Source organism: Spodoptera frugiperda, chromosome 29 (genome assembly GCF_023101765.2).
Source record: "Spodoptera frugiperda isolate SF20-4 chromosome 29, AGI-APGP_CSIRO_Sfru_2.0, whole genome shotgun sequence".
Taxonomy (NCBI): Eukaryota; Metazoa; Arthropoda; class Insecta; order Lepidoptera; family Noctuidae; genus Spodoptera; species Spodoptera frugiperda.
In genome coordinates, this window is record NC_064240.1 from 3,477,032 (window position 1) to 3,713,315 (window position 236,284).

The window sequence follows — 236,284 nt, forward strand, 5'->3', positions numbered from 1 at the left end:
CGAAAGCTTAAATTTTCATGCGCTTTTAAGTATTTACTTGTACCATAATAATATTATTGATTAGTTTTAAAGGGGTATGTATAACAGACGACAAGGGCTTTTTGTATTAATATTGATTTTTACTTTGCAAACTTGATTAGCCATCCCGAAAACTTGATAAAAAATTAAAGCTTTTATATTTTATACACTACTGCCATCTATCAGTTTATGTATAATTTACCTTTCTAGAATACCTCGTTTGAAGTTTTGAAATTTAGGTATAGATGGCGACGTAAGTAACTTAAGTCAGTGACTAGTAATGATAATTTTTTTTAACACGTATTTCGGGTTTTCGGTCTATTTGTAACGAATTAAGTAATAAATTCTAAGTATCTGAATTGCATATACTACCAATATATCAAAACGAAACCTTTCGTTCAAAACTATGACATTAACATAACTTGGAACCATCGAGCTGGTACTATGCAGTTGGAAGGTGCGGCATATCCTCATATTCTTTTTTTGTTTTTTTTTTTTAACAATTTGATAAGCGTGTTTTGATCATATGTTGTATGGTTTTCCTTTTTTGACCGACTTCCCAAAAAGGAGGATCTTAATTCGGCCTGTTTTTAACATTTCACGTTTTGCGATTACAAAATAAGATTACAATTTTGCTCTCTGTCAAATTATTATCAATGTAATAGGTGAAAATTAGGTCCAAGTAACTACAAGCGCAAAATACTGCTACCAGTCACATTCCTGAGGGTCGTTCCACTATCATTAGCGACTGAAAAAGTAGGTTGTATCTACTTACTATTATTTACTTATAGGTTTTATGGGCACTGTGTTAGGGTGTAAAATATATATTATTTTTATTTATTATTTAGATTTCTTATACAAAGATTGTCATCTCTTTAAGTGATGATGTCATTATTTGTGAACGGCTGGTGCTGCTGGCTGGAGTGGTCATATAATTCCTACTTATATGAAGTCGGTAAAAAGGTGTTGTGTTGCAAATACTGCAACGTAATAAAACTCAGAAACACTTAATTGGAAATAATTTATTCATCTTACTATGTTGATGTCAATATTTACGAGTATATTAGAAAATACCGTCTACTTTAAGGCACTTTATAGAAATAGATAAAAACTTACAAATTATAATTCTGCAAAGTTTATAAAATATTTTCCCACATGAGATCAGTCAAGCCTTAATACAATAAACTATTTTATAATCTGCTTTATTAATTAACATTATTAATACATAGGTACATACAATTACTAACGTCCCACATGGGTTGGATCTAAATACAAAGGTTGTAATAGTTACACTATTGAGTATAGTTTGCAATTAACCCAAGTTATTGCTATGAGCGGGGTTTGAACCTAGACATATAAAAATCACAATCGGGGCAATACATCGCCGGTGGGTTAATAGCCTTCTTACGACACAAGTTGCACACTGTCTTCTGCTGTGGCTGCGCGTCGCCGGCCGAGTAGGGCGGGCTGCCGGCCATCTGGGGCGGTACGGGCGAGTCCGTGCCGCCCTTCGTGCCCGGCTCGAACGACACAGATTTCTTCTGTATCTGTTTGGGAGGTGGCATGTGCTGATACGGGTTGTACCCGTTCTGAGCGTACTGGTACTGGGCCACTTGCTCGCCGTTTACATTACTATCTACATTCACGTTTTGGCTGTACATGGAGCGCTGGTGCTGAGTGTTGGCGTAATGCCTCGTCTCCTGGACTCGCTGCTGGCCAGACTGGTTATCTACGTAATAGTTGTTAGACATTTTTTGTGGGAATGCGTTATAATTTTCCACAGGGACATCGCCGTGCGGCGGCGGCACCCTTTGGTACGGTGACTGGGTGTAATGGTTTGTACTGTTCGCCTGTGGGTATCGACTAGAATATTCGGAGCTTGCGTAACTTGTCGGTGGGTTGTGGTAGCTCTGGTAAGCCGGTGAATTGGTGGGCACGCTTTGATAAGGCGAATGGTTGGTGTTTGGCATGTTGTGGCCGTACTGCCGGTTCGTGGTGTAGTTGTTGCTGGGAATGGTCGAGGGACAGGATGTTTGAGGGACTCTGTGGTAGTACGCGTTGTTGATGGCTTGGTTCATGGGGTGCAGCTGAGAGGCGGGGTGGCCCGCGGGGGTTGCAGTTGTGGTTCTCTGCAGGTTGACGGGGTGCTTAGACATGTAAGCGGGGTTGTGCGTCGGCGTCAGTCTGTTGGCAGGAGTTTGGCTAAAGTTCGGTGGGCTAGCATTGCTGTGATTGGGGTAAACTGACGGCGGCTGGTTGTACGGTATTGGGCTGGTGGTATTCTGTTGCGTGTTATTTGGCAGTGTTTGGTAAATCTGATTACTATTTACTGCGTTCTGATTTTGAGCAGTTTGTACTGGCGAGTTCGTACCGTAAACACTATTATTCTTTTGTGCATTGTACTGCTGTTGTAAACGATTCGGCGGCATTTGATACGCTGGATAATTGTTTTGTAATCTGACGTACTCCGCGTGTGAGTTCTCGTTGGGAACGAACGAGTTTTGAGATAACGACGATATCGTCGAGCGAGATGATTGACTGTCAAAGGAGTCTTGTCGTTGTAGGGACGGTTTTTCCGACTGAAGAGGCATAGTGGTCAACTCAGGCTTGTTCATGGCAGATTTTAAAACTCGCTCTAATATAGGGTTCGGTATATAACTGTCATCTTCTTGGTCTTCAGCTGTAGACACTAAGATAACTTGGTCACAGAAAGATACAGATTTCTTCTTGGGTTTAGATCGGTCGCCGTACGTATTGTTAGCAGATTTCGAGTCACATTGTTCCTCTTCTATTTGTTTAGGATCAATAGATGACGCTGAAGCTCTCCGATTGAGCCCGGCGTTAGACTGATCTGAGCAATTTATTACATCTCTATTTCCGCTCATGCCGAAACCTATATGCGCTCTATCTGCGTCTTGTGAAGAATTTTGAGTGTTGTTTTCAAACCTTGAAGCAATATTTCTTACGTTGTTACTGGTTTCATAGAGATTATGGGATTCTACAGAATTCGACAGTTGTCCTTCTAAAGAACCAGACCTCTTCAACTTGAAAGACGCTTGCTTCGCTTGCAGTTCCTTCAACAGGGATGGGTGGACGTTTAGCTTTTCAACCTGACCAATTTGTGGAGCACACTGCTCATTTCGCAAGATTTGATTTCTTTTCTCTTGCAAGCTTGCCAATAAAGAACCCTTCGCCACTTCCAGATCATTTGACATTTCATTAATAGTCTGAATCTTTTCAAGTTCATCATGGAGTGGCGTTAAATCAATGGGCGGCGGAGGAGGGGGAAACTCCTCACTAGGTTGACGTGAATGGTTGACGGAGTTCATGGGACTCGGATATGGAGGAAGTTCGAACATAGTCGGAGATCTCCGCGACGGCATTGGCATTGCGCAGTCCACCACGTCCACGCCATTATCAAAGGTGTGCGTCAGATTTTGAATCGTATTGTGCGATGGCATCATGGGCTGCATTGTTTCTCTTTTCACCGGACTTTGTTCTTGGTGGATCATAGCCTTCGTCACAACTGTGTGGAAATTTTGCGCTGGTGACGTATCTAACCTATCGTAATGACTGTTGGACTTGTCGTCATATGGATGTAGGAACGGGAGCGAATGTGGTTCATCTCCATATTGTTCCGAGAATCCACCATCTTCCTCAATTTCTGTTGGATATGCACCTTTTCCATGTTCTGAATAAGTGTACTTAGACCCTGTGAGTTGGGAAGTCGTCCGAAGTGGCGGTGGAGGTGGAACTTTTGCTGCCGTCAGCATCTTACCTGCACTGCCGTGGAAGCTCTTTCTCATAAGTTTACTCCTTTCGAGATTAGGGTTAGTGCCGCTCGCTACTGAATATTCTAAGTGCCCTTCAGATAAATAGCCACTTAGGTTGGTTTTATCCTCTGTCGTCCTACCAACTTCTGTATCGTCGACGGATGAGACACGCTTCTCTTTGTTAGCTGCCTCGTTGTTACCGTCAGCACCTTCGGTCAAATCAGGCATCGATCGATTTTTCCTTCGTATCAAGCCGCCCATCAAAAGCTTTCTTCGAATTTTATGTTGTTTCTTGTTGGCCTTTTTGTCTTCAGGGGTTTCCTCTTTTTTCTCTGTGGCCTTAACCACAGGAACTTCTTTACGAGCACGACTTCGGTCTTCACTTCTAGATCGCTTCTCTCTTACTTTGTCATCGTCTCTAGATTTGTGCCTCGGAGGACGCTCCCGTGTCACTGTATCGATATCATCATCAATACATTTAGGTGATTTTTTAGAAGAACCCTTCTTTTTGGGTAATGTGGCATATATTTCAATAGTCATTGGCGACGCCTCAAGGCCGCCCTTAGTATTTCTGATAGGGGCAGCCTGAGGAATTTCTGTAACTCTAGTCATTCCCGCCATTCGTCTTTGGAGACTACGTGCCCGCATTACGCATGTATTATGTTTCATACGTGCAAAGGTCACCATGTGACGATTGTTGTAAGGTGCATCCATTGCCGCGCGAGCTTTAGATGCAGCAGCGTCACAAAGTACTAGCGCTGTTTCATAATCAGCAGAGTCTTCTGCATTGCGAGACTTTTCTAGCAGCCTGTCGGCTTCCAAGCAAAGCGCTTCACATTCACCTCGTGTTGTTATTTCTGGTATTTGAGCAAGTTGCAAGTTGTGGCGTAGGCCTTGTTGCAGAGGTAGGCTGTCAGTTGAAGACAGAGAATATGAGTCGTATCCAGCATCACAAGAGCCTCCACTTGATAGTTCGCCTTTACGCGTAGGACTGCCTGGAACGCTGCCCGCTCCTCGACCTCTAGGATACATGTATGGGCTCTCTGCAGTCGACGAGGAAGCGGATGATGCACTATTGCGATCGCCACTCCAGTTACCAGAGTCTCGTCGTGCTCGTGGCCTCTCCTGGCTATCTGATCCAGAGCCAGTGCTCAAACTTCGATTGAGTTGTGCACGGCGATTGGCTTGAACTTCTAACATGTTCTCAACGGCTTTTCTACTGACATAATCACTTTCATTGTCTGGGCCTGGAGTGACAGCTCGTCGAGCGAATCCCGTCGCTGGCCGCTCTGGAGCCGGCGTGACTGCTCGGCGAGGTTCTGGCGCCGGGAATGGAACTACATCTTTTGGAGCATGACGAGTGTCACACGGCGTTCCATCAACCGCAGCGTACAACAGGAGGAGCGGCTGGAATCGTCCTCTTTGACATTTTTCTACGACGTGTGACCACTCCGGACCTATTTCTTTGACATCCGCATCATCGAAGTATATCCATAGGCGGAGTTTACTATGGAAGAAGAAGGTGGAGTAGTGTTTGCCGTAGTAGGTGACGAGGCCGACGAGGCGGTGCGTGGCGCGCGCGGCCCAGGCCCGATCCACGCATGCATGGAAGGCGTCCGTAGGCCGCAGCTCGGTGCCCAGCGCGCTGTACACCGCCGCCACGTGCTCCGCCGACGGTCTTTCGGAATCCCAGACCATGCCGATTGACACCACTTCTGGACGATTCATTAGCGTTCTGCAGATCTGAATTTTCGCTCCGCAGGCATTCTAGAAAAAGAAGAAATTCAGTGTTATTTTTGTATAACATCATTCTAAATTAAGTACTGTACCTACATTTAATGTTCCACTATTCCATAAATAAATTTTAGATTAAGAGTTCAAAGTTACTAATAAATGTATTAAGTGAATACTCACCGGACAGTCTCTAATGTCGCCCATTCCTCCTGCTTTCCTTAGCAGCAGTCCAAAGCTGTCTCCGTGTTCACCCAGCGCAGCTTGAGCTGTTAGAGCCGTAGCTGACACATAGTGGACCATCTGAAAGGATGTCAAATCATTCATTATTCATGATCAAATCATTATTAATTTTGGAATTGAATAGACGAAAACGTATCAACATAAACAGCCCATAAATGCCTGCTGCTGCGTAAAGTTTCCTCTTACTCGAAGACGGTTTTAGTGTTAGTCACCAGGTGGGCTGACGATTTCAAACCTAATAAGAAATTGTAAGCCCAAGTTTCCTGACGATATTTTCCTTCATTACAGTATTTGGAATTTTAGCGTTTGTAGTTACTTAAAGGTTTCAGGGTAAAAAACTCACCTGTGTAAATGGCAAGGGTTCGGACGTAGCTTGGCAGGCGCTGCATACAGACTGTTCGACTAGCATCATGGCGAACTTTCGGTGGGGTACACAGTGCGGGGCTCGGCAGGCATCGTCGTCTCTCCGGTCTCCGGAGCCGGCAGCCACGTGGGCGTGGACTCGGAGGAGTAGGTGTTCGAAGCACTCGCTGGCGTCGGCCATGCAGCCAAGTTGGAAGCGAGCACCACCGCCACCCAACGCACGGCGGAGGCCGTCCGCGGCTGGGGCGCGCTCCGCTGACCATTGCAGCTGAGTGAACAATTCCTGTTGACAAACAAAAATAAGACTTAGTTTGGCTATATTAACTTTAAATTAATGTCCTTTGCATACAATGTAGGCAACAAAAATATTGAAAAGGTCAAGATCAAGTACATAAATAAGCGAGTATAAGTACCTATGTGAGTAACATTTATAGATCTGGCAATGAACCTTGAAATAAAATGTCAAACTAAACCGAAAATACTTGACATAATTTCCTTTCGCAATAAGTTTAAATTTGTATATTGATTCGGCAAAAGTTTCTCGAAAAACACGGGGCCACTACAGGCTACGCGTAAAAGAAAGTTGTGGGCAACGGGCCGCTAAATAAATTTTGTGTTTTAAGATCCATACGATAAGATTGAATATTGAAGTAGTAGAATTAATTCGAGACTGGAACAGAACCAGTATGGCACGAATACGAGTTAAGGTATAGGTCACAAACATGGCGTGACCCGGCCGAGGTGATTTGACGTAGGTACCTACAGACGTAGATATATATCTTGTTTTTATGATTTCGTAACCGTTAGAATATCAAAGCTATTAATATTAAAGTTAAGTTAGTTTGATTATCAATGTCATATGGAAAACATCTCGAATACAGCTCAGTCGTGATTCGGGAGTTAAGTTAACTACGTATAACAATCTAATTGATGTATCTTAGTAAGTATGTAGTCCCATAATGACTTATCAACATGATTGTGTGTAGAACTGAAGATCCATTAGGTACATATTAAACTACCTTTGTTTTGAAATGAACTTCATAATAAATATCAGTAATTTATTAAAAGTTCAAGATGAGTTGCTCAAATCGCGTATTTCCCGGCGCACAGCGGACGCAGCTTGCGCATGCGCATGGGCCTTCCGTTACACGGCTCTATAAACATGGCGATGTTGCCGACGTTTAATTTAAACAACCTAAATACTGTGATCGTGTTTATCTTTGTAATCCACAATAGAGCTTGTTGCTATGAATAGCAAAGATGAGATGCTATCACTTTAATTATACGCTTTTTTTGTACGTAAAGTGTCAAAAACGTTGTATTTACAGGTACGTAAGAGTAACGCCCGAATACTGAAACGCTACTCAAATATAAGTTGTACTTAAATCTCTTGCTATCTCTATCATTTACAAAGAATTTGTAGGGACATTTGAGAGCGTCTTAAAATTGAGTGCCGTTTGAGTATTTGACCATAAGAGCCTTTCGCCTAAGGAGCAGGACCGCAACATCAAAATCCTAGACCCTGTTTAGACAGACAAACCTGTTTGCCGGTCAACGGCTTTGCAACGAAAAAACCTTATGCAAAAACTTATTCCTTGCACAGGAAACTTGCGTACGATAAGAGAAACAGAAACGGGCCTGCTAATTGATTGCTGATTACGATAACTGATAAAACACACAACTTTTGTTAGAACTTATTCGCTACAATTTGTATTATTAACAATGAACCGAAGTTACAATCTTTCCAGTTTAGTTGCGAGATGTTTTATGTAACTTTTTACGTTGGTAGTTGGTACTCAACGCTGTTAACTAGCGGTTAATTGATGGTTCAATGTTGGTTACTAAATGAGACGTGAAACATTTAAAATAGAACTAGACTTTTTGCTGCACGTTTTAAGACATATTATTCAGCTTGCAAAAATCCTGATTGACAGTATTCTAATCTTATCAAGTACCAATTTAATATTTTAAAAGACACAAATATAATTTCGGCGTTTACATGTTCAGAAACGTTCACAACATATAAATAAGGACCGGTCTTGGCCGACTGCGTCCATAATATTACAGTAAGATAAATAAACGTCTGAAGTGCAAGAGATCGCAATAACGATCATCTGTACACGGCTTTAAAGGACATTCTAGCTGCATACAAACGCACTGATTACTTATAAACTTATATATCCTTTAATTTAAAAGCTTGTGTTTAAACAAAGTGTAATTTTTAATGATCAAACCCGGAACTAATGCATCATAAATGTGACATTAGTGGCACAACAGCGGCGGGTGAGAACGCGGCTAGAGTACGAGCTGCAGCCTTTGTTACGTGAGAATGATGCGGTGAACCCTGCACACTAGTGCACACTGACCCTGCTTCTTGTGGCTCACGCTGCAGCTCCCCACTATAATGTATCAATACGAAGCGAGAAAACTAGGAAATTTGTGCCATATATGTGTGTAAAAGAGCGTGTGATTCCTCTTTTTTTATTTCGGCGCATCTTGACACGGAAAATGAATGCAGAAAGAGGTAAAATGTGTACATTTGTGTTCACTTTTGTATCTTTTAGTGTGATTTAATATACATAAATAGTATTCTACGAAATGAGTCACTTTTTAAAAAACCCTATTAAAAATCGTCATACTTGTGACTCAAATTGGTGAGCCAGTTTAAACGCTGTTATCTAACTTGTTAAAAGCATTTGAACAAATGTCTTTTTCACGAAACTTGACATAACCGATTCTTTACTTGACTATAAAGTTAAAGTTAAAGCATATAATATATTTTATATATAATTCCAAGTTGAATTGGATACTGTGGATACCAAATAAGTTAATTTCCTGAACACAAAGCTGCTATAAAACCGAGTTTGATCTATCGCTTGAATATTAATCTGAAGTGAGCGTAAAGTATGCGCGTGTTTGAAATATGAATTATAAAGTATTAAGGAATAAGTTTCAATATAATGTTGGCATATGTCACGAAGAGACAATACTCAATTCAAGACGCGCGTTACGCCGGAGGACGGCGACGGTGGCCCATACATACTTAAGTGGGCATTTTATGTATTCCCGAGACAAATTGCCTTTGGAGGCATCGACACAATAGCTTTAGGAGGGTCAGCGACGAGTAACGCATCGACAACTTATTCTTCTTCAGTATATTAAGTACCTGTATTGTACTTGGAGGTAGGCAATATGCATATTTTACTAGTTTCCTAGACACCAACAAAGGTTTAAATAAATCTTCATTACGATTGAAAGGGCTCATGAAAATGACTGAAGGTTCTCACACTCTGCAATGTATGTCAGACGTCTCATCTATCAATTTACATGATCTTTAGACTTTACGTTAATATTAATTGGTCGAAATACAGAAAAACTATTAAGATAAATCGAACTTGTAAAGCGTTCCCATTCGATCTGCAATTCAATTTGTTCGAATAATTTGATTGCATATTTAAATAGGACTTTATATTAATATTCATGAGACATGTAGCTCCCAGTAACACCACGGGTCGTGCTTTAATAAATAATTACATGTGCAATTAGCAATCAATGAGGTAACGACACGATTACATTTGTAAAACTAAATCGTTGATGTCTTTTGTACGCTGCAAAACGTCATGGTAACCTTTCGATTTGTGATTGAAATAAGCTACCGATTGTAAATGAGATTGTTGTTGTAGGTAGGTAGTATTTACAATTCTACAGTCATTGGATATGCATCGAATACAAATATGCAGGAAATTTACAAAAATATGTTACCTACATTAGTGAAGATTGTTGTGGAATTTATGTTTAACGAATTTTACTGAATATTGTATAAAATTCTGTAAAGGTCACAAATATGGTTTTTGCAAGTGCAACTTACTCTAAACAGCGATATAGTGGTTTGGCTGAGCGGTGTTTCGGGGGGCTCACGCCTCGCTGCCGACGAGGGTCGCGAGCGCGGGAGTGTGTTGTTCCTCACCCCGGCTAGCGAGCCTGTCAGCAGCATGTCCTTCGGCGGCAGCAGCTCCCGGTCTCTGAGACCCTCGATCTTCTGCTTCTGTATAGCCGTACCACTCTTGCCGCCATCGCTCGACTCCTTACGTTTATACCGAAACTTGATCATCGTTCCACTGTAGTCCGCATCGCTCACTCGAACCACACAATTAACTCAACGAATTCAGTTCCTCATTTGGATTCAATCTCCATACCTATCGCAAACACAATGGTCGCAAACTAAATATACATTTGTCTTCGTGTCCACAAACAACTCTGTACGGCAATAAGTACGCGACACACGTACGATTGGGAAACTTTTCATTTGAATTCAGCGCCGCACGTGAAATAGGCACGCTGAGATATGCCTATATATCCACTGTAGCAACAACACTACTTCACTATTGTAATAAAACTAGTGAGCAATTGCTCCGGTAGGAAACCTTAAGTTTTCGGCGCGAAACCGTCACATGTCTTAGAGCAACAGGTGTCCACACTACAACACGCAACTGTCGCGACGAACATACAATACACTGAGTTAATATTCACACAAAGTCACAGAAACAAGTTGTTACTGATTACGTTGAACGGCAAGCTATTTAGTAGATGAGTTACAATATCGTAAACGAGTGAGGTACACACAAACGCTCGACTCTACGAAGGCTTTCGTGCAGACTGAGTTGAGACAAGCGGCGGAGGTGTGCGGGGGCGAGACCCGCGCCTTTACCTTCCCGGTACCTATGTTTTTTCTAATCTATTGTTAACGTAACTCACGTGGGCCCCGCTTTGTCTCTTTCTCTCTCATACAATTCTCTATAAGTCCGTCTCAACGTTTTACGACGACGCGCGAAGCTTTGTTTATATTTCTATGGCGATAAGCTCTAAGTACACGATGTTATAAAGTTTTAAGAAATATAGCATTTAGAGTAAACATGTGCGGCGCAGATGAATTTAGATATTGTTTTCCTAGAATATTAAAATTCTAGGGTGCTGTTCTGATACCAAACGTGGTATAAAATAAATATGTATAGTCATAGCCAGCACAAACTAACCCATTTTTATAAAAAAATACTTATATAAACAGATACTTCATAGTATTTCTTAACATACGCATTCATATGCGTTTGTAGCCACTCAAAACTTTACATTGTTCCATCCAAAAATCGTAATGATTCATACCTCAAAAATGCTAAGGGCGTTAGATCCTATTGATAAAAGACCCTTGACTCAAATTAATGGGAAGAAATAAACATAATTTTTGTATTAGATGTTCTAGTTCATTATAGCGAAGATGAGAAGGGTGTATGCGTAATATGAATGAACTTTCACGAGCATGAGTCAGTTTGGAACTATGTCGGAGTTGTAAAATGTGGTCAGTTTCCTTGAGAGACGGGTGGTCGATACTTAAGCAGGGCACTAACATAACCCATTAAAATACTTGGTCAATTATTGCACTAGTAAGATAAGAAGATATTTTTAACTCCTTAATGTCTTAAATGGAAGTTTTAATATTTATTGATAGGCAAAGAAAAATCTTTATACATAAAAATCAGTTGCTGTTCGTTAGTCTCGGTATAGCTAAAGAACGGCTGGACCGATTCGGCAAATTTTGATCTTGAAGTATTTGTGGAGGGTGCGTAAATATGTTTGAGACGGTACGAAATTTGCTGGGCCAGCTAGTCTATAATGTAACTAAGAATAAGAACAATATGCAAGATAAAAAATGACTGAATGTAAATGTCCTCCTTTGTACAGATTTCTTCATCAAAGCGTCTATCTAAACTAAAATATGTTAATTTATTTGCTTCTTAATAACTTGCACATCCGAAACCGCTGATTCATTCACGTTACGTATTGTTAAAACAACGAATACTATAAAAGTTCAAAGCTTCGACTTCTCAGAAGTGAGTTAAGGTCGCCTCATAAGGAAAACCGAAAAACGGCGCCCACGCAAGCGAATTTGGCCGTATTCTAGATTTACCATTAGTGGCGTGTGAATTAGTTGAACTTTAGTATAGAAATAGTGACATTTATAAACGTTGCTAATATTATAACTACATTCGTATGCTTTATTCGTGTAGATTGAGGAATACTAATCATGGTTAGCTCATTTTTTAACGTTGAACTGTATTATTGTGCATTACATCATGTCAAAATATAACCAGTCTTAGAATACATTATGAATGGAAAATTTTAGGTTCTAATGTAGATTTCTTATAGCAGTTTTACCAAATTACGTTGTAAGAACTAATTCTAGAGCATTATGAGAAGTTTATGAGATCTAATAATGCAATAATTTACATGAAAGCTTTCTTACAGAAATCTCGGCAAAACAAAAAGACGGTGAATAGGAAAAGTGTATATTTAATAACAAATGTGGCTTCAATAAGTCGGTGTTCGTGAACCGTGAGAGGTTCTCACATGTGAGCTAGCGATCCAGTTACAACTACCCGCGCTCGTGTAGCACACTGTGAGAAAATATCGCCTTTTTATCAAATCAATTATCTACTTCCCGCTTAATTAAGATCCGAGATTTGCGAAACCATCTTCTTTTATAAAACATCTAAATGATAAATGATATTTATTTCTGCTAGTTGGTTACAAGATAACACTTTTACACGTCAATCTTTGAAATAACTAGATGAGGCCGGCATTTCCTATCCGACTACTCTGAGTCTCTTTTAAAGTCCAGACATTCAAATAAAGGTCTCTTTTAGTCATTGTTGTGATGTGAAGATTTTGGTCAAAACACTTCAATCTTATTGCAGTTTCCTAAACAGTTTCTTTGTTCTAGTAATCTCAGCGTGACTGCAAAGCACGAGGTCTTGTGTTTAATTCATAGATCGGGTTTGTAATTACCTACTAAATGATGACTAAAAGCACGTATTCTAGATTTTTGAACTATTCCAGTTAGCTCACTCAAATTAGTTTATATTATCTTTATCCACGAAAGGGGAGAAATATGGAGAAGACAAGCATTTTCCTACCACTTCAACAAATAACTTAAAATCTATAGTATCAGAAAAGTGTCTAAACAACAGTAGTAGTACGCTCTTTCCATTCACATTCACATTTACACTACATTTACTTTTGAAATTGATTTACAAATATCAATGTTATCTAAATTTTTATGACATTTGCACACCAACGCATTAAACGTGATGTCAAGGAGCCATTACCTCAGTATTGTTACAGAGGTTGGAGTATATTCGTCAGTTCGTCATAACCGTCTTGTCAGCATCGTTGTTTCGCCACGGTTTCTCCGAATAAGGCTATTCAAGAGGCGGATCTGTTCTCTGTACAAGACACTGTTACACTGTTATTCACACTCTTACGACAGGGACCTTGTACGAATTATTTTTCTTTGAAGTAGGTACTAAGGATTTAGCATTAAATGGGTACTTAGATATTTTTATAGGATAGATAATTTGAAAACGGTTTAAACATGAACTTCTCCCATTTTTTTTATGAAAAGGGTTTCACTGTCGTCTCATATTAGGTAGTTGTGTATTTGACGGTTGTGATGACGAAAATAATGTAATGTTGTGGACGCAAAAATAGCTATTATGATAATTTAAAACACTCAACTCAGTTAATCACTCAACTCCGTTTAGTTGATAGCCCCAAATGTCAGTTACGTTAAAACTATTGTTGGATTGTGACATAATTGTGTATTGCTATCATCCATATGGTGCATGGTGTGCATACGGACTAATTCATTTGTAATTGCAGTTGCCAAGGTGTGAGGCTACAAACAATCGATTGCAACACTAAGCGGAACCTCTAATTCTGTAGAATTCAACGCTGTATCAATTACCTATTGTAATGCAAGCTAATACATTCTTCGAAATTGTTTCAAGGAGATACATCTATCATCAGACTATTAAATTATCTCGAACATATGCGCGTATCACCGCTTATTTTCGAGATAGGATTGTTAGGATTGAGTAACTCAATTACGAATTTAAATCATGCGTTCTCTTAGCATTGCGTTACTTCACTGTATTTGCAAATCAAGGACTTGTAAGAGTAAAGAGCAGTTTAATTTTGTAATAAACTTACTTGTATGAAATAAACAATTACATAAGTAGATAACAAATGTCACTGATATATGATCCGAGTCAAAGAAATGAGATCAATTCTTATCATAACGCAAGTGTGATGAACTCTAGCGTTCTATTCAATTAATCGGAGTTATCGACGCCACAATCGATTCGTTCAACTCGTAACGTCTAATTCAATTACTGTTGCAACAAACCATTGTGTGAGTGAGCTCGGCGATAAACTCCGATGTGTGATTTATCGATACACTATCGGAGTCCTTACAGCATCATGTTAGCAATTATGACTAATGAACGGGAGAAAGGGTTAAAGAAATAATTTATTTATTTATTTATTATATGCTTTATTGTACACATTTAAGTAGCTTAGGTTACATACATTTTAAGTAATATGCGTACAATGGGCGGTCTTATCACACAATGGTGATTTCTTCCAGACAACCTTTGGATGGAACAATTAAAAGAAAGTAGATAAGGGGTAGATGTGTGCACAAAAAAATAAAAAAAAAGAAGGTTATATAATACACTAGCAAAATACTAAATATATACATATATACATACATACAATATAAATATTGGGTTGTGTGTGTATGTGTGTGTGTGTGTGTGTGTGTGTGTGTGTGTGTGTGTGTGTGTGTGTGTGTGTGTGTGACAATGAAAGGAGAAACAGAGACTTACAAAGAGAGAAAGTACTCCTTTACAAGGTTTTTAAATTGGCATAAGGTTTTGGCACGCCTAACCTCAATAGGCAAGCTATTCCATAACCGAGCCGCTTGTATTGTAAAGGACTTATCGAAGAAGGAAGAGGAATGTATAGGAATGCATAGTGTAAGATTTTCCGACGACCTCAGGGACCTCGAATGTGAGTCACCGAGAAACTTAAAACGCTCTTTTAAGTAAAAAGGGGTTGAAGGGTTGAAAAGAATGTTGTACAGCAAATAAAGAATATGAGAGTTCCGGCGAAGTCGAATAGGAAGCCATTTGAGCTTGTTACGGAATTCAGTTACATGATCATATTTGCGAAGACCAAATATGAATCTGATGGAAAGATTTTGAAGTCGCTCAAGCTTATCCAGTTGTTCTTGGGACAGATCGAGATAGCTGACATCCGCATAGTCGAGAATAGGCAGAAGAAGGGATTGAGCAAGTGTAATTTTGGTAGCAGTGGGCAAGAAATTACGGAACCGTCTAAGAGAGCCAGCAGAAGCAAATAACTTGCGACTGACCATCTCCAACTGCTTAGTCCAAGAGAGAGAACTGTCCAAGAAAATCCCCAGGTTCTTGACTTCTCGAGAGAAAGGAATAGTTGTATTTAAGAAAGAAACCTGAGGAAGACTTGTCCAATCAATTTTGGAAACAGTACGCGCATTACCAATGACGGTCATTTGCGTTTTGGATGGATTGATTTGCAGTCCAAAGTTAATGCTCCAGTCGCTCAAACAAGACAAATCCCGATTTACCAAAGCAATGGCTTCCGGCAATTGTTCGAGAGTGGCCTGAGTGTAAATTTGGAGATCATCCGCATAAAGATGGTAGGAAGAAGAAAGACCTAGAGAGATAGAATTAATGAATAGCGCGAAAAGTAAAGGAGATAAAACGCCACCCTGAGGTACGCCAACAGCAGTGTGACACCATGGAGAGTAGGTGTCCTCAAAGTGCACACGCTGCCGGCGGCCAAACAGGTAACTACGAAGCCAGTCAATCGCCGATGGAGATATGTTAAGAGAGCTGAGCACGCCAAGCAGAATGTCGAAGTCAACAGTATTAAAGGCATTGCTAAAATCCAGCAGTACAAGTACCGTTAACTTCCCCATCTCCATGCCCGACCTGATGTCGTCCGTAATATTTACGAGGGCCGTGGTAGTGCTATGACCTCGCCGAAAGCCAGACTGATAGGGACTGAGGAGGTTGTGTTTAAATAGGAACATACTAAGTTGGTGGTGTACAAGTTTTAATTAAGAAATAATATGGTTATTTGCTTAGCAAAACGATCAGAACCTGTGTGGAATATATTTAAGATCATTGCAAATATGTTGCGCATTGACCACTCACTTTGACATTAATCGATTTCTCCCCATTTAAAGGTTGCCAAATTTGAAACGTTTTTGTGCTCAATGCCAATCATATTTTGTTAAGAACCACTTGATAGATGATAGACGTAGGTGAACATTTGGATGAGGACAAAAAATATATACAAGAGTATTAAGACATGCGTTATTTTTCCTCTAAAGTGTTTAGCAGAGACTGTTCGTCTGTAATAATCGTATCTATGTTAAACTACAGAGAATTAAGAAATCGAAAATGATACGTTGGAACGGAACTTGAAATTAGGATTTCATGTAGGCCGATGTTTTATGAAGAAATCAGAAAATTCTCATGGGACCAGCAAATAAAATAGCCACATCCGTAACACGAACATTTCTATGCAAATATTCATGATTTCACCTTTACGAAGTCGGACTAATTTCGCATGCATAAAGTATTAAGGATAATTTAGACTTTAGAACAAAGGCAGGCAGGATTTGTGGGAGTAACTTGTACTTTATAACAAGGACAGTGAGAACACGTATGACAGACAATGTTCTGCGCAGGCGTCTTGTTTGGCAAATTCTGTATCGCAAGGTGGAGTACGAATTTGTCGAAGTGTGGGTGAGTAATGGGCGACAAAATGTATGTATGTATGTACTCAATTGTTATAATTAGTGACGCATTATAATAGAAGTATTAAAACAACTGTTTTTGCAGTTTGTGTGACAAACCATATTGAGAAAAGGTATTTGTGTTATGTTCACAAAACTTGTTTTATAGTTGGTTGCAAAAGTTCGTTTGCAATGTGTTTGATTAAGAAAGATGTGAGGCAGTTATTTGGACTATTTCTTGTACCTATACATTCACATTTAATATTTGTTAATTTCCAAATCATCTCAATTTTTTTACGGCTCATGTATCTATCAAATTCATCCTTTATCTTTTTAGTAAACATGATGATGATTACTCAATCTTCTTTTGTATATAAAGTAGTTATTATTTAGTATAATTACATTTCTTCAATTAACTTTAAAGTGTAGGCTATAAGGTTTTTACAAGAACCAGTCTATTTTATGTAAACATTCTCAGAATCATAGACAGTTGCTGAGCTAATAGATTAGACACGAACACATACAGGAATATTACGTCTATGTTGAGTGGCGCAAGTTTTATGTTCTATGCACCGTGTGAGGCAATCCATCGAAATTTTACAAGTCTGACTGATGGATTCAATTTCTAGTTTCGATAAGCGAATAGAACGCGACCCTGAATTTCGCATAAACTTATCGCCGCACAGGGTTGTATCGTCAACATTTAAATAAATTAACACTTGTATATTTAGTTGCAGACGAAGAGCTGTCGTTTACAAGGCTAACAAGTAACCAATTCACTATAAAACCACATCCAATATAGATACAATACCGTTCACTTGATTAGGACACGATTTTATATGATAATGACCTTTAACACTAACACATTTCTCCCGAACACTGCACTTTCACTTTACTATGGTGGTGTCACTTTATGACAATTGCACACAATATATCCAGGTCTGTGGAAATACCTTTCGTCGATTATAAAGCGTTTTACTTCGATTTTAATACAAAATAAACACGCGACGTGCGCTCCGGTAGAGAGGCGTCATGTACGACTGTACGTGGAGTTACCGCGCAGTGACAGGCTGCGCAGGCGCACGCGAGCGACAAAGATAACAGATGATGAAGGCTTTGGCGCCAAGTATGTAGACGCCAGAGTGCGAGCGAGAGCCACGAGAGGCTTGCGCGGGAGTCCGGTTATGTATCTTACTTGTTGTAGCAAGGAGATTAAAAGTATGTGGAAACTACAATTTATATTGCAATTATAATTAAAATTCCGAGGTACAGTAATATGTCACATAAGTAAAGTAGTATGAAGTCATAACTAGCTGCAAGTATTTGTATGTTAAATGTAACTTTATAATACACAGTCAACTGTGTCATTGTGTACCCATATATGAAACAAATAAGAGCAACAAACTTTTCAGTATACCTACATAATTATGTAAATGGTCTTTGAAAGACCTGAAATTCATCTTTATTCGTAATCCAGTAAAACTAAAACTAATCATATAAAAATGCGCGAAAGATTCTACCGTTCAACGTATAATTGAAAGCTCAGAAATTCAGTAGATATACAGATTGTCCCTTACCACTAAATAATTAAATAGTATAAAGCGATGAAAGTTGCGCTCCAAACGAGTTCAAATATTAAGTAATTGATCTTTATTGGTTGCTAAACCGTAAACTTCGCCAGACAATCCTCGTGTTCCACTTTTGAAGCAAACTAATACAAGGAAATGTAGACCATAGAGTTAATGTGCATTATTGTCTTTACAGCATTTAAAGCATTGGCACAAAGAAATGACGTCACTCGGCGTCGCAACACCGCCGCGGTTCTCCGTAATTAAACCACAGCTCATACTGAAACACTTCTCGAGTAATCAGTAACTATTATCTTACTTAGATCTTTGACCGAATCACCCTTCACTGTTTCTAAAGAATTGGACTGTTACATTGCACTTTTGACAGTTCTAATTTGTAATCAGATTGAATTAGGTATGATTTTTGCTTGCACAGTGACCTATGACAGTATTTTTATTATAACTATCGTATTTTTTATTTATTTATAACGTCACGCCTTTAATCCCCAAAGGGGTAGACAGAGGTGCACATCATGGCACATAATGCCAATGCACACCCACATTTCACAATAATTTATGTTGTACTCTCGTATAGTCATAGTAAATTAACTAAAAATCAACACTGCTCATAATAAAGAGTCGCTCTGTGACTTGAAACTAGTAAAGCTTTTCTTCATAAGTTATATGAGTAAAGGTGATTTTTAGTTAATTTACCAATGACAGTTTATGATTTCGCGAGCTTATTATTGTGTTATATTTATACGCCATGGTTATGCAAAACAAATCTGGCGAATGCGGGGTCAAGTCGCGGTTGCTGGTACCGGTTTCAGTAACACGATACGAAGTAACGACACTCGGTGTCTAATGTCTAATGATAACAGCTATAAGACAAGCCAACGTAATCTGATGCGTGCTTATCAAGCCTCCTGATGAGACTAGGCGCAATGAACTTTGGGACACCTTTACAGTTAACATCTTATCTTACGTAATAGAGAATGAAAATTAAGTTGGTTTGCTTGTTTATTTTTAGAAATATTTATTATTTATATATGCTTTATTGTATTGTACACATTGAAGAAGCCTAAGTTACATACGTTTTAAGTAATATTCGTACAATGGGTGGTCTTATCACACAATGGTGATTTCTTCCAGACAACCTTTGGATGGAATATTTAAAAAATAAAAACAGATAAGGGTAGATATGTGCACAAAAATAAATAAAAAGAAGGAAATACCATTTTATGTATACTTGGTCAAGTGTCCGAAACTGCAGAAAGGCGATAGACGTATGTACCTACTAGTGTATGTACTGCATTGCCCAATGAAGCTTTCCCCTCCTCAATATTGACCTCCAAAATCGTTTTATTGTCAGCACATATATAAGTATGTGTATATCTATACATCTCTAGAAGTTTTTGCAACACCTAATAATTGAATTCGAATGATTTGAACATATCAATTGGTCTTCATCAAACACACAAGAGGTTCGTTATATCGATACTGTGGCGCCATTGTAAATGTCAAAAGTTTACTTGCATGCAACATTTAAGTCTATTGAATTGAAATCTCGCAACGAGTTTGCGTGACCGTGAATGTGAACGCATTCGTTAGCTCGACTGTAATTCATTAGCATAAACATTAATTTATCATACATGTTACGTGTAATAGGAAGTCTGAGAATTATTTTAACTAACTTCAAGAAAAGATGAGATATTTTATTTCTGGTAAAATAGATGATAATGAATTTAAAAGGGATAGTAATGGAAAAAACCTTAATACAAAAACTGATAACTACAATGGTTTTCTTAATATTTTCCATTTCATTTAAATACCAAAAAACTATCAGTGCAGTTACACCGTAAAACTGATGACTCATCGAATTCAGAAAACAATAAGAATGCTTCTTTAGTCACAGATCGTGACGTCTACAGTTATTGTAATAGTGAATCGCGATTGCGTCCAAACATATAGAGATAGAAGGTACAGAGAATTCACCGATTATTGGCGATACTTGAATAAAATTTAACATGGGCATTAACTACCGTACATCCAGAATCACGTCATACTCTTTGGAATTCGTAATATCCATTTTTAACACCGAGCGTGTGAATGAACAATAACAATTTTTGCCTATAAAAGTAAACTCGTTCATATAGAGTTGCTTCGAATAACAAGTTAATAACGTAGTACCAAGACTTAGAGAATGCAAACAGAGAATTCAAACTCAAACATAGTCAAAATTAGGGTTAAAATGTAATGACAAGGTAGAAAAATGATATTTCGTAACTGCACAGCATGCGTTTAAAACAAAATGGGATCGGCACCTACAGACGAATCACTACAAATCAAACTACGTGCGTACAAAATGGACGTCTGTGCTTAGCTCAGTGAGCTGAATCTTTTGTTCGTCTCAAAAGAGCATTAACCTGCACAATGGAACCACCTGCATCCGAAGAAGTTCACACGGCAATAAATATGAGGGGACACGGTGGTCAATTGTCACAGGTTCACTATACAAATGATATTTGCCGGAGACTCTATCACAACAAAAGCTTGTACAGATTGCGAAAACTGTCCCACATACGCTTTTAATTGGAATAACAGACTAATCTTTTAAAAGGTATAATTCAAACAAACTTTCTAAAAAAGGATTTTAAATCTTATGGAAAACTTAACGACTACAAATTGTATCATTTCCGAAGATTGCATCAACGATCGCTTGTTAATTGGCGGAACTTGATAAGTGAGGTTTTTGATAGGCTCACTATAATATTATGTTATTTCGTCAGAAAAGTTTTCTACGCACGAGTGATGCCCACTCTCACTGTATACTCATAATGTGTGTCAATGTCCTAGTTTGTCTGAACACTTGTTCATTTCACTTGCAACCTGTTTGACGCCCAAACATGTCCCAAGCTTCACTCCAATGGCTTAACAGTTTAATTACTTCTCTTGTCTCAAAAATCGATAAATAATTAGATCATTTCCGCAGCGATTTCTATTTGTTAATACATTACATTAAACAAACATTTGCACGCTAATTAGGGTTTTTAAATTGATATTAGCGTCCGGTTTGATGAAATATCTATTTGTCATGAGCTGTAATTTAGTGTCGGTAATAGGTGGTAAGTAATGGCAAGTCATATAGTTTGCCGCCAAGCAATTGCATGAGTTGATTGAAGTTACAGGGTGATTCAATAATGATGGACATAATCGTGCATTCACATAAAAAGGAGCCTTAAAAAGGAGTGCGGAACTCTCTTGACTTATCGCACAAATCGTTCAATACAATGAAGTACAATTACAATCAGAAGTAAGTCAGTATCTAAATTCTATATAGATTTCGCAACGATTGAGTCCATTAGTAATTACAGTAGATAACACCTAGCTATGATAATAGACAGCGATTTCGCATTCCTCAGCTAGTTGTGCCTAGCCTCTCGAAGCCAGGTGAAGGTTGAAGGTAAAGCCTGCGGCAGTAAATTGTATGTATTTTTGTATAGCATTGAGAAGTATAAGATTACTTTACCATCTATTGGATTATAGAGTTAACACCAAATTCAAGTAAGTTTAGAAACATCACCGATAAATATCGATAACGCAAACCTTGGCCGTTTGTGATGATCTTAGGAATCAGAGAAGACAATTAATATGAAAAGCGTATTAGAGAAGATTTTTCTTTACTTTATGACAGACATTTTATTAAAAACACAAGTCCATAATTACGCTACAAACAATATTGACAACGGTCGGTTATCGCAACCACACACGCATGACAGTTGGCTATGGACATGTGCGTACGATGATTGACATGCGCTTGGGCATCGCGTTTACATCCCTACATGTACAGCACAAACTCCACAATGTAGTTATGGCTTTTAGTTAAAAAGGAATAGGGTACATTATTGAATGCCAATGAGGGTAGACAATAGATGCTATTGGCAATTTGCGGTTTATGAATTCTTTTGACAGTACTCACAGTACCTTGAGCTTTTTTTTTAAAGGAATATTCTGTTTTATAACTGAGCGTCTTTTAGTTAACGATGTAATTAGAATGTTATTCTATTATGGTCATCTTAACTGTATTAGACAAATACAATTAAAAACTTTTCCTACAGGTACATTAAAATGATAAATTATCTCCCACGAAAATCCGGCGACCGTGGCCTCTGACAGAACATACATACAAACTTAATTATCACCATACATATGAATCTGACAGAATAAATTTTACGACGTAATCCGAAGTGATTTGTAGAGCGAAGTGATTAGGGAGAAGGGCGCGAATGCGCGGGCGCCGGCAAGTCGAGTATCTCTTTCGTTTGTTGGTCGTTGGTGCACGTGGAGATTGGACCAAGCCCTTAAAGGCCTGTTTTCACCTCTCACCAGTTATTCATAGACAGTAGAAGGGAAATTTCTCCTACATTTTTACTGATGATGATATGTTTTTATCTATGTGTCACCATTATCAAGGCTTTTTACATACCCTTATAGGTGCAAATAGCTATTACCAAACAGTTATTAGGAGCGAACCTACGCGACGACGGCCAGACAACTTTATTTTTTGGCGGGGTAAAATCATCCAACTTCTCCCGCCTTGGGCGAAGCGGGAGGGAGTGTCCAGACTCTTACTGACAAAAAACCACCCCGTTCCTTCTCTTGCTTTGAGCCGGAGCCCCGGTAACCACTTTGCTTAGCAATCACACTTGCGAACACTCGTCAATAACAAGATAATAATAATAATAATAAGTCCGCAAGGCAGCTTGTGGCGAGCTGTTGGGCAGTGGCGACCCCACGGACCTGACTCCCGGGAGAGGCCCTACTTTTTAACTCCGGTTAGTACTCGTGACTATCCGGAGTGGCCTCTCCTACCTCACTCTTGCCTTAATCGGCTGGTTTGAGTGGAGATTCGCAAGAGTGGAGTTGCCTTCAGCTCCACTTGGGGGAAGGACGTATCCCAGTAAGATGCTGGTAGGGGTCTTGACCGTACTTCCGGGATTGCTCTGATAGCCGTGGGATGCCCTCCCTTCCTCAAGCAGCTCAACGGATGTTGCTTCCCTTGTCGCTACATGCTAGCGGCCGTTTCCGGGGGCCCACTATTGAGTTTGCGAGTCACCCCCTGCCTGTTTATCCGTATTTTTCAATATTGGTCAGGGGCAGGGGCCATAGTCCCCATAGTTAACCGGTTAACTATTCCACAGCCACCCACACCCATATCCCTATCATTTCCTTTTACCATATCTCACAATAGTCCTGCATCAACCGGGGATTGTCCTTTGGTGTACTTCCATAGTGCATACAGGGATAATCGCCGGCTGATGTCCCATTACATTTAGATTAAAATTGTTCAACGGGCCTCTGCGAGTTGGCTTCGGCCCCTCGTACGCCTTCCAAAGGTCCGGGACCCTGTGGTCCCGTGATTATGTAAAGAACAAACATAATAATAATAATAATAACCTTTATTGTACACCTTTAGATAAATTCAGCATAAAATAACAACGTATAGGATTAAAGTGCACAAAGGCGGCCTTATCGCTTATAGCGATCTCTTCCAGGCAACCTTTGGGTGGAAGGAGATAAAAGATAAACTTTACTTATGTCTAAAGTTAAAACAGCTAATTAATGCAAGTAACAACTTGGTTAGAGAAAAAAACGTACGCTCTGAAAATGGTTGAACCCATACAAGGGTGCTTAGTCAGTTAGCTCTTTCAGATAAGATAGCGATCGAGTTGTCATCGACTTGTGGGCGAAAACCTTGCTCGCTGACTTCTACGTAGGAGTGACGGTGAAGCGATTGTCGCTTAACTTCATATCATTTTACTTTACTTATAATCCTGACTTGTCAAGGCTGCATATACGACTCTACACTAAGTTTAACTTCCAAGAACTACACTTCTAGCTAAATGTAAGTTATTATGATTGCTTTGTACATGTGTATTTACCAGTTAATTGGGCACAATGACAATTTCTCAGTAATAGCACGGAGTCTGGAATTATGCCCAGTATATGGCAATAGGCTCACCCCCTATTACATGGGACTTATAACACAAATGGTGAAATGTAGGTGTACATTGTACAGCGGCATTACGTGCCGTAATGTGCACCTCTGCCTACCTCTTCCGGGATAAATGGCGTGACATTGCATTCGGGTACAATATTAGGTACTAAAATTTTTGGTTATCAAGAATTTGCAGACAGAACAGATAAACAGAAGAATTTACAGGTTATTAGTAATAGCACGGTACCTGCAATAAAGTTCATTGTGCAACAATAAGTTAAACTAGACTGTTACAAAGTGAGTGTAACAATAACATATAGAAAAAAAAACGTTTCTACTCAAAATACGGTAAGGTGAAGAGGTTATACTATTTCATTTCGTGGAAGCTAACGACTGGTGTAGTGCGAGCGGGCGAGTCCATTGTTGTAACTGATACGGTGTACAATACACAGGATGCTGACTTCGCGGAGCAGGTAAACGTAGTTTTTTCGCAATATTACACAATAGAACTTTTTATTTGAAAATTACGTTATTATATACCTTACTTTACGGGACATTTTACGCATGTAGTGAGTATGGGGATGTAATTACAAAAGAAGTTTAAAGCTCCTTTTATTATTATTATATTATGGGATATCAAAAGCCTTCCCTTATATAAAAAGTCTGGTGGTTCCCTAATTCAGTATAGCTCAATTTTCAATGTCAAATGAATCTGATTACTAAGTCTATTCATTAAAGATGCAATTTGGCACACTTCTTGGTCAAATAATGAAATCATAGCCAAATTAGAAAATCTAATACGTTAACAAGGACGAAATTGTGAAATTAATAAAGATTTAGAACGATTGGGGTTAGGTATTACAAGATTTTGCAAAGTGCTTGGCTTTTTGCACGACATTCTAGTAAAAACAACGTCGTTAAGAATTATTATTGTCTTTAACTTTTTGTTGTTCAACACATAAGTAAGTAGGTAGTAGGTGTCTACTTAATTCGTCACGACATCGTTAAGTATGTAAGAATTGTTGTAAAAAGTCCGCCTAAGTAACTTTAACCGTGTGTAATGAAATGACTCAAATGACACGCCGGATTACTTCAATTAGGTAGTTGGTATAATAATATTTTTAACAACGATCATATTGTAATAATATAAACTACGCATCCTTCAATCAAATCAATCCAACGAGATAACCGCAGCATCCGGATCTGCTAGTAAGCTCGTCTTTACGTTCATCCAACACTTAACTGTATAACTATAAAGTTTATAGTAAAGTATGACATGGCAGAACTTTGTGTAAACGAGAAGCCAAAACCGGTCCTGCAGCTGCGCGCGCGCCACGTCGCTCCTATAGATACATGGTGTAATGTAGATCCATTATATCACGCGTACTATGGACCATGGAGTCAGCACTGGTCGTGCCACGCTCGCGTGATCTACCCCCATGAAACACATTATCAATCTTATAGTTTTCACGACCTTTTATTCAAGGAACGAATTTAAATGCACGATTTTGACACGTGGTCCGCAGGATATTAATTTTAATGGTGTTGCCTTGTTGTTTCTGGCAAATACCTACAATATAGTTTAAATAGTTTCTAGGAGTATTGTTATGACTGAATTTATAACAGTGTCGAATTTTTAGATGTGGTTTGTGCAAAATATAGATTAAATAAAAAAAAATTATGCCTATACATATGTATATTTCCGCCAGAAATAAAAACGTAAATTTACATTTAGGTATTTCGTGTCGTAGATTTTTTATCAAAAACAAATATTTAAAACATTTTTCATAAAGTAAGAAAACAAGGAACAAGAAATGAACTCCACAAACGCTACAGTGCCACATAACACTTATAAATACGAATCTTAAAAAAATAGCCACATTGAATCATACAGATCTGTTGACAGACGAAATGATGTTCTTGTTATTTTCTCAATACAAGTAACATATTAACCGTATTGTTCAAAGATCGAGTGGGAAGAATATCATATCATACCCTAAGAAAAATAAATCGTGAAGATTTTCTATTTCTAACAAGATGTGGGCGAAAAACATCGGCGATGATAATGCTTACTTGTGCAACGGACTTATTAAATCCCACTAATGTTGACATATTGACCCGCCTACAGTAACTTTATCTTATACGATATTTTATTGGCCGAGAGATCAATGGATATCTGTCGCCGGTTTTACGCAAGCTACGAATTATCATATAAGGCTTTTTAATTTCAATATTATATGTATGTTAAGGGTCATGCTCTTTGCACCGTCTTAACGAGACACTAACTATCTTCAAATATTAACAGACTAACTTGAGTTTCCCGTCTTAAGTTCAATAATAGTGTTAGTGACCATGTCAGTTTAAAAACTTATATTAAAGACTTTTTTATGTCTGCTCTCTGCAATAGTTAGCACATTAAACGCCACGGGGGTCATCGGTGACCGACGCGACGGTACACGATTCAACAGTTTTCTATTGCCAGTCAAAGACATTAAGTTTATTTTTGAATAACTAGGTAGATATTTTAACAAAGCGGTGTAATATTATCTGAGTAATTGGCTGGCCCAGTTTGTGTCCAGCCGGGGACACGTACTGTCGCGGCACAGTTGTATAGAACGTGCCTAGATCTAGTCTACAGTGACTACAGTCTAAAGTGGTTGCTACATACCACAGTAATATTTCGCCTAATATTTCACTCATTACCATGTTGTATCAGGTGAAATTGATACTGTACTTACTTTGTCAGTTTTAAAACAAAACTCTTTTGGTTTTGTTAACGAGATCTTTCTATAAGGTTTGCGCTCTGTTTGGTAGTCTGCTATGAATACGTCTATTAGATGACCAAAATAATGAAGTACTCATAGTTATCTGAATAAAGGTTTTCGGAAGGTTTATTCGTTCTCTTTTTTTTAAGGGTGAAAATCATCCAATTACTTCTCTCGCCTGGGCCGAGGCGAGAGGAAGTGTCAGACTCTTACTGACTAAAAACTACCCCGTCCCTACTCCTGCTTTTCGAGCCGGAGTCCCAGTACCCCATTAGGCAGTCCGCAGATAACAAGGGTTTTCCTTAAAAACTTCACGAAAAATTACTTCATTATAATTGTGCAACCATAAATAGCAAATAAAATTGCCATAATAGGCACATACAAGCATCTATTAAGTTTCAAGAGAAACCATCACTAATTGTGTAATTGCTACTGATTAGACACACTAATATTTGAGACCGCTATTAAAGTTTTTGCCTTACTTTTGTATTCTGTATCAGTGTAACTAATCTGACTTCCGAAAATGGCTTCTCGTAATATATATGCGCAGATCATGCTCAGTACCCTTAGTATAAGTTTGCTTTACGTACTTTAAAGTAATCAAAACGAGAGTGTGTCCAGCGCTCTGATTGGCCGGCTCGTATAAACCAACTAATCAGAGCGCTCTCGTTTCGAATACTTTACACGTAAAGCAAGCTCGTACTAAGGGTACCCAGAATAAGTTACATTGTAAAGAAACAAATTGCATGATTACATTGACCCTCATTTTTCAGAAGCAGATATAATGGAGATTTATTTATTATCATGTATATATTTATATTGCCGTGTACTCAGAGACATTGAATGATTACTTAAACTATTCCTTAGCAACAAAGATTTAGTTTCAAAAACAATTGCTAAAGACTGGGTAAGTAATCATTTAATAGCTCTGAGTACGGCAGGATATAGCATAGGAAGCTAAGTGATCTCGTATAGGCATTTATTTAATAAGTATCTACTAATAAATGTTACTATACGGCTGTATGACACTCTCTAACGGTTAATTAAAGATGCTCAAGGAAGCTAAAACGGACTTCTTAATGCCATAAACATACGATTAGTGGATGATGAATACATTTTTGTCTTATTTGCGTAAATAAGTCTATCGTGAGGTAGTCTGCAAACACGAGAACTTATTTTATGAGATAGGGCAGCACACAAGCAGGCGGATGGCCAGTAAGCAATTAACATCTGAGGAGGTACAATTTATATGATACTATGGCTTTTTGGGGGTTAGGCGTATCATCCAGATTAATCCAGAAGGCTAGGCATAGCATAGAAGTCATAGGATGATTTTACCCACTCAAAAATTTAAATATGTGAATATGTATCTAGTATTCGACGCTATGTAGAATTGTTTGCATTCGCCATCTTAAAACCAGATTATGCTTTTTTTTTGAGGAGTAAAATCATCCAATAACTTCTCCCCGCCTTGAGCGAGACGGGAGGGAATGTCAGACTCTTACTGACTAAAAACCACCCCGTTCATACTTCTGCCTTTTGAGTCGAATCCCCGGTAAACCAGCTAGGTAGTCCGCAGCACCGGAAAACTAGATTAGACTAGTTCTACAAATAACAATCAAAATCAATAAACAGTTCAGCAACAAATTGATTTTCTTGGCTAGGTAAGTATTTACAATCTGCTAGTCAATTTGTCTTCCAATCTTCCGGAACTATGACCGAACTTTCACGCCACCTACCGCTATAATATTTTCTAGGAACTGCCTTTATAATTGAAGGGTCTATGTACACTGGTTGTCGATGTTAAGGTTCGATTCGCGTTCGTGGCTTCGTAAAACAAATTCAATTATAAACGGGTGAGGCACCCGATGGATACTGTTAGTTTACTAATAAAGATGGCTAGAGGCTAATTGTTTAATGTAACAGTCTGACCTGATCAGAGCTATTGTCTCTACTGGAGCTGCGGCAACCTAACGGGTTACCGGGGCTCCGGCTTAAAGCAGGAGTAGGAATGGGATGGTTTTAAGTTAGTTAGAGTCTGGCGGACGTCTTGTGGCCGATATGATGATGATGATGATGAAGAGTCTGACACTTTCTCTAGCCTCACCCAAGGTGGAGTGACTATTTCATTAAATGATCGCCCCCGCTCCCCCAAAGAAAAAAATAGGACCTGGTAGTCGCACTTGCGACCACTCGACCAACGAGGCAGTCAATTTAAGACAACTTTGAACATAAATAATTCTTTAAATTACAAACTAGAAATAAAGCAGAATACAAATACTCCTTTAATTCTTACAAGCCTGATAACAAACCTCATTGAGCAGGTTTTTAATTAATTGGTCGAAAATATCAATTTTCACCCACAACACCCGTTTAGAACCGCCGTGGGCAGCAAAGGTAGCTCGCACAAATCATAGCTTAATTACCAGAATATTGAAACATAAAAATATATAGCTGTTAGTTCTTGATTAAATAATTGTACGTACTTTGATGGTCTGTCCATAAACATTATTCAATTAATAGTTTATGAAGAAAGTTGGATTTTATTGTGTTTTGCGTAACGTTTCTTTTAGAATTGAGATAAATTGATTTTCATTTACTACTACTGGTAATAAGTTATAAGCTATAATTATGTTTTAACAGTAAAGAGATTAAAACAACTTGTAACACTATTTTCCTGTTAACAAAAAGAACAAAAATAGAAATTTATTTTTTTCGATTCTAGGAAAGGACGATGATCGCATCATAGAGATTGAATTCTCATTAGCATTTGTCGTATTGATAAAAAGAAAGGAGTAAATGTACTTGGCGCCACAACACTGGCGGACCAATCACTGCAGAGGCTAAGAGTTCTACGAACTTACGCGCGCCGCTCATTGGTCGAAAAGGGCGCCAACTTCAAACGGGTTTGAAAATGGAAAAGTAACGGCGCGTGCTCACGCGTCGCCTTTGCCGGTACCAAATACATACGTACTTATACGAAATAGAAAGTTTTATTATGACTACAAACATTTTGTTTTACTCAACTCTACACGATGGGACTCTTATAGGGGTTTTCTTATGCAGTTAGTTATATACGAACAAGATAAAACAAAATGGTCTTGTAGCTGAATTTCATAGTAATCAACTGTGTGTAATGTGATCTAGCACTTTATTAATTGATGAATTATTAAATATCTTCGTAATATAACAACCGCCAACGATACGATGCGATCATCGTCCTTTCTTAGAACCGAAAAAATAAAAATAATACTTTATACTTTTTGTTAACAGGAAAAAATTTTACAAGTGGTTTTTAATCTCTTTACTGTAAAACATATAGCTTATATAGGTACTGATAAATGAAAATCAATTTCTCTCAATTATAAAAACGTAAAAAATTTAAAGAGAAATAGGGCATAATTAATCTGAACGCACACAATTCTCATAATCACATTATGTGTTCGACATAATTTGACACTAACTGATAAATAGGTATCCTGATGAGCAAACACAAGACTATTAAACTAGAAGGCTCTGATGCTGTAAACAAATATAGAGCGGGAAGCTAAATCACAGCGCGCTACAGGCTACCCGGCGCCCGGCCTATTCAGCAAAACCAGTCAGGCTAGTCTGCCTCTAGTAGATTAACCCTCAGTGCCCTTGAATCTCGTCTCACCTCGTGTTTCCAACCATAACATCTATTTTAGGACTAGACCGCACAAAGTAATTACACGTTACATACAAAATTGTGTTCAAACAAGTAATTTGTACCATACAATAGCAAGCAAGTAAGTAAAAGTAACTTAGAAAGGCAGCTCGGAAGTATTAAAATTTTTATATTTCGGTTTTAATAATATGGACGCATTGAAAGCTCGGAGATTCCGTTTTGAATAAGGCTATGAACAGAATCTATTGTTCACAAAAGGTCACGTTTGTCTGCCGGGCCACAGCCGAGGTCACACTGTTCTTTCGCTTTGTTGAGAGTACTTTGTGTCGCTTCGAGTGGTCAAAGTATTATGTTGCTAGTTGTTTTAGTTGGTCCAGCAACAGTTGTGCAACTAAAACAAGTCTAAATACGAGAAAGGCTTTTGCACTTTCAGCTACGCGCTTACATTGCGTGTGGAACAAATTGCACAACATACTTATGTACAGAGAATTTTTGAGTACATAGTAGTAGCCGAACTAAAACTAAAGGTCGAGTACGCAATAAAATGCGTTTTCCTTAACTGCTGACTATAACACTAACTCATAACAATTAGTACAACATTCGACTATTATCTTAATTGTATGAAATAATCTTAATTCCTGTAGTACTTGGCAGATGTGTACGTTTAAATAGAGGAACAAATTGTCTTACCTTTAGGGCGCAAAAAATGCAGGACGGGCCGAGGCAAGCGTGGCCGGTGAGCTCGCGGAAGCTGCGCCTGAATATATCCAGATGCCACAGCACCTGTGAGAGAAAACAAAGACTAACATTAATACATAATATTACTATACTAGCGCCCCAGCTTCGCATGGGTACAATAGTGATATTTTAGTCATGTATTATACATATAAACCTTGCTCTTGAATCACTCTACCTATCACAAAAAACTGCATCAAAATCTGTTGCGCAATTTTAAAGATTTAAGCATACAGACAAACAGACAAAAATAGCGACTTTGTTTTATACTATGTAGTGAAGTACACCATATACTTGAGAATTAGAGAATAACTCAATAAACGTCCGCAGAAATAAACATTTATTGTTATTGATCTAGTTTATATAGATCTAATTCATTTATTCCATTATTGTCCATAATTACAAGCTAAAGAATTAATTTATCAATTGCTTTATCCTGCTATATTACATGCATTAAAATTCCTAACATTAATTCCTAGTCGATACATGTGCTAAGGTGTGGTGAGTGCAGGTGCTCTAAATAACCTTAACTGAAGTCTAATTATCTTCTTTTAATTAGAGAGAGACGTATCTTTGAATTAGATCAAAGGCGATACAGAGGTAACTAGCAAAAATATTTCCTAAAATGTCCTATAGTGATCCAGACATTACATTAGTAAAACTAATAAATAACGGCTGTATACACAATTAATATGTCATTCTCATCTATATTCCAATTGAATACGATTCAAAATTATATGCAGGAACATAGTCAAAAAAGAAATAATTAAAAGTTCGATGTTTATCAGAGGGTAGAAGGAAGCACATGTTAATAAAGGAACGTTTTACGTTAGGTGCACGTGGCTACGTCAGGTGTTACCGACATGTGTCGCGAAACGGTGGGATTACAGCCTTTGGATAGCCAACAGCTTATACAATACTCACTATAATCCAGCCATAAAATGTACTAAAGTGTGAAGAAAAATAAATAGGAGTTATTTAATTTTATACACCTGGTATTTAATTATTTATAGCTTAATATGCTTCCATTTGTTATTATGGAAAGCTACATGCATGTTATTTTTATTTATGTACGATAAATTACTAGTGAAACCGTAATTTTTAGGAAGTAGTTATATAAAAAAAACAATTGTTTATCTAGTACAAATATTTTTGAAACGAGTCTATTAAACCGTAGTATGCCGGGAATGCAGATCTACGTGAGACACAATGTGCTTACTATTGTGTCTTATATACTGGCATACAAGAGGTTAGTAGAGCAGTCTATGAAGGGATTTCGATGGTTACTAAAAAGTCTTCAAGACTGACCCTCGAATATTCCAAATTTAGCACCGTGTGCTCCCCAACCATATCATATAATTAACTATCAAATATAGCATCGATCTTTAAGATAAAACTCGTGCACGTCTCAATTTCATAATGGTAGCAACGCCAACACACTTCCTGCGCCGCCCACGCCATACTTATAAAATGAATACACAAGAACATTATGTCAACGATACATGACTACTGATTTTTTATTAAGATTCCAAATATCAAGTTGAACAGGAACATATTAGCATTCTACTCCAATTTCAAATGACGTATAAATGTCAGAAATAAACTAAAAATAAAGATGGCCAACTTATGTTAATGGAATTCACAAATATACAAGAAAATAATTAGCATTTTGCACTGAACATCTTCCGCCCACCGATATTGCATCAAAATGTGACGACATCTTGCAACCTTACTACGAGTCTACGAGTGTCTACGACCACCTTGCGTACAAAATATTCAACAGCACAAAAAGTGTCATTATTCCAATTACATGCACGTCGATAAGAAAATTGTTTACTACAAAATTTATAGTAATACGGTGTATATCAGCAATTATCGTGTTTGTGCAGTTTGCAGACTCCTAGGCTCGGCATAACACCCTCTCTCACCTGTTATTGTAATGAGAGCGATACCTCCAGCAGGCTGGCAGTTTTTCGCGATTGTTTTCGGGCCGAGGCAGGTGCACACTAACTCGTCCTGAGCAGATGTCGAATGCTCTCAGTATAATAAACTCTTTTATTATTTTGTATCTTAACATCGTCTCAGTCTGTGTTCCGATTTCATTCTTTAGATATTTATATTCATGTCGATGCACTTAGCTCGTAAAAAGTATGCTTTGTAACAATAATAAAAATCTTATCTCTCTCTTATCAAGCACGCGTGCTTTGATTTCACAACTTCTTACTTTCATTTTAAGGTTTTAATTCCAGGCTTAGCACCTGAGGTGTTATTGTGCGTCAATCTACAGGAAGATAAAAAAATATGGAGGAAGGATGACAGATGTGGTGTGGACAAGTGGCGCATGCGCTTCTGTTAGCGAAGTTCCGCGAAATAAAGTCAGTGCGTGAGCGCAAGTACAGGTAGCGGCGGATTAATGCTGATTTTTCTCAGTCACGTAACTAATGTACTGTTACGGCGACATATTCCGCGTTTATACCCCACATAAGTAGATCTGATACATTAGAACTAGTTTCTAGACGTAGCCAGTGGCAGAATATATGAATGTGATAAACATTTCCACACCTTGTATACAAATGAGCTAAGATATTTGCTACGAATACATAAAATGTGCTCTGGTTTTTATGGATCTTTAACTTGGGCAAGTTATGTCGAGTGTCACTATATTTATGTCACGAATGTGCCTGTTTATTCTACATATTATGAAGACGGTGGATATTCCGTTGTATTTCTAGGTATAAAAGCATCTCAAACAGACAATAAAGGCTCTGTCCTCGAACAAATAAGGCGCTAAGGTCGTTTTCACACTGGTGTACAATAACGATAGATTCTGGGGTGCATGTTAAGTGATCGACAGAGGGCCGTGCCCGCCGGTATGTATACACCCTGCATTTAGTAGAGAGCTCGTGACAAACAGATAAAATGTCTTGGTAATGGAAGTGAGGACGTATTGTCGTCAGATAACGATTTCGAAACAAGAACGTTTCGGGAACAACGGGTCTTGTCAATGTTTACTATGATAAGACTTGGGTTAGTTTTGATAAAAAAAAAGTTAGATAAATATACATTATGTTCTTTGCAATGTGGGCCAGGAGACTGAACTTTTTTCTGTGTTAATGGAATTCACTGAACGTGTTTACTACACATAAGTTCACTTCTATGTTTTTGTACCTTTTTTGCTACAATTTATTCCGATTGAACTGTATTGTATACCATCATCTAAAGCTTACATAGGCTACCAACTTTGAACTCTACTCCATCGTAATAAAGTCTCGTATATTCGGATTTTACTACCAGTTAAAGACAGAGTATCGTATTATTTACTGTAAGAGGCCTTAACGAGTTACATACGATGGAAGAAATAACGGGACACGACGACGCGTGTACTTACATTGCGCATTGCGGGTTCAAAGGACTAACATACAGACGAATAATTTTAGACACAGTACTATTACTGATAATGATAAACAATAAGTTTCGAAAAAAATGTCAAAATCTCAATGTAATTCTTTGCCTGAACCGAAAATTGAACCTCAGACTCTTGTTCGGCAAACGGTCTTGAGATTACTCTCCAATGACTTCTCCCGCCTAGAGCGAAGCTAGAGGGAATGTCAGACTCTTACTGACTAAAAACCACCCCGTTGCTACTCCTGTTTTTCGAGCCTGAACCCCGGTAACCCGCTAGGCAGTCCGCAGCTCCGATTGAGAATACTCTAGCATTACTGTTTTTAAACATTTAGTTTTTGTACTATTTAGTTCAATTCAATCAATGCCCATTCATGTGTATTATCAAAGTACAATGAACCTTAAAATAGCATTTAATACAATCTCCCAGTTTAACTAACAATACACTCTATTATTACATAACGAGATACCATTTTTGTTTGTTTCTAAAAACGAATGTTTGTAAACATATTCCGCTGAACAGACAAATCATGAAACTGTGGCGATGACCTGATGATGTTACGATCACAATAAAATCTGTTTATGTACACATATTTTATGTATCGCATGTTATTCGTGTTTGTTTACAATACAACACGTGTTTATTGCGACTGTGAATTGACCTGAATATGTTTAATATCACACTGTATAATATGTATTATACTATGTATACATAGTTGGTCATTACTCTTTTTTTATTAGGCTTAGCAACAATTGTTATTTGAAAGAAATATTAAATACATTCATCATAAAACAATACTTGTGTAATGTGTAACAATCTCTTAAAGGTAAGCAATTAAATCGGATACGCAATGCTGCTCATGATTATGAGTCCCAAACGTAGCTTGAAACCAATCGAAATAACACGCCAGACAAGTGAGTAAGACATAAAACCGCATTGATTTAGAAAAAAACTTAGTTTCACAATAAAAATCAAAAGCTAGTTATAAATAACTACATATAATTAATGTGTTCCTTAATTGATACATCCAATTATAACTACAACTATTCTAGTTTTTCTTCAGATTACAGAGTGTTAATAGTAGTTTAAGAATTGTGAAAGGGAGAGGGTCAATTTGTACACGTTTTTACATCGAGTCCATACGAGGGGGCGCAGTGATGCGTTGGACATGGTATTGAATAATATACGAGTAAAAACTACGATTTGACGCTTCGTGCGCATCGTGGGAAGCCGACAGCTCGCACTAATGTATCGTTTATACTCTTAATCGGTATATAATTTGTTATATAACTGTATGTATTGACTAGATTTATTTCTTACTAACAGGACTAACTGTCGTACTCAGAGATATTTAATGATTACTTAAACTATTCCTTAGTAACGATTTTGTTCTAAAAACAATGACTAAGGACTGGTTTAAGTAATCATTAACCCGTGGTGGGAATACAGATCTACGCGAGACGCAATGTTTGTTTTATTATGTTTCATATACTGGCAGACAAGAGGTTAAGTGACTCTGAATACGGCAGTATGTATTTTCAAATTAAACTAATTAATAATAAGCATTTTAAATACTGATTGTAATGAGTAAATCATTCGAATCACCGCTCTATACTATAATACACTCAACTCAAAAATTACGTAATTAAAAGCACAATTATATTTTTATCTTCAACATGCACATTTCACATCAAGTGGAGCGTTATCAGCGAATCGGTGAACGGAAGTAATATTTGAATCAAAATATAGCCGGTGCACTTCCCCTACGGAAGCGCTTGCGCCTCACCTACACTACACTTGAATGTATTAATACATACTATCACAAAATGTCGATGGCTCATTTTATTGCACTATAAAGAACATCTGTCGGCAAAATCAATATGTTATTGTTCATAACAGAAACTACAATAACTTTGTTATAAACACGTGTGTGCAATGTTACTATGTGTTATCCTACTAATATTAATAAATTAAATGCGAAAATTTCATGAATGTGCGTGTATTAGGTACCTACTCTTTCATGCAAAATCTACTTGACGTATTTGGATGAAATTTGGTACAGACATAGATTACAGACTGAATTATTACATGTAGTAGTTTTTATCCACGGTACAGGGTTTTACCCAAACCGCGAACAGAAGTTAGAACATCAAAATTAACACTAGACTAGGCTGACAATATTTCTTGCTACATTTCACTGAACACAATAAATACGATTCAAAGTTTATTCAGTTTAAAAGGTTGCTTGAATCCGAAAAACATCCAGATCAATCAAATTACACAAAGTTTAGCATTATAACCGCTATTAGTGTGTTTAGAAGAGTATTTAATATCTTAAAATTTTTGTACGTCACGTTCTTAACTTCCCTCAGGGAATATCGTGATCAATACATTAGTTAAGTACCTATTAGATATAGAAAAATAATAAACAATTACGTCATACGACGCTTGATTGTTAGGTTTATTATATTTCTATTATACCAAAGTATTTTAAATACTAAGTACCTATCAAGGCCTAGAATCTGAATTGGTGTTATTAGGCGCTAGATTATGCATTCTCAATAGCTGTGGGCAGGTAATTAGGTTCCTAAGGCTTTGGTACTAAGCTTTAAGCTATTTTGTGAAGGCTAAAAGTACTAAAAATGTTTTCAAACTAGTTTGTTACTTCGATAGTAACTTATAAAACCTGCAAAACGAGATATGATTAATGTAGTCGTAATTAATGGTAGTAGACTTGATTAATGAATGAATTTATTAAAAATGGAATGTCCTATGTGTTCTGTAACTAGGCTAGACACATAGTCATAAGCATTTAAATAGTACTGTAGTTGATTATAATGTACATAGTACCTACATCCTACTAATATTATAAATGCGAAAGTGTGTATGTTTGTCTGTTACGGTGGAATAACATCTAAATTACTTTTAATTGCACGGGATTGCGGGCGAAGCCCCTGGCAGAAGCTATAGTATATTATAAACTACACATAGAGATATACAAATCCAGTTTATCATGATCTGACTTTGTATGATCTTTCCACACATCCGATGGTCAGTTAACACTGGTTTGTATATCTTGATACATGCCCGTATGTACTGAAGTAAGTGACCACCAAATTACTATGTTACGGTCTAATTAGAAGTCAATTAGGTGAGGGAACTGTGAACGGTATTTGACACGTCTGGGCAATGTTCTGACGCTGACTGACTATCGTAGCGTGACATTGAGTCACGGATTGTCACTGTGTAACGTGATTTTGTGATAACGCACTACAATACTACCGTACATATTCCTAGTGTAAACATCTCTTGAAGAAATGCATTTTATTCTTTGATTGATAATTATGATAATTGTAGATGCGAAGAGTATGTTTATTTGGACGCTTATCTCCGAAACTGCTGGTTCAAATTGAATAGTCATTTTTGTGTTGTAAAGTTAACTAAAAATCACGGTTGACTTACGTACATTAATGGAGTGAAGCTCTTCTAGTTTCGAGTCCCAGAGAGATTCTTTATCATAAGCAGCGTGTTTTTCAGTATTTTATTTTATATAAACATATGTGTTGTCCTTTTATTGAGAAAGGTAACTTAAAACACTAATAGAGGTAGCGGCGAGAGTAGCTGGTGAATCATAAACATTATGTTTCCGACTAGCTTGTTTCACATAAATGTTGTAACTATCTCCGCAAAATACTGAAAATGTATATAAAACATAGACTATATAAACTATTACAGGTGACAAGTGAGTCACAGATTCCCTACAACAGGTATTATGACTACATATCATAACACTATTCATCCGGCATGTTGTAACATAACAATTAACACAAGAACGTGATCTTAAAGGAATTGCTGAACGAGACTTCTAGTACAAGCGTCACATAATCGGTATGAATCGGTATAAATCGATACTCGTTACGATTGTTATGATTTCGTAATCGATGTTTTATTTAATATAGAGTTATGTGTGAGTCACTCTTCTTATGCTTTGTCAGGTGTTAAGTTCTTCATACATTTATGTCTTTTGAAATATGTTAGGAATTATTTTCGTCAATGTGTTCTTAATTATGTTTTTGTTGAATTGTACTTTAAGAATGTTTCGTATAATATTTGAACTAGTTTTAAATGTAATTGCAAGCATCTTGCAATACCTTGTTTTAAAGGCATTACTCCAGATTATTCTCGTTCCCTTATTTGGGCGAGAGTATTCTCACAACCGATGTCGGACCGCGATCGAGTTTACTTCGAATGATTCGAATTGACATAAACAGAATAGACTAGCTGTTCATTCAATATTATAGAGTCTACACTTGGTATCCTAGATTTAAATCCAGTTTCATTAAAAACTTGATTTACACGCCTATTATAAGTTAACTAATAAAGCAAGCATGTATTTAACTTAAGACATCCATCTTGTTATTACCTGAGCTTAGATTTGCGGTACTTTTATAATTTACAGCCGATGATTATTGTGGTACAAGTACAGCTATTAATGTACAGTCGCCAGCAGAATAACCTACTCCTATCTGTAAATTTTATTCATTGGATTTTGCACTTTATATTAAATAAAGTTGAAAAGAAATCTGATAGGAAAGGATAGGTTGACCTGCTGCAGCCTGCATAGTTATTTGGTATGCACGTACAACAATTAAGATTGATTCAACACAGAGACAGTAGTCATAATTAAATTATAATGGTTTTGAATTAAACCAGATTTTTGTAACCTTTGCCTTGGTCAGAGAGGAGTGGAAGGAGGGTAGGGAAACCTGCAGTGGGACGATCATGGCTGAAATCGAAATCTAAATCTGATTGTATTGATTTGTTCGGCTCGTCGGCTTAGTAGCCAAACAATGAATACTGATAATGAAATACAACTCGGGTTATTTCAGCGTCAGTGTGAATAGGCACACAGACTTTCTAACTCGCGCACTCAGAGTCATTTAATAGTTACTTAACCCAGTCCTTAGCAATTGTTTTCCATACAAAATCGTTACTAAAGAATAGTTTAAGTAAGCATTAAATGACTCTGAGTGTGGCAGTAAGTCTATGCGTTCCATCTTCAACCACAGCTTCGTTTCGCCGTCCTGGCAGTAAGCGGGTTGGTGGCCAAACGCAGACTTATCAACGTTAAAAAAATCTGACTCTCTACTGAGATAATCTCTATTATACTACAGGCACCAAATAGCTTTGCCGACTGCACTATGAAGATTAAGTTAGTAAAAAATCAAAGTGATATGGTATAAAAAGCCTGCCAGAACCGGTCGGCGAATTGAGATGAACGTGCACTCCATTTCCAAGAATACAACCACATGAGCAATTTACTTTTTTCAATAGCCAGAAAACGTGGGCTAAGTATTCATTAAATGTGAATTAGAACTTGATTTGTAAGGCTCATACGAGTTATCTCGTTATATTTCGGTTTATATGATTTGATAGAAAAAGGATAGTAACGAGTTGATGTACCGTTCACAATAATAAGAATTATATTTTTTTTTTGTTTCATCCATATCATCGATTCGACATTCACATTGTATGTAAATGAAAACCTCGGTCAAAATCTAACGAAGAATAAGTAAAAGAATGGTTAAAATTCACGCATCATTAGCACTCACTATCCGAAACGAACGAAACTCCGAAACTTTAAATGCCAGCACATTACATACGGTCAAAATCTGCCCCATTATAGAGCATCCCTCTTCCTTTTCGAAAAGGGGAGATCGGCCATCCGTGCAACGGCCACTACCTGTATCTATAAATGTACCTGTATACAAAATCCCAGTCCTTAATTATACACAAATAAATAAGTATAAACATGGCCACAGGCGACATCTGTCTCGCTCACTCTCACACAATAACCCCTTTGAGAACTTTTGTCTCTTTTGTTCGTGTGCGTTGATGTCTTTTACTCCAAGAGTAGGCCCCGTAGCCCCATAGAACCACAGTATAGGAAAAAATATGAGATACTTTTTTGCTGATGGATACAATTTTGTTTTGTATATTTCTATGATTTTAAAATATGATAACGAAAATGTCATCTTGTCACGTTAACAATAGATTTTTTATTAAAGTTTTTTATACGTAAAACATTACTGGATATCTGTAGATATATGGTTTTATAATGCAAAAACGATTAAATTATAATCTCGTTTATATGTTTAGGCATGAGCGTGTACACGAAAGTATTACACTTTCTATTGACAATACATGCGCCAACTCTCACATCACATAATAAAACAATATGTTTAGAAAAAATATGTTTCTGGTTTTTCAGTATACTGTGCGCTGCAATCGTTTATTTTAAATTGGAGGCACGGAGGCTTCGAAGGGAAGGCGGGAGAGGAGGGATCGAGATTCACGACCAATGCAACGTCCAGAGAACCGGACCCGAATGAATTACCCTCCAACTTTTATATGTAACATTTGAAAAAACTAACGTATCTTATTATTTACTTTATAAAAACATACATACGAGGAAGTTTGCATTTGCAAGTCAATACATTAGCATAAATACACAAGGCGTGGATTGTTTATAAATACTCCTAATACGAAACATTTTTCCACCAAACCCTTCATGTACACATCAAATAGAAAGCTAAAGAACAGCACTTTAATTGATCGAAACCCAAAATAACAACAAATTGTAGAAGGGCTCACCTTCGCGCTGTGGTAGAGAGCGCTGCTCCGGGTTATCTTGGCCTTAGTCATTGCAGATCCTCGTAATCCGTCCAATAATCACTTAGCACACAGTTTACAACACTTCCATACACACGTCCATGTTTACAAACGTTTTTAGTCCACAGGGAAGGAAAACTTGCACGCGGCGGCCGCGGCTGTGTTTACAATAAGAGATCGTACGTGGGAGTGTAGTCTCTAAAGTTGCGGGTACGCTGCCCGTGACGCCAGCGCCCTCGCCGCTCGCAGCGGCCTACTACCGAACTAAGCGCACAGCGCCGCACGCGGTTATGGCGGGAACCACGCACACGCTCACGGTCAGGATTTTGAGGCTTCGTTGCGGCCGCCATTTTGTTTTATACAACCATGCCCGCGGGATCATGAGTAATGACGACTCGGGCAAGCTAATGATTGTTATTATAAACACGTCAGGAACATGTGACATTCCTAGTAAATTATATCGTAATGTTGATTAGAAACTGAAAACTTACTGTACTTAAATAGTAGCAAGGTGTCTAAACATTAATGCAATGTTTTGCTTAGAAAACAAACTCTACTAGTATACATAGTTACTCTACCTAACCAATGTAAAGTCTTACCAAAAATCAAAACACCAGCGCATATCGTAAATAATAAAACGTGCTCAGAGTGTTGAAGTAAAAATAATAAAAGTATTACCTGCCTGTTCTTTTACTTTTTTCTTTAATCGCTTTTCGGAGCAGGAGCAGGTGGTCGAAAGAAAAAAGGTTTAGGACGTGCGAGGGAGCAGTTTTGGGCTCCGCGGGATAGGGGATTAAAATGGTTTAAAAACTTAATCGCCAATAAGGAATACCTTGTCTATATTATACGTAATGTCTCGCAACAGTTTATCAATTCCCGAGAACATTTCTAACAAGTTTTTCTATTTATTGTCTATGATTGCGTGCGTGACTGTCGCTAGCGTAATAGATTCTACGCATAAAATTTCTATTATAAATTACATATTGTCAATTGTACTTGATATTATAATGACGCAAGCTTTAATTACTTGTTTGATTTATTAAATCTAGTTCTTGAGTTTGTTTTTAGTTCACTAAATAGAACCAAATTTAAAAAGCTGGTTATCAATCAAGCGTACAAACAGTGCTATCAATATCTTGTGTTCCGAGTTAATCAAAAATAAATAAATCTCTATCGGACAGAAATTTAAGTGGTGTGTAAATATGTGTATACGCACACATACGAGCGCTCTTGTCCGTAAATTTTGGCAGTAGGCACTGTAGTAGACAATCGACTTCTACCAATAAGACCAATAAGTCTCGTAAGACATAGTAAATTGACTAAACGTCACGGTATATTTACGTATTATTAGCGGATAAAAGCTCTACTGGTTTTGAGTCAAAGAGGGACTCTTCATAACAGTAGGCTGCGCGAAACTAGTAGACCCTAGACTACATTAATAATTTGTGAGAAAGCCGTGGTTTTTAGTTAAGACCAATAAGTATGATTTTTAAGTACATAGGTGTGTTATGTATTATGTTTCACACAGCTCACTGCGACGTGCGCCAAGGTACCAAAGCACAATGTTTAGTAATACCTTCTCGGTTTCTCGGTTACTTCAGCGCTGTCTCTCGGTACGTTGCTACAACAGACACAAAGGTTTCAAGTTCCTTTTGTCTTTGCGCACGTGCAGACACAGTTACTTTTGCACGAGTACCTACAGATACAGTGTAATTTTATTTATTCATCACTAGCGCCGCCCCAGCTTCGCATGGGTGCATTGGTGATATATTATGCCTGTATTATACATATAAACCTTCCTCTTGATTCACTCTACCTATTACAAAAAACCGCATCAAAATCCGTTGAGTAATTTTAAAGATTTAAGCATGCAGACAAACATACAAAAATAGCGACTTTGTTTTATACTATGTAGTGATACCGCTCACAAACCGATCTTAAAACAAAATAAAAGAAAGTTACTATCGTAGTATTTTGATTCCCAAATAAGCAAAACGAGGCATCGTTTATATCGATCTTATTATCTTTAGTAAAGAAGAAAATCAATAGAAATAAAATAAAAAGTGTGTTGAAGCATTTATAAAGATTGCTCTACTACCCAAACGGTGAGCCGGCGGACTGGTCCACGGCACGGGTATTACTTATTCCATTCCATAGTAATTGCGTAGTGGGCAGTTTGGCCCAATTATACACTCCCGGCTAGTTAGGTGAGAAAAGAATATTGTCGGCATGTCGACGGATCAAAACTATTATTGTTGTACGCACAAAATTGTCGATGTAATGGTAGGTTCAGTTACGAAACTATGACTTGAGAAGTGTTTATTGGTCGCCTGTTAGGAGTTTCCATTACTCCATTATCCGTGATGATACGTATTCGAGTGGATTATGGAAAAAGTGCCTATCTATCACTTTCAGTTTTAATCTTTATGAACTTTAAATTTATACTTACGATACTTAATAAAGATACTAAATCTATACCTATGAGATACTAACTGCCGCACTCAGAGATATTTAATGATTACTTATACTATTCCTTAGTAACGATTTTGTATAGAAAACAATTGCTAAGGACTGGGTTAAGTAACCATTAAATGGCTTTGAGTACGGCGGAAAGTACGCAATATTGAAGGCACAAAATCTTATTGGAAGATTCAATAAAATGATGAGACGTGACATTTTGCGAAGACAATATCTGCCGAAGAAGCCATACGTTTATTAAACCATAACAATGTTGTCGCATACCTGGGGCCGAGGAATGCAGAAGGGATTGCGTTCATAAGAAATTCAGGGCCGACCAGATGATGATGACACGGAGGCATTTAACTAGCCTTCTCTGAACCAGTAATTAGTGAGCTAACGACTTTAACATATGATGGCAATTTGTCAGTTCTGTGTGAGAAATCTGTACTATTTTAATTTAATGTATAAGTCAGTGTTATCGAAGTTGTGATGAGTAATACTGTGTCATTTTTCAGTTGATCATAACGATATATATTTTAAATACATGGTGTTAATGTCTTTTTAAATTGATTGTTTTTAGTCAGTGCCTATAGCCTTCATTATAAAGAATAATACGTATACAACATACATACTAATAACCACAAGAAAAAAGATTAAAAATATGAGGTGTATGCGGTATTTCTTTTGTTTTGCAATACTCTACATGAGCATAGGCTCATGTATAGAGAATAGTCTCTGTGTCTTATTTTTCGCAGATTCATCTACTTAAACCCTAACGTTGACTGATAGAGAATGCCATACGACATAAAGTCCGTCACAATAGTTTAAATTTTAAATAAATAAATTCAATAAAAAACGTCATTTCATAAAAACAAAACGTTAAAATTAACAAAAAATGATGTTTTACTATTGTAAACCATGATTCACTATTGTAAAGCATCTTTTTTTCATTAATCATTAGCCATAATAGGAATTTTACACTTCCTCGACCGACCCTTTCAACAAAAACCAATCTAAATGTTATTTAGGAACAACACGATCGACTTAATAGAAAATGGAAGCTCGGGAGGTTATTCTTAAATTGGAGATTACAATCTATATAATCCTTTGGGAGCTTCTTTGTAATTAGCTATAGGCTATCGATGGTTTTTTAATAATGGCGGAATGTATTATTAAATATTTTATACATTGCATACTTGTTTCTCGTTTGAAAATTAGTAAAACGGACTCAGCTAAGCTATGTGGAAAGATGTGTGCTGAAGATGAATGTGTACCATGGATGGCTACCCTATTATCGATACATTGTATTCTAGAGCTGCGCATCTTCTTCGCACAGATACATAACTTAGTATCAGTGGAAACGGTCACATAGTTTCACAGCCTAGCTATTCCATCTTCGTAGCATAACTACATAGCATATCTGTAGTGGAAAGGTTCCTTAACACTGTCTTGATTTAAAAGTTGATTTGAAACCAGCTTTTCGATTAACGCAAGAATACCACATGTACGTAGGTACGTGTGTTTATTAATACCCATAATATAATATTGTAAAATGACAACACCCCTAACCGGTTTTCAAATTGTAGTAGTACTACATAAACTTATACCTGTCTCTTTCACCCACATAGAGCCTATTTTGAAACTCAGAAAAATGAATCCTATTTCCAGTGCTGAAGTTTCAAAATCCCTTGCCTAACTTTATAGTCCACGTACTGTTGATTTTGTAGTAGGTCGTAGTAAGACGAAACGAGTTTTGTGCTAAGAGGAAATGACCACTTCGCTCAAAAAGATGTGTACCGTTAACAAAACGTCCAAATATAGCAGGACATACGTTTAGATAGTTATTGTGTCGTATATTCTGGAATATACTAATATTACAAACGCATACATTATATAAAAAACGCTTTCTTTAAGATTTATTTTAGCTTAGAGAACATTAATTAAGAAACAAAACTTAACCAAATGCAATTGTTATTAAAATTTTAAGTATAATCAATAATTAAATTTGAAATAAATAAAATACAATTACTCAGCGACAAATCAGGCCTATAGTTATAAAATTACCATTGACGAGGTGCAGGCGGTTAGTTAAGCGCCTAGTAAAACGAAAGAGCAATGATTTGTACAACAGAGCGTTGAGTTACGACTTCGAGAAGGCGCGTGGACGATACTAATTGCCTTTCATATTTCTACAGTGAATGACTAACACAAAAATATGTACATGTCTGTTATAGATGGTAACACGATGCTATTAACAATGGATTATAAATTTATAATGAATACACTGACGATGCGTTTGTAATAAACTGTCTTCGCCTTCCCCATTGTTCTGCCAGTGAGTGAATATTCCCAGATTAGTAAACTTTCCAGAAGCCTCAAGTAATAGTGTTAGGTTGTGTGTGATACATGCGGGTGCTACTACGGTTGAAATTGCACGCGATTCCCACGATACCACCATTCACAAAACCCCGCAACACTTGAGGTAGTTAAGTAGGTACTCTGATGGGTGTAACGAACTGCTAACTTGAGACTGTAGCGAATTTTGTTAAGCTAAAACAGTCTTTGAAGATAAGGATCTAGATTACGTGTTAACATCATTTATGAGACAGGATTTCTAAAATAACTTAATATTAGAATGTTTTGTTGATGGATATCAAGGCGTGATTGTATGTAGGTAAACTTTCTAAACCTTAACTCAAATTCTTTACTTTCATTCATAAATATTTATTCGACATAAAAAGAATTGATAATAGACCTATTGTTTGATTATTGAGGACAAATTTTTAACAATTTTCATTAGTAAATCGGCCATCAATTTCTTTTAATAAATTCACAAATTTTCTTGTTTTCACCAAGACAATAACACAATAAAAAAATCCCTAGAATTTTTACAACTTCAATCAATAGAAAAGTTTTAATTGTTATCAATCAAATTGATGATATGAGGACAATGTAAAATACTTGCGTAGGCGGTCTATTATTTAAAAAAAATATATGGCAACAAAACATAATAAACGAATCATAACAAGTCCACAAAAAGAAGAAACATGTTTAGTTTTAGATAGCTGTAACTGTCCGACTTGTGAGTCCACATTGTGGCAGACACATAAATTGCCTCGTATCATATCACCGCGCTATCAATTTCCATGAAAGATGAGCACGAAACTGGACCAGCCACAATATCGCACAAAGTTGACGAGGTGTGTGGTGTTACTCTACCAGTTTCCACAGTGACTTATGGATATTTCACATAATTTAAAAAGTGTAACCGACATAGAAACCAGTGCTAGAGTGGGTCGTGTTTAAATATCGACTATGTCTATTTTATACGCCAAGGTTTCCAAACGGCTCTCCGAACTTCAACCACATTTATAGTTTCCAATCTTAAGTTTTATAGCCAAGCGAGAACAGGTTAACGTCCAAATGATAGCCAGTGAAATAGCTCATTTGCATTTTATTATCAAGCCATGCTTAAATGATTATTTTATTTAAAGTTACGGTACTATTGTAGCCACCAATTGTACTCAATTGGAATTGGAGATTTTAATATAAATTTTATAGGATTTAATTATTATAAAGGATTTTGAAGTATTTATTATGAACTGGGTGAGGTTTATTATAGTTGTAATCATCCGTCTTGGAACATTTACTGGGGCTACTGGGAAATGATCAATCAATAAGCATTAGCATAAATCTTCCGTTTCCTTACGTTGAATATTGGTCAACACTATAAATTAATTATTACAAACACAGTTTTTAGGAGAAGGGTCATAAAGCAGTAATAAGCTCGCTTTGTGGGAGGATTGATAGTCGTTAATGATGAAATCAAAATGTAGGAGTATATTGACGGCCAACGTGAACTTTTGTTAATTAGACTAATAAAACCAACTTCCAAATAAATATTCGGTTGGCCATCAGACCACCATAGATGGGGCCTAGCAGGGCTGATGCCTGATCCGGAGCTGCGGACTACCTAGCGGGTTTACCGAAAACCAGGAGTATGTACGGGGTGGTTTTTAGTCAGTAAAAGTCTGACACTCGCTCTCGCCTCGCCCAAAGCGAGAGAAGTCATTTGATGATTTCGCCCACTTAAAATAAAAGTAAATATTCGGATACCCGTAATCAGAAACGAACACCAATATAAATGAAATTAAAATACAAATAGAACAATTTACAAAGATGGAACACGAGCACATGTGTTAGCATTTAATTAATGATGACATCTTATAGTTTATGGCCGTCATAGCGTGTACCATAATGCCTCTTTTTTATATACAAAGCAAGAATAAGAAATCTTCGAACCGCGACTGCTGTATAATTTCTCACGGCGATCACGCATCGTATTGAGCGCGTGGCTCGGTGCGCAGGCGCCTACCCGTGGGAGTCCGTATCTACGTAAGGTTACGTATTAGGAAACTGTTACCGATATGGTGGTGACCAAGTTCAATCAATAGAAACATCTGGAAATACTAAGTCTGTGGGGTACGGGCTTTGTCTATTTGTGCGTATAAGGCGACTCTCAACACTTGTGAATTGTGGATTACCTACAGTTTGATTCCGATTAAGCACATAATGGTATGAATTGCCATTAGCTAAGTATGTATTTGTGTCGCTAGAAAACTGATTTTGATAGCCGTGCAGTTGCAGCAACTAATATGTGATAATGCTTACTACATATTGCTTGAGAATATCAAAAACAAATTCGCTAGTATTCATTGAGATTCAAGCTGTGAAGAAATATTTACTTAGATAAAGAAAATGTTTGTAAACAAACTAACCACAGACGAAGAATAATTTTCAGAACAAGCGGGAATCTTGAATTAACCGCGGTCCCACAGTTATCCCACTACCATAAATTGATACAATTGTTTCACGAGACTTTCAATTTCAAACTGAGTATATTGGAAATAAATTGCCACTGCACCATTTAACTTCGTAACTACAGAACAAAGGATTGAACAAATTGCTTTTTGTTAAACCAAGTTTATATAGAAATCTGTAGCTGCACATTTTATTACAAGGGAGAGCCGTACTTCGGCATGAATCCGTCTCAACAGGTGTGATACCACGGCGTCGAAGATAATTCCTAATAGATCAGCAACGCATTTGGTAATCCTCAGGTGTTAGCGGTGTACTCCCGAGTTATAACTGTCACTTTTGGATGGTCAACCGTGAGCAGCACTGATAGTCTTTGCCGTAAAAAAATCACAGATATAAGTATGAGATGATGATGATGATGTATAGAATTTGACTTTAATCAATTCTATTTAACAAAACTATATTATGATATAAAGTGTCATGTTTCTGAAACCCCCACCCCGTGTCAATAAAACTATCTATCACTTGTGTAATACCATTGCAATTTCACATATCAAACTTCTTGCATGAGTATACAGTACTCATTGCAATAGCATGCTGGGAGTCCAGCTCGTCCATAAAACAATAAAATTACATATTCCACCGATGTCCTTTTCAAATCACATCCTCGAACACTTCCTACTAATAAATGCACCTTTAGGCATTTCCTTATTGCAGTGCAGCCTTTTATTCCAAGGTCCTGTGTGTGTGCAACCTTTGACCGTCCATCTGTCAAGTGTTGTAATTAGATCGTTGCCCGGAGCATGGCCCGCCGGTCAAGCTTGGCTGGGTTTCCCACACGTCATGGCTAAGACCCTCGCTATTTCGATGATGAGATTAACCGCGCTTCTAGATATACTGATACGCCACTTCTAACTGCATACGTTAATAGCATAATTTTCTTCGGTGGATAACTAATGTTTTATGAAAGTAAGCGGTTGTTTTTATATGTTAACAAGCTAATTCTTGAACTTTGTTACTTAATAAGGTACGAAATACTTAAATCATTATGTCATAGTGAGAATTTTAATCCTTTTAACAAATGCACAGCACACCTGCATTTTATTACCTACACGCACTAAAGATTAGGTAAGTAACATTTACTTTAAAGTGTTAAAAACTTCACTTTGCCCACTAAAGCTGCCATAAGTCGTTCGCTTCCAAAATTTTAGGAGCGTCGTAAACGTCACTTTTGAAGCGGAACGCTTAATAAGGTTTAAAAAAGCGTTGCGTTACAATGGTCTACATTCGGACAATGGGGGTTTTTTCCGAAGAATTAGTCACAGGAGTCACATCCTTGAAGACGGTCAGGAAGGGTGAGTCATCAGAAGTCGCGGGTCGCGGCGGGTCGCGGTTCAGTGCCCATAACCGAACTGTGCCAATGTTATGTACTGCGGCAACGGCGGCGCGGGCGGCGCGGCGCGGGCGCACTGTTAGTTACGTCACTTCCAACTGTCTGTTACTCTGTTGATTTGTCACGAATTTGAGAACAATAACAAAGGATTGCTTTATAGGATTGTCATTGTAACTTATTATATAAATTAAACCTTTGTACTAGATAGGTAGATACAACTACGTAGTGGACTATAATAAAGAAATCACAACAGTACTTACATGCACTTTTTTAAAATAAGTTCGCTGTACGATATAATGAACCTCTCTAACAGTCGTGCACGAGCTTCAACTCTTCGTAAATGGAACGCTCCCAAACGCTGCAAACAGGTGAAGGCAAAAATGCGTTTTATATAAAAAAAAAATTAAAAACATTAACTGCGTAATGATGTTGCTTAAATAACGCGAAAACACAAACTATAAAAAATATATAAACAAAAAAAATATGTAGCATTTTTCGAGCATTTTTTTGCGTTCCATTTACACTCTAGGTTTCATTTGCCTAGTATTTTTATACATAGTATGCATATAAAAAGGAAAATGACTGTAACTAAACAACAATAGTAGATAAGGAGCGTAATCAGTGAAGCATAGTGTCGTACGACAAACTCTATTGACGTGCAAGTGTGTCCAAACGATCAACGGACCGACTAATGCGCTTTAACTAGGGTTCAACCACGGGATCAATCGGTTACTATGCATTTACAATCGAATAAAGAAACGATACCTACCAGTTGTATTGAGTCTTTTTTCATTAACGGACATCCTTTTCAGAATCCTATTCTATACTAATTACAAAAAATGTGTAAGTTTAATTGTGTGAGTGTATGTACATATGTTTAGTACTCTAATACTGTATCACAAAAAGAAAACTCTCCTTCTTGTGTCTTCTCCTCCCCATCATACCTGAAATAGTTAATGTCGAAAACAAACTACTGGACGGATTTGGTTCAAATTTAGTACAGACATAGATTATAATCTGGAATAAGACTTGTAATTTTTATCCCAGGAACGCGAGCAAAGTCGTTGGCAGAAGCTCGTAATTAGATAATTAGACTATAATAGTGTATGAATAAATCTATGTCAAATTAATATTACTCACTTTACAAGCAAATTACTTAATAGTACCTAAACTAAACTTATACATAATTCCAATCAAAACACCTGCAAGGAAAATCATATCTTAACTACAATCTAACTGATACCGATAACAATTCATTTTCCTTTGCACACCAAATATTTCTCACAATTCATTACTATATGTAATGACAACAATGAAACAACTGACGGTCGGATCATTTTCTAATTATTTTCATATTAGATGTTCCCGTTTTTATTTCGTAGATGGACTATGGATCAAATTATCGGAAGTCAAACATTACATTCGGAGTTCTGTATTCCGATCCCATTTCCGGACCCCCACGATGATACTTCTTTACCAAAAACTATGATGAAATTGGATCTCGTGACGGAGTTATCTCATAGTGGTATTTAATTTGTACATAGGAGTATGTGATCTATATGTTAGTAGTAATTTGTGTATCGGAAGTATGGGAACTCATATGGTTTCTCCTGATGATTGATTATGTATAAAACTATGTATATATTTCTTTTCTGGAGTTTAAAGACTTATATACTTAGCTAAGAACATTTCTTTCGTAATATTCGCTTAAATTCTTCCATGAATGAATTCAAAATTAAATCAATGAATGAATTAGTTAGGTTGAGAATTTTATTAAAATAGTTATGTATAGTTTGGTTGGCGGTGTGTAGTCTTGTGTAGTTGTGTACATATGAAGACAATACAAAAACAATTAAATCGTGAACCGTGACCGCTGCATTCGTAGCAGGTCATTAGAAATGCAATAAAAATGACCCGCAATATGGGAGCAATTCAATAACCATACCGTGGGATACTGGGATCTGTGAGAAACCGTACATTGATTTTAATTATGTAGGTCATCAATTACTTTAGTTAATTTTACTTATTGCAATATTTTTTGAAGAAAATTGACCAAAAGTTATTGTATCCTGCTACCTTTATAGGTCGTTTTCTTTAAATAATAACTTCGTAAATTAATTACATAAGTATTTTCGTATTTCGTTGTCCTTTAATTAAATCTATATATAAAACTAGCGGACCCGACAGACGTTGTCCTGTCTACACGTCTTTAATTTGAAAATTTTAATCTTTTTTTAATAAGCTAAAACCTTCTTGACCATTTTGATGAAAATTATTATTCAATTGTTATGACAATATCTAACGTCATTTATATTTGACACTGCGATGGTAGCGCCGTCTGCCGGATCCAATGTAAAACATTCCAAAATCACCAACTACTAATAAATTAAAAATTAATAAAAAAAAACATTGTCCAGCGGACAAAATTGTGAATCTAAACCATTCTCAGATCCCCTTGAACACACACAAAAAAATTCATCAAAATCGGTCCACTCGTTTAAGAGAAGTTCAGTGACATACACACGTACAGAAGAATTATATATATAAAGATAATACATGTTAAGAAAGAAAAGAAAGTCGTGTTATTTACACTATTTATAACTCTAGAACGGATAAATTGATTTGTCTGAAAATTGCTTAGAACTGGAAAGTTCTAAGCTACTTCCCCACCAATTTTATAGACAATTGATACTCTTAGACCAAAGAAAAAACGGGATTTTGCGAAGGAAGTCGCGGTTTATAGTTAAGTTTTCACAAATAAACTATGGCACGGCTCCGTGGCGCACGTTGCAGTGTTGTATAATGAAGTGATAACGCCTACCTAATCATTGATATTACCAAGATAATGAGTATTATCGCTATGATTTCATGACATGTGTCTGAAGTACTGAAGCGTGCAAGTCTCGTGAGTGAGAAATAAAAATAAATATGTATCGTGTTTACGATGGAAAACTAGTGTCAATGTGAAAATAATACCTAATATTAAAATGGTTTCACCGTATGCGACGTTTCTTCTTGTCTGTTTCTTGGTAAGTATAAGTATTTATTATTCGATTTTTTTTGGCTATAAACTCAACTAGAAAGGAAACAAAATATTTCACCTGTCAACATTACAACTTTCGTGAAACATACTATATTAATTATTATGTTTTTCGGCTTACTCACGCACAGTAACGCGACAGTCGCCGCGTCGTGTGTCGTGAAATGCTGCTCATGAGTATGAGCCTCTAGCATGGCTTGAACCTAGTCGAGTTCCTCGTCAAATAGTTACATGAGTAAGCCGAAAAACATAATATTTTATTTATTACACATGCTAAAAACAAGTGATTTGCAACAATGACAAATTAATTTCTTTTTGCAGCCCTAAGACAGGAAAAGCAATAACGATATTTTTTAATTTCAGGATCTCATTTCAGTTTCCTTCATAGTGCCGTATCTGGATATTCATGCAAAGGAATTAAGCTTCAGTTACTTTCAGATAGGACTAGTGTGGGTGGTCTATCCACTATGTCAAATTATATCATCACCAGTTATAGTAAGTAGAGATTAGAAAGAAATTGACTTATAATAGAGTATTTTATATTACATATGCAGCTGCTGCAGCATACTTTATGTTTAAAGTAATCGAAACGAAAGCTTCGGCTTTCTGATTGGCCGGCTCAAACAAACGAACCAAACAGAGCGCCGAAGGCGCTCTCATTTTGTTTACAAAACTACTACTACAGTACTAAGGGTACTGAAGAGAGTATAGAAAACTCTCTTATGTAGAGAAGGCTCATACTCCAGCAGTGGACTGTCTGGTTACATATGGATTCAGAATTAATAAATAATCAAGTTATGACATTTTCAGGGAAGCCTCGGTGACGTCACGAGTCGAAAACAAGTATTATTAATATGTTTACTTATTTGCACCTGCGCATATTTTTGGTTGGGAATAGCGTCATCTCTATATGTTTTCTTAAGTCTACGTATTGTATTAGGTAAGGATTTTTTTAATCAGTCAGAAAATACCGAAATTTACATACTACATACATAGTTGAACAAGCAAATGGATCTGATGATGGTAAACAATCGGTAGCATTCATGAACACCATGGTCGCCCAGAAGAATAACAAGTGCTTTGACAATCTCTTGACTTCTTGGGAAAGGATTGACCCTCCGGTAACCTAATGTCAGTCGCACTTGCAACTACTCGACTTACAAAGCATTCTCTGTTTCAGGAATATTCAAGCAAACTCAGATACTAATTAGAGCCTTAGCTCCCGAGTACATACATGAACCGAACAAAGTATCCATTCTGTATGGAAAATTACTATCATTGGGATCATTTGGACAAACCCTGGGCTCTTTTGTTAGCAAATATCCCATTGAAACGTACCCCAGAATTGGTTTCACGTTGATGTGTGGAGTTTTATCCATATTTTTTGGAATTAATGCAGGTAAAGTTAAAATTTATAAATGGTCATTTTACATATCGATAAATAATAGAATTATGTCGTATTGACTGAATCAAATACTAATGAATAATAGGATAACGAAACTACATCACTACATACATTTGCAAATAAATTATCAGCAACAAAATATGAATATATAACCTTAGATGCTTGAGGCAAACAAAAAAATACAATTTACAGAAAGAAGATTAGATTAAGATTTTGGAAACATCTAACAATCGAATTCTTATTGTTGCAGCGCTAATTAATTCACTACCAGAAACTAAAACAAGAGAGGAAAAGAAGGAAGAAATATCAAATACAAGTTTAAGAAAAACTTCGTCGCTGGCATCCACATTTACCACAATCAAACACACTTACAACACTCTGTATAGCGTAAACTGGCTTAATTTATGGGACATACTGTTATTCAAACTTCTCATGTCTATTTCTACGGGACTTTATTATAATAATTTCCGTATATATTTAAAGAATACATACGATTTATCGAATGTTTCAATCGTCTGTATCTTACTATTTGAAGCCATAATCTCATCAATTGTGAATAACTCAGTAGCTTTTATTAATAAATTGTATATTAATGATAGGGATTACAGTCAACGTATTTTCCATACGTTTCTTGGTATTGTGTTGACTTTAGTAGCTTTAGGAATGGTTTCTAGTTTACCTTTGTACGTTCTATTGTTAGTTCCTAAGGCCGTGTCGTTCGCTTTGGCAAGAATAGTAACTTTGGCAGCTATAATGAGCAGGAGTGCGCCTAGTAATCGAGGGACTTTAATAGGGGCTTTATACAGTGCTAGTTCTTTAGCCTATATCATCACTCCAATCATTGGAGGATTCATTATTCAGTACTTAAGTATTTCCTATGTGTATTTCATTGCTTCTTTATTTGCTGCAACTGGACTTGTTATAAGCCAAATGAGAATAAGATTTGTAAAAGAAAAGATTAAATGAATAATATTTACGTAATTTCGTAATGGTCATGTTTTATTACGAGTATGTTCTATTCCATGGCATCACAATGAATATTGATCTGAGATATGTACATAATTTCAGACAACACAGCGATACATGTCCCACGTTCAGTTATTAATAAAATAAAATGTGATGATTCTTAAAAATCTTTCGCACGATTATGGCGTCAAACGTAATAACATCTAATTGTTTAACACGTCAGAATGAGAGCAGTAATAGGTGTGCTCTAATTATGAAAACATTATGCAGGTGAATAATAAGGGAGTGTAGTGTAGGTAGACCGTAGTGTTGTGGCCGGTTCCCACGCCACGGTTCCTTCCGGCGCGGGCGGCGCGCGGCGACCCGTGACGCTACCGTCTTGGCGCCCACATCGCGCCTCTCATTGTTTCACCGCTACTTACAGACCTCTTAAACACGACAAGGGCCAATTTTATAATGCACTAATTATGTTTATAAAACTCGATCACGATCACTAGAACAATTTGGAGCAACGTTCGTTTATTCTGATTTCTGGATTCTAAAGGACATTTATAAAAAGCTTAAAGACGTCTAACAGGTTGGTGTCCGTCATCAATATTAATTATTGTTTGTGGAAGGATGAAAAACTGGGCGGTGTGACGGAAATGTCTGAAGCGCCGGGAGTCTTGGCACACGACGGAATGTCGATGCCGTCGCAGGCGCAGCAGGTGCGTCAATAAAAAAAATCTTTAAGGTGACCCTTCAACATGGCCGATGTCCCATTGTGTTTGTGGAGCTACTGATTACAGCTTTTTATATCTCAATATATCACGGTTTTTAAATGACAATCACACTTTTTAAAGATATTATATCAACTAAACTTTAATTACATACATAACCTCACGTCTGTCTTACAATTGAAAATTAACGGGACAATAATAACATTAATGTATTGACTGCACGGTTGGTGCGGTGCCTGGACTGCCTGGTCTACCGGCTGCTGCACAACGTGTAGCGGGTTCGATTCCCGCACGAGCAACACTTTGTGTCATCCACAAATGGTGGTTTCGGGGTCTGGGTGTGGTGTGTATGTTAACTTGTACGTTTGTAAACGCACCCACGATCTCGTGGTTGCTCCAAACGTTGCTCCACACTAGGATTTTCTTCTAGATAGAAGAAAATTTTATTTTTTAAATTAACGGGATAGTAACAAAATTACCGTATTATCGACGTTTCTTATCAACACAAAGACGATTATTGAGAAAATATTGCCAATAAACTATGTTTATAATACCCATAACCCTCCATCTTTACATACATGCAAGAGAGCACCTTTGGTCTATGCACCGCATTATAAATGTTAATTACAGCGCTGACATTTAATTACAATATAATTCCTGTGCGCACGCGCCTCCACAACAACTTTTGTGAATTATTGTATGAAGATGGACAGGTGGAAGATGTATACAGTACAGGTGTCTTGTTTATAATAGTGCATAGCTTATTTTTTATCTAGCTGTCACTAATTTGAGAGCTGACTACGTGATCATGGATTGTAGTGTCTGATCGGGTAAAGTATTATTGCTTAGTAAAGATGGAGTTTCTTGCTCGTTCTTCTCCATTCAAAACTACACTTTGGAACGAGCACCTAGCTTCATCATAATCAGCCGAGAGACGTCCACTGCTGATCAAGCCCTTAGTCCTCCACCTAGCTTTACTGAGGCACAATTAAATTGTAAAAAAACGTTTCAAAAGTGTGTAATTAAGGGTGCTTTTCCGCCAGAGATGTGCTATGTAGCTATGCTACGAAAATGTAAGATCAAAGCATCATATCAATTTTATTAAGACTTGTAATAACGCATTTTCGCGTCTATGTTTTCTTTAGAAGGCATAGATTCTGCTAGCGGCTTCGCCCGCGGACTTAACTTGCGGGGTTTTTTTCAGATTTTGTTGAAATTTCTAAGTTCAAGATAAAATTAATTAAAAATAAATTTTGTGCGTATTATATTATAATTAAAAATAAAGTTAATTATTATACTATCGGCTTACTCACGTAACTGTTTGACGAGAGTAGCAGTATCGCGGAATGCTGCTGATGAACATGAGCCCTAGCATGGCTTGAAACTAGCTGAGTTCCTCGTCAAACAGTTACGTGAGTAAGCCGATAACATAATAATTAATTTATAATGTTTCACGAAAGTTATAATAAAATGATATTAAACTTCATTATCAAGTTGTAAGAACACTTACCACATACATGAACATTAAATTACTATTCATATAATTTCCTCGATTCCCACCAATGAAATGGGTATAAATATATCACGGGCATGTTTGTTATGTACCACGTGTTCACACATGCTCATTTCATATTCATTGTTGGTCACAATGGCTGCTTCTCGCCACCGAGTTGTTGCTACGACATGTTTGACGTGCTTTAAATTAGAATTGGACTGAAATAGGTGTAACATTCTATAAGTACTTTCCTACCTAGAGAACTATAGATATGATAAAGAAGTTAAATGTGTTATTTTTTTTACTTTGCCTCACACTAGCATTTTTCTCCTGTGTTGTGGTTGCGTTTACAAACATATAAGTTCACATGCTTATGACACCCAGACCCGAAACACATATTTGTGGATCACACAAAGAGTTGCACCGTGCAGGAATCGAACCTGCTACACGTTGCACTGGTTGAATGCTCTAGGAGTACATAATGTAGATAACGAGCTTTTTGCCAATAAACCATATTGCTTCATCACCTGTTTTCTTGACTTAAATACGTTTTAAATTTGTGTGCTAGCTATTTTCCATTAATTGGTGGTTTTCCTTTAATTCAGATAACAAGCATAAAATAAGTTATTTACATGCAGTCAATAACACTAAAATACTTCGCCAAATTATAAAAAAATAACAAAAGCCTTGTGAGAGGTCATTCTAAACATTAATTTCGTGCGGAATGGCCGAACATGCTTAACCAATCAGAATAACGAGTTTTGCATACATATTATTATCACCTTTACATTTATATTATTTTAATAATTCCTTTTTGTAATGTACAATAACTAACTTTTATAAAATACTAGCTTTTGCCCGCGACTTCGTCCGCGTGGTTGGTGGTCAAAATCAAAACGCCTTCTACCCTTTTTATTCGCTATAAAAAGTAGCCTATGTTCTTTTGTTCCCCATTAAGTATCTAAATACAAAGTTTTACTGTTACAGCTTTAAAAATGGCGAATTTCCATATGACCTTTCATCCCCTATTTGTACCCACTCTCCCCTATATTTTGTAATAAAAAGTAGCCTATGTTCTTTCGTTTCCCATTAAGTGTCTAAATACAAAGTTTCACCTTACTCATAGATCTAAACACCCCTCTCCCGCACGCGCACCCCTGGCTTTGGTGACGTCCACTTCGCAACGGGCCGTGCAGCAGATATCGTAATATTTTAATTTCACCACAACTTCAAAACCAAACGTCCAATTTTAATCATTCAAAGACCAAATATTATCAACATAAACTGTACTTATTGATGAAATAATTTATTTTGATAAGGATTAATAGCATAAGTAAAATAAACGCGTTTAAATGTAGTCCAAAAAAAATCAAGATTTTTAAATAAAAATGTGGTTGTTGTGCCTCACTCGACATAGATAGGTATAGTGTGTCGCGGACTTTTTTGTCGATATTTATAAGATCTACAACTAATTATAACATTTTATGGTTCTATCTTTTGTAGTTTAGGCAGCGTACGCAAAATAAGTAACTTCTTTAGTTGATTTTTTTCAGTTTGTGTCCGAAAAATCCAAATATCTTACGGAACCCTATTTTTTCCAAAATAAAATATAGCCCATGTTACTCGTGGATAATGTAGCTTTCGAATGGTGAAAGAATTTTTAAAATCGGTCCAGTAGTTTTTGAGCCTATTCGTTACAACCAAACAAACAAACAAACAAACAAACAAACAAAGTTTTCCTCTTTATAATATTAGTGTAGATCAATGCCATTCTTCAAGAAAAAGGGTCAATGTAATGTTATCTGTTACAAAATAAAATGTTACAATGAGCTTACTAATTACTCAATAATCAGTTCCTAAATTTAAAAACAATTATCTTAGAACGTACTGGGCAGTAACACTTACGTAAAAAAAAAACAACAATCTATATATATGATCGAAATGAGGACCCTTATTTTTGTGAAGTCAGTTAAAAATCACTGAAGATATGTTGATAAACTAATTGAGCACTCTATTAGGCTCTAAATGGGAAGCAATTAGGGATTGTTATGTGAGTTTATGACAAAAAGTATATAGTTATGTGGCACATAGGAGGCACCGTGTAAACAACCAGTGGAATACGTGTGTAGAATACTCGATAGTTAGTAAAATAACTTGTGTAAACACACGTGCACCTGCTCAAAGAGAATTGTTTAGAAAACTGGCAGCACGAACGATCCCGCTTTTATTCCGTAACAGGAGTACATCTGTCCTGCTCACACGTACACAAACAAATGAGAGAAAAGTATAAGTAGGTATAGATAGTTTGATTAACATTTTTCTAATATGGGCTCGTGCTTTCAAACGGGTGATGGCATATAAATCTCGGTGCGATCGTTACAAATGTATTAAACTGCGTTAAAATAGGGAATGTTCGTTTGATGATTTTAGTTAACTATTTCAGTAATGTTTACATTAACCAATATATACCCTACATACGGTATAGTAGAGTTAAGTACAACTAGGCTATACTTTATTTGTCAATTCGAAACTTTTGAAGTGAGGTCGATCGCATTCTCGTCGGTCATTGGTCGAGATTATTATCACAAAAAATTACATAGACATACTCTAAGTTGTCTTTTTTTGAGGGGGGAAAATCATCCAGTTACTTCTCCCGCCTTAAGCCAGGCGAGAGGGAGTGTCAGCCTATTGACTAAAAACCACCCCGTTCCTACTCCTGCTTTGAGCCGAAGCCCCGGTCCCCTTTTACGTTGTCCGCAGCTCTGATACAACAAATGACATAGACATACTACTCTTAAGTGGTCTGGATTCGTAATTATACAAAAACATCCAAAGATTCCAAGTAATATATAATAATGGACATGTCAAACAAACCAATTAGCAACAAGAATAAATTGCATGGTCATCATAACATTTCGAAAATTCGAAGTAGGACGTACGACGCCCGTCACTCAAACTTTGTCTCTACGACATGAACAAGAAAAAATAAAATTAAGACCTCTCAGCTTCTAATTTGAAACTGTCATTCTTCTGTCCCAACATATTTTAAAACTAATTCCATTAATCGAGAGATTGTGTTGAGCAATGTGTTCCGAGACTATCCTAAGAATTATTTTGGGTTTTAGATTTATGAAAACTTCAGTAGGTACCGGACTATGTGCTCGCCAAATTTTAGGACAGTGCAACATCACGCCTTTTATCCAGTGGTGCACCCGCACATTACGGCACTCAATTCCATTGTAGAACGTACACCCATTTTTCACCATTTGTTTTATAAGTCCCATGTAATAAATAGGGGGTAACCTATTGCGATAAACTGGGCTCAATTCCAGACTCCGTGCAGAGACATTTTCGAAAAACCGAAAAAAGCCCAGTAATACTCTGCCCAAAGGCATTTGGCAAAGTGAGTAGGGGTAGTAAAGAGGACAGACCGAAATGCGACCATTCGACCAATGAGGAAAATTTGCAGAAGTTTGTGAAAATAATGGTATAAGGGAAATAATATAATAGTGACTTTACTGCGTAACTAATCAATGCGATTCCAGTCTAGTACTTTTCCGCCAATAGTGTAAAACCATTGTTATTGTAAAACCGTAGGAAATGGCACGTTGATAACAACTTCTTACATAAAATGTTACTTATTTATACAGTTTCCTTCAGAAATATTATATTTACTTCGCTACGTTGTAATAAATTTGTTAGCAGTAGTTTCTGATTATACGTCGTAAAATTTATAATAAAACGTAATAATTATAGAATAAAGGAACTATTATAATGAATGTTTAACTGTATAAAATTATAAATACACAAAATAGACCATACACTTTTATTTTACGAGAATCTACTGTACTTCTATTAGCCACTACTGCTATTGTTAAAATCTACAAATACAACTAAACATGTAAGTAGTTAAGTACCTAACCACACTTTCTACTAATCTTTATCATTTATCTTCCTGGCATAGGTACCTATATTTTGAAACTCACTTTGACTTCAAGTTAAGACCACTAGTACATACAGTGACACATCAAGTTATACAAAACCAGTATAAACTGACCGTCGAATGTTCGGAAAGAGCCTATGAAGCAAGACCATGATAAACTGGTTTTTGTAGCCGTCTAGCCATGTGTAGTGTGTAATATTGACTGCACGATTGGTGCGGTAGCTGGGCAACCGGCTGCCACGCAAGGTGTAGCGGGTTCGATTCCCGCACGGAGCAATTCTTTGTGTGATCCACAAATTGTTGTTTCGGGTCTGGGTGTCATGTGTATGTGAACATGTATGTTTGTAAACGCACCCACGACACAGGAGAAAATCCTAATGTGGGGAAACGTTTTATTTAAAAAAAAAATAAAATAAATATAGCAATGTCAAGCTATACAGAACTATTATAAACTGACCGTTCGAATGTATGGAAAGAACCAACAAAGCGAGACCATGATAAAATGGTGGTGGTATCAATGTAGCAGTATGTATGTACTACACCGCACCGTACGTTTTAGGTCAATCCATTACGGAAGAGATAAGGCGAGTAAAGAATGGAGTAAAACTAACACATCTTATCTTCTCAACGCTTCCAGGAACAGGTGTAGAGGTATAATGAATCTTTTTTTTTTTGTTTTTGTGTTAAAGTCCATTGCTTATCATTGGATTAGTGTAGCTTGGGAACTCAGCCAGGTCCAAAAAAAGTGAATTAACTACCAAATTTTAATGTCCCATTTCTACTGCTACTGCTATACTTAGCAATATCACTCATAAGATACAAAGTTTGATGGTTGGGAAAACGGATGCTGCACAACATGTAACAGGTTCAATTCCCACGAGGAACAGAACTTTGCGTGATTGTTTAAAAAAGTATACATTGAATAAACGACAGAGACAAGCGTACTCAAGAGCTTCCGCACTTTAATTTACGAGTACATATCTAAAGATTATAAATTAATATTACTTTAGACATTAATATTTTGCTTCTGGGCATAATTTTAATTAAGATTTACCAAACATGTTGACAGGTTGGAACTTCCTCGAGATAGCAGAATGTATCAGTTTCCGCTCTATACACAGGTGTTACGTTAATCTCATCTCTTAATTACTACAGTGCGGAAGTCCATTGGTCGAATTCATAATATTATTATTTTTAATTTAGAAAGATGACTGGTTGGCGTATTGAAGCTCATTTACTTAAAGACTGGTCCAACATTACATCACCAAATACAAGTCCCTTATTCTAAGGAATAGAGCAGATTGGTCACCTGATGGTAATGATAGTGTTTAGCGCCACCCATGGACACCCACAACACCAGAGCAGTCACAGGTGCGTTGCCGGACTTTTAAAAAGGAATACGCTCTTTTCTTGAAGGTTTGAAGGATGTATCGGTTTGGAAATACCGCCGACGACAGCTCATTAAAATGAAAATTACCTCCATCACTAGATTATACTATAAAAAAACATCGAAGTAATCTTTTGGACCTTCTTGTACTAGTTTCGAAATTCATTTACTTAAAAGATTGAATTGAAATTGAAATATAAGCACATTACGGCACGTAATGCCGTAATTTGCTTATATTTACACATACTTTTCACCTATTCCCATATACTGGGCACAAAATCAGACACCGTGCTAGCACCGAGAAATTAAAAAACCGAAAAAAAAAACAGTTTTACTCTGCCTGACACTGGAATCGAACCCGAGACCCCTTGCCCGGCAGTTACAAATGCGACCACTCGGCCGATGAGACACGAGAATTGAAATAATTTTGATTGTATTCCCCAGAGAGATTGATAGGGCTATCGCGTGCTCCAATTAATTCTTGCTTTATGGGAACGTGACGGTTATTAGAAGCCCCGTAAAGAGTATCCCCTCTTGAGGCGAGTTCACACGATCTTTGTTTCATTTTATTAATACTCTCCACATTAATATCAGTCTACTCAGCGCCACAAGCTAGCGGTATTTTAATTCGTTTGCCAACATACGAACACTGATTGTGTTTTGTTAACGGGAAAATTTGAAATAGACATCTACTACAATCGCCTACAATTAATAATCAAAAATGACTTTTAAAAAACGGCATTCAATTTTCTTTACCACCTCCTTTTTTAAGCCAGGTAATATTCCTAAATGCTTCTCCTAAGTCTGAAAAATACCATGCTGAAATCCGCATCAAAATCGGTACAGCCAAATGCGAGATAATAGCACACAATCATACATACAGTTCAAACTGAGAATCTCCTTTTTTAATTCGGTTAAAAAGAACTTCTAACTTAATTTTTACTTATAAAGGACATACATAAGCGCAAGTCATGTACCTTAATAATAAATGTTGTTCACTTGAAAACAAATTGCTCGTGTTCATCTCAAGTCATAATTTATTTTTCATGTAACAAGTTGGTCATCCATCATAAACCAGGCAACGCAATCTTTGGCGCGTCTCACTTTGACGTGCAAATCCCGTGTCGCCTTCAACACTTCACTTTTTCTCACATTCCTGGCTCGTGCCAACTATTCATGGTACATTTCTTTAGTTAGGTACGCTTTTAAACTCACTGGAATGCCATATAGTAAAATATTTCTACGATTGTTTCATTGGAACTAAATACTAGGCTCGCAAATCTGCGTAGAGTCATAGTCATCACTGTTCTATAAAATTGCCAATAGCTACTCACAATTCGCAAATAAGGTCTTATAAGTGCCAACATTCCATTTAAACAAAGTTTTTCTTTCCGCATTGTTAGAAAATGGCTGTCTCGAGGGCCGGTAAAGTTAGCATAAGGCAATAACAACTGGATAGAAAAAAAGGATAGACAAGTAAGGCTCGTAGAAGTCTAGTTAACCTTCGTGGCTTCATAAATGTCACTGTGACACAAATAACTCGAGAATTCCTTGGTCTAATCACTGCATATTACAATCACAGTCCTAAATAATCACACACGGATTGCTAGGAGCTATGACATCATTTATCTCTTTTCCTGGAATCCTCACGCGAGGCATTTTAATGGGAGTTTGATGCGGCACCCATGGCACACGTCATTACACACAGAGCTGATGGTAGTCAGTTTTTTGTAAGCTCTCGCATCTTTTCCGTGTTGTAATTACGTCTATGTAAATTAGATCAGATTTATCAAGTGCGTACGAGCCGTGGAACGCTAGGCATGCGTGTGTTAAAACCGGAATAGTTTGGATACAACTAACGATTAGTTTTTAGTGTAAGTGTAATAGAAAACTTGAAGTAAACCAGATAACAAATAATGTTGAAACAAACGGTACAACTACTTTCAAAATAACGAAGAAACAGTTTTATCGTTTTCTTGATTTTAACTAACGATTTCGAGTTATCTTAGAAGAAAGTTTTCTGTCAATCTCGGGTTTCTTAATACTTTCATTTTGCAGTTTAACGTTGAATTTCGCAGCGTGGTGAAGACCACCGCTTAGCATTTGTGTGATGTTGCTAATCGGTGGCAGACAACAGTGGGTGTATGTTTTTTATTAATTAAAGAGACATGTTATTCCCACGATAGCGCTAAACCTATTACAGGTGCGACGTAAGATTTTCGTACAATGTCGAGGCAGACTGTCTGTGAGACGATGCCGATGTGGGAAATGTAACACTACATAAGTGGTTATTGTATGAAGAGTTGAAGAGTTATAGCTTCATCGACGTCTTTCACTTCTCATGGATATGACACGTGGAAAGATGAAAATGATAATTATTTACCATACTGCAATAGTGTTAGAACAATACCTTAAAAAGCTGCTTTCTTAGGATATGTAAAGCATCTCTTCTCACGACTTTTGTATTTATTTTCGAAACATGTACCTAATGGTGAAATGACTTAGAACGGACAGAAAGTTACTTAGGTCGAAAAATTCCCTAAAAAGCCAAAGTAAAGTTTGAAATAACCCAAATTATCTCCAGGTAACGAAATTAACCCCTGTTCAAATTAAGTCAAGGTGTAATTCAATCTTTTTAGAGCCTGCCACCTCCATCGAAACATTTACGCTACTACACAAGAGGCTTTGAACAGGTTCCTAAATTATTAGTAAAGCAGTCACGTCAACAAACGTCCCCTAATAGAAATAGCCAACAGTACCATCATCATCAGAAAATAACAAGCGAAATTCAACTTTAAATCTAATCGGTTAAGATATATTTCTGACGTGTACCTGATGAAGAGAACCGGTGTAAATGAGCACAAGGCGCCGTTACTTATAACGTGTGTCACCAAACCATATTGTCTGCCTATAATTTGAGTATGTTTACCTTTGACCATAAAATGTTCGAGAAGCAGTATATTATGTGGAACGAAACGGCAATATGATTATTTGAAACTTTTCGTATCGTGAATCTACATAAATCTTGTTAGTCGTACATAATAAACGATAAGAATTTTCATTCCTTTTGATTTATAGGATAACGCTTGGACAAGCTATGGTGTTTGCTTCCAAATCGGCACTTTTTAAGGCATTCGCCTTCCATGTTTATCTTCGAAGTAAATCCGTACCGTCTTGTGGAAATAAACTACTAAAAACAACGAACCTACCTACAGAACACAAAAACAATGTATTTCTAGTCATTTCATTTCATAAACAAAACATAGTTACGTGGGTAAGTACTTTAGTTCACACTTTCTCCAAAAAGCAAGCGAAATAAGTAAAAGTCTAAACAATACAAATGCAGATTTTCCAGAACTCAATTCCAACAAAAATCTAAAGAAAATATAAAAAAAAAATCTTTAAAGCACTATTACGTCATTAGAACACCCACCGATATAAATAATCTTAAGATTTCCAAGCTCCGCTCCTAATATCTGAACGTGATAAGGAATAATGCGTTGTTAAATATTTCAGATTGAGGATTATAGGCCCCCAGCTTACTCGATGAAATTTGAATAATACCCGTAGGCGTGACAATGACAGGCCCACTAATGTCTCTCGTTTATCTCCCAATTTATAAACCAATATTATTTACGTCATCTTACGGTTGAAATCTTTTAAGTCCACAAACGAAAGGTGATTAAGGTACCGTACACATTTAGTTTAAATGGGAGTGTTAATGGTTTCTCCCGTTGTTTCTAATACTGATCACGAATAGGTATTGATTAAATTTGAACTTTCTCTACATAGTTTTAGGGATGAAAGTTCTGATACTGAAATGTTAAACTTTATTAGTATTAAATGCAATGTCAACGTTACGCCTTTTATCCCCGAAAGGATAGGCAGATATGTACATTACGGAATGTAATGCCGCTATACAATGTACACCCACATTTCACCATTTGTGTTATAAGTCCCATGCAATAGGGAGAGAGCCTATACACTGGGCATAATTTCAGACTCCGCGCTACAACTGAGAAATTTTCGAAAAACCGAGAATAGCCTAGTAATACATTGCCCGACCCGGGAATCACAACCGAGACCCCTTGTCCGGCAATCGCACTTGCGACCACTCGACCAACGAGGCAGTCTTATTATAGATATGATTTGGACTGACTGGTGTCAATACACCTAGTTGTCACTAGTCAGCAAGGCTCGGAACCGGTTTAAAAAATACCGGTTAATACCGGTTTATATCGGTTTTCCTCCGAACTTTTCTTAAGAACGTGAACATTAAAGAACTTTATTTTAACCTAAATTAACCGGTTTATTCGACGAGGGGCATGTCGGTACACGCGTTGAAATATTATTATTGAAATAAGCTGAACAGCGCGCGGCGTTTCTTTGATGTGCGTCGTATTAACCGGTTTTTATTGCTCTAAACCGGTTAATCCGAAAAACCTTTATGAAAATACTGTTCCAAATACCGGTTTAAAAAAACCGGTTTCGCGAACGAAACCCAATGTAAAGGTTTTGCGTACAAGTACATAATAACGGTTTGAAAATTTAACCGGTATCCGAGCCTTGCTAGTCAGTAGTCAGCTATTTGGTACCAGACATAAGAATGACGTCATCGTTTTGCAAAATCGTTTAATAAAAATACAACCTCTGAGTTCACATGAAATAGCTATTTGACTTTAAGTACATCAACACCACCCACGACAGTCAAACAATCAAACAGAGATGTTGAACTTCGCATACTGCCATTTAAGTACCAGTTCACCTTCAACCTTCGAGGAATTTTGCCCAGGCATATTAAACAAGTGAAGGTCATGTAGGTTTAAATACATGGAACTAATATAACTAGTGGTCGCCTAGTGGTCGAAATTCGACCATATACGATTTAATTTACAATACCAATTAACATACGTTCAAGGATAATTTTTATTTAACTCAAACTCAAACAAACTCTTTTATAGAACTCTATTCATATAAGACGTGAGAATGTCATCGCAATATCAGTCGATTTTGACGTTTTGTCAAATACGATCAGATACTATGCATGTGTGTGTAATGTTTTATTTATTGATTTAATGTACTTTATAAGCATTATTTTTTAAAAATATTATCGTCCTGCACTTCTCCTACACATAAACTATAAGTGTACCAAATTTTATGCTCCTACGTCCGCGCAATTTTCGTAAAAAGTGGTCCAAAGTTTTTGCATCACGTATTAATATATAGATATTTAGTAAAGGCATCATCCATTAACTACTGCTCATATTATTGTTCTATTAAGTAGCTATAATGAGATAGATACGTCGTGTGTTGCGAAATAATGTATCAGAGATATTGTAAAAATCATTTTTTTTTATAAAGAGTAACGATGATTCTTGCTCGTTTTTCTGATGGAAAATTCAATTTGACGTTTCAAAGTGCCTAAATTAGGATTTATTGAAATAAATGCTTTCACTTTGACTTTGAATGCTACTCATGAATATGAGCCTATATCACAAACAGTTACGTGAGTAAGCCGATAACATAATAATTAATTTAGTATGTCTCACGAAAGTTATAATAAAATTAATAATGAGATACTTAATCAAAAGCGTTGATGTCACACAGACAAACAATTAAAATGAAAGTCACGTAAGAAATCATTAGAAATTCATTCTCTTCAGGGCTTTATTTGCTGTTTTTATATGTACGTGTACGTATTGGATCACGAATATGTTAATCATTTTATAAGAAAGCTAATTGCTTAATAAACTGCAATGTACATTACAAAGGCGGAATATTTGAATAGAGCGCTAACATAGCGCAGCTTAGCACATCTCTGGTGGAAAAGCACCCTTAACCTATAGATTCATGGACTGATTAGATGCGGGACGTTTCTAACGGCCTATCTGGCAGTTGCTGATATGATAATGATTATTGACCGCTAAAGTTGTCTATACTTAGATGTCAAATTAAAATATTGTACTCGCTTACACACACACTCACAGACGGTATATAGCACATCAAAAATATTATATGATTGTGAGTCTCTGGTGTCAAAAGTTTACATAATTAGTAGACTCACCTGCACAGCACTGTTCAAGAAGCAGTTGTTCTGTCCCGGAGCATTCCACAATCCTTTAGTGGTGTGAAAAATCCCGGAATCTCGAGATCCATCTCTCGAATGCTGAGGTCGGAGTTCGGCGTCGCGCGCATAACGTTCGTGCGCAGGAGTCACCATCGTTGGCGCCATTACTTATCACAAATCCGCCATTTTGAAGAGTACACTACAGTCATTTATCCACTGTCCACATTTCGGTATCTGAAAAGATAAAATGGATTTGGTTAACAAGGCTGATTTATGGAAAACTGTCAGATTTACTTTGGATTTAAATAAATGTTTTGGTTCGATGTAAGTATCTACCATATGAAAGTTTAAGTAAGCTGGAATTTGGATTCAGGGATCAAAATATCAGATTGATGTTGGTAGGTATTGCAAATTTTACTCTGTATCGGTATCAATCCTTTAGAAACTAGGTACCTATCTTACCTAAGTAACAGGCTTTGTATTAGATTCTTTGTGTAAAATTCTACAATTTTCGATGTGTAGTTTTAATTATAATGAAGTGTAGGTAGGTAACAAGACTGATGTCGAGAGCACAGAGGAATAAAGAACCAAAAACAGACAGTATGCACAATAATTTGACGAAACGTTCACACAGCCTAGACAAGACAATTGATGGGCGGAGTCAACTATCGTGTTCTGATTTCTCATTCATATAATTGTTACATTGGGGTTAATAAGACGAGTTTTCATATTTAATTACACAATGATTCATTAGCTGATTCCTTTCACTACAAGTCACGAGCATTGTTAATGGTAGCGACAACAATGAGCTTGTTTCATTCCCTGACAACCTTTGTTGGGTGTAGGCAAACGGTTGCAACTTGCAACGCTTGCTAATTGCCGATTGATTGTTCGTGAAATCGTGACAGACCGTTAAAAATTTGTTCTAGTCAAAACAGAAATCACTTTAGCAACGCACCAACGTTTTTTAACTTCGTAGTGACGTCACCATTGTTACACCACTTATAACTAGTCGGGAATTTAAGTTATGCGTGTGTAGTGGTTTGGTAACTACATACAAATATCTGCTCTGAATATTAAGACAAAGAATTTTTTACAAGAGCAAGGTCACAGTTAAATTTTATAAATACTTATGCATATTGGATGTACGGAAGACGGCGCGAACACAAGATTCTTCACAGAAAAGCAGCATTTAGCTTTAACAGAGTGTACTGGAACCATAATATTATATTCATTACAGAAGTTATCCGCATTCCTAATGCAATACTGTGTTCATTAAAATTCATAAAACACTTCCCACATTGCAAATAAAAAACAGTAAGTAGATAATGATTTAAAAAAAACAAATCTTATTAAACAGTGGCATTGCGTGTATTATTTTGTTTATTTGGATTTATAAAAGAATGGAATGTATGTATATCAAGATTTTGCTGTTGATTTGTCCAAATTAGTGTTGCAAGTCGTGTACCGGCGCCCCGCGGCGCGTCGCATACGCATGAGGCACATGTGCGGGCTTCCGCGAACCGCTGTGCAATAAAACGGTTTATTTCAAACTGCATGATTTACGAACTTTATGTAGGCAGGTAGGTCCATACTATTTTCACCTACTATCTAATAAACTATATATATTTTGACATATAAAACTGTTTTTTTATGGTATAAAGACGGTAAACGTGCAGTCGGATCACGGCGGTAACCAATCACCTCCGCCCATGGACACTCGAAACACCAGAAGCGTTACAATTACAAGTGTGTTACTAGCCTTTTTGCGGTTAGGAATTTAAGGGTTGTTGGTGATTGGGAAGATTGGGAAAGCGGGTATTGAACATCCGGTATCCTCGCTCACACAACGAAACACAACGCAAGCGTTGTTTCGCGTCGGTTTTCTGTGAGGCCGTAGTATCACTCCAGTCGAGCTGGCCCATTCGTGTCGAAGCATGGCTCTCCCACACTTTGTGAAGTTTTAGTTAATGTTACCTACAACCATAGGTAAGGTCTTAATAGCTACCTACCCACACTACATGTAGGTACAATGTACATATATCATGCACCCAGCCAACTAACTAAATTCAACAAACTGCGACAACAGCGAGAGACACAATCAACTTGACAGTGACAGCACGTTGCAACTGTCAACACAAATCTTCATTACCATAGATGCATTCTATCCCTGTCTGTATTCCAATATACGTAATGGTGTTGGTTCCGTTAAAGGCGCCAATATATTTTGAGATGCAAATACACGTACAGCAGTACGTGTGCAGTTAACATGTTGTTTCTAAATACTAAGCAAGCATACAGTACACTTAGTACAAGTTTGTTTCACGTTTAAAATAATCGAAACGAGAGCGCGCTCTGATTGGTTCGTTTATTCACGCCAGCCAATGAGAGCGCCGAACGCACTCTTGTTTCGATTACTTTAAACGTAAAGGAAATTCGTACTAAGGGTATTGAGCTATTTTCGTCAGCAACTTGCAGCCGCACTTCCGATATATCGATAATTTAACAAAAATCCGGGTTAATTCCTGGATATCATTTGCTGCTTGCGCAAGACCCGTTCCCGCCTCGGGTTTTATTTACAGATTCTGTTACTTGTAATCGAGATCGTGAATCCGTGATTAAAGATATAGTGCAACGTAAATATTTGTATGATGTAAAACAATTCCAATTCAGAACAGAGAAAATAAACGTTTTGTACAATTTTTGTATAAGGTACAGGTACGTCTCGGGAGACATATTACCTAAATGACAGAAGTGCATACGACATTGAATATAAGTCCCTAGTGCAGCTTGAAACTAGTCGAGTTACCTCGTCAAGCAGACAAGAAACCGATAATCAACATAGAATTCGTTTAGTATATTTTCTCTAGCCATAATTAATAATTGACTAATTAGGTATTTAGTTGAGTTACTTATGTAGACGCCAATTCCAAAGCTTTAAACAAAAAATACAAGTATCGGACCAATTAATAACAGCCACTAGAAAAACTGATTAAAACCTCAAAATGGATGCAGTTTAATCTTCCAAGTGCCAGTGCCCAATTAAACGTAACCAGCAATTAAATTAAAAAGTAAAAGGGTTAAAAACCTCATAACAGCGTGCACATCGTCCCACCGGCCCACCGTGCATAATCCGTGCACCCAAAATAATTAATCTCAAGTGTTATGCTCCAAGCTCCAACCAACTTCGTTTCATTGCCATACACGGCCTCAAAACGTCCTAAGTCTTAAACTGCTTAATTAACCTTTTTTTAAGGGGGACAATCATCCAATATCTTCTCCCGCCTTGAGCAACGCGAGAGGGAGTATCAGACTCTTACTGACTAAAAACCACCACGTTACTACTCATGTTTTTCCAGCTGGAGCCCCGGTAAACCAGCTAGGTAGTTTGCAGCTCGCTTAATTAACCTTAAGAATGAGTTTTGAGTAATCAAACCTTTTATTCCACCAGTTAAATCTTTGCTCTTTGCCCTATGTAATCGTATCTCTCACTTTTACCTAATACCCACATCATTATACTCTTTGATGCTACTGTGGCCACCAGCTACTTACATTTTCATGGCCGACATAAAACATTTCCCTTAAGAACAAGAGCCAGTAGAGATTAAGTACTATGAAGAAATAAATCACTTTTTACACCGAAGACGTTAGAAAAAGTCCAGTGTAATAAGTAATAACGATTGTAATCACCGAAATGATCCGACTGACGACCGCAGCCCGCATTCCTGCGTTAGACACGCACAAGATTCACTTTTAATCTTTCTGTAGGGCATTTCACTAGCATCCACATTTCTCCCGGAGCTGCGGACTGTCTAGCGGGTTACCGGGGCTCCGGAAACCCGCTAGAAAAATGAAACGGAGTGGTTTTTAGTCAGTAAGAGTCTACAGTCCCTCTCGCCTCTCTCAAGGCGGGAGAAGTCATTGGATTATAATGTGAATCATGTTCATCCAAAACATAATGTGGTCCAGAAAAACTAATGTCAGAATGTCTGGCCACTACTTTTTAATGTTTTTTACTGTTCCAAGAGGTAGTAAATAATTTAATTTAGATCTAAAAAGTGTCAAAATAGTATTGTTATTTGATAGTTTTCAAACATGAAATATCGTACTTGGTCCAGAAGTTCTGTATGTCTAATAAGTATGTCTGTGATTAAGTTTTCAATTGTAATAGTAGCAATAAAAATAAGACATCAAATGTCTTCACATATGATGCCTTTTGTCACTAAACGTTCTTTAAAAGCTTAATAACATGTTCGTTTGGGCAGCAATCAAGAAATTGTTGCTTATTGCCCAGTCACGCTCCTTTTACCAGACGACTGGGTCCATCATAAGAAATTGATAAATAATTGACGGTTACTCTAAGTGTTTGTTTACTGTAATTTTGGATTTTACCAATTTCACAATGATCCCATACCTCAATTTAGAGATTAGGAAAAAAAATGGTCTGGATAAAGAATGTCTTATTTTTATACCTTAAAAGGAAATCGCATTTCAAATCACACTTCACTCAAGAGGTTGTACCTATTAAACTTCGAGGTGACATGAAATACTTAATTCTGAGAAAATATTCTCAATTCTAATCTCGATAACAAATCTCGAGCGGTTAACTTAGCGTGTGATTCGACATCAAAGACGGTCACGTTGCTGAAAAAAATGAGAAAACGCTCAAGTGTTTGCACATTATGATATTACCATGGGAACAAAAACGAACAACTTGATACAAAAACTAAAGAAAGCGAGGGATTCTCTCAAGTGTTCCATTAGTAATAAATAATTTTGAATGATAACCTTAAAAGCATTCCCTTTGACTCGAGCACCTATAAATGTTGTAAGTAGACTCTAGGCGCACGTAACTTTGTGTCCTCGTAAAAATGTTATGGCTCATGTTTGATCAATGCTTTACTGAATACTAATACATTACGTAGGTACGTATTCTTCACTAGCAATAAAACTGAACGATGTTTGAAACCGTTACTTAGATAGTTACCCATATTTTTATCATGTCTCATGATAAAGGTAAGAAAATAAGCACACTACATTCAATTTCTCGCTTACAAGAATTAATAAAATAATTAGGGACAGGCAATATTTCTTATTTTTATTTTAATGTCCATTGTAGATTATTTTAAAATATTAGACACATATGTATTTTTTATTTTCTTAGAAGTAGAAATGACGTAGGTATTTGCTCCCATTCCTAAACTTTGATTCATTTTATCCAAGTATTGTTATCTTATATGACAAAATAAAAAAATATGTGTCTAATATTTTTTCATTACCTAACTGACGGACTAAATATTTTTTTTAATTCTCATACCCCGTCATCCTCCCCATTATTTTATTTCCATAGGTACTTATCCCGGGTAGGTTCAGACATCTATCTATCTATCTATCTATCTATTGGTGTTAAATATTACAAGAGAATATTTCAATCAAAACGAGAGTTGGCTACATTCCTCTAAGATAATTATCTTGCCATTGCGGTCGGCATGAAGCCTCGAGCCAAAAGAAAATAATATAAAAAGAATATGTGGCACATTTTTTGTCTTTTGCTAGTCACTTCCACTCTACACGTGTGTACTGTAAGTGTTTCTGAAGTCGTGACACAGCTAGATACTAGTTTTATATGTGGAGCGCCTACCTCTAACCTAAACCTCGAGGGCACAAGAGGTTAAATGCCATTCAGAATCAAGTTCTTCGCAGTAGGCAGATTTTATTGACTTATTGTACTGTTTTTATGTCAGTAAGCTTAGGACATAAAATTTTAGTAGCTACCCACTTCTATTTAAATAAAATGGTAGTCTACGAATTCTAAAATTCGTATTTACACAAAATACCTAATTATAGATAAGCAAATACGCAGTGACTACATTAAAAACATCAAAAACTCTAAGAACCTGTGATGATGAAAGCGTCTATTTTTAGAGTGTCTAGTAATACCATAAAATCAGATAGGTAGTTAATTATTCGATGCGCAACGTAAGAAACACAAAAGGAATTCGTTCAAAGTTTACTCGTTGAAGTTGATGCACAGTCAAAGAATTCTTACAGGCAAGCACACGTGCGCTGCACGGCACACCATTAAAACGAACGCACACATGCCCACGTCACGAACTTGATTACACGTTACACAAAAAGAGGAAGAGCGGAGGCTGCGCGTGCGACGAGTCGCCGACCCGCGAGATGGCACGAGTCAAACGCCGCGTCTCGCATAATATTATAACTCACTATTATTATTTTTACGAGACTGTTCCCCGTATAGGTTTATACGATCAACACATCGGCTCCCTAGCTAATAAAAATGGCAGGTCGATAAACAACGCCGCCAATAATTGATTATCACCAAACTAAAAACATCATGGTTTTTAGACACAAGTATTAACGTCGGTGTCGCTTCGACAGACATATGCCTACCTCATGTTAAATGTTATGATAGTTTATGTTATTGGCGTGCCATAACATGACAGGAGTTATGTTTGACCATCCAGTAGTCTGCCTCTAGTAGTTTATAAACATACAAATTCACAAGCACATGACACCCAGACCCGGAACAACAATTTGCAGATCACACAAAGAGTTGCTCCGTGCGGATATCTAACCCGCTACACGTTGCACGGCAGCCAGTTGTCCAGCTACCGCGCCAACTGTGCAGTCTAGTAGACAACTTTCAATCAGATATGTCACAAGAACCATGGACTTAGGACATTAATAAAAACTGCCACGAGACCACCAACGATCACAGAATAATGTCGTTTTAAATAGAATTGAATAATAAAATATCAGAGCAGCGTATCAAAGTGGCGTGACGATGAAAGTACTCTGTACTTTATGAGTAAAATACCTATGGCACGTCCAAATCGTGGGCCATTAGATATTAATGATTGTCATTCGTCAATGTGTAGCCCTGTAAAGAGATTTGAATTGAAATCCTGACTTCTGACTAATGGAACATACAACAACGTCAACAGAATACCTACCGACAACATTCAGAAACTATAAAGTGTAGGTAACGTAAGCTTCATTGGAACAAGAACACATCGACCGTTGAAAGGCTCTAAGAGATATTTTTCTCGATATTGATTTATCATACATCCTTTGATGGAGAAAAAATCGGTGATTCCGAATATGTACCGTATATAAATTAATATTGTAAAAAAGTCGCTTAGTTCAATTTTATCCTTTCAACCATAGACATGTATTCTGGGTTCTGGGACATAATACTAATATTGCCTCAAATAGTAGCTCACAAAATGTCTAACTGCCGCACTCAGAGGCATTTAATGGTAACTTAAACTATTCCTTAGTAACGATTTTGTTCCGAAAATAATTGCTAAGTAGGTACTGGGTTAAGTAACCATTTAATGTAGTAAGTACGGTGATAACTAGCTACGGGATCGACAAACAAAATTACGCACTTAAAAGTAGTCAATATCTACAAAACAAATAAAAATAAACATCAATGTAATTCCATATCATTTAGTTTCCTATAGTTGACAAAATATGAACAACATGCCTCAACACATGTTATGTTAATGATATTGTAACTAAAGCTCCAGTATAATGATGTCACGAGCTATTATTGGCGATTATAATATATCTCCTATCAGCCAAACATGATTTACGAAATCATATTGTGCCCTCCTTTATACGAACAATGTTTTATTTTACCAATTTATTATGGATCAGAACAATATTCTTCTTTATCATAAAGTCATTATTAGAACAGTGTAGAGGAACAAATCGTCAATCGAAAGTTATAGCTCAAACCCAGTAAACAAGGGCTCGTTACCCTACACTAACACACAAACGTTAGACATTCATATTCGCATATGTTTGTCACAGTTTCACAAACCATAGTTCCCGCGGCCTATTGTTTACAAGAATCTACGTTCAATGGGAGATTGGTTGAGATTAACCAGTCGTGATGTGGCCCATATCTCGATGAAAGCAATCACGATCACCGCCGGAGACATACTTGTCACACGAACAGCTCTTGAGATGATCACGACGTGCCCTCGGGCCCGTATTTACACAAAAGAAATCAAATAAAAATATTAAGGACATGAATATGTTATATGACAAAGACTGTCCTTCAAATTATAAGTGCTTGACTTGCAAAAGTTCCATAATGAATGAAGTTTTGCAACATCATGATGCAAAATTATGAATAACCTTTGAAAGAAGGCTTGAAGTAAGACATTTGTGTTTAAAAATCGTTCAGGAGCCAATCAATTATAGGACGTACCAGATACCTAGAGGTAGGAAAGAATTTTTAGCGCAGTGCGCAGTGACAATAAATTATCGAAGTAAGTAGTCTCTTACTCGTTATAAGTGGGTAAATCGAGCATGCAATATTTCATGCTTAGTTGGATTAAATAATCATACACGAAGGAAATATAACGGTTCATAAATAGGGAGGACCTGTGCAATGACAGAATCGCCTATGAACATATTTAGTTAACGGGCACCAGTAGTTGTCGAGTTGTGTACATACCGGCAGACGACAGCAATTCAATTCTTCCATATCCCAGAAACGGTAGCTCAATTTAAATATTAATCGAATAAACCTGTTTCCTGACTTGGAATAAGCTTTTGATACGGAATGATATTTCAAGTAGGTATAAAAGCGATCGGTTCTTAATTTCGATAAAGAGTTCTGCTACGAGGCAGCATGAGGCTTATTTATCTGCATAGACGTAATTATACAGACATTAAAAAAAATTGCCTCTCCACCTGGCTTGAGGCACGTGCCTCGTTCACCTGTTCTTTAGTCGCACTTTTAAATAAGTAGGCTCTCGAAACCGGCAGTCATTGCTGTTGAAGCATGCTATTATTTTTTGTATACGCTACAAAATTGCTGCATCGTACATGTAATTATAAGTCAGCAATCGTATGTGATAGCAACCTTCTATTATCTCTAAATGATGATGAAGGCGTAGATGTGGTTTTAAATCATTCGAACACCAGAATTAAGCAACTGTAAGAACAAATACATAACTAAATGGAATGAATTAGTTAAACTTGTATTTGGTGGAATAAGGCCAGGTATTGCATAAATTCGAAGTTGATAGTTGTGTTTACATCTGCTAGCTTAGCGTATAAACTACAAAAATATGGTCTAGACTTTAGATAATCAATTAGTTTAGGGTTTAACCTCTTGTCTGTCGGTATATGAGACACAATAAAAACACATAGTGTCTCGCGTAGATCTTCGTTCCGACATACAACGGGTTAATCACGTATGTATATTTTTAAAGCGCGAAATCCTCCAATGACTTCATCTGCCTTAGACGAGGTGAGAGGGAGTGTCAGACTCTTACTGACTAAAAATCACCCCGTTCCTTTTCCTGCTTTTTGAGCCGGAGCCGGTAACCCCCTAGGCTGTCCGCAGACGTCTGTATTTTGGATACAATATTAAAAGTAAGCACACAGTGTATATGACGAATAACGATAACGATTACCTAGCTTGCAAAAAGAAAGAAAAATGTGCAGTGCGCATAGACAAAAGCCATTTGTTATATAGTATCAAGATTATCTAAAGTCAACTCAGTTGATCAAATCCATTGCGATAGTCAAATAAAATCGATGCCAATTTTATCTAGCACGCCTAGAAATTGCCCTCCATTTCGTCTAAATATTGATTTCTAAAGCCTAACTCTTTTCTAGCGTGTTGCACGTCAATTGCTCTTATACATGCACAAGCGTTGTGTCAAGGTAAGTAAAAACTAGTGCAATATATAGGTAAGTACAGTATCCTTAGTTCGAGTTTGCATTGCGTTGAACAAAAACGAAACGAGAGCGCATTCGGTGCTCTAATTGGTTGGTTTATTCGAGCCGGCCAATCAGAGCGCCGACTGCGCTCTCGTTTCGAACGTAAAGCAAAATCGTACTATGGGTACTGGTCACAATAACTATTAGGTACATATCTAGTTATACTTTTATGTCGCCTCCTAATCCTTTCGCCGTTGAGAAAGGCAGCGTCTGAAACTTAGTTCGTGGTCACTGTCGGTCTGACCAACTTTGGAGTTATGTTTAGTAATAGCTCTACCCACTATATTCATTGCAATATGATTCGATAGATCGATTTTAGATTGGCACGTCTAGATCAATGGCCTTAATTAATTTACGATTTTTTATACCTATTGCTTTTTTGAAGAGGGAAATTACTGATTCATTCCTCTCGTCCTGGGTGATGTGAAAGGGAGTGTCAGACCCTTACTGATTAAAGACCACCCCGTTCCTACTCCTGCTTCGAGCCGAAGCCTCTGTAAGGTAACTCCCTTGTGGTTCTCTGTAGGCCTGATGGGACATCAGTAGGTACCTAAGTATCATCTGTGGAGGTCTAATGGCCCTTAAATTAAATCTGTAACTCTCAGACTTAGATCTATCACTATTTACCCCATAGACTAAGTACAGCTTTATTTGTCGACATCGTACTAAAAGACCCCAAAACATCACGCTATAATATTTCCTACGAACAAAACGAAAAAGCCTCGACAAAGTTTGCAAAATCACGGTCAATAGCCAAAGCGCAGCGCATTGACCATAGGTAAGGCAGTTAGCTTTTAAATCAAACGGCGCTGAGGTAGCTAAGGCCAGCGTAACAATCGAAACCTAGAAAGGCACACCTACTGAGATTGACATTAATATTCATGTCGTTGGCTGAATATAATAATGTAGACAGTTTAATCAACAATGGATTTGCTAAATGACAATGCTAACTACTTTTATTGCTGTAGAAAGTAGTAGTTATGTTTATAACTTGATATCCTATAGGGACTTACTTAAGCTCTAATGAAGGCTAATTTGTCTAGCTAGACTAATTCTAATAAAATAAATAGGTCGTAATTCGAACAAGTTCTGAATATGAATTTTATTATTGATTCTGTTACTTTTAGTTTTTTTTATTATTATTAAATATGGCTACTCCAATAGTAATTGAAAATATTTTTAAAAGATTACTTAGGTTGCAATTTTAAAACAAAATTCGTTGAAAGGCATTAAAGACTAAAAGAACTTTGTTTTTTTTTCAATGTACCTAGAATTAGTATCATAAAGAATTCAAATTCACACTCACCATCAAATCCGCAGAATAACACAACGGCAGTCCTTTTATTGAGTCAAAATTAACACTTCAATATAATATTTTCAATCACCTTTAGTCCCACATAATCCATCACTTGGGGCTCATATCACGAATTGTACCGAATTCACAAAGTTTTAATTACAAAATGAAAAAAAAGACAGATAAAAAAACGTATGAAAGAAAAATCACATTCGAATTTTGAATCAGAACTTTCCCGCCAAATGTTTATTTATTTCGTCTGTACCGGCGAGCAGAGAACGCAAGGCACAGCGACGCGCGTCCAACCACGAGCGGAGCCGGTTCGCTGTTGATTATTTTATTTTGAACTCGACGGCCGCGACCGCGCTGTCGCGGTTCAAGCGCGCAACGGCCGCGCGTCCCTCGATATACGATACCAAAAAAAGGATCTCTCAAAAACAATCCCTTTCTACTGTAATGGGATAAGAACTTTTTTAAATTAGGTGAGGAGAAAAAAATTACTAGCCACATTATAACCAGTTTATTGATTGCGTAGCCCGCTACGGTGTTTTGGAAAACAAAATAAATTATAATAAGTAGGTATCAACAGATTCAACGGATAAACATGCATAACAAATAATTATACAGAACATAGTTTAGCATGTAAAAATTCAAAATAGAATATTAGGTATATACATTCAACAACACATTTTCTTTAAAAATTAAATATTATTATTACGTTTAGCTTATACTTATACATGATGTTTTAAACTAATTATTTATTCACACAATAAATTAATTCTTTATGTTTTCACTCACTTTTGAGTACCCACAATTATTTATGAAAACAATATGAGGATACGTGTTACTAGCGCCATCTAGTAGCTATAAGTTGCATCAGCTTTCTGTTGTATTTTCTTCACAGTTCTGTTGTTTCTCTTCTTCAATATTCTTCTCTACTTCACTCTCTAGCTTCTCAATGTCTTCTATACTTAAATCTCCCTCGAAATCATTTTTATCTTTATTCCTATTAACATTACCTCTTTTTAAAAACGGCTCATGCAATGCCTTGTAGAGTTTCTTAGCTTTAGTCGCGCCAAACCCGGGACACTCGGCAAGTCTAGTTTCCGAAGCCTTTATTATATTTTCTAATGTTCCGAATATTGATATTAAAGTCATGGCATCCGTTTTGTTTACTGGCTTTATTGTCGTTAAGGCGTTTACCACCTAAAACCAAAAAATCTTTTGTACAATTTCAAAAAAATATGTTACATTAAATCTTACTATTATAAATGCAAATGTTTGTGAGTATATGTGTTTATGTATTTGTGTGTATGTTTGTTACTCAATCACGTCAACATGGCTGTAGGGATTGGGATCAAAATTTGGAACAGGGGTAAGTTATGGTCTGGAATAAAACATAGGACACGTTTTATCCTGCGGGACCACGGGCGAAGCCGCAGGCAGAAGCAAGTACAATAATTTATATGATTTGACTGTGTAGAAAAAAATATTAAATTTAAAATAATCTGTTAAAAATTTTAAAAGTTGGCCGATTTATTTTATCTGACCCAGGAGCCTTCTTGTACAGCAATCACATTTGTGTACTGTGACATTTGGCTAGTGTGACTGGGTACCATATAATATCATGTATTATATGGCAGTATACCTAATTACCCACAAAGTAGATACACATTATCTGTAGTGTTTTACAAACCTTCTGATGAGGATCATTTTCAATCTTTTCCATGATCCTGTCAGGTGGCTTATTCTCATAGATCTTGTAGTTTTCTATAATCTTGGCTGCTTCCTCTGGATTCCATGCTAACATTAGTGTTAAATCTGTCAGCAAGCATATTCTTGTTAAATTTTTTAATACTACATGTGGATCTTTGAGGTCAACCTGAAATATAAAGTTCATAACTGTTAATCTATACTTACTAATATATAAAGCTGAAGAGTTGTTTTTTTTTAATATGCTAATCTCTGGAACCTCTGGTCCGATTTGAATAATTATTTTTGTGTTGGATAGTGCATTAATTGTGGAAAGTTATAGGATATAAAACATCACGCTACGACAATAGGAGACAAGCAGAGCGGGTGAAACCGTGTGGAAGCAAATAATACAATTAAAAGAAATAATTAAAATTAAATAGGTAATTCGTTGAAAAATAACTATTAGAAGAAAAATCTATTACTCTTTATACAGTTAAATCTAAAGAGAAGCCAGAAGCAAGAACATGTAAAAAATTGTTCAAGAAGTTACCTGTACCAAGAGAACCCTAAGTTCATACTTCTTGCCAAGTTCCTTGATCCTGTTATGTATGTAATCTGGATTCATGTTGTGGTACCTCAGTGAGAGGAACAGCAGGCATATTGTCTTACCCACCTCATAATCGGGGATTATATCGTCATACTCCCAAGGAACACTTGTTATAAACTTTAGTACTGGATTGCCTCTCTGTAAAATATAAACCTTCAATATTAAAAAAAAAAAAACAAACATGTTCAAACTAGTCCACAAATAGTTTAATATATAATTATATTCATGTGTATCATTCACAATTGAATCTATCAATGTAGAAACAGAAACAACTATGGGTCTGTGCTTTCAATTTATCTTTATATTTATCTGCATTTGAGATACTATTATAAAAAAAAAATTTTTGAAACTGTGAAGCAAATAAGTATTGAATAACTCAAAATTCTCATTACAAAATAGGATGAGAACCTCATTACAGAAATATTTAAATAATCACTTGTACGTACTGTAGTATCAGGAAATGACATACCTGTTTCTGATTTACTAATACACAGTGTGTCTTAGAAGAAGCTGGCTTAGAAACCGGCTCCTTGGATGTTCCTGAAATTTAAGTCACCACCATTAAAACCAGTTGTATTCTTATAGGGCACTAAGATATTGATTTTTGGAAGATACAGTACATTAACATCACGCTTTGATATTTAAAACTAATACCAAAAATCCTCTCACCCGGCTGAACTTGCTGTAAAGTTTCCGATTCAAGTTTTAATTGCTTTGGAGATGTTGGCTCACTGATTTGGGCAAGTAAATCATCAAAACCGTCTTCTAATTCCATGATACTATATTTAAAGATAATCAGTTATAAGTTTAAAATAATAATTTGATAAAATATAATTCAAATATTTTGCAGCTCGTGTTTACCATTTACTTTTTTTGACAATTTGACTTCATTTGACAGATAGGTTTCATTTCATTCAGCATATTATGTGAATATGCGAGTTTCTTACTTAACAGCATATAAAAGTTAACAGTTTTACAGTAAATTCACGCGGTTTAGATACATATTTATGTATAATTTATAAATTCAAAGTGTTAAAATAACACAATGATGATATGATCTGTAATCTGTTGCTGGCGCTGTCAATGTCAGTCAAGCCGATTCTGACAGAACTCAGTACACGATCTGTCAAACTCGTAATAACTCGTTGTTGAAGTTTCGTTTGGCCGCGTAAAGATTTGCAAATGAATGTTATCTTTGTTTATTAAACTACGTATAGTATGTATTATAATATAAAGCATCAACTGCAATGCTCTTCGATGACTCAAGTTGTCTAAACAAAGTTTAGCGTTATTTTGACTTAATACATTAGTCGTCCTATGTGGAAAAGTGTTTCTCTAATTCAGATGTAATAACAATGTTAAATATTTACTATGAACAACCTGCCTTCTACTAGTAAATCGAAACAAAATGATGGATTTGAAGACGATGAAATATTCGAGGACTCTTCGTTGCTGGCCAATTTTGATAATTCCTTCGTGCAAAGATCCAAGTTCTCTGAGAGTAACTTGAATGATTCCAGAAACAAAAGCGGACTTAATGTTAGGTATGTATAATAAATAACTTTAAAACATATTTAAGAAAGTGTTCTTATTAATGTGAACTCTTAAATCACTTGATTTATATTTATAATATTATCCAAATATAGATAAAAGTTTGTAAAAGGGAAAATCTTTAGTTTAACTTTTATAAATACATATAATTGTATATAAATATAAACGCAATGCATTTTATGCCTTAACATTAGTACAGTTTATATTGCTTCCAACAACTTCTGTCACCTAAAGTGTACTTATCTAATATTATTTCCAGTGCTCTATGTTGTGACGAAGAGATCAGCGGGTATGACAAGCTGACAGGCAAGACATGGATCTACCCAACCAACTACCCAGTCCGAGACTACCAGTTCAATGTCATCAGAGCTGCTATACTTCAGAATACATTGGTAAAACTATTTTAATTAATTTACATATTAATTGCAAACAATTTTAACCAATAAAGTTAATATCAAATGATACATTTTTGAATAAGTAAAAGAATATTATTTCATTTTATTTAATACTTCTCTCACAAAATTTAATTATTAACTTTGATTATTACTTCATAAAAAAATACATTTACATTGATTTTAACCATAAGCTTGTAGAAAACAAATATTTTTTGTTGATAAAACATTAACTGTATACCAAAATTGTAATTCCAATTGTCCACTTTAGGTCAGTCTGCCGACTGGATTGGGTAAAACTTTTATAGCTGCAGTGATAATGTACAACTTCTACCGCTGGTATCCACTGGGCAAGATAGTATTCACAGCACCGACTCGCCCACTGGTCGCACAACAAATTGATGCATGTTACAACATTATTGCTATACCACCCAATGATACTATAGAAATGACAGGTAATTTGTACATACATTATATACATATTAATTTATGACTGATTAAATTAATTGATGACACATTTTCAAAATTTTTACAAATTAACAATTTTAGCACAAAGCAAATTATTAAGAGTCCCTTTTAAGCACTGTAGTCTGTAGGTTCAACTGCACATTTAATTAATGATAAATCCCCTAGTGAAGATATGGACAAATATTGAAAATAATATTAACTACAGTGTAAGTATTCATATAGTTAATCATCAATGTATGTCTGCTACATACATTTTACAATACATAATACACAATACAATTCAGATAACAAATTTGAATTTTCCCAATTTAAATTATCAATGACACACACCAAAGTTATTGATAAGTCATTCTCATTAGCATTTTAATGGTGCCATGGTGCACATATGATAATGAACCAATTTATTTGCAGGTCACATGCAAGTGAACACAAGGAAGCAACATTGGAAGAATAAAAGAGTGTTCTTTGCCACTCCCCAAGTGATTTACAATGATATGAAGTCTGGCATATGTCCGTGTGATAAAATCCGATGTCTGGTGATAGACGAAGCTCATAGAGCGAGAGGGAACTATGCGTATTGCCAGATTGTATCCACTTTAGATGATGTTGGTCATAAAACGTACAGGATACTGGCGTTGTCTGCCACTCCTGGAAGCAAGGTTGAAGATGTTATAAATGTAAGTAAAATTTTTCTTGTAGGAGTATTACAGTTCAGCAAAAATAGGTCAGCCCAAACAGTAATACCACTGCTTACTTTAACAACAAGTTTCAGTAATTAGAGATAGCATTGTGACATAATAGAAGCTACCGTTATTTTCAGTCGCCAGTCGCAAATGTAGCTAGATATTTTTTTATTCAATCACTGCAGTTGACGAAAAACTAGAGGTTCACACTAGCGAAAGAGAAAAAATACGGTAGCGCCCGTTATGTAGCATATTATGCTCCATAGAAAATATGTCAAAAATCAATCTTGAGTATATGTTCAGATAGATTATTATTATTGTAACCGGCCGTAGCTTTGTACTTTTGTGATGAGTTTATTGACTATTTATTTTATCGCAGGTTGTGAAAAATTTGCATATAGCTCACTTGGAGCTAAGGACTGAGAATTGTATCGACGTAGCGCCGTATAGTCACACCCGTAAGATCAAGACCGTAGTACTGGAACTGGGATACGAGCTGACTCAACTTAGGCAGCAGTATATAGAGGTAACAATACACTTCATTACTAGCTTTGATACGTAATATATTGTATTTACCATTATTGAATTAATTCAGCATAATAAATAGTGATTTCAAACTTGATAATCTTATAAAGTAACAAATATTTGTTAAAAAGAATCTATTTTTTTCAGATACTGGACGGATACGCCAGAAGATTGAAACAGATGAATATTCTACCTCCTAACTTAGGAAATTTATCGAAAGGCCGGATTGTGATGTTGTATAAAGAGTATCAGACGAAAGATCGAAGTTTAAGGTAAGGAATTTATTCAAACACTTACTGGAAATGCGATCACCAATCCGCCTTCCAAACATGGAGATTGGCAATAATAATTTAAAAAATACATCAAAGTAAAGCATTTATTTCAATTAATCCTTAATTAGGCACTTTTGGAACATCAAACTTTATAATATTTACGTGACAAATGCAAAGTTCTATCTTAATATTTATCTAATGTTATTAATTTTCTTGTTTATCAAAGGCATCCACAACACAACTACATAATGAAAGACTTCACGATCCTGATCGCTCTGTACCATGGACTAGAGCTGCTGGTTCAGCACGGTTCTAGAATATTCCTCAACTTCTTCGATGAACACCCGGAGAAGTCTTGGATGCAAGCTGATGACAGACTCACAGCCTTGCTGGAGAGACTACGGGACGATTTGGGAGTAAACCCTTTGTCATTGGACAGGAGTATACTGCCTGATGGGACAATACCTGAGGTAAAACACTACATAGTATTAACACATTGAACGCCGTGGTGGTCACCGGTCACCGACGTTAGTGGAGGATTTGCCTTCAACAGTTTTCTATTGGCAGTCAAAGACTTAAACAAAGTCGATTTCTGCTGTCTGCCCCTCCCTATATATGCTTAGACCTTTTAAACTACGCAACATTTTTTGATGCAATATTTTTTAATATACACAAAGGCACTCATTAGGCATTAATAGACAGATTTAAGAGAAAGATTTGTATACCATTTTACGCCGAATTTAAGTCGTGGAAAAAAACCTCAGTCAAGTATAAGTAGGTATTAATGAGACCTACCTTGACTCCAGGAAGACTCATTCGAGACGAAAATACTAACACTGATAAATAACACTAATGGTCCGAGATCCCAGAGCTGTCAGACATATCTTATTTATACAAGCATATAACCTTCGGCTTACAGTAGTCTTGTATATACTTTTTAATGCCTGAATGTTTGTAAAGCTTGCCGAGTGACACCTGCGCAGGTACCAGGTGAGAAAGGTAACTAAAAATTAGACTCACTTAACGTAAATTTTTATGTCTGATTTTTATATATGTTTTGTAGAATATTACTTTGAAATCATATTAAAAAAATCAGACACTTTCCATGGACCAAAACTTTTATCAGACGGCTTAAAGCTCTAAAAAATAGTGCGCCTTACAAAATTGTAATAGCAATATATGGTGCCCCTGTAATGCAGAACAGTAGTACAAATCATCATAGTTTTACCAGATAATTTGCACGAACGTGATTACCATCGTGAATGTTACAAATGTGCTACTGCTTTGCCGAAAAGATATTTCTCTCCAACCTCACATATATTGCTATTACAATTTTGTAAGGCGCACTATTTTTTGGAGCTTTAAAGCGTCTGATAAAAGTTTTGGTCCATGGAAAATGTCTGATTTTTTAAATATGATTTCAGAGTAATATTCTACAAAACATATGTAAAAATCAGACATAAAAATTTAAGTTAAGTGAGTCTAATTTTTAGTTACCTTTCTCACCTGGTACCTGCGCAGGTGTCACTCGGCAAGCTTTACAAACATTCAGGCATTAAAAAGTATATACAAGACTACTGTAAACCGAAGGTTATATGCTTGTAAAAATAAGATATGTCTGACAGCTCTGGGATCTCGCTCTATAAGATAATAGTGACATTAAAAAAAATATCACAGTCATAAAAATCCGGTCAAAACTAAATACGTAGTCTTGAAAAAAAATAACTTCCAACTACATATAAAATTATATTAATAAAGTCATTATCATTTATTCTGCATAATGTATTTTTTATCTATTATTTTTACAGATGCCAAAAGACTTGACATTCGGTCATCCTAAGTTTGATAAACTGAAAGAAATAATGACGTTTCATTTTGCTAAAGCACAGCAACTAAAACAGGATACACGAGCTATAGGTAAGAAGAAAGATAAAAATTGACGCAACGTCATGCCTTTTATCCCCGAAGGGGTAGGCAGAGGTGCACATTACGGCACGTAATGCCGCTATACAAAATACACCCACTTTTCACCATTTGTGTTATAAGTCCTATAATATTATAAGTAATAGGTGGTAAGCATATTGCTGGGCTCCATTCTAGACTCTGTGCTATTATTGAGAATTCTTCGAAAAACCGAAAAAAGCCCAGTAATATTTTACCGGAGCCGGGAATCGAACCCGAGACTCCTTGTTCAGCAGTCGCAATTGCGATCACTCGACCAACAAGATAAAAATTGAATCTTTTTAAGTCTAAATACATAACTCGTGTGGTTGACCTATTTTCGAAGAAGGCGCCCTCTACAAAATATTGTAGTAAAACGGTATTATTTGTTGTCAGTATTCTGCGAGTACCGCGAGAGTGTGAACCTGGTGCACTGCCTACTGCTGCAGTGTCGCCCTCTCATCAAACCGATGATGTTTGTGGGACAAGGTGCCTCCGGTAAGTATAAATATGTATATGCCATTTTGATATACTAGCTACTTTCACACGGTTTCACCATAACGCTTTGCATAAAGTTCCAGAGATTATTGGATCTAAACAAACTCTTCAGCTGTATGATGTTACTAGCTATTCCCGCGCGGTTTCACCCGCCGTGCTCGGCTCCTATTCATCGTAGCGTGATGTTTTATAGGCTATAGATCCACACTCAGAGTGGCTCATTAAATTAGCCCTAATGAATACTTAACGAATTATCATTTAATCCGTTTATGAACAATTCATCTCACTGCCTAACCTTCCTCGATAAATGAAGTATCCAACAAAAAAAAATCAATTCGGACCAGTAGTCCCGGAGATTAGCGCGTTCAAACAAACTTTTCTTTGTTATTAGTGTAGTAGCTGTGTAGCTTTATTTATTGGTGTAGTTGATATTGACTATAAAATGCTTACAGGCAAAGACGGCAAAACGGTGGTATCTCAAAAGCAGCAGTTGCGTGTGATGCGCAGTTTCCGTGAGGGCGAGTGCAACGTGCTGGTGGCCACGTGCGTGGCCGAGGAGGGGCTCGACGTCGGCTCCGTCGACCTCATCATCTGCTTCGACATATCTACCAAGTCTCCCGTACGATTGGTGCAGAGGTCAGTCTTATTCCTAATGTATATAAGTAATATTTTCCTGTGCCACCAGGTAATATGTATTGGTATTAGGTGCTACCTTTAAAACGTAAGCAAAACAGCCGCCTTGTAACTCCTTGGTGTTGCGGATGTCTATGGGCGGCGCCAATTGCTTACCATCAGGTGAACCGTCTACTCATTTGTCGGCCTATCTCGATATCTAAGTTACTGGAGCTATGGAACAGAGCAACTAACTTCACTATTTAACTGACTGAAGACGTTTCGGAAGTCATAATTATGTATATTGTATAAATGAAAAATATTTGACTTTGAAGGTGCGGCCGAACGGGTCGAGAGCGTGGAGGCGAAGTCTTTATTCTGGTCACCGAGGGCCGAGAACATCAGGTAAGTCTTCGATAAAATACGCCGTTTTCCTTGACCACGCTATAACTAAGAAAGTACTGAATCCTCCTCCTTGCGTCGTTTATCCTCAATGCTGAGGGTCGTGACCCCGACCAATAACTCTCTAGTTAACTATTTTTCGCCATGTTGCTCTATCTTCGGCGATGTGGATGGCGTCGCAGACTGTGGTCTCCAGTGTGGCACGGATTTGGTGCGACCAAAGTATCGGACTCCTGCCCCTTAGTCTTGGTCTGAATAATTACATTTTATTGTACCGACTACTCGGGTTCTAAGCATTATAGCATTATTTCGGATTTTCGAAAATTCTCGATAGTTACAAAGGGTCTGGAATTATGTCCGAACATATGATACCTATCGCTATATGGACTTCTTACTCTATAGTCACCGCAATGAGGGTACAGACTTATAGCTGTTACATCAATTTGCGTATACGACACCCATTAACTCAATTCAATACCGACCATGTCCGTGTTTATTTTATTTGAACATATTTTTCTAAACATACTTATTCTAAAACTCATGTTTTATTTTGATTAAAATAATACAATGCATGAGGTATCTGTAGCGTATAACGTTGATGGACTGTCACTAATAATAATATACGTTTATATGCATTATCCTTTCAGAAACAAAAATTGTGATACAATGTTATCAACCAGATTAAAATTATCAATTTACATAATTATGAATGTTGAGATAAGTACCAGCCATTTATAACCCATTATTCACAATGTTGTAGACGTTAATAGAATGTATGCGCCAACGAGATGGGTTGAACAAGAAGGTGCTTCAATCCAAAGAGGTTGAGAACAATCTATACAAGCTGAACCCTCGTATGATCCCCCACGACTTCATGCCGCAGTGCCAGAAGATGTACATCACTGTCCAGAAGAAACACGATCCTAAAGAGAAGGCTAAAGAAGGGATTGATAAGGCTAAGAAGGTAAGAAGTTTGGAATACTAGTAATGAGTACCTACACTTTATATTTAATTTAAGTTAGACAGTGTTGAAATCTATAAATCTTCAATGTTAAGGTGCCCACTGCACCACGATTTTAAACCGCTAAACGGCCACATTTTACATACTAAATTCTACTTGTGATAGTGTAAGTTAAGGAATAACACTCCTAAGGGCTGATTTTTCAATCAATGGGTAATTCTTATCTATAGAAAATACATTTGACAGTTTTTAGTGTGAAAAAATTAACAAATATTAAAAATCCTAAAAATTTTATCAGCGTTGCTAAAATCAACTCTAAAACAAATACAAAAAGATCATAATACTTTATTTATCCAGGGACAAAAAGACCTGCGGGCAATGTTGGCTCGACCGTCAACAAGTACCAGTTCTTTGGGCAGGGAAACTAACAGCAAAGGTTTGATCACGGAGGATGAGTTCAAGGAGTTATTTCCTGAAGGATACAGCAGCACTTCGTTGTTTGCTACACCTCAAGAGTACTGGGCGATGAGTAGAGGTAACTTGTAATATTCATTTAATCCAGTTGGTAGGGAATTGGCTATGTCAAACTAACTTAACATGCACGCACACACGCACGCGCGGACACGCACACGCACACCGCGTACACACACTCACACATACATACAGGTTTTTTTTTATAATTTTACCACAATAAAAAATAGCAAAAATACCTATAGTTGTAAATAAATGCGCTAATCTCCAGAAATTTATCACACTACGAACAATATGAGCCAAATAGCGGTTGAAACCGACACATGAGTAGCTAGTTTATGAGTTAAAATATGAAATTCCAGGACGATTAAAGAACATCAATACGCCAGAAGGAACAGAGCTGAAACTAAGTAAATGGTTGGAATGGCAGCGGACTCTACAGACCACGGTGAACGTACAACACTCGAGGGACACGGAGATACTGGCAGAACTGCTGCAGTACAGTGATGCCAAGAGATTCGACATGCCTGTCTCTACACAAAATCCTAGTAAGCATTCTTTACTGATATTTAAATAAATAACAAATCACTTTTGAAGTCGTTATTTCGTAAATATAACGTGTATCTTATCCAAATGAATAGTATGTAGTAGTAAAGTAGGTGTTCGATACACGAGAATTTGGTCTAATATTACTTGGGACTTTTTATAATATCAAAAGTTACATCTAGACTGTTTGTTTTCAATCATTACCAGCTGACCAAAAAGTTTGGATTTAATAATTTGATTCTATCCTTTTTCCTATGCAGGTTTCGGCAGCCAAGAACTTCGTACCCAGCCCCTCGTTTTAAGGTCTCCAGCTAAAAATATGTCGCCAGCAAAAGTAAATAGATCTCCAGCAAAAATTAATAAACCAACGAATAAAAAGAAACAAAAAGTACCTTTTACAAAGCCAATGGATAGAAAGGATGGTGACATTCGAGCTCTTTTCAGTACAGCAACAAAATCAACAAAGAATTATACTAAACTTATCAGTGACTTGGGTCTACAGACTGACAGCGGTGTCCCCACACGACTTATAAGCCTACTCGTAGACTTAACACTCGAAAATACAATAACTAATAAAAATTGCTATGTCTGCAAAAATATTTGCGACTGCAATCTTTTAAGGGGTAAAAAAGAAGACAAAAAACTGCCAATGATACTCTTAGAATCTATAAAACAACCTAAACTACCTGATATATATTTGATCGATGATTTTGATACGGACACAATAATGAAGTGTATGAAAAAGTCTGATGAAGACGATTATGATGTAAATGTGGATAATTTTGATCTAGGAGATGATTTCCTTTGTGAAAGTCCTGTGTATGAGTCTCCTATTGACGAAGAATGTAAGAAAGGAATAGTGACTGCAGCTACAGATAATTTTGATATAGGTGACATTGATGATATTTTTGCTAATAGCAGTCCAGAAGAAGCTATAGAAAAAGACATAGAGGAGGACGACAAGCCTGCAGAGAAAGGCTCAGAGAGTATGAAAAATGACGATAAGCTTCTACAAAACGTTATAGAAAAAGGCCAAGAGATTCAAGAGGAAAGCGAAATAGTTATAGAAAAGAGTCAAGTGATTCAAGACGAAAGCAATGTAGCTATAGGAAAGGCCGAAGAACCTAAGGAAGCTAAAGACACTCTAGGCTTCTTCGGTTTAGACAGCATTGATGACATATTTGCTGACGACGAAATTGACAATACACCTCCAGAACCAACTGAAAACAAAACCAAAGATATACCAACACAAAACGCTAAAATTAATAGATCACCTTCCATACAATACCCACTCAGTCCCTCCATTTTATCTGGTAGGGTGAAACAAGATGTGATGACTTCACCTATATTGTGTAGTCAACCACGGAAATTCCAACTAAGCACTAAAAAGAAACGATCACCGAATGCTACACCAAATACGCCTAGTTGTAGAAAGCAATTGATTCAAGATTCGACAAATAACTTTGGTATGGCTGAGCAATCTGAGAGTTCTAAGAGAGCTAGTCTTATAGATACTAGCAATAAAAGCCTAATGACGATCACACAGCTAGTAGAAATGATAAATAAAACTGGTAATGAATCGACATCCAAAACGAACGTTTCCAATAAAGAGCAGGAAAAGGAGAGAAGTCTCTCTCCCATACTCTTAACGCAAGCTGAAAAGAGATCCATGATCCATACAAATTCTATAGACAGATCCTGTTTCAGTACGAACGCTTTAGACAAATCTATCGCTTCTACATCCAAAACTAAAGACAGTCTCATCATACTAGACAGTGATAGTGATTCGGACAGCACACAAGTTTATGATGTCACAGATTATTTTAAAACTAATAATAATAGCAAAATACATGATACTAATATCAGTCCCGTGGCAAACAAGAGAAAGCGAGAGTTAGACGATAGTAATGTAATAACGGCCTCTCCGTATTTCAATAAAAAACCAAAATTAGACAATGAGCCCACCAAAGAAATATCGTTACAAGAAAGAGTGTTAGCAGTTATGAAAAGGAATAAAGACAAAATTGTGAACAATGACAAAACTGTTCTCAATTGTGTTGTGTCCCAAGGATTCGTGTCTCAAAAGGAAAATAAAAATCCTCAGTTCTTGAACGGTGATGCTGACGACGAGAAAAATGAAGAACCACCAAAGCAAATGAATTTAAGCATGCTACAAATGTTCAGACGAGAGAACAAACTTGAAACAGTTAGGAATAAGTTTAGCACAATATTTAAAACTCCCAAATCTCCTTTACTCGATAAACGGAAAATAGATTTTGAAGATAGCGATGACGACTTCGAAGATGACAAACGCCGTGGCCCTAGCAACTGTACAGTAAACAAAATGGATGACAGTTACAGATCTACCACTAATCACAAAGTTCGAAAAGTAAGTCTTATGTTGTATGTTCTACTAGCGACCCGCCTCAGCTTCGCATGGGTGCAATGGTGATATATTATACATGTATAATTGTACATACATATAAACCTTCCTGTTAAATCACTCTATCTATTAAAAAAAAACCGCATCAAAATACGTTGCGTAGTTTTAAAGATATAAGCATACAAAGGGACAAAGAAAGCGACTTTGTTTTATACTATGTAGTGAAGAGTAAGAGGAAATATACATCATAGTTCCTACATGTTTTGATATTATCTTCGTTGCTTATCTTTTATTTATTTTTTTAAATTAATCTCTTACTTATTGTTCCTATTTAGAAAAAGAAAAAAGGCAACGATTTCTTGGATTTGGAGGCTGTACTGACGGATGAAGAGGATCAGAGTGGCGACGAGCTATCGGACGAGAGCATCGGCAGCATAGTGGACTTTATATGCGATGATGATAACATCACCCACCACGAGGATATACAAGCTGTTTACCTTAAGTCTGTCAAGTAAGGGCGTTTTTTGATTTGGAAATTAAGGAAATGCTGTTAGCGCGCGTTTATAGCCTTTTTGTTTTGACGTTATGAAATATATGATATAAGATAAAAAATATATATAAAAAAATATATATTTGATATAAAGGACAACTTTATTGCTTAGTCGGAGCAATGCCGTTAAAGTGTGATATGTCCTTATTACGTGAGATTACTCACATAATCAACGTAAATATCTGATGTTATTTACAAACAAAAAACGGCATGTTTGTTTAGAAGTGTATCACTATAACCTGTTAGAATCAACGCTTTGTATTTATCTTTCAGGAGCCCGGTAAGAGGCGGCGGTTTTAAGATACCAGAGTTACCAAAGAGGTTTAATAAGGAAGATATTCTATCTCAGTATGTTGAAGAAGATTCATATGAAATGGTATGTTTGCAAAAAGTATTTTCATTCAAATTACAAATAGTAGACTGTATCTTGTTGGTTTATTAAGGTCGCTTTTCTCATATCTTCAATGTTTTTACAGGATAGTTTCTGCGTTGACTCCAACATCGGTTTAACACAAGGGCACGAAATATCAGAGCTAGAATTAGCAGAAATGCGATTAGAAGCGAAAAGAAAGGCAAAGAAAAAAGCCAGGCGAATAAGTTCGCAGGAGGAGAGTCCGGATATGGCAGTGGTAAAGAAAAGTAAACCTAAAAGGCGACTTATTGAGAGTGATTCTGAAGATAGTTCTTAGACGTTTAGTTAGTAAATGTATCTGGTGCTATAACTTGATGATATTATCAGCTGAGAATAGAGCTGCTAACTTTTTGTTATATTTTTATATTTACATGAAGTTACATACTTTTGATGAGATGAAACTAAAATAGGCAAATGTAGTGTAGTGTAGTGTAAAATAGGCAAGTGAGTGGAGTGTCGATATCTGCAAGGTGGTTGGTAGTGGTTCAATGCATAGAGCTGAAGATCGAGCTCAGTGGCGTGCCTTTGGAGAGGCCTATGTCCAATAGTGGACAGGAACGTGTTTATGATGATGGTGGAAGTTACGTACTTTGAGATTTAAATAAAATAATAAAGGCATTCGCTAATAATAAACGGATGTACGAATCTCTCATCGTCCGTCAGATTTTGTTTGACAGCTAACTAACTTTCGAAGTGCCATATAATTATAAGTTGAACATTGTAATGTTGTGGTTTAGTACATTAATCTTCAGTGAAGCTCTTTAAAGAAATTTGTTACGATAAACATTCAGCCGGTCTGAATATGTCACTGTGATATAAATTATAGTTATGATTTAATAATACTTTGTATTCATTTTTAAGTGAATTATAATTGCAATTTGTAACTTATTATGTAATTAATGCTAGGTACTTGATAATTTTCTATAAATAGGTGTAAATCATGTTGTAAATAAAACATATTGTATTGCTCTTATCAATTACGTTTTATTTCCGATTTTCGTCAGTCTATTACTTAGGAAATAAACAATATATAGAAGTTCAATTCGAGTGAGTTTGCTTTACCAAAGAAATACTAGCGTTTACAGAACTTTAACCATAAATACATCATTGAAAAAAATAGCTGCTATATTTAAGCCAAGATTGGTTTAAAATGTTTGTGAACAAACCACAAAGGTAAGAATACAATATCTGATCTCATCAAACAGCACTACTCTGTGCTTCTATCCTTTTGATATGGGCACTCACTGCTGGTAAGGTATGGCATGGCATGGCAAAGCATTCTATTACTAATCAAGTTATTTTGAATTTTATTTCAATGTGTTTAGAGTTCATGTAACTTTATTACGCGGATACCGCAGTATGCTACGGTGCGGTGTGCTTCGTCTACCATACCATGCCAGCAGTGAGCGCCAACCCTAATAGTCTGTTTACAAACATTTTACTAAGATCTTGGTTTAAAGTATAGTCGAATAACCTTGCATAAGGTTCCATTTACGGAGACATGCCGCAGTGCTTACGTCGTATACTGACGCAGTGGGCCGTGTCATCGCTCGCGCAAAAACAATTATGGGCAATGTACGACAGATACCCGTTGTGGCGCGTCTCCTTAAACAACTCCTTAGTATTTTGTTAATTTCTTCCAGTATAAATCAAACAAATGCAAGCTCCATCAGCAAGATCGAACATCTAATATATAAAACATCGTAATCATCTCTTCTTGTCATACAATAATATAATTGTTTATATTCTACTCGTCCGAAGCTTTAGACTCCACTTCCTTCGGCTGCCTTCCTTTGTGAAGATCCTCTAACTCTGTTTGAAGTTCCGAATATCTTTTCTGCAGTTGTTTTTCTCTGTCCGTTTGACGGTTCACGTCTTCCGTTAGTGACTGTAATAGAATAAAACAATTCGTTTATACTTTAGTTTTAACTTTTTAAATAACTTCGATTTGTCTATTAATTATAAGGGTTTGGTTACTTGCTCAAGAATCAGAAATAAATATACATGATACAATGAAATATTGGTAGAGGGAAAAGTTAGATTTTTTTTTTAAATTAAGTAAATAGAAGGAAGCTACGATTACTAGGAATTTATGACACCATTTGTCTTTATTGTAACTTTCGTGAGACATAATTAATACTAAATTAATTATTATGTTATGAATATGAGCCTCTAGCATGGCTTGAAACTAGTCGAGTTCCTCGTCAAAACATTACGTGAGTAAGCCGATAACATAATAATTAACACCATTTGTCGTTATAATATAAAATATATATTTAGTTACTAACCTCTATTCTACGTGGAATGGCTGCTTTTTCTTGTTCAGCAAGGAACTTGAATGTGGATAGTTCCAGGTTGGCTTGTTCTATCTGGTCTTGTAACTCTTGGAACTGCTTGATGAGGGATGCTGCCCTGCTCTGGTATCCACCTGGTAAAACAAAGAATTAATGAATTAATATTTCACATATGCAGTCATGATGGGGGATTTTCGTCCAAGATTTTAATGATAAAATATTTGTAATAATACATAATTAGCCCAAAATTAAAAAGTGTATTAACTTATTATTTATTGCTACGGTTACGTAAAATAAACAATAACTTAAACCATCAGCTATATAAGAACGTCAACATACCTGTCAATACTCTTAGTTTCTTCTCCATTTTGGAGCATTTCTTGGCTTCCTTAGCCATGTGACTCCTGTTTTGTTCCAACCGCTTCTCAGCAGATTCCAATCTGTCCTTTTTACTAGCTAAATTGGCACGAGTGTATCTGTTTTGACCAGGCAAGAAGAGAACCTGAAAATAACATATTACTTTTAAAGGATAGTTTAGGGTGACATTATACAATAGTTTTATGGCATAAAGGTTCACTGTTGTTCCAAACTACAACTAGTTTCTTGAAAAAATTTATATATTTGTTACACAAAATTAGCCCTTATAGTTGCGCAAAATAGACTTGTGTTGCGCAAATTCCTACTCACTTGCGCAAGACACTCTTCCCAGACTTGAGTGTAGGCGTCCATGCTGAGTTCTCCGTGACCCATGCCCGCCTTCACGACTTCCATCTCCTTCTTCATCTCAGCCTTAGCAGCTTCCAATTCTTCAGCAGAGAATTCCTCGTACGGATTCTGTTCTAAGTAGGCCAAGTGCGAGGCTTGTAACTGCACTGCTCGTTTTTTGTCAATTCCTGTTGGGTGAAAAGGTTGATGGAATAATTTAGTATTTGTTTTTATTTATATCACAATAGGAAAAAAGCTTATGAGCATTTCATTTTAAATGTGGCCTTGGTATTTATAGACCAAGGCTACATTGCTTTGCAGATATACTTATACATATCGTATATCGTTATACTTCAAAAAAATAATTTCTACATTTTCACGTATTATTTGCTGTCAAAACTCATAGTAGAGATACAGGATAAATCTATCGTAGCGAACGGTGATTGTTAGAGTCGCTTTCGAAAGACAGAAGGGTGGAAGATGTAGGAGGCGTACGTACCAGGCGGCGGGTCCCGCAGGGCGTCGTAGTGCAGCATGGTGAGCATCTCGTGTTTCAGCAGCTCCTCAGCCTGCTGCAGCGCGGAGAGCGCCCCGCCCTGGCCGGCCTGCCCCGCCTGCCCCGCCGGCCCGCGCACCACGCTGCCGTTCACCTCGCCCGGCCGCACCGCGCCGCGCTGGATCGCCTGCGACCGCAGCTTCAGCGCCGCCAACCCTGCACAAGTATACATACCGTATATTACAACTGATAACCTGATTTCCAATCAATTTAGCAGGCACCAAAGAGTTTAATTTGTACTATTTTCAACCAATGTTATTCTAACTTCCCTTTGAACCTGAAATGGGTATAATAGTGAAAGTAGACTGATCTTTAACTGATGATGACTAACCATCTTCTCTTAATAAAGGAGAAACAATAAAGCAACATATTAGATAAATATCAGTAAACTATCTATTATAATTTCATATCATCATCGAGTAGACGATGACCATTGCTGACTAACAAAACGCACGATGAAACAAGAATATGACCTCTAAATACTCCTCACATATGTTGGTACTACTCACGTATTTCCTCCTGTTCCTGCTGCAGCCTGGCGTCTGCATCAGCCTGGTCCTCCACCTGCATGTCGGAGCTGGAGCTCTCCAAGGGCTCGTCGTCCTGGTCGGGCACCACGATCTCATAGTCGTTGCGCGGAGTAGGTAGCGAGGATAGAGCACTACGGACGGACGCTTTTTGCTGGAATTTACAAAGAAAATTAAAGACATTTATTAAGTATATGTATATTACATTTGGTTTTATAATTATTTAAACTAGAATTCTGCTTTAATCTTTTTTCAAGAATATATATGCTATAATTTTATTGTAACTTTCGTGAGACATACTAAATTAATTATTATGTTATCGGCTTACTCACGTAAATGTTTGACGAGGAACTCGACTAGTTTCAAGCCATGCTAGAGGCTCATATTAAATAAATATTAAACATAATAATTAATATGTATGCTGATGAAAATCCATAGGTATCCTATTTAACCACTGTTCTTGATCAGAAGATACAGAAATAGCCAGGAACTTAGATTTGTGTATCTTAGTAGGTAGAATACTCAACTTATAAATGGCTATAAGAAAATTACATGGACTTTTTAACACTCGTAATTATAATAATATCATGATTATAATACATACCTGCTTTTGCAACTGATTAGCAACTTGAGGTGTGTCACCAGTGCTCAGTCTATCTTCTGGATTGATACTTAATTTGTCACGAAGTCCTGGAGTCTGAAAAAATATAACAACAATACAAATAAAGAAAAAATGATACAAATAATGATATATATAGGCAACAAATAAAGAAAACCTATTTAGTATATGGCTAATTAAGCCAGTTGGATGTAAATATCACTTTTGTAGAAGGAACGTTATACATACAGTTAGTCCCGGTTGTGCTGCGGCTTGACTGGGCGTGTTGAAACTACCCGGAGTTGACACTTCACTGCGGGATGACCTGTGCCAGAAAATTACTATTTAGTAACTTTATTTAAGAATAACCAATTAATGTATTGATAAAATAAGTTCTTAAATTGAGAATCAACAGATAAGAGAAATCTTGTTTTTACTAACCGGAATGGTGTGATGAGTACAGTATTCGGTGTAGCGACGGCTTGTGACTGTGGTAGAGCACCGGAGAAGTCTGTCTGATGCAGCGGCGTGTTCAGACCTCCTTTGAGGGGCGTGTCCACGTGTGTTAGAGCCATCACGTTTTGGGCTTCCATCAGGATTCTAGAAAGCAAAATTAATAAATACAAGTGTTACTTAGGTCAACATTATCGTACCAACAGACAATCGGCGAAGCGCACTTAAAGGCGGATATTTCTCCCACTCAAACGAAGCGCTTTCCTTCTTCTTGTTTGGTTCGGTGCGCACAAGGATTCCAGTCCTTACTAGTAAAATTGTTTACTAGAGTATGTGTTTCTCGAAGTGTATAGCGTGTGTGTACCTGTCCTGATGCTGCAGCGGCGTCCGCAGCGCGGCGGGCGTGGCGGGCGTGATGGCGTACTCGGCCAGCAGCCCGTCCGTGGCCGCGCCCGCGCCGCCCGCACTCTCCCGCGCCGCCTCCGACGCGCGACCCAACTTCACCACTTGTTGGAGCTCCTAGACCACACAACATACAACATTACTATATGATTACTCCACACTAATGATAATTGTAATACTGAGGATGTACAGAATACAGGATCCACAGAATAGCTAATGAGCTGGAAAGCAGAATTCTGCCTAGTCTCAGTGCTCTAAATCTCTGCAGACTGATAGCATTGTGCTAAGATAATACGATCACATTTAAATTCTCCCAAAATCCACCGGTTGTAATTATAAAATGATTTTTCTGTGATAAACACAAATGTTATATACACATTATTTCTTAACTTCACTCTATTGGACTTTAAATAAACTGCAAAATTTAAGTAACAATATAAAATCACTTGTAGTTGTAACGCTAAGCACAATGCATTGCGCAACCATTGCGCATAAATCTCATTAGTCAAAAATTTAAAAAAATATTGCTATTTGACATCAATAGTTTACCTGGTCAGTAACTTGCGGTTCAGGTAGCACCAGTTTACTGCGCTTACGTGCGGGCTGATCGCCTTGCAGCATGGCTTGGGGTACGTCATTCTCCTTGCGTTGCTTCAACTTTTGCTTATCCTTACGTCTGTCTCTCTGTAATAAAACAATTCAATATATAAATTACTCATCCTATGCATGCAAAGGCGACGTTGCGCCTTTTAACCCCGAAGGGGTAGGCAGAAGTGCACATTACGGCATGCCGCTATACAATGTACACCCACTTTTAACCATTTGTGTTATACATCCCATGTAATAGGTGAGCCAATTGTGCGAAGTGAGGTAATTTGAACGAAATTTGGTAGAGACAAATTACAGTCTGGAATAACACATGTAGCAGTTTTTATTTCGGGAACGCGGGCGAAGCTGCTAGCAGAAACTAGTTGTCTTCTAAAGGAAACCTAAAGGTTACAGACAAATTTTCTTCCTCACCTCTTCCTTCTCTGAATGCAGCTCCCCATCAAGATGTTGTTGCCTGAGCCTCGAGAAATCAGGCGCCATAGGATCTACCACTTCAGTGGATGTGTCATAGAAACCAGAAGCCGGTTTCTTTTCAAATGGTATTTCCGAGTTATAATCTACTCCACGCTTCTTCTTACGCCTGTAAGTGAATAGTAAAAAATTTACTTATAGAACCAAATTAAAAAAAAAACAACAAAAGACAAAAGTAACTATCATGTTTGTGATTAATGCCATTAATAAATCAAATTCATTTTTGGAATAGGGGGCAAACAAGCAGACTGATCACCTGATGGTAAGCGATTAGCGCCACTCATGGACACCTGCGACACCAGAGGAGTCACAGGTGCGTTGCCGGCCTTATAATACCATATTGATTAAAATCATGACAATACCTGATTGGCACAGCAATGCCGGCAGCACTCAATTCCCTTCGCTTCTGCAAGGCAGCAAGCCGTCTCGCCTCTTCCAGTTGCTTTTCTCGCGCCTTCCTCTTGGCCTTCTTACCCTGTGTGTTGGCTAGACGAGCACGCGCTTCTGACAGCATCTCCAGTTCTATATGATACAACAATTAAGCATGACAAACGAATTCAAAATAACTAATGTGTATAATGTTTCTTTTATTTGTGAAATTAATATTAAGCTCTAGACTTCTAAAGGATGTTGTTTTGCTTTGAACATTTTGCTGTGCATTTTGTTTTTTTATTTTATTGTGTAAGACAAGTCTGCTGACAATAACTGACAAAAGGAAATTACGAAATTGGTTTAACTGTTCTTGAGATTTGCACTTAGCAACACATTTTTATATTACAGATTGCACAAAATTTCATAATATTTCTATTTTTATCATTTGGCAATACAAGTACTAAGAGTTGTCTCAGTAAATAGTCTATTCCATAACATATTCTAATAAATTAAAAAGAAAAATCCTGCCATGGCCGCTGTCTTGTAAAGAATAAACAACACTGCTCACCATCTTCATCCATATCCTTGGGGTCAGGCCTGGCAGGTTTGGTCTCCGGATTGGGGTCAATCTCACCAGGCTTCAGCTTGCGAGGGTCATCACCCATATCCTCCCCCTCCTCCTTCTTTTGGGCTTGATCTCTGAATCATGATAAGAAATAAATTAATTTCCATTTATTTTAGTAAGAATATTACCTTAGTAAGAATATTACGTAGTATTCAAGGTACACTTTAAGCTTTTTATTGCAACAATAATAATTATGTTGTGTAAGTTGTTCTAAATGCAGCATTTTAAGCTGCAAGAAGACTTGGTACTGCTACTTATGCTTAGAATCTCTTGTTTATTGAATCTTTTAATAATTTTTTTAAGAATAAATCTAAGTACAATTTCATACAGTGAACAGGGCATTATCTAAATTGCAATTTTCAATGTTATGTAGCTGCGTAAGATTTAGTTTTATTATATTAGTGCAGGTGAGTAACTCATAAGAAAGTATAGTTATATATCTTACAGCAAGTATTCGTATCTTTCCAAGCATTGCGCGGCAGTCCGCCCAATAATGGGAGCGATAGTGCGCCATTGAGTGGGCATCAACTTGGCCAGGTGCAACAGCTTCTCGTCCTCTTCCCGAGACCATTCGGTCTTCTTGATGCTCGGGTCGAGCCACTCGTACCAACGCGCCTTGCATTGTTTTGCAGACTTTCTATGCAGCAGCGACGCAATACGAGACCATTGATTTTTCCCATATTTCATCACCGCCGCTTTGAGGATTTCATCCTAAAACCAACATATTTACATATTAAATTGAATCTACTTGGAGATTACCAACGAAAGTTGTTACTTCAATAAAAATTTACAAACCTCGGTGTTACGCCAAACACCACCCTTTATCATAATTCGTGGCATGGTGTATGTTTTATTTATTCGCCGATCACTAAATAACTTGTATTGTTTTCAAGATAACTTAATAAAATCACATCAAGTTTAACTACAAACTAATAATTACATATTTATTAGCAAAAAGATAACCCAACATGAATTCCAATACAGCGAAGAGAACGAGCAAAAGCAAAGCGAAATTGGCATTTGCAATGTAATGTCAATCAAAAAGCTGTCATTCTCTTACAGTTATTTTTTCGTGGGGAATCTACTTTTTTGGTAGAAAATAATAGAAAATGATTACGTTAATAACTAAATCAGATAGATTTTTAAAAATTTTCTTTTAACTTATTTGTCTTGCGTTTATTTATTTGTTTAAGACAAAAACTTAAAATGATTCAATCAAATTAAATCATCACACTAAAGATCAAAAGACATGGTGGTGAACTTTTTTTTAAAATAGCAGTTTCGATTCCATGAATGCCAACCTTTCAAAAAACCAGCAAATGTCAAACTGTTATAAATCTAAATGGATGATAGCGTTTCTGGCACTCCCTTTTCCTTGATTATTGATGAAAAAGTTTAAAAGTGCAGTGTAAATTGCTTAATATGCTTACCCAGTAGCCAGTTTAGTTCTTTGTATAACATGAAAGATTAATTTGCTGCGTAAAATTAGTACGTGAGCGTAGCAATAATAAGGTAACTATGATTCAAGCATATTTATCATTGCGGTGGTACTCTCGTGCTGATTTACATTCATCTATTGTTTTATTACTATGTTCTACTATCACGAATAGATAAATAGATCAATATATTAAAGAAACACCAAGAGAAAATTTGTTTAGTTTCGGTATGAAGGATACAGTGTGCAATCAGGAAGGATATGATAACACAAATTGGATATGCGGCATTAGACCAATTGATTCATCAGTCGTGCTTAGTAATAGCCTGGGTCGTAGTTTCAACATCATAATTCTACCTTTGCTATCCCCTAATGTTGTTCATGCACTTTGACATTTATATGGCTTAGGATATGGGCTTATTGAACAATTCAATTTTCATGCTTATTGAAACTGTTCTAATGTTCAATATCAATCGAAATTTAAAGTTTAAAATATAGCAATGCCTGGTAATATTGTCATCTTATTTTATTCTAGTTATAAGTAACAAATGCTCTAAAGGGAACTAGCTAGCTTCTGTTACCTAGCTAGTTTTGTGGATCTCTTTCCTGTTATTGTTTAAATAGACCACACCAAGTACTCATGAAATCAATTATTTATTTATGGATGTAAATAATATATTCTCTTGTTGTAGAAACATCAACCATGTCAAGATCAGTCCATATCAGCCAGCAAAAGCTGGCTGAAAAGCTCATCATACTGAATGACAGGGGAATTGGAATGCTGACTCGCATCTACAACATCAAGAAAGCCTGTGGGGATGCTAAATCTAAACCAGGTTTCCTGTCCGACAAGGCCTTAGAATCTTCTATTAAAAACATTGTTAGAAGATTCCCCAGCATTGATGTCAAAGGCCTCCAAGCTATTACCAACATCAGAAATGAAATCATCAAGTCTCTCTCGTTGTACTACTACACATTTGTTGATCTTTTAGATTTCAAAGACAATGTATGTGACCTCCTCAACATTTTAGACTCATGTCAGGTCACATTGGACCTGACTTTAAATTTTGAATTGACAAAGAATTACCTTGATCTGATCACCACTTACATTTCATTGATGATTTTACTCTCAAGAGTAGAAGATCGTAAAGCAGTGCTAGGCTTGTTCAATGCTGCTCATGAAATGGTTCACAATCAAATTGATCAGAGTTTCCCACGCTTGGGTCAAATGATCCTAGATTATGATGCTCCATTGAAGAAACTATCTGAAGAATTTCTGCCACATCAGAAGGTACTTTCTAGTGCCCTTAACTCACTGTGGCAAGTGTACCCTGCAAGAAATCTAACAGCTGAACATTGGAGATCTGAGCAAAAGTTGAGTTTAGTGAGCAACCCTGCACAACTGCTGAAGCCTTCAGAGACAAACACCATGTCCTGTGAATATGTGTCACTGGAATGCCTGGAGAGATGGGTGATATTTGGTTTTGCAATCTGTCACCAAATGCTGCAACAAGATCACGCTAACAAAATGTGGGTCAGTGCCTTAGAATCAGGTTGGGTTGTAGCTCTGTTCCGTGATGAAGTTATCTATATCCACAGCTACATCCAGAGTTTCTTTGATGGCATAAAAGGTTATGGTAAAAGAATTTCCGAAGTGAAAGATTGCTATCACCATGCTGTACAGAAAGCCAGCTACAAGCACAGGGAGAGAAGGAAGTTCCTGAGGACTGCTCTGAAGGAACTTGGTCTCATATTGACTGATCAGCCAGGGTTATTGGGACCCAAGGCATTGTTAATTTTTATTGGTCTCTGCTATGCTAGAGATGAAGTATTTTGGTTACTAAGACACAATGACAATCCACCACAAAAAGTAAAAGGTAAAGCAGCTGAAGATTTAGTTGACCGTCAGTTGCCAGAACTTCTATTCCATATGGAAGAGCTGAGGGCTCTTGTAAGGAAGTACAGTCAGGTCATGCAGAGGTACTATGTTCAGTATCTGTCAGGTTTTGATGCTGTTGCTCTAAACTTGATGATACAGAACTTGCAAGTCAATCCTGATGATGAGAATACAATTCTCTCTTCACTGTGTAGCACTGCCGGCAATTTAAGCGTGAAGCAAGTTGAAGATAATGAGCTGTTTGACTTCCGCGCATTTCGTCTTGACTGGTTCCGGCTTCAAACATACACGTCGGTTGCTAAGTGTGCTTTTAACCTTGTAGATCAGAGAGAACTTGCACAGTTCATTGATAAAATGGTCTTCCATACAAAAATGGTTGATAATCTGGATGAAATTATGGTGGAGACGTCTGACTTATCACTCTTCTGTTTCTACAGTAAAATCTTTGAAAGTCAATTCCACATGTGCCTTGAGTTTCCGGCGCAAAATCGTTACATCATTGCATTCCCCCTGATTTGCAGCCACTTCCAGAACTGCACTCACGAGCTATGCCCGGAAGAAAGACACCACATTCGAGAGCGAAGTCTGTCTGTTGTAAACATATTCCTTGACGAAATGGCGAAAGAAGCAAAGAATATCATCACTACGATTTGTGACGAGCAGTGTACCATGAGCGATAAACTACTTCCTAAACATTGTGCGCAAACTATTGCTCACTTGGCGAATAGGAAGAAGAAGGACAAGAACAAGAAGAACACAATAGCGATTGTACAGCCGGGCGCAGAGAGCTACAGGAAGACCAGGGAGGAGCTGACTACCATGGACAAACTACACATGGCATTAACAGAGCTCTGCTATGCCATCAACTATTGTGCTACTGTCAATGTGTGGGAGTACACGTTCGCACCGCGAGAATATTTACACCAACATCTGGAAACCCGCTTTTCCAAAGCATTGGTTGGTATGGTTATGTTCAACCAAGACACAAGTGAAATTGCTAAGCCATCTGAGCTGTTAGTCAGTGTTCGCGCTTACATGAATGTCTTGCAAACAGTCGAAAATTACGTACACATTGACATTACTAGAGTGTTCAACAATTGCCTTCTACAGCAAACACAAAATACAGACAGCCATGGTGAAAAGACAATTGCGTCCCTGTACACTCAGTGGTACTCAGAAATCTTACTAAGGAGAGTTAGTGCTGGCAGTATCTGCTTTTCCATGAATCAGAAAGCCTTTGTTAGTTTAACTGCAGAAGGCGCAATCCCATTCAACGCCGAAGAGTACTCTGACATCAATGAGCTTCGTGCTCTAGCTGAACTCATTGGCCCATACGGCATGAAATTATTGAGCGAAACATTAATGTGGCACATTGCTAGTCAAGTCCAGGAACTAAAGAAGTTAGTAGTACAAAACAAAGAGGTTCTTCAAATGCTCAGAACAAACTTCGATAAACCCGAAATAATGAGGGAACAGTTCAAACGGCTGCAACACGTTGACAACGTTCTGCAGAGAATGACAATAATCGGCGTCATTTTGAGCTTCAGACAGATTGCGCAAGAATCTCTTTTGGATGTACTGGAACGCCGCATTCCGTTCTTAATTAGTTCAATAAAAGATTTCCAACAACAATTGCCAAGTGGGGACCCAATGCGTGTCATATCAGAAATGTGTTCGGCGGCTGGATTGCCTTGCAAGGTGGATCCTACGCTGGCATCAGCTCTCCGGCAAAACAAGACGGACGTTGAAGAAGAAGAACATCTAATTGTATGTCTATTGATGGTATTCGTTGCCGTGTCTTTGCCGAGACTTGCTCGTAGTGAAGGGTCTTTCTACAGGCCATCGCTAGAAGGGCATGCTAACAATATTCATTGCATGGCGCCAGCAATCAATCATATCTTTGGTGCTCTGTTTACAATCTGTGGTCAGGGAGATATAGAAGACCGTATGAAGGAGTTCTTGGCACTGGCGTCCTCGTCACTGCTGCGACTCGGTCAAGAGACTGACAAGGAAGCTATTAAGAACCGAGAGTCTGTTTACCTTCTCCTCGACCTGATTGTTCAAGAGTCTCCATTCCTTACCATGGACCTATTAGAATCTTGTTTCCCATATGTTCTAATACGTAATGCTTATCATGAAGTATACAAACAAGAACAAATGGCGTTGCATTTATAAATTATTAAGTAATTATGACGAAAGACCACGCTTTGGTGTATTAGTTATTTGTTTTCATAAAGCACTTTAGATAAACATTTCAATAACACGAGTATTATAAAAGATGAAACATTCACTATAATATATTAAATTCGAAAGTTTAATAATTATGTTATCCGAAATATTTGGCTTTAATGAGACTGGCTTACAATTCCTTTCTTTATCAAATAGAGTTAATCTATTTACTTTAAGCCTTATTTAATTTAACGATTTGTTATAATTAGACAGTATATAAGTAAGGTCAGTGTTCTAGTTAACATTAACATAACAAAATATTACAATCAATTTAATATTACGTATTGTGTAAGCATAACCCACAGAGGCAACAATAAATAATATAACTTGAATATGAATTCCGTAGCTGTACAACTCACAAAAAATAATTTAGATGATATGTTTAGGTAATTAGTTATATAATTGCCTCGATGCTTTTAAATGGTTTATTAGTTGATAAGATATTCCAAATTTTTATTATTATTAATATAAAATTAATGTACTTTTTAGTATCAATTAGACACCGCCTATACAGTCTGTACTTGTAATGGTAATAAGCGATTTCACACTCTTATGTATGTAATTCCAATATAAAATACTGTCTATCAGACTCGTTCATTATGCTTTTAATACAATTTTTACGCAAAATAATTTGGCTAGAAGTCTGTTAAAAAGACAATTTATATTTATAAGCTGTTACAATAGTCGAAATAACGATTAGCTACCTCTAGAAAACAATAATACTGAATACTGAATCTTACATTCTATATTTAAATTGCTATGAGTCAATGGGAAATCCGTTAGATAATATCTCTGTATGAATGAATCTGTTGCTAAAGTATCACCACGATTAAAATTTATTAATATTCTCGTGTGAATTTGTGCTTATTGTATACATAATTCAAAGTATGATTAATTTTGCAATTATTATAAAATGTATGGACATAATTCTCTTGGAACACATTTGTATACTTCTGTTTATGATCTAGCTTGTAATTATGATACTTTTGTACCTTGTATATACAGATATATCCTTTATTAAACTATTAAATAATATATTAAATTGATTTTTATTTTTCCCCCTTTCCAAAGACAGATATAGTTAAAAATATTATCCCCTCCCCTATGTTCTCCTATACTTATTATAGGTACTCTTTGCCCTATGTCGAAAAATTCAGGCGTAACGTAAAGGTCACAGCAGTTCAAAACACGTACTATTTTTTATTAGTCTATGGCAAAAGTATCGAAAGAGTATAATAAGTAACCTTCATACCACAAACTCAAAGCATGTCGTCAGTTGTGATGTGTGAATATTTTGCAATGCGCAAATCTCGAGAATAGCTCTACCGATTTCACTAATTGTTTCTATAAAACAATGTTCTGTTGCCTCATTATATTCGAAAAATCGAAACTAGCCTCCCGTCCCGACTTTGCTTAGGTACTATTCAGAGCCTTTCTCGTTGAATTTGTATTTTTTATTTTACACATACCAGACCCCGGTAATAATTAACCCAACAAAAAGAAATAACTCCATTTTGGTGTACTTATTCCAGTTACATGTTGTGATCCATTTATGTACAGGTACACCTACATTCATTCACAATTCAAACAACGTTAATAAATAGTCAGGTTGACACAATAAAAGCACAGAGTTCATGTAAAATTTATTGTATTTTTTTTATTATTTTGAAATCACATGTTGTAACATTCATCTTGTTAATTAAAAATATTCACATTGTCATTTAAATAATCTATACGGTAATCTAGCTTACACTTAGGAGAAATAATGCCATTGAGTACTACTTAGTGGCGGATGTAACGGATCATCCGCCTGTTACACGATTGGTCAAGTCATTCTACAACAGAACATTACCCTCAGTTTACATACATACAAATATACAGTATTATAGTACAATTACAAGAACTTGTGTATTGTTTCGACATTCACTAATAAAATGGCATTAATATGGTATACTTTAAGACCGATTCTTAACATTACAATGTATAGAAATAATAAAAAATACATCATGCTCTTTGGCTTGCACGACGGAAAGTAATACTACGTAATAATGATTGTAAACATAATCTCATAATCTATGAAAGAGATCAATTCAACTGTACGACAAACCATTCTGGAAGGGAGCGGAGTGTGATATGCAAGTTTGTTACACCAGACTGGTTCCGCTAGCGAGCACTAGGGAGCCGAGACCAACACCCAGTCACCCACGCACTACTCTTACACTCACAAATAATACAAGGAATGAGTTACAAAACGTTTAAACGTCATCGTAGCAACATGAAGTTTCAGTCTAATAACATTTTGATCATTTGGCAATATTGTTAAATTTCATATTACATTCTACTTAAAATAGGATAAATAAAATAAAAGAATACAAAAGTAGGGACATTAATCGCCATAGGAAGACTAAATGCATTTTTTGAAAATATGTAGGTATTTGAGCCCATTAAGAATAAATTACGAAATATACTTATGATAAATGTATTATCACGATGTAGTGAGAAATGAAGAACTAACGATAAAGGAACAGGAATACAAATCGGTATAATGGCACCTCGACATTCCACTTACGATACATTAAATACGTTAAAAATAACTTTATATAAAAATTACAATTACGGAGATTCGAGTAAAACAATGCGGATACTTTACAATTACCTCTAGTCGGTATGAACGTTCCGGTCTATAGTCGTATGATATTATTACATCGTAGCCTTTGTATACCTCTCCATTTATATACAAAAATATACATAAATGTCCGGTTCCGGGAGCAACACTCTACTGAACAGTTACAAGTATCACTGGTTCACACGAACTTCGCGCCGGCCCTAAGAGTCCCTGGTACTTCTGTATAAAAATAATAATTTGATAGATCACCGCGTCGCTCGCGTGCATTTTCTACTTTGAGCTCAGAGAGAGCGGATCGGTCGCAGAGATCCGTGTTGAGCAAACATGGGGCTACACGGCGGGCCGCGGGCGCTACTCGGCGCAGCGCGTGACGGTGAGCGCGTCGGGCGACTGCAGCGAGATGGCGGTCTGCGAGGCCACGGTGTGCGCGGCGGGGCGGCGGCGCCACGCGTAGCCCAGCAGCAGCGGCACGCCCGGCGCCAGCGCCACCAGCTCCAGCGCGCCGCCGCCGCCCGCCTCCGCGCAGTACGAGTACTGTCAGACCTTCTGCGGGGGCCGCATCTCGTACGACTGCGGATACGCGTTCGCGTACGGCTCCGCACGACGCCCGCTGGGACCCGCCGGCGCTGATGCTGCCGCTATAAAGGGAACACGTAATTAGTAAATTGTTTAATGACAAAAAATATCTGGTAAATAAGCTACAAAATAGCTTTTGAACACTTAAAAAGATATTTTAATATAATATTTGATAATTAAATAAGAAAATAACATGGTATACGTACGTCGGTCCCTGTGTGCGTATGTGAGCGGGGGCGCGTACCCCTTGTGTCCCCTGGGGCGGCGGTGTCCGGCGCGGGGCGGCGCACGCGCAGGCGAGCGGGCCGCCGCGCCGCCCGGGTGGCGCATGCGCCGTAGCGTGTTCATTGGACGACGGAGCGTCTCGGATAACCGCCTGCAATAACAAATACAATATCACTAAAATTCTTCACTAAATGGTTACTGATGGCCTATCTGAATATAAACGAATGAGAGATAAAATTCGAGTCCATAAAATGAAAGTTACCTGGCTGGCGGCCGCTTAGGGTTGGAGGAGGGCGTGTGTACAGCGCAACACTTGACGAAGGCGCCCATGCAGACGATGAGCCCGACGCCGGCCAGCAGCACGGCCCACCACTGCTCCGTCACCCACGCCTGCACCGACTGCAGCGTGGCGCGGTTCAGCAGGAGGTTCTTCAGCCGAGCCAGGGGACCTTCCGCGTCCACCGCACGGCATTTCAAGAATACGTCACAGTAACCCTGCAGACAAAATTAATGTTTGATCAATATTTGAAGCAAAGTTTCAAGTTCTTCTGCTCATTAAATATTAAGTTTTATATATTTTGTTAACTTTATTATATGTATAATTTTACCTGGAAGTTATCACAAGGAGAGCCGGGCCGTAGACTGATCCCACCTTTGGGCAAGCCTACACGGTCCGCGAAGTCGGCGGTGCTCTGGCACTGGTCGGGGCGGGGCCCGACCTGGCAGGCGAGCTGGCAGAGGGCGCGCCGGTCCACGACGGCGGCCGACACGCCGTCGCCCACTGCGCGCGGCGTGGACGACAGGAAGCACTCCGTCATGTTCCACGCCAGGCAGATCGAGCCGCGGCACTCGCCGCTCAGGCACAGTTGGGTTCCTGCGGACATGGCAATTGTTTTACTTACTGCTTACTTGAATTTTGGAAGTTGTGTTATAAGATTTGAAAATCATTTAATTTATTCCCATTGTTGACCAGTTTATATTTTTTGAAGAGCAACACAACATATCGACGGTTGAAAGGCTAATTGATCCAAGCGACATTTTTTTTGCGATATTTAGTTAATATACATCATTAGCTGGAGAAAAATAACTGATTTCGAATATGTATTTAACTAAATATCGCAAAAAATTGTCGTTTGGCTCAATTGGCCTTTCAACCATCGATATGTAGCTAGTGAAATGGGTAGGAAACAAGAGGTGGGGTATTGAGTACTAACCATTATTGCACATGGTATGGTTGGGCATGGCGCGTGGCTCGGGGCAGTCGGCGGAGAGGCCGGAGCAGAACGAGGCGTGACTGCATTCGGAAGCCTCGCGACACGTCACGTTGCGGGACGCTGGGACGAACTCACACGTCGCCGCGTTACAGCACGGACCTTGCGATGGACTGGGGACGCAAAATATTATGTTAACACACATCATCATCATTGACAACAGCCTATAACTGCCCATTAGTCAGCAATTGCACTTCTTACATGGAGATTTGAGCACTAAGCACCATGCTTGCTCAAAGTGGATTGGCGACTTCAAACTTTATATGTTTTCCTTCACCGTAATGTCAGTATGTAGTGCCAAAATAATCTTACGTCAATCATCTACTTCAATCTACTAGTACTCCTTTTCTATTCAGGAGCCATTAGGTTGTGCAATTCTTGCTCTTGCTTCAAGGTTTATCCGGTACTAACCGGCGATCACTGACAACCATAATTGATTGGATCTCTTGACAACGGTGACGATAATTTATAGATGTCCAAATTCGAAAAGTACATTAACAACAACCGATAGAACAATTTGTTTGTTTAAAATATGTAGTAGAATAAATATTATATTATGTACATGTAAAAAAAAACATTACGAGACATTGAATATCATACCTGCACTGCGTGTGAGCTCTCCTAGCGCAGCCTTTAGCAGAAGAGTTCTTGGCATCCATTGCACTCAGCTGGCGCGGGTAACAACACCGGTCCTTGCATTCATTCTCGTCATAACCTGAGTAAGTAACGCCAGTTGTTTATTTTGCTCGTTTGAAAACGTTGGTAGAGTTATCAATACAAATTATTCAATACAAATTTTACTCTAGAAGAAACGCTAGTAAGGTTTGAAAAAGTTAGTAAAAGATTCTTTGCCCTCCAAACCAGTGGAGGCAGTTCATCATAATGCTGAGTTCAGCTTCTCTCTTTCTCTATCTTGTAATCTTTAAGATCTTCTAGTCAATTTGTTTGAAGAAATTGGTATAAGTAGGTACCGCAGTCGCACTCCTCGTTGTCCTCGACGATCTTGTTCCCGCAGAAGGCGCCGGCGCTGGCGGTGAGACAGTTCCGCTTGCGTCCGTCGCGCACGGCGTCCAGCACGGCGCTGATGTTGCCCACGCTGCACGTCGAGAACCGGCTGTTGTTGGGCCGGTCGCCGCTCGTCGCCGACGCGAACATTATGTAGTTGCCTTGCTGCCCGCCCGGCCGGCAGTCCGTCGGGTAGTCGTGCTACGATACAACATGGTTCGTTAAAACTGGCATTTCACAACCAGGGACCTTAGTCTGCTATTACAATTGTGTCAGAATGGTCGATCATTGAGCAGTGAAGAGGGATGGAGCTATACAACCTACATAGCTCAGTCCCTCTTGCACTGCTCAGTGATCGACCATTCTGACACTAGTAGGTCTGAGTGAAAACAATCCAGTAAATTGGATTGAAAACTATGCAGAAATATTTTATATCTCTCTTTTGAAAGCAGCATCAAAATACTTGCGCAAAACTTGTATTAGTTTGCGCAATGCCTGCGCTATTTTAGCGCACTGAGTACAATTAAGATAGAAACAGATTGTTACTTCATTTTAATTATTTTTTCAAATAGAACGACGTTATTTTGATGGAATATGAAAGAACAGCTATTTCTACATACCGGTGACCCAAAGTTATGTCCGATCTCATGGGCTAGGGTAAGCTGGCTGACTTTGGGCGGAACTCGACTGTTGTAGTTGACGAAGGTGATGATGCCGGTGTTGAGCGACCGCTTGGTGCTCTGGTACATGCCGCCGATGGTCTCCGTGTATGTCTTGTACTTCTCGCATATACCTCCTGATGCACCACTTGCACTCGCTACCCATGCTAGACCTGGAGGAGAAAGAAGAATTGTTGTATTATAGATCTCGCATTTATTACTCAAGTTAGCATATTTAGCTAATCTAAAAGTTTTTAGGACAAAACTGAGTCCTAAGGAAGAAAGATACGAACTAAATAGGACAATTCTAGCGCTATACGCGTGTATATAAGCGAAATCACTCCAAGGTAATTAGTTTTTTTAACGTAACTTCTTCTCGTAATTTAAGAGATAACTCATGAGCATTTTCCCACACTAAGATTTTCTCCTGTGTCACGGATGTGTTTACAAACATACAAGTTCACATGCACATGACGCCCGGACCTAAAACAACAATTTGTGGGTCACACAAAGTGTTGCTTCGTGCCCACTACACATTGCACGGTAGCCAGTTGCCCAGCCACAATGTCACCTGCGCAGTCAATAATATAATTAAGACTAACAACGTTATATGTACAAGTGTTTGTTACCTAGTGTGCCTCCAGTGAAGTCTCTGTAGGTGAACACGTAGGCAAGACAGAAGTCCTCATGGTTGCCTAGCGAGTGCAAGTTCAGGAAGTTGGACACGTCGATGTTCTCCAGGCAGAACTGGTTCGTTTCGCTGCCGAACTCGTGACCCCTGCACATTGAGTCGTCGTCGATCTGTGGAATAAATTGTATCATTACTATAAGGTTTCTTTTGAAAAAAAGAGTTTAGGGAACAGAGAGTAAAGTTCCCTAAGAAAAGGAGAATCCTCCGACAAGGCGAGGTGATCATGCTTAGCGGGCTTTCCGCCCAACTGTTGTTCGTTGGGATTTTCTTAAACCATTGATTTGACCATAGACTTCTGTCATCTGTCGCCACAAGAGTAACGATGGAGTTTCTTGCTGGTTCTTCTCCATTCGAAGCTACACTTTGGAATGAGTACCTATCTTCACTGACAGTCGGACTGACGGACAAATCAATTTGATTCTTCAAAAGTGCCTAATTTAGGATCAATTTAATTAAATTCTTTGATTTTGAATTTGACTCTTACGAAATTTCATCCAAATCCGTTCAGTACTTTTTTCTTGAAAGAGTAACAAACATACATTCATCCTGACGAAGTTTTGCAATTATAATATTAGTAGTTAATAGCTAGGGTGCTAGTTGCTACCATGATCTAACGCTAACCATTATATTTCAACGTACCACGTGTCTAAATCTATGGTAAATGTATTGAGTATGTTTTGTGAGACGAATTCAACAATGCAAATCATAAAATCGGATTAACCATTCACGAGTTTTATATCGTGTAACTAATTAAATTCGGTTCCATATGTGTACTGTACTAATCACTGTCACGTGGCTCACCACGACACATGTTATTACCCCCCTTGAGATTGAGAATCCCCGATTCCCCAACGTCCCTAAACCCCAGAAGGCCGGCAACGCATTTGTAACGCCCCTAGTATTTCGAGTGCCAATGGGCGGCGGCGATTGCTTAGCATCAGATGATCCGTCTGCACGATTACCGGTTTATACCATAAAAAAAATTAGAGAACCCTGTTTCGGTATGAATCGGACGGTTCAACCAGAGTAATACCACGACCTCGCAATAACCGGCTTGAATCAATGGTTGTGTGTCGTTTTGCCGCATGAGTGAGGTTATGGTGAAGAGTGTATCTACTCATGGTTTGATGGAATAAATAGCATATTTTTATGTTATCTAAAAGGATAATAAACATTTTGTTTTCATGCAAGGGTTAATGACTTCCTTGTTATTGTGCAGTAATTGGGATTTTTATCAAACATCGTTTCTAATAATTATAATTATTACTGCAGTCGACCGTTACATGTATTTTTATTATATTTTATCCATAAATTGATAAGCTTAATTAGAAGTACCTAGAGGCATCGACTAGAGGAAAATGGTGTTTTGATATTAACATTGTATCGAGTTCAAAAAGGGGAGTTGGAGGACAGCGATTACACCAACTATGAACCGAATTTACAAAGTTCAGATGTAGTCTGAAGTATCATTGTCACTTAGACTGAAGACAAAATCCCAGGGCATTTGAGATGAAGAGGCGACTAGTGTATTTTTTAATTGTTTTATAAAGTATTTTAAAAAATACTACAATTTAATGAGAGTATGGAGTTGATCTGAAGGGAAGGAATTCCTCGAGGTTTTGCAGTAGTTACCCTCTGTTCTGTGGGCTTGAATAATTTATATTGAAGAGAACACAAAGCCACATAACGGCATCCATATACAATACATATCAAAAACATAATACGATAACATTAGTTACGGTTTTCTGTTTCAAATCAAATTTTTCGCTTGATTAAACATATGAGTCATATGGTCACACTTTGGGCCACGTTTACCTAAAAGCCGGTACTAAATAGCTTATATAAAGCTGCTTATATACAGTAAAATATATGATCCACACTTCATTGAACATTGGGCCTGTTATGTACTTACATAAATGTCTCCTTTTGAGATAAAACTTAACGCCTGACTAAAATTGACCTTTCCCCTTGGCTGGGAAGCATTGAGACCTAAAATAATTTCAGATCAGACCTTATGTAGTGATGTTTAACTGCCGGACTTCTAACACTATTGTGTAGACAAAATACGGATTGAATGCGCAGTTAACATTCAGATGGAGTTTGGTTATGATACACAATGTGCATGCATATTTTATTCGTTAGGTTATCCTTAAGTTAAAACTAAATCAGACAATGTAAATCATGCCTAGGTATTTAAATGTTATATACAATCAATAGTTAATTAAACTACGTATCTAACTAACTGCCGCACTCAGAATCATGTAATAAATCGCAAGCAAAGGAATAAATATGACTTTTTGACAAATTCTCCATACAAAAACTTTCACACGTCAATTTTATTCCACGAAAAAAAATATCTATATTGATTGAAAAAATGGCCCTTGAGATCTAAGAATATCTTCATGGTACATATATGAAGGATAAAAACACCAAAATGAATTAATTTTGCGACTTAGGTGTTGATATTTGATATCACTGGCGACTGTCGACACATGATCGAGTGCGGTCTAGATGCAGGAAACAAGGCAGAGCGTGGCGTGACCTAACCACATCCGAATTCGGAACAATGTGGTTATCACACTGCACTGTGTACGTCTGTATATTTTAAACCATTACCTGTTTTAAGTATGCATTATTTTTAAATGGCTTACTGCTGCACTCAGTGACATTTAGCAATTACTTTAACTATACCTTAGTAACAGTTTGTATCGAAAACAATCAATAACAAACAATACGGCAAAGATGTAAGAACCGAAGTGAAGATGTTGTTTGATTATATGCACATTTCGGAGAGTATTTATGTGTTTACACATTGTACAAATCTGTGAAACACCTACTTCTCATTATTCCTCACCTCTCCGGTCGGCCGGCCTCATCTAGTTATTTAAGAGATTGACGTGTAAAAGAGTTACATTGTAACCTATTTGCAAAACTAAATATCATTTATCATTATCAATTATCCGACCTGGATAACAATCACAATTATACCAGGAGAAACAAATAGTAACTTTACAATACATAAATGGTAATGGAAAACCTTAAAGAAAAGAGCATAATCCTTTTTAAAGGGCCGGCAACGCAGACGCACCTGTGATTCCTCTGGTGTTGCGGGTATCTATGGGCGATGGTAATCGCTTACCATCAGGTGACACGTATGCTCATTTGCCAGCTATTCCATAAAAAATGGTCACAAACCTTTATTCTCTGTACTTCAAACTTGATGTTTCTATGTTCGAATCGTCCGTCGAACTTGGTGTGGCTGTAGATGTAGTTGACGGCGGTCACGTGGTGCGATATGAGGGACAGGATCTCCTCACGAGTCTTCATGTCCACCTCGCTCTTTTTGCTCGGGTCTCGGTGCTGGAAAAGTAAACATTAGGCTATTATTTAATTTCGTAATCGTCAGCTGAAACACATCCGGAGCTGCGGACTACCTAGTGGGTTTACCGGGGCTCCAGCTCGAAAAGCAGGAGTAGGAACGGGATGGTTTTTAGTCAGTAAGAGTCTGACACTCCCTCCCGTCTCGCCCAAGGCGGGAGAAGTCATTGGATGATTTTCCCACCTCACAAAAAAAAAGCTGAAACACATCAGATCAGCAGCCTATAAGTGCTCGTTGCTGAGCAAAGGCCTCTTCTCACACGGAGAAGGTTTGGGCATTAATCACCACGCTTGCTCAATACGGGTTGTCATGCAAGTGCTAAAGGGAAGTTCGGTCAAACCTACAAACTAAGAAAGCGTAATTTGTGACGTAGTATTATGAAAAAATATTTCATCTTATAAATATGTACATACTTAATACGTATTATGTATGTAAGTATTTCATGAATTTTAATCTTATTATGTAAGAAAAACAAATGAGGCACAGGTATCAAAGGTTGCATTTTGTAAGTCAAGAGCGCAATTATTAGCAAGGCATGCAAATAATTTTTTATTAATGTACAAGATATTGGGGTCAATAAGGCCACGGTCTCACGTTTAGTGTTACATCTACCTATAGGTGTATTTTTTATTATAGACTAGACTTGTTGCGATCTTTTTGAAGTTACTTTTGAATCAAGTGTAACAAATTGGTTCTCAATATAATCTACAAGTTCCTTACGAAAAATATATTTTTTTAATAACCTTTAATTATAGCGAGTGTATTATCTACTTTTAGTTTATGTGTGTGCGTATAGTAATATTTAAAAGAAGAAAAAATGCACTGAACTCTTCATCTTTGTAATATTGTCTAAGTAATTACGTCTAAACACAAAAAATAACAATGACATCCAGAATTCCAGAATATAAATAACATAATATACTCTCAAATAAACATAGTACATAAATGAAAATGTACAGCAGAGAAAACCGGACGGAAAACTAATGATGACTTGCGTCCGGGAATCAGTCCCTAACGCGCCGTCATATTATTATGGCACGGCTATAGCAAGGCAGTGATCGAGCGAACTTGTTTCACGATCAACAGGAACTACTACAAATGTATTTTAAAACTATTGTAGCTTCTAACCGTTGCTTTGAAGATGCGCAATACAACTTATAAGTGTGGGAGAGCCATGTTGCGACACGAATGGAGCGGAGTGATACAACGGCCTCACAGAAAAACGGCGTGAAACAGCGCTTGCTTTGTGTTTCTCCGTGCGACTGGACTAGGAATTGGACCACTGGCGGTCCAATTCCTTCCATCCCAAATTTTAAGCCTGTTGCCATTTACCATTGGGTAAGAGTGCGGTGCCGTTTGCTTACTATAAGGAGTCTGCTCATTTGCGGCCCTACGCCATAGAAATACCAAGTACCTATTGTTAATGTAGTTTCCAACACCAACACTTATACTTACATCTGGAAACCCTTCCCTGACGTGTCTCCATATGAGCGGGTCTGTCTGTATGTAGAGGGAACACGTGTTTCCCTTCTCGTCGGGGGCTGCCCGCCGCGACCGTGTGTGCTCGCCCGTGTTCGCAGCTCGCGAGTACTTGTTGTAATGGTGCATATCCCAGTACCTGAAACAATCACACTATCGTTTAACACATTGAACGCTGTGGTGGTCACCGATGTTAGCGGAGGATTTGCCTTCAACAGTTTTCTAATGGCAGTCAAAGACAAACCTGTAATTATTTTTACGCAGTAGTCGCCTTTGACTACCAATACCATACAGATCTTATAGCACCCAAGGGAAGAACAGAAAGGTGAAGGCTAAGATCTAAAAACATTGTATATTTTGCCGTCCATCACCAATCAAAGGGTTTAAAAAAAAGAAGTAAACTTAGGTAGAAAAGCAATCTCAGTCGTGATAGTAAGGTATAACACTTATGGTCAAATACTCAAACGTCATTCAATTTTAAGTCGCTCTCAAAAATAGTTCTGTCACTACAAATCTATACTATAATATTATAAAGCTGAAGAGTTTGTTTGTTTGTTTGTTTGAACGCGCTAATCTCCAGAACTACTGGTCCGATTTTAATAATTCTTTTTGTGTTGAATAGTGCATTTATCGAGGAAGGCTATAAGCTATGAAACATCACGCTATGACCAATAGGAGCCAAGCAGGGCGGGTGAAACCGCGCGGAAGCAGCTAGTTCCTTATAAAAGACAGAGATAAAAAGATATTTAAGTATAACTTAAAATTGAGTACCGTTTCAGTACCCGGGCGTTACAAAGCTAAATCTATTTAAAGCTACAATTTCCACAATAACCTATCAACCTATTGACTGTTCTAAAACTGGAAATAAGATAAATAGCTCCTATTTGAAAATAAACCACTTCACTTAAGAACACGGCAAAGTTCGGTCGTGTACTACTTAATTGGGCGTGGCTAAACTACTTTTTTTTTTGTTTTCGTTCCAAAGCCCACGTGTGGCATGTCTACCCATGTGGATAATAAAAAAGGCTGCAAATGTGTCAACGGAACGCCTGTCCACATTTATTTTGTTTTTCGTTTTATAAACAAGCGTTTAAGGTACGGCACGTTTTTATTATACATAATTTCGTTCTTCCCTAGAATTCGGTCACAAACAAAATCATTTTAAATGTAATATTCAGAGCGGGGAGTAAAAAGAAGTTTCGCAAAGATCGATTCGCTTTTTAGATGTTACTACCTACTTACTGCTGCAGTAAAAAGTGATAGCAACATTTTAGAATTAATTATAACGAGAAAGGAGTTCTCATTTATTTAGTTTATGATTAATCGACTTATAAGTTAACGTGTACTGTCATGCTGAAGAGAATATTTATGTATGATTTATCGTCGTAGAAGTAGACTATTATTTTAATTCAATAGCGTAGACTTAGTATAGAGGTTATTGAAAGAGCAATTATAAAAAAACTTTTTGTTCAAAAACAAACACTTTAAAACTTTTATGAAATAACTTTGATAAAGAGCTGCAACTTGAACGATTTAAAATGAGTTTGTCTTGAAGATGTACAAAAGCTGCATTTTAGTGAATGTAAAAAGTCAGACCAAGGCGCAGGCAAACTTTTGGAGCCTGATTTAGGTCGCCATATATGTTGGTACCAAGGCCCCGGCTTGGAGCAGGAGTTGGAACTGGTATTAGTATTCAGTCATTACGAATATGACACTACCTCACGCCTTACCCAGTGTGGGAAGGGTCATGTCATGATCTTCCACTCATAAAATTAGTGAATTAAGTTACCTGGGCTCATTATCCCTCAAGCTGTTTGGGTGTGGTGGTTGTGAAGGAGGAGCATGGTGTCCATGTGTTGCTGTAGTTGGTGTGGACCCAGGCGCTGGTGATGTCTGCTCATCATCGACACCTGAGTTCTGGATGCGTTCCATCCATTGTACGACTTCGTCTGTGATGCCGCAACCACCCACGTGACCTGATGACAAACATATTGTATTAATACTTTCATATTGGATCAAGATTTCAAACAAGAAAAGCCAAGCTCAGCTGTTGCAGTTGTGGCCAACGACTATGTCATGGACGAGGCTGTTTCGACTTAGAATTTATAAAAGTTGACAAGTTTTAAAATGAAACATGAAACTAAAACACAATCATTTTGCTTCTTGGTGTATGTATAATATTTGAAGGACGAAAGGTGTCTTGCTTTTGAAAATACAACTCTATAGACTCCTAACCAAGGTTTATGCGGCAAACATTCAAATGTTATGGCATAACGGGGTCCGTCCCACGCTCCGTTTTTCGTTTCGTGGTCCCGATACTAGATCTACGATTTATGCATTCAGCATTCAGCCCACATTTATCCACTGTTCCAGTTTACGATATCTTCCTGAGTCGGGCTCGTGTGTTTGCTAACATTTGCAATATTTACGAGCTACAACGTCACCATCTTGCTATTGTGCAGAGGTTATCTGACAGCTGTCGTCACTTCATCGACATTGCAAAACGTAAATTACCGAAACTTATGCAATAAACTGTGTGAATCAGCTACGCCTTATGCAAACTGTTCAGAGTTATCGGTTAAAATTGTTCTACCGTCATTACAAAGTTTTGGTTCCAGCACAGAGAACAGACTCACTGTAAAGATGGTAATGTTCCAAGAAACGAAGGGTCAGAATTCCCGTCTCTAACTTAATATTACGACGCTACGCCGAGCTTTACGTCAAGCACATAGTCACAATGCGCCGTACGTGTTTCGAATACGATGGCTCGATTTATCGAGATTTATAATCCAGATCAGTAGTAGCGATTGAGTGAAAATATTAATTCCGTGTGTGTAGCTCTACGACTTAAAAGAATATAATCAAAAAATGGACAGCGGTGCTACCCAGCACGGTACAATGCTCGTCTTAGAATATTCCACGAGATGTACATGATATTTAAATTATTCATGATAAATCCCAAGTTAGCCGTTGGAGTTGGGAAGAAAAATACGTAGCGGACACCGCCTCGACCCGCTCGTGGCGAAATAAATACCGAACGCTGACACCAAACTCTTTTCTATAGCGCTATTCTGAGATTTATATATCAACCGAGTTCCTGTTAGATTTATAACCCTAATATATATTAATCTCTTTGTTTTTTCCTCTTCGCTGCGAGATGTAGCTGAATGGCCACGTTTGGTCAGACTAATGGATCGGTAATGTTTTGCCAGCTTCAGTGAGATAAACCTGTTGGTTATTGTTACTAATTGTAAATATGCATAACTTGCTTCCTATTCTTTAGGAATAATCTTTCAAGCACTTAACAATATAATAACGTCTTATAATGGAGTTGAAACAACCTGAAATACTAAGAGAGCAGTAAAATGAACAGGAAAATTATAAATAGCCCGCAGGTAAATCATGTTCTGTATGCCGACTAGCGACTGTTGCGTAGACCTTCTAAGCATTGAATAGGGAAACCATAATGACGCATGAAAAGTACAATGCGAGCGAAAAAGCGCAGTTTTAAAATTAAAAAGTGCTGAATAGTCGAGTTTTTTTTTCAGCTCGTGTGTCGTGTTAGAGCACATTGGCGTTTCGCATCCGGGCGGGCTGCATTTTAACGAACCTCCTGTGCGCGGGTGCGGCGCGCCAGCCAGATAACGGAAATTACCGCCTGCTGGCATACAACGCGACGTTAATGCCTACCAGCCAATTCAAATATCATATTTACTCGCAGATTTCAGACGACCATTTCCAAGCGGTCATTATGGTGTAATGGGGCTCGAGATTTTCTGGAAGACTTAACTCTAATTGGTCTTCTTAAAAAGTACCTACGCGAAATATTCACAATTTCTACGAATTTGCAGGATTGCTCTTGCTTGAGAAGCTCGTTTATGATTTTATAAATTTGTAGTAAGTTGATATTATTAAAGGTTATCTGATATCGCTTTAATGATGAAGTTGCTGCACCAACTAGTATAATGAACTAACCGCAATATCGAAGGGTAAATTAGTTCATAATCACTATTTTTTCCTGTATAATGGTCCAGGGAACTAACAAACCATTTTCCTGAATGCAATTCTCGGAATATTGAAATATCAATACCAAAGCAACTTTACCTGTTAGCGTGCCGTTTCCTATTACACAAATAAATTAAAGTCTTGATTTTAAGTATCTTGTTCCAATACCAGAAACCCACTTTATTGTTAGATTAATAACTTGTAATGGTAATAACTTCAATTCGAAATATTACGTGCTGTACATTTCTCATGCAAATACAGTCGACGGCGCAGTTGGGAGTCGTTGTGCCAACTCGTGCCCAGACAGAGTCAAGAGAACTCCATATAGAAATTGTTTGTTCTGCACGAAACATTATGTTGGTACTGTTAGTTATTAAAGGAGCATTCACTTGGATCTGGTAGAGTGGAGGGCTGAACAAACATTCTCATTTGTATCGTCTTGTATTTCTGAACAGTATTAAATTCCCGACATTCAAAAATATTTGCCGAGGGCTCTTTGTCAGTATAAAAGCTACAGTAAAATAAATGTCATTAGGAGTACCGAAACGATGTGAGGATACCGATATTAAATGAAGCGCTTAAATAAGATTGTGTAGAACAGTTTGTGTAACGAAACGGGAGCTCCGTTCGTGACTAGTCGCGAGTTTGGACAATATTAAATTAGAGATGCTCCACAGTCTTCGGGGGACGGTTTACGACAAGCATTTTCTACTCGGTTAATGCGTTTTATATGATGATAGGGTTGGGAAGGTAAACACTGACTTTCAGTGTTGTGTGTTTAACATTTTCCAAACCATTTTATGTTTCCATACTGTGTGTATGTTTAAAAAAAGGTGTATTAGACCATATTGTGATATTCCATTGTCTGCAATCTTATTTTATCGTATTTATATCAAGTATCTTCCTCTGTATTAGTAACGATATTGTATGTCTAAAAACAAAGTGCCGCAGAGCAAAATTAGGCGAGCACATTTTTTTGTTTTGTAAAAAGATTTCTTATTTGGTTCGTTGTGTGAAAGTCTTTCATATTCAAATAAAAGCTCCATAGAGAACGCGCCGAGAAGGGTCCCCCTGCCGCTGTTCAATAACTCGTAATGAAAACAAATGTAGCTACAAAACGCGACCCTTCCTGCTCACTCAATACCTACAAAATTTATTTTTCGATCAAACGTAATTTTCAGAAGCAAAACAAATGAAGAACCTTGTTAACAATACAAAGGAAGAGATCATCCAAAACATGACTAGATTCTGCCCCGATACACATGCGAAATGTATACAATGTAAGAACGATGAAAATAGGATCGCCGGTGGCAACAAGATAAAAATGATGCGGCTCCATAGTCGTCCCAGTTTATTATGGGTATATTGTCGGTATTCAAAAGCACTGCTGAAAGGGGACTTGTGTTTATGCAATTCAGTAGAGTCGCATATTCAGGTGGGTTGCTACTCGCTACACATACAACTGCACAATGAAATTGCATCTACAACACAGTGGAAACGGGAAAAATGCAAACTCGGCAGGCGGGGCGGTGTTGTTGACGCGAAATTACCATTCCAGCGCAGCCTACGGACGAATGAATATGTAACGTGGAATTTAGTCTGGTTTGATGACATTGTAAACCGTGCCAAAATTCACATACACAGCGATAAAACATGATTTAAAGCATGTTAAGCTCGTCACGGCGAATTAAAGTCGACTGACTCTGAATGAATTTATGACAACGGGCGCCGGCCAATAAATGAGTCGAACGTTCTGTTATAAATTATGCGAATTTTCCGATGCAAGCGGTGTTGCAATCAGCCGGTGACAGCGCGCCGAGCAAATGGGATTAAACTTTGTTAAACGACCTTGCGTTGCAATCCATTTGCCGTGCGACATACTGTGGCGAAACTTCCACGCGACCCGCCTCTCCCTACACTCCCGAACTCCCGACTCCACTAACTGCACGTGTAGTTACAAATTTCTACACAGTTAATTTTGTTATTGCACCTATGCAAAGGAAACTTAATTGTACCTAGCGTAATGGGATTAAAACCGTAAAACGCGATTACTTCATTTGATACGACTCATAAAATAGCGTATGGTACTGGATATACGATAATCGGATTTTCCTCGCAACAATAACACAGATTCAGCATTGTGTCGGTTTATAACTTCCTCAGCCTATTATCCGATCACGGTAATTTATCTAACAACGTTATCTTATTCACCGAACTACCTCTTGGTAACACGTAAAAGTATCTCATTGACTCGGGATTCCAAATTATTAAACGATAAATTAGTAATAATTAGAATTGAATATCTTCATTAGGTAAAGAATTGTGGCTGGAACCTCATTCATCAGCGGTTGACAAAATTGGATCGTGTTTATGAATGACATGGCATAGCAAATCACACAAATACATCTGCATAGATGGGGCATTGGAGTCCTTATTGTTGTTATAACTTTAAGTTTTTTATTGAATGTACATGGATCCACTTACCATGTCTCCGATGGGCGTATGGGTCGCTGACATCACCTTCGCGATAGATCACCGAATGGACTCGCGTCCGCGTGCTGTTCGGGGGGAAGTATCGCCTCGCATGTTCCACGTAGAACGAGCCATCGCTCGCTATGATCTTCCCCTCGAAGACACCATCCGTCACCGAACCAAACACCGATGACTTTGGATCATCTGCACAAAAACAAACATGTGTTCAATTAAAAAAATAAAAATACAGAAAACATTGACGTTACTGGTGAAGTGGGGACTGAGGAACTAACACCCCGTACAGAAGAAATCATTGAACATAGATATCGATCAGTCCATATGTAGGTTGAGTAGATTCCTTGGAAAAGAGCCCTAATAGAAGGACCCTACATTTTTATGTGAATTAGTCGTCGAGTGTCTGGAATTAAAAGTTGTGAAAAACGCTAGATTATTATTATTATTATTGAATAACTTCACGGAATATTTGCATAGAGGTTTATTTGAAGGTGCAAGAGCATTAGTCACAGCATTCGGCTAGGTCCCACCCTTGTAAAGTAACGTGCGGCGGTTGGAAATTAATCGTGAGCCGGGATTACCAGTTCCAAGCCCTCATGAGTCTTGTTATTTATGTCAAGTTTAAATAACATGACGTTGTTTTATGCGATCATATTATTATGAGCCTAGTTAAAGATTAAACTTCCGTTTGTATTGTAAAGGGCCTAACTTATTCAATTTCTGTCGGCACACTGTTAAGCATATTCGTATAAAACGACCCACCTTCATTAGGATTCTGTCTCTACTGTAAACACAATGTGTTTACAAACAAAATATCCGAAAAACGAAACAAATTCTCCAACCAGAATTAACAAATTTTCAGCATAGCAGAATGTAGACTAAAATAACACCACAAAATTATAAGTCAAAATTTAACAAGCTAATAAAATATAAAAAGGAGCAAATTTGGAGCACTACTTACCGCTCAAAATTTCATTACTTTCTACGTATATTACAAGGCTTTCTAAAGTCTTGACGCTGTTTGCCTTCATATGAGTTTGTTATAACGAAATTGCCTCTATTAAAACGTAAGTATATGTTGTCTAACATTAGGGTTATATTTAGAATGTTATTAGGACTAGACTGGGAGAGAGTTTATTGCACACGTTTTCTCATTTAATATCTCTTACAGCCTACATTTTCACGGATATTTGTTCGTGATTCTGCTTGGTATGGTAATAACGCATAGTTAACATGATAATTGATACCAAATGTTGGTAGAGATAAGATATGGAATGGCAGGTCTTGGGAAACCGGTACTAAGTAATAGTACTAAGGACTATTGTTCATAATCCACCAGTAACCAGTAGCACCCTTGTTCGTACACCTGGCAGTTCTCTATGCGATCTGCATATATCCACATGTTATTTATTTTAGGGTACACTGTATCAATTGACCAAATACATTTAAATTTCCCATTATTTAATTCGTTAATAACAGAATTTGATACCTTTTTTGTAATCATATAGTGACTGATTCATCATATGATTTAGCTCTTCAAAATTATTAGTTAGCATTAAGCCTCGGATTTTTCGGCTTCAAATTAGAGATCACGAACACAGTTTGCGTTTTTAAATGAAATGACAATGCCAGAATATCTATAGAGCTCAAAAAATATATTGTACAGGCATACCAAATGTAGCATTCTATTGCTGCTCTATTAGTGATAACTAAATACAGGATTAAAAGCCTTTAGAGCTTGCGGTTTCTATATAAATCTAAGAACAAAATATTACATTTAGGTTAGGTACCAGTTTAGATTAATTGCAGTTATAATGGTAGAAATAATTAAATTAAGTGCTTTATATTATTACAATGCTATCATAGGGTGTTTAGCTATAAAAGGAAGGAATGTCATCACCAATATCACCTTTAGTAATCCTACTTTTCATTCATAGCCATAACGAAACAACAATGTAAACAGAACAGACAGAGCGAATGTCAAATAATAAATAATGACTTTTTGGACATAACTGACACAAGCACGCCAATGACGTTTCGTTACATCTGATCACTTACGTTCAAATACGAAATAATAATTAGAATAAGCATTCATTATAATATATATTATAAAAATAAATAAATTAACTAACAGTATGTATTTATACCAAATTCATATTAAAATCCGCATTACATTAATAAATCTTTTTTTTATCGAATGACTCGTTTTGTTCTTGTGCAAGCGTACTCAGATAGTCGCGATAAATACAGGAATAGGCCTTGATTTTTTAAATTCTTTTTATTTCCTAATTTTTATCCGCAACACAATTTGCATAATATTGATTAATTTACATTTTTGTAATTGATGAAATTAGGATCTGGCATTGTCATTTAAACGACAACTAGAGAACATAACTTCATAACAAAGCGAACAGTCAACCAGTCACCATACTGGCGTTGGTTAAGCGCGTAATCAATTCGATCGCACGACTCATACCAGTAACACCTGCATGTATCAGTGAGAAGGGGACACAAAACAAATGGTTCGCCTTAGCAAACGTAATTGCAACGTTTAATTTACGTACAATACACCTCCGGCCCCCATTAGCCGGGTATGACTCATAACACCATATCATTGTGAATATACCTTTGAAAACTAACGTACTTGTGACACGACACCTAGCAATTGTTGAGTGGAGACTCCGTCGTTATCGTAAGAACAAATTGTGAGCTTCGGGTGTCCGAGACCGATAATAAGCGGTATCGTTAAGACAAGTATTCGAAATATGGACATTATTGGATACTGGTCGAACGTGACTCGCTTGTGGACTACTAAATACACCAATGTACGCTTAGTTTGAAAGTGACTTTGAAAATTCAAGGAAAGTTTTGTTTAAAAGCTTCGATAAACAACAGTATAAATTGTTTATGAATAAAATTAACATGTTTTGAGCGATAATGAACATTTATAGCGTAGTGGTTTTTTCATCTTATTCCAACAATTTTGTCTCTTGTTATTAGATTTTTTTGTAGTTGGATGTTATCTGACATTCAATCATCCAAGGGCATAAAGCCTTACATGTATAAATAACTACACAATTATCATTATTGTACATAATGTAATACGTAATTACAATACAGAGCTCAGAGATAACATTGTATTATACGCTACAATAACGTAATGATAATTCTTTGTTATTGAATGAAACTAATACAGATTACTTAATAGAGCCTCCCTGAGTTTTATTACCATCAATGTCAATGATACGCAGTCGTATAATGTATCGAGCGTTGACATATTATCATCAATCGTGTACTTACATATATCGGGTATATTATTACATAGAATCTATTCTACACACTTTAATAACTTCTAACAGGGTGGTCTATTTCTAAAGACCTCATTTATCATGTTTTGTTACCATGATATAAGTATTAAATTAAGTTTTTGTTACACGTTCTAGTTGGTATGGTTCGCGCTACCGACTGTGGGAACCAATTCGGGCGAGACAATAAAGTATTGAATTGACAACAATTTACTGTTGTTCAAGGAAAAGCAAAGTTATTGAATTTTAATACCAGCGCAAATAAATGAGGAAAAGTCATTGATTTTTCCAGGAATACAGACAGACAGACAGTAACTAAATATTTATAATTGTAGGACTTAGTCCCATAAGGATAACAGGTTCCTATTTCTTACTTGAGTACTAAGAACTATAAAACACATACTGATGTGCACATAGCATTAAATATATAATCCGGTAAGTGCGAAGGAAACGTGAAATGTTATCCGCACCAACCGCAGGGCTCCGAAAATGTTTTCCAGTGATATTCAAGTGCGGCAGCAGAAAAACTAGCTCGTATTTTTTCTGAAGTCAAGAGCACTGGTGCCGGTTATGTTTTATCATTCAGTAAATTTTATATTAACCAAGCCAAGTGACTATTCACATTTCACAACACAACACAGATACGGATCTATTGTTGTGCTTAACGAAAGTGAACATTTCCTAGAAACATGTCTCGTATAAAATTCTTTGTTTATACACAACACAACATTCCTCTTGAGGAAACCTAAATAGACGGATAATTTATAGTTACTTCTACTAAAAGATTTTACATTATTCAGGAAAGATTGTTTTGTCAAGTTGTTTCGTAAAGATTTGAGACTTCTAAGTGGAATCTACAGCTATATCTACCGGTTCGACAACGACAATAAAAACTCGAATCGTGTTTACAGTAGCTGATAAATATGTGGGGGACGGCGGATTGTGCAAGTGCATGCAAAACGTAGGTTGCAACCCGACGACTAAGTGCATCGGAGACCGCTGTAAGTAGGGCGACGAACTGCGATCGATGCCGGGCCGCCCTCCGCACAACTTTATCCATTTACACTGTTCCAAACTTTCACCATCATAACACCCGTACCAGAACTCCAAGTCGCACCCGCATCGCATCCACGTCGATACGCGTAATGATCACACTTTTTCATTCAACGATTTGTTACTGCCCAATCACCTACCGATAGCTATCTATGAGCTATATAAACTAGAATTTCATCGGTTTATTCTGTCTTAATTAACTATTTACTAGGTACATCTGTTTCCTCTCCTGTTTCAGTACTGTTTATAACTTGAGCAAATTCTTTAACAACAGAAAATGTTATGAATTTCTTTTGAAATTTTCTTTAGCATATTTGGCGAAACAGGAATGCGAGGCCAAATTTTCAACAGTCTAATTATTTACATAGCGTTGTTAAGCCTGTGGAGCGTCCAACCATCGGCGCGGCCTCCGCCCGCTAACATTAAAAGTCGAGTGGCCGCCGAAAGCTCCCAATTAGCCAGGACTTTGACGCCGTCCCGCCAGTAATTGCAAAAAGAAATATGTTTTAGTGCTCTCCAAGAATTATTAATGTCGGGAACGAGAGAAGCATCCAGCTCGCGATGTGGGAGCCGGTGCGAGCGTGGGCAGATGCGAACTGAGACTTAGCGTTCGGCTTTTGTTTGATTAAAGAGAAACACAATCGCGGTCGACATACTCCGAGCGGGGACTTATTAAATTTTCCCTCGGGGTGAGGGCAAACAATAGCGTCTATCTTGGGTGTAGATAACGTCGCTGTTCTCGGCTCCCGGTGTACAATGGGAGTGGGTCCCGAGTTGCGGCTGTCAGTCCGTCGCACGCCACCTACAAACTTTGTGTCTGTCTTTTCAGTACGTGAGTGCTCGCTCCGCGCTAAACTGCTAAACCTCTCCACTTCACCTGACTTCCTATTTAAGCGGCGATTAGCCCGTTCAATGTCGGTTTAACAAAACATTGTTTGTTTTCGTTTTTATAATGGATTCTCATTTAAATATTTTGTGAACTCTTGGATCTCATGTTGTAATCAACAACATTTATAGCACCTAGGTAATTGGTAGTCACTGTCTAAAGTGAATTTAATAGATTAATGTATCTAATAAAAACCATGAAACACTTACCGGCCAACTCCCCGTGATAAATGTGTGATGTGTCGACGTCATGTAACTGCCCTTGTGAGCCTTCAACCTGACGAAAACAAATACATAGAGAGTAACTTGAATACACTGAGAGAAATAGGTATACACATTTAAAAAAACGGTGTAGTTACTCACTTTAAAATCTTCACTAAAAGCGGCCAAGTCTCGCCGCAATCGCAGGTGGAACTTCCTTCCATGTGCGTCAAATTTTAGACTTAAGTCTGCTGGTGGGTCTATCGAGCGACGGGCCCGTAAGTGTTGCTGGTGCAACTTGTCTGGGTCGTAGTCTAGACCCTCGTAGTGCTCAATGTACTCACTAAGACGTCGACGAGAAGCTGTAACAAAAAAAAAGGTAATAAGACAGACTGCCCAAGGAAGTATAAAAGCTTTTATCCGTAAGCAAGAATAAAGAGCAAACAAAGATAAAGTAGATATACGGAGTACTGAGAAATAGGACAAAAGGGATGGCCGCAGACTACGTACTTTTATTAAAAGTTTAATCCGCACTGTTGGGAAAAATGCATATTTATTTACTAGGACTATAACTAGGCTTGAAAATGCACAGCATCTTGACATTTTATTTGATTCTTTTCGAGCTTTTAAATTACTCCCACACCGCTTGTAATTGTAACATTTTTTTCTTAATTTAAACTGAATTTTAAAAGTTAAAATACCTACTTATAATAAAAACTGATAGTACAGATCTCCTGTATTATAAGAAATTAGCCGTTAATTTAAGCTTTTAAAAGGTTTTCTTTTAATCTGTCGTGCACTGCAGCAGAATGTGGATATCTTCAAAGTATTAAGTCAGACGAAATAGCTACTTTGCTACTTTTATGTAAGCTCATTTAGTTTGCAGTCCAATCTGACGTGATAGACACATAGAAGTAAGTTTGTTGGCGTCCAGTTCCCGCCAGTCGGAAGCTCCTAAGACAGAGCACACCATTTCACGCGATTGCTCAACTATTACACTTTGATTAAACGCCGTTTGCAAAGCTGCGGATTTTCTCCTAAACAATTTTTCCCTGACATTAATTATAAACTTTGGGGCGCTTTCTTGGTGAGATTCAAGTTTAAGACAAGATGGACTTTATATATATATATAGTTAAGTTACTTTTAAGAGCGTGAATTTACTGAAATTCACGAACTCGGAAACTTTTCAACATTTCCAAAAGCTTCATCAACTATCGATATCTATCTACCATTATATTTAGAATGACAGTTTTTCTGAGATTAAAGACGTTTTATTATGCCGACATCCTATCAAGATACGGGGTATGTATCCTAGAACAATACGTCGGTCACCAACAACGGTCACTTATTTATATTCTGCCTTTGTGTGGTGTATTGTATGTATACAACATTCATTATGTACAAGGTGTCCAGCACTGGATATGGAAGTTGTTACGTGGCCTGCGCATCGGGCACGTAGGAAGCTCGGCGCAAATAAATAGCCTATACGTTCTCGTTAGGCCTCTATTTCGAGAAGATGCAGTGTGAAGCGACAAGAACAACTTGATATGGGGATTAAATCCGTGTAAGAAAAGTGGAAACTAGTTTCCAACATAGAGAAATAGAACGGAACTGGTATTTTGTTTGCGTAGCAACGTGCAGCGGGACATAAGTTACGAGGGAGCTGCAGCTGAATGCAATCTGAATGCGAGACAGCGTGCGAAGCGGGGATTTATTTAACGCCCCATCTGAAATTGATTCTCTTGTATGCATGCACGCAAATAAAATGTGCAACATGTCAGTCCTGTCGATACATTACTAACACGTTGGAACGACAGACATTGCCAATAACGCAATATGGCAATTTTGCTGTAGCAAAAGAAAACCGTTATTGCGGGTAACATATACTATTGTAACTATAATGCTTCCAAACGTTTTATTTTTCAATGTATTGCTCATTTCAGAGAGTGATCAAAAGCGGAAAGGATTAAAAATGGGACATCCGTTTTTTATATTGTTAAAAATTCGGCACATCGAGTTAAAAAAACATTAATAAATAATCATTTATCAGTGTTTGCGCAGCGTGACGTTTGTGGCGGGTCGTTCATGTGTAACATTTACATACGTGTGTATTTGTTCAGGCGTACGAAGTGAAGCTTTTTGCTTTGGGCAATAAGCGCTGTGTCACTGGGTCACTGGGGCAGGACTGCCGTGTTCTGGACGGGGGTGTAAAAATCAACCTTGCACGCTGCTCAGCTTTATTCCCTCATCGCCAATTTTCCGCACTTGCAAAATTTTACTTCCTAATTCTTATTTTTACTCCGAAAACTTTTAGTTTTTATTCTCTCTGCAGTTCTGTTAAAATTCTAAGTAGAGTATAACCCATACTCTGTCGAAACCTTATTTGGAACCAAATAAAGATGCAGAGTTAGTTGGACTACTAATTTAAATTCATGGAAACTAGTAGAGACTATAAAGGACCTTTCATCCTACACAGATGTTAGTATCAACAAAGACTAATAAGATTCAAGGGTGGACTAGTTAAGGACTTATTGAAATCATTCAAGCCTGTCTGATTTATTACAAGATTCTAGTAAATGCGACAATTTTGTTATCTGTCCTTGTCGCAAGAGTATTTGCATTTTAATATCTTATTTATTTACGAGATAAAAACGTTGTTATAACTATCACAAAAAATCTCTATCAAATAAGGAATTTAAAGAGAAACATGTTGAAGACAAAGTTGTCTTCAGTGTGATATAAAAATAAAACGACACCCAATATTGGATCCAATATCAGCATTCGAATATGGACTTAGACAGATGCGGAACATAATCTAATTTTAGAAATTGAATAAGCACACGGCTAGGAAACGTTTATCTATGGAAGACGAAACAGTCATCGACAATAGTTACTGAATAGATACAAAGAAGAATGCACTTGCAGTTCATTCATTGTTTCAACACATTTTTACATATTCTAATCTTAATGATAACGACCAAACGAGTGTACTGGCAGACAGAGCCAGTACTCACTCAAATAAATAAATCAACAAACTAATTCCAACAAAATTTTAGGGTTATTTTAGTTGAATGAACCAATTAAAAAGTGAATTTTAACTTGAAGCCTCATGATTGATTGGTTCTATTTCGACGTTAGATCGTAAAGGCTTTAATTGGGTCGTGTATTTCTACTTTCACATGTAAACAAGATGAATACAAGTTCGAGATACGGAGAGAAGATAAGTGGCGATGGTCCTGCAATCTAACTAATCTAAGTGCCGGTTAGTTAGTCGACGCCATCATTAGTTAGAACAGGCGGGTTTCAATTTGCGAATACACGTACGCAAATTAGTTAATGTCTGGTTGTACCAGTGTTATTGTATTACTAACCTAATATTGCACTCACGGTATTGATAGAAAGTAGTGATTAGTGATTAGAATCGATTTGATGGTTTTCATCATCTCACATTTCCTTCAAAGATGTTTCATAGGATTGATTAGTACAAAATCCAAGAAATTATGCCCCGTTGTAGGGTATTAAATATGTGTTTTAAGAAAGCTGATAGAAACTGACCCCTGAACTTATAAGTTCAAAAACATTTAACATTCCCACAATGACAATTTTTAGTTCAAAATATTAATATTATGACGACTTAACAAGAACTGCGTCTTGGCTAACTTTGGATGACTAAGTTAGTTCGTGAGTTCATACGATAATGTAACGAGTAACGTTGACTATGCTCAGTTTGCTAAGAAACCTGTGAAGTGCCACAAATTCGGAGTTAGGTAATAGTTGTGACTAGCTTTTGCCCGCGACTTCGTTCGCGTGGAATAGTGACTTCCGGCAAATTTTTGGTTTTAACCACATAGTTCCCGATCTCGCGGGATCTCTTCAAAAATGAGATGTGGAAGATATTCCAGGGAACTCTTCAAAAATCAACATAATGAGCTCTGCGTTTGAATTTAATAGATGTATACTCACTTAGGGCATTGAAAAAATAGTTTAAAAACGGACTTAAACTAACTTAAAACTAAAGAAAGCTACGAATTACGAATTTATAACAATTAAAAAAGAAACTATATTACAACCTATCCTCTATGCTATAATAACCAAGCTTAAACTAAATAATTTAAAAGAAACGACTTAAATCTAATCTAATTAATTTATAAATTAGACTTACAATTTTATTAAAAAAACTAACTACAGTAACTACTAATAATCGATATCAAACTAAACCTACGTTAAATAGTTTAACCAAAAAACCAGGAAAACCCAACAAATAAACTTATTAATTGACAAATACAACGAAACCAATTTAGAATATACGAAACAGCAGGACCACTACAGACAAATAATCATACGACTGATAATACACTTTTTCTACGATAGTACCGAAGCGCTCGGCCGATACCCAACCAAATGAATGTAACGAAACCATAGCGCGATCTATTTCGATCCCAACGCCGTCTATCGAGGATAAAGACAACTTGGATTATTTATTTATACTCCGTTCGGGCATTTTCTTTGTACTAAAAGTTTAATTATATTGATATTATTTTTTTCATACCTTTTTACTATTTATTTACTTTTTTCGATGAATTAAAACAATAACATGAACCGAAGTCGTGTAACGATCGACATAGAATTATCTATACTCCGTTAGAGCATTTTCTTTGTACTAAATGTTTTATTATATTGATATTATTTTTTTCATACCTTTTTACTATTTATTTACTTTTTTCGATGAATTAAAACAATAACATGAACCGAAGTCGTGTAACGATCGACATAGAATTATTTATAAATAATTTATTTCTTATTTTTATTTTTTGATTTTTGAAATAAAAATATATCTATGTCCTTTCTAAGGTTCTAAACTATATCTGTACCAAATTTCAACCAAATCCGTCAAATAGTTGCGGAGATTAATGGTATAAGCATAGAATGTTCGACGTGATTCTTTAATTTGACATAACTTTTTTATTTATGAACCGATTGACATGAAACAAACACTAAATGTAAATTTAAGCATCCCACAATATATTCGTGAAAACCGCATCCAACTCGGATCAGCCGTTTCTGAGATTAGCGCGCACAGACGAACAGACAAACAGACAAACAGACAAACAGACAAACAGATAAACAGACAAACAGACAAACAGACAAACAGACAAAAAAAAGTTAATTACATTTTTGGGTTCGACATCGACATAACAATAACCCCTGCTAATTTTTATTTTCAATGTACAGACAGCACTTTTCTACGATTTTATTATATGTATAGATAATAGTCTAGCCAGGTACCTAACTATGTATTATTGAAGGTATTATTATACAATACTACTACAACTATATTTTCTACCGGGTTACCAGGGCTCCGGCACAAAGCAGTAGTAGGAACGGGATGGTATTTAGTCAGTAAGAGTCTGACACTCCCCCCCGCCTCAAGTAAGGCGGGAGAAGAGATTGGATGATTTCCCCCCCTAAAAAAAGCTATATTTTCCAGTCAAAAATAGAAATAAAGTTAACAACCAAGTATAATGCTAGTTACATTAGTATTCTCTGTTTACGTAAAATTTACTGTACTGTATTATATTGCCAATTAAATTGTACACTCCGCTTCATTGTTACAAAAACTGTATTGTTACTGCAGCAAACAAACCTTATTTACAAACAATTCGAGATTTCCTTTTTATTGTAGTCTTTTAAAGTACATTTTAATGAATTATGTCGATAAGGAAGGAAAAAATATGATTCAACGAGAATCAATAATGAATAACTAATGAGTAACCAAATAGTTACATATGTACATAACGAATTATGTAGAAAAGTCATTGTTATGATTTCTACTTAATAAATCCAATAATTTCATTCATAGTTTTCCTCAGTTGAATTTGTTCGTAGGCACTCGAGTCAACAACATCCCTATTGCTTAGGTGTGTATGTGTGACTCAGTAAAATACTAATTAAAGGCAAGTGATCCTACCTTCTAATTATAAATATGTTTTAACTAGCAGTTAGTATTCGTATTACCTATTATTAATGTTTACCTAACTAGTTATAGCTTCATCAAACGTTACAGAAATACTTCTATGGCATTAGTTTGAATACCGCCTCTTTCCCGTCAACGCCTCCAAAAATAAGATCATTATTATCATCAAAATTGATATCAGACGAGCAATTCATCGTTCAACGTACTTTAACGTAGCCATTCAAAGTTTTCGAATATCTTAAATGTCGTCGAACACTTTATCGGCACCTAACCCCCGATTTACTATCCAATGAAAATAAATATAGCCGCAGTCTCGTCGTATCGTGGGATATTAACATTTAAGTTACCTATTTGAAGCGTTATTATGAGTAACGAGAATTTTCCCATAAAACTGTCTTGGTGCTTTACGGCTTATTGATAAAGCAAAGTCTATTCACCATTGGTACTTTGGTACCTAGATCGTGGTAGAATACGGTCGTTTCTTTTGTACCTAATCCCATCAATATAGTTGAAACTTTATGAGAAATAAAGTCATGAATGCAAATAGCACAATTGCAAACCATTACATGTTTTATTATACCTAATAAGGTTTTAAGCAATGCCACAGCGTTTCATTCTAAACAACAAAACAAATAAATTATGACTCAAATAGATCGACTTTAATATTTATATCTAAGATAGCTAACTATACAAATTAATCTAGGCAGTTTATTAAAAAGTAACAAAACAAGTCTATCATCATAATTTGGTTGGTAAATCAGAACTTATAAGGAAAAGTGTGGAAGGTTTGATGCAAGTACCTGGACGTCGACGACGCGACGCGAACGTGACGACCCAATATTATCAGAAGTGAAAGTACTCACGGAGGACGGAGGTTCTCCAAGGGATTTATGGATTACTCGACTGTCCCTCGGGATTCGTAACTTTGTTCTGCGTGAGGCCTTAACTTTGTTGTTGTTGGAATTGCCTGTATACATTTATATCACGCGTTTTGTCGAATTAACGTTGAGTAATTATGTTCGATGGAGTCCCACGCACAATGATCGATTATAAATATAATTAGTTATTGCTTTGTGAGATGTTTCTAAGCTCCGATCAGTAATTTAGGGCAGATTGTTTAGGAGGCCTTATTAGGTAGTATGTATTGCTAATTGTAAGGTAAAGTTAAATCATTAAGAAATAAAGGAAGCACATGCATCAACGAGTTTTAATCTAATCACTATTTTTATTATTTCCATTACATTTCTTTATCGTCAATGAACAATTTATTGTGGTGAGTTAACTAAAGGAAATGGTTCTTTAATAATATCTAAACTATGTAATGTTCATCTTAGTTACAAGTTCAAAACAATAAGAAATATGTATCTAAAAGATTCATAAAAAATGTAACACTTGTTTGTTACACAATATTGTCTAAAGCCAAAACTCTAGTAGACGTGGAATTGATTAAATTTCAAGAGGGAATATGACAAGGCACAGGTAAACAATAATTAACTAAACGTAGCTGGTTATATAAATAGAATATTAAATGTAATTAAACATCAAACCAAATACAATGTTGTTAACCAGACGGTATTAAATGAAATGTAAAATAATTACTCAAGGACCTTTACTCCAAGCTTTTGTGTTTAAAGAATGGATTGCATCAGGAAATAGATAGAAAGAAATCGATTAAGATGAGACAGTACTGGATAGAGAAATCTAATTAGTTGGCGAACAGAAAGTGCTTTCGTTAACAGTACAAAATAGACTAGAGCAAAGGAATACCCAAGAGAAGGGACCAATTACTTAGCGACCAGTTATGTCGATACAAGCTTTCCCTACACGAGCCAACTACAACGGACTAGAGCAGTTTAATACTCTATAGGTGAAGACCAGACCAATTGAACATACATACATGTTGTTTCTAATGCAATGAACAAATCTTTAATCTTTAATCTAGCTAACTAGTTATTTCAATATTTTCTTTCCGAAAATGTGAACCACATTGCTACGCATATAGCATAATAATACTCAGTCCGATACATACTATAGGCAATTATGAATCTTTAGAAATTTCAAAATAAGGAGTGGTGATTCGATTTGTGACACAATGGCCACATGCACTGCATACGAGAATTGCTCAATCAATGAACAATATAAATACAGATGGGAGCAAACTACCGTGCGATACGACCTAATTGATAAACTGGGTGCCTTGTGGAGCGAATTTGTGCAGCTCCCTCATCCAATTAAACTGACACAAACCAACCCCCACCGCGTCCCATTTCTTTGTTCAAAGTTTGGTTAAACAACTAAAAGTAATGGATAGTTACAGGCGACGTTCGTGGACAATTCCATTTAAGATTCAATTCGATTTTATTATAGGTTTCAATGAAACGGATCGTCTGTGTATCTACATTTACTTCTGGAAGTAATTGGTGCACGTCGCGTCGTTAAGGACGGCATTGTAGGGAGAATAGCGCGTGTTGAAAAATATATGAGTAGTTTAGTGTTAGTGCGAGTGGTGCAATAGCCGGAGTGCTCTTTCATAAGAAGACGGTGTCGACGGCATGTGTCGCTAATTGCCTTCGTTGGGCAGCTAGTGCGAGCTCGCGGCTACTCGCACCCAACACATTATATCTGTACCAAATTGCTTTTGCGCACTAAACGATCCCCAAAGTATTGTATGGCCAATATTGTGGAAACATTTGGTGCATATCCGAGTGTTAATAACAGAGGGCTTCAATATTTTACGTTGAACAGTACTTTGTTTAACATTTTCCTTTATTACGAAAGTTATGTTTGCTGAAAAACATTAAGCACAAATGTTACTGATGAAATGCATAGCAGAACAACACTCCTATTTTTCTTAAAGGGTAGGCACTGGGCAGATCAACGATTCTATTTATTAATTAATCTTAATCAAAAATGCACAACAGTAAATTTTCACAACATAATAAAACGATAACAACAAAATTGCGTGTGAAAATCCAAGTATTATCATCACAATAATAGCGCTATGATAATTGATATAACAATTAATAGTCAATTAAATTGTTAATGAGTCACAATGTTGCTATATTATGAAGAAAGATGATAATACGATGACATAAAAAAGAGGTGATAAAAGTTCAGTAGAGTAGGATTTATCGAAGAAGTGTGATATCTAGTGTGGATTGTCAGCCTCAACTCCGTGTTCCCGTGACCCAATTATTTACAGCTTCACATTTTATCTCGACCGAATACATACCTAGCTGCTTTGTTATTATTTTGTATTATAAATCTTAGCCGTTGTGTCCATATTTAAAAGGCATCTCATTAAACTGAAGTTGTAATACTTATTTTTACCAATTATCGTTGTTAAATAATTGTAGGAAATCCTAAACACCATCATAATTGCTTGGTTCATTGCGTAATTCTTTTGTAAACGTTGCCAATTAAAGTGAAGTGTCCACACGGACGACAGGTAATTACCAATTAATTTATGTAATACGCAAGATTGACGGTATGACGGACGTATTTATTTCCGCAACAATGCTATTTAGTGTTATGGACACGCTACGCAATAAACATCGTAATGCCCAATGAAATCCAGTCTTTAAATACCCGTAAAGAGGACAGCTGTATAATTTGAATTGAAGTAACAAGTCGTTTGAAATGTTTGCGTGGCCTATAAAGAATGAATAAAAATGATTGTCCATTCATCGGTGGCTATCAGGCATGTTGAGACATTTGTTTATGTTTGCAGGGCGCTTAACTATAGACGCGCGGCGCGGCGGCGACTCGCCCGCCCGCCCTGAAGCATGGATGTTCGCAGTTCGCTACAGCGAGGTCAATGACCGCGCTCCCGCTGCTCACAGATTTTACAACATAATAAACCTAAACCTTGTGTTTGTCCCATACTATGTATATATGTGTATTACTTTGGTACGTGTTTCAACAAAATTATACTCAAACGCAGAACAAGTCATTCAGATAGACGGAAGTTAAATTTATCTATAGTTACTAATATTACAAAGCTGAAAAGTTTATTTGTTTGAATGTGCTAACATCTGGAACTAACGGTTCGAATTATTTTTGAGCTGGAAAGTTCATTTAACTATTGAGGATGGCTATCAAAAAACACGCTGCGATCAATAGGAGCCGAACACCAGAAAAATATAGATTTTTGCAACATTACTATTAATGACATATTGTCAGCTGCGGAAATTCATAAGATTCCAAATTTCCAATCACTAAAACGAGTATTACGAGTTTCTATCGGCGAAATCATTGAGTGATTATGCCATGAATAAGCTAAGAACTTAAGTCTCACGAAGAAAAGAATCGAGACCAATAACAAATCGAGGTATCACAATAACTGAAGCACTGGCCGCCATTCATTACAATGTTCCTCTCACAAGTACGAATACCTGAAAGGAACGTTACCCGTAGACTACTACGAGCCATTATAACCCCAGCTAACAACTAGCTACGGACTCCAGCTTCGTAATTAGTTGCCATTTCTACTCGACTAATAGACGCAAATTGTAGCTTATTTTTAATTTAAAACGTACTTAAACTGATGTTAATGTCCAACGAATCATTTATTAAATGAAGATGTTACATGCTATTGATCACCATTCACCATGTTACCTGACTATTACATTTCGCGGACGCAAATTCTAGGTAAATGGAGCGTAGATAATGAAATTCTCACGCTATACAAGTTATTACATAGTGTACATGTATGTTAATTGTGATACACAACAAATTATAACTAAACTATAACAACAATCAATTTAGCTCATTAATTAAAATAGTACATTCAGTTTTCCTTTTATTAAAACAATTACCTATCATATTATAACCTAGTCACCATGGTTACTTGTTAATGATATAGAATTATTGTAGGCAACAACGGTAGTTATTTTTCATAAGGCAAAAATAAACGAGTCGGAGGTACTTAAAGTATTATTGATAAAAACATTAAACAACCAACAAACAAACTAATGAAGGTTTTGCAAGGAAAATCCTGTTACTCTAATGAATCCATTGTTATATGTAATGTAGCAAACAAGTAAATAATAGGTACCTACGATAAGATAGAATATAATAATGATTACCTTTACAGAAATATTTCTATAGAATAGGTAAATAATTTTATAACAAGAAGAAACTTCGTTCCAAAATAAACGCTAAATATACCAACATTAAAGTACCTATAAGAGTAATAACAAGTCTGGTAAATTCTGATATCATTCACAACATGAATAAGTTTCTCAGAAAGGACGCGACGTACTTATCAATTTATTTCTTACTAGCTTTTGCCCGCGACTTCGTTCGCGTGGAATAGTGACTTCCGGCAAATTTTTGGTTTTAACCACATAGTTCCCATAGCTATAGGCTGATGATGATGATGATGATGATGAGTTCCCGATCTCGCGGGATCTTTTCAAAAATGAGATGTGGAAGATATTCCAGGGAACTCTTCAAAAATCAACATAATGAGCTCTGCGTTTGAATTTAATAGATGTATACTCACTTAGGGCATTGAAAAAATAGTTTAAAAACGGACTTTAACTAAAGAAATATTATAATCTTTCCGAACTTAAGATGAAAACTAACTTAAAACTAAAGAAAGCTACGAATTACGAATTTATAACAATTAAAAAAGAAATTATATTAGAACCTATCCTTTATGCTATAATAACCAAGCTTAAACTAAATAATTTAAAAGAAACGACTTAAATCTAATCTAATTAATTTATAAATTAGACTTACAATTTTATTAAATAAAAACTAACTACAGTAACTACTAATAATCGATATCAAACTAAACCTACGTTAAAAGTTTAACCAGAAAACCAGGAAAACCCTAAATAAACTTATTAATTGACAAATACAACGAAACCAATTTAGAATATACGAAACAGCAGGACCACTACAGACAAATAATCATACGACTGATAATACACATTTTCTACAATAGTACCGAAGCGCTCGGCCGATACCCAACCAAATAATTGTAACAAAACCAAAGCGCAATCTATTTCGATCCCAACGCCATCTATCGAGGATAAAGACAACTTGGATTATTTATTTATACTCCGTTCGGGCATTTTCTTTGTACTAAAAGTTTAATTATATTGATATAATTTTTTTCATACCTTTTTACTATTTGTTAACTTTTTTCGATGAATTAAAACAATAACATGAACCGAAGTCGTGTAACGATCGACATAGAATTATCTATACTCCGTTAGAGCGTTTTCTTTGTACTAAAAGTTGTATTATGTTATATTTTTTACAAATTTCCAATGAATTAAAACAATAACATGAACTGAACAATTGTAATTACACCATTGCGCGATCAACGCCATCTATCTACGGAGTATAGGAACAGCCCGACATTGTTCAATTCCGTACTATAAGTACGAAATTGAACAATAGATGGCGCTGTATGTCCGGAATAAATTTTTTTTTTTTATTTTTATTTTATTTTTATTTTATTTTTATTTTATTTTTATTTTATTTTTATTTTATTTTTATTTTATTTTTATTTTATTTTTATTTTATTTTTATTTTATTTTTATTTTATTTTTATTTTATTTTTATTTTATTTTTATTTTATTTTTATTTTATTTTTATTTTATTTTTATTTTATTTTTATTTTATTTTTATTTTATTTTTATTTTATTTTTATTTTATTTTTATTTTATTTTTATTTTATTTTTATTTTATTTTTATTTTATTTTTATTTTATTTTTATTTTATTTTTATTTTATTTTTATTTTATTTTTATTTTTATTTTATTTTTATTTTATTTTTATTTTATTTTTATTTTATTTTTATTTTATTTTTATTTTATTTTTATTTTATTTTTATTTTATTTTTATTTTATTTTTATTTTATTTTTATTTTATTTTTATTTTATTTTTATTTTATTTTTATTTTATTTTTATTTTATTTTTATTTTATTTTTATTTTATTTTTATTTTATTTTTATTTTATTTTTATTTTATTTTTATTTTATTTTTATTTTATTTTTATTTTATTTTTATTTTATTTTTATTTTATTTTTATTTTATTTTTATTTTTATTTTTATTTTTATTTTATTTTATTTTTATTTTATTTTTATTTTATTTTTGTTTTATTTTTTGATTTTTGAAATAAAAATATATCTATGTCCTTTCTAAGGTTCTAAACTATATCTGTACCAAATTTCAACCAAATCCGTCAAATAGTTGCGGAGATTAATGGTATAAGCATAGAATGTTCGACGTGATTCTTTAATTTGACATAACTTTTTTATTTATGAACCGATTGACATGAAACAAACACTAAATGTAAATTTAAGCATCTCACAATATATTCGTGAAAACCGCATCCAACTCGGATCAGCCGTTTCTGAGATTAGCGCGCACAGACGAACAGACAAACAGACAAACAGACAAACAGACAAACAGACAAACAGACAAACAGACAAACAGACAAACAGACAAAAAAAAAGTTAATTACATTTTTGGGTTCGACATCGACATAACAATAACCCCTGCTATTTTTTTTATTTTTATTTTCAATGTACAGACAGCACTTTTCTACGATTTTATTATATGTATAGATTGGCTGAGTCAACATTTAGTTTTGAGCAAACTCCATTGCACGTAAGTAATATCAATATTTGGAACACTGAGAAGAGGACCAGTCCAATATGTTCGGATTATCTCAAGCTAACATGTTAGACTAGTACTGATTTTTACTAGTAACAATGTTTTTTTTTTATGGTATTAGCCGGTAAACGAGTACACGGATCACCTGATAGTAAGCAATCGCCGCCGCCCATGGATACTTGGAACACCAGTGGCGGCACAAGTACGTTGCCGGCCTTTTGGGGTGTAGGATTTTAAGGGTTGTTGTGGAAACGGGGATTGGGAAGATTGGTAATTGGGCCTCCAGTAACCTCACTCACACAACGCAAGCGTTGTTTCACGTCGGTTTTCTGTTAGGTCGTAGTAGTTATAAGTATTACTCCGATCGAGCCGGCCCAGTAGTGCCAGTAGTGCCGAAGTCTGACTCTCACACACTTTTAATACATTGTATTTCTTTTATCGGAATCATCTAATAGTCTCTTTCACAACAAGTCCAATAAAGCTGTTTACGATAGGTATTACTGTGCAAATATTACGTCTGATTCATAGCTATCTTTGTCTGTAGCCAAAAAAGTAAATAAACATGTTATTTGAATTGCAAGGAACAAAATGTAATAAACTGATTTTGTTGTTTCATCATAACAATAACAGCTTTACTTGAACTAACGACAACTTTGTTTACTTGGCAAACGTCGATGAAAATAATACAAAAGGTTTTGATTTACTCAAGATTCTGAATACAGAAATGAGGTAAGTACTAATTGCCTATCCGTTGTTATTATTAGTTTCTGCTTACGTATGATTCACCAAGTGGTAGCAATTGAACACCACAAGTGGAGCATTTATTTACCGAGAAAAATAACGTGTTTCTAAACGAGTTTACTTAAAAAGTTCCTATTGGCTGAACCAAAATACTAACTTAGGCTCAAACATATTTGAACAAAGATTTTCCATGTTCTTTCCGTAATAATTGATTCCACTTTAAATTAGTGTTGATGAATCACTTGCATGTTAACAAGATTTGCAAGAAAAATAAGGTTAGCGCGTAATAGTGTGTGTAGATCGTATCGAAGGTACAATAGATTAAAGATATTGGCGCTGGGCTGCTATGCCGCGTCATGCTCGGCGAAGCGTGTCCGGCCTCCAAGGCTGCAACACGATTTAGAGCCTCGCCTCAAGCTAAACAGCCCTGCGTAACACATTTTTTTTATTAACCCATAGAGTGTTAGACAAAAGCAGAACCATTAAACAAATTCCGTGTTCAGATTTCTGGTTTCTACATTTTATCTGCTGTTTTGTTAAACGCCTACATAGGCGTTATTCGGGACTGGTCAAACAATGAACACTAATAGTTTGCTATACTCTGGTTTGCCCGAACGTTGGTAAGTCGGGTTCTTATAATAATGGCTCATTAACTTTAGTACGTCGACCTTCTACGTACCAGCACGCGTGTACTTGACTTCAAATTACTATTAAGTAGCACGAATGAAGTGCCGCTGTGCCAGACTATCAAAAAATTAAAGTAATAGTCGTGACAATATTTTTAGCAGGCCAAACATTTGGTTGGTATTTCCTCAAACGTGGTGATGACCTGAGTTTATAAAACTTGATGACAATGTACACCGTTTCTTTGTACTTCTGTGAGGCTCTGTGTAAATAAATGCTCGCGTGTGCCACTCAGTACAATTGTTAGCAAAAAATCATCACCATTTTCTTGCGATGGCGTAAATGCTTGTGTATAGTACCTACTTAAATGAAGTTTTGTTCATTAAGTAAATGTAATAAGGAAGTAGCTCTAAGCTAAGTATTTTTTTCAACAATAAGGAGTTTGGACAATAGCAAAAAAGCAGAATTCGACGGACATTTGGAACGGTAAACTGACTGCGAATGGGTTATCAATGCACCTCTTACAGCCGCGCATTACCCATTCAGGGATTACTGCCGCCGGCCGAGGCTAGTCACTACTCTAACAGCCTGGTGGCCATTTTGGAGATTTGGTTCTGTTGTTCAGAATATTATACTCGTACGAATCGTTATACAATTATAATATACAATGGTTGCCTTAAACACATTTTAAGAGACTTATAAAATAAAATTTGAAACAGTGGTAGATTATGGTCTGGAATAACACATACGCCACTTTTTATTCCACGGGAACGCGGGCAAAGCCGTTGGCAGAAGCTAATTTTTATATAGTTAACACTCAAATTAAGATAGAGTTAACAGTTTTTCGAAGGCTTCAACTAAACACCCAATTAATAAGCCTTTGTAACTAATAATAGGTGAGGATATAGGATTAAAGATTTCATATTAATTTAATTACTTCGTAAGCATTCTCCGAGCGTAATTAATTTCCTAAGTTTCGTAAGTTACCCAACTGTGTTACAATATGACAATAATATCATGAAATACGATCAGTCATTGGAATGAGGTAATTATGCGGTCATGATGTACGAGCAGAGAGCATAAAAAAGGTTAATGTCATATATGTTAAAATAATGCTCATCAAGTTGACGGTCAAAATAACGTTTCCTGTCACATTATTCATGTTATCGCAAAAACAATGATAGGTTTGATACTGGGTACCTAACTAAATTTAACCGGATGTAGGCTTTAAATGTACAAGACAAAAATACATATTAATTTAGTTAGGTAGGTACTTTTGAATTAGGAAGTGTATACAAGTGTATATTACAATATTCGGAAAGTGACTTGCAGATTGTAACTGAACGCGAAGAGTTGTGAACATCGAGAACTGTGCTTCTTTGGCGTGATATGGTAGAGGCATGTCCACTTGTCCAGCAGTGGCGTTTTTTTGAAAGGGGAAATCATCCAATGTCTTCTCCCGCCTTGGGCGAGGTGAGAGGGTGTCAGACTCTTGCTGACTAATAACAACCCTATTCCTATTCCTGCTTTTTGAGCCGGAGGCCCGGTAACCCACTAGGTAGTCCGCAGCTCCGAGTCAGGTCCAGCAGTGGCTGGCAAAAGGTAATGATGATGAGTGCATGTAAATTTAACTTTTCCATATGTAGTTATTTTGTCTGTCCTTTAAATAGTTACATGACTGAATCCTAATCAAGTTTTGTCTAGGTAGGTAGATGATAATGAAGTTAATGTGCCTAGCCAATCCATGGGTCTATGTAAACAAGAGATTAACCTGTCAAAGCTTTGTATAGGTGATGTAGTAATTTATGTCGGACATGACATTATATCACGCGTTATCCCCAATGATGTAAGCAGACATAGTTATGTCTGCTACATTTAGTTAAATGTATTAACTACCAACAGACCTACTAGGTACTAGTACTATTGTAACCCGGGCACGTATCCAAATCGAAACTGCATAGTAGTTACTAGGTGTGTGTGATATCTAAGAGACATAGCCATATTAATAAATTAAGAATTTTACTAATAGTTACTTACCGCAACTTTAATGTCGAAAATATACATATATCAATAGTGATCGGTAGCTCGAGAGGTGTATCGAAAGAAGATAACAGTACCTCTGTAATAAAAGTTTCAAGTAAAGACTATATCACGACGTTTATGTATAAATGTCATTAAAAATACGTAGTATCTTAATACTCTAATGACAGAACAGATGTAAAAGAAACAAGCGCACAAAATACTGATATAATGTTGTGAGAACGCGGCACTACGTTTACATTACGAGAGTCTTAAGACAATGACACTGTACACAATGATAGTGTACAGGTAACAACAAAAGTCATTAGTTCAGTCAGTACATTGCAAGAATTATATCATTAACTTACTTCTGCCAGTGACTTCGTACGCACAAATAAGTAATCCCCGTTTTTGAAGCTCCCCCGAGATTTTTTCTCTTATGCCTAGTTCGCATAACACCAGTATTTTAGTCAAGTAGCGAGTAATTTAGTATCGGGCCATAAAATAGGATAAGATGGTTCGACTTAACTGAATGACTTACTGAACTAGATACTCGACTAAAATAACTAATAAATATTATTAGCGTTGTACGAACTAGGCATTTGTGTTCCCCCATATTCCCTAAAGGAATATAAGTTTGCATGCTAAGATTCAGCTTCTTAGGTCCTTTAGTTAGTTTCGGCTGTGGTGCATTGTTTGTCAGTCAGCCAGTCACTCAGTATCAGAAGAGTTTACATTAAAATAACGGCCTCGTTCGTCATTAAGTGATCAAGTCAAGTCATAGAGAGATCAGATGTGCGATTGCCCAGCAAAGGGCAAAGGACTCCTCAGTTTCGATTCCTTATAGACTTACAAAATAATGTCGTGAGTTTATGTTATGTATGTAATTTTAAAAACAACGTTCAGTTTTATAATTAAAACGATTTCATGTAAAAACGTACGCAATCGTAGCGCGGTTATTTCAACATCGCGTGTACATTTTTCTATGATATTTTTCAGTGTTTGTTGTGTTTGTTAGTCATAAAAATGTAAAAAACTAGATTATGAAAAGTAAAAATTGTACCTGTTAATTTTTTTTCATCAAAGAGTAGTCCTTACCAGCCAAGCTTCTGTACGTATGCCGGCTCGGCTTGCTTACCATCAGGCGCTCTGTCGGCCTATCTCATAAAAATAGACATTTTGGGGTCCCCAAGATCTCTAGATTTACGTCAATGTCAATACAACACAGATGTATGACGTTATTACCTATGTTCACTGTACACTACTATTAAACATTTTACGATGCTACTTTAACCAAACTGCCTTTCGGTTTGCAGCGATTGGGCTCAGTCCTCTTAACTGTGTCAAACACAGAAAAAGTTCCCAACTCGCTTAAACAGCGAGCTAAAACATTATTTAATACAAGTGTTTTTTCAACTTTTTCGTTCTAAATAGGTGTTCCAAAGTAAATAGAAAACGTAAGTAAATTGAGTGTAAACACTTTATAGGTAGTACGGTCTTTCGTACACAGTTATTTGATAGGTTGCCAAAAGAAAACCCCTTAAGTTTAACACTTTTTCACAGTTTCATGCTTCTTGTTGAGTCATTCGGTCTATTTTTATCGTGTTTTCCTCGAACAGTTAGTGTAAAGCTGCATTTTGTTAAAACCGAACTTTACTCATACAAGAAGTAGGGGCAGCATAAGTAACACGTAAGAGTTTGAGAATGATGCTAAAAATATCTCGTTGATATGTCGCGAAAGGGCACACCACACAATATCCGGCGAGCGGGGCACGAGACAAGGCGAGATCATAGTATGAATGATGAGTTGAAGGAGTGCGCGATAGTGTCGAGGCTCGAGTATCGCTCGGTGTCTGTCAGTCACTCGGACTTGGCATCGAGTGCGGAAAGAGTGTTTGTAAGCCGCACACGTCATGGGTGGACGTGACCTCGTCGGTTCAACGAACGCACCCGTCGCCGTCACAGCTCGCGCGCAACGCTGCGATGCGTCAACCCAACTGTCTCATGAGAGCTACATCAACTGATACAATTATTATTAAATGGGCCTTAACAGGTGCCAATTTCGTCAGCTTGTGTTGCTGAACACATTACCTATATAACATACGTTTTGCATTGTTTAATTGATAAATACATATTATCCAGTAAACCACGACGCAGAAAAAATCCTAATGCATAAACCCTCCCGCTTATCAACAACGATGTAGAGAATCGAAATTACTAAACAAAAAGGATGTTCGTTTTCCTTTGAGATGAATTGCTTAATTTTTATTAATTTGTCTTAACTACATTGAGCTTGGCTCGAAGCGACTTAACGACAGACGGTGAGTCATGAGTGTCGCTCTGACTGACTCGCAGTGCAATATACAGTTCTGGTTTTACCCGGGGTATTTTTGCAATAGTTTTATCTATTGACATTGACATCTTTTGCTTCTTTATCTGAACTAGTGGTCGCCTAGTGGCCGAAATTCGACCATATATGATTTAATTTACAATACCACTTAACGTACGTTGAAGGATAATTTTTATTTAATTCAAACTCTTTTATAAAACTCTTTTCATATGAGACGTGAGAATATCATCGCAATGTCTATCGATTTTGACGTTTTGTCAAATACGATCAGATACTATGCATGTGTGTGTAATGTTTTATTTATTAATTTAATGTACTTTATAAGCATTATTTTTGAAAAATATTAGCGCTATGCACTTCTCCTACACATAAACTATAAGTATACCAAATTTTATGCTCCTACGTCCGCGCAATTTTCGTAAAATGTGGTCCAAAGTTTTTGCATCACGTATTAATATATAGATAATATTTGTTTTGGAGACACAGTTGCCATAAAAAAATGTGTTTGATATAATTCTGTGAATTTAAATGTACCTATTTCAAAGTCAAGTCAAAAAGTATTCATTCAAACTTCTTGTTAGTCTCAATGATAAAGAAACAGCGAGTGTGTGCAAACTTTACGAGAGTAAACAACGTGACTGTACAGCACTAATTAAAGTTATTAGACACAGTTGGTCTTTCGCGTCACGGTCGTAAAAGACAAATTGTTTTAATTTGAAAGATTGGCTGACAGTTTCAAGTGTATGTTCTCATACGGTTGACATTTCTGTTAGAAACGGAAAACAAAAATCCCCTGCTCTGTGTAAGATCTAAAATTTGAAGGATGAATAATAAATATGGGGTAATTCGTGGCAAAGCCCACCGACCAAAAACCGTTATGCAGCTCAAATTAAGAATGAACGACCGAGCGCAAAACACGCTCTGGTGCGAAATGAATAAAATTCCTCGAAATAACCAAGCAGGGTTAATTTCTGCACTGATTGCCGTTCATTTCGTATTTTGACGGAGGTCGCTTATGTAAACGGATTCTACCTAGTTATTTAACGTTACTGATGGTATTGGTGGCACAAAGGGCCTAAATTATCATAATTAAGATGTAAGTAACTTGATTGGTGGTGGTAAAGCAAATTCCAAGAGACAATTAGGGCCAGTGCTCACTGCCGGCATCGTATGGCAGATTGTGCTGCAGCATGTCATGGTAACTATGCCGTGGCATTCTGCTGAAAGACCAGCTAAGCTGCCATGACCGCTGCAAAAGTTATAATTACAACTTTACTTCAACTGATTTGGTAATCATAATTCCTTGACATAAAGTGGCCATTACGTCTCGCGACATGCAAAGGCAGGCCACGGCAACCCGTCGAATGAAACGGCATAACTCGTCATGTTTTGCCGTGACACGTCGCGGCGTCATGGTATCGAAATAAAGTAACACGAACTCTAAACTCATTGAAATAAGATTCCAAATAGTTAACTTGGTTAATAATAAAATCTTTTGCCATGCCATACCGTGTCGTCCGGCAGTGTGCACCAACCCTATGGTCCATTGTCCATATTATATTCTTAATAGGAACTAGTTATTCGGGTCTAACGGTTAAGTAGAGCAAAAGAAGAGCGGACGGATGGACCTGCCTGCTCGGCGCACTTCGTGGACGAGACGAAACAAATGACGGATTTACGCAATCAACGAATAACAATGGAATTCTCAATTGTAATTAGGCAGTTTCGGTACAAGGACTATCACGAAATCAGAAAGTTTATTATAACGACTAATTAGGTAATTAGCTTATAAATATGCTTACAATGTGTTTGTTACACACATGTTTATGAATAAGGCATTTGCTAATTGATAATGGTTAAACACAAAAACAAGGAGATGACTGCCATTCAGTTAATAAACACGACATAATAGTAGCAAAGGACTGTGTAAGCAACCGATGTTTACATTGGAAACGGAAGAATAACAAGAATAAAAACACATGCCATCTGTACTCATAACACCTGACTAAACATAACTGGCTGGGTATTGTGATATTAAAATATACCAACAATGTAACTAATTCCAATAAACGTCGTTACAGTAGGAAAAGTAGGTCAAAAATATATTTGCGTTTTAAAAAACTTGTCAATCACTTAAATCTTGTAATATTTAAATGGAAGGGTCGAACTTGGGTTTTTTGTAGCAAAATATCCGTTGTCCTATCTTTGGACAGCGATCATTGTTCTTCGAGGTACGGATAGATAACGCATGAATGGATGTTATTTCCTCTCGTCGTAACAGGGAGCCATTTGATTTTTCAAGCGATCGCAACACCCTTACCTCTAGGCAACTGGCACACGAATAAATCAACATCACCTGCCTCTAAAGGCCAGTTGTGTGCGAATGTGTTTTTTTGGAACACAGGAAAAATTAGGCCATTTCGACGGTCACTTTTCAGGCGAACACCGACAAAATATTTGTTTCTTTCTACGTTACCTAGTTGTAAGCTATTGTTTGAAAAAATAACCGAAGCAAATAAAACTGTGCTAATCGTACTAGTTGCAACCGGCTATGATTAATGACCATTCTGGACTTAATAGTTAAACCCTACTTATTATTTGCAGCTATTAAAAATATATTGCCGATTTAAACCTACCCAGTTAACTGTTAAATCCAGGTACCGTTAGTAAGTACGCCATTAAAATATCTTGTATTATCGGCTTGTATATTTCCTGTAAATAAGTACCTAGTTATTGGCGGATCATGCGGATGATGCTGTTGCATGAGATCGTGCGTTGTGACCGCGCCTGCCGTGATTCTGATGGATCGAATGGAACTGCAAAGGATGCAAAGTGGATATTTCCTCTGTTTATAATGCAATGTACTGTTATTTTATAATATGTGACACAATCTGTGTTACTCATTACAGTTATGAAGTTTTGTGCAGAAATCTTAATGTTCGTATTTTTTTTCTATAGTTACTTAAACAATCAATATGCCTGCAAAACTTTGTGATCAATAACTCTCTTTTTCTATGTTTGTGTTTGATGTGTAGTTGGTAGCACTTAGAAAATAAAATTATATTTTTAACATTTAATTTTATAAACCTAATTTACATAATTTAGGAAAAGGATAGTTTAGGCCATTACACAACAGTCATTTAAATACGTGCGAATTATTATTTAAGTACCCTTTTTTTAAATGAGGTGACAGACAGAAGTCAACGGTGAACTTTCCAAAATGGAGGTCATAAAGTAGATAGGTAAGATGACGCGACTGATTTATGATGACTCAGAATTCGAAACTGGTTTTTCGCGTGGCGATATCGACCATTGACAGCATCCGAAATGTGGAACAAAGAGTTTGTATAGCTATTGTAACTACGTGTACATAGCTGATTTAACTAGTATTTTATACCCACTTAACTGTGATTGTTGATGAAAGTGATTTTGAAAGAGACCAATATACATTATGTACATATTGATGTAAATTATTTCCTTATTTTTGAATAACTATTAGGTACTTGGTAAAATAACAAGCATAATTTTAAATACTACTTAGCTACTTCCACATGGAATTACCCGCTCTGCTCGGCTGCTATTGATCGTAGCGTGATGTTTTATAGCCTTGTTTTATAACCTTCCTCACTTCCTCAGTTCCGGAGATAAGCATATAAACAAACAAACAATCAAACAAACTTTTCAGCTTTACATATTAGTATAGATAATGATGGACACAGTTAACTGGAATTCATATTTGATATCCTTGATATCAATATTTAGGCTGAAACTGTTATATTTAGATAACAAAGAGGTTTAATTTCAAAAGTTACCTACTTTGGGATGTTATCCAAAAAGTGAATTATTAAAATAATATTATGAATGAAATATGGTATTTGGTAGTGTTTATTTAACAGATTCTTCAGATATTTTCCAAATGCGTATCTGTGTTTGTGTGTAATGTCTTTGGTTACATTTTGATGCTGATAAATGAACTGATTATATACATATGAATCAGTTCATCTACTTAATTATCTTCCTTCAATGGAAGCAGTTGTTAAACTTTATACTATAAAAAAGTATTTTAACTCAGGAATTGATATAATTATTATCGAAGGAAAAAATGAACAAACAAAGTTACACAGCAAATGAAATAAATAACCTGTTGTTTGCAGGAACGTAGATCTAAGCGAGACACCATGTATTTGCTATTACATTGAATATAGCGGCAGTCAAAAGGTTGAGGAACATCAATTGAAAATAATGTCTTATATAAACTTCTAGTCTAAATGACCCTGGCAGAAGTGTTTTTTCTTGTGCATCACGCAATTGCTTGTGCTTACATAAATTTTCTTTGTTATTTTCCTTCAATAGCAACCAAATCTCTAATGTTGTAGACTATACGGCCAGTGTCGAGTACTGACTGTAGAATTAAAATACATTTTCAATGCTTCACTGGCTTGTGAAAGTGCTGGTCAATTTCTGTTAGTCATTTCTTATTGTCTCGTTTGATAACTAAATTCTGTTGTCAAAAGTACTTTCAAATAGTCATTGAAGAGGAATATTCAAATGTGTGTACTACATTTCCTATTATGCATAATCATTATGTTATGTGTGTTCAATGTTAAATAAAAAAACTTATAAAAAAAATTTGTCTCTGTTGTGTTAACTTTTATTTTTAAGTAGGTAAGTAACTATGTGAAAATACTTTGGGTACCTAAGTATAATAACATAATGATAACTGAACAGTAACAAACTTCTACAATTTCTTAATATTTTTTAAAATAATTTGTTGATAATTGCATTATAGGCAGGATTGAGCAAATCTACAGTAATATGTTTGTTTGAATGTGCTAATCTCTGCAATTACTGGTCCTTTTTGAATAATTTTTGGGTTGGTTATTCCATGTATTGAGGAAGGTTATAGGCTATATAACATCACATTAAAATCAATAGGAGTCAAGCAGAGTGAGTGATATCATAATAAAGATTGAGATGCACACAGTAACTTGAAATAGCTAGCTTTAGAACATTCAAGACAAATTTACATAAAATAAATTGCAAGTGTCTAAAAGAAATAATAAAAATCTAACTTTGTAACACTTCAATGCAGTCAAGGTGAACATTGAAGTTTCTATATTATAATATGACCTCTAATGTCAATAGTTTAGAGAGAAAATATGACAAAGAGATGAAATAAATAAAACTTGACTACAGTTTAGTCACTAATTTTCTAACCATGATTCATCTTCTTCTCTGAAGAAGTTATATCCACCTAAAGTAACTAATGAGAATATAACAGTTAAATGTTAATGTGCATGTTTTTATTACATTTTACACAACAAATGCTGTTTTTAAAACTCAATGGCTGAATAACAGAGTCCTTTGACCTGCACACAGAACAAAGCAGTTCCCAACAAAAAGAACTAAAAAGGTTCACTATCCTTGTCTATGATTATATTGTCCCAGTACAATTTACAAGACATTGTTTGACATGAATGGACATGTAAATAATAAACAATGCCTACTATAGTGGACTGATATAACTATATTTACTATATGTACCTATTATAGGGGTCTATTGTATATTATGGTTGAATGTTGTATATCTAACTGGTCATTGACATCTATACTTTTTTATAACTGTTCACCTTTGTTATCCAATTGCTAATTGCTGTCTAGAATACCTGTTCACAGTACTCATGAATAATTTACAAATTCCAGACAAATCTTGAATAAAATTTTAATTTGAGAATGTTGATGAGGTAGTTTTACATATTCAGTGTGGGTTGTTACTTGTTAGCAATCTTTGTATTTTGACTATTACAAGGCAATTATTTGCAAAATGGGTGAAGGGCAACATAAACACAATAATGTAGATATAATTGCGAGCTGAGAATGACTCCATTCATTCAAACCATTTGCGACACATTTCCTTTGGCAGAGTAAATTGCTCCATTATTTGTAAGTGGGTTGCAGAAAAATAACTTCTTTTTGACTTACCACTTTCGATGTAAGGTAGAGCAAGAAGTAGAAAAACTATGTATCCGATTTCACTGAACATTGTCGCTTCCAAACACACACTTTTTGTATCACTAAGTCATCGCACATAAAATACAGCTGATTTCCAAACCATACAAAACCTTTGTCTGTTTTTGACACAAACGCATGCGCGAGCAAACAATATTTTTTTATTTACATTACAACAAATTATACGAACACTTAAAAGCTATACACACTTTTGTCACCACGATTATTTAATTAACGACTGCCGTACATTATTTGAATCGAAACAATAAATAACAACATGAAACGTTTCCGTGTACAGTAAAAAGAGAAACTAAAATCAGACCCGCGTTTTTATAACTTATATGAATCATCAACAATGCACTGGGTTGTGTTATTGTGTCATATTTACGTTTTTTATTCACAACGTCCTATTCTTATCCTAAAATACTAAAACTAAATTCACGACTTGCCCAACTACAACCTGACATATTGGAATTGATTTTTTTTAATAGCTTTGTTGTGTTTGAAACCTTAATTTTTTAGTTACTACCAAAAATGTTTTGGTAGTTTCTGGTAGAATTTTAAATGATAAATTCATTTTCATCGTTTTGGTTTTCATTGGTTTTTACTTTGGTTACTATTTTGGTAAATTTACGCGTTTCTACAACACAATAATATTAAAACGTGAAAAAGTTACCGATTATCCAATTGATGCTTGTAAGATGATTTAAGAAAATAGTATAGAAAAATAATAATGTTGTTCATTGGTTTTTCAATTATTTGATTTGCACACCACTTAACGCAAATTATTGATGCACGATGAAACATTTTGATACTTTATCTAGAGACCTACTATGCTCACTTACTGCCATGGAATAAACACTTACTGCTCTTTTATACAATGGGTTATTATGATGTATTATCATCTACACGTGTTTTTACAAATAAATTTTCCTAGCCTTTGTTTAAATAATGTTTGTTTACTTGTATATATGCATCGTAAATAGTTGTCCCATTTTTAGAATTCCATTCTCATATTTATAGTGCAGGTTCCCTTTCTGTAAGTGCGAAAATTCTGTAAACGGAATTCCAGTACTTATTTAAATATTTTGACTTAAAACATACCTTTTTTAACCCCAAGCTGGAAAATCCTCATGAAGTCTTTTGTCAGACAATTGATCCCACAACCCACTCGGTATCCTATTTTACACATGAGTATGAGGGTGCGGGATTACAACTCTCCCGGCCTCATTTTATCGATAGAGAGTCTCCTTCCTTTCCTTCGACGCCCAGCGAATGATTTTCATGATAATTATGTTATGTATGTAACATAGATATTACAACCCGCTTGCGAAACGGGTATGGCCAAATCCTCTTTGATAAAGGAGGGTCATACATAGTCCAACTGGGGGCTCACGATGATAATTGGGCATCACCACGCCTGGCAACACCACAATAATAATATAAAACTTTTATTTAGTTTTTATACAATAAATTTATTCTTACATGCGATTATAACAATAAACAGTATAACAATCTTATAAAACATAGGTATGTTGTTTATGAGCTATTTGTTATATTTCGAATAGTTTATAATATTTAACGGATGTAATAAGTTTGTAGAAAAATAAATAGGAACAGTTATGTTATTTAGATTCAATTTCACTCAGTTTGTCAGGTGCAAATACTCCTTTTTCTGTGATGATTCCCGTTATTAAAGCAGCGGGTGTGACGTCAAACGAAGGGTTCCAACAATTGATACCTGAAATTGTAAATTGGTTAGATTTAGAGGTTTTAATGGGCTTGATTATGGCTATTCTAGCTTTTAGCACTAACATAGAATGTTGCCCCACTCTGGATATTGTATTATTATAAACAAACATGATATAGCAAAATGCTAAAACACAATTACGCATAAACAACGTTGTAGTCCGGAGCCCAAGCTCACGACACATAGTGCCATTGCCATCCCATTCTTAAACTACTCCATTAAGCATTAAGCATCTATAACACTGGACATAGGCACACAACATGGATAGAAGTTTTAGGAAATTGCACCTAAATTGGAACGTGCTCGGGTTGCGTCGAGAAAGGGTCCGTGCAGTTTCGATTGAAGTTTTAACATACCAGGAGCCGCAATCCTATGGACGCCGACATGAGTCATTTCTCTCTCTGGCCGTTCTTCAATTTTTATTCTCTCCCCAGACGTTAGAGACATGTCTATGGAAGTTAGGGGGGCGGCTACGTAGAAAGGCACTCCATGGTGTTTCGCTGCGATCGCAATTTGATATGTACCTATTTTATTTGCCGTATCTCCATTTGCCGCTACCTGAAAACATCGGAACGAACATTGGTATTTCCCAAAAAAAACTAATGATGTCATAGTAGAGTTGAATGACTAATTTTATAAATGAAATTTACATAAAATGATATGATATGACGAGTGTCTTCAACGTGTGTCGCTGTAAATTTGGTTTTTCTATCCGCGCGTTGGTGTTTTTTTTTTGTGCAGATGATAAATGATTCTGAGAATAGAACTTATCACGTAATATATTTTTAGGATAATTAAGTTTTCTCGCGATTTCATCAGAGTGCTTTGTGAGACATATTTCAGTATGCATTAATGTATTAATGTATAACATTGTTGGGAAAATAATGAAGCCTAATAAATGGCTTTTCAATTTCCAAATAGACCTTCAACACTTGTTAGGTAAACAAAGTCATGTACTGGTCTAAATATAATGGGTATTAACTTGAATTTTGAAAACTCACCCTATCGGCACCCACAACAACTGCAGTTATCCTCCTAGAGTTCATGAGTGCTGATACCACACTGTCCACTATCAAGGTTGAAGGTATCTTCTCATGAACCAGCTCATAGGCCGTAAGTCTTGCACCTTGGTTGTATGGCCTGGTCTCCGTGCAGTATACATGGTCTGAAAAATTATGAAAATAATAGATATAACACTGTCTTTACTAAGGAATTGATGAATTTAATGTGACTCCTATAATTTTGACATTTTGAATGTATTTTATGTTTGCATCACATTTTTAGTCCCAACATACATATTATTTGAGACTTCCCATACTTCCAAAAGTATAAATATGTACATAAAATATCCATTCAGGTCTGTATAAAAAAAATGCTAGTTGTTAGTTTTTACTCACCAAGTCTCTTGCTTTCTTGCAAAGACCTAATAACGCCCAACGCAGTTCCGTATCCAGCAGTGGCCAGTGAGCCAGTGTTGCAATGTGTCAGGATCCTCACTGGACCATCGCCTTCAGAGTTCTTCAATATGGCCTCACATCCATACCTCCCTATTGCTTTGTTGTCCTCTATGTCTTTGATAAGCATTCCCTCTATTCTGCTGATGAATCTAAATAAAATAAAAATAATTAAATAAATGAGGTAAATCTTCTACTTTGATACAATTTTTGTTGTCTGTTCGTTAGTGTCGCTAAAATTCGAAAAAGAGTGGACCGATTTGGCTAATTTTTGGCTTGAATTATTTATAAAAGTCTAAAAGGAAAGGTTTAAAAGGTGAGAAAAAGTTATAATAGTGGCGGTACAAAGTTTGCCGGGTCAGCTAGTAATAGTTAAAATCTATAGATACTAATTATATTCTTTAATTCCAGGGACCAAATCATACTTTATGATGAACCGGTACAGCGATGATCGCGATCAAACAAACAAACAAACTCTTTAGCATTATACTATTAGTATAGATGTAAATACTACATCTTCATAACACAAACCTTTCCTTAAACTCTTCAGGTGTAACAGTTTCGTCGGCACTCAGGGAATTTGCCAAATTTATCAGCTCATCAGCTGCCAGTTTTATGTTTACAGCTGTTGGCCTCGCCGACACTAGGTAATTAAGTTTACCTTCAATCTGTAATCATTGGAAATGTTGCCAATTACAAATATATTTACTAATTAAACAGAATGTTTAGGATGCTATTTATATCTGTAGTCTGTACACACACTCTTTGGCAATTTGAACAGAAGTTTCATAGTATATTTCATTATTGTCAGCATCAAACGGCTTAAGCAACTAGCTTGTTTACTTAATAGTACCATTCATTCGCTAAAAAAAAATTAATAATCTGACTCAAGATGTGAAAAAATTAGTCACATGCACTACTGAAACTATTGATGATAAAACAAGAAAATGTTCTGCAATATTATAGAATGTGTGTTTTAAGACATTAGCTTTTTATTTATTTATTTTCAATACTTGTCCAAAATAACCCCACCAGTAATGGGAAATATCCAAGCTACCAGCGGTCAGGACTCGTGAGAGAGGAATTTTTGGACAATATGCGCCGTGTTCAGAAGTGCTAATTTCAACATTAGCCTACTCAGTTGTTGGTCGAGGCTTTTGAGTTGTACGAGACCATTGGCAGACACAACTATGAACTACATCCCAGAACATAATCATATACTGGCATTATTTTTAAACAAAATATATAATTATAAATTAATCATGCCATTATAAAAAAAATACATGATAATGAGAATATTTAAATATTCATTACCATCAATGCAATTTTTAAATCTATTGAAACGTCAGAAGAAATCTTCTATCATTTATCTTCCTAAAGAGTTGATAACTCATCTCAAACATTGTGAGAATGATAAGGGGGCCTTATCTATGTGATATGAGCTTACATCACTATCATATGGCTGAATATGTTACAATATACTGTTAGTTCATTATATAGTACACTCAACACCAGGTCAAGTTATCTAAATTTGTTAATTTCACTTAAATTTCAACTGTATTGTATTAACTTAGGGTGGAAAATTCAATATAGAGTAAATACAGATTGGAGGAGGTTGACCTGCTGTTGATTGTGCTCCTTATCAATAAGGAGGTGAAGATAAACTGACCTCTTGCCTCATAACTTTTTTATCCGAGTTATTGTCTTTTTCTAGTTCTACAGCCAATGATAAGCAACCGACTATTGCTATTGCTGGAGCTCCTCGCACCTATAATAAGGAGTAAAAGCTAGTTTGTTACATAAATTACTTGTTTCAACTTTTTTCTGGCTTTTTCCCAACTAAATTGAGGTCACCACCAAATTCACAAACCTTAATGTGGGATATATTTATGAAACTAGGTATCTCTATGTTGGTAATTTATTTTTTAAAAGAGATTAATATGGTGTGTACTCCATTAGTGTAAATCACCATAAAATTGATTATCCAACTACATCGTTTGAATTGCTACTATCATACAAAAAGCATACTTTCACATTTTCCACTAATTTTATCAAAACTTAAGTTAGGATTATTTCTGGTTTAATTTATGTGTCAAAGTCCACAATACAATTTGTGGTACTTAGTTTATGTACCTTTGTTCGCACCAAATGTGAATGAAAGTAACATAATTATAATGCTTTAAAAATATTACAAAATGTACCTGCATTTTATTGATAACTTTCCATCCATCTTCAACACCTTCTACTTTGACATATCTTGTCTGCAGAGGTAAAAGTAATTGGTCTAAAATATCCAAACTCCCTCTGCTATATCTTATGGATTCTAAACTCATTTTGTACTGAAAAATTTCAAAGGAAATAAGTAAAGCACCAGCCGGTTTAGTTATTTATTTTTAATAATATATTTACACAGTGTTGAAGCTTTTTATAGGAGAAGTAGTAAGATATATTATCAAGTACTTTTATACAAATCTTAAAGAACTTACGTGTTACTTTAAAACTGAAAAGAATATAATATTCTGAATTCTGAATCTATGAAACGATTACTGAAATTTAAGATGTCAGTTTGACATTGAATTTGAACTGACATTCTTTAAATGTCAAGCTTACGTATTTGGTAGTTTTCTCTATGGTCATCTCATCTTTGACCTGGGGCAGCATCTCAATATGTTTAGGGTTCAGTACTTAGTACTCCGTGGCCTAAAACTCTTAAGGAAAAAACAGATCAGTTTTCTGTCCGTTTGTCCATCCCAGTAGATCTGTGTCTTATAACAAAAAAATCTAAATAAAAATAAAAAATGTATCTGATCTCATATTTACATAAACGTAACTTTTTGCTCGATAACAGTTGGTAAAAGGTACACATACGTGCACTTGAAATATTAAAAAATATTTGGTTTAATATTACATATAAATAAAATAAAATTCAAAATATTTTATTTGAGCTCGAAACCGTGGAAACTTTCTCCTAATTGGAATTAAAAACGTTGCTTAAGCAATCAGTTAATGCATAGAGTAGCAAGAAATTAATAAAATAAGAACATTACGTTTATTAAATGATACCTATTTTTTACACCTTTATCTATTAAAATTAAACAAATGAGTTCGATTCAGTTTTAATTATATGTTCTGAACGGCATAGGATATGACGTAAGAAATTTGTCTATGCTACATTCTGTTTCCGCCCGGCATCGACAGGAGACGCATCGTCATTGTGGTGAATTAAAGCTAATTCGTCTGAAACTCTACATATTAAAGCAAAATGGCTTTACCCCGAGTTTATTTCGACGTTAGCGCTGATGGATCAGCATTGGGAAGAATTGTTATTGAGGTATGTAACATCTTCAGATTTCGGTTATGTACATCTCGTCACACCGGTGCTCCGGCCGGCGTGATTTTGCAGAAACCACGCTTTCTGTCTTGCTTGTAACCCTTTTATTTGATAGTTATTTTTTTGGTAATTTGATAATGAATAATTTTATTTAAATCCGTTTATTATTTATTTTTTTAATATTACATGTGGTAATCTGCATATAAGTCTATATATAGATGTATGTAGTCATAATAGTTCTCGAGTAAGATTACCTACGCTAAGTGAAGGTCAAATTGCCAAGCTATAGATAATTATGAACAGCGCGGAATTTGCCATTATCATGATGTTTATGTTTTTGTCTCGATGTAGCCTTTCATTGGATGTTACAGTTTGTTTCACTTGTAGCTATGCGCCGGCGACGATGCATTGATAGGTGAAATGTATTACTCATTCACTATAAACAAACTGATTCACATTACTGACACACCCATTATGTAGGTTTTAAAAAGTCAGAGCAACATGAGTGAATTAATAATAGTCAATCGTAAAGTCGTAACTAGGAGCGGGCGCGACACACGCTCTGGAAAGTTCGATACAGCAGGACGTTGGACTTATGTACTTTGTTATTATTGTTACAGCTAAGAACAGATGTCACTCCCAAGACTTGTGAAAACTTCCGCGCCCTCTGCACTGGCGAGAAGGGCTTCGGCTACAAGGGATCCACTTTCCACCGTGTGATCCCCAACTTCATGCTCCAAGGAGGTGACTTCACAAACCACAATGGTACTGGTGGCAAGTCCATCTACGGTGAGAAGTTCGGAGACGAGAACTTCGTCCTGAAGCACACCGGACCTGGAGTCCTGTCGATGGCCAATGCTGGTCCCAACACCAATGGATCCCAGTTCTTCATCACCACCGTGAAGACTTCTTGGTTGGACGGCAGACACGTTGTCTTTGGCACTGTTGTTGAAGGCATGGATGTTGTCAAGCAGGTTGAATCCTATGGCTCCCAGTCTGGCAAGACCTCAAAGAAAATCATCATTGCTGACTGCGGTCAACTCTCCTAACTTAATTCTGTAATAATATAACAATATTTTTTAAGTTTAACACTATGTCCTCCCAAGTAATACCTTCCCAGTCTTCAAGAGAATTGAATATGGTTCATTCCAATTATGATAAAACTTATTGCTATGTTTTAGGTTGCAACTAGGGATTGCATTTATTTCTGTGCATTGTTTATTCATAATAAATTAACTTATATAACATTATTGTATTTTTAATCAACCCCTATAATTTTATATAGCCATCATCAGCAGCTAGTCTGTGCAATTGTACTTGTTTTAATCTTGAATACTTTATCTGTAATGATGGACTGACTTAAAGTATCAGTTTATGATGCAACAAATTGAGTAATTATGTTAATATCAGCCTAAATAGGCTTATTAAATTTTATAAATAAAATTAAGAGTAAAGAAGTTATTTCAGTTAGCCAAGTAATTTTCCAGTCCTTTTGTTACTGGAAAAAGAAGTAAATGTCATGTCTCATGCCCAAAAGTAATAACTTGTAATTTCGTAAGTAAACTAACCTTGATCAAATATTAGCGTGACGATACTAAGAAGACACCTACATGGTTCTAATAAAGTTAGTTGTCTAGCTTCATATCTTATTTTTTGATTACGACGGGAACCTTCAAAGGCACCTAGGCCTATTTGGGAGAAAGACTAGGGAGGGGGTGGGGTTTTTACCTCAACAAAACCTGAAACCCCGGCAGCCACCCTGAGCACCATATTATTAGGTATTTATTCACGTATGTACACGTATTCACCATTCTTCCTACCTAGCTACTTCACGGATGTAATAGTATTTACCTACTTATACATGTAAGTTATATAAATGTATGTGTGATGTTTTATCTTTATTTCAATAAAAGTCCAGCCATTCATTCTATAACGTATATTTTGACAGACGTCCATAGAGTCCCGCCAGTGTTGCCAACCTACTAAACTGAACATCGTGCATTACCAACATTACACTCCTCCCTACAAAATCAATACAATAATACTTATCAATTAACGACTTAATGACTTAACTTACAAAAATAACAAAATCAACGACTTAATGTCTTAACTTACAAAAATAACAAAATCAACGACTTAATGTCTTAACTTACAAAAATAACAAAACTTATTCTTTATCATAATAATATTAGGATCCTTAATTCTACATTGTCTAACGGCTCGTTGTGGGGGCTGCGACACTTGAGGCAAGGCAACCTGACTCTCCGCTGAAGGCTGAACATCTACCGGTGTATCCCTACTCAGCCGAGCTGGTGACGCCACGTCGCGCGACGTCACCACGCGCTCCGGCGACCGCTCCGACTGAACCCGCTCACCAATCTCCTTGCCGTCCTCCCTGCTAATCGTCTGAGAATCCGTGTCCGATCGCTCCGTTATACTAGGACCACTAGCTGCTACGGATAATCTGTTCCCTGTTCTCCTACGCAATTGGTCAATGTGCTTATGTACTATTTCCCCGCTTTGACCCTGGACTCGATAGTTGCTAGGACCCAAACTCTCCACTAGTCTACCAGGAACCCATTTTTCTCCTTTCAAGTATTGTCGGTACCATACTTCATCCCCTTCACCCCCTATGCATCTACTCGCTCCCCGTACAGATTCAGCCTGCCGTTTTTGTGCTCTATGTACTTTGTTTTCCCTATCCGGTTTTATAATATCTAGTCGGGTACGTATGCGCCTGCCTAATAAGATCATAGCGGGGCTTTCTCCTGTGGTCGAATGTTCTACGTTCCTATAATGCATTAAAAATGTCCACACTGCCTTATCTATATTTTGTTTTTCAAAGATAGCCTTTTTAATAACGCGTTTTAGTAATCTAACTGCATTTTCTGCTAAGCCATTAGAAGCCGGGTGGTAAGGGGCTGTAAAAACGTGTTCTATACCGTTAAACTGTGTAAATTCCTGAAATTCTTTTGATGCAAACTGTGTCCCATTATCACTAACTATTTGTCTCGGCAAACCCCATCTACTAAACAACTCAGATAATCTATCTATTAGATTAACTGCTGTAGTGCTCGAAACATTGAAAACCTCCAACCATTTAGAGGTGGCATCAACCACAACTAGGTATGTTCTACCGCCTATAGGTCCCATGTAGTCAATATGTATCCGGCTCCAGGGTCGGTTCGGCCAGGGCCACATGCGTGGTGTCTGCCGAGAAGGCGCGTCCGCCTGGGTTGCACAAACTTCGCACGCCCGACACATGTGTTCCACTGCCTCATCTACCCCGGGCCACCACACATAGCTACGTGCTAAAGCCTTTGATTTCACTATACCCATGTGTGGTTCATGCAACATCAATATAACTTTATTCCTACAAGCTTCCGGTACCACTAGTCTGTGCCCCCACATGATACATCCTAATTCTTCATACAGTTCATTCCGCCTATTAAAGTATGGTTTTAAATTGCGCAGGTCACACTCGTCAGGCCACCCATCTCTCACATAACTCAATATTTTTGATAGTTCTGCATCCCGCAATGTTTTATGTTTAATCTCATTATAATCTAATAATAATGACTGTTGTACAAAATGCAAGTGAGTTTGCACTGGCTGTGCGAGCGAAGTTATTTGACTCTTCAGAGCTAACGGTAACCTTGAAAACCCATCCGCTCCATTTTGATCGGTGCGCACGTACTCGATATTAAATGAGTAAGCTGACAAAATAATAGCCCATCTCTGCATTCTACTAGCTACCATCGTCGGTATTCCTGTATTGGGGCCAAATATTGACACTAACGGCTTATTGTCCGTACGTAGGGTGAAATTACGCCCGTATAGGTACTGGTGAAATTTATTAACACAAAATATAATAGCTAGCGCCTCACGATGTATCTGAGAGTAATTTTTTTCTGCTTCTGTAAGTGTGCGCGACGCATAGGCTACCGGCCGCTCGCCCCGTTCGTCTGGATGCGAGAAGACTCCTCCAACCCCGCGTGCACTGGCGTCACATGTTAATATTAATGGTTTCTTAGGATCATAATGAGCCAATACATCTGCGCCTGCTAGTATTTTTTTAATTTCCGTAAAAGATTCCTGGCACTCCTTTGACCAATGCCATTGTTTGCTTTTCTTTAATAGTTCATAAAGAGGTACTAACCTACTACTCATGTTCCTAACAAATTTTCCATAAAAATTTATGATTCCTAAAAATGACCTTAACTCTGTTATGTTTGATGGGCGAGGAATATTAATAATTGCCTCCACCTTGGACGGATCTGTTTTAATTCCCTCATTACTAATAACATATCCCAAGTATTTTACTTCTTTTACTAAGAACACACATTTGTTACTTTTCAACTTTAAACCTGAGCCATGTAATCTAGTAAAAACTTGTTCTAGTGCTTCTAAATGTTCCTTTTTATTTCTTCCTCCTATTATTATATCATCAAGAAAAATTTCAACATTAGGAATCCCTTTTAACACATTGAACATTATTCTCTGAAAAATTCCTGGACTTGAAGATAGACCATATACCAACCTATTATATCTATACAGACCCCTGTGTGTGTTTATCACTGTAAATTTCTCAGAATCATTGAGCTCTACTTGATTATAGGCTTGGCCTAAATCTATTTTAGAAAAATAATTTGCTCCGCTGAGTTTAACTATTAAATCCTCGATTCTCGGTAATGGGTAGCGATCAGTAAGTAAGACAGGGTTCACGGTCGCCTTATAATCGGCACAGATTCCCAGCGATCCATCAGGTTTATTTACCGGTACAAGCGGTGAGGCCCAGTCGGAACAGTCAACCGGCTCAATGATGCCGTCGCGCAGCATGGCGTCCAACTCGGCGTCGAGCCTCCCCAGCAGCGCGTACGGCACGGGCCGCGCGCGGTGAAACACGGGCACCGCCCCGTTCCGCACCCGCAGCGTCGCCTTGCCTCCAGTATACAGCCCCAACCCGCCGCTGAATAATTCCTTAAACCTGTTTAACAGCACATTAATTTCATTAGACATGTTGATTTCTTTCCAATTTACATTGTTACAATTACTAAAAATAGGAATTTTTATTTCTAATTCTGTTAACCACTGTCGGCCCAGTAATGAGGTGGTACCCCAAAATAATTCCAGTTCTTTACTAATACCCATAAGTTACCATCGGTTTAAACACCCCTAGCGGTTTAATTCTTGATCCATCATAAAAATTTAATATTAAATCACTTGGTTCTAGGTTATGTTTACTGAAACACTTTTTGTAGGTAACCTCACTGATACACGATACCGCGGTACCAGTATCGATCTCCATTGAGATAGTAACATTATCAATATACATGGGCAACTTTACCGCTCTGTAGTCGCTCAAGCACAGATGGTGAAACTCCTCTTCTGTTAACCTCTCTTCCTCCGGTAGGCGTTGCTCCGATGCCTCCCCGTAGTACGCCGCCGAACGTCTGGTACCGCTATCTTTGCCCGTGTTTGCCCCCCTGTCCGGGCACACGCGTCGCAGGTGTCCCGGTTGCCGGCAGTTGCTGCACACATAATTTCGAAAACGGCACTCGGAGTACGAGTGCGCCGTCGCTCCCCATCCCGTGCAGCTTGACCCCCAGCCGGCACTGTTTGCACCGCCTCGCCCGCCAGCTTGCGGCCGTCCGCCAGCTTGCAGCCGTCCGCTACTTGCCGCGCTGTGCCGAGTCCCCGCCGCTCTCGCCGCGCCCCGCACCAAGCGCGCGCCCCGAGAGGCCCGCTGAAACGCGCCGTCCCGGCTGCCGAGCACGTGCACCGCTTCGCCTCCGGTTGTGTCGCCCCCGTTGCCTCGCCCGTTCGACTCGACCGCGGCCGCGTCCCGTTCCGCCGCTTCCAGCGAAATCGCGAGTCTTACGGCGTCCGTGTAGGATATTGTGTCGGCTTCCGCGAATAGTCTTTGCCTAATTATGTCGCTCCGCAGCCCGCAGACGAACTGATCCCGCAGATTTTCGTTCAACCCTTCTTTGAACTTGCAATGACGTGCGAGTTTTTTGAGCTCGGCTACGTATGCAGCTACATTTTCCTCACTCGCCTGTCTGCGTTGTTTGAAGCGATAGCGTTCAGCGAGTACCGACGGCGTTGGCTCCAAGTGATGATGCAATAACTCAATTGCTCTTTCGTATTTCAGTTCTGCTGGCTTGTGGGGACTTGCCAGGTTACATAATAATTCGTAGGCCTCATCCCCCATCACAGCTATAAGGGTAGGCAGTTTCAGCTCCTCCGCGATTTTGTTGACTTTAAAATACATATCTAGCCGGTCCACATACACCGACCACGTGCCGGACTTGATATCGAATTCCTTGATTTTTCCGACCGTAATTTCGTCTTTGCGACCGCTTGAAATATGCACTACACCGTACGGTACAATTACACGCGAAATTGTTCAATTTTATCCCATCCTCGTCGCCACTGTGATGTTTTATATTTATTTCAATAAAAGTCCAGCCATTCATTCTATAGCGTATATTTTGACTGACGTCCATAGAGTCCCGCCAGTGTTGCCAACCTACTAAACTGAACATCGTGCATTACCAACATTACAGTATGCGTTCAATGACCTTTGCGGTCATGTAGGACATTCAATAAGGAATAATGTTAGCTACATTAAATCGAATAGGTAGGTATATGTATAGGTACTTACACGTTCGTCAAATGTCCATATTGTTTATCTTTGATAGAAATTCCCACATAGGTGCGTAATTATCAGAATAAATTACCATAGGTACTTAGTTGTGTTGCGTTCCTAATTTTTTTAAGGTGAAAATCATCAAATTGCATCCAACTTTGGTGAGGCGAGAAACGTCGTCAAACCGTCAGGCTCTTGTTGACTAACAACCACCACGCTCCTACTCTTATTTCGAGCCGTAGCCCCGCTAACCCGCTGGCATGTCCGCAGCCCCAAGACCAAGTATTAGGTTCCTACTTAGCATCAAGAATAACAAATAGCATGAATTAATTAGTGTAATGATATTGGTAGTCAGAAAGAGATTAAAGTGTATTTCAATCAATAAATGTTAAGGAGATGAATGGTGAGAGATAGGACACAAAATGGTAAGAGATCATTCAATCCTAAATATCGTAAAATGTTCACAATCAACAACGGAGCAACCATATTACCGAATTCTCTTTGGTGAAATTTGCTATCGTTAATCTTGTAGGAGGGGCCTTAAATCTCAATGGTACAAGGTCCATAGGTCACTATCACCTATACTAATCGTGTCTTATTCCCACAATCGGATATAATAGGAAATTGGAACCAATAAATTACGTATGTAAGTAGGTAAATAAATAAAAAAGAAAGCGTTCTGATAAATATATTATCTTTATTTCGATAAATTCAACTTAATTAAAATACAACCTCGATGAATTAATTAAAATGTGTTTCTGTCTAAAATATTGAGACGAGGGAAAACTGGATGAATTGTTGATTTAATTTGGAGATAATTTTGTACTTAGAATGATTCTTATTTTGTATTAGGTACCTGCTATGAAGTTTAGGTAAGCACCTACTTAAACGGTTAGGTAATAATAATTACCGAACCTCAACCATGTAATTTAGACAAATGGCCGTTAGGTACAAGAGCTATGTCTGAAACATGTTATCACTGCTTGAACTGAAACCATACTGGCTTTTCAACCGTATCAATGTGGATGTGGTCATTGTTAATAAAGATAAGCAACTCTGATAGAGTTATAACAAGTATGAACAATTTTATTTACCAAATAAATGAATTATTATAATTAAGAAGTGGGTTATAACAACATGTAGGTAGGTAATAGAAGATTAAGAATTGAGCAGAATTTATTTATTTAACGTTCTTGTTATAATTAATGTGTGAGTCATAAGGTACAATAGTAATGATCAGTGAAACTCAAAGGTCTGTACGGTGTTCTGATTGGTTGGTTTATTCGAGCCAGCCAATCAGAGCGCCGAACGCGCTCTAGTTTTGATAACTTGACAAAACGTAAAGCAAACTCATACTAAGGTTACTGGATTATGTGCTTTCTAAAACAAATCATATAGGTAATAAATATCTGTATACATATTTTCAATAATTAAATATTTATCTAACCTAATCATAGTTCTCTTTTACACATTTTAGTATTAATTAGATACTTAACAGCTAAAAACCTACGTAATTTTTCATAGGTGATGACATAGAATATTTTATTTTTCATAAAATGGCCGATAGAATTTGAACAGTTTTATTAAGTCGACCTAACTATGAACACTACATTTAATATGGGGAAAGATACGAAAATATTTTTTATATTATTATTTATTCTCACTGCAAATAGCATCTATTACTATTAGGTAAGATGTAGCAGAAGTTTAGGTAATTAGATATAAGTAGTTAGGCAAGGAACATTATTTGAATAACCTGAAAAGCCTTCTCTATCTACATTACAGCTCTAAAAATTCATGCAATTATTTTTATATATTTTTTTTGTGATTGAATCAACACGTATGTTGCTTGCTTTATGAGAAATCCAAATTGGAATTATTATAATGCATGCGTTACTTAATTTCTATGATCATCATTTTAGCTTGGTTCCTTTTCAAATTCGAATCGTTTTGGGCTAATGGAATGGCTATAGTCGTACCTTCAATACCTGTAGATAAATGTGATATCGTCCTTAGGACTTAACACATTGAACCAAGGTATACCAACCAGCTATAGTTAGGCTTAGTATCAGTAAACATGACTTAACTATTTTAGTGTTTAGTCAGCATTTGTCAACTTCAAGGCCTGTGGTTGTTTTGTGTAGTGGTCCACATCTGGTCCAAAGAATATCAGCAGTCAACAGTCATATGAGATGGTCTCACACAAGAACGGGAGCTGAAACTTAACAGTACAGGCACCACGTTTCTCTTAGGCACGCTCTTCGAACAATCCTTCTAGGATATGTAGATGTTACACTAACAAGATACTCCCATCCAATTCTTTGGTACAGATGTTAATGTTTAATCTAGGATGTTTAGTCATAAGACTAGGAATACTGCGACTGTAGAGACGAGTAGAAGGTCTAGTAAGTGCATCTCTTCTGCGCCTGAGCCGTAGTTGCAGAGGGAAGTGGTGCAGCATGAGGTGCAGGCGTAGAGCTTCGTGCGCTCCCCGATGACGATGCACCCCGGCTCGCAGTGTTTCGTGCAGTTGCGTTCCAACGCCCACATTTTTGGCAGCGTCGTCGAATTCTCAGTTGACGTCGTGAACGAGAATCTTTTTACCTGCAATTTATTTTGCGACTGAAAAATAGTTTTGTTGTTGTTATGTATGCAAGTTGGTATTGAGATGTTTTGGAATACTTTTGAGTTTATTTTTGTTTACTGTGTCATGAATAATTAGAAAATCTGAAAACCTATTTAAAATCCGGTAATTGTAATTGAGTTCAGCAGTGGACGTCTCTCGGCTGATGATGATGATGATGATGAACCCAAGTGGGTTCTTGTACAAACTAACGAAGTTCACGTTCGTGTGAACACTTCTCCTACTCAGACATTAACATATATGCAGATATGAGAACACTTCCGCTGTAGTCCTAGCAGGGTATCGAACTAGAAACTTATTGCTCAAAAGTGACACACGCAGTTATTGAACAAACTAAGCAAACTAGTACACACACATATAGACACAAAGGACACACACACACACGCTCACACATACGCACACACATACCTACACACCTACATGAATAAGTAGTACCCACTGTCATTACCATGCACATCCTGCGGTCATTGTGGCACTTATGTATGAGTGCGGAGTTGTTGTGTCGTAGGTCGGCGCAGCGGTCATCTGGTACTTCTGCCAGGCACTTGTAGCACCACAGCTCATTGTTAGGCCTGGCTGCTGCTGACGTCACGTGGACGCTGTCCCGAAGTAGGTCACACTCGCTTTCTGAAAGGTAGAATGAAATTATGATATTTTTTTTTAAAGAAAGACTTTTTTGAGCCAGGTTTAGGCGTGTTGCTATTGCTACCTAGTTAAAAAGGTACCCAGTCTGCTATAAATTGCTCTATTTTAATTAAAAGTATGGCCCGCTATTGAAGGTAATATCTAATCATAGCTTCTTTTATTTTGATTATTTAAAGTCAAAGGTAAAGTAAATCATTCGTCAACACCCAAAAAACTATTGGGTCCTAAGTTACTTCCTATATTCTTGTTCCAAGGGGTACATTTAGATAGATAAATATGAGCATATATGTGTTACATGAGGATACATGTGTTCAATTATTATATGTATCTAAATAGAGGCCATGTCATAATGCAACATTTTATTTACAAACATTTAACTATTTGTATAATAGAAAATAATGTAATTTCTTGTTAATAATAAACAATGCTGTTTCAATACATAGGTAACAATGCAACTCAGGCAATCTTTAAATTTCGATTCATGTTATATTTCTCAAAGCTACGCAAGCAGCGGATAAGGACGTATGAAATAATTATTTAATCAAATTAATATTAAATGGAACAGCTCTCATCTGGCCATCTTAGAATGTAAACATTGATCTGTCAAGAAATATTTCTAACATCTCTTAAGAAGAATGCTTAAAATGGATTTATTTTAATTCTTAATATGCAAAATGTTGTTTCTATACATAGTTTAATTAACAGAAGATCACTATAACATCAAAATAGATCCTAAACAGAATCAAAACAAAGAACGCGAGCCATAGACAATCAACTTTGACATTTGCGGTCTAAGATTAGAGGTTTGGGCTATGATAAGGATAGAGATCGCGAAACTAACACTAGCACTGATTGACCACTGTTTTAGAATATCACTTTACACACAATAATGAATTAAAAAGTTTATTTACATACCTGGGGCCAATAAAGGCAAGAAGAGCAGTATAAGGGAGCGCATGTTGGCTAGCAATGCTCACTGCGCATGCCCCAGCTTCCGAGTATCGATCCTGTCTGGACCGGGACCTGTTGCAGGTCCCGGCTGGCTCCGCCCACCCTCAGCCCTCCCCTCGGCTTCTCCCAAACACTTTGATCGAGTAAAACAATCTCAACTTTCAGAATTCTTCGGGAAATTATAACTTTGCCGGCGGTCGTTACAGAAGGAACGTTTCTTAGAAGATAAACATAGAAATTCATTATTTTAATAAGGTATTGCAATTAAGTTTCAAAGTTCGCTTCATTGAACTTGTGGTTGGATTGGAAGCGTGGTTATAGGGCGCTGGATCCTGGCTTAGTTTTCAAGTCGTGTAAAATATTATTATTTAGTTTTCAAATGCGCGATCCCAATTAAGTATAATTGCCATCATAGGTTTAGCTAAGGTCGAAAAGAAATTATAATTAAACAAAAGTTTATTTATTGAATAACACACATCATGTTCTTTCGCCCAGTCAGTAAATAGAGATAACTAATTCAATTAGGTAGAAGACGAATGATCAGGTTACCAGATCTTTTATTTCAGGTACACCTGGTGTCTAATGGTCGCAGGTGATGTGAGTAATTTTAACATCATTAGGTGCTAGTAGAAAGTAATTTTATTACTCTAACCCACGACCTAGAAAAACATTATTTTTTTAGAACACAGTGTTCGTAGAAAATCGGCAATTAATCTCTTGTCTGTCGGTATATGAGACACATTAGAAAACACATTGTGTCTTGTAGGTCTGCTTTCCGACATACAATGGGTTAATAAAATAAATGGCAACAAAACTTGTTAGATTAACTTTTATCAGTTACGTTATGGGGTCCCATGTAATAGGGTTGAGCCTGTTGCTATTAACTGGCTTGGGATTTGGGATTCAAACACGAGGTCTGCTGTTCGGTAGTCGCGCTTGACACCAATCTGTTAATAAGAGAGTGATTTTAAAAGGTAATAAATAACTTTTATAATTACACACAAAATTAAGTACAAAATACGGTTTACTAACGTAAATATTTGGAGCAATAGCTCTACCTGTTTCGAGTTATTGAGGGATACTTCATAATGAGCTTTCAGGATCAAGTCGCATCTGCATCCACTGGTTACGATTAAGAGTCCCTTTGTGACTCGAAACTGGTAAAGTTTTTCCCAAATATTTTTGTGACTATGTAAATATTTGGTATTACCGTGTTTTGTAGTTAACGTAGTAAATAAATTAAAAATCCGTCGCTACAATAGTACCATTTCCTTTGCAACAATCGAGGATGTTCTATGACCGCTAGAATGACTGGTGCATGTTAACTTGCAAGCGAGGCGAGCCCTATTTTCTAGCAATTGGCTCTCAGTTGGCGGTGATTGCAAATTGTCTATAAGCCGGGAGCGCGATCCGACCCGATCATTTTACCGTCACTCTTCGTTAAGCATTCGCATGTAACTACGTAATTGAGTTTAGTTCAATCGCTGCAAGTTTGCAACGAAGATGGGTGGATGACGGTCATCGATTTAGTCGTGTATTTTAAGAAACAATACTGTTTAGTTTTTTTATCCCTGGTTAGGGTATATACCTAATTATTACTACTAAATTAGGTTGTACTAGGTAAACTGTCCAATCTTTGTATGACAAAATAGCTACGGTATTGTTTTTACGGGTGGAAAATCAGTCAATGATTTCTTCCGTCTTGGGCGAAGCGAGAGGTTAGACTCTTACTGATTAAAAACCACCCGGTTCCTACTCCTGCTTTTCGAGTCGGAACCCCGGTGAACCCGCTAGGTAACCCGCAGCTCCGGGTCGGCATCAGCCTTATTGGGCCCTATTTGTGGTGGTCTGATGGCTCTTTGAGGCGCGCGCAGAACGCGATTGATCTCCGGGTAGGGTATATAATTATAATTAGTACCTAATTAGGTTTTACCAGGTAAACGACTGTCCAATGTTCGTATGATACAAATGCGATGTTATCATGAAAACTTATTTAATGTATTTTTATCAGATAAATTTTATTATATTGAAAGTATATCCCACTTTTCACCAGTTTTGTCATAAGTCCTAGGTAAATGTCAGTAATAAAATCGTCTAGATTTAACAATGTCAATGTGGAATAAGCTTTTAGATAGAAATTATGAAAAGTCTTCTTCAAAAAGCGTCCATTATATAATGTATGTATATTATTCCATGTATTTACAAATAGCAACAGGACGGAGGGCCTATGTGTACACAAACCCCATCGGAGGAGGTCATTCCGTTGAGTAAACACACCTCGGGACTCCGGAGTTTATTTTTGTGTGCATATATTTATTTATGTTTACTCTTAGGTACCTGGTAGCTCATATTTGTTTAAGGTACCTAAGGGATTCGAGCTGTTCTACTGTCTAGGTTTCGATTTGCAGGATTTTTTCGAAAATAATCGAAATTTCATTTAATATTTATGAAGGCATAAGCATAAACTGGTGGACTTAATGTCAAGTGGCTGTCTACCAGTCAACCAAGGATTCTTTAGGCCGTTTTCTCCATCTACATGTATACGATCTATTAACTAAAAGTTACTTAGCGCCACCTAGCACCTAAGCTATAGGCTGGTAAAAACCAAAAATGTCGTTAATTTTAGTTTAGGAACTAAACTAAAAGTAAACAACGTCACGCCTTTTATCCCCAAAGGGGTAGGCAAAGATGCATACTACGGCATGTAATGCTACTGTAATTTAGTTTAGGTTCCTTAAAATATGGGCGACACGCTGGTTTTCAGCGAGGCCGTGGTATTACTCTTATCGAGTCGGGCTATTTGCGTCAAATATAAGATTGTGAATCGATCAAATGTCGTTTCTCGTCTTGGACGAGTCGAGGTAGTGTCAGACTCTTACTGACTAAAAACTACCCCGTTCTTACTCGCTAGGTCGTCCGCAGCTCCGGATATACTATAACTCTAAAACTGTAACCAGTGACAGGTAGCAACATCCTTATTCTTCTTATTTATTCGAAGTACGATCCCAAAGCCAACCAATTAAGGGATTACGGTTACAACAGCTAGTTTCGTCCAAATAAATTGCTCTACTAGGTATTTACAATTTTCCGAAATGAAATCTCACAACCAAACTTAGTTATTCACATCAAATCAGCAGGGAAAACGCCGCGGAAGGTTCCTTGTAATCAAATTCAGTGGAAATTCAATCAGTAGTGTTGGTACAAATATTATTGTTTACTTATCTTATTTATATCCTTCAAATAGTTTTCATCGAAAGCCGTGTCTAACGATGGTAATAAAATTAAGAGAATACGTTTGTGTGCCTTTACAACATTTGCACATCAAACCCCAATGAAAATTCTTCATTACAATTTTAACCTTATATAACAGTTTTTGAAGGTTGATAATCTGTTAAATATCATTAGTTCTAGGATAGCTTGATGTGCTTGGTATATCTCACGTGGAACGCTAAGCCCGACGTTGTTGAACGTCAATTATGTCAATATGGAAGGTATTTAGATTGCTTTTGTCAATGGTTAGTAAAGAAAAGGAATTTCTGTCTGTCTTTGGCGCTCATTTAATTAAGTTTGCTTAGCTTATCTTTTGTAGTATGAATGGACATTTCTTACATTACCTTACGTATAATTCACATCCCATATGTGTTTAGGCTAAATCTAAAAGCATTGAAAGTTTGAGCTGCTACTAAAAAGAAAACAAGGCATTAACTACATATATTATATCAATTGGATAAATGAACGTGTCAATTAAAGATTAAAGTTGACTGAAAAACAGTTTAAAAAACGATTTATTACACACATATTTATAAAAACAATAATGATACGATTTCCCTAGTGGCTTACCAAACATTCGGTTTATTTAATTTTCGTGGCTTTTAACCAATTGGTGTCGATTAAGTATGTGTCTAACTTAATAAATGAGTAGATTGGTGTCCTTAGGAAGCACTTAAATGAATACTTAGGTGCTGGGTATATTGAACTATCTTGTAAGTAAGTAAATGTAGTCTAGGATAAGTTAGTGATAGCCCTCAAATTTGCAACGCCTGAAAAAGGCCGTTAAGCTGTACATAACATTTAAATTAAGACCTGTAATACCTTAACATGCAAATAAATATTTTGAGTTTGAGTTTGAGTGAGAATCATCGATGTTCAAAACAATAATCTCAGTGTTTAATAGTTCGCTGAGTACCTACCACTCGAACCAAGAACTCGTTTCTAAGAGTAAAATGTTTGTTTAGGGGAAAACCGGGAGACTTGCCCAGGTAGGAGAGTTGAACCACCCTTCAAAATTGTATTTGGATTTAGTGCGAACGAAACGTCAAAACATTCATTGGTTGCACTCAAGAGGCCAATCATAAGTATGCAGTAATTTTGCATCTTAGTGGTGTGGTTCGTCAGTGACAATGTAAAACGTGTTTCTGTTGCTGCGGAGTACATTTTTTTGTTTTAAGTAGTTTTGTGATTGCTGTCGTATTTATTGAGGTACGTATTGTGTGTTGATATTATTATATTGCCAAACAAATGTAGTTTGACATGTGCTTAGTGTTTTTTCTCTACGATCAACGGTTTTTGTTTGTCATAAACTAAATTGGGAATTAGTGTGAGCGGGAGAGTTGCACCAGGGTGGTTGCGGGAGACTTGCTCAGTGGTTCATGTCTCCCTGTGCAGGGAAATTATACCTACTTAATATATTTTTTCTGTCTTAATATAATTTATTGTTTTTGCAGTGCCAACTTGTACGATGCCTTTTCAATACAAGCCTCCTAAAAATGCTCGCAAACGAAAAAAAACTCACAAAAATGGAATTGCAAAATGCCATAGATAAATTAAGGGAGGCGCTTCTATTCGACAAACTTGAAAAATAAATATGGCATTTTTGAAACAATTTTACAAAAAAACCGGCCAAGTGCGAGTCGGACTCGCCCATGAAGGGTTCCGTAGTAACAAGTAGATGCCACAATATAAAAGTTATAAAATAACTTGGTTTTGCATAGTGTTTGTATGAAAGACAAAGTTATATTTGCGGTTTTTGAAAATGTTTTATTTCTTAAAAACTAATAATGATATCTCGTTCAAACCAATTTTCGTTGTTAGTTTCTATTGAAATCTACAGCATATATTTTTTTTAGTTTTCTCACTCTCTTATTTTAAAAGTTAGAGGAGGGGGGACACTATTTTTTTCACTTTGGAAGCGTCTAACTTTCAAACAGTTGATTTTGACGAAAAATGGTTTTAGGAACCTTAATGCCTTTTTTAAAGCCCTATCCATAGACACTCATCACGGATAGGTTATCTGAAAAAAATTTTTTTTGAATCAGTTCCATGTATGGAGTACCCTTTAATATTTAAATTTATTAATTTTTATTCAAAATTCGGATAGCGGTTATCAAAATACATCAACCTACAGAGTTTCAACTATGTAGGCCCAACAGTTTCGGAAATAAATGACTGGGACGGACAGACAGACAGACATACAGACATGACGAATCTATAAGGGTTCCGTTTTTTGCCATTTGGCTATGGAACCCTGAAGAATGTTATGTTAATTACATTTTCTTCGATAGCAGTATTAAAAACAAGTTAATTACTGTATAAGATAAGATATTAAAACTATGATTGAAGCCGAAAATGATTTTTATTTTCCACAAAAACAATATGGTCAACTCTCCCCATACCTCGGTTCAAGTGTCCCTGTTGGTAGGGAGACTTGACTCATTTTTGATTTTTTAGTAAAATGGCAATAAAATGTTACTAGCGTATTTATTAGCAATATAATTAAGCACAAATATACCTACTAAAGTAAGGCATCACATAAGTGTATAATCGATTCTCTAAACCCAATAAACAAATAATTATGGTATTTTATATTAAAAGTGGTTCAACTCTCCCGGACTTCCCCTACATAATTATTGTATCGTATCGTCATGCCATTTGTGCCCAAAGGGGTAGGCAATAGGCTTACCCCTTATACATGGGACTTATAACACTAATGATTTAAAGTGGATGTACATTGTATAGCGGCATTACGTGCACCTCTGCCTACCCCTTCGCGGATAAAAGACGTGACGTCGTTTTTTCAAATAAACCTGTTATCATTGCCCATTTTGAATCGTACCTCTTGTTCGGCAGTCGCCCATTTCCGACCACTCGATCAACGAACCAGATACTGTCTATTTATTGGGCTTTTTAGTCTAAATTTCATTAAGGAGCTGTGAACTATTCACCAGAAAATGGCTTCACGGAACACCTCGATAAGTGAAACGTGCGGTCAGCCCTCACCGCATCACTTTATACATTCTACCGCTTCGATACATCAATATTTTGGACACGTTTCGTAATTTTTAAGTTTGATGGCGTTATGTGCCTATGTCGACTATGTATAACTGGTTTATTTCAGATAGTAATTTAATAAGCCACCTCTACTCTGTGTAAGAAAGTTTGCTATAATTTCAATTATAGAGATGATGACGTGGTATGAAAATTAAAAATATATTTAGTCCAACAGTTAGGTGAAGAAAAATATTAGACGCGTATTTTATTTATTTTGTCATATAAGATAACAATACTTAGATAAAACGGATCAAAGTTTAGGAGTGGAAGCAAATACGTCATTTCTACGTATAAAACGTACCTAGAAGTGACCTAAACATATCCGCCGTACATTAATTTAATACTTACTTAACCTAATCCTGAGAAATTACTTTCGAAACAAAATCGTAACAAAGGAATAATTTAAGTAATCATCTCTGAGTACGGCAGTAAGTTTACAATGATTAATTAGATGAACATAAATAAAAAGTTATTTGCCTCGGTTGTGCTCGGTCGTTATTGACATGACATTGAACCGGCGATGTCCCCACGTGTAGGCAATGTAGTGTCACGTTACTACTGGAGTAGACTTCATCATCCATTCCAAGTTTTCATGAAATATTGAGTAATACTTCAATACAATCGATATCGACCAAAATCCTTTCCACAAAACGTGAACGACAAATTGGTATAGTGTACCCTTAGAAGGGTTGATCACAAATGGGGCCCGGCAGACCTGATGCCTGATCCGGAGCTGCGGACAACGTCAGGGGTTATTAGGATTCCAGCTCAAAGCAGGACCACCCCGTTTCTAAAAACGAGGTTGTTTTTAGTCAGTAAGCGTCTGACACTCTCTCTCGCCTCACGGCGGGAGAAGTAATTGGATGATTTCCTCATCACAAAAAAGATAAAAGTAATTAAAACTGTTAGTTTTCACAATTAAATTAACCGAGCTAACAGTAACATTAGTCCCGTATTAGTATAAAATTGTATTGTGTGAGACATTTAGGTATTCGTGAAATGGTTAGACTTCAGGGCTACCCATATTAACTGTCAATTCCCACGAAAATTTGTATTCCCACGAAACGGCAAAAGGTTTGTAGCTAAAAGGTTTAAGTTTAGGTTTTTTATATATTTAGTTTTTCCTTGTTTTTGTGTAGCTTTGTTTGATCGTAGTGTCTAGAGTATTACTCGCATGGTAAAATTGTGCAGTATTTGAGAGTTGCTTATAAAAAGGTGGATGAAAGTTACAAATTGATATACATAACCTCACGCCCGTCTTTCATGGGGATAGCCAGAGACAATGGAACGCCAATTACTACGAATCTTACATACCTGTTTCGCCTCATCAACAGTCATCAGTCTTTTCATGCATGCTTGTTGGTTTTATTAAGTTGATATTCGTCCATATTTTTTTCTTTCTAGGTACTGGTTTTTTCTCTGCTATGTTGGGTTCTGCACTGAGGAGTCTTAGCTAGACTCAACTGAATCTTTATGCAAAATTATATGTGTGTTTGTAAGCACACCTACAATATATAGGGCGTGTGTTTATTCCCATTTAGATACCGAGCACAATTTCAAACTTCATTATATATTTTTTTAAACCGAACGTCCTAATAATTAATACTACGTTTTGCGACCAATCAAGCAAGAAGGCAATTAATTTATGTACATAAATACAGTTCCTTGATTGTTATTAATACGTAACATGGCAAATCATTACATAACGAGCTTGTACTGACACAGCTAGGTACTCGCACGTGACACGACTAATTAGGGGCGCTCCTAAATTACTCGCCTCAAGACGGTAATTTAGCATATAATTAATTTGTTACTGATATATAATTAGCGGATTACAGATACTTACATAGTTTAAATTCCTAAACACTCGATAGATTTAATTACATCTTTGTAGCTAGTTTAACTACAGTTTAATTTAATTAATTAGGAACTAAATATCTATGTAGATATGTAGGTCTATAATACTTGTGTAGATTGTACATTATAGAGCGAGATCCCAGAGCTGTCAGACATATCTTATTTTTACAAGCATTTAACCTTCGGCTTACAGTAGTCTTTTATGTACTTTTTAATGCCTGAATGTTTGTAAAGCTTGCCGAGTGACACCTGCGCAGGTACCAGGTGAGAAAGGTAACTAAAAATTAGACTAACTTAACTTAAATTTTTATGTCTGATTTTTATATATGTTTTGTAGAATATTACTCTGAAATCATATTAAAAAAATCAGACATTTTCCATGGACCAAAACTTTTATCAGACGCTATAAAGCCTTAAAAAATAGTGCGCCTTACAAAACTGTAATAGCAATATGAATTTGTACTACTGTTTTGCATTACAGGGGCACCATATATTGCTATTACAATTTTGTAAGGCGCACTATTTTTTAGAGCTTTAAGCCGTCTGTCAAATCATCAAATCATCATAGTTTTACCAGATAATTTGCACGAACGTGATTACCATCGTGAATGTTACAAATGTGCTACTGCTTTGCCGAAAAGATATTTCTCTCCAACCTCACATATATTGCTATTACAATTTTGTAAGGCGCACTATTTTTTAGAGCTTTATAGCGACTGATAAAAGTTTTGGTCCATGGAAAATGTCTGATTTTTTTAATATGATTTCAGAGTAATATTCTACAAAACATATATAAAAATCAGACATAAAAATTTAAGTTAAGTTAGTCTAATTTTTAGTTACCTTTCTCACTTGGTACCTGCGCAGGTGTCACTCGGCAAGCTTTACAAACATTAAGGCATTAAAAAGTATATACAAGACTACTGTAAGCCGAAGGTTAAATGCTTGTAAAAATAAGATATGTCTGACAGCTCTGGGATCTCGGACCATTAATACTTGGTGTGCAGGACGTTAGTAAAGATTGAATTAGTACCAAACGACTGCCTGCCGGGTGTGGTGATTCCGTATGGGCAACCTGGGTCACGGTCACAGGCAGTGGAGGAACACCGCGGTGGTTTTAGCCGGTAAGGGTCTGGTGCGCCCTTCACGACGTGGGCAGTCAATAAGGCTTTCCTTCGCTAAATAAAATGTATCAAATGACTGTGCAGATTGTACCTATTAGGTTACATACTTAATTTCGATATAATATTCGACTGCACAGTTGGCGTGGTGGCTGAACAACTGGTTGCCGTGCAACATGCAGCGGATTCCTGCACGGAACAAATCTTTGTGTGATCCACCAATTGTTGTTTTAGGTCTGGGTGTCATGTGTAATTGTATGTTTGTAAACGCACCCACGACACAGGAAAAAATCCTAGTGTGAGGCAACGTTTTTTAAAAAGAAAAAAGTATAAGTTTTTATGAAAACTATCTAAAATTATTTTCGTGAATCGAGTGGTCACATATTCACAGGATTCCAAGAGCAAGCTAGAGCACTTTGCAGAAACAATAGTACCTATGTGATGCATGTGTACCGAGTATAATATTCTCGATGCGTGATTCAGTGGAGCACCGTCGATGTCGAGTTTCAATCGAGTACTCGGTTATTCATAACATCCTATACAGGCTACACGAAGAGCTATACAAAACCAGTTTACCATGGTCTTGCTTCGTATGATCTTTCCGCACTTTTAACGGTCAATTTATACTGGTTATTCCTAACTTGATGTGCAGCTCTGTACACTCTAGCTCGATACAGATCCGCTGGGAACAGAGGTACGTAAAAGGCAAAGTAAACTATACGTTTAGTTAACTTTTTTTTTATTGGACAACAAATAAAAGTTGTACAAATTGATTGGTTTCGTTCGTGATTTCAGAATCTGTTCGGTATTTTGGATACGTTTTTCATTTTGTTGTGCTAATAATTTTGAATGTGCTTTTCGTATCAGAGGTTCGCATTTCGTACAGAGTAGTTTTTCGTAATGCAACGTCACGCCTTTTATCCCCGAAGGGGTAGGCAGAGGTACACATTAGGTCACGTAAGCGTAGTAGTTCTTTGTGTGCTCCATAAATTATTGTTTTACGATTAGATGTTATGAGTACCTATGTGAACTTGTATGTTGTATGATTAGCGATTAGACCTCTATATTAACTTTACGCAACGCAATGTCACGCCTTTTTTTATCCCCGATTGGCATACAATGTACACCCACTTGTCACCATTTGTGTTATAAGTCCCATGTAATAGGGGATGAGCTCTTTGCCATATTATTTACTTTATTATCTTGAAAATAATAATTAAGTACACTTTACTCAACAACACGGAAACGCTAAGTTAAAACTATTGGTTATTGATAGTAGAATTAAATCAGTAAAACTATTTATTGAAGTATTGGTTTCGTAGCTCGATGTAACGTTGCGGCCGCTCGCTGGAGCGCTCCGATCCAATTGTCATGGTTATTACAATTTTCTAAGTATGTGCTTACTGTGTGTACCGCGGACAAACAATCAGGTATTTGTACAAATCATCATTAGTTGTGTATTGTGTTCGTTGTGATTCAAGCACCAGTGTATTATTATCTTTCCTATATATTTTTCCATTATATTCTGTCTCGTTGGTCGAGTGGTCGCAAGAGCGATTGCAGGACAAGGGGTTTCAGGGTCGATAGCTGGGTCGGGCAAAGTATTATTGGGCTTTTTTCGGTTTTTCGAAAATATCTCAGTAGTAGTACGGAGTCTGAAATTGTGTCCAGTATATGTCAATAGGCTCACCTCCTATTACATGGAACTTATAACACAAATGGTGAAAAGTGGGTATACATTGTATAGCGGCATTACGTATAGTGCATAAATATTTTTCCATAATGCGGTATTTTACTTTACGCTTTATTAATAATCGTAGTACAATGTTATAGTACTGAACAACTACTTTGATTTTGCTACATTTTAATCGCGGTGACTGCACGGTTGCTGTAAAACAAGTCACATTTTTTTATGGTATAAACCAGTAAACGAGCAGATGGATCACCTGATGGTAATCAATCGCCGTTGCCGTTGCGTTACCGGCCTTTTCAAGGTTGGGAATTTAAGGGCTGTTGGGGGAATCGGGTATTGGGAATAAGGGTAATTCACATTTTATATTTCAATATAAAACAGTTATTGCTTGGGTGAAATATATATTGTTGCGTTGTTAACGCATTCATGAAAAATATTCAAATGATTAAATTAAATAACAAACAAAATAAAATAACAATTATAATACAGATAATTACCTACAACAAGAACAGATTCAATTAATTCAGAAAACTGGTAGTAGTCAGATTTTCTCACTAAACTCTTCGGTGAGGCTGTAATCTAGCTAAATAAATTGGATCAGCCGGGCCCTGTATTGTGTAATAAGCCTTATTATTGCCAATTTCTATTAGGTTCGAATTATCTGTGTACAGTTGGGCACTGGCCGCCATTTTGTTTTTATACGTTGCTATCGATCTGTAAACGTCAGGAGCTTTGATATGGGTAGTCATAGTATTATAAAGTAATAGTTTTGTGAGTAGATATTATTATAAAGGTACGTTTAAACTAAGACAGATATTCTGACATTAATATTTACACTATTTACACTTAGGGGGCTTTTCCATCAGAAATGTGCTATGCTACATTGCTGTGGATGCGTTTGGCTTCCATCAATCATATTCATTGGTATACATAGCTTAGCACTGGTAGTTTTTTAGGCCAGGTTCATAGAAGTTGGCGCTCTGTTGTGTGTGCCTACCTCCACTGGACAAAGACGTGAATTTATTTATACCGTATGTTGATAAATACCAACATATTTATTATATAAACCTAAACAAACAACATAATTATTACAGTATCATGAAATGGATACTTTAGACTCTTGTGTCTCTGTAAAATAAATACAACCTTCTGTGAAATGAGCGTATATTTACCAATTTGAGTGAACAAGCTCGATGACCGTACAATAAACGTGGACTAATTAAATCCAGCGACTCGTGTTAATGGATACTTTTACCGTACCTGATTTTAATCTTAATTTGTTTTATAATAGTTGTAAGATGTAAATGTAAGTTGCTTGTGAACATTCACAAGAACTAATTTTAAAGTAAATGTTACTTTTATTGTGAACATTCTGTTTAAAACTATCTTTATTTTTTGTTTTTTTTTTTTAATGATATAAGCCGGTAAACGTGCTGATGGATCACCTGATGGTAAGCAATCGCCGCCGCCCATGGACACTGGAAACACCAGAGGCGTTACAAGTGCGTTGCCGGCCTTTTGGGGGTCAGGAATTTAATGGTTGTCGGGGAATCCGAGATGGTGAAGATTGGGAAGGGGGTAATTTGGCCTCCGGTAACCTCACTCACATAACGAAACACAACGCAAGCGTTGTTTCACGTCGGTTTTCTGTGAGGCTGTGGTATCACTCCAGTCGAGCCGGCCCATTCGTGCCGAAGTATGGCTCTCCCACACTTATCTGTATATAAAAGAAGAATTTAGAAAGAATCTTTCACTCTTTGTGGCAATTTAGACGTTTAAGTCAATCACCTTAATATTTCTCACGTAGCATCCTCACGCAGCTATGAAATTATTTACGGTAACGGATCGATGCCTCCCCGTTTATCATTATAGTATTACTCGACGTGTCGAGAGTGACGTCACCATATTAATTGATTCACTTACGGTTCAACGTTGCTAAACCCATTTACATGGCCTTCGGCTACGCTGCTACGCCGCCATGCTACAGCGCTACGCCGTAGCTCTGGGCTACGAAGCAAACCTCATTTTGGGTAATGTTATATTCGTAGCACAACAGTTTAACAAGAGTAAGGGTGCTTGAGAAACCTTTTGTAAACTTGCATGAATTAATTCTTACAGGATTTATTATGTCTAATGTCTTAGCCGACAGCCAAAGGTTAAGTGAGGCCTTCTTATCAAGCAAGAAGGTTCGATTTAGAAACCTGGAAAGTAATAATGTGGCTTTTGCCCCAGGTTTTTTTTGTAGGCCTGTTTAGACACCATTGGCATATATACGGAGAAGAAAAAAATTGTGCGGGATTGAACTTATAACTTTACATTATAAGTTTGGCATCGTACACCTTGTTATAACACCACCCATGTTACACCTTTAGCAAGCGTGGTGATTAACGCCATATGAGAATAGATTTTTATGTCTATGGTATATTTTTCCTAATGTATTTGGATACATAAGGTGTAACATAGCAATAGGGTTCCAATTATTAGATTAATTGTACTAAAACGAGTACGGATTTATGTTTTTTATTTAAAAAACAAACTGAAAAGAATATAAGATTTTTTTTTAATCTTTATTTATTATTTATTTTATTTAATTTTTTGGGGTTGTAAGAAATTGTTAGGTACAATATCTTATATAGATAGAGAGATTATTATTTATTTTATTTAATTTTTTGGGGTTATAAGAAATTGTTAAGTACAATAGCTTATATAGATAGAGATATAATATCAATATAGAGTTCATAATACTGCCAGTATTATTAAAATCGATTAATTGTTATGATAAGGTTTGTATGAAAAACCAACCTTCATAGACATTTTTAAATAGACAAATAAAGAGAGAGAGAGAGAGAGAGAGAGGACATTGTGGAAACATTCCTCAGTAACAGATATAAAAGTGTCGTAAAACTTTTATTTATTTTACAACAGCTCTTCTTCCATTACGTTAATACAACCTGACTAAACAGTTTGGACGTTTTATGTTTTTTTTTCGTTTAAAACGACTTTTTTTTCAAGGTGACGTCGTCGTAAAATGAGTGCGGAGAGAAACATAAATTAGTGGGGGCAGGAGATCGGTGATGACGTTGCTATGTCACAAATCAATTATGCTGTAGTTGCTATCCATACTAATAGAGTAAGATCCCAGAGCCGTCAGGTATAAAATATTTTTACAAGCATATAACCTTCGGTTTACAGTAGTCTTGTATATACTTTTTAATGCCTTAATGTTTGTAAAGCTTGCTGAGTGACACCTGCGCAGGTACAAGGTGAGAAAGGTAACTAAAAATTACATATATTTTTATGTCTGATTTGGCAAGTTTTAATAGAAAATTATATACTTGACTCATTGCGTTTAGTAGGTTTATAACAAAGTGTGTGAAAACTTGCCAACTTGTTATATCATTTTTAACTGAGGTCTGTGTATGGAACTTGGTACTTATTTAGATCTCACTTCTTTTATAGGCGAAGCATTCCAATATTATCGAACTTGGCAGCCTTTCACATTTATGTTTTGGGTGGGATGGGTTTTAGGCAGTAAGAGTCTGACACTCCCTCTCGTCTCGCCCATGGTGGGAGAAGACATTAAATAATTTTCCCCCATCAAAAAAAAATAAGATGTCATAATTTGGTGAAAACAAAATTGATGTTGTGTCATCTATTTTAGCTTATTACTTTCTTCAAATTTAGCAGAGGTGGGTGGTAACGAGTATTCGTATTATAAACCTTGTTTTCTCATGGATTCTCAGTATTCTTTCTTATAATTCTCTCCTGCAGAAAAGGCACATGTACAGTTAGGTGATGATTTTTCCCCTCAGAAAAAAAGGTGCTGTTTTTGCTAATACACGGAAAGATAAAGATGATACCGAATACAAAATTCTTCAGATCAAGGATCGTAAATTACTTATCTCTATACTACATAGTACTATATAGTCTTTGAGTAATACTGACATCAAGGTAAACATTATACGATGTCAGATACATAAATATTTCTGTGACGAGATAAAACTGAGAGGCTGTTTAGCTGGTGTGAAGTGGCTCGCCATAAATTGCGCCGTCTCGCGCACCCTCCACCTGACCCCGGCTCTAAAACACTTAACAGTCACGAAATATATATTAATACAAGATAACTGAAAAAGTACTTTAATGTCTTTGAAGTTGAGTTCATTATTTGTTAACTGTTGTTACTGTTTATTTTGGTATTGTAATAAAATACTATAGACTATGTAAATTATGATATGATTTAATACAATTTCTACTGCCACGCCTTTTATAACCCCGAAGGGGTAGGCAGAGGTGCACATTACGGCACGTAATGCCGCTATACAAAGTACACCCACATTTTACCATTTGTGTTATAAGTCCCATGTATCGGGGGTGAGCCTATTGCTATGTATTGGACACAATTCCAAACATTGTGCTACTACTGATAAATTTTCGAAAAACCTTAAAGAGCAATAATACAATTGCTGTAAACACATTTAAAATATTTGCTTACAGCTTAGTGTGCCCCATAATATGTTATTCCCTATGGCGTTCAATGTGTTAATGGCCATGTAAATAACGACAGACTTTTCATTTAAAAGCTGTCGTGTCCCAGTGGAACAGTCAGACCATACATAATGAATGGCTCTTTTAACTGAATTAATATTGTATCTTTTGGATATTCTACTATATTGGATAAAGCTTACTTAGTTTTGGATTTCTTTCTTGAGAATCATCCTCTGTCTCTTAATCCTCACTTGAGAACATCCTGAAAAATACATCTAAGAATTGCACATTACCAAGTACTAGCTTTGTACAATTACAAAACATATGAAAAAAATCAGACATAAAAATTTAAATTTTAAAAAGCTCTAAAAATAGGGCGCCTTACAAAATTGTAATAGCAATATATGGTGCTTACCCTTTCAAAATCGCTTGGGAAACCTGGTGGAGAGCTAGTACTTGATAATTTGTAATTTTAAGATATGTATTTTTCAGGATGTTCTCAAGTGAGGATTAAGAGACAGAGGATGATTCTCAAGAAAGAAATCCAAAACTAAGCAAAATTTTGTCCCATAATATAGTCCTATAGAAAAGATACAATATTAATCGAATTAGAAGAGCCATTCATTATGTATAGTCTGACTATTCCACTGGGACACGACAGCTTTTAAATGAAAACTCTGTCGTTATTTACATGGCCATTAACACATTGAACGCCGTGGGGAATAACATATTATGGGGCACACTAAGCTGTAAGCAAATATTTTAAATGTGTTTACAGCAATTGTATTATTGCTCTTTAAGGTTTTTCGAAAATTTATCAGTAGTAGCACAATGTTTGGAATTGTGTCCAATACATAGCAATAGGCTCACCCCTATACATGGGAATTATAAAACAAATGGTGAAAAGTGGGTGTACATTGTATACCGGCATTACGTACCGTAATGTGCACCTCTGCTTACCCCTTCGGGGATAAAAAAGGCGTGGCAGTAGAAATTGTATTAAATCATATCATAATTTACTTATTTTATATTACTTTATTACAATACCAAAATAAACAGTAACAACAACAAATAATGAACTTAACTTCAAAGACATTAAAGTACTTTTTCAGTTATCTTGTATTAATATATATTTCGTGACTGTTAAGTGTTTTAGAGCCGGGGTCAGGTGGAGGGTGCGCGAGACGGCGCAATTTATGGCGAGCCACTTCACACCAGCTAAACAGCCTCTCAGTTTTATCTCGTCACAGAAATATTTATGTATCTGACGTCGTATAATGTTTACCTTGATGTCAGTATTGCTCAATGACTATATACCTATATATATGTAGTATAAAAATAAGTAATATGCGATCTTTGATCGGAAGTCTTCGGTATCATCATTATTAATCCGTGTATCAGTAAAAATAGCACCTTTTTTGAGGAGGGGGGAAAATCATCCAAACCTAACTGTACATGTGCCTTTTCTGCAGGACAGAATTATAAGAAAGAATACTGAGAATCCATAAGAAAACAAGGTTTATAATACTAATACTCGTTACCACCAACCTCTGCTAAATTTGAAAAAAAGTAATAAGCTAAAATATGTAGATGACACAACATCAATTTTGTTTTCACCAACTTATGACATCTTAATTTTTTTGATGGGGGAAAATTATCTAATGTCTTTTCGCACCTTAAGCGAGGCAGAAAGGGAGTGTAAGACTCTTACTGACTAAAAACCATCCCACCCAAAACATAAATGTGAAAGGCTGCCAAGTTCGATAATATTGGAATGCTTCGCCTATAAAAGAAGTGAGATCTAAATAAGTACCAAGTTCCATACACAGACCTCAGTTAAAAATGATATAACAAGTTGGCAAGTTTTCACACACTTTGTTATAAACCTACTAAACGCAATGAGTCAAGTATATAATTTTCTATTAAAACTTGCCAAGTTATATCATTTTTAACTGAGGTCTGTGTATGGAACTTGGTACTTATTTAGATCTCACTTCTTTTATAGGCGAAGCATTCCAATATTATCGAACTTGGCAGCCTTTCACATTTATGTTTTGGGTGGGATTTCATTTATTTTTGTAAGGTTTATTTTTTTTTGTTTTTAATTTACTTTACTTTGACTAAATACAAACCTTCGTAACTAATTTTAGGTCGGTACGACCATTGGAAGATATAGATAATTTTTTTGTTTTAGTTCCTTAGGGGTATGAATTTACACCTTCATTATTTTTAAAACCGACTCACACTTGGCCATTTTCAGATTTTTCCCTTTACCTTGACCTAAAGACCTACCTCCATGCCAAATTTCAAGTCAATACGACCATTGGAAGTGGTCTAGGTTTTTGATGAGTGAGTGAGTGAGTGAGTGAGTGAGTCAGTCAGTCAGTGAGTGTATAGTAAAAATAGCGATTTTCTGACGTCAATATCTCAAGATCTACAATAGGTACATTAATGAAATTTTGTATTTTAAATAAGTAAGTAGATCTCGACAGATACTAGAAATTTCATATGCGTAGATAAAATAGATTTTGAGTTATAGGTGGGTCGAACTTGGCCCGAAATGGTTCGTGTAATATAACCCACGGCCGGTGTGTCGGTTTTTTTGCTCGAACTTGGCGGACACACTGCCGTGTGTCTAGATCCCGTTCCTACTCCTGCTTTTCGAGCTACGGTAATATAACCAGTAGGGCAGTCCACAGCCTCGTGTCTGATAAGTGATATTACCTAACAATATAAGTAAGGAGTTAGTTTAGGTGCTACATCACGTTAAATGATTTTTAGTTAAGTGTTTAAAGGTGATTGGTGACAACAGCCATTAATGTTTCATTAGAACAAAACTACGAACATAAATGAGCCATGTCTAGTTTGTCTAGTATTGTTTTTCAATAATTTTTACAGACTATGTAATTATTTTACACCTGTCGTTTGAAGTCACGCACACCGGTCACTTATTGACTTTACAAGGCCTTCACAACTTGACATAATCGAACCGTCAATAACATTGTTATTTAGCGAACAAATACTTTATAGTTTTTATGTTACTCGGCTAGACTAGACTATCTAACTATTATGTACTAAGTGGTTGTTCAAATAAAATCAATGATGTTTTGAGCTAGTGTAAATAAATTGAGGTATACTACATGTGAGAATACATGTTATTTCTGAAAAAGAGGTGCGATTCTTAAATCAATAATGTGTTATGTATACATTATACATGAATAAGAATAATTAGGTAAACAAACAAAACCATGTTATCTCACTTAGAGAGGTATATGTATTAAAATTCACTGAAAGTAACTATGATAATAAAACAAAAGAACGAATCTTAGATAAAGAGGGTTGTTTTTTCTCACTAATAGAGGTAATTCAGTGCCACTTAACCAAGTTTCACTATATGTATCTGGGAAACTATGTAAGTACCAAAGTACCTAAGTATATGGTTTAATTGGAATAAATGATTTGACTTTGGTTTTATGCTATTTGAAATAATTACATAAATAAATGCTGAAAACTATAAGTAGGTAACCTTTGCTTGGATTTTCCGAAAATAAAAGGTGTAATATTGTCTTAATGTATGTTAAAGAATACAGCGAATTCTTATTCATGAGTAATCGAGAAAATTGTCAAGTAATTCGTTATTTTCAAGTCTTTTGGTGAAAATGAAATATAATGAAGTTAGCAGAATAAATCACACAATATTACCCTTGTAGGCTGTTTACATTATTTTACATTATATTAAACTAACTCATTTCGTTTCTTGTTTAAGCTATATTAGACTGTTTCGTAAATACGCCTGGAAGTTTATCAGTTTTTCGAAAATTTCTATATTTAAAGTTTAAATATTTCTAAAGACTACTTAAAGTGGAAATGCTTACGCTTAAGACGTATTAAAGGAAATAAATAGGAGGGACAGAAAGTTTAAGGTAACGAGCTCGGTGCGGGAATGGAACCCGCTACATTGTTCGTGGTATCCAGTTGGCCAGCCACCGCGCCAATCGTGTAGTCAAATTGTTTATTGATTCGAAAACTCTCAGTAATCACATTGCATGCAATTATGAACATGCACACGCGAAATAAAACTAACTGATATGCATGAACCTCTTTATTATACATGATTTGTTTTTAAAATTGTTTCCATTTTCCTTATCACACGCCACCGTGGTTGTGGAATGGTATTATCGTACCTATATCTATATTTTCTCTGTAGGTATTTATGTATCGACAGTAATTTGAAAGCTTCGTTCGACAATATGTATATGTCGTCATAATAATGTTTGTCATTAATCGTAGAAATTAATGTTCTATTTTTGTTGTCTGCTATATTTTTTTTTATGTTAACTAGTATCCTTGTTTTTACAATACTTTATTTTTATAATAATAATTATCGTGAGACATACTAAATTAACTTAAAAAAATACGGATTACTCACGTATACCTCTACCAGTAGGCTACGCGACGTCGCCGCGTCTGTGCACGCTGCTCATGATGAAGAGTCCCTCTATGATTCGAAACTAGTGGAGCTTTTTTTTTGTTAATATAGACCACCAATTGCCCTATTTAAAAGGAAAACAGACAAGACGGTATCGCAAAATAAACACCAAGGACAGGTACATATTTATAAACAGTATTTACCAACAACGACGTCAAAACAAAGGGTTACTTAACCTCCGTAGTAAAATTTCTCTCACCATAAACGAGTTAGGAGATAAAGTGAGACGTTTCAAACAGAATACGTTGTTAATTGCATAAAGTGGGCCATTTCGAGGCTAATTTGAATGTCAACTCGCTTCCCGGAATTAATTGTGTTCTCTTAGCGAATAGCGTAGTCGACTGGAACTATAATAGTGCTCTCTCGTACACTGACACTAAGATACATAACAGCTAAATATTTAATGGTGAATATACTACTTTTATTGTTAATTAGCTGACACAGCAAACTTCGTACCGCCTCAAACAATTTTTTCTTACCTTTTAAACGTTCCTTTAACTTCCATAAATAATTTAAGACCAAAATAAGCCAAATCGGTTCAATCGTTCTTGAGTTTTACCAAAGCTAACGAACAGAAATTCATTTTTATATACCAGAAGATTGATCGCTGAGAAGAGGGCTCATTTTCGATATTCGAAATAATTTCGGTTTTTTGTTATTCTCAGTAAAAGGATAGAGCCTGGAACTCGAAACTGTATTCGGCTATGTAGGTAGATACTTATACCTATGACCATTACATGAGCGAGAAAAATCTCCATTTTCATAGACTTTCGTAATTTAAGTGTGGGAGTGCCATGCTGCAGGTGCAGCCGAGCGGAGTGGCCTCACAGGATACCGACGTGAAACAACGCTTACGTTGTTCCCTATTTTTCTAATCTACAATTGCCCAACAACCCTTAAATTCCTAACCCCCAAAAGCCCGGCAACCCACTTGTAACGTCTCTGGTGTTTCCAGTGTCCATGGGCGGTGGGATTGCTTACCATCAGGTGATCCGTCTGCTCTTTTACCGCCTTATACCATAAAGAAAGACTTCCTGTAATTAGCATTCATTCGTCTATTACCGCATCTATTTCTGCAAGGATAGATACGAGTACATCTCGAGAATCGAACTCAAAAGCTAAGTAGTTAGTATCATCATCATCGTATCAGCTACAAGACGTCCTCAACATAGGCCTCCCCTAATAACTTTAATTCGTAGTTAGTATATAATTCGAATAATTATGTACCCACTTAAGCGATTAATTCACTGTTTAAGCTATTATAATTGCTTAATTACAGCCTGTCTGCAAGGAGACAGTGCAAACACTTAGTCGTGTATCTCTGTATCGATCACAAACTTGGAAGGATAAACGGTGACAGGAATTATTGTTCCGACGGCAAAGTTATGGGCACATTAACTATATCTCTGACGTTTATTTAAGTTAAACGGTTGGAGCAAGCTCACCTATCCAAGTAATTGAAAAAGTTATCACGTAAAACTTTACGAAATTGGTGCCGCCGTCACTCACGAGTTTACGAGACTCGCCCTTGTTTTGTAATGTGTCAGCGGATTTTATGCCCCCATCTTCAGCCTCTAAAATCATTTCAAACTTTCCCTTTTTATACGACAATTAGGAACTTAAACTAATAAATGAAAATGCAGTATAACATCGATAAAAACTTTTATTGATCAAAGACGACAGAATGTCGCCTTCGTCTATTAAGCGTACGTTTCTCCCGACGTCTCCATTTTAAAGTCTGCTATATGATAAAGTTTAATTGTTTTAATGGTAACACTGGATTACAATACACAGATTGTTGAACGAGACGGGTAGGGGCAGGCGCGCGGTGGGAGACCGCCACTCGGCGTGGAAAACGCGCGCCTGTTCATTACGAATATAATTCTCTATCTAACAATAAGTCAATATTCTGATCGCTAATATCAAAAAATTTACAATGAAAATAGAATTTACTCTAAAAATAATTTACGCGAGTCAGGCGTCGGTCGTGAGTCGACTCAGGACGACCGGCGCCTGCGCGTTGTCTATCACATAGAAAGATTCATAAAGTACAATCGATACGCCGCGGGCCGCGACCACCGCGGACCGCCGCGTATCATCTCTCACTTTGCATTTTAGAAACGAATCTTTACTCGACAACTAAAGGTATATTTATTTTACAAGAGTTTAAATACACACGTGGTGTCTACACGAAAAGGTCTTTTAATGACGTGCAGAGAGAAGCGTCGCAGCTCTCCCCCGCCTCCTCCTCCTCGGGCCTGTTGGGGTACCAACGCTCTCCTTCGGGGCGCCCGGTCGGTCGGACCGTGGCTGGAATGTCGCGTGCCTTCTGTCGCACCTCCGGCTTCGATGCCGTTTCTTTCACCACTGCTGTTCCCGACGTCGATGGCCCCGGGTCAACAGCAGAACTCTTCCTAAGGAACACTTCTATAGCACTGCCGAGTGCACTCGCATCCACAACTGATCCGGAGGGCTTGTCCCAGACCACGGCTGCTACATCTCCAGGAGCTGGCTTTGAATCTGGAGCGAAAGTTACTTTGCTTTTTTTGGGTTCATTTTCTTTTTTCTTCGTAGCTAAAGTCTGGTGTCTACGAGTAAACCAGGTGGTGCCCGAGTCTGTGGGTTTGTCTCGCAGTGAAGATGCATCGAAACTGCTCGACCTCATGTCGGCCAGGCGTCGAGTTCGTTCTGGCTTGCCACAGCGATCGATCTCTGTGGCTGACGATGTGAGGGCGTTGAGCATTAAATGGAGGTCTGTATCGGTGCAAACTACACCAACGCCGGCGCCGGCTCGTGGCGGGATTGGTGGTGGCGGCGGCATCTCAGATGCTCGGCGACGAGCTGGTATCGGCGGCAGAGGAGAGCCCACAAAGTCAGAGTGCCTGCGCCCGCGGTTGGTGTACCGCACGGAGCCGCTCATGGGGGAGCGTTCGTCCAGTGGTTGGACTTCACAGACCCTTTCGTTGGAAGTGTTCCATAGACGCATGCGCACTTTGCGAGCCTGAACGATGTCGTCCATAATGTCTAACTGCAGATTGTGGGTGCTTCCCAGCGTGTCGGTGGCGGGAGGGCCTGCAATGGAGACGAGTGCTGTACGCAAAACGTGTAAGCTCATTGCAATAAGTAAATGTTTCAATATTATAAACAGTCAGGTTTTCTCACATTTCTTGGAGCCGGAGTCTCGACGACGGGCTAGGGCCGGAAAGGCAGCGATGGACTCGCGACGTCCGCGACCGAAAAGCGCCTGAGGCACTCGGGATATTGTTACTACGGAATGTCTGAAAAGAAAAATTAATTCAGAGATCGGAATGTAATAATAATATTTAGATGAAAATCCTGAAGAGAATCAAGGCAGTCAGTGGATAGTCGTATAGACAAATGATTATTTTCAGCAGTATTTGTTGTAGATATATATTTTTAGGTTCCAGTCAAGAATGGTGTGGAAACATTTTGAATAAGTTAATCGCCTATGTTAATAAGTGAAATGTTCAAATACCAAACAAAAGCATGCTATGAACTAAAGAATGTCACCTTCTACCACCAGGCTGCGGCTGTGTGGAAGTCAGCGTCGCCAGGAACGCTGCCTCGCGTGCCTCGCGAGCCGCGCTCTCGCCCCGTTCCGACAGCCGCCGAACCTGACGTCGCAACATTACAACGTTTATTTTACGTTGCCAACCACATTTTGTATCTACATTTTAATTATTATTTGACTAGATATAAGATTTCAATTATTCTCGTAATTAAAGTTCTTAATTAAATTGTTAAAATTGCTACACATATACATTTTTTGCCTTTAATTAATTGTAAGTCAGATTTTATGTATCAGGGAACAGATTCTGTTATTTTCATTTAATGTTAAATAAAAATACTGTAAGCTATTACTATAACATAAAAGCCCCTGCTTTGTCCTTCGCGGAGTAAGAGCCGTTATGTTATACTTTATAGTAGGCCTACATACCGTGGAAATTGTTTTATTAATATTAATAAACTTTCCACGAATTTCCTATCTTTTGAAATTGTTCCACGAATCGAATGATCGGATAAATAATTATTTATGATTAAACCTGAATTAAGCCCCGAGATATCGAATAGTGTGCGATACAAATTATAATAATATTTCACTAATATGTTCCGTTATTCTAGGAAAAGATCGCATCGTGCAAAAACTACCAAATACTCGGAACACGTGGAGTTAAGCTAAATTAATCTAACAGATGGAATAAGTAACGAGAACGGGTGATTAGACCACAAATAGATTTCTTTCTTTTTGTAATTTTGGCAGCACGTGCACGTATTTGCTCATGATGATGATGAAGTATACGTACATGACATGTATAAATCTACATAATTTTATTTTAGTTACCAACATTAAGTAAAGGTTGTGTAACGTCAGAACAGACAAATATACAGAAAACCACTCAACCGATGATACATTAACATTAGAACTTAAGACGCGATATTTACCATGTTTATTTATGTCTATGAGTTTCCGATATTTCGGCACTGTTGCAAGCGCCATGATCACGGATGAACTGAAACTGTATCCCGTCTTAAGTTCTAATGTTAGTGTTAGTGACCATGTCAGTTTAAAAACTTATATCGATGAGACATTGTTGCGACCAATGATACGTTTGACGAAATTTACGTCAGATAGACCTTCCCTAACACTATATGTTTACCAGATCTGAGCTATGTAACCAACCTGACTGGCAGTAGGTCCAGTGGTGCAGGACGGCGTCGGCAGCGAGTGCTTGCGGGTGTCGCGCCATGGCGACAGATGGTACGGGTCCGGCGGAGACTCCTGGTCCACGGATAGGCCACGGGTGGGCGCTGAGGAGTGGGGAGAGGAGTCTGTGTCCTCTGTGCCACTTTCCTCCACCACGATCAGTGGCTCGCCCCCGCCGATCATAGCCATCGAACCGCGCCGCATCATTGCTGTGTGAGAGGAGACATACGTTTCATTAGTAAGATATACTTCTGACAACGGGTGTAGCTAAAAATCACCCCTACGGTGGTGGACAGATTGTAGTCAATCCTTTTAAAATAATGATTTTCAGGCCAATCTAGTGGGGCAAACGTGTATAAGGAGTGAAAGAGAAAAACTTTCGTTATAACTAAGAAAGGAATTAACAAATAGGTTTGAAAGAAGAGATAAATTAGAGGCAGAAAAACGAATAATAAATATCTAAGTATATAAATTATGTGCATATTTTAACGCCAAATAATAGCTCTTTTTAATTTGTCTCCACAAACTGCCATCATCCTCTTGGTCTCAAGACCGTATTTTTTTTATATAGATTAATACCTATCTAGTTTTATTAATACCTATATATAGTTCTTACTGCTTATATACAAAAAGCAGGGAAAAAAATTGTCAACTTCTTCACTAACTTTGATAAATAAAATAGGCACTTTCACCTAGCCGAGGATTTATTTAATTTACTTGATAAATTCAGAGGACAACATAAATAGCTGGGCGTTAAAAGAAGCATTTTTTAACGAAAACTTTTTTTAAACAACTAATGAAAGTGGGCAGTGAAGAAAGAATTGTCGAAATGCCTTTGGGAATAGAAACTTGAGAATTCTGTGGACGATTTCAATAGAAACAGTAGCTACTCTACTATAATACAGAAAAAATACTAGGAAACTCCGAATGGTTTTAATTTGGAAGTTAAAATTTTTAATTGAGCTTTTTCTTTTACCAACTTCAAATTGTATATGAACTTGGCTATGTCAGAAAAAACTGCGACTAGTCACTAGCATTCTAATCTAGGCATTTTTTACCTTTGCAGTGAAGAATGGGGACTAGGAAAACCTCTACTTAAATGAGATGCCTTTGTTTAGTGAGTGTCTTGGAGATGTACAGTCAACAAAGTAATTTAGTATACAGCTGAAAAAAACAATAACAATTTAGTATAGAAAAAGTGATAATGACTTTTCCACCAGAGATGTGCTATGCTATGTTGCGTGTATGGATGGCTTCCCTACTATCGATACATAGCTTACTTGAGTTATGCATCTTCCTCGCTCAGCTACATAGCTTAGTATCAGTGGAAACTGTCACATAGTTTCACAGCTTAGTTATTATATCTTCGTAGCATAGCTACATAGCTCATCTCTGGTGGAAAAGCACCGTAAATGTTTTATGACGAAGTCATATCTCTGTAACTTTTGGTAGGCTAAGTAGTCAACTAATAGTTATTGTATCTATATTAAACATATCTTTATTTTTTTGCCTGCATACCAAATAATTTAGCTGACTGTACCTACTATTTGTACTAACCGTGAAGGATTCAGTGGTTCAATGGTTATTATTCTTTTTAGTTAATTGAATAGTGCACTTGTAGCGAGTAGTGTGTGCTTGATAAAAGTTGATTGGATTGGATAATAAACAAGCAATGTAGGTGATGGTTCTAAACTAGGTCATACATCATACGACACGTGTTCGTAAATGTATTTCGTGTTCGGTAAATTATTATGATGCCTAAAGGAGATATTGTTTTTTAATATTTTATTATTATTTTAGTTTTAAGTTATAATAAGTTGTACATATTGTTCTTCGTTTAAATATTTCTCAAACATCTGGCATGTTTTTTTATAAATTCAAGAAATAACAAAGAGCTTACACTCACTAATAGTAAAAATTTAAGTTAAACCAACGGTCCAGACTCATAATCTTATTATTAACATTTGGAAGTAGACTTTATGAACACCGAATTACTTTTATTCCTGTCTGAGTTAGATCACCGGTAGATTACGTTGCTATAATTAAATATTAATTGAACTTAGTGTATTTGTCTTTATATTATATAAATTAAACGTTCGAGAGGTTTTACAGTAATTTAGTTAAGCGGCCGAGCCTCCTATTAGGCCGGCAATTGCCGTCAGAAAGTTAAATTACGGAAGTTAATGTGGTAATTACGATATTTTATGTTTGTTTTGAAGTTCAGTGTGGCGCCGACTTAAAAGGGAGGTGTGGATAGACAGAAAGCATTGATTGTCCATCATTCAACGTTCATCGGCCGTGAAGCTGTATAATAGGCATGTTTCCTACTAGTCAAATTCAATACTTTTTTCGAAACGTCAAAAACGATATTTTCTATGAACTTTGTATGAAATACTCTATTATGACGTTATAAGTTTTTGACGTCAAATAGCAGACTTATTTCTAGAAATTTAGCTAGAAAAAATCGAATATTAAGTCTCGATTTTTTCTCATCTCTCTCGATTAGTTCATCATTCATGAGTGACAGTGTGATTATTTTTGAATATTTTATTGTATTGAAAAGTTGTAATAATTTATTTTTAACCCAGTCATCATCCCTATTTTACTTAGTGAATAGTGAATCCAGGAAGGGATTTCATCTATGTAATTGTCAAACGGTTCTGTGAAATTCCGATAGTGCTTTAATGGCATTGTTTGATGTAGCGTATTGTGCTCCGATGTGTTTGTGTGTGTGTCGACGTATTTCGAGTAGAATGCTTGTATGTATGTGAACATTTTGGTTTCGTGTGGATATTCTAGCGTGTTTTTCTAGGTATTTAATATTAGTAACATTACGTCTCGTTAGTTTTTTTGCAGGGTTGGTAAAAATGTATTTTAATATTGTTGATTTTTTGATTTACTGTGTAATTCAAGACGCCTTGTGTCAAAGTAAATTGACCGTTATTTATTAGAGCATTATGTACGAGTATGATATACTGATAGAAAAATAATCAATAGAATCAGATTAATTAACGTGGAATTTAAAGACTTGTTAATTAGTGTCGTTGTACAGGAGCCTACATAATTGTAATATCGCAGAGTATTTATTTATTTTCAGCCGTGATCGTCTCACTGCAGGGCAAATGCCTCCCTTCTTCATCCATCACTCCTCTCTGTGTAAAGCTTTTCAAACCAAACTCAGAGTAGGTATTCTTTAACTTATACTTAATTGTAATTCATAATTGATTTCAATTCAAAAATGGTATATAAAACGTGAAATGTAGGGTAGGCAGCGCTCTTTACATTAAATATTAATACAGTACCTACAATTACAATTCCATTAAATTACGTATTCATAACAACGAGTAATATGTTAATAACATTATTAATATTTTATAGATACAGAACATTTATGATTTATATACATGTCATAATTAAGTAAATGTTGCTGTACAACTCTGAATTTCGAAGGATCAAAGTCTTTCTAATTTTTTATGTACCTAGTAGGTACTAGGACTGAAAAAAAAACAGTTTTATATGAAAAATTTGCTATTAACAACATAGTTACTAGGATTGGAAAAATATATAGCTTAAGAAGTATGTATAAATAATTACTAGAATTATACTTTGATTACTTAAAGAGAAGTAGTTCTGCGAAGGGTTTGTACGACATTATTAGTATTTTTCCTAACTCTATTTTAATACCTTTTTATCTACTTATGCTTAAAATATGAGTTTTTGTTTATTTGAACGCTAATTTGCGGAACTACTGGTTCCAATTGAATTATTATTGTTGTGTTCAATAGTCTGTTTACCCGAAAAGGCTATTTATTCAAAAAATTACATATACGACATTACAGCTTAGGCCATTACGATAAACAGTCAATCTTATTAAGTAAGAAGAAGAAAATAAAAAACAACCAATACAATTCTTAACAAAAGAGACACAGTATTATGAAACATAACACTACGACTAATAGGAGCCCAGAAGCGGATGAATGACACCATGTGGGACTACTCTCACACGGACTTCAGTTCTACCAAAGACAGCACAGTTGGTGCGGTGGCTGGGCAACTGGCTGCCGTGCAACGCGTCGCGGGTTCGATTCCCGCACGGAACAACTCTTTTTGTGATCCACAGATTGTTGTTCCGGGTCTGGGTGTCATGTGTATGTGAACTTGTATATTTGTATGTGAAATGACACGACACAGGAGAAAATTATAACGTTTAAAAAAAATAACCTACACCAATCGACAACTATGTAGATAGTTCTAGGTATTTGGTAGATCTGGACTCTTTTCATAAATATCATTTAAACACTAACCGGATGAGTGAATACAAAATGTGTGTTTTAGATTCCTATTCATCCATTCAACAAGCGGTTAAATTCCCTTGGTTTTAAAGTGGGCGTAAATGTTTGTTTGTTCTAACTCTTAATATGTTTAGAAATAGGTATAGAATAAATATTACAGTGTCCGTAATTTTTAAAGAAACAATACACATATTCATTCTTCAATCTGTCCCAATAAATTTATACGTGACCTATATTCACTGGCAATCCAACACAGTGACGTCATCAGAAAAATATGAAATATTAAAAACAAATCAACGTGGAATGGACATCGATCAGTCATCGTGTGCAATTCCCGGCGGTGCAAGGCGAAGCTTTCATGAATTAAATCAACAAACACATCGAAAATGATTTGTTTCACCAAAAAATATCCCAGTCAGTAGTCAGTTCGACGAAATTATGAATATGATAGTATGTATACTTATGTAAGTAGGTAATGTAGCTATCTACTTACTATATTTATATATATATGTATTAAAGGAAAAGTCAAACTAATTAGGATGTATGTTACGTTGTGAAACAAACATGCAGCCGTATTCTTTGTTTTTGATTTATTATTCTTCTACATTCAGTTGCGTTTTGTTTATATTCTGAGACCAGCTATATTTCGGCAGCGTAGTAACACATAGATTAGAAAATCCCAGTACCTACACTAAGAAACAAAGGTCACGAAAACACTTTATACCTTCCAACAAAGCGCTTAGAGTTTGTTTTACGACAACACACGAGAAAGAATCACTTAGTTACCATCACAATGCTCTCAATCCCAACACAACACACTACAAAACACTTTTAAAACTTCTGTGCACATAAACTTTAACAACCGGAGTTAAGAATCGCGATTTCCGTGACAGTAACGTTCTGAGCAGTCAATAACAGACATTATCTAATCGGTTGTTACGATCGCTTGATTCAGTATCAACAGGTCTGGCAGCGGCCCCGGCAGGCCAAGGCTGCTCTGGCACTGACCCGCTTCCGTGACACCCCCACCCCCCTCGCACCCTAACCCCCGCGACTCCCCCCCGAGCTCCAGCCTTCCGCCCTCCCGCCCGGGACCGCGATGCAGCTGCAACACGGAAATCGCTGTCCAGATCCTGTCAGAATATGACGGTTTATTTTTAAATAACGCCTTTTATAATTGTATTTTATTGCTTTAAATAACTTTCTTAATGTTTATTTTTAAACTTGGAAGGTCATGAGATATTTGTTGATTCTAATAAAGTCAAAATATTTCTATAGATATACTGTATGTACCTACTTAGTAAATTACCGTAACAACATAGAGACGCGACAATCACCAAATTACATTTTCAGTTTTCATCAATCATTTGTCTTGTTACCTTGTGAACGAGGTATAAACAAAAAGTAATTATAGCTACGTAGGTAGAAAACTCGAAGACAGCTTTCAGGTTAAATTACAGGGCGTGAATCGTCGTTGGCAATATAAAATCGGGAAAGTTGTGCGATAAAGTTTCAACGAATTTCCCACAATCCTCTCAGTGGTGGGGCTCGTGTTTCAATCAGTTCCCCGAATCGGGTATTATCGGATTCCTTCATCCCGTGCGTTATGGCTCATGAAAGTCCATCGCCAATGGATTATTAGGTACCGCGAACATGAAACTTTACTCCGGCAACCGGAGTACAGTCGTAAACTTCTAACGAAGCATTTCTTTCCTGAAAGAATCACGGTTATGTTTTACTGAACTGTTTATTTGAGGAACATGGTCTGAGCTTTCATATATATGTATATATAGCATGTTTTATTCGCGTACGACGTGCGGGCAGGTAATAAATGCACACCGCATTGATGTCTAATTCCGTTAAACAGAATCGAATTGGGAATTACCATAGGAAAAGATTCGTGAGTTTTACGAATGTGTTTAATACATTTATATTTGGTTATTTCAATTTATTTATATCTTGACTTCTGTTTAAGTACTTTTCAGAAAACTGGAATGAGTTAGTATAGTATGAGTTCGTCATTCTTTTCTTGTATCTTTAGATTTAAACATGCACGAACTTTTGTTTATTCTATATTTATCACGATAGCATTATGACTTTCGATTATCCGATTTATTAGGTTAGGTTTTCTTTATTATAATACCGTACTCTCTAAACAGACTCTGAAAACAAGGTTCTATGAAAACAAAGAAAAACTTACCGGGAAAATCGTAAACAGGAAAAATTTGATACTTTGGTATTTTTATCTATCAATTTTACGGATTTTTATCTCATGTGACTTAATTCTATATTCTATTAACACATTATTTTTAACCGACTACAGAGAGGGTATTGTTTTTACTGAGAAAAAAGGGGAAAGTCTGTCAGTGACGGAAACAAAAGCGGCGCGGTGGTACTTGGTACTTAAGTAGCACTTTGTAGGGAAACGCCCGACCCGCCGCCCTGGTGTCTTGGCGGCTTAATTACACCGTTTAATGTGCCACGGGCGGTACTATTCTGGATATTATTCGTGAATTCAAAAATGAATTATTTGTGTTAGTTTTTTTAGGTGTAAAAAAAGTAATGACGTTATTATTATTTCTGTAGATAGACGAGAACAGAATAGATATAAATAACACTTTTGTTCCTTACTGCCGCACTCAGAGTTATTTAATGATTACCTTATTCCTTAGTAACGATTTTGTTCCGAAAACAATTACTCAGACTTTTAAAATAAAGCTTATTTATAAATATAACCTGACAATTATTAAATTTTCATGAATCTCGAGGTGTAACTTCACAAAGTTAATATTACAAGATTTTATTTAACTTGCAATCTATGTTATTTATGTATGAATGCAAAGTCTGAAGTGAAATCTCGCAATTAAATTTTGAAGCAGGTATTTTACTTTTTTGTTTACACGTTTAGTTTGCATGATCATAAATACTGAGATATACTAGTTTGTTTTTAAAAATAGTTTAACTGATTTATTTTGTGTGTTTTACTTAAGTTATTAATTTAATACAAGCAAATAAAGAATCTGAAATCTCAAGCATGTTTGACGTCATCTGATTGGTGACAATAAAGTGAGATAAGTGCGAGATTGGCGTGCAGAATACGCCACTTATTACTTTTTGTTTTACGACGGTATTAAAAGGGTTTGTTTAAACAGCAAAATGTTTTGTTTCGCAATTGTTTTGTTCTCACAATATGGTCTTCTGAAGTAGAGATCAAAGATAAATAACCGAGGTATTGGGGATGTAAATATTGAGAGATTTTTAATTATATGATGATATTAGACAGATGGGTTTGGGAAATTAAACATCTAGGTATTTAGTTCGTCAGTTAGATAATGAAAAAATATAAGACACCTTTTTTAAATTTTGTCGTAGATTTTTAATAAGTAAGAAAAATACGTCTAAGTACAATGACTTAAATTGATCTACCAAACAGATATAAAAAGAAATGTTATCGGTCTATTGACAGGCCAAATTCAAAGAATAAAAAATAAGATTTCATTTATAATTCTAATTTAATTTTCCTCCTATTTATATGAGACTCTTTCTTGGTAGTAGCTCTATTTTATTATTTGGTAACAGCTAAATCGATTCTCGGGTCGGGCAAAAGTATTACTAGGTATTTTCGGTAGAAATTTTCAGTAGTAGCACGGAGTCTGGTATATGGCAATAGCACCCCCTATGACATATTACTTATAACATAAATGGTGTAAAGTGGGTGTGTATTGTATAGCGGCATTACGTGCCGTAATGTGAACCTTTGCCTACACCTTCGGGGACAAAAGGCGTGACGTTGCGTACATATTATTATTATATGTTTACTTACTTGTAAATTATTTTTTCTTTATTTTGGTTTTATGTTAGTTTTTATTCCTTTTTTTTGGTTTTTTTAAGTTGTAAATAATGTGTAAATAGACGATACTTCTATTAAATAAACATTCCATAGCTTACTTGTTACTTTGTTCTTGGAATCGAACATAAGATCTTATTCACAGTAGTCACACAAACCATTCCGCCAAAATAATAAACACGTATGAAATACTATCTATCACATGAAAATATAGTTCTACCCAAACTGAAGGGAATGTGACATAAAATTAAGTGCTTCAAGTAATAAAAGGTACCACAAGGTACGCGGTAATTTTACGACCAAAGTAAAAATGTGGTAAAAGCCTGCGGAACCTTCACACTTGCGAATTTACTTTTACGCACTACATGTTTAGCTATACATGACCAGTTTATCATGGTCTCGCTTTGTATGATCTTTCCGTATATTCGGAGGTCAGGTTATACTGGTTTTGTATACCTTGATGTGTCACCAGGTGAACCATACATGAGTTCACTGCCATTTTTACAACCCTGTGCCTCATGTCTACCTGTTGAATTATATTTAGATAATTATTTTAGGGTTTTAAAATGTTACAAGCGTGTATTTTTGTTCATTAAAAAAGAGACTATCCACCTCATTAGTTGAGAGATCGTTAGACTTATTGTTCCCTTTACATGTTGTAATTATATTTGAGGATTTTGTTTTCACTGAAATCTGGGGGCACGGCAGTACCCCGCCAAGTCGAGCAAAAAAAAAGCGGCACGGCCGTACCATCCTTTTCTCGAAGCAATTCGGGCCTTTTTCGACCCCCTATAATTCGGTTGTGGATAAAGCAAGAAACCTGAATCTTCAGTAACTAATCCGGCATTGTATAAACACGGAATATTTAAAATTTCAGTCAATTTGAACCAGTACTTTAAGAATGACAACTTGTTAAAGTTTCTAAATTTTGTCACTCACTGACTCACCGATCATCAAAAGTCCAAGGCACTTCTAGCAGACTTAGAAGCTTCATATTTGGAATACATATAGAGTTTAGTGTCTTAATCATGGGAAAACTTAAATATTTTGTAATTTCGGTCCAGTTTTCCAAATACACCAACTGCATCAATAACTTTGTAATCCCATATAAATATATGGGATTACAAAGTTATTTATGCAGTTGGTGGTTGGTGGTGGTTATAAATTTAATAGGTGTAGATAGGTACCTACCATATGAGGCAAGGGAGGGGGTATAGGGTGGGTAAGGGTGTGTTTAGCCCATGAAACTGAACAACATTATTACTTGTAAAATGGTCGACGTAATGAAAAACACATGATTGGACATGTCTTGAAGTACGAAAATCTAATAAAACAATATATTATAATTTAAATCTGTTATATATAAATTGTTAGCGCGACTAGCCTCCTTACAGACAGACTGGCCTCTATTTTACTCTATGACTGACAAGCAAAATATACGCCAAAATGACAGAACAATGAAATGTGAATGCCTTCGAGCGAGCGGCAGCCGCACGCATACGTGCGAGCGCCCTGTTCGGATGTGCCTCGAAACCTAACCTATAAGTTTGCGATTTTCAATTACTTAATAGTGTCGGTCGAAATAACGAGACCAAAGTTACGTTTAAGTATTAATTGTATTCTTACATCTTGCATATCTACGAGTACTAGTAGTCGCAAAGTAGATGGTATCAAAAAGAAAGGCTCTACAAAAAGAAGTGAGATCCCATCAAAAACATCCTGTAAAAAACCCAAGTCTCGCAGCTCAGTCTTTCTACCGTCAAAAGTTGTGAGATCCATGTAATACCAAGTCGGTTAATCTATTTAGTGTCTACTTGAAGGACCTTCTGTCTTAAGTTATTACATAAGTTATTATCATGCCAATATTAAAAATATTTAACGTTTTAAACAAATAGATCGACTTGGACATCGCATGAAAACAAAATGAATATTACAATATTATATTAGATTCTTTAGTCTCTCGCGCCTCACGCGATTGAAACTCTCGTTCCTGTTGGTCGCTGGCCCGTCGTGCTGTGTAGTGTGATACATACTAATAATCAAATCAAGCGATGTCCAAGTCGATCTATTTGTTTAAAACGTTAAATATTTTTAATATTGGCATGATAATAACTTATGTAATAACTTAAGACAGAAGGTCCTTCAAGTAGACACTAAATAGATTAACCGACTTGGTATTACATGGATCTCACAACTTTTGACGGTAGAAAGACTGAGCTGCGAGACTTGGGTTTTTTACAGGATGTTTTTGATGGGATTCAGTTATATTTTATTAAAGTTTATTATAATACTGACAGCCTCGTTGACCGAGTGGTTAAAGTGCGACTGCCGGGCAAGGAGTCTCGGGTTCGATTTCCGGGTCGGGCGAAGATACTGGGCTTTTTTCGGTTTTTCGAAAATTTCTCAGTGGTAGCACGGAGTCTGGAAGTATGCCCGGTATATGGCAATAGGGTCACCACCTATTACATGGGACTTACAAAATTGAGAAATGTGTGTGTATATTGTACAGTGGCATTACGTGCTATAACTCTGGGTAGGCAGAGCACCTCCGGGGTTTAAAGGCGTGATGATATGTATGATTTTGTTTTCACTGAAATTCTGTTATATTTTATTAAAGTTTATTATAATAAAGTCTCATATAGCAAACTGGTTTACTCTAATCAATTCTTCGTATCCGAATATCTACCAGAATCCCTCCAAGCAATGACTGTCGACGAAATTGATAACAAAAATTACATTATAATTGGTTTACTATCCAATATCAGTTTCTTATCGAATCATTTTTTTGCCATCGACCTTCGGAAAGGTCAAATGTTAGGTAGCACTCCGGTACTCACATGTAGTAAGTATGTACTAAGATAACGTTTTCGAACCTAAATTAGTATTTATTACCTACTAGCTTCTGCCCGCGACTCCGTCCGCGCGGATGTCGGTCTTCGCGTGGAAGTTTTTTATTTCTCCATTTTGAGTAACTCTGACAATGACATCTTATAAATATCTATTAGACCCAAATACGGCGAGGCCCATAATAATTAAGAAGATCCCTCTATTGAGCTACTGCTGTTGAGCAGAATAAAACTGAAAATAAAGATTTTTTTCTACGTATTTTTCCAGGATAAAAAGTAACCTATTTTATGTCCAGGATAATAAGATATAATTATACCAAGTTTCATCGAAATCAAACCGTTAGTTTTCACGTGATGCCTGAACATATATAGACAGACAGACAAAAAAATAATAATCACATATTTGGGTTTGGTATCGATCCAGTAACACCCTGCTATTTATTTTTTCTATATTTTCAATGAACAGAATTGACCCTTCTACAGATTTATTATAGCCCGCGACTTCGTTCGCGTGGAATAGTGACTTCCGGAAAATTTTTGGTTTTTACCACATAGTTCCCGATTTTGCGGGATCTCTTCAAAAATGAGATGTGGAAGATATTCTAGGGAACTCCTCAAAAATCAACATAATGAGCTCTGCATTTGAATTTAATAGATGTATACTCACTTTGGGCATTGAAAAAATAGTTTAAAAACGGACTTAAACTAAAGAAATATTATAATCTTTCCGAACTTAAGATGAAAACTAACTTAAAACTAAAGAAAGCTACGAATTACGAATTTATAACAATTAAAAAACAAATTATATTACAACCTATCCTCAATGCTATAATAACCAAGCTTAAACTAAATAATTTAAAAGAAACGACTTAAATCTAATTAATTTATAAATTATAGACTTACAATTTTATTAAAAAAACTAACTACAGTAACTACTAATAATCGATATCAAACTAAACCTACGTTAAATAATTTAACCAGAAAACCAGGAAAACCCAACAAATAAACTTATTAATTGACAAATACAACGAAACCAATTTATTTAGAATAGCTTTTGCCCGCGACTTCGTTCGCGTGGAATAGTGACTTCCGGCAAATTTTTGGTTTTAACCACATAGTTCCCGATCTCGCGGAATCTCTTCAAAAATGAGATGTAGAAGATATTCCAGGGAACTCTTCAAAAATCAACATAATGAGCTCTGCGTTTGAATTTAATAGATGTATACTCACTTAGGGCATTGAAAAAATAGTTTAAAAACGGACTTAAACTAAAGAAATATTATAATCTTTCCGAACTTAAGATGAAAACTAACTTAAAACTAAAGAAAGCTACGAATTACGAATTTATAACAATTAAAAAACAAATTATATTACAACCTATCCTCTATGCTATAATAACCAAGCTTAAACTAAATAATTTAAATCTAATCTATCTAATTAATTAATAAATTAGACTTACAATTTTATTAAAAAAACTAACTACAGTAACTACTAATAATCGATATCAAACTAAACCTACGTTAAATAATTTAACCAGAAAACCAGGCAAACCCAACAAATAAACTTATTAATTGACAAATACAACGAAACCAATTTATTTAGAATATACGAAACAGCAGGACCACTATTCGATGAATTAAAACAATAACATGAACCGAAGTCGTGTAACGATCGACATAGAATTATCTATACTCCGTTAGAGCATTTTCTTTGTACTAAATGTTTTATTATATTGATATTATTTTTTTCATACCTTTTTACTATTTATTTACTTTTTTCGATAAATTAAAACAATAACATGAACCGAAGTCGTGTAACGATCGACATAGAATTATTTATAAATAATTTATTTCTTATTTTTATTTTTTGATTTTTGAAATAAAAATATATCTATGTCCTTTCTAAGGTTCTAAACTATATCTGTACCAAATTTCAACCAAATCCGTCAAATAGTTGCGGAGATTAATGGTATAAGCATAGAATGTTCGACGTGATTCTTTAATTTGACATAACTTTTTTATTTATGAACCGATTGACATGAAACAAACACTAAATGTAAATTTAAGCATCCCACAATATATTCGTGAAAACCGCATCCAACTCGGATCAGCCGTTTCTGAGATTAGCGCGCACAGACGAACAGACAAACAGACAAACAGACAAACAGACAAACAGACAAACAGACAAACAGACAAACAGACAAAAAAAAAGTTAATTACATTTTTGGGTTCGACATCGACATAACAATAACCCCTGCTATTTTTTTTATTTTTATTTTCAATGTACAGACAGCACTTTTCTACGATTTTATTATATGTATAGATATTCAAGTATCGTTTCACAAAATCGTTGTTATGTTATCGGTTCTGACTTCTGACCAGTTCAAAGAAAATTGACAGTTTTAAAAATTCCAAGTCACATGAACAACTTGCCCATAATTATGGGGCTCAGCAGAGTTGAGAGAGACCCAGAGAGAACTAAATAGTGGGTTACTGAGACTCCGACTCGAAGAGCAGGTGTAGGAATGGGGTGGTTTTAAGTCAGTGAGAGTCTGACACTCACTTTCGTCTTACTCTAGATGGGAGTACAGTTTGTACGCGATATAATATGAGTTCTGTAGTCCAGTAATATTCTGGCACAACATTTTGCTGATAATTATGATTTTAAATATAATTTTCTAGGCCGTAACATTCAGAAAAAAAAAACATCAAATAAACAATAACTATCGCGAGACATACTAAATTAACTAAAAATCACGGTTTACTCACGTAGAGCTTTTCTCCATTAATAATACGTGAATAAACCGTGACTTTTAGTTAATCAAATAAACAATAGAAAGGCAACGTTTCTCCTTTATTAAATTAGTTACTCACCTACTTATTACTAAACATACCTAAAGACTAGATAGGTCGCCTCAGGGAGCATTTGGGCTAACCGACAAGAAGATAACTTTCCACTAATCAAAAGCTACACGTGATTCGGAGAAATGGAAATTAAACAATAAACATTTCGTGGTACTGGTAGGTATATAAGTATGCCTATTATAATAGGCACGAGTAATATACATGTAATATTACGTAGAATATTCTGGTAAGCAGTAAGCACCTGTTTATGTCTGGGTACATAGAACGATGTATGTAAATGTGAGTAAATGTAATAATAACGTTGTTCTAATGACTCGTATTGTTATAACGTTCCTTTCTTTGGCAAGTGAAGCGACAGGAGTGCGGGTGTGCCGCTCAAATGTATTCAAATTATTGTGTCTTTTATATAAAAGTTGCTTCGGGAATATGTTAAGTTAAATATACATAGGTATCTACATGTTTGTAAAGAAATACGTGTGCTGTGTTAAAATCTGATATATCCATATAAGAGTACATACTTCAATTTCCAAAAGACAACGCTTGACTGTTGTCTTTTTTTTTATTAAACGAGCGGACGGTTCACCGGATTGTAAGCAATCGCCGCCGCCCATGGACACTTGAAACACCACAGGAGTTACAAGTGCATTGCCGGCTTTTTGGGGATTAGGAATTGAAGGGTTGTTGTTCGGGAATCGGGGATTGGGAAGATCGGGAAGGGGGAATTGTCTATTTAAAACCGTATTAATCGAAGAATATCAATTAATACAATGTAATATCTGACTAATCAACGACCATCGGTATGACGTGGAGCGAGGTGAAGCGCGAAGCTCTAGACAGATCGCAATGGAGAACTTCAGTGGACGCCCTCTGCCCCATATAGGGGACACAGGACATTAAGTCAAGTCAATATCTGACTGCGAAGGCGGCTCAGTCGGTGGATAACCGGCACGGGCACAATTTCCACGCGAAACAATAATTTTTACGTGACCCATAAGTTATTGTTCTGGGTCTGGCTTTGATTTATACTAACTTATATTTTCGTAAACGAACCGTGTGTACACAACAGAAGAAATGTCTAGTATTATGAGACCATGTTATTAAAAAACCAAAAGCATAGTAAAGCTAACATATGTAAGATTCGTAGCAATTGGCGGTCCATTGTCTCTGCCTACCCGTATGGGAGATGGGCGTGAAATTATGAAATGAAAAGCATACGGTAGTGTACTAAAAGGTAGAAGAATAATACTCCAGCCGGTAAATATCAAGCAACTTTTAATTTCCGTGACGTATAAAAAAAAGGGTTTTAAAACTCATACTCCGTATATCATACGATCCGGCTTAAGCTTCAAGTAAACATAATTAATAATGCAAAGTAGGACAGGCAAAGTAATTGATTTCCCTTCGATGTATTCTTATTTCTGCTACTATATTATTCATGTGTTCACTTCTGCTTGAGTATTCGTTTTGTATTCGTTATTCGTAATTATAGGGTACGGGTAGGTTTGTCGGTAACTCAAAGTTCAGGAAGAAAACTTGTCTAATTTGGTTATCTATAAAATTATAAAGGGAAAATACCCTTTCTAGGAAGAAAATTTGGTTATATATGTAGTTTACTCTTTCCTAAATGTCGATGGATACCCGGAGCTACGGACTGCCTAGCGGGTTATTAGGGCTCTAGCTCGAATGGCAGTAGTAGGAATGGGGTGGTTTTTAGTCAGTAAGAGTCTGATTCTCACCTCGCTCAAAACGGGAGAAGTCATTGGATAATCCTTAAAAAAAACTATTCTGACAATCGTATCATGGGACAAAGTAAAGGTTTTTTTTAAATACTATAGGTAGGTTTTCTCGTGCTTCGTGGACGCGTTTTACAAATACACAATTTTGCATATACAATTGTACATATACACAATACAGAATCGCAACAACAATTAGTTTACACAGATAATTGTTTTATGCGAGAGTCATTTGCGTTCATAATAACACATAGGTACCAAATAACTTTAAACTGAAAAAGAAACAATTCCATTTACACTATTCATAAAAACTTTGTTTAGAATAAACTAGTTTTAAATACACTCTCGAAGATAATGTAAGTTTGTAACTAGCTTGGAAACTGTCGAACAACTTAACCGTAGTACCTTAGTACTTTGCCGGCTCCTAACTGGGTTACCGACGTGTTCTATGGATATTGTGCCAGCGACCGTTGTTACAACCCCGTTACTCTAAGATTCCATTACTTCTAAGAGCTATGGTTAAAACCTCGTTTGGTTTTTAAAGGGTGCTAGGAAAACTGCGCTTGTTCATAAGTAATGAAGTCTTACTTTGTGTTAGCTAGGTTGTGTAGCGGGAAATGTGGTGTTTGTGTTTGATTCTAATACTTATACTTAAAAACTGCGTTTTAAAAACCGACTTCATAAGATCAAAAACTAAAAGCGAAAAAAATACTATTATAAGTACTGATAGGTTATCCACCCACTGATAGGTTAGAAGTCAGTGCCATAAGTTCTAAACAAAATTATTCATTAAAACCCTAATAGATAATATCTAGTAAGAAAGCTGTTTACAATTTGTTTGGTAAAAAATGAGTTTTTTTTTAAGGGGGAATGAATCATACTTTGACTTTTATCGCCATGGGCGAGGCGAGAGGGAGTGTCATACTCTTACTGACTAAAAACCACCCCCTTTCAATTTCTGCCTTTCGAGCCGGAGCCTTGGTAAACCTGCTAGGTAGTCCGCAGCTCCGGAAAAAAATAGAGTGGTATCTTTAAAACAAAAACCATTTATTTGTATAAGGTGTAAATATAAGAAAACAATACAAGAAACAAGATAGTGACAGGTCATTCGTAACGTGTGTTTACTACACTCTCTGGGAATATTGCCGAAAACGTAAACAATCGTAAACATGACATACAATACTTATATCACGAATCTATGACGCGTATAATCAAAAACAAATATAGTAACGTATTTAGAACTTTATGTATAGGAAACAGAAAGTTTATTTTTATCGAAAACTACATTATGTACTATGTCAGATGATATTTTTTTATGTTATAAACAAACGGTAAACGAGCATACGGATCAACTGATGGTAAGCGAACGCCGTCGCCCATGGATACCCGAAACACCAGAGGCGTCAAAAGTGCTTTGTCGGCCTTTTGGGGATTAGGAATTTAAGGGTTGTTGGGGATTAGGAAGATTGGGAGAGGGAGAGAAGTCAACTTATTGTATGGGGAATGACGCTGATAAATGGAATTCAATATTTATTTATTTTTACTTTTTCTGTAGACAAACGCTAAGTGGTATTTGGCTCATAGCACAGGGTCGATAAAGAATTATGTTGTTTAGGAAACACTACCAAAGTGGTGAGCAGAACTTAATATCATAGATAGGTAATACACCTATTTTTAAATGTCAAGGCATCTTTCACGCTCCCCGTACAAGGTTTCAAATAAACATACAATATTTCACACTTGAGAAACATTCTGCCCTACTTATAAATATTATTAGACCTCGGTGGTAAGGGCAGGACTAAAATAGAAAGAAATGTAGCGGCACACCGCGTTATCTTATTTTTCTTCTGACGTAGTTTTATTGTCACGTGATCCATCGATGATAGATCATGTCAAATTTGACAAATGACTGTCTATCGATTGTCAAGAAGTGACGTATTAAGGGTGTTTGATGTGGTATCGAGATGGTAGTCGATTTTAATGGTGTTCCAGTTACTCCGGTAATAAAAATGAATGTTTCTAAGTACATGCTGAAGTTTCTGCTTTTTTGGTAGGTTGGTGACCCTATAAAATGGGAATTAAGTACGTGTTTGTTTTATGACTGGATTTGATTTTGATTAAAATCTTTTTATTGTTAAAGGTATAATAAAATCTTTGAAATATAACAGGTTAATTATTACTATTTATAAAAATCAATTGCTGTTGATTGGACTTGCTAAAACTCGAAAATTGGCTGAACCAATTTGGCTAATTTTGGTCTTGAATTATTTGTTGAAGTCTAGGGAAGGTTTAAAAGGTGAGAAAAAAATGTTTAAGGCGGTACGAAGTTTGCCGGGCCTGCTAGTTCCTATAATATAATTACTTCATTTATGGTAGTATAAATAATTACACTCTCGTAGCACTGGCTTGGTAAGGCTTGGTATGCAATAAATATTCGAATATATTGGATACGATGAATCAAATGTATCAGAGGAATTTAATATTGCATAACAAACCATGTCAGTTGATTAGTGATCAGCGCACCCATGATTCAATTTATTTACCACGAAATTAATATAAGGAATCCGAAGTGTTTGAGTGATTCACTAATATAAAACAGAATTAACTAAAAATCACGGTTTACTTACGTACATTAATGGAGAAAAGCTCTATTAGTTCGAGTCACAGAAGAACTTTTCATCATGAACAGATTGCGCAGACGTTGCGCAGCCTACTGAATTATTATATTACTAAATTAATCGAAGATAACGGTATACTCACGTAAATAATTGAGAAAACCTCTATTAGTTTCAAGTCACAGCGAGACTCTTCCTCTTGAGCAGCGTGCGCGAACGCGGCCGATGTCGCGCAGCATACACATACTCCTGAGCTAACCTTTTCTCAGTTTTTACGTGAGTAAACCGTTATTTTTAATTAATTTACTAAGTATAATTACTTAGTTTTATGCAGTGCCACTCCCTACTCCTTAGGCAGAGGTGCACTGCATATACTTATTTATTTATTGAACTCTTTATGCACATGAATGTGTACAAAGGTGGGCTTAATGCCGTAGGCATTTTCTACCAGCCGAACCTTCAGGTGATGCAGTGAAAATAGCACATATCTCATCTAATAAAAGGCATGATGATACAGTGATACGGAAAGTTTTATAATGAGTGCCGTTTGTAGCTTAAACTTTAATTTAGTTGAATAAAGTACGCGGGATCAACAGCTCGGTATAATTTGTATTCACCAACTCGTTGAGAGCGGTGCTAAACGTAGCTAAATGTGAACCATTACGTATTTTGAAGCCTTTAAAATGGCGGCAAAGAGCGGCACTCGCGACCGGGTCGTGTTAATTAATTAACTTAAAATGTTGTGTGTTTGCCTGAGGAAACGTGGTCACATGCTTTCCACATGTTTTTATGATATTTTAAATTGGACATTTTGTTCTTTTTTGTTGTTCATTGCTCGGAACTCGGAACTTTTGTGTTTTGAAAGAGCAAATTGTTTGGGAATAATTTTTCGTGTTTATTGCGCGTTGCGTGTTTTTGTTTATTTATTTATTTTGGTTATTTGTTAAATATGCTCGAAGCTTATTTTAACGATAAATAGCAGTTAGTACAAGATTTAAACTGTATAGTATTATTAATTGAAATATGTAATAGAACTTCCAATACTAAGAAATACTTAACATAGTTACAAAAACGCAATAAATATTTATATGATTTCATTTTCATATACACTCACGTAAAATAGCAATAGTTTCTCGCAAGAATGAATAAAATCACCAAGGTAATAAAAGTAGGGTTTACGTATACTAGCATAGATATTTAAGTGAGTGAAGTATGTCCTTAGAAATTCAAGCTTTAGAATATAAAATGGAAACCGACGTTCGCTGCGTTTACATATTCTCTTGTACGAGGTATTGAGTGCAATGAATCTAAATATCTTTTCCTTTAAATAAAAATGACATGGTAACATTTTTGTGTTACAATTTATCTTTGTATTGAATAATCAATCGTGTGTTAAAGCTGTCAAAGTTCAATCTGCATAAATAGATATTTTGTTGTTGTTTAAATTTTGATTCGTCTTTTTGTAATTGTTTAGTAATGATAAATGTTGAAAACTTGGGTTAGTATAACTTAGGTACTGAAATTTAGAGTGGCTTGACCCTAAGACTACTTATAGAATACTTAACAAGTTTATCGAAGAGTGGGTGCAGTTTAGGTGACAGCATGTGTTTATGTCTAGTTAATTGTATAACTAGAGAACACAAAATAGGGAATTATATTTTCTAACCTTAAAAAAGCTACTTATACTGTGACAGTAACTCTATATTACTTGTTGTATGTCTTTACATAATGACCTTGATTTTTAGAATATATAGTTTTCATTGGCAATTATTGTTTTACCTATTTTATTTTTATATTATTGTGTTATTATGTTTTTTTGCTCATGTCGTCGATTTTAAGGTTTTCTAAAATTCTGCATTTAGAATCTCAGAAATCATTTGTAAGCTGGATTTATTGTAACCAATAACATCTAGCTCATACTGCATGTCGTGCTTATCATAAGAAATTGATGCACTAATCCTTAAATTGATTATAAATGTAACTCCGTATTGTATCAGTGTAATAAAACATCGATATAACAATGTATGCAACGTCACGCCTTTTATCCCCAAAGAGGTAGAGGGGCACCTGTACATTACGGCACGTTACGTTATATTAAGTGACATTACCCGACTGTACAATGTACATAAATAAAATATTTGTTTATAACATTCCAATGACATAAACAAAGTAATATCGGAATACTACCACAGCCACGGCTTTATAAACCTTACCCAGGCACAGAACAAACAAATATTTATTAAATAAATCCGCAATACTGTTGTATTGATTCTTGCTATTGGTAGAAAACGAACACAATTTACTAATAACACTAATACTATTGGATCCTCTGTTATTGCAGTTTGTTCCAAAGGGTATTAAAGTGATTGTTTGTTCGCTCTACTGGTTTTATTTTGTACCTACATTGTTATTAATAAAATTGTTAGTTTTGCACTCCTACTCCTATATTATAACTCGACTGGGGCAGAAGTGTAAGAAGTTACCGGGGTTCCGACTTGAAATGTAAGAAGTTACCGGGGTTCCGACTTGAAATGTAAGAAGTTACCGGGGTTCCGACTTGAAGCAGGAGTTGCAACGGGGTGGTTTTTAGTCAGCAAAAGTCTGTCATTCGCCTCAGGGAGGGATTTGCACAGAAGTGCCAGAAGTTACCGGGGCTCCGACATGAAGCAGGAACGGGGTGTTTTTTAGTGAGTAAAGTCTGACACTTTCTCTCGTCTCACCCTGGGTGGAAGGATTTGTTCGATGATTTCCTCTCCTTGAGATGCATGTCTATAATGAAACTGTGATGCTACTAGTGACTAAGTGCTTTACAGAAGAGACAAACATTGCAAAATCGAAGGTGGTCGAAAAATACGTATGAAAATACGTTTCCTTTTGGGAAGTAATTACCCTAGATTACTAAGAGGAAGGGTCTAGACTGTTCCTAATAAAAAATTGGCTCACAATAAATCTTATCGAACGTGTTATATACGATCAGAACTTTTATAGAACAGTTGTATTTTATCTAAAACTCTTTGTTGACTCAACCTATCTCATTGCTTTTCAGATCATAACAAAATATCTGGACAAACGGGTCATCATAACATCATTTCTTAAAGAAGTACTTAGATATTGTAGATGATTTTATATTTGAGTCTTCTGTGGTAGCCTGTATATGCACATTTTTTTTAGGTGGCATATGATCCAATGACTTCTCCCGCCTTGGGTAAGTTGAGTTGTCAGACTCTTTCTGACTAAAAACCATTCCTACTCCTGGTTCGAGCTGGAGTTCTGGTAACCCGCTAGATCCTCTGCTGTACTGAAAGTCGTCTGCAGGTCTGGATTGTCTCTGTACCTAATACACACCTAAGAGTATATAGGAATCCGCTTAGAAGCTAGGCATTGAATCCGCCTATGTATAGATGAAGTATTAAAACAAAATAAACATTCCATTGAGCTGATATGTTTGTGGGATTGTAAACTCAGTTCGTCGGACATACAGTCTATATTATGCAAACAAATTTTGCAGCGATTGCCTACGTCTTGGAGTCGTGTTCGATCAATATTGTTCCGATTCAACTTTCTAGCTTGTTTACTCGAAGATGCTTCACTCAAACGAAGGAACTGTTTACTTTATCCACGTTGCTTACATTTTGACCTGTCTATATTTTAATTTTACTATTTAGTTATGTTGATAGTTGTGTATTTATATATAACTAACTCTACCTATACTCTTTAAACTAGAGGTTCATGTTAACGACAATGTATCTGTCTTTGCAATTGATAGCAACTGTTTTCATTGACGAAGCGACGCATCGTGAATCGTATTTGTAAACTACGTTATGCAGATTTTTTTTAAGGGGGAAAATCAATGACTCAAATGACTTCTTCCGGGGTACGAAATTTCTTCACTATTGTAATCTTCAAACACAACGATACCTCCCATTAAAACTGTGGCAGATACTTTTAGAACACCTTCTATATTTTCATCGGTAAGAAATAGAACGTTGATCATAAAACCGTAGTATTGAATAATGTGGGAGGATAATAAAAGTTGTAAATACATTCGATTGAACTAATTTTACGACTCGACTAAAAAAGTGATACACAAACAGTGTAGGTAACGTTTACTAATTCTTCACAAGTGACTAAACTTCGTGTGGGTATGTAACGTACGTGGGCAAAAATATTATCAACTTGCTACTACCGCATGGTTCCAAACTCAAACAAACTCTTCAGTTAAAAATATTAGTAATGTTATATAATCATCAAGATAAAGTAGTAATAAGTTTAGTTTTATAAAATATCGCAAAGATCTGTCGTCAGGAAGCTTACGAGGTATTTTCCAATTCCTAAATACCCAAACGAAACTAAATAAAACCATTTAACAAAACCGTTTTATAATAAAACTAGTAAGTCATGATGCATTGTTTATAATACTTGAAGTTTAGTGGCTCTTGTCTATTTATAGAGTGTATAGAAATGTAGGGCTCGTGAGTGCAGGTGCATTAGTGAAGCACCGCTCCCAAGTGTTGTGGCGTATCACGAGAAATACGCAGCGTATCTCCAATACGTAGCGTGCGGTGAAAGCCCTAAGTGCTAACTAAACCACATTAGAGTCGGGCAAAATCCCACCTAAATAATAATTACTCTCGATACAATTTTCCAAAATAAATTGAGTTTCTTCAGTCTTGTAACGTTGATTACTCAAAGGAACCAACCCAAAATCTTTTAATTTTTAATTGCTCGCCTTCTCATTGATCTTTATAAACATAAAACAAGAGGAAAAGGCTAATAATAGGTCGACGTTGCCTCAAATTACTTAATTGTCTTCAAGGGAAAATTCATAAATGAGTGTGACTTTATGTTGGAATAATTTTTGGCAAGGATTTTTGTAGGGAAAGTTGCTTGTAGTATAGGAAACCTTTAGCGAGTCATTCTTATTTCAATAAATCTCAGATTTTATACAGTAAACAAATTCTTCGAGTAAATATAATTCTATCGAGTCGACTCGTGACGCTTCAACATGGCGCGTGTCTCTAAAATATACGTTGCAGAACTGTCCGAGTGCTTCGTATGTAAATAAAGCTGAAAATCGCTTTCACGAGTGCCGCGTCAAAAGTTTATTTTAGATAGGTTACTTTTACGTCGAACCTTTGAACGTTTGAAAACGGAGCCGAGTAGGAAAAAAGAATCCAGACGATTTTGGGCCATCCTGACATTTGGAGAGTCACATTTGCACGAGTTTATTGGAAAGTACGAACCCACGACACAGGAGAAAATCCTAATGTGGGGCAACGTTTTTTTTAAAAGAAACATAAGTACGAAACTTCGTCGACCAGACTAATAGTTAATGAAAAGTGCTTGAAACAGACGCAATAAATTTAGGTAATTGCCATTCAATTAATTAAATATCTTCAAGATAAAAGACTTGATACACTTATAATTTTTTTTAAAGTAATTTATTTTTTTACTAAAATATCATTCAGCTATCGGAATTTTAGATGGCCTCTTACTAAAATTATAATAACGGAGATATCTATCTCTACTATATCTGATGCTAGACGCTTTTTTAATTCGATATATCAAATAGGGCAGATGACTAATTATTATTTTAATCTCCGTCTTGTAGATTATTTTCAAATATTACTAGACGTATTTTTTATTTTCTTACGGAAACAATTAATACCTACTTTCGAAAAAAATTGATTAGAAATGTCACGTGACGTCACTTCTACTTACATTTTATACGTATAAATAACGTACGTATTTGCTCCAACTCCTGATTTGATTCGTTTTATCTTTGTATAAAAAATACGTGTTTAACATTTTTTTATTACCTAACAGACGGTCTAAATAGATTTTTAATTTTCATACCCCGTCATCATGCCTATTATTATTCCATTAGGTATTCGTAAATAATAAGATTCCAATCGATTTGCTAATAGTATAAACCTTTTGAATATATTATTTATCTGCAGATGGGATTAGTTTATCCAATTCGAAGATCAAAGAAATAACTATTACTGAAGTTCTCAAGTACTGGGAAACGTATTGATCAAACTGTAATTATCGTTAACGAAGTAACGGACATACTCAATGTAGATTTTCCTCTTTCTATTTCATTTGGCTAGCGAGTAAAACCGAATCTCGATTCCCAAAAACTTCGCCTTCTTTGGTTTTATTATCATTGATTAGGTAAAAGGTTTCAATTAATTTCAATTTACATCTAGTTATTTATTTTTTGAAAAGATTTGTTCTTTAAATACAAATAATAGTTCGTATTTAACTGCTTAAGTAATGGTCCTAGAATTGTACCCTGAGGAACACCCATTTTGAGAGCAATATGCTCAATATTTACTGCATGCATGTTAAAATATATGCATGGAGTTCGTTGAGCATGGACGTAGGTTCGGCCCTGACCTTTAGCTGGGACTTGAACAAATTAAGCTCACAACCTTTTAAAATCGCTAGATCGCTTGCTCCTGAACGATCCAATTTTTGCTATTTTGAAAATTAGAGCAAGTTTGACGATTCATTAATCAGTGGAGTGAGCGAACATCGGTGAATGTTTACATAAGCTTACCGAGCACTTCATTAATTAAAACTGTACTTAACTTGATGTAGCAATTATTATATTGATGGGATTATTATGTTAGCGATGCCAATAGAACATTTATTATATACCTCTGTTGATTTTGCAATTCTTGTAATAACTAAGAAGTGCTTTGAACAAAATTTAGCTATTTTTAGGTATAAAATACAGTATTAGATAATAGCTAGAGAAAACTAAGTTAGATCTAACCGAGTCAAGTTTATTTTTAGTTAAAGGTCAACTGAATGTGTCTGGGACTCTGGGTTCAGATAAATGCCGCGATTGTTTAAGAAAATACGATGATAAAAGAGCACCAACCTGACGGGTCTCCAGCCGATCAGATATCTTCCAGCAGCGGCTCCCGGACTAGGGCATAGCCCGCTCCAAATCTCAAACTTACAGCTATTTACTGAAAAAACACTCGTACTTCTACGCCTATAACAGTAACCCGGCCAGGCACCACACCTCTATTTCTATTTATTACAATTATAAAGAACGTGGAATAAGAACTAGTGCTCTAGGTAAATTACATTAATTACACCGGCTATTTGCGAAGATTACTGCGCAGAATGTTTGGAGGGTAATTGTAATTAAAACAAATGGCGGACTGGACACAGCTAAGTCAGGTAAAAAGTGATAATGGCGAACAATACATGTACGTGGAGTGAATAGGTAAACAGAAACAGATGGGCGGTTCTTGAGAACGTCGACCCTATGAATATTGAGATTAATCGAAACCGTAAGCCTCAGCAACGTTTGAAAGACGACGTTACTAACAGAACACAAAGTTTAAAATTAATCTTCGTTCTTATTTTTGGACTTGTCTAAGATGTTATAAAAGTGGAATGGGAAGATGGGATTGTGTATTTTCGGTCCTAATACCCTTTGAATGTCGGCTATTCACGAATTCAATTACAGAATCACGGAAATCGGGCCTTTGTTTCATTCATAGTCATCGAGATATTTCTACAGCGTCAATAATGAACCTGATCGAAATGACTGTTGAAATGCGATTGAGTTCAGAGGTTAAGTAATTGTTCATTTGTTCTCGTTTCCATTCAATAGTTTTAATTTTAATAATCACTTTGTTCCCAATGAAATTGAAGATAATATGACAACCGTTTCATTAAGTAATTGCGAGTTTAATTTTGGGCTTTTCATTTTGAAAATTGTTCTTTATTTAAAGTAAAAATAATTCCTAAAAATAATCCTTAGAATAAATATCTTTTCTATACTGTATAATATTATTGACTGTTATATTAATATCTGCGGACCCGCAAGGCAAAAGGGTTTGAGTCCTGATTGTGCGCACATAGTATTTTGATTATAAACTTATCCAATTACATTTCGCCAGTAACTGATAATAAAGTTACCATAATTATGGAGGGAATACGATGAGCTTTGTACGAGAAACAAGACAAAGTAACAATTTCCGATAAAGAAGAAAATGAAGGAAAACTTTTTCACAAAGATTTTTAAGATGGCGCCGTGACTATCTTTTGTGTTGCAAGGAATAATGAAAGACCATTGATTGGCATCCTATTGTTACCGTATAATGAGGACTATAATGAGATATACAAGTTAGCAAGCAAATAGCTTCGCTAGAGGACTGACTGACAGACAAACATTTTGTTTTCTTTACATTGTAATATTTGCTTTGAAGTTCAAACGTGCCTTCCCGGTCTTTTTGATATAAATAATTTGGACTTTGACTTTGTTAATCTATAATATAAAAATAAGTCGGGTTTTCCTTCCTGACGCTATCTATAACTCCAGAACGCAAGTTTTTAATAATTGTTTTATGTGTACGTAAACTCTCTCATATCGTTGAAATATTAATTTAATGCCTTAATTTTGAATTAAACATGTAAATTAATTAAAGAGACGCGAGGGTTTACTCTAGCGACGACGTCAAACAAATTTGAGGGGATATGTTGGTGGTACCTTGACCTAGTGACGCTCCGAACGAGGGCTCGAGATCGACGAGAAGGTGAAGCTACATACGCTAGCAGACAGAATGGGAGCCAATGAGCTGTTAAGGATGCTGAGGACCGAACAAACGAGTGAACTGGAAGATAGTGACCATATAGACTAAAAGATCAATAAAACCTCCGAGGAATTAAATAATACTTATAAATTTTTCTAATAAAATATGAATAGAGAGACTTTTTATTCAAATACTCTTTCAAGCTATTAAGATTGATTAGTTTAGAAAGAGATAAAAGTAGCCAATAAAGAAGGTTCTACCTGCTTAATTCCTCGTTTAAAATGTTAACGGATTTTTAGAAGCTTTGATTAAACCAAAGTTAAATGAATTGACGCAAATTATTATCAAAGTTGTTTTTACAGACTAATCTCGATATCGGACGGCGCTCGGGCAAGGGAAGAGTATTCTTAGTATTGCCGAGTTGAGAGATAAATTTAATTAAGTATTATGAGCACAAAGTACACATAAATAAGTCTTAAAGTAAATCATTCTTAGCTGGAAGGGTTGGCATGGAGCAACGTTGCGAACGTCTTTAAATCTTTTGGCACGATTTAATACATGATCAATTTATTGCAATGTATTCTTAAATTTATTTGTGTATTCTGACGTAGTTTTCAATATATTTAGTCCATTATTGTACGTACAATTCGTAAACGGTCACTTTGATCAAAGTTTCAGAAGTTACGTTTTAAAAATAACGGGTTAAAAGTACGCTGTTAACTGCTTATGAGCAAATGATTTACATATCCGACAAGAGCACTAGTCCATTGACTTAACAAAAGTAAACATAATAAAAGGACAGTAACAATAGAAGGTAACTACTTAATTTAGAAAAACTACAAATAGAGAGGAGTGGGTAACATTTAGGAACACATCCATGCAGACAGTAGAGAGATAAGAGTGCACCCACGGTGAATACGTATTCAGAGAACTTTTCATTGTTAATGACAACAGTATCGGAGTGTGATGCTAATTGATGATCAACGTGTGCGTGTAATACGTATCCACCTGGCCGCGGAGGCTGGGGCGCGAGCGGGGCGCGGGGCGGGGGCGCGGGTTGCGGGGGGCAGAGGCGAGGCGGGACGGAGGGGGGCAGGGTAATGCATGCGTGTGTTGGTGTCGCGTACCGGCGGGTTGTGTGGTGTGCGTGCGCGTCGCGGCGTGCGCTCGGGACGGCGGTCGAGCTGCCACTGGGCGGGACGAGCGCCGCAGCCTCTCCCGGACCCGCCGCCCGCCCAGTCGCCCAGTCAATCTCTACCGCTCAAACTTTTGATGCATCTCTTAAACGATTCTCACGCTGTCCTTCACTGTGCTTACTTTCTACACCTCCATTATAAAAATAATGCTCACATTTAATCTGATGGATTAATTTACTAAATTACATGAGTAAATAAAGGGTTAAAAATAACTTGTAATCAGCGCAGTGAATCAGTGTAATGGAAACATATTCACCGGAATGGAATTAGGGTGTGTTGAATGTTTAAACGGCTCAGGGGGTTTTGGTAACGTTCTATTCAATAAAATCCACTTCTTGTGGGATGCGCTGATGATTGATTAAAATATCAACATTTTGAACGTGTTTTTGTAAGCGGGATTAAAACGTACAGGTTTTATTGTAATTTATTCTCTGTGTAACTGAAAGTTTAGGGTTTATAGGCACATGTTACATGGTTGAAGCTAAGTTAATATTAAGTACTAAACTGAACACACTTTACGAAAAAGAGGGCGACAGACAGTTACGTTGTTACCGAAGGTTAAGATAGGATACACAAGTTAGCTGAACTGGAATTAGGTACACAGTCTTCCAATTTCGTAGTAAAGTCCGTATTACTAGCCGGGGCTAGCTTAGCAAAGCCTTTGTCCGATCTTGTGCACGGTGGGCGCTGTGGCAGCAGGCTGTACTCTACATGAACACTAACACCGAGTACAGCACATTCCTTCTAATTTAGCTCTTTGAGGAGAGCTCGCTTTGTTCCCGACAGTTGATTCAACGAATTTATTTAAGTTTGTGTTTAAATAAGTGCTCTGAATGTGCTTATTTGCACGGTCCTCTTTGCTTTTACTCCGTGAGAATTTGAATAACACAAAAAGGCTGGGCGGTCGCTGAAAAATTACGTAAATGTAATTTATGAAAATTTGCACGAGGTTCATTTGTCAGAGGTCTCAAGTAGTTGTAGCAAGTGAGGCTGTATCCTCATCTCTTATTTATAAGATGTAAGTTGAAATTAAATTTGTTCGGAAGCGGCGGCAGTTAGAAACTATATTGTAAGCGGAGAGTTTATTAAACTGTTGGGAGATGATTGCAAATTACATACAAGATTCTGTTTAGTTTTATTTGTAGGAGATTGGTTGAGAAAGCATGTGGTATTGTACAAAACTGATTGTAAAGACCCCTCTTTGAAGAGAAGAACGAGATTGGTTCGAGATGTAATGAATCCATTTTCGTAATTTTTTTAAAATAGTTTGTGAAAAATGTGAAAAATGGAATTTTTGATATGACGTTGTTTAAAAAGCGTGGATATTATATCTTCGTATAAATAATTTTTGTAAATAGGTAGATTCTGGAAATTCTGGATCTTAATGGATATAAACTAGGATCCCTTCAACTTCCATATTTAAGAAATATGATTAAAAACGTTTAATGTATGTATGTATATCCATAAAATTACCTGGTTAGCAGAGGTCAGGAGCCAGCCAAGAGAAAAATCCTGATAATTATGTAGTTAACCTGAAGCCTAACCTTGGGACTAATTAAAAAGATTACAAGACATGGGCCTAAAGCAATAGCGAGGTACTAGTACACACTAATGTAAACTCGAAGTAAAAATTGTTTGTTGCGTGCCACGATTTATATAGTAAGACTATTGTTGTGTGTATATGTTATTCATTAAGTTTTTAGGTCACCAAGAAGAGAATTCATATCGTCGCTTCAAGTCACAGCTTATATAGAAACGTGATCTGGAAATGTATCGTCATTATACCCCGGAGCTCAAATTTATGGACAAGCGGCGTGAGAGAATGGCCGCCGCCTGACTTTTATCGCAATATCCACATATATTTCCTATTGTCGACGCGCTAGTGCTGTTTTATTCCATTGTGAGGGCGTTCCGTTACTCTATAGATATTCTATAACTTCTGCGCTTAACTTTCCTGTGGCTCGGTGAAAATGGTCCGCCATTTTTTCCGCCTTAATTCCGCTGTGTAGTGTAGATTTATTTTCTCTGAAGGCCCAGTAATTTCTTTGTAGTTTTTACTTTACTATCGCCGAGATAATAAAAACATGTTTAAATTGTGTTGATACAGCCTCGCCGTTGCTGGCGCGCTATTAAGTCGTCAACATGAAACAGGTCAGCCGTTCGTTTATCTTTGAGATAAAAGTAACAAAGTTTGCTTTCAGATCGCGAGGTTACCAAGAATAAGGTTGTATTTAAGGGAAGGTGCTAAGTATTCTCGTCACGATATTATAAGGGGGTGTCGGCGAGTGTCGGCGGGCGAGGGTAAACACATCGGGACCTGTTGCGCGGCGCGGCGCCGGCCGAGCCTCAACTCTCGGCTGACTGACGTCTACCTAATGTGCCTCAACATTTTCTCAATAAACACATTTACGTAACAAATGTTTTTTTCATAGCTGCTAATGTACCGATTCGAGGAATTTTATTGTTGTCACCACTCCGTTGGAAGAGACACGGAATTTCTTGTCAATCTCTATTGATTTTGCTTTACTTGTCGCGTGTATTGTAATTTAATATTAGTAAGTTTGTTATGGGGTTATGAACATTACGTTTTATAAGTGGGGAGGGTACATTGCTTGGTAATATGAGCCGAAATTAAATGGGACTCTCAACTGTTTCATATTATGTGATAAAGCGACCGTTTAATGCTGAATTAGTACCTGTTACAGTACATGCTTGACAATGTACGAATTAAACAAGCTGTGACACAGTACTAGAAAATTGTTTCAGGGTGTCTTTATAGTAAGATATTAAATTAAGCAATTTACACCAAACATCTCAAGCCTATCTTTACTCTCTTAACTAAATGTTACTATCTCTTATAGTTCAGTGGTTAATTAGACGCATCCGTATTTCTCTAAGTCGATTCAATGATGTAGAATTTGACTAGGAGCCTCTACATGTATTTAGTCAATTAAGCTCTGAAATTAATTCATAATTAAAAAAAAACTAAAAACAATTTTTCCAACACCTCCCAATTCCATCATCAGACCAGACCGATTGAGCCATAATATATTGCATGGTCATCTAACCCATTCATAATTTCCAAGTTTCATGACGATACAAAAATTAGACTTGTGTGTAATCATGATTCTTAGATTTTATTACTTAGTTCAACTTAAGTAGACCTAATAAAACCCTGTTTAAATTACCAACACGCAGACCAATGATCGAGTTAAAAGTCATGCTCCAAAAAGGTTAAAATACGGTGGAGCTTTGAACAAAAATTGTGCGACGAAAAAGTAAGCATAATTTCCTTCATGTTACTCAATCTTCCTGTCATGTTTGGCGGAAAATCAAGCGTTTAACGTACACCAGACAAATTCACTTTACTCTGTAAATAGGCGCAACTAAGCCTCCTCAGTTTTTATAACACCTCATGGCTTAATTTTGAATATCAAAGGGAAAGTATTTTTGTAAAAAATATCTATTATTCGTAGCCAAAAAGAGGGTTTTAAATAAAAGAAATGAAGTTGAGATTCTGTTAAACGGAGTGTGAAGTCGTTTCGCGGTCCCCTTGCTGAATGTTTCTCGAGATGTCCACAACGGTCGGCCTCTTTATCCAAGGACTAAGTAAAGGTGGTATTGCAAGTTATAGTTATGTCAACGTCTTTTTATCCCCAAAGGCAGAAGTGCACATTACGGCACTTACTGACGCTATTCAATGTACTACCACATTTTACCATTTGTGTTATAAGTCCCATGTAAAAGGGGGTGGGGCTTTGCCATATACAGGGCACAATTCCAGACTTAAATATCTAAGTACATAATATAAAAAATAAACCTTTCTCTACTACTTATACATAAAGCATAGTAAGTATTGTAGTCAACCACTTCGAATAAGATTCCTTGGTCGCTACGATGCTACGAGTGTAGCGCTACGAGCGCGCGTAGCTCGTAGGTTCGTAGACGGTCTACAGTTTTCCAGCTGAGTTGGTTATTCGTGATTATTATGTTTCTTTCTATCATAAAGTAAAATGTATTGATAGGTTTAAGTTGAGCAAATTGTCTTTTAATATAAATATCCCAGTGTGGATTTTATCAATACTATTCGTAAGGAGACAAACATTTCTATAGATGTATTTACATAATAACATAACAATATTTTTGTATGTAAAACCCATGATATCGATTATAAACAATCTCATACAATACGAAACACAAATCGATCTTTAAAAAAACACATTCAATTTAAAAAGTCCTATACATAACAGAAGTATTCGCGATCGTATTTATTGAAGCGACAGTCAATATACTTCTCCACTCTGCCGTATTGCAATACATTTTACAGCGTCGACAGAAACTCTGAGAGACTTAAAGGCTTCTTTGAAAGCTGACATTAAGTAAAACGGGAAACTTCGGGACTTGTTGCTCTAACAGGGTAATGAACCTGGACACAAGACGAAACTTGGCTTTAATTTATAATGAGACTTAAGACTTTGAAGACAACCCACTGTTAAATTGTCCTTTCGACGTATGAAATAACTTGTTGTTGTTTCTGTATTTTATTCATTGATAGTGTAGGATAATAGTAGAGTTGTTATTACCAGCCTTTTTATGGATATGGATACAAAGGATTTTTGCTTTCAACAGTTTTCTTTTGGCAGTTAATGCTTTAAACCTTAGATTCCAATGCGCTGAGCAATCGTGTTGATTAATGATCAAACCTTCTCCGTGTGAGAAGAGGTCGTTGGTCACTTATAAGCTGACGCTGATGCAATGAATTCATTTTTAAAAGCACCAAGTTTTGTTAATGTCAATAACCATTTAATGGGTCTAACGTAACTTAGAATTAGTATTTTTTTTAATGTTGGATTATGAATAACTATCAATTTTCCTCAAAACTTTGTGGACCTAAGTCAAAGAAAACACTGGCCATACGTACACTTACGCACACACTCATGCACACAGGGCATGAGTTTTAAAATGGCGCACGTTCAAGTCTAAAGGTAGGCTTTGAGAGCCGATACGAGGCACAAAGCGCTCGGAACTTGTTGCCTCAGTAATCAACGTGAACACAAGCAGAACTCAGTATTAATTTCTAACACGACTTAGCTCAAGTCTAAGCTAATATAATACATAGTATTATATTAAATATATGCATGAAATGAGCTCACGAGAGCCGCCAGTTTCCCAACATTTTACTGTCATTAACTTTCAGTCGAATTTCACTGGAAATAATTTTTCCGTTATGAATTTTTCGACGAAATATTCATTCGGACTTTTTTTATTTCAGTATCTAGCTATACGAGATTATTTTTCGTCAATGATAAACAAGGAAAAATAATAATATGTACATTTCAATAAGGAAATTATTTTCTAAACTAGTTTTTTTGGTTGTTATTTCGTTTTGATATTGATATTCGTATTGATTGTCGATTCTATTACTCGTATTGGTTATGACTTGGTCAATATTTCTTCTTCACCACTGTTTATTTTCATTATAATAACCTCAAATTTTATTTAAACTTTAAATATTACAACACCATTATAGAGTTTGAATAGGATAGATGACAGATTTTTATTTTAATGTCCGTCTTGTAGTTTATTTTAAAATACACGTATACATTTTATCTAAGCATTGTTATCTTATATGCCAATAAAATACGTGTCTAATATTTTTTCATTATCTCACTGACTACACTACGGACTAATTAGATTTTTAATTTTCTTACCCTATCATCACCCCTATTCATGCTATATGTCCTCTGAAGGAACGAAACATAAAAAAAAGATGTAGAATTATTTTGTAGTGTTTAAAATGGGGCTTGACCCACTTCCAAATGCACGGGATAGATCAATATCCTGTCGATTCGCACTCGGAATGTTCCACAATTTGCGTTGTAATTTAGGATACTATGTAGGCACAATCTATGCACTGTAGATACATGTGACACGAGCTGCGGACAACGTAACATGGAGCCTACTCTAATTCAACGAACGAACGAAAAAACCTCGCATATTGCATACTACAATTCTATTTATTGCGAAAATTCGTGAACAAAAATGTATGAATTAAATGAAGATAAATAAATAGGTCTTGTAACGTTATTTCAAGTAATTCTATTAGTAAATCAGTAAAACCTACGGCCGAAGATTAAACGAAACTTCGGATTCGAGAACCGGAGTAGGCCCCTAGGTTACCAGGGTTCAAGCTCAGAGCAGGCGAAGGAACGGGGTGGTTTTTAGTTATTAAGAGTCTGACACTCCCTCTCGCCTCATCCAAGGTGGAAAAAGGACATGGATGATTTTCCCCACTTAAAAAAATACATGTGACACATGAGTAAAACGACTGAGTTGGGTTCTGAGTACGATAAGTTAAAATTTTACCATCAAACATTCATATTTCCAGCGTTATATTAAGAAAAATGTAAGATTTTCTGAATGGAATGGAAGTCTCAAACACAAAGCGATGTCATCAGGTATTCATTCGGAGGGTGTTGAAAGATTGTAATTTACCGTATATTGTTTGAAGCGTGAAGGCGTCGGGCATAAATTTGTATTGTCTTATGTGAATAATGAACAAGAGATTGTATTGTATTGTCGTACTTCTGATTATGTTAATGCTATTGGTTAAAAAATGTTTCTTACTAATTTGTGAGTGAGGTTGCGTGTGTTTGTTACTCAATTACAACAAAACAGCTAAAGGGATTAGGATGAAATTTGGAACAGATGTAGAATAATAGGTACTTTTTATTGTTCGACTGCCTCATTGGTCCAGTGGTTGCAAGTGCGACTAGAGGACAAAAGGTTTTGGGTTCATTTTCCGGGTTGACTTTTCGTTTATAAAGATCATTCGGTTATTTTTGAGGGCTTTTTTTTCAAGGGCTTTATTTCATGTATTAATGTATACTTTTACATATTGAAGAGCAATTGTATAACGTTACATTCAAAACTTTATATATAACTACAAAAAAATATGGAAATAGTTTATCTAAAGTAAACCAGTAGCAGTTCACCTTGAAGGGACGTTCTTATTTAGTCTTCCATTGAGCAGGGCTGCTGTTGTTCTAAGTAGGTCACGGACTGACTCCGTCTTCCTACTGATACCCTGGTACCTTGGCCTCACACTTCTACTTTCTCGTTTCGACATTTATGAATTAAACTTTCCTTAAAAAAAAGCAACGTCACGCCTTTTATCCCCGAACGGGTAAGCAGAGGTGAACATTACGGCACGTAATGCCGCTGTACAATGTACACCCACTTTTCATCATTTGTGTTATAAATCCCATGTAATAGGGGGGTGTGTCTATTGCTATATACTGGGCACAATTCCAGACTCCGTGCTACTACTATTTTCGAAAAACCGTAATACCTTTGAATATTTATTTATAAACAATATGACATCTTACAGCTATTCCCAAAACAATGTCATATTCTCTTACATTATAAATATCATATCTACTCAAGTACCTCATATTGAAGGAAATCAATACTCTAACTGAAAATTTGTCCTAAAATACACACAAACTACATATATGTAGTAGAATAAAGACTAAAACACTAAAACCAGTTTCAGCAGTAACACACGTTGGCGGCCCGACCCGCACTTTACGGAGGGCTCCCCAAAGTGCCTACTGAGAGTCACGTCACGTAGTCTTATACCAGCTTAGGCATTAAATGCTGTTTGAAAGCTAAAGTCTACATTTTAGGCCCTAATCTCCAGTAAGCAGGTATCGGATTTTTTACACCGTGTTAACATAAAACGTGATATAACTTCGAAGAGTGAATTTTAATCGGATTTTCGTTGGTTTCGTAGTAAAAGTGATAATATTCTAAATATACTTATTAAGCTGGTGTAATTTTTGTGTTGTTTTATTTATATTTTAATATAAAAGTTATATTTTATGGTTTATGAAAATAATGTTAACGACTGCCCACTAACTGAAGACGGGAGAAGTCATTGGATGATTTTCCTCCTTAAAAAAGAGGTTTTATTTGAAATCTTATAATACTATGTCGACTATAAATAGAAGCGATGTCTACTCGGGACCGAATCAATACAACAGGTAACTATTTCTGAACGAACCCAGCCTCGCAGATTGGTAATACTAAACTTTGTGTTCGTTAATTATTGGAAAATGGTAATATCAAGTTGGTTGTTCTTTTCTTATAGAAGAACAGGTTTATATACGAGAAGTACAGAAATATCAATCATGTTAAGTATAAATAGGTAATTATTTTAACTAAAAAATCACGGTTTATTCACGTACATTGATGGAGAAAAGCTCTACTATTTAGTAGGCTGCGCGAAGTCGCCGCTTCTGTCCACGTTGCTCATAATGAAGAGTCCCTTTGTGACTCGAAACTAGTAGAGCTCCATTTATGTGCGTAAACGTACATAAATGTTTCATTTATGTATGTCAGTAAACCGTAATTTTTAGTTAATTTAGTATGTCTCACGATAGTTATAACAAAAATTATAGTAATTATTTTTAATTAAATACGTGTTATGTAACTTGTCTCATTG

At 36.5% G+C, this 236,284-nt stretch overlaps 13 protein-coding genes across 27 annotated transcripts; 4 read left to right on the forward strand and 9 right to left on the reverse strand.

The window, feature by feature from the left end:
- Window positions 1-1,025: 1,025 nt before the first annotated feature.
- LOC118268685 (uncharacterized) lies at window positions 1,026-80,741 on the reverse strand. 7 transcript variants are annotated; one of them, XM_035583266.2, is made up of 6 exons: window positions 80,370-80,741; window positions 69,290-69,526; window positions 31,480-31,572; window positions 6,109-6,411; window positions 5,706-5,825; window positions 1,026-5,558 (listed from the first exon to the last, which is right to left on the reverse strand). In XM_035583266.2, exons 2-6 carry the CDS (start codon window positions 69,455-69,457, stop codon window positions 1,347-1,349), a joined length of 4,896 nt encoding a protein of 1,631 aa, XP_035439159.2. In that variant the 5' UTR covers window positions 69,458-69,526; window positions 80,370-80,741; the 3' UTR covers window positions 1,026-1,346. The 7 variants fall into 7 exon arrangements, with proteins under 7 accessions (XP_035439159.2, XP_035439165.2, XP_035439164.2 ...); XM_035583272.2 differs by lacking the exons at window positions 69,290-69,526; window positions 80,370-80,741 and adding an exon at window positions 41,582-41,801; XM_035583271.2 differs by lacking the exons at window positions 31,480-31,572; window positions 69,290-69,526; window positions 80,370-80,741 and adding exons at window positions 9,997-10,324; window positions 17,763-17,875.
- On the forward strand, window positions 53,103-55,704 carry LOC118268691 (major facilitator superfamily domain-containing protein 9-like). Its single transcript, XM_050706438.1, has 5 exons — window positions 53,103-53,299; window positions 53,674-53,805; window positions 54,121-54,250; window positions 54,491-54,709; window positions 54,966-55,704. The coding sequence occupies exons 1-5, from the start codon at window positions 53,258-53,260 to the stop codon at window positions 55,679-55,681; spliced, it is 1,239 nt and encodes a 412-aa protein (XP_050562395.1). The 5' UTR covers window positions 53,103-53,257; the 3' UTR covers window positions 55,682-55,704.
- A 121-nt stretch (window positions 80,742-80,862) lies between the features above and the next one.
- On the reverse strand, window positions 80,863-83,549 carry LOC118268693 (DNA excision repair protein ERCC-1). Its single transcript, XM_035583282.2, has 5 exons — window positions 83,329-83,549; window positions 83,129-83,199; window positions 82,603-82,797; window positions 82,054-82,239; window positions 80,863-81,563 (listed from the first exon to the last, which is right to left on the reverse strand). The coding sequence occupies exons 1-5, from the start codon at window positions 83,432-83,434 to the stop codon at window positions 81,234-81,236; spliced, it is 888 nt and encodes a 295-aa protein (XP_035439175.2). The 5' UTR covers window positions 83,435-83,549; the 3' UTR covers window positions 80,863-81,233.
- A 241-nt stretch (window positions 83,550-83,790) lies between these two features.
- On the forward strand, window positions 83,791-96,299 carry LOC118268683 (Fanconi anemia group M protein). The gene is made up of 18 exons (XM_050706433.1): window positions 83,791-84,203; window positions 84,470-84,602; window positions 84,874-85,057; window positions 85,482-85,747; window positions 86,133-86,279; window positions 86,426-86,550; window positions 86,777-87,020; window positions 88,359-88,467; window positions 88,888-88,989; window positions 89,442-89,625; window positions 89,937-90,006; window positions 90,764-90,967; window positions 91,322-91,499; window positions 91,798-91,983; window positions 92,242-94,370; window positions 94,700-94,875; window positions 95,188-95,290; window positions 95,391-96,299. Exons 1-18 carry the CDS (start codon window positions 84,031-84,033, stop codon window positions 95,601-95,603), a joined length of 4,926 nt encoding a protein of 1,641 aa, XP_050562390.1. The 5' UTR covers window positions 83,791-84,030; the 3' UTR covers window positions 95,604-96,299.
- Window positions 96,286-103,957, reverse strand: LOC118268690 (cell division cycle 5-like protein). The gene is made up of 16 exons (XM_050706436.1): window positions 103,734-103,957; window positions 103,384-103,649; window positions 102,882-103,012; window positions 102,304-102,463; window positions 101,882-102,050; window positions 101,411-101,545; window positions 100,824-100,978; window positions 100,448-100,606; window positions 100,256-100,331; window positions 100,013-100,105; window positions 99,391-99,562; window positions 98,825-99,037; window positions 98,308-98,513; window positions 97,960-98,122; window positions 97,615-97,754; window positions 96,286-97,214 (listed from the first exon to the last, which is right to left on the reverse strand). Exons 1-16 carry the CDS (start codon window positions 103,776-103,778, stop codon window positions 97,074-97,076), a joined length of 2,424 nt encoding a protein of 807 aa, XP_050562393.1. The 5' UTR covers window positions 103,779-103,957; the 3' UTR covers window positions 96,286-97,073.
- Window positions 103,958-104,248: 291 nt separating this feature from the next.
- Window positions 104,249-109,541, forward strand: LOC118268687 (membrane-associated protein Hem). Its single transcript, XM_035583273.2, has 2 exons — window positions 104,249-104,450; window positions 105,066-109,541. The coding sequence occupies exon 2, from the start codon at window positions 105,077-105,079 to the stop codon at window positions 108,443-108,445; it is 3,369 nt and encodes a 1,122-aa protein (XP_035439166.1). The 5' UTR covers window positions 104,249-104,450; window positions 105,066-105,076; the 3' UTR covers window positions 108,446-109,541.
- Window positions 109,542-110,130: 589 nt separating this feature from the next.
- Window positions 110,131-158,186, reverse strand: LOC118268688 (disintegrin and metalloproteinase domain-containing protein 10). The gene is made up of 16 exons (XM_050706435.1): window positions 157,673-158,186; window positions 132,509-132,708; window positions 132,356-132,422; window positions 126,900-127,091; window positions 122,200-122,386; window positions 120,387-120,549; window positions 118,748-118,912; window positions 115,491-115,662; window positions 114,823-115,034; window positions 114,169-114,403; window positions 113,798-113,912; window positions 113,141-113,310; window positions 112,535-112,800; window positions 112,189-112,421; window positions 111,908-112,077; window positions 110,131-111,763 (listed from the first exon to the last, which is right to left on the reverse strand). The coding sequence occupies exons 1-16, from the start codon at window positions 157,731-157,733 to the stop codon at window positions 111,663-111,665; spliced, it is 2,709 nt and encodes a 902-aa protein (XP_050562392.1). The 5' UTR covers window positions 157,734-158,186; the 3' UTR covers window positions 110,131-111,662.
- A 962-nt stretch (window positions 158,187-159,148) lies between these two features.
- On the reverse strand, window positions 159,149-163,547 carry LOC118268621 (methylthioribose-1-phosphate isomerase). Of its 2 annotated transcripts, none has more exons than XM_050706440.1 (8): window positions 163,390-163,547; window positions 163,105-163,242; window positions 162,573-162,671; window positions 161,435-161,571; window positions 160,847-161,055; window positions 160,451-160,614; window positions 159,806-160,007; window positions 159,149-159,440 (listed from the first exon to the last, which is right to left on the reverse strand). In XM_050706440.1, exons 2-8 carry the CDS (start codon window positions 163,234-163,236, stop codon window positions 159,325-159,327), a joined length of 1,059 nt encoding a protein of 352 aa, XP_050562397.1. In that variant the 5' UTR covers window positions 163,237-163,242; window positions 163,390-163,547; the 3' UTR covers window positions 159,149-159,324. The 2 variants fall into 2 exon arrangements, with proteins under 2 accessions (XP_050562397.1, XP_050562396.1); XM_050706439.1 differs by having other exon boundaries at window positions 159,737-160,007.
- Window positions 163,548-164,065: 518 nt separating this feature from the next.
- Window positions 164,066-165,481, forward strand: LOC118268330 (peptidyl-prolyl cis-trans isomerase). The gene is made up of 2 exons (XM_035582776.2): window positions 164,066-164,234; window positions 164,855-165,481. The coding sequence occupies exons 1-2, from the start codon at window positions 164,166-164,168 to the stop codon at window positions 165,281-165,283; spliced, it is 498 nt and encodes a 165-aa protein (XP_035438669.1). The 5' UTR covers window positions 164,066-164,165; the 3' UTR covers window positions 165,284-165,481.
- A 763-nt stretch (window positions 165,482-166,244) lies between these two features.
- On the reverse strand, window positions 166,245-167,993 carry LOC126912760 (uncharacterized protein K02A2.6-like). The gene is made up of 2 exons (XM_050706662.1): window positions 166,452-167,993; window positions 166,245-166,256 (listed from the first exon to the last, which is right to left on the reverse strand). The coding sequence occupies exons 1-2, from the start codon at window positions 167,991-167,993 to the stop codon at window positions 166,245-166,247; spliced, it is 1,554 nt and encodes a 517-aa protein (XP_050562619.1).
- Window positions 167,994-169,076: 1,083 nt separating this feature from the next.
- LOC118270762 (uncharacterized) lies at window positions 169,077-170,830 on the reverse strand. The gene is made up of 3 exons (XM_050706663.1): window positions 170,802-170,830; window positions 169,582-170,596; window positions 169,077-169,221 (listed from the first exon to the last, which is right to left on the reverse strand). Exons 1-3 carry the CDS (start codon window positions 170,828-170,830, stop codon window positions 169,216-169,218), a joined length of 1,050 nt encoding a protein of 349 aa, XP_050562620.1. The 3' UTR covers window positions 169,077-169,215.
- A 733-nt stretch (window positions 170,831-171,563) lies between these two features.
- Window positions 171,564-175,222, reverse strand: LOC118268670 (uncharacterized). Of its 2 annotated transcripts, none has more exons than XM_035583246.2 (3): window positions 175,091-175,222; window positions 173,979-174,157; window positions 171,564-173,490 (listed from the first exon to the last, which is right to left on the reverse strand). In XM_035583246.2, exons 1-3 carry the CDS (start codon window positions 175,131-175,133, stop codon window positions 173,245-173,247), a joined length of 468 nt encoding a protein of 155 aa, XP_035439139.1. In that variant the 5' UTR covers window positions 175,134-175,222; the 3' UTR covers window positions 171,564-173,244. The 2 variants fall into 2 exon arrangements, with proteins under 2 accessions (XP_035439139.1, XP_035439138.1); XM_035583245.2 differs by having other exon boundaries at window positions 173,970-174,157.
- A 21,521-nt stretch (window positions 175,223-196,743) lies between these two features.
- Window positions 196,744-227,811, reverse strand: LOC118268420 (uncharacterized). 7 transcript variants are annotated; one of them, XM_035582900.2, is made up of 6 exons: window positions 227,710-227,809; window positions 224,914-225,004; window positions 199,801-200,033; window positions 198,630-198,733; window positions 198,261-198,376; window positions 196,744-198,188 (listed from the first exon to the last, which is right to left on the reverse strand). In XM_035582900.2, exons 3-6 carry the CDS (start codon window positions 200,029-200,031, stop codon window positions 197,284-197,286), a joined length of 1,356 nt encoding a protein of 451 aa, XP_035438793.1. In that variant the 5' UTR covers window positions 200,032-200,033; window positions 224,914-225,004; window positions 227,710-227,809; the 3' UTR covers window positions 196,744-197,283. The 7 variants fall into 7 exon arrangements, with proteins under 7 accessions (XP_035438793.1, XP_035438789.1, XP_035438791.1 ...); XM_035582896.2 differs by having other exon boundaries at window positions 224,914-225,068; window positions 227,710-227,784; XM_035582898.2 differs by having other exon boundaries at window positions 224,914-225,030; window positions 227,710-227,778.
- Between the last annotated feature and the right edge of the window lie 8,473 nt (window positions 227,812-236,284).

Bases quoted from the DNA above. Each gene is read 5' to 3' on its own strand.
- LOC126912760 (XM_050706662.1), bottom strand. From the start codon at position 167,993: ATGGTAGCTAGTAGAATGCAGAGATGGGCTATTATTTTGTCAGCTTAC.
- LOC118268693 (XM_035583282.2), bottom strand. From the start codon at position 83,434: ATGGAATTAGAAGACGGTTTTGATGATTTACTTGCCCAAATCAGTGAG. The intron at 82,798-83,128 runs GTATGTCATTTC...TATATTTTACAG, and splicing joins TATTAGTAAATCAGAAACAG to AGAGGCAATCCAGTACTAAA. The intron at 81,564-82,053 runs GTTTGTAAAACA...TTTTGGTTTTAG, and splicing joins AAAATGATCCTCATCAGAAG to GTGGTAAACGCCTTAACGAC.
- LOC118268685 (XM_035583266.2), bottom strand. From the start codon at position 69,457: ATGGCGCCAACGATGGTGACTCCTGCGCACGAACGTTATGCGCGCGAC. The intron at 6,412-31,479 runs GTAAGACAATTT...GTTTGTCAACAG, and splicing joins GCATTTTTTGCGCCCTAAAG to GAATTGTTCACTCAGCTGCA. The intron at 5,826-6,108 runs GTGAGTTTTTTA...ACATCCTTTCAG, and splicing joins AACCCTTGCCATTTACACAG to ATGGTCCACTATGTGTCAGC.
- LOC118268683 (XM_050706433.1), top strand. From the start codon at position 84,031: ATGAACAACCTGCCTTCTACTAGTAAATCGAAACAAAATGATGGATTT. The intron at 85,748-86,132 runs GTAAGTAAAATT...ATTTTATCGCAG, and splicing joins AGGTTGAAGATGTTATAAAT to GTTGTGAAAAATTTGCATAT. The intron at 94,371-94,699 runs GTAAGTCTTATG...GTTCCTATTTAG, and splicing joins CTAATCACAAAGTTCGAAAA to AAAAAGAAAAAAGGCAACGA.
- LOC118268330 (XM_035582776.2), top strand. From the start codon at position 164,166: ATGGCTTTACCCCGAGTTTATTTCGACGTTAGCGCTGATGGATCAGCA. The intron at 164,235-164,854 runs GTATGTAACATC...TTATTGTTACAG, and splicing joins TGGGAAGAATTGTTATTGAG to CTAAGAACAGATGTCACTCC.
- LOC118268688 (XM_050706435.1), bottom strand. From the start codon at position 157,733: ATGTTCAGTGAAATCGGATACATAGTTTTTCTACTTCTTGCTCTACCT. The intron at 132,423-132,508 runs GTGAGTAACTAC...TGTTTTCGTCAG, and splicing joins CTTTTAGTGAAGATTTTAAA to GTTGAAGGCTCACAAGGGCA. The intron at 111,764-111,907 runs GTACGTATACCA...TTCCCTTTATAG, and splicing joins ATACGCACACAGGGACCGAC to CGGCAGCATCAGCGCCGGCG.
- LOC118268687 (XM_035583273.2), top strand. From the start codon at position 105,077: ATGTCAAGATCAGTCCATATCAGCCAGCAAAAGCTGGCTGAAAAGCTC.
- LOC118268670 (XM_035583245.2), bottom strand. From the start codon at position 175,133: ATGCGCTCCCTTATACTGCTCTTCTTGCCTTTATTGGCCCCAG. The intron at 174,158-175,090 runs GTATGTAAATAA...TCTACCTTTCAG, and splicing joins CTTGCCTTTATTGGCCCCAG to AAAGCGAGTGTGACCTACTT. The intron at 173,491-173,969 runs GTGGGTACTACT...AATAAATTGCAG, and splicing joins GGATGTGCATGGTAATGACA to GTAAAAAGATTCTCGTTCAC.
- LOC118268691 (XM_050706438.1), top strand. From the start codon at position 53,258: ATGGTTTCACCGTATGCGACGTTTCTTCTTGTCTGTTTCTTG. The intron at 53,300-53,673 runs GTAAGTATAAGT...TTTTAATTTCAG, and splicing joins TTCTTCTTGTCTGTTTCTTG to GATCTCATTTCAGTTTCCTT. The intron at 54,710-54,965 runs GTAAAGTTAAAA...TTATTGTTGCAG, and splicing joins ATTTTTTGGAATTAATGCAG to CGCTAATTAATTCACTACCA.
- LOC118268621 (XM_050706439.1), bottom strand. From the start codon at position 163,236: ATGAGTTTAGAATCCATAAGATATAGCAGAGGGAGTTTGGATATTTTA. The intron at 161,572-162,572 runs GTCAGTTTATCT...CAATGATTACAG, and splicing joins AAAAAGTTATGAGGCAAGAG to ATTGAAGGTAAACTTAATTA. The intron at 160,615-160,846 runs GTGAGTAAAAAC...ATAATTTTTCAG, and splicing joins GCAAGAAAGCAAGAGACTTG to ACCATGTATACTGCACGGAG.
- LOC118270762 (XM_050706663.1), bottom strand. From the start codon at position 170,830: ATGACCGCAAAGGTCATTGAACGCATACT. The intron at 170,597-170,801 runs GTAATGTTGGTA...GCATATTTCAAG, and splicing joins AAGGTCATTGAACGCATACT to CGGTCGCAAAGACGAAATTA.
- LOC118268420 (XM_035582901.2), bottom strand. From the start codon at position 200,031: ATGATGCGGCGCGGTTCGATGGCTATGATCGGCGGGGGCGAGCCACTG. The intron at 198,734-199,800 runs GTTGGTTACATA...TTGCGACGTCAG, and splicing joins CTGGACCTACTGCCAGTCAG to GTTCGGCGGCTGTCGGAACG. The intron at 198,189-198,260 runs GTGAGAAAACCT...TTTTGCGTACAG, and splicing joins AGACTCCGGCTCCAAGAAAT to CACTCGTCTCCATTGCAGGC.
- LOC118268690 (XM_050706436.1), bottom strand. From the start codon at position 103,778: ATGCCACGAATTATGATAAAGGGTGGTGTTTGGCGTAACACCGAG. The intron at 103,650-103,733 runs GTTTGTAAATTT...TGTTGGTTTTAG, and splicing joins GTGTTTGGCGTAACACCGAG to GATGAAATCCTCAAAGCGGC. The intron at 99,038-99,390 runs GTGAGTAGTACC...ATACTTGTGCAG, and splicing joins GCAGGAACAGGAGGAAATAC to GGTTGGCGGCGCTGAAGCTG.